The sequence below is a fragment of the Nesoenas mayeri genome (genome assembly GCF_963082525.1).
Source record: "Nesoenas mayeri genome assembly, chromosome: 15".
NCBI lineage: Eukaryota > Metazoa > Chordata > Aves > Columbiformes > Columbidae > Nesoenas > Nesoenas mayeri.
Window position 1 is genome coordinate 7644965 of NC_137559.1, and position 272268 is coordinate 7917232.

The 272268-nt window shown below is 41.0% G+C and overlaps 15 protein-coding genes across 26 annotated transcripts; 7 read left to right on the top strand and 8 right to left on the bottom strand.

Moving 5' to 3' along the window:
* Nucleotides 1–269: 269 nt before the first annotated feature.
* Nucleotides 270–28767, bottom strand: MOSMO (modulator of smoothened). 2 transcript variants are annotated; one of them, XM_080353836.1, is made up of 3 exons: nucleotides 28357–28767; nucleotides 7787–7999; nucleotides 270–931 (listed from the first exon to the last, which is right to left on the bottom strand). In XM_080353836.1, the coding sequence occupies exons 1-3, from the start codon at nucleotides 28460–28462 to the stop codon at nucleotides 747–749; spliced, it is 504 nt and encodes a 167-aa protein (XP_080209962.1). In that variant the 5' UTR covers nucleotides 28463–28767; the 3' UTR covers nucleotides 270–746. The 2 variants fall into 2 exon arrangements, 1 of the variants encoding a protein (XP_080209962.1); XR_013922865.1 differs by lacking the exons at nucleotides 270–931; nucleotides 7787–7999 and adding an exon at nucleotides 26900–27177.
* Nucleotides 28768–37701: 8934 nt separating this feature from the next.
* On the bottom strand, nucleotides 37702–49182 carry UQCRC2 (ubiquinol-cytochrome c reductase core protein 2). Its single transcript, XM_080353928.1, has 14 exons — nucleotides 49029–49182; nucleotides 47239–47331; nucleotides 46968–47117; nucleotides 45698–45762; nucleotides 44660–44716; nucleotides 44209–44333; nucleotides 43496–43593; nucleotides 43010–43067; nucleotides 42748–42843; nucleotides 41547–41746; nucleotides 41193–41273; nucleotides 40553–40629; nucleotides 38748–38901; nucleotides 37702–37897 (listed from the first exon to the last, which is right to left on the bottom strand). Exons 1-14 carry the CDS (start codon nucleotides 49062–49064, stop codon nucleotides 37814–37816), a joined length of 1374 nt encoding a protein of 457 aa, XP_080210054.1. The 5' UTR covers nucleotides 49065–49182; the 3' UTR covers nucleotides 37702–37813.
* A 522-nt stretch (nucleotides 49183–49704) lies between these two features.
* On the top strand, nucleotides 49705–58337 carry CRYM (crystallin mu; the record flags this gene model as incomplete). The annotated part of the gene is made up of 8 exons (XM_080354019.1): nucleotides 49705–49877; nucleotides 50164–50314; nucleotides 51274–51336; nucleotides 53447–53548; nucleotides 54100–54283; nucleotides 56596–56717; nucleotides 57549–57633; nucleotides 58273–58337. The coding sequence occupies 8 exons, from the start codon at nucleotides 49705–49707 to the stop codon at nucleotides 58335–58337; spliced, it is 945 nt and encodes a 314-aa protein (XP_080210145.1).
* A 5169-nt stretch (nucleotides 58338–63506) lies between these two features.
* On the bottom strand, nucleotides 63507–68518 carry ANKS4B (ankyrin repeat and sterile alpha motif domain containing 4B; the record flags this gene model as incomplete). Its single annotated transcript, XM_080354086.1, has 2 exons — nucleotides 68259–68518; nucleotides 63507–64581 (listed from the first exon to the last, which is right to left on the bottom strand). The coding sequence occupies exons 1-2, from the start codon at nucleotides 68420–68422 to the stop codon at nucleotides 63507–63509; spliced, it is 1239 nt and encodes a 412-aa protein (XP_080210212.1). The 5' UTR covers nucleotides 68423–68518.
* Nucleotides 68519–73382: 4864 nt separating this feature from the next.
* ZP2 (zona pellucida glycoprotein 2) lies at nucleotides 73383–80491 on the top strand (the record flags this gene model as incomplete). Its single annotated transcript, XM_080353964.1, has 18 exons — nucleotides 73383–73396; nucleotides 74659–74732; nucleotides 74891–74974; nucleotides 75068–75162; nucleotides 75988–76146; nucleotides 76497–76541; nucleotides 76809–76973; nucleotides 77429–77525; nucleotides 77605–77786; nucleotides 78200–78329; nucleotides 78510–78691; nucleotides 78770–78861; nucleotides 78949–79073; nucleotides 79334–79523; nucleotides 79768–79903; nucleotides 79990–80086; nucleotides 80173–80259; nucleotides 80346–80491. 18 exons carry the CDS (start codon nucleotides 73383–73385, stop codon nucleotides 80489–80491), a joined length of 2100 nt encoding a protein of 699 aa, XP_080210090.1.
* Nucleotides 80492–83644: 3153 nt separating this feature from the next.
* On the bottom strand, nucleotides 83645–87852 carry LDAF1 (lipid droplet assembly factor 1). Its single transcript, XM_080353810.1, has 5 exons — nucleotides 87739–87852; nucleotides 86417–86551; nucleotides 85348–85516; nucleotides 84822–84960; nucleotides 83645–83947 (listed from the first exon to the last, which is right to left on the bottom strand). The coding sequence occupies exons 2-5, from the start codon at nucleotides 86525–86527 to the stop codon at nucleotides 83854–83856; spliced, it is 513 nt and encodes a 170-aa protein (XP_080209936.1). The 5' UTR covers nucleotides 86528–86551; nucleotides 87739–87852; the 3' UTR covers nucleotides 83645–83853.
* Nucleotides 87853–91375: 3523 nt separating this feature from the next.
* Nucleotides 91376–147190, top strand: DNAH3 (dynein axonemal heavy chain 3; the record flags this gene model as incomplete). Its single annotated transcript, XM_080354245.1, has 61 exons — nucleotides 91376–91408; nucleotides 92891–92992; nucleotides 94643–94868; nucleotides 95407–95476; nucleotides 96124–96313; nucleotides 96856–97045; nucleotides 98681–98876; nucleotides 99838–99963; nucleotides 100664–100859; nucleotides 101354–101533; nucleotides 101929–102065; nucleotides 102220–102325; nucleotides 102908–103086; nucleotides 104485–104669; nucleotides 105977–106100; nucleotides 106655–106808; nucleotides 108431–108575; nucleotides 108855–109066; nucleotides 109378–109469; nucleotides 109896–110010; nucleotides 110554–110670; nucleotides 112028–112207; nucleotides 113370–113506; nucleotides 114207–114408; nucleotides 115302–115394; nucleotides 115703–115813; nucleotides 117671–117785; nucleotides 118154–118352; nucleotides 119663–119771; nucleotides 120050–120163; nucleotides 121275–121451; nucleotides 122168–122259; nucleotides 122674–122893; nucleotides 123728–123862; nucleotides 125070–125181; nucleotides 125733–125974; nucleotides 126552–126652; nucleotides 126731–126836; nucleotides 128056–128185; nucleotides 128667–128903; nucleotides 129285–129388; nucleotides 130431–130725; nucleotides 131135–131314; nucleotides 132158–132281; nucleotides 132376–132532; nucleotides 133439–133582; nucleotides 134220–134886; nucleotides 134992–135157; nucleotides 135496–135712; nucleotides 136633–136815; nucleotides 136980–137178; nucleotides 138099–140240; nucleotides 141181–141406; nucleotides 141718–141962; nucleotides 142155–142271; nucleotides 143177–143331; nucleotides 144107–144274; nucleotides 144448–144590; nucleotides 145170–145374; nucleotides 146521–146658; nucleotides 146837–147190. 61 exons carry the CDS (start codon nucleotides 91376–91378, stop codon nucleotides 147188–147190), a joined length of 12216 nt encoding a protein of 4071 aa, XP_080210371.1.
* Nucleotides 147191–152290: 5100 nt separating this feature from the next.
* On the bottom strand, nucleotides 152291–164564 carry LYRM1 (LYR motif containing 1). 5 transcript variants are annotated; one of them, XR_013922858.1, is made up of 6 exons: nucleotides 164436–164562; nucleotides 162375–162497; nucleotides 156880–157038; nucleotides 155801–155893; nucleotides 153929–154203; nucleotides 153027–153101 (listed from the first exon to the last, which is right to left on the bottom strand). XR_013922858.1 is itself a non-coding variant. In XM_080353676.1 (5 exons), exons 2-5 carry the CDS (start codon nucleotides 162381–162383, stop codon nucleotides 153033–153035), a joined length of 330 nt encoding a protein of 109 aa, XP_080209802.1. In that variant the 5' UTR covers nucleotides 162384–162497; nucleotides 164436–164557; the 3' UTR covers nucleotides 152291–153032. The 5 variants fall into 5 exon arrangements, 4 of the variants coding, with proteins under 4 accessions (XP_080209802.1, XP_080209803.1, XP_080209800.1 ...); XM_080353676.1 differs by lacking the exon at nucleotides 153929–154203 and having other exon boundaries at nucleotides 152291–153101; nucleotides 164436–164557; XM_080353677.1 differs by lacking the exon at nucleotides 153027–153101 and having other exon boundaries at nucleotides 153136–154222; nucleotides 164436–164557.
* On the top strand, nucleotides 164539–184681 carry DCUN1D3 (defective in cullin neddylation 1 domain containing 3). 5 transcript variants are annotated; one of them, XR_013922857.1, is made up of 6 exons: nucleotides 164539–164676; nucleotides 175029–175104; nucleotides 176940–177194; nucleotides 179853–180385; nucleotides 182190–182937; nucleotides 184569–184681. XR_013922857.1 is itself a non-coding variant. In XM_080353670.1 (6 exons), the coding sequence occupies exons 5-6, from the start codon at nucleotides 179955–179957 to the stop codon at nucleotides 182671–182673; spliced, it is 915 nt and encodes a 304-aa protein (XP_080209796.1). In that variant the 5' UTR covers nucleotides 167997–168057; nucleotides 172438–172627; nucleotides 175029–175104; nucleotides 176940–177194; nucleotides 179853–179954; the 3' UTR covers nucleotides 182674–184238. The 5 variants fall into 5 exon arrangements, 4 of the variants coding, with proteins under 4 accessions (XP_080209795.1, XP_080209798.1, XP_080209797.1 ...); XM_080353670.1 differs by lacking the exons at nucleotides 164539–164676; nucleotides 184569–184681 and adding exons at nucleotides 167997–168057; nucleotides 172438–172627 and having other exon boundaries at nucleotides 182190–184238; XM_080353669.1 differs by lacking the exon at nucleotides 184569–184681 and having other exon boundaries at nucleotides 182190–184238.
* A 6880-nt stretch (nucleotides 184682–191561) lies between these two features.
* On the bottom strand, nucleotides 191562–206980 carry REXO5 (RNA exonuclease 5). Of its 3 annotated transcripts, none has more exons than XM_080354248.1 (20): nucleotides 206959–206980; nucleotides 206657–206773; nucleotides 204883–205004; nucleotides 203861–203987; nucleotides 202905–202989; nucleotides 201420–201569; nucleotides 201179–201267; nucleotides 200273–200388; nucleotides 199326–199464; nucleotides 198713–198807; nucleotides 197765–197867; nucleotides 197030–197163; nucleotides 196600–196708; nucleotides 196154–196264; nucleotides 195892–196029; nucleotides 195274–195366; nucleotides 194562–194781; nucleotides 193863–194056; nucleotides 193122–193231; nucleotides 191562–191770 (listed from the first exon to the last, which is right to left on the bottom strand). In XM_080354248.1, exons 2-20 carry the CDS (start codon nucleotides 206768–206770, stop codon nucleotides 191701–191703), a joined length of 2319 nt encoding a protein of 772 aa, XP_080210374.1. In that variant the 5' UTR covers nucleotides 206771–206773; nucleotides 206959–206980; the 3' UTR covers nucleotides 191562–191700. The 3 variants fall into 3 exon arrangements, with proteins under 3 accessions (XP_080210374.1, XP_080210372.1, XP_080210373.1); XM_080354246.1 differs by having other exon boundaries at nucleotides 197027–197163; XM_080354247.1 differs by lacking the exon at nucleotides 206959–206980 and having other exon boundaries at nucleotides 197027–197163; nucleotides 206657–206926.
* Nucleotides 206981–207176: 196 nt separating this feature from the next.
* Nucleotides 207177–212089, top strand: ERI2 (ERI1 exoribonuclease family member 2; the record flags this gene model as incomplete). The annotated part of the gene is made up of 8 exons (XM_080353664.1): nucleotides 207177–207199; nucleotides 207348–207487; nucleotides 207661–207788; nucleotides 208272–208428; nucleotides 208990–209090; nucleotides 209723–209804; nucleotides 210447–210535; nucleotides 210746–212089. The coding sequence occupies 8 exons, from the start codon at nucleotides 207177–207179 to the stop codon at nucleotides 212087–212089; spliced, it is 2064 nt and encodes a 687-aa protein (XP_080209790.1).
* Nucleotides 212090–212875: 786 nt separating this feature from the next.
* On the bottom strand, nucleotides 212876–223741 carry LOC308046237 (acyl-coenzyme A synthetase ACSM3, mitochondrial-like; the record flags this gene model as incomplete). The annotated part of the gene is given in 15 exon segments (XM_080353965.1): nucleotides 212876–212962; nucleotides 213110–213229; nucleotides 213687–213786; nucleotides 213902–214029; nucleotides 215079–215180; nucleotides 215861–215941; nucleotides 216456–216579; nucleotides 216913–216992; nucleotides 217879–218035; nucleotides 218888–219031; nucleotides 219270–219477; nucleotides 220185–220395; nucleotides 220658–220849; nucleotides 220851–220879; nucleotides 223732–223741. Coding segments are annotated over 15 exon segments (1773 nt in total).
* Nucleotides 223742–224401: 660 nt separating this feature from the next.
* Nucleotides 224402–228037, top strand: THUMPD1 (THUMP domain 1 NAT10 acetyltransferase adaptor). The gene is made up of 4 exons (XM_080354041.1): nucleotides 224402–224626; nucleotides 224986–225166; nucleotides 225533–225781; nucleotides 226325–228037. Exons 1-4 carry the CDS (start codon nucleotides 224414–224416, stop codon nucleotides 226642–226644), a joined length of 963 nt encoding a protein of 320 aa, XP_080210167.1. The 5' UTR covers nucleotides 224402–224413; the 3' UTR covers nucleotides 226645–228037.
* A 6522-nt stretch (nucleotides 228038–234559) lies between these two features.
* Nucleotides 234560–255219, bottom strand: LOC308046238 (uncharacterized protein; the record flags this gene model as incomplete). The annotated part of the gene is made up of 26 exons (XM_080353966.1): nucleotides 234560–234646; nucleotides 235476–235595; nucleotides 236322–236421; nucleotides 237145–237272; nucleotides 237636–237737; nucleotides 237849–237929; nucleotides 238439–238562; nucleotides 239120–239199; nucleotides 239827–239983; nucleotides 240759–240902; nucleotides 241280–241487; nucleotides 241892–242102; nucleotides 242939–243191; nucleotides 246282–246361; nucleotides 246999–247118; nucleotides 247757–247856; nucleotides 247985–248112; nucleotides 249248–249349; nucleotides 249488–249568; nucleotides 249836–249959; nucleotides 250943–251022; nucleotides 251912–252068; nucleotides 252933–253076; nucleotides 253279–253486; nucleotides 254556–254766; nucleotides 255019–255219. 26 exons carry the CDS (start codon nucleotides 255217–255219, stop codon nucleotides 234560–234562), a joined length of 3531 nt encoding a protein of 1176 aa, XP_080210092.1.
* Nucleotides 255220–263920: 8701 nt separating this feature from the next.
* On the top strand, nucleotides 263921–268996 carry PDILT (protein disulfide isomerase like, testis expressed; the record flags this gene model as incomplete). The annotated part of the gene is made up of 4 exons (XM_080353967.1): nucleotides 263921–263933; nucleotides 264746–264876; nucleotides 267921–268031; nucleotides 268868–268996. 4 exons carry the CDS (start codon nucleotides 263921–263923, stop codon nucleotides 268994–268996), a joined length of 384 nt encoding a protein of 127 aa, XP_080210093.1.
* Nucleotides 268997–272268: the final 3272 nt, after the last annotated feature.

Here is a 272268-nt window from a genome sequence, read left to right on the forward strand (position 1 = left end):
GTTCTGACGTCTTTTCCAGGAACCATTTGTGTATATATACATATATATACATATGTGTATATACACACACGCACACATACACACACACTGTATACTGCATCAGCAAAATATATATATATATATTTATATATATATTTATATAAATATAAGGAAGAAATCCCCCTCTAAAATGTTCCTTAGTGTTTTTCTAGAGCTTATGGGGGAGGAGGGGATGTATGTCGTCTTGCTGTTACATACATTTAGAGAACATGTTTTGATCTATTGGCTTCTTGGTGCAGTAATGCAAGATTGATCCACATTGGTGCCAAAGGCTTTGCTCATCAGAAGGAAGATGTAAAATACTAATCTCCTAAACAGTGAGGCCAGCCTCACTTGAATTCCTCTGTAACCCTCTGGTCTACCACAAAGTTCATAAATACTTTGACTTCCAAATCATTAGACGTTAAAAACAGGAACAGTACAGTAACATGGGACATTATGCTTCTCAGTGTAAAGCATTCTTCATTAGTTCCTATCACAGTGCAGACCTGACTGCATGAAATATGCTCAGGAGATTAGTCAACGTTGTCTGTATTTGGTTATGGGAAAGGCTCTCCTTTTTTTTCATCCAAAGTGCATAGTGAGAACAAGTCAAAGCATTCTTCTTTTCAGTAAGTGTTCGATAGTCTGTTCTAGGCATCCTCCTGAGAATGCAATTCTGACGTCTTGTTCTTTTCCAAAATAAAGTCCCACAGTTCAGACATTCATCAGCCAGGCAAACAAACTTTGCCAGCAAATAGAAGTCCCACTATTGTAAAGAAAATGGATAAGACAAACAGTACATACGAAGACCCAACCACTGTGTTATTGGGTAATTTATATGGTTGACCTCCAACTTCATTGATGTAAAATCCTATTGGAAATATTAGGGCTGCCATGCAGAATAGAATCACTGCAAAGAAAAGAGAAAAGAGACAATGGTCACTGCTGTGCTGAAGTCAAAATATTTACCAGTTTACAGAGTAGTCCAGAAAAGCAAGTAAAGTATTCTGACCAAACTGAAGAGCTGAGATATTCCAGTACATAACTTGCTTCAAACAGCTGAGTAGGCTTTATCTGGCTTTTAAAACATCCCTCATCTACTCCCAAGAAAGCCTAAAAGACCCCCAACTGGATGGTAATTTCGGTCCTATTCAATACATCATGAAATGTCTTTACAGAATAAAAATGTGGTGGAGGTACTTCTACCACCATCCACAAGATTAGTCACAGACTTCATCACTTTTCCAGTTAGAGTTATTTTCCCCCAAAGTCAAGATAAACTAGCATGCAACACTGAACAATCTCCTTTCTATTATCAGAGTTGGCTTTTTCCAACCATAGTCACCTTCTCCCATTCTTCCACACAAATTCATTTTCTGTGTAAGTTTTGCTAAAAATAGAAAACACACAGATTGTCACTGCAGCTTCATTTAGATTAAAAGATACCGGTTTCCTAAAGTTATATGAATGTTTCCTTACATAATGAAATATCCTCAAGACTTTCCATTAGAATACAAAGAAAGTTTTCCGATTCAGTTTAATCTACGCTTCTTGGTGAAAAACTTCCAAGTTCAGACTCCATGAACAAAGAGAACCAAGCAATGAGGTTTTTTATTTCACCTGAACAGACTCAGGTACACAGTTCGTGCTTACAACTGACTCTGTGTGGATGTACAAAAAAGAAACCACAATTCCCACTAAAGCCATTTATTAGAACTACAGTATGGATTTCACAGGCCTTCAGGTATCGATAGCGGCCAACATTCCTCGTGATGCATTTCAGTACTTGGACCCAATCCAGGAAAGAACATCCCATGTTATAATCTTTCCCAGATGACAACTTCAGTGTGCCTGTAACATACCTTTGGATGAGTAACCCTGGTCAGTTTGAACATAGCAGTGTGCAGGGCTCTGCTCTCTCGACCAAGGGAATGACTTCCAGATATGGCTCCTCTAAGAGGCAAGACACTCTTCACAATAAAAAGCATTAGCTTTTGAATTTGTTGATTGCATATGCAAGAGTATATAATTAGGGGGTTTTTAAATCAATATTAGAATAATACAGAATTTTATCTGATTCTACCAGTTCAGTCATCTATTAGTGCTTTACTTTTATTTCAGCTTTGTTTCAAACACTATTTATTGTGAGTGGAACATGGCATCCCAATACCCATTCAAACAAATCTAAATTATAACTGAGGGGAGAGAGGGGCTGAGCTTACTCTGTTCTCCCACCAATCCTACAAATCCACGTATTAACACCAACATCTCCTAATGTGATGCACAGCTAACACTGAAGTCTCTCCTGGTCCTCAAAGTCTACTTGTAAACCTAGCCACAGGAAAAAGAAAATTCAAGCCAATTTACAATGCTCCTGCCTGAACAAAGTGCATTACATGCTGATTTTTTCAGTCTTCCCTCAGTGAACTCAGACTGCAGCTCTTTGTTAGTAAGGGACACAGGTGCTGTCCTCATCTCCCCTTTCTCCACTCCACCACTAAGGGACAGAACAAACTCTGTGGATCCTGTTCCCTGCTTGAGCTTCCCCACAAGCCAAACAAGCGACAATAAAAACCTCTGGGAACAGTGATAACCATCGCCTGACTCCTCGGTTCCTGTGCAAGCCAGCGGCGCTGCAGCTACTTTTGTTTCCAAAGGTACGTAAAACAAATTCAAGAACCTGCCTGTCCCCTTAGGCCTTACCAGGGCAAAGTTTCTAGTCTTTCCAAATGAGGAAATTATGGGCTGGAAGAGCCTCAACCATTTTTAATGTAACTTCACTACCCACTCTACCTTTTTTTTTGTGGAGTCCATGTTTACCCAAGACAAATAGTTTATCATGTATTTCATACCTTAATGCTCAAAGCTTGTGATTTGCGTAGTACAGGTCTCAGCTTCGAGGAAAAAACTACTGATGTTGTCTAGAACAGGCTAGTTATGGGTGTGATGAATTTGAATTCCAAAAGTGTCCAAGTATGACTTGGGCATAAACAAAAAAAGGACAGTTTCATAAACCGTGATCTGCATCACAACACCACCTTGCAAAAACACCTCGATTCAAAAGCAGCTGGCACCAGGATAAGACTTTCTTTCATTTGACAATACTGAGCAGGAAAAACGGAAATGTTCCACTAGAGTGAGCTCGTGTCTTGCTTTTAATGTAACGCTACTGGCAGATCATTTTTAAAGGGGAAGAAAAAATATATAAACAAAAAAAATCCAGCAACTGCATAGTTACTAGATTCTGCTCAGTGCTACCTCATGAGGCCGTTTATTAAAATAAAACCAAAGAATCAGCAACCAGATGTTAAACATTAAATAATCTAGAAGTTTTAATCTACCTGATTATTGGCCCACTACACAATTAAATCCTCAAAGACTGTTTCCCTTTTTTAAATTGTATCTTAACCAACAGCTGGTCCGTCTGAGGACAGAAAGCTTGGGTGTGTATTTCTTGTGCAGATCGGTGTAAGCACAGAAGAGCCCTACACCTGAGTGGTCCAGAAAACAGTGGTGGGTGTGTAATTAGTAACACAACATACTATTAATAACAGTTTGAATATTCTGGGTATGAGTCACATTATCATAACTCAGCATGCTTCCTTTTACATCCAGTTTGTCCCTGACGAGCATTCCAGTTTTGTAGAAAACTTGTTGTACTTTAACAATAACACGCTTCCAGGAAATAGCTTTAGGATTCTGAAAACAACCTGCGCTTTCGAGATTAAATCTCCTTTATTACATTCAAGAACTACGCATCTGGAAAAGTTCTGGTGGCCTTGTGGATATGGTTGAAGAACAGATCTTCATCCCTCTCTACTAAACTGCTGTTCTTTGGGGTGCCTGAGCCCCGCCAGCAGCACCGTGCCACCAGCTCAGCGCCTGCCCCGCGTCTCCTTGTGTTCCTGCCCAAGGACAGAAGGGTGCGGGCACCTCAACTCCCTCAGTTCACAGCAGGAGGAAAAGACAAATTCTGCACGTCCAGGCAGTATGCAGAATGCTGACATGCACACACATTTCAAACATTTATCACAGAAGTAACCATCCATCTTTTCTCTTCCAAATAACAGTGCACGTGTTCTGCTGCGAGTTTAATGAAATAGCAAATGAAAAAACGGATTGATCTAAGTGTCTGTCATGTTAGGAAGCCTGAATTATGGCAAAGTTTTGAGAAGTCATTAAGAAAAGACCACACGATAGATTTCTAAACAACAAACCAAATAACCAAAAACCAAACAATTAAGAGAGAAAATCCAGACATGAAGTTCTCAGGTAACTTAGTGTGAATTCTTTCAAAAGGAGGTTTGTAAGGTAGAGGATAGGAATTCCTCATACAAGCTATAGTCCAAATCTAACTCACCATATCTATTAGTATCAACTCAGTGAATTTCCAGCAACATCTTCAGCAACCCATAGAAAACTTCTCCCTCAAGAGCACTTATGATTACAAATTCTTCCTTAGGTAGAAAAATTTGCAGAAAAGACACTTACTGAATATAATTTCTATTACCGAAATATTTAGTTAACAAAAAGCAATCATTTCTAGTCTGCTTCTGAATGGTGTCTGTCAAAAAAGCAAGAGGTTTAGAGAAACTTGAAGTAGGAATAGTAAAAAAGGAGCCATTTTGGAGATAACATGGAACAATGCCAAAGGAAGGTTATTTGTCCTGCTCCCAACTAATGCCATTATGTCACAGAAACGCCAGGAGGAATCCACTCTCCATTACATTGTACAACTTTGGTACTGCAATTAACAGGACTCAAACAGCAATGACAGTTTTGATAGTATCTATGCCTAAAGTGACAATACCTATTGCATCGGTAGGAATGCTCTGATTCTTGAAAGACTCTTCAGTGCAGGATGTGAAGGAAAACTGTTGCACTTGCCTGTAGAAGACTTTTGTCACTCATGCAGTGTGAGCTGGAGGAGGGAAATCTCTCAACAGAACTGTTTTGCAGAGAAGCCAGAAATACAAGTTTCTGCGCAGTAACACCACCAATGGATGGGGAAGGATGCAAATACTGTGCTAGTAAATAATCCCTCAGGTATATCCTTTTAGCAGTATATACAGGAAAAAGAACTGACAGGTCAAACTTTTATCCTTCATGTGTCCCCTTAGCTAATCAAGACAGACAAGAGCAACTCTCAGCAATAACTCATAATTATAGATGCACAGCTGAAAAAAATCTGGAGTCATTCAACATGACTACAAGAAAAAACTTCACATAAAACACCAGCTATATATTTATACATAAATTCCAGCATAAACCAGGCAAGAGTGACCTCTTACTAGACTCTCCTTGCTGTTGTCAGAGGCAAGGGCTGAGCAGGGGGATTCCTTTGTGCTTGGGTCATTTACTCTAGACCCCTGAAGAGATGGGAGCTGCCTGTCCCACAGCTGCCCCTGCAGTCCCCGCAGACTTCTCTGCCTGCCTGGGACAGCGTGTCCTATGTTGTATTCAGAAAGTTCTGCAAGAAGAATATCTGCTAGCAGCCTACACGAGGCTGTTGAGTCTTGAAATTGCCTGCAGAAGAAATGTAATACAAGCATGAAGTTTTCCCTGCCCCCTTCTAATGAGTTACACACGTCCTCATCATCCAGCCCTGACACTTCCCAGGAAGGACCCGTTCATGGTACTTCAGGTTGATTCCACACAGCTACATTTCCTAATGCTATCTAAAATAGATTACTAATTGCCATCCAATGAACCACAGAAGTCACTCTCATCAACTTGCTGAAAAACAAAGAGCTCTTCCTCCCATTCACTTCTTTTCTAAAAGTGACTTTCCTTACAAGAGACTAAAGTAGTAAAATTTCCCATCATCATTGTTAACAGGAACGCAAAGGTCACCGAGTCATATGCATTGGAGATGAATAGTTAAGACGTTGAATTTTAGAACTGAGACAAAACAGCAATCGTATCTTAATAGATTTATGAATAATTCTAAGTTGAGAAAAAGTCCAAATTAATATGTTTCATTATTGAACATCTCATAACAAAAAGGCAAGTGCTGAAATAAAAAGAATATCTTTCTATATTTGGACTTCTAATATTGGACCTGTTGCAAGCCTAAAGAAATCTGCAGAAAAAAGAGCTTTAGGGTATCAGATTTTTTGACTGAATTAATCATCACAGTTGTAGAAAACTAAAGATGTAGGGATGTGTCAACTGGAGATATTAAAAAAAAAACCAAAAAACAGACAACAAACCCACATTAAAATACGCAAAGCCCAAAATACAAGCACTTAATTAAGAAAAAAACCTCAGTAAATAAATGATGACTTCAACTATTAACATATAGTACCCCAAAACTCCTCTTTACCTTAGAGCTTTCACTTCAGCCCACTGTAAGCATCTTAATTTTATACGGAATTTTGAGTTTAAGCCCTCCCTGCATACATCAGATATACATGAAATATGTATAAACAAACAAGGGCACTGGAAAAGTTGGGATGGAATATTCAGTAACACTCATGTCTGCTATTTTAATCATTCACCAGAAAAAGAAATAAAAGTCAATCATAACGGATACAGCATTTCAATAGCTCCATTGTCTGCAAGAGCTGCACTACTACTAATTTAATATGCCATGCAGCGAAGTTGTCAGAAGGATGGCTTTGATTGTACAAGTGCCTCAGCGAAGTACCTTTGCAGAAGCTCGGTACTTTTTAAATATTATTCCCTCCCCCAATACAAGGTTAAATCTCATTCATATTAGATATCATTAGCTGTCACAGAGTTCCATTAAACCTTATTTATGCCTGTGTAAACCACAAACTTGCATTTTCTAGTTAGTGTTCACACTACCTTTAGTGGTATGTCATAATTCAAGTCAATTTAAAAGCCCTCAGGTTTTGAGTTTTTTCATGCTGTCATCCCCACCATTAAGGCATCATTTCACAGTTGGGCTAAGCCTGTAACACACACCAAGAAAAGGAAATTTGAAAATTATTCCCCTTAATTGTTATAACTACTTTTCTTTTGCACTGAAGTAGCCATAGGATATGTTTACATGTGCGGGAACATGGGGCTGGCTAGAGGAGGCTCAGCCTTTGCTGTGAGCAATTATGCTGGTGCTCAGGGGGAGCAGAAGGACGCCGGTACCCTCCCTCCAGCCAAAGCGCTGCTGTGGGTCACTAATGGCAGTGAAAGTCTCGGTGCTGTGAAGCAGAGCAGATGCTCTGCAGTGGGCAATCCTCCTGCATAGCCAATTAGGATGCAGATATTCTGAATAAAACACCTGCTGTGAGCGTGAAGCAGGACCGAGCCAGCGTCAACCCTGGATGAGGTGTTCACCAGACACATGAAGCAGGGATGGATTTCAGACTGTACTAAGTCTCGGATGCCTCCTCTTCCTAGGAGAGGGAATTTCAGTCATTCCTTTCTGCTAGGAGTTAAGTACTGGATTTATGGGAGTGGGGAAGCATGAAAGAATATCAGACACATAATTCAGGACTGACCTCTTCTATCCCTGCCCATTTTCTTAGGCCAGCACCATCCAAGGAAGAGAAAGGGTTCAAGCCTTCCTTTCTCTCACCTTAGGCCCACAGACTACTAAACCCTCTCAATTATACTTACTTAAGATTCCAACCCATTGATTTTTGAATATTTTTATTTTTCCTTTCGATGTGGTATTTAAAGAGAAGGAATCGTTTGTATGGTAAGAGCCCTAAGCACTGCTCCTTGACAACACTGTAGTGTTATTTTAGACTCCACCAGTTTATCCTGCATACAGGTCAACTGTGTAGTTGAGGTCACTTACTTCCAGTGAAAGCTATCCAGCGGGCATATTTAGTAGCTTCTCTTCGCCAGTGGGAAGCCACCAGCAAACCACATGTGACAGTTAGTGAAATGATTCCCATAATGATGAAAAATAACGTAGTGACCCACTCAGGAGGCAGCCGTGGAGGAATACAGGTCCTGTCACGTCCATGGATGGTTTGACACTGTCGCACAAGGCCAACTGTGAAAGCACCTGAAAATACACAGCAGAGAGGCAAGTAAACTTTCAAAATCCTCTCTGAGGGGCGCTCAATTGAAAAGCAAAGCTCAGAATTGTCCAAAAATAAGGGATTCTTTCTTTGATGAACCTTAATAAGCCTTTGAAGCGCAGAGGACAGGGGAGGCATGCTTTAAACATCTATCTTCATGTTCTTTCGGCATACGCTTGCACAAGTTGAAGTGCAATGGCTGCAAGCTGTATCTGGCTCTTGAGTGGCAATCAAGGTCTAATCAAAGGGATAAAGCACCCCTATAAAGCCTGCCAATATCAGCTAAAGTGGTAGCTGAGTTGTATGGAGGATCACTCCCCCATCTGTGCAAGATGAAACACTTATAATTTAACAAAAATGAGCTCCAGCCCCCTAAAATGCCTTTAGTTGTCTAATGCCTTTTCCCCTCAACTGTAAATACAGCTTTAATCCTCAAAGTCTTGCAGCAGAAACTGCATTTAATTCATACCAATTTTTAAAGAACATTAAATAAACCACTTATTGACAGTAACTCTTTAAGAGTCCCTCTCTGCAAAACCACGGTCAATTCTTTTGGTAGCTTATGAGAGTTACTACACATGTGAACTGGGATATCTACACAAAAGGTCTATCAAAAATATCCTAGAAAAAGGACAAGACTGGTATGGGAACCATAAAGTTTTACACAAAATCAAGTATTTTCTGTTAAACAAACAAAAAATCTGATTTAAAATCAGTGTTTTTGAGACTCATAAAGAAGTTTTAGTAAGGTTTAATAGTGGAGTTCTCTTTATTTAGAGAATTTTAACCCAAAATTAACATGCAAGATTAAAATCCATTTCTCCCAGTGACTTCTAAACATCAAGTGCTATATTTCTGTGTGTTGCCGCTTCTTCTGAACTGTTTTCCTAAATAATCACAATTGTCCTGTATCTAAATTAGCAGTGAAAAACAACAGTGGATAATATGAGAGTCAACATCTTCCTGCACAAATTATTATAAGTAAATATTTTTATTTTAAACAGGTCAACTATAACAAGAGGGCAACTCAGAAACAATTACAATAAGATTTGGAAGCTTAGGTTTAGCATGTCTTTTGGAGGGAGAAAAGACTGTCATACTTTTAAGCTTATTTTTGGAAAAAAAACCTCACAAACCAACATGAAATAAAGAAATAATTCAATATCATCACCTCCTAGCACCCTGGAGCCAATTTTTATGAGTGTTCAGAACCTGTCTGCTTACACCTCAGCAATGAGTACCAGCAGAATCAGCTCTGAGCTTAGAATCACTGGGTTAGGAGGCAGAATATCACATTTGATTAGGTGGAGCACTTCTGATATACTCCTAGAGGGTGAGAAGCAACAAGAGCAAAATGTCACTGAATCAGTCCTGTTGAAGCATCCCTGTAACCTTTGTTTAGACTACAAATTTTTAGCCTTATTCAAATACATCCTTTTAATTACATATTCATCCACTGGAAGATTCAGAGATGAATTTTCAGCTGAAAGTCGAAGTAAAATCCTTTAAAAAAGTGTCAGTTACAGAACCAACAAAACTGGCATTTTCTACTCCAGATACAGAGCAGTCACACCATTGCTGTGCACCGGGATTACACAAACCTGAGCAATCTTGCACAGCTCCCACACCTCTACAGCAGAGTTTTCCATGAACTGCTTCTCAGTTGCTTTTCCATAGCCTGCAATGTTTTCATTTTCCATCAGCTACTGGGACAGAGGGAAGATGTGCACGTGTCCTGAAAAGTCAGGCTCCCTGAAACACACACACATTGCAGAACCTCCTACAACACAATAAGTAGTTTCCTGTAGTCTGGGGATGAAGAGGCCATTCACTGCAGGACTGTGGAACAGGAAATTAATCCAAATCACTCTGCAGGGCTAGGATTCAACAACAGCTTCACTATACTTACAGTAGAAGTCAGTTCTTTCTAAATTGCAGTTCTAAAGAATGACGTCATAAAATGACATCACACACTCAATAAATGTTTTCTGACTTCAGAGACCTTTCTTGAATTCAGTGGCAATAATTTAGTGCATTGTTAACCTTGGCAAAAGCGGCACTGGTAAGAACCACTGTGCTGGACTCCGTTCCATTTTGTGTGTTAACTGGAACTGAAGAACAGTTGCTATAGATGACCATGTATTAGAAAGAGACACTAACAACTTGCGACACAATTTGCAGTTTATATTGAGGATGTTTTCCAATTAACAAGAGCACATTTAACATGTCAGATTCAGGACCAAAGCTAAACCTGGAGGAAACAGAAAAGAACTCCACCTTGAACTACTATTTTTCAGCGCATTTTTTTTGCTGTCAACATCTACTTCTCCAAAGGCTGATTTTCTCAAAGAACCCCCCAACACACCCACAACTCAAAAAACATTTCATTTATTTTATTAAAAAATAGCAAAATTCTCCCAATTGCAAGTACCAAGGTAGTATCCCTTTTGAAGATACAAGATAGTTGCAAGAAACCACTCAGAGCAGGCTTTCCTGAACATCAGTTCTGGTGCCCAAATGTGCCGTTCTACTCTTTTCTTTTTTCTTTTTTTTCCCCCTTAAATCAGATTTTTAAATCATCAGCAATTAAATTTCAGGATCTGCCATTTGGAGGAAAAACACTGAACTGTATGGCTAAGCTTTTGCTAGCATATATTCAGTATTTTCTCTTAACTCTGCTTCATGGATTACAAACTTGAAGTAGGTATACTCCATATTCAAGGTTTTGCACCTTGAGCCTGCAAACTCTATGGAGGCAAATGGAGCACAAGAGGTTTGTGAACTATTTCTCAAGTTCCACAAAGACAGTTGGGAGAAACAACCTCATTATGTGCTCATACGTTTCGTTCAAGTCTAAGTTCACTATACAGCAATTCCTCACTTGTATACATAAACTGAGCAGAAGTAAATTAAACCTCATAGCTTGCTCCCATAGTGACAAATCTTCTGATGAACACAGACTTCAACAGAAGTCTCTAGTGTGGAAAAAGAGTATTTATTTGCCATGAAATTCAAAAGAAGAGTGGGTTTATGTGGTATTTTATTGCCTTGCTCCCAATCTAAAGCAATCAAGCAAACAGTTGCCAGGCAGCTGCCAACAAACTAAGGTGTTATAGAAAAATCTTGTTTAACCTTCCCTAGTCTGTAATTGAAATGATGGGCAGAGATACTGAATCAAACAGTCCTCCTGCCTGTAGTTAGAGAATAGTCCAACAGTCCATTTCAAGCCAGTCACCAAGTTCCACTCTAATCCCTAGGTAAAAGAGGTTTACTGTCATTCCTTCAGAGCAATTCCAGAATAATTGCTGAAAATCTAAGTACCTAACACAGGTGTAAAACAGCACAACTAATGCTAGTAGATTGGGCAGCTTAAACAGCCCTAAAACATGTGGAGTAACTACACCTGCCTGTCCTCCCCCTCCCAAAGCCTGCACTGCACAGCCAGCAGGAGCTCTAGTGACAACCTGGAGATGCAGGGGGCTGCTCCCCTTCCCTTGTGTGCCTCTCTTGGCTTTCAACACTGGCTTTATGCAGGTCAGGACAACTAGTGCGAGAGGTGATTAGGATATATATTTATTATATATTTTTATATATATATATATTTCTAATTGCTAAAAATGAGATTCAGCCTCGATCAAAACAGAGGATGCTGCACTGAGCAAATGTCAGTGAAGTGGTCCTTAGTCTACTCCAGTAAATCTATCCCCTAAAGTGCCACTGCATTTCAAACATATTTAAAAACCTTCCAGTAGTGACAGGCTGACTATAACCAGGACTCCAGTTTATACCAGTGAAAGGTTTCATGATCGTATTCCTACACTATCCCACCCAACTCCTCCAGACCACCAGAAATGCTCATTTTCTGACACTGCACATATTCACTAGAATCACTAATAAAAAGACCCTAAGGAGTCTTTTTACACCAACATCTGGGACCATCATGTGTGTAACAATTAAGTTCCACAAACGGCTGAGGGAAAGAGGGGCAAAGGCACCAAACCAGAGGAAAGCGAGCCCTCGCTTGTCCCCTTTGTGCAGGTGTGCAGTTGCAACAGAGCCGACCCACAAGTCCCACTCGGTCCCACCGGTGCAGTGCCATCCCTCTCCTGTTTCCATGGTAACCACAGAGCCACCAAGGAGGAGTCACACGCTACAGAGACAAACAAAGATTGCTGCAGCCCTTTCACTCCCCCACCTCTCTGTCACTTCTGAATTATTAAAAGTGGTACAGCAATACCATGGCTGGAAAGCAGTAGCATAATATAACAGCTATTCAGATGTTTGCTGTTCATCTATTATTTGATTGTCAGAACATGTGGGATCAAGCGTGCCAGACGGACACAGGAGAGGTGCCACTGCCGGGAAGAGCTCACCTTAGCATAAGCAGCAGCTAATATGGTAAAAGCACAATGCAGTGAACAAGGTGGAGCTCAAATGTTAGAAGGTCACATAGCTCAGCAGCTGTGCTGTCACAGGAACACACAAAGCACAAATCCTCAGAACTGCTCCTGCTCATATAGCTTGGGGTCCCTCCTCTTCCTCCTCTATCCTCCCCTCCCGTCCCACTTGAAAATGTCCTTACTCTTTCCCATCATTTTAGAGAAAATGCAATTCCTTGGGTTTAAATGCATCTGCAACCCTTCATATTCCTTGACAACAGCTCCTCACTTATACCTTCCATACATCAACCACATCTTTAGCAAAATGCTTATTACTAACATTAAATAAATATTATGTGCCAATATGCCTAGTGAGGAGGTTAAAACATCCAACCACTCCCAGCCAGCCCGCCCGCTCTCCCTCCTTGGCTGTCCTGATGGGATGGTATGGTTCTGCTAGAAACCCAAGTAGTGACTGCCACACAATTTCTGATCAAACAAGATACTTTTTTTTTAGTGTACTGTGGACTTGTTAAACCATCTTTGCTAAGCGAAGAACACAGTTTACAGGGCTCCTAATGAGGTGTTGGTGACGTAAATCTTAGAGCGCCGCCAATGTGGCAAGGACACTGATAAGTTTCATGTTTTAGTGATGAGCACAGTACATGAAGCTATGTTATTTGGGCACACTGAAACATTCATTGCTGCTGGTTAGGTAACAGTCACATGCCAGAGAACGGCATATGTAAAATAAGGGCAGCTCAGTTAAGCCATTCCCTGTAACTCTTATTGGGCCACAGACAAGGACAAGAGGAAATGAAGTTGTTCTTGCAACGTTTCTAAGTTCTATCCAATTAATAAACTTGGACAGATAAAGTTCTAGGTTCATCTATAAGGAGGAACAGGCCACAGCTGTAGCTTGCTACCCAATCCAAGTTGAAACTTTAAATGTCTAAAGAGAACGCAGTGATTTGGTCATGGCAGACTCATTCCCTGTACCAATGTTAAGGATAACCATCAAGTTGACTTTGGCCACCTTGCCTTTAACATGTCTGCTGCTCCTTGCCTGCAACCAAGCCTCTCTGACAGAAGACCTCTTTCAAAGTGAGCGAAGCATAGCCGAGGAACTCCTGAGAGGAACAAACAACAGAGCATGGTAAGAATAGCTCCAACGCAACTGTCCCTAACAGCAAACAAGGAGGAGGTATTTCCAAGAAGGAAATTTTTCAATTTTGGCAGTTTGAGTGGGATATTACCCAGTCTTACATATGGAATTTATTTTCCTGCAACGGGCACTTTAAGTGATGTTACCATACAAAAGGGAAAGAGAGAATTACTTATTTAGGTTTATTTATATGTATTTTGTTTTGAGGGAAAATTCCAGTAATTCTATATCCCAAATATTAGTTCCTTGGAAACTGAGTACTCTCCCTCCTGCCCTTCCCGAAATCCAGGGAACTGACGCTGCTGCCCCTTCCCTACCACAGCCTGGGAGGTACTCCAGGGTGAACATAGTTACTTCTACTTATTCCAGTGTAAAACTCCATCAAAATCAGGCCCTGTATCCTCTCTTACAAGATTAGTCACACTTGCAGTAACCAGTGCAGAGGTTAGGGAAAAAGCTGTGCTTTTGCAGGATATGCACCATTTCTGGTATGAAGATGATGATACAGAACCTGCTGGTTTGCAAAGCACTTCAAAACCGGGGAGGGCAAAAGGATTAGTAACACTGAGGAAGATCTCTTGATTCTAAAGGGCATGGTCCAGGTTGTAACAGTTAAACAGGATCGCACTGAATGACACCCACAGGCACAGCTCATAGGATTTTTTTTTTGTATCTACAACTGCTGAGACTTACAACTTTGTAAAAGGACATATAGTTAGTCCTCATCTAAATTTTCAGCTATTGACTCATTAAAGCCATTTTAAAATGCTTACGGCCTCAAATAATGTAATATCAGAGCATTTTGTAAAATAGCACATACACATAATTAACTGCAGTTAAGTAACTATAAGCAAGTCGAACACAATTTCCTCGACTTCTCTGGTTTAGGTCATCGTTACAGAACAACACAATAGCTGGATTATACTTAAATAACTACAAGACGGTATATTGAAGAATCAAAATATAAGACAGGATCAAGTGTCAGTTTCCAGTCAAGCATGAGAATACCATATCTGTTACTGTTACTTATTTTGTAAGGGATGGAGGTAGTTTGAATAGATGCTCTTCAGTATTTATGCTGCTGAAATAATTTCGAGGTTACCATGCGAGTACGGTGTTCAGGATGTGGCATGACAGATTGATTCTTTCGCTGCGGATGTTCCAGTATGTTGTTCAGTTAGTAGATTAAGAGGCAACCGAGTTTAGACTTTCTAAAGTAAGATTTATGAATGTTAAAGGATGATCGAGAGAAAAGCTTAAAAGAATAATGGAGCATTAACTGCAAAGGCACAGAACATCGAGGCATTCAAAACAAAGGGATTATGAATTATCTTTCCAGTCCTTTGTATGCCAAATCTTACGTTTTTGGCATTCACTCTGATTTGTCTCTCAAATATTCTACTAGGTATTGTAACCCCAGAAGAAAAGCTTTGGAGTTTCTCATTTTGAAGCAGATCAGATGCAAGATCAATTCATATGCCCACTGCATATTTATTGATAGGCAACAAACACCTAGAAAGTATTTATACAATGTCAAAAGATCAGTTTTAATAGAGTTAGATTTACTTGCAAAGTCCTTGCTATATCTAGAGTGCATCTTTTAAGAGCAATTCAAAGCCATATTGCAAGACAGAGCATGTTATTATATAAGCTACTATTTCTCTTCATTTATCCCCTTCTCTGAAATCAGAATGTTCTCCCCCTTTCAAACCAGCTGTGAAATCCATCCATCTTGCTCTAGAGATGCAAAGGGATTTCCTTGCTTCAGGAACTAAGCGACTTTCTTAAAAATACTCATATTGGCAACAATAGGTGAGGTAACATCCCCAACTTCAAACCCAGCTTATGCTAGCTATGAGGAACCTAACGACTGAATTCTATTTAACAAGCAAATGTCCAGAGAATTTAATTTATTAGGTACCATTTTTGGCACTCTCGAGAACTCCAAAGCTTACCGGCTTTTCAACAGAAGAATTATCATTTTTCTAAACTCCATGTTAACAGAGTTGCAGTATATTAGCAGAAAAGTCTGCCTTGCTGCTGAACACCATCTGGTGCCTGAGTTGTCTCAAAAGTTTTCAATTCAGTGTTTGTATCATGCCTAATTCAAACCAAATTCCCCTTTCCACAAAAACACACGGTCTTCCCCCTCCCCCCACCCCCAAAGAGGGAAGAAAAATAAAAATCAGGGGCCATCTATTGGGAAAGATCCTTATGACTTATACATATTAGAAAAGTTTATTACTACACATGACAATCATTATGATATATGAGTTGTAAGTGATATTTAAATCCTGACATTTGAACGAATTAAAAACAAGTTTATTTCTGAATTCTAACATACAAGTTTCAATGCTATGCTGCTGGTGTATTGGGGTGTGTTTGTTTTGGTGGTGGTTTTTTTGTTACTGTTGTGAGTGTTCGTTTGTTCTCAGAAGAGATGGACCACCACGCACTATCCTCAGGCAACAATGCAGGAACAACTCTCCTGAGGACATAACAAAGCTCTGTGTGTTCTCACATGCCAGAGCCAAGAAATCTGCCCACGCTGAAGGTATTTTTTTCCTGCTTCAGAAGACAACATTCAGTAAATGTTGGTAAACAGGATCTCTAATAAGTTGCATCCTTCTGGTTGTTTCTTTCCTAACACTATCAGCATTTTCACAATAGGACAGTGTTGTCAGTGACTAGAATCTCTAGAACCTTCACAGTTTCTGAAGTCACAAGGGCCTGGAAAAAGAGATAACTTTAAAAACAAAAGAAAGCAATCAATGTTTTATTTAGCTTAAAAAAAAAAAACACACACACACACAAAAAATCCATAGTTATTTTGATTTTCCCCCCAACCAAAATAGAGCTACTCAAATTTGACAGAATTCACTGCCTAAAACAAAGAAAGATCAAAGGCAGTGTCAATATTTAAAAGTGATTTTTCTAGTCAGCTACACCAGTTCTATGCCATATGTTCAGCTGAAAGCCAGAAGCTGTGACACCTACAGCTGTTCTGCCATTTCGCATCAGATGAGCCTGTGTTCTTTTTAAGAGTTATATTTGGCTTCAGCCAGAGCTGTGAAATGACACCTCTCCACCCAATAGGCCACACAACTCTACACCAACCTGTTCAGAAATGGTCTGCAACCACTTCCCAAGCGTGTGGTTGATGTGCAGCCTCGTGCGGGCCGGGCAGCACCTGCAGCAGCGGTGACAGGAGGTGGCCGGGCTGGGTTGGCCATGGTGGCACCAGCGTTTGCCACGTGTTACCAAGACAACCCAACCAGCAAGAACATAAGTTCTGCATCTTCGCAGTTTTGTGGATCACGTTCCTCATAGGTGTCTTAAAAGGCAACCTGTTCACGGGCTGGCAATAACTAACCCTCAGAGCTCTCCGCTCTTAACTCCTGCATGTCTAAAATCACCACTTCACCAAGTCAGCAGACTTCCAAATTTAATAGATGTTGAAGCAGAGCAGGACAGGTATACCGAAACCCCCAAATCACACCAAGTGAAGTACCCTATGGTTCTCCCTCTTCATTCATGAACGCGAAATATCTGTCAGCCTTCCTGGTTACTGTCTAAAGCAATTTCTCCAGCCTAGTGACAATGGCATTCAAGGGTAGGCAGGTTCTGGCCCTGCCCTCAATATTGCTTGTGCATTTTATCAAATGAAATTCAGGAGGAATAAGGATCCTACTGTTGTGCTGTGCGCTGATCTCAGCTTGCATCAGACATGCTCCAAGGACACCCACTGATCTGGCTCTTCCACAGCCTCATGAATCAACCACGGTGTAAGGTGAAAAGAGATGGGCTGAAACGCCTTTGGGCATTTATATGGTTAGAAACATATTTACAAATTTTAGGTGTCTGTTCTGCAAACACTCAGCCTAAATACACCTTATGTGCTCGAATGCTTTCTTACAGCTGAGCCTAACTTTCTCCTGATCCACTGCTGAGAGCACATTTTAGGCCCAGACTACCAGAAAGTACAACAGACCCAGCTAAACAAAGAACAATTTTTTCAAAGAGCAAATAAAATGTACCAGCGACTTAGTGGCAATTTCTTTAAATCATATAACTGATAGCAGGATTGTATTTACAGCAACGAGGACACGAGAAGGCAAGTTTGCAGGTAGTAGTACCTTGTATTAGAACAACTAGAATTATTGGAAAGATGAAGCACATTTCTGGTCTTGCAGTCCCTTCCTTGGACACACAAGTTTCCCCCACTCTACTGATTGGGGGTATAAAAGATTCTATCTCTGTCTACTAGACTTGCTTTATTCCATAAGGCACCTCTATCAATTGAAGAATGGCACCAAAATGTCCCAAGATGTGTTTCACTGCAACTGAAGTAACATTTAAAGTAAAATAAAACCTAACGTTAGTTTTTATTCCTAAAGGCGCTTTTTAAGTGTTGCCAAATCTGTGTACGACATGCTTGTAACCACTGGCAATACAGGTTAAACTGCACTTTAAATAGGGATTAGGTACAGGGCCAACAAAGAATTTATTATCTACAATTAACACTTGATGTGCTGAAAGACAGACTGAGGTATCGCTTAACTGCACACAATCTGTCCCCAAGACCAGCCAGCAAAGTTTCCTGGCTGATTAACGTTTTAAGCCCCTCCCAAGTTTAAAAGGTAGCTTTAACTTTCCAGGCAAACTGGAGGAGGAAAAAAACCCCATAAAAATCAACAAACAACACCACAAACTCCCCCAACAACACAAAAAAAAAACCCAAAGGAACCCCAAACCCACACAAACAAAAAACCAAAAGCAAAACCCCACAAACAAAACCAAAAACACAAAAAAAACCCACACCAACTCCTTCTGCAGTAATAATTCTCAAATTTAGGCATTTACTTGTTTTTCCCATCATAACAAAAACATTAAACCCAAAAAAGAATAGCAAGGTAGCGACCATATTCATGATTTATCCTGAAGTTATATTTTCTTATCCCTTTTGCTAGGGCAAGTTCTTGTTTCAGAAGCCTGCACAATTTAGGCCTGAATTATTTAGGCAATTAATAGGTGCTGTCTGTGTGGTGATAACACTTGCTCCCTTATCACAAATCTACATCTACAAAAATAGACTGTAAGAGTCTAGAGACTTTTTTATTTTTGCTGGAATAAGACAGACCACTCCTGAACAGTTAAATTTGCACTTTACTGAAATAAAATATGACTTTATTAACAGCAGAGCTGAACAAGCGGGACTATTCTTAAAAAGGAATCAGATGTTTTATAGTGCTCCAAAGAACATATCTTTTAATATATGTTTATACAGTTGTTATACTGACATTCTCAAACAGAATTCTCTCTAATTTTGGATTAAATATAAAAAGGCAAGAAATACTCTGTCTTTATCACCAACTTCATCTGACTGAACATGTACTTACAAAGACCATTTGCTTCAAATTACACTGGGCATAAGTCAACAAACTTCTGTTTGTAAAACAACAACTACTACTTTTAGCCTTTACTCTCTTTATTTCACCATTTTTATGTATTAAGCTTCGGAGTACTTCTTGTAATTGCCAAGTGACCCAATAATGTTCCACTGAAAGAATTTATGAGGCCACATTAGAAATTCTTGGCCATTCAATCTTTTCGGGTTTCCTGTACAATCTTGTTGTGTAGCTTTTAAATTGAATTAAGTCTGGGTTTAAAAAACAAAGTGAAACACGCTTCTTCCCACACGAGTTTCTACCATGGAGAACTACATAATTAACAAGTGCATTTAGGCGTATGATAAGTTTCAGAACAGAATTCAACCTAAGGAAAACAAAAAAAAAAAATCTTTCTTCACCTTTGTGACTTCTCTTCCCATCCAGCACACAACACCTACGGTGCTGCTCACAGCCGCAGGCACAGAAGGTGCAGAGCGTTTTCTCCTCTGCAAGAAAGGAGATCAACATCTTCCATTGTGGCAGTTCGGGAGCTGACGCTTCCACTGACTGTGGCAATATCATTGGTCACTGTCTGTGCTTAAGAAAATATTATCTCTTCATGCTGCAATTTACAATATCTCTATTTTGCACAGAGAAGAATGAACAGGAAAGCAAATTTTCAAGTCGATCAAGTCATCTTCTTTACAAAAGTCAACCTTCAGGAAACTTAAGGTCCACAACAACCTCTTACCAGTTTTCTTCACTTTGGTATAAAGACATTACAATTAGAGGTTGTGTAAGTTTGACATATTAAGCTCATACTGATGAAGTTCCAAATAAAACCATTCGTCTTTACTTGTATATTTGCCTTGCCTATCATGGAAGTCAGGATCCATCTCATTTCAGATGTATACAAAATTTGATTGCAGAAAGCAAGCAATTTCACTGAGACATGCTAATAACATTAGTATAAATGCCATTGATTTGAGAAGTGTAGAAAGAATCTAGAAGCAAGGCAAGAACAACATGGGCACAGAGCAAGAGAACAGGGAACCCAGGAGGAAGAACTGCAACACTATAAACTGGGAAGCTGGCTCAATGATGAGCACTACAGAAATAAACTACTTGACTTTACTGCCGAGAACATTGTCATTTGATTATTAAATTCTTGGGTGTACCAAGCTCAGAGACAGCTCAGCCCAACTAATGCAGTGTCCAAACAACTGCATGAAGAATTGCTCATGGTCACATTCAAGACCTAATGCGAACTGTCCTCAACTGGACAAATATTTAAATATCTATGTGGGTTATTGTCATTACACCTTGAGAGACTGTCATCCTTAATAATCCCAAAGTGCTTTGTAATTTATGGCACAGAACTGCAGCTACCATGAGGTGCTTGAGTGGCAGCCAACTGTTGCTTATTGCACTTGGTTGTGTGGATAGGAAATGCTGGCTCCTGATACTGCCGTAGATCCCTGGGAGGCTTTTGATGCCTTCACAAGGGAGCATTTTAGTTCATCCCAAGGATCCAGACATAATAGACTGAGTATATGTTTCACTCTAAGAGAAGGACAAGACTCTACATAGTCTGTGGAATTCTGAACCTCTAACTCTTAGCTGCTGGTGTTCCATACTTGATCAGCTCATCCCACAGACAAACCATCACTATCACAGGATGTTTCCTAAGGTACCCAAGACCAAACTCTTGTAATCAAATCTATTTACAAAATATAGAAATATATACAAGATAGTACATCAAGTAGGAAATCAAATCTAATAGGAAGAAACCAAGAGTTTCACCCTTAGAGAGGATATATGACTCTTAATTCCATATAGATTGCTATGGAATTAGGGCAATGTAAGTGCTTTGCCAGGCAAATGCCCTAGCTCATCTCCCCTCTCCTTAAAACAGACACGTACCCTGCACAGATCCTCTTCTTGGCCACATCTCCAGTTTTTCAGATGTGTGTATATCTCCATCAGTCAGAGGCTTGGGGAAGAAAAGTGAGATTGAGCAAAGCAGCTGCAGAACACATAAGGGGATTGCTGCGAAACTACCAGAGAACTTTTTTCCTGCATATAGCCCTCATTAAAAAAAAGACTCTGTCCATTAATAACTTTGTAGGCACTGTGAATGACAATAACAGCTTATAATTATAATAAATTGATTTTAAAATTTAAAATAGTATAAACTAAGAATTTATAATAATTTATCATTTTCCCAAATAACTTTGTACAAGAAGTTAAAACAGTCTCCCTATTGTACTTGTTCCACCATACTACAAACATCATTTTGCATTTGATTTTAAAATAGACTGCAGCATTTAACCTCTTCAAAGGTCAATATTCCATCACTCTAGTTATGTCCTTCTGAAATACACAGGTATCACCCATTGCTCAAAAAGGATTCAAGAACTAGGTAGAGAACTCCTGCCTAAGATGAAAATCCTACATACTGCAGCTGCCAATAAAAGTTAGTTCTCTCTACTTTGGCTCAAGACCAGCAAGAAAATTAGTGGGAAAAAGTTGAGCTGTTGTGACGTACCTATAAAAAAAGTAGGTCAGGCTTAAAAGTTCGACCTACTGATCTTCTTTGCTTTGGCAAAAGTACAAATGGAGTTTACATAATGCTGCTCACATGTAAGTGCTGGCTGGAAACTGAACGATACAAGTGTTTTTAATAACCTTCGGTCATTAACAGGATTCCTTTAAAAAAAAAAAATCAGACAGCTTTAAATCTTTGTTTTGTGGTACATACTATTGAATCCTTAAAGATTCATATATTTAAGTCACTCTTGTATTAATTTCAGTGTCATATTGTGGCAGCAAATGTAACACACAGACCTAAAATCAGCTCTAAGTTGACTCAAAAAAATCATCACGATTAGCGAAATGCAGATAGTTCTGAAGCCACAAAGCTGCAGTCTCAAGGAGGTATCTTTCCCACAGTTTGTACTATCTATAAAGCAGATTTACAGCTCCATACTTCTTGAGTAAAGCATAGGACAGACAGAAAACAAATCTCTATCTGCACATACTGAATAGGATTTAGTTCTATAGTAATTGTACATACTACTGTGAAGTAAATACTTTGAAGAAAAGAAGTTATTCCAAATACACGCAACTGAAGTATTTTAGTAAAAACATGCAGTATCAGAAAAGACAAATGAAATATCTGTTATTCTTAGATTTTTCTTCCTCTAAGAAAGCAAAACTGTGATAAGAAACAAGGTTTTTTAAGATCAAATTAAAGCTTTACTGCTAATGCTAACAGAAGTTTCTGTGATAAAGACACCACCTCTGTTTTACAGAGGAAAGAAACTGATGTAGCACCATTCTAACAATAACTTTCTGAGATCCAAGGTAAGTCATGCTAGATTTGAAAGGTAACAAGTTACTGTCTCGCAGATCTGTACTCTGTAATCAGGTATTTTTTACCACATTAATTAGAGAATGAGGAATTCAACGGGATGTGGTGGAAGGCAAACTAATAGTTTAGTACCTTCACACACTAAAAAGGAAACAAAACGTTCACCTAAAAGAAGCAGTATGAATTTGTATTTGTTAAAAAGCAGATGTAAAACATCAGTTCCTCTATGGACAAAAACAACCGGCTCTCTCATCTCTGCTCTGGCAGGCTCGAATAACCAGGCTGACACAGCTCTCTTTCATGAAATTCTTCCTACATATAAAATAGTTCCATATGTTTAAATGCGGAGCAGTTGAGCAAGCACAAAATTAACTCATTACAACAATGCCTTATTATTAATTTTTCTTGTCCCTTAAGGCCTGGACTGTTACAGAACCAGAGCACAAGTCCAACATTCTGCTTTGTAAGATTTTTACATCCACTTGGAAGACATCTCCAGTCACGAGGTGGAATGGAAGTGTTAATTTTAAAGATGGCACTGACGCTCCCAGTCCAGGCACACCTATTAACAGACTCTAATAATACTCTAATCCTTAGAGTATTCAGATTACATCGGTTTTAGATTCTTTACCACTCCTTACTAGTTCTTATTTGGATTTTGCATTGTTGTTTTTAAGGCACTGGCAACTCCTCTAAAATGCACGTACTGTTAGCACTGCCCGCCTCTTAGTGCAGGTCCTAATCCCCTCACTGTCCAGATCAGCAATGTACAGAGCACCACCTTTCCCTCCTTGCTCACATCTACCAAAAGGAAAGTGTTACCTAGAAATTATGTTCCAGGACCTGATTTTAACACTCTGATGTTCAGACAGCTTTGGAGATTGCTTTTCGGCAGTCGCTTCTTTCTAGGGCATGGTGGTACATAATTCTTCATTCTCTGTATCATCACCTCATAGTTATTTTTTTTTTATTCTCAGCAAGCAATCCAAATAGGTTCATAAAAGGGCAAATAACTTCTCCTGTCACTGTCACTACATAATACAGTACAAAAAACATTAGGAAAAAAGTAATTTTGTAGAACTGCTTTCTATCATGTCCCATCATTCTCTACTGAGAAGAACTGGGAGAAGCATGCTGTGTTTTGAGTATATTGCAAGGTCCTTACCACATAATCACCAGAACCCTTTTACAGACAGTTTTTGAAAAGCCAACTATCCACATATGAAAGAAACAAAACAAAATAGTATCTGCTTCAGTGGACAGCACAGTGATCGCTCTACACCATGATTTCTCCGCAGAGGAGCACTGTACATTAACAGTTTCTCAGCACAGGCCCTAAAGGGCAGAAGTAAGTGTTAATAAGCCATCATGATTTTAAAATATCACTACTTTTTGAATAGAAAACTGCATTTAGAACAACAGTGCTAGCTGGAACTCAAGTTTACACCCTCTTTTAAGTTGTTGGTGCTTTATTTATTCTGTTCTTTCCTACCCCATCTATTCTATTTAGAAATATGGGTTCATTTGAGTACCTTAATGTGGTCTTGGGTTTATTAAATGTACAGTCAGTGCTCCAAGTAGAGAAAAATACCTTGGTGGCAATATGGTCTCAAGCTCAGCAGGAGCTGGGAATCACTGCTTGGTTCCATCACCTAGGATAGTTCATTAGGTTGACTACAGCAAAGCTACAGCTCCTGTTGGAATTGCGGAAGAAAATTCCTCAGGAGGAGCTATCACATGCAGAGGAATAACACTGAACACCAGCAATTCGCCACTTAGTACCAGACAACTTATTTCACAGGAGCAGGGAGATAACTGCCTCAGGAGGAATGGCCTGCTGGCTATAGCTTACCACACATACCACTCACTCTAGCATAATACTTCACAAGCAAAAAAGCAGCTGTGTACACAAACCCAAGAACTACACAGAATACTTTGGAAGGTACATGGAAAGGCATCATTTGTAAACAAAACAGACAATTTAAAATAAGTGGCCTGTTGTAGATACATTATCTACTGTGTTACTGCACAGCATGGTACAGAAGGCAGTTTAAATGAAAAGTGTAATTCCTAACATAAGTGACCTTGATGCTTACGTCACAGATGCAAGATGAAATTGGAAGCTCTGCTGAACACCGGTATCACCCAAGCCAGCGCTATTACGCATACACTCAATGGCCCGGCCATAACATGATGCTGTGTGCCTTGCTGTGACATATGCATCCGCATGAGAGGATGTGATAAATCCTTGCTTTAGAGACTACCCATCAGAGTTCAGCAGCCTTAAATTCTGACATCCATATTAACTTAGTGACTGCTATAAAAAAGGTACATGTTGTTCTGTAAATTGGAATCAAATGAACAATCATGCTACATAGGAAGGGATGACTAAGTCACATAAACAAACTGATAGCTTAGCTTACTGAAGGGGGATTTTATCCGATTAAATTCTCCTCTTGAATTATTTGACCTATCCTAAAAGCATTTTAAATTGTCAACCCCTCCACATGTACAGCTTTTAACGTGTCTAATTTCAACTGTACATACTATTCATACCCTTTTCCCTTAAAAAGGGTTGAGAGCTGAAGACAGAGCAACTTATAGCCCCCTCCTCCCCTTCTGAAGACAAAATATCAAAATCATTAAAGACCCTCCCACAAAACAGAAGGAACATATGGAGACAAAACTATCAGCTTTTAAGCTTTATCACAAAAGCAGCGTAGAGATACAGGAGCAAAGTTCATTACTACTGAAATCAGTGGGAGCTTAGGCACTGGCTTAAATTAAAGCCAACTCTGTCCTTATTTCTCACATAAAATATTGGTTTGATAAGAAAAGGATGTCAGTGCAAGAATACTGAGAAGCCACTGGTTTCCAGGTTGGAGTTATCAGTGCTATGTACTTGCACACCACAAATAACTAAACCTCAGTGAGAACTCTCTGAAAAAGCCCATTTAAGTTTCATCTTTCCTTGATTATCTTCAAGATTTATGAAACACCTGAAACCAAGTTAATAGTTCTTACAAAACTGTGCAAAGAAAAAGCGCCCCATAGAGACTTGGACCCACATCCACAAAGGTGTAGTTCCTCTGGCCTGAAGGCAGATAAGCATCTGAAACCTCCAATGACCTCATAATTGCAATGCTGAAGAGGAATTTTTATAGCCAGCATTTTTCAAATGACTGTAAAACTTATCTTTAAGAGCAAGATTTAGAAGACTAATCAGCCCTTCCTCTAAATCGATTTCCTCAGAATATAAGCTCCTTCAAAAAAATTTTAAAAACAATCTATATTTTTCAGAAAAGCATTAAAGCGAGTGATTTATTTTGCTATCCAATTGAGCAGAAAATCATCATTATCTCTAGAGTAAGATGTACGCATTGTGTAGCATTCAAATCAGAACAGATTTTTTCTTCCTGAAACATAAACCCAGGTTCCCAACCTTGATGGCTGCAAACAGCTCTGAATGAGCCAATGCAGTTCTCCCTTCCCAGGTTTGCCAAGACCTCTGCTCTCTGCAATTCTTAAACAGCTGCAGTATTGAGAAGACCAGGCCATTCCCCACTGCTTTTCGGAACACCGAGGACCTCAGCCAAGCAGAGAAACAGCATTACTCCCCTTTCTTCTTGGTGCTTGTGGCTTGGAGAAGCAGAACGTAGAATAACCCCACAGGAGATGAATCTAAGAGCACAGAGGTAAAGTAAAGAAATACTTTCTGCTGAGAGTAGGATGCTTCTCAAAACCTGCTTCTTAGTGGCACATATGGAAACTCAACGGCTTGATTGTGGTCCAAGTACGGTAGTCTGCTGAGGTGCTGGAGTGTCGCTGGCAGCTGGGACAGGCTTTGCCACCAGGGCTGTGTCCTCCTGTACCAAACTTCTCCACAGCAGCCTTGGGGTAACAAACAGCCCTCGTAAAAGCATTTATCTCATAATTCAGTGCTACAGTGTTTGCTACAGGAAGTCCTTGATTCAATGGGCATGCTTGGGCAAAAGGCTCATTTTAGAATATCTAACTACTAGAAATATACATTTAGATTGTTTTTAACCAGAAGTCTTATAATAGAGAACCTTGAATCCCATATCAATAAAAATCTACAAAAGAGTCATTAAGAAAGGATGACAGCTAGCTCTCCTCTATGATTTGATCAAGTCAACAACTGGTTTGGCTTCAAGATATAGCAAAAAAAGGCTTAGGTCTGTCAAAACATTATTTGACTAGTGAAGTCCTTCAGAAAAAAATCAATACAGATTTCACGTTTGCCAGCCTAATTAAAACTGTTATCTGCACCTCTAAAAAGAAGTACAGTAGAGAAGAGGCAGATGACTCTTAAGTAACCATCAAGTAACTAAGAATTAATGATTTCTAGGTATAGTATTTCAGGAAACAATTTGTATTATAATGAGATAGTAAACATTTTTCTTTACCAAAGAACATAATGAACTGTGCTTAGTTCCTAAAAGACCTTTCTTTCCATCTGCAATTTATTCAGAATAGTTTTTTTCTTTAAATCTCATTTCTGTATAGGCAGACAGAATCTCACACATTGCATAGGATCTATTAACAAGAAGCAGGACTCAGGAAATACATACTTAAATATTTAAAATGGAGATATTTTATTTGACTGTAAGTCCCTGAAGAAGAGTTCATTACTGTAGCACTGCTGCTAGGTAGAACTGTAAGAGGAAAGAACCAACTATTTTCTGTAGCCATAGGCAGGAAGATCATCACAATTAGCTACAGGAGGAACGATGAAGTCATCTAGGGAGTTCCTGAATGCTGCACATTGGGAAGAAAAGTGACTCATTCCTCTCCTCTGGACCACGTAGGAAAGGCCAGGTTCTAGACTAGGTACCTGGAAGCAATTCAAACAAATCATAAAGATAGTTTGGTCAGATGGAATGCCCACTCCTCAGTTCCTAATAGCCAACATTTTTAATACTCTGCTTCATCAAATAATGGAAACATGACTGCATTTGAACCAGTTCAGTCCTCTTACTTGCACTGAATATTAGGTATAGAAGATGCAAGAGAGATGAAGAAGATTTTTTAAACCCTCTGCAGGAATGTATGACAGAAGTCTTTATTCCAACACCCCTTCTCTCTACTCTATACCTGTAGTTTGCTTGGAAATAGGTTTAGGAAAAGGTGGTTAGGTTAGTTTCATCTGTTTGCAGTGAGGATGGCTTCTTTTCCTGACACAGAGATTTGCGTTTCTCTGGGACATGAGATCAAAGAGCAGCCCTCCTCCTGTTATTTCTCCCTGCTCCACTCATCAAAACCTGTGAGTCCTTATCAACAGGCTGAAATAAATCTTTCATACAAACAACCACATCATTACTAAAAAGACAGATGCACCAATTATTGTTTTTTTAAAGAAGCCAATGTCACATTCTAAAACAAAACCCACATGGGGTCTAGGCCCAAAACTGCTAAAATTCATTGTGCAGGAAATAGTCAGGGAAAAAAAAAAGAGCAAGATATTCCCTGCAACAAAGGAAATATCAGTGTAGTGGGACGAAACCCTTCCAACTCAGACACCCTATGATTCTATGAGAGATTCAAGACCTGCACGAACCAGGCGGGGAAGCTGATCTGAATTCCCTGTCCAAGGTGACGAACCGCGCAGACACAGCGGGGATGCCGCCCTGGTCTGCGGCCGCAGGGAGCGGGTCAGGGGCTCCCGGGGCTCCGCACGGCGCGTCCCGCCCGCGCCCGGGGCAGCAGCGGGGACGCACCGCGGGGCACCTGCGGCTCTGCCGGGGAGGTCCCCCGCGCTCCGCACCGGAGGGCCGGTCCCAGCGCTCCCTGCAGCCCCCGGCTCAGCCGCCTCGCCCGGCCGGCAGCCCCCAGACGTTCATCCCCTCACCGGTCCCAGCGCGACAGCCCCGGGCCCCGCGGGTGCTTGAGCAGCGGCCCCTCAGGAGGAGCCTCCCCGGCCCCACCGCCGCCTCGGGCCGCGCACCCCGGCCGGCCCCGGCCCCACCTGCCCGCCCGCCCTCCCCGGAGGGTCCTCGCCCTCGGCCCCGCTCACCCGCGGACTCGCCGGTGTTGATCCAGTCCGGGTTCGCCAGGCTGGCGATGGCGAAGATGTCGGCGGCCAGGAAGAGGCATCCTGAGATGATGGTCAGTTTGTCCATCTCCTTCGGCTCCGGCGGCTCCCGGGTCCGGCTTCGGCCCGGCTCCCACAGCGGGCCCGGGCCGGGGGCGCCTCACAGCCGCGGCTCCATGGACCCCGCGCTCCCCTCGGCAGCGGCGCCAGGAACGGGCCCCCCCGGGACGGAGCCGGAAGCGAACCCGGCGGGCGGGGGGGCGCTGGTGACTCCGGAAGAGAAACCCACTATCCCCGGCGTTCTCCCCCGGGAGGGGCGGGGCTTCCAGTGTGGGGCGGGGACACCGCTGCAGTGGGGCGGGGAAGCCCCTGAGGCCGCGGCGCCTTTCTCCGGGGAGCTTGCCCGTGGTGGGCGGGGCGTAAGGCGGGGCTGGCCCTAAAGGGGCGGGCAGGGGCTGGGCGCGGGTTGTGCAGAGGGGCGGGGCGCTGCCGGTGGGCGGGGCCTGGGGAGGAGGCGTGGCGTGTCTCCACGGCGCCTGCAGGGGGCGCTGTGGCGGCTGGTGTCGCCTCAGAGCGGGCTCCCCGTAGGGAGCAGCCGGTCCCCGGGGCTTCGGCTGCTCCTCGTCCCCTCTCCGGTTCGCCATGGGGGGCCCCCGGGGTCTGCACCTTCCCTGCCCTCAGGCATCAGCGAGGGGGCTGATTCATGGAGGTTATGCACTACAGGGCGCTGTAGAAGCACTGCATTGTGTTGCTGTCTGTGCTGTGTGTTTGGGAGAAAACCTAATTAATACTGACTAGAAAACTCACCCAAACACAATGATTTTTGATGACATGCTCCTCCATGGATTCAGCTACACTGGAGTGCAGGAGAATCTTTGTAGCCAATGAGTGAACAATGCACCAATTGTGGGAAATCAGCCCAGTTTTGGCCACAATAACTCTGTGCCTTCAATATTGCCACTCCACCATGGGAATGCTGAAGGAAATTAGTCTAGCAGCCCCCACGGCTATAGGTACTTGGGAAATATCAAAGTGCTCCTGTAGTTTTTCCTTCTAACAGCAAACACCCACCTGTTTTTTCCAGAGCTGATCTGTACAGAACACCTTGGAAAGCCAAGCAGGCGACTATGCTGTTTATGTAAGTCTTTTATGTAGATGGGTGACTATATAAACACAGTGGATATATAAGTAAAATAATCTTAAAGTGTTCAGCAACAATCAGCAAGGTTATTATTTGGAGGACGAGAGCTGTACTTCAGTTCTATTGAAATCGCCTGTTCTTGACAGATTTTCTAAAGGGTGGAGAAAAGAGTAAGACTTCGGACGAAATGCAGCTGAAATCATTCCCTTTAAACAGGGAACAACTGGTGTGTGGAAGAAATGGGACAATTGATTTTTTATTTAAAAGATTTAAAAAATTATATTGCACTAACAATGGGAATTGGCAGCCTTGAAAAGAAGATATTTCCAAGAATCATCTGCAACTATCCTATAAACTGACTTTAAGTGGTATTTAAGTGGCTTTTAACACAAGCATGATGTAAAAGTCTGCCTCAAAATGAGTTTGTCTCCAAATAATTCAGCTTCATGGCAAAAAGAAAGAAGGAGGGGCAGAGAGGGTACCCAAAGGGAAGATCTGGTTTTCATTGGCTTTTGGTAGGAAGGCAAATACAAAGTCAGAAATAGTGACAGAATCCAGTCTTCATACCCGGCAGGCTGCATGGTCAGTTATTTAATCTTTCTGGGGTTTATTACGAGATGAGTACATGGCTCAGGATGCGGAGGGGTGGACACCGCTGGCTGTAGTTCCCTGGAAGGCTTTGGCGCCTCATACAGAGCTGCAGCACTGATGGATGGGCAGCTGAAACTGAATTACTCCTTTGGGTTGAAACTGCACTGGGCACAGGCACAGCCCCTGCCCACCGCCACATTGCCCTGTGCTGGTGTTACTAGTGCAGCACCCTGGCCAGACAGCAGGTCTGTGGTCTCCAGGCCAGGAGGGGACAGGCTGGTCCCTTGGCTGGAGACTCGGAACCTGCCTCAGTGTTCTGAGCAGTTGCTGGGGGCCGAGGTCACCTCCTCACCTGCTGGTGGACTCTTCCTCCACAGGTCGTCATGGAGCAGTAGCACATTTCCAAGAGGCTCACCCAGGACATGCCTGCCCAGGGGTTTTTGCTCCAGAGAAGAAGCTCTTCCTCTGGACTCAATGGAACGTGCAAAGTCTTCACCAGTGGCTGGGCAGGAAACTAAGAGTGAGTTTCCGTCTCTCTCGGTTATTTCTTCCTCTGTTCATTTCCATCTCCTCAGTGCTGCCCCAGCAGTACTCTTCCAGTCTTGTATTTCAGTATCTCAAATTTTTCAAGTACTCATTCTGAAGTAGGAAACTAGGATTCAGTTCTCCCCTCTGGCTGAAGAAGACTGAAACTTGAAAAGTGACCAAGAACACCATAGGAAATGTTTGAATTCCTTCTACTGTTGCTGTTCTACTTTGCATAAATTCCTGAGACATCTGACCTCTAAGAATTATCAACACAGGAAAGTGTGTTCCAGAGTGTGTCTTCGTTTGCTTTTCTTCCATGACCATGAAATTTCAGTATTTCATCCAAATGAAATGTAGTATTCTACTCAACAATAACAAAAAAAAATCTGCATTTTTCATTGGGAAGGAAAAAAAATTCTCCGGTTTTCAGTTCAGCAGCCAAACTGACAAATTAGATGTTCGCATTGCTACATTTTTAATCCTAATTCTTTTATATTCTGTGCTGTCATTTAGAGCCTGATCCAAAGCTTTACTGAAGCCATTTGAAAGATGAACAAATTTCCATATTTTACAGAAGAAGGGTAAAGTGGTGGAAATTTTCATTAAGTGATTTCAGACGATTGGAGATGGACTTCTCAAGCAGTTAAAGTTATTGCTACCCTACTGTCAGAAGTTGCATTTAGAGATTACATCTTAAAACAGAGCATTTAAAAAGTAATTTTTAACAGAATACAGTTTGGTTTAGGAGTCTCAAGCAGTCATGTGACGGTCTTAACTTTTCCTGGCTCTTGATGAAGAGAGCAGGCTTGAGAGATGGAGGATTTGGTTTATTACCCTAATATATTTCTTGGTGGAGACCCTAGGATAATGTCATTTATATTGTATTATTTGTATTGTGCATTTTCATGGATAATGGATGCTCAAGAGTATTTTATGTCTGTAGGTGCTAAATATGGCAAGTGCAGTCCCTTCATCTCAGCAGTAGGGTGTGGAACCCGTCTACTGGAAATTTAGAAATTAATCTCCTTTGTAACTATTGATTTTTAATAGGCATGTAATTTTTTCTCAAATCCTTAACAGCTGACAAGTCCTCTGTTCTGTTATTTTGTACTCTGTTCTCTACCTTCCCTGAATATATTGCCATTTGTAGTAAATACTCAAGCAACAGCAATATTGCTTTTTCTCTTCGTAAAATATGTGACTTCTTAAGAAATAAGTTTCTAAGTAAAAACTACTTTCAGTAGATTTATTTGCAGAAAGCTAATTTATGGAGTACACTAACTTTTTGTAAGTATTGCTATTATGGCATCTTGGCAGTAACTCAGCAGGCAGTGCCTACCTAGAGAAGCAATTAGGGACAAGGGACTTAACTGCTTGGACAATTAAGAATGGGTACAACACCTGCTCAAATGTCTCCTTAAACGTTTTCTTGAAGAATGATATCACACTTTCAACTAGTAAAATTTTCCTCTCACTTTTCAAAGGGCAGTTGCCAGAATTGGGAAACATCTCTCAGCAGACATTGATTACAGCAGTGAAGGCAAATATTAGGATGGGCGAACGAGGATTAGGACTCATAGTCATACAGAATGGGTCATATCTCCAGATAACAAGCCTTGTTGAGAAAAGCTCTGCAGCTAATGACGGAAAGCTAAAACCAGGTAAAAAGTACCAACAGTGATATTCAGATTCATAGCATTGAACATATTCTTGTTCTGCATTTATGCTTTGAGCCTGTCTCTGATTTATTTACACTTATGCAGATCAAAAGAAACTCGATTTAAAATTACAGAGAAAAGAAACTAGCACAAACTGCATAAAGCTCAGTGCCAGCATTCCACTGTGATGAAATACCTGTGATCTTAAAATAACTGATATGGGTGACTGTTTCATAATCAGATCAAGATTTAAGTCTATATATTGTCCTCCAGCAAAAACAGATTTCCTATTCATCAGCAAGTTTGTCCAAAAATAGTTTGATTATTACCTTTATATAGCAACTAAACTTGGCTAATACCATTCTTTGCTTGCTGCATTATTGTTCAAGTAGTTTCACTCTACATGTAACAGAAAACTTCCCAAAGCTTGAAATTAGTTTGCCTTATTATTTGCTCTTTATTTCCCTTTATTATACAGAATAGCTACAAAGTGGCAATGGACTAATCTCTGTGCTATAGTAATCCATTCAGGTGTTCATTTGCCAAATGCTTTAAACCTGAAATGTTGCATATCAGTACAAACAGACTATTACTAGTTATTAAGCTTTCTTGTGGAACATCACATACCGATATTAAGCTTGTAATTGAAAGCTCTGTAAATTTGACTGTTTCATATGGGTCTCTAGACCAATTGCATTAGGCTCAGGAACTACAGCTTGGGGACGACAACGTGCTATGTTATTACCAAGTATTAAATTGTCTCTAACATAGAAATCTATGAAGCTAAGATTTGAGCATAATGAAGTCATTTAGAAATTTACTGGCTGTACAGTGAAAATGCATATCTTTAAGTAGAACAATTTTCCCCACATTGACTTTATAGTTTGGGCAGTCCTCACTCTTTTCAGAGAAAATTAGAATTCCAAGCACTAGGAAAAAATATCTACTTGTTTGATGAAGTAAAAAGCACTGAATAGAGTTCTTAACCTCTTATTAGAAAAGGCTTTGCACTTTTGATCCAAGTATAAAATTCAGTGAAAAAAACCTGGGCATAATATAGAAATAGATTTGGATTTGAACTGAGGGCTTTTTTTGCCTCTTTTTTTTGGTATTATCATCTTAGAGCTGATAGCTTTTATCTGTTCCCTAAAAAAAACCCCTATGGTATACAAATACATATATATGATACTGATTTGGTTGTTGGGGTGTTGGTTTTTGTTGTTGTTGTTGTTGTTTTCACATCCATAAGGTAAAAAATAAGTAGTTTTGTTTGCAAAAACCTAAAAAAGGCACACTCCAAAAGCCTTTTCAACAAAGGCTACAGGAACAAGGAGTCAAATTACTTCTGACATGTGGTGTGTATGATGACTGCAGCAAGTATTGAACAGTTTAAAGGTTATTGAGGACTGGTAACAAACATTGTCCCTTTGTAGCTGATCTTAGCTTTTGGAGTCCAAAGAAACAATTAGAGCTTGCTTCATGGAGCACCTGGATCTAACTCAGCACATCTCACACACACAAAAAAGCAAACACCTGAATTTGTTCATTTCATGTTTAGAGTGAACTTACAAAACTTTGCATTTAAGATGAAAGCCATACAATTTTGCATAAAATATAGTATTTTGTAGAAGCTGCATCTCTTAATGATACCATAGGCAGCACACTTATATTGGTGCTAATACCGATGTACAGAGCATGGGCCTGGAGTAAAATATGATGCACAAATGCACGGCTTAGGAGTTTTTCTTGCAATGAATTAGGTTTTATCTTTATGGACTTATTTTTCAGTTAAATAAGCTGAGTATTATCTGTACGATTTCAAACTGGCATCTAAAAGAACAATTTCATTATTGCTTGTAGCTTTAAGGGGCTGGTACCGTTCTGCTGACATTACTGATGAGAAGGAAGAAATTAACAGAGGTAGTGGGAGGCACTAATGCCTTAAAATCCTACAGTCGGGCTCACCAAACTGATAGGTACATATACATGCCCTGTTCCCCATGCCGGCAAGGAGAAACAGGACTGCTTAGCATGTGAATTTCCTTAAAATACCTTCGTAGTGCAGGACTGGCCACTGAATGATACCAATCACCAAGCTGATGGGTGGACTGAAAAGCTGTGTGTTTCAGGCTGTAGGTGCTGGAGCCTAGGAGCAAAATTCTTTACATCTGCAGTTCAAAGACAGTGTTGACTCACCATAACAGTGTTATCAGCAGAAAAAAACCCAACAGAATTCTGAAAGAATGTATTAAAAGCCAAGAGTGTCTTGCAGATATTTTAAAGCATAAGTACATTTATGTCTATGAATTTTGAAATGTAATCTGAGAGACTTACCTTTCTGTTTGAGGCTGAGAACATACATCAAACTGTTGGTAAAATGTTTCCTGTTGCTTTTTTGTTATCTGCTATCCTGGTACTTGTTCCGAACTTCTTGTTGGCACCTCAGTAGAACTAATATCTTCTGATAAGCTAGAGTGGAGAGAGGGTCTGATGATGATAGAGTAGAAGTAGTGGAAAAAGTGAATGGGAAAATGGTAGTCAATAGTTATGATAAACAGTTTTAAAGCCTATTGAGTTTTGCTACAGGCATTGTTAACCCAAAAGGGTTAAGAAGAAAACAGAGCAGATGGAGAGAGGCTCCTTGCTCTGCCTAATATGGCAGCAGGCAGCTGTACCGCCTGTTTAAATCTTCTGTGCTGTTCTGTTGTGGTTTACTACATAATGTTTACTGGTACTGCTCCTCTGTGCAACTGTCTCTGCCAGGCTGCTGATAGAGCTGTGGTCTGCTGCCAATTGACCTGCTTGCCTTTTGCAGTCTCCAAAATCAGAGGTTTACTCAGTCATTCTAACAATCCTCAGCCCCTTGAAGCCCATCCTGTTATACTCCATCATATATATATATATATATATAGGTGCTTAGGCTCTTTTGTTACTCTGTTTACTTGTGTTTACTCTCTTGTTCTTGGATTCAGTACTGCTTTTTGCAAAACTGCAGCTCGGTGCCTTCCACTGGCAGCAGGTGTGTCCCTTAAAACAAGCAAACAAACAAATCATCATCCCCACTTTCTGCTGCAACTCTTTAGTTAGATCCTGCACCAGCTCAGAAGTGTCCCCTGCTTCTCCCCCGGCCTTGCTCGATGTTTTCTTGCAACGTGCCCATGCATTGGTTGTTCTCACAGCAGAGGGACAGGCACCAGCCACCGAGGAGACTCAAACCCTCAAATCTTTCAGGGGCCCAGACAAACACAGGGTGATGTGGCTGTTACACAGATTCTCCAGCATCCACCCAGATGAACAGCACCTGGGGTCAGCAGCAAGGGACACACAAGGGCAGGCAGCAGAGATGTACAGACCGGGTATTCCAGCTGTGAGAAGGTACAGGGGAGTCGTGGGAAGATGCCAGTAGCGCTGTTCAGAGTGCAGCTATGGAACCTCAACTCAGCCTTGCTGGAGTCTATCTGGTTCCAAATAGTGGTCCTAGATCAGATTATTCACCATTGTACCTTTATCTTGCCTAAAAAAACCCACTCATTCAAAAAAATCCCAAAGTATATAAGCAAACTGCAGCTTTCCTTAGTGTTGTGAAAAGGCGAGTTCTTAACAGAGCTAAAAAAACTTTGATTAAACAAGAAAGCAAAACCAAACTTGCATCCAGTTGAAGAGCTGCTAAACACATGCTTTCACACGCTTTTAAATGTCAAGTATAGTGGCCAAGACTACTTATTTTATCATACAGACATAAAAAAAATTGAAGAAGTCTCTTAAACTGATTGCTGTCAATTTTCTCCCTTGGCAGGTGATGTTCTAGTAAAAATTGGACACGCTAACGTTATAGGATGGACTCTGCGAGAGCTCAGGCAACTCCTGCACAATATTCCTATAGGAACTACTCTGCAAATCAAAGTTTACAGAGATTTAGTTGAAGTACCTCAACACTGGCAAAGTGCAGCAGAATTAATTCCTGAAGTAAAGCTTCCTGTGATGACAGCAGAGTAAGAAGTATTGTACATAACTAGAATTTCACACCTTGTTTATTATTCATTATAGCATAATAGCTTTTTCATTTTAGAATAAAATGTTAGCATAAGGTTTAATTTTCTTTTTCTGGAATAGAAAACTGATTTGAAATAGGCAAATACCAAAAGAAATGTTTACTTTTCCAGTTACAGTGAAGACAGGATCAGGGGCTTTCCAAGAAATCAGACCTGTAAGTTTATGTTTAAATAAATCAAATTATTTGCTACTCTGAAGGAGAAGAAAAAGGATAGCTAAGTTGTAATTCGGCCAAGAGAAAAGCAAGCTATCAGAGTCTAAAGGAAACAGTGTGCAAAGGACTATGGACAATAGTATCAGTTTGATATCAGAGGAGCTTCAGAACTAATGAACTTGTCTTTAGAACAAGTAGTTGCAAAAAAACTTAAGACTCCAAGATTAGTTAAATAAATGCCTATGGGAATTATTGCTTGTGAAACTGATACCACTCTGTGTATTTTCAGCACAAGTGACGATGCTGAGGATGAAGATGATACCAAGTCAAGTAGCGATGATGATGTAAACTTGGAAACTTTTCAGCATAAACCTTTCCAGCCATAGCATTGAATTCACTTATAAGCTATCGTCAATATCCCGAATTTGGCAGATATCTGATACGTGTCAGACACTTAAGAGTAGACACAGACACTGATATGATGCTGTACTTTACAATGATGTTGATGCATTGTGCAACCCTAAGTTTGATGCTGGTGGAGTTAGACCTTCATATGGGGCTACAGAAAACGATGAGACCAGTTCCTCTTCTTCCTGCTTTTCTGCATCAGATACATCCTATCTGGAAGAATCTGCCTTTGTTTCAAAATAGCTCAAAATTCAACTTTTTCAAAACCCACTTTCTGGAGTTGTATCTGTTTTAATACATGTCTAGAACTTAAAAAAAATATCTAAATATCCTAAGATATTTGAAATCATATATTAGCTGTATAAAGCTGCTTTAGCAATGCCCTCCCTCCCCTCAAAAATGTCTCTCAATGCTGCTTGTGGAGAAGACATTCAGAAACACTACCTGTGCTAGTCCCAGAGAGGCAGCAGCTGCAAGCTCTGAAGTCTAATATATTAATCTCTGTTTGAAGGTAAATTTCTTTGTTTGCTTGATATAAGGATGGTGCAGACAGTTTATCAAGAATTTTCCCTGAATGCATGGACAACTGGTGTCAATTACAGTATTTGTCTGCATCACAATTTCTGATATATCCTTTTTTTACATCAACTAAAATTCACCTTATTTTTCCACTGTAGTTTTACATTCACTGTACAGAGCCAGACTTATCAGCATTTTCAATGGGAAAAAACTTAGCACAAAATGTATGAACCCAGCACTTTATTTGATAAGTGCAAGCCCACAATTACTCCAGATTAATTTTCTGGAAGAACTGAATTCATAAATAACACATTAGTAGTAATTTATTTAGAATATAGGTGACTTAGAGCTCAGGTCCATCTTGAATCCACATCCTGGTTTATGTTTTTACAACTCATCAAGGAAAGGAGTATTTCCCAAATCCCCACTAGCTGCCATGGATTTCTTCCCATTGACAAACTTCTTTGCAGCCTGAAAATAAATCAGAAAGATGAATATAAGGAATTATTCACTACAAAAGAATTTATCTTGCTGCTTATAGCCTCAGCTTCAAGTTATTAAAATAAATGACAAATCCCAACACTACTATAGTACATCATCAAGTAAACACTTTTCCTTTTGCTGTTTACATTTACTGGCTTTTAATCCAGCTCCTTGTTCCTTTATAACCTAAACAGGAATGGCAGAATGACAGTGGAATAGAAAAGGCTTGAACTCTTTGAGAATGGTTACTCCTAGAATAATTATTACAGTGCAAGATACAGTGGAACTCTCCTTATTACTAGAGCTATTGCTAGTTGCTACTGCAACAGAAATCAATAGCGGCTGTGAAAAAACAGTTCCATCTTAGAATTTCTCTGATGAATTTCTGTTTGAAGTTTGCTTCAAGTATAAGCAACAACATAATTTGCAATAGTGATGCAGTTATGTAAATTTATCATTGAAAGCCTACTTGTTTTATTAAGTCCACTGAATGTTCTAGACTTGGGAAACCCAAAAGCTTTGACACAGGAGTGTCTGCGCTGGAACTAACATCAGGTTTTCCATGAATACTAGTTGGCAGTTTTGGTAAATTTAAGTGAGGTAGATGAGAATTTGACATACTCCCAGCTACACTAGTTTTACAGTGTATTGGATTAAAGAGTTTTCTGTTAAAAGTAAAGGCATCAAGAGATAGCCAGCTGGGATTTGTAAATGAGTTGCTTTTTTTAAAGACAGTAGATATATGTGTTTACAAACACATATAAATAAGCACAAGTTTTGTATAAAACAACCTTACACAGTGATTAAGGAACACCTGTAGACGCTGACACATACTTACATTCACAACATCAGCACTGGTTACGGAGTCGATTTTTTGAGCCACAACAGATGGTGATGTGTGTGTGCCAGAAACCAAGGACTCTGAGCCAATTTCATTCAGTAACCCTTCTGCACTCTCCACTGACATCAAATACGTAGCTTTTAGCTGATTTCTGCCATCAAACAAAGCATTAAGGATGAGTGAGCATGAAGTCCTGCTATTACCTTCCCCACTATCCCCATGAGTACAATGAGTTTTTTGTGCTTTTCAAATTTTGAAGATTCCTCTCCATTTTGAAATGTTTTCCTTTTCAAATATGGAAGGGTTCTGTAGTTAGGAAAGAGGCACCACAAATTGTCCAAGCATGAAAACAACAGGGTACTTGAACGCTCACTGCCCTGGAATGATCCACCACCCCCCACAGTCAGATCTCTAGCTCAGGAATTAGACAAACTAATATCCAAGTTTAAAAATTAGGTTTAAAATTAATTCCTGTTTCTCATCAAGGGCAGATGTATGCAGAACAATTTTGCTGTAAGTGACAAAGAAGCAGTTAATGTAAATGGTTAGGTTCCTTGTGCAATTGTTCCATGTTCTGTGAAAATGGACGAAAATGGTTTATTACAATAGAATATGATTAACTAGTTTAGTATTTTTGACTGAACTGCAAGGCTCTGCAAATATCACTGACCCTGAATTAGGAGTTTTGGGGGGGGTTTTTTGGTCACTAAAGGAAAAAGAGCAATACAGAAAATATGGGAAGGCATTTCAGAAACGAAACTAAAAAAACCCCAACCAAACCAACCAACCAACCAACCAAAACCTCAAGCAAACCCAAAGAACCTGAAATAAAAACCCGAACAAACAAAACCAGAAAGACCAACCAAAACCAAGAAGGCACCAAGTTAGCACTCTGTGTAACTCCCTCATACTAGGCAGCTTCTTTAAAGAAAAAAAGAAAGAAAACCACAACCCCCCGCCAACTAATAATGCCAAATACAAAGATCCAGAATAGGCCATTTAGCTACTAGTGACTAAAGCACAACCAATCACGTCTAGATTAACATGTTTTGTATAATCAAGCTTTATGTGGAGTCTTGTACGTATTTTATATACACAACAGACAATATTTTCATTTTTCTACTTGAGTGAATCTCTACTATATTGTTATATTGCACAACTACAGTTTTAAAAGCTCAATGCAGTTTAACAATACTTGGAGATCAAGCACCAACTAATGTGCAAAACCCTCTACAAATTAGAAACTCTAAAACTTTGTTGGTATTACTGCATCTCTAAGAGTAATTTTCCCCCATCTCAGGTACTCCAGGGGACATGTATTTTGAGCACTTGGAAGTAACATCACTAATTCAGTGCTTTACACTTGCAGACCCTCATTACTTTGACCATGCAGAAGATTGCTTAATATAATTGTTTCAGGAATTGCTGCAGTGCAACCAAAAGGGAATTATCTAAATAATGCAATTTAGGATTCTAATTTAAATACATCTTAGTACTACAGAGTATGATTAAAATGACAGCATCTGCTGATACTTGCTAATTTCTTACATTGGAACAGTTTTCAGAAAACCTTAATGCTTCTAACAAGTTTTTATTAGGAAATACCTTTAGCAGCGAATCAGTAGAGCTTTGAAAAAAAGATTATTGACAATGTGTCAATTTTAATGCAGGAAAGTGAGCAATTCCCCACAGAAATAATTAGAGGACAATGATACGCTCTGCTGTAAAGAATAGCCTGTTTGACAAGTAGCTACATGTTAAGAAACTTCACTTTACAAGACAGAAGACAGTTCTTTACTCACTTTGCCGTTGTGATATCGTCATTGGTGACACCACCCTGAGCAACTGCCTTTATCTGGTTCATAGCAGCTTTAAGGACCTGAGGAAAATTAAAATAATTTAAGGCTTTTTCCAGCATTAAATTTCAACATGTTTTTTTTCTTATATGACACCTCAAAAACTTCAGGGAAGAGCAGCTGACAGTGTTCGGATTGTTAGCCTGAACTCAATGCTGAACAGCTTTAGAACAAAACTAAACCCACTGTAACAAATGCCAAAGCGAGATACATAAAACAGCATGGACTTAAATTGCAAGACAACATTAATTTGCAGGGTCTCACCATTTATCATGAGAGGATTCAGTTCTGCCAGCTTCAAGAGCCAGCATGTTCCTCATTATATACTTTGGCTTACATACGTAAATCAGCAATTACAGCAGCAAGTCAAGGTATTTTACTAGCTCTAGTTCATATTAGGCATTGGTACTTCCCACAAAGAGTCTCATTCCCAGGTTGCAGAGTTAAATCACAACAGAATGTGCAGCATTCTTATACAAGAAACCAGATTAATTGACTTTTTTCAGATGAATCAGTCATTATCTCAAACCAAAATACTAGTTGGAGGGTTAAGGTGTTAATACTTAAATTCTAATCAGCAACTCACCTCCCCAGCATTTGCAGCCTGGGATATGGTATAAAACCCAAAGAGCCCAGAATCAGAGTAATTAACATTAAATGCAGAAGCCTGCAAAACAAAAATTATTATTAACTGTTTCAAGTATCAGAACAACTCAGTATAAAGCACAGGAAAATAATTACTATATGGATGTAAAATAGTGGAATTCGGGAAGCTAAATTCCACCTGTGCAGAGGAATCTCAGCCTGGAAGGCCTTCTCTGAAATATTGTAACTTGTGCAAGAATGAACTAATTATGATTCTCACTGGAGGTGGTAACTTCTCGAAGGATGGCATACATTTTATTTAGAATATTAGAGTGCAGTAACCCTTTGAACTTACATCAAATGGCTGGGTAGTTGCTTTAGAAATACCCTGCGACAGTTTGTTGGTAACGTTGCTTCCCCTCTTGATAAGGGGTCCAGCCCCTAAAACATGCTGAAGAACACTGAACGCATTCGCTTCTGCACTTCCAACAGCAGCTCCTTCAGTCACAACAGCAGCGTGGACAAGGCTATCACCATTCTGTTCCCTGATTTCACCTAAAAATGCAACGGAATAAAAGGTAATGCAGCATTCAGTTAGAAACTACTGTACATTCAGAGGTATGGAAGGGCAAGATTTCAAGCCAGGAGTTGGTTCCATGAGAGAGAAAGCCAGGGTGTGAAGTTATTGCATGTTCACTCAGGAAAACAGCAAGAAGCTGTTTGTAGGCTGTAGGTCACACTGTAGCTTCCAATCACTGGCCCCCTTTATACTGATAATCCTTACAGGTTATTCCTAACTCTTTTTAAAATTACATACGTATACTAGACACCTAGTACACTATATAGATAGCCTTTTGAAGAAAACATTCAAAAAAGTCCTTTACATTCAAAAATTTTCCTGCAAGCACAAGCCCAAGTACTTTACTGTGCTTTATTTGAACCTGATCCTAAACCACAAATAGTATGAGACAATAAAACTCAGTGAGTCTTCAGATAATAAACATCCAGAAAAGTTGTGTACCTTCTGTTCATAAGAATATTTATCTTGTTTCATAGAAACTGAAGTTATTCCAGTCAAATATGAAATGTTGGAAACTTCTTTCCCCTTTATTTACAGAGCTATCTGATACCTTCACTAAAGAATAGCTATTGGTATTAGTACAAGATGCTGCTCTAAAAAAGCTAAGCATTGCTTTGTCTTTTATGAAAGATGACATTTGAACGGATCATCGTTAAAAAGAAAGCCCACCACCACTTCTAGACAGTTTAGAATGGATTCTTAAGGGAATCTCCCAAAAAAAGCCAAGACAAACCAGATGTTAGCTTGTTTTTCACTTTTAAGACTAAATGATCTTTCCAGTAAAGCTTTGTTGGAGATATGGGTTAAATTTTACTCCAGAACTTTTCATGGAGGGAATAATACTCTACTTAGACTGGAAATGCCTCTGAACTAACACTTCATGCAACTGTAGTTTTCAGCTGCAACTTTGAATAATGCTGTATTTATAATAATCACAAAAGCAGTCATTCAGAACACATACAAGATACATACTTACCCCCTCGATAGACAGCCTTTGCACTAGAAATACCAGCTCCACTCCGGATATTTAGAAAGTGTTCTGCAATTTGCTTTAAGTCAGAGTGCTTTACACCTGCAATACAACAGTTTATTCCAACTGATGTAATGTCATTGAAAAGCTACAGCTGCTACGTAAAAGTGTTGTAAGTATACTGTAACATTTTATTTCTACAGAGCACTCAAAATTCTACAGTAGTTTTCCTTTATAAATTGCAGTGTCCATTAACGAACATACATACCTATTCCTACAAGAGCCATTCTTGCACTTGTGAAATTGTTCTGTACAAAATGGTGAAGCTGCAACAGTAAATTCACATTTTAGGGTGTTTGTATAAAGTACAAAAATGGGAAGTGTGTTTCTGACATCCATTGTTCAGCCTTATACCTCTTAATGCAGCAAACTCCAATGCTCCCAAAAGGAACTGTCCATAGAACAGCATTTTGCACATTCTTCAGTGACAACTACAAAACCCTTTTATACAAGAACACTTGTGTCTTATTAACGGCCGTCCTATCAACACGAAGCCACTGACATTAACCACCTTTCTAACTGTGAACATGAATTCTGTACCCAATATTAAAAGCTACACAGAAATAAAATATTTAAACACCAGACTAACATGATAGCAAATACTGACTGTATATTTGCCAAATTAAATTTCTCTCTCATCTACCTTTGATGAAGAAATTGAAACAGATTTATAATACAACATAAATATTCCTACCTGCTCAGAAGTAATTTTTCCAATTGCATAATCTGGACAATATAGAGGGTTTGCCAGAGCATTCTTATAAGCTGCAGCATGCAAGTTTTCAAGCACTCCTAAGAGAAACAAAGTTTCAGTGGTGATGATTAACATAAAAGACACTTTTAATGAAGATCGTAAATGAAACTAATGTTACCCCGGTGCAACAGAGCTGTGGTCCACTTTAAGGAGCACAAGCAGGTTAAAATAATCCAATACATGTGCAATTTTCATCCAAATCCTCAGGCAACAGCATCTGGTCTGAGGCATTCTATTTTTTTGTAACTTAATAAAACCAACACTTGCATATGCTCAACCCTTTCTGGCCTCAACAGCAAGCTATAAATGTAATCAGTGTTCGGGGGAGGTGGAGCAGTAGAAAACAACAACAAACCCAAACATCTTTTTAGTTAGTTTTAGAATTATCATCATCTCCACTGCACGCATCCTTTGTTCTTGAGCTTGAGAAAGAACTGGCTGTTTAAAATACTATTTGTAGTTTTGTGTGATGTCTCATCCATCTCCCTATTCAGATGAAGGATGCTCATGTCTTTAATTCCCTTCTCATTATTTTTTTCTTGCATCCAGTAGTACTCATTTCCAGGCAAAAGGGAAACCCTATTATTTCCAAAGTTTTTCATCTTGAAGAAACTCCCATGAAGCCAATGAAGTGGATCAGAAAATACCCTTACCAACTTGAGGATTCTGAAATGCAATTGCTTTGTCAACTTTTAGTTGTGGCTGAAGTTCAGTCACTTCCCACGGTCTGAACTCTGGTGCTGTGGTGACGTTCAGAAGGTACTCCATTACTGTATCACTAGATTTAAAAAGTTACAAAGGCATTAAACGCAATAGGCAATTCAGAATAATCCATAAGCAACACATTAACAAAATATTATACCACTCAAGCCAGAGTTGTTATTAGCAATGCTGTACAAAGTATGAGAACTCAACTTCGGTTCTGCAGCATTTGTATGCTTAGTAACATGATACAGAAGCCAAATATTAATACAGTAATTTACTGATTTATTATAAAGACATGAAAATAAGTGTTACTCCTACCCTCTAAAATGATAAGTCTCTGCTACACAGCAGTTTGTAAAGAATGCAGTAATTCAGTTTACAGCATATGTAGATACCTACACATAGTCACGCAGGCATTCAATAGAGTAAGTCATTTTCTCTCTTGTTGAGTATACACTAAATAAGAAAAAAATACAAAATCCATTTTAGAAGAGAACACAGAACCGGATTTTCACACATATTCCCCATTGATTGAATTAATCAGCAAGATACTGACTAGAACGTCTAGTTAACCTTAAATCTGCTTGAGATGACTGTTTAAAGGAGTGATCATATACACACACAGCAGGAAGAGACATAACTAAAACTCATCTCTTAAGTATTCAAGTAATAACAAGCATCTTGTGACCATCAGAATCTAAGATAACACAATAATTCAAGGTGAAACAACAAATAAAGCTGAATAACAAAACTTGATGAAAAACGTGTGTATGTATTAAACAAGGCAATTTAGAAATTATTCTTTTGAGGCAGAAAACATAGTTGGTCTTTTCCAGTTGCTTCAACACATTTGTGATTAATGGGAACAAAAAGGGGTAGAATCTCAAGTTATTTATTTTAACCAAATTCTGTATAAATCAATCTTACTGGATGATTTCAAGATACATCGCAAGAAAGCAGGCACAGCAAGATCTCTCTTTTATTTCTCTTAGGCTTGTTTTCTAGGGTTTAAACTCTGACATCACAAAAGCCAACTCCTGTCTGAATTATTCCCAAAGCTGCAGTATAATGAGTGGTCTCTATTCATGAAAGATGGAGGAAAAAATAAATCTATTGACTTTGGGAAGTTTAATCTTGAAGCCTGAAAAGGCAGCAAGAACATTAAGCTTTCGGGACAAAATATCTCTTCCAGGTACACAACATTTAGATTTTGTTAACTGAATGATATTTCTAAAATACAAATCACGGGTGCACTCTTGAACCTTAATAGAACAAGAAGTACAAAAGACATTCCCTGTCAACATTCACCATTCAAGTACCATTTCCACACTTAGCTTATCCACCTACAGACCCTTATGGTTATTGTTTTGTTTCCTTTAGTCATTCATCTTGTTTGCATTTTACCAAGACAGATTATCTTTGTATGTGGTTACAAACCTTAGGCTACCCCCAACAGCTTCAATGCCACGAGTAATCCGGAAAGAAGATGCTCCTTTAGTAGTCTATTAAAAAAAAAAAATAAAGGCAACTTAAAATTCTGGCTATTTTAAGGACATATTTGCCTGAGGTTGTTCAGTGCTCAGGCAAATTTGAAACAGTATCTGTTTATTTATACAGAGGCTATTTTGAAAAGTTGAGCCAGCTTACTGCATCCCTACTCCTGATCACTTCTTCATCCTTTCTGATTTTCCACCATAATTGCTCAGATATTTGCTCCCCAGCCTCATTCTAGAATGACCCAGGTCTGCCTGGACATTTAATAGGATTGTCTGAATTAGATAAGCTTGACAAAACCAGGGTAAAGAATGCCCACACATACTGTTATGCTCACAGCTGTCGAGGGAAATAATTTTGGCCAGCAGTTGGGAAGGAAGTAATAAGCCACTGGGATGTTATTTTTTCCTTTTTCTGCCTGAAACTGATGTGGATTGAGCCCATGCAACAGCAAAGGCACGTCAGTGGCACTGGGAAGCTCTAACGATCACAGCCTGGCTGGTGTGGAAGAGGCTGCGTTTACATCTGCAGCCAGAGCCAGACAGCAACCAAGAGCAACAGGAACATGGGGAACAGGCACAGCGGGTCACACCCACACGACATCCAGCCCAACGTTCTGTACCTGACAGCGGCAACAGAAGAGGCTGTTTAAATATAACATTCCACAACCCATTCAATGGTATTCCTGCAGTACCTACAGCAGTTATTCCCTTTAGCAACTGTTTAAGCACCTGCTGTCAATGAATTTGATTCTTTCTTAAACCTGATGATATGTATCTGCCCCCACAGCATCTTGTATAACTGAACATAGACATCAGAAAGAAAAACAAGTTTAAAATATCTTGATGGCAGTAGTAAGAGAAACTACTCAGAAATATTCAAAACACACATAAAATTTAGCTTGTATCTGCCACCCAAATTAGTTTTTACTGTGGCTAAAATAAAATCAGTTACATGCATAGTTTTACATATATATGTGTGTGTGTGTGTAGCTTAAGACACCACTGGAGAGCATAATTCTAAATAAACATCACTTCCTGTCTTCCAGGAAATAATGACATTTCTCCTACACTAACCAAGAATCAATGTACATTGTTTTCCAACTTATAACATCTCTTACATTAAATTTTACCATATCATTTCTTTCTGCAATCATAAACCTGCCATCATTTCATCTACTGTGAACATCGTAACAAAGAGAATAAACACGTACCAAATTAGATGCAAGACGAAGCAAGTGAGCAGTTCCCAAGTTACCAGTGGTTTCATATCGGCTGCCTGCTTTAATAAACACACCAATTCTTGAAGCTGGAGAAAAGTTTTCCAGAGATGCAATAATTAAGCCATTTGGTAATTTTGTGATCTGTATTAAAGAAAAAAAAAAGGTTTAGTCACCCACTGGAAGTACTGTCACAGTTCTGCTTTGGCTGAGTTTCAAAAATAAAATAAAAGGAAAGGGAAAAAATCCCAGTATTGATACTGACCTCAAGATCCTCAGATGCTGGAGATAATTTCACTCGTTCTGCAGTTTTTGAGGTTGCAACTTTAGGAGCTACTTTAAGTGAGTAAAGTCTCTTCTGGAAGAGAATGGATTTCCTGAATTAGTTCATGACAGATCCCATTACATACTGAAAAAATAACTAATTTTAAAGTACAAATACAATTAACAACTTCAAGCCTCAGAGTAATAACAGTGATTCCCTTGCAATTCCTTTTTACGCCACTGTTTGAACCTGTGCAACAACTTATAAGAGGTCTCTGGGATGTTCAAGCACAGTAAGAAAATAATCTCTACCTGATACTATAGTTTGTTAGACCACTGTACAGCAATTAACTGAACAAACTGCTACAGCAATCCACATATGCAGAACACAACTTTGGAGATAACCTTCTAATTTATTAGGTGTAGGCAGTTCAACTCCTACAGTCACCCCTCAGAACCCCAAACTACCCACACTGTCTGCTGTGCACAAAGAGGACACGGATGTAAATCCTCAGGCTGCAAAGTAATAACCAGAAGCTGGCCTTCAAATGGAAGAGGTGAACGTCACAAGAGCCCTCCCTCCAGCAGCTGGCGACAGAACTGACAAGACTATTGATTTTAAACACCTCCCACCTTTTTTTGAAGTTTCTTATTCTTGTCAAGTATATTTATTTATTATTATTCTTTTCACATTAAAAAAACCCCAATAACTTCATCCCCTTACATCTCAAACTAAAAACTGAGCAACAGAAACACTGCTGCACTCAGCTGTAGGGATACCAATGCCATAATTCCGCTTGCTTTGCCACAGACTCTGTTTGATGTATGAGTCAAGGAAAGACTCCTTTCTTCTGCCACCACATCCTGGTTTGTATTCTCCCAAGTAGCAAGTGATACGACAAGAGTAAATGGCCTCAAGTTGCACAAAGGGAGGTTTAGATTGGATATTAGGAAAAAATTCTTCATGGAAAGAGTTGTCAGGCACTGGAACAGGCTGCCCAGGGCAGTGGAGTCACTATCCCTGAAGGGGTTTAAAAGGCCTTTAGACGAGGTTCTTAGGGACATAGTTTAGTGCTAGAGTTATGTCATGGTTGGACTTGATGATCCTGAGGGTCTCTTCCAACTGAAATGATTCTGTGATTTGAATTTTAACTTCCAAGCCTACTTATTTACGAATGGCTAGTGCACATCTAAAATTGATTCACAAACATACTGTGCTTCAAAAGTAATTTGCCACCCTACTCCAGAGCATATTTCCAGCAGAGCATCACAGACAGTGTGCAGCAGCCCCAGAACTCTGCCTGCTCCGGGCCCCGCCGCCAAGGGCACCACCTTCCCACAAACAGCTGAAGCCTCCCCAGCCAGCAAGGATCCCCTTGGAGCCCGCTCCCGCGCTCTCTTCGGCCGAACGGGCGGCCCTGCCTCCCCGGTCGCTGCCGGGAGAGGCCGCGGTTGATGCCCCCGGGACCCCTCGCCCCGCCGGAGCTCGCAGCCAGGCAGCTGCGCACAGCTCGGCCCGGGCCGGGCCCGCGGCCTGTCTGACCTTCAGCCCCTCCGCCCCGCTCCGCCACCCGCCTAGCCCGATCGACCCCGGCCTTGACCCGTACCAAGGCCCTCACTGACAGCCCCACAGGCACGAACGCAGCCACTGGACCACCCGCCCGCCGGCGGCTCACCGCCCGGGGCTGGCTGAGGTCAGGCCCGCCCACAGCCCCCAGGGCCCGGACAGCCGCTGTCACCGCCGCCTATGCCTCTCCCCCACCGCGCACAACGCCTCCAGGTCACCCTCACCGAGAGGGAACGCGCGACCATCGGGAAGCCCTTCATCCTCCCGCACCCCTCGGCTCGGCCCTGGCGAGGAGAACAAGATGGCTGTCCGGAGGAAGACTCTGCCTTCCCGGCGCGCTCTGCGCCGCTTTGACTTTCTAGCGAGCGAATGCCGAACTCTACTGCTCCTGCTTGGAATCACGCCTTGAAGGTAGAGCGACACCTGGCGGCTGTGCGCATGCGCAGAGCGCCCCCGCCGGCCGGTCACCGGGGCTCTGCTGCTCGCCCGGGGTGCGGGGTCCGGGTGGTGCCTCCGGGCTGTGCTGAACCGCAAATGTGTCCCGGCAGACCCACTTCGTGGCGTTCGCAGCCGCCTTCCCGTCCCGCGGTGCCTGAGGAAGGGCGGCTGCGGTGACCGGCGGGGCCTGAGGGGTCGCGGCTGGTCCCGGGGGGCGAGAGCTCATCTGAAGCCGCCACACGGCGCTCAGCGGTCGGGGGGTGGCGTCCGCCATGCCCATGAGGGGAGCTGGGACCCCGGCGGCTCGCAGCGCGGGTGCGGGGTGGTCCGCGGGGCGGTGCCGCCGCGGGGCGGGCGGCAGCGGGGCCGGGCCGGGGGGCGGGGGCGCCCCGCCGGGTACTTAGCGGCGGCGCTGGCCGGTACGCGGTGCCGCTGCTCCGTCTCGTCCGGCCGGTGCTCGCCATGGGCTCGGCTGCCCCCGTCTTCATCGGCGCCGAGGAGGTGGAGAAGCACCTGCACCGGGCCAGCCTGCTGCTCCCGGCGCTGGAGGCCGCCCTGGCCAACTTCTCGGCCGGCGCGGCGGGAGGCGTCGTGCAGCCCGTGCGCGCCGTGGTGCCGGTGCAGCCGCACGGCGGGTGAGGCGGGAGCGCGGCTGCGGGGGCGGCCTGGCGGAGCCCCGCGGGGGCGGATGGTCCCGGCGGGAGGAGGCGCGGCCCCTGGGGGGCGAGGAACGGGGGGAGCGGCAACGGGGAGCGGACCTGCGGTGGGGAAAGGAAGGGATGGGAGGAATTACAGCGTCAGGAAAGGTCATTGGCACTGAGGTACTGATTATGTGGTCAGTAGCCGTTGGACGGGGACTGCTCCGGTGGCTGTGAGCTCCCATGGGGGGTGCATTAGTAACACAAGTCATTCTCTGCCAAGGTACCTGGGCGTCATGCCCGCCTACAGTGCCGTGGATGATGCGCTGACAACCAAGCTGGTGACTTTTTACGAGCACATGAAGGATTCCTCAGTCCCTTCCCACCAAGCGACTATCCTCTTATTTGACCCCAGAAATGGTTCCTTAAAAGCTGTGAGTTTCTCGCCCGGCTCTGCGTTCTCCTCTGTTCGCATTCTGTCAGGTCTCTGTTCTGATCCTTACAAGCTGGAGCTGGTGTAAATTGGTGTGAATTTACCTACATCATCAATGAAAGTGTGTTTGTGCCAAATGAGGATTTGGCCTAAAGCAATATATCTTTCATATGTGTTAAACCGTGCTCTGTCTGCTCTTTACTGCTACTTGTGAAGGGGATCTGTTGGCTTCTAGGGTGACTGGAAGAGAGAATTAATCAGGAAAAGTTTATCTTGCATTTGAAAGGAAAAAAATCCTACTTCCCTGAATAAATACTTGATCTTGAATAATCTTAAATTTAGAAATTTGCAATTGGTGTAACAGGGAGTGGTATTCAGAGTCTGATTTGTTTGTTTATTGAAAAAATTTGAGAGTTTTTTTAAGAATATTGACCATTTTCATTACACTATAATAATAACTATTATTAAAGGGCCAAAACTGGTCAAGAAAACTATATTGGGCTTTTGTTCCTAAACTGTATCAGAAAACATATCAGCTTTTTAAGCCCCTTAATTCATTTGTACACAATAGCTAGTACACACTGAGGGTGGAGTGTCCCGCTGTGTGTGATGCACGTTGAAGGCATTCCATGTGTCCCTGTCATCCCGTTCTACAGACCGAGACTGTGCGGGGCTGCCAGGTGCTGGAGCACAGTGTCACAGTTAGCGGTGGCTCAGCTCTAACTGGTTTTCACTCCATTTCTGCTGGTGGAATGACATGGAAGAACCGTGATAGAGAACCTGCCCAATTTAAACGTGATTTTATACATTTTGTGGTTGCTCTAACAGTAATTGCCAATTTTTAGATTATTATCTGTGACTTGTAATAGCACATAATTCATATATTGGGTGAAATGTTTGGTATTTACTCACATTTTCGGTGTTAATTTCAGTCTGTTTGAACTTTTTTTATTCTTTAAGGTCCTAGATGGCAGTGTCATTACAGCAAAACGAACTGCTGCAGTTTCTGCAATCGCTACCAAGGTATCCAAACAGAGTCAGTTTGTGGTGTTATGTATAAAATAGCTAGCGGGAATGATGTAAACTGCTTTCAGTGCATGTACGTTTTCATCAAATAGAATTTTAAGTTGGATTTATGATAACATATGTATCTTCAGGCAAAATTTAAAAATGCAATTTTCTGTTTTGATTGAGTGAGTCATGTCTAACTTTAACACTTTGCATGTGATTGGGAAGGCATCTGAGCTAGATTTTTGTGGCTTCTTCTGCACGCCTTTCTCGGAATTTACTGAGGTGTCTTCCTCTGTAATTTTCTTTATTTTGTGATTATCTCAATGTGTTCCTTTGTGGCTTTAGGTGGTGCAGCTGTGGTCATAAATTCAGTTTTGTTTAGATGTAAGTTTTCTACTCTTGGACCAGGACAGATGGGTTGTACTGGGCCTGGAGAAAGAGGAAAAAGGCCCATTTCTGGGGGCAGTGTGGGTCCTCTTAAGGTAGATGGTGCCCAGGACAGACGGATGGCTTGTCCAGAAGTGTCTGTTTGTCAGTTTCTCTGTTGTCATTGGACAATGTCCAGGTGACTGTCCCCAAGTACAGCCATAATCTTCAGTGTCTGAAGACAGGTGAGGTGTTTGTTGCTATATGTTGCATTACATCATTTCAATTTCAGTTGGAAATTGTTGGTTTTGAATTACGTTTTTTAAACTATATTAGGCTGGGTTGCTAATAGTGGGAAGAGAGCAAGTCACTGTCCACTGCACAGCAGAGTTACAGTCTTCACCTCAGAGAACAAAGCCATACGAAGAGGCCCAGAGCTGAATAATACTTCTGTTTTTCACCCATTGGCTTTGCAGCAAATTGAAGGCTGATCTCACTGCTTCATTAGTGGCAGTCTTCATGCCAGTGTGACTCTCTACATTGCAACAGAGCTAAACTGACATCAAATTGGAGTGAAGAAACTGTCCCCAGAGCTTTCCCTGGTCCAAGGGACAGACCACTTTACAATAGATTCCTCAGACATGAGGTTATAGGACCTCATTCATCTCAGTCACTTTGTACTTGGGCAATTCTGACAGTTTTTGCACAGTCAGGGCTCTGCTGGCCTCACAGGAGTTTGGCTGCTGAAGGGACTTCAAGATCAGATCTTTCATTGTCGTCTGCAGTTTTGGGAAACTTTCAGGAGTGTTTGAGTTTAGGTCATAGTTGTCATCTTGTCCTCCTTGTGGCATTTGTTTTTCAAAGACTCACGCTTTTATATAAGGGACTTTTGAAATCGGTGCTTCAGAGTCTTTGAAAGGAGCATGAAAAAGAGTTCCTGTTACTGAAAAATGGAATCAATGAGATTTTTTTCAATTTATTTGCAGCAGAATAAGTGTTGAGAGGCTAGACAACTCTAAAGCTTTTTATACAGAAGCAAGTGGCCACAGCAAATGTGTAAACAAGACACAGGGCAGCTTAGGGCTGGACTCCAGCAGCCCTCTCTTCCCCTTTGCCAAGTACTGGTGAATCACAGGCAAGAACTAAACCAAAAGCAACCATAGAACTGAATTTTAATATTGGTTCTTCAGAACCAACCCTATTTTTACAATGTCTGATGCATATACCTCATGGCTCTTACAATGACAGGATATGCTTGTGGTATGATTTATGGCTGAATTGAAAAAGTTTAGTATGGGTCTACCAGGACCAGTTTACCCTCACAGCTACTGCATTCAGAACTGATAGCTTTCGGGATTATGAGCCTTGTTTTCAGACAGTGCAGAACATCAACACTATGGTTTTACACTTAATTAGTCACTGAGGTGTAATACATGATGCTAATATTAGAGTGTGCTGAGGTCCCAGGATTGACTCATGCTCTTGCATATTAAGTCTGACTATCAAGGGTCAGATGATTCAAAACAGGATTCAAGCCAAGATGTGTTTTGGTGTTATTGACACTAGCTTTTGTGTTTTTAAAAAAATATATATATAGTGGTAATTCGATATTGTTTTATATTAATATAGCTTTTGCATTTAAAACATTATGATTTTGTTTGAAAGTATCCTTAGTCTGGCTTTATTTTATATTATTTTGATATGTATTTGTCAGATCTGTTAATATATTGGTCCTTTTTCTTTTGATACTATTCAGTTATTAATGCCAGCTTTTGCAGAAGTGCTGTGCATTTTGGGAGCTGGTGTTCAAGCATATAGCCATTATGATATCTTCACGGAGCTGTTCTCTTTTAAAGAGGTAATGGACCCATCTTAACAGGATACATCTATTTTTCTATATTATGTTTCAGGATAACTTAATCCAAATAAACCATACTACAGCAAATGAAGGTAAGGGATTACTCATATTTTGATTCTGTTTTTACAGAATCCAAGAATACTTTGAACAGCTGTAGAATTTTTTGCTCAAATGTTGGTCTTTAAACAAAAAAGGTTGGAAACAAAGTCAGGTGTCAGATAGCTTTTTCTCTCAGTGTGAGAAAATCCTGTGTGTGCCATACTTGGATGAGCTTTCTCTGACTTTCCCTTAAACATATTTATTGGAAATATCTGTATTTTATAAATATACCTCACAAGGAGATTTTATTCTGGCATCACAAAACAGTCGTTCAAGTGTAGCTGTACACACATGAAATGTAGTCACTTGTATAACAAGAACATAAAGGGGAAAAACTCCCATGTGTAAGATATGTGTAATTATCTACTGAAAACTTATCTATTGAAAACTGTTCTGTTTCAGCAAGGAGGAAATTCTCCAAGCTAATCAGTTTGTCTTTTCTTTCCTGGAAGGTCAGGATATGGAATCGCACCAAAGAGAAAGCGGTGAAATTTGCCAGTTCAGTCAATGGTCCGGTGCGGGTCTGCTCTTCTGTGCAGGAGGCAGTTAGTGGGGCTGATGTCATTATAACAGTCACTATGGCAACAACACCAATTTTATTGGGAGACTGGGTAAAACCAGGTGCCCACATTAATGGTATGCTATGTTCTCATTGTTTAAATAATCTATTGTTGTATTGTTTAGCATCAACAACTGTTGAAAAGCAATCTTCTGTGCTTCTCAGAATGAATGTTCTTTCCATTTTTGACTTCTCCCCTTTAGTGAGGACCACTTTTCACAGCCCTGTTTTCCTGCTTGTCTAGAGCCAGAACTCCTGCACATTCCAGCACTGGGTGCTTGCTCGGGCCTGGGATGCACTTTTTCCCTAGTGGTCCATCATTTTTGCTACCATGTTGTCACTTGATGCTCACCTTCCTCTGTTTAAATAACCCATAAAAAAAATACAAACAAGTGGTTACTGCTCATCCTGCTGTTTCTCTGGTAGTTGTCATGTTTGTGGTTTTTTTTCCCTATTTTGTAAGCTCCTCTGTTTGGTCCTTTTTGAGCTGATCTATTTTGAATTAAAAAGATGCAATAACTGAGTTAAGAACTTCACAAGTTGACCTCTAATTATGGTGAGATTTGGGGCACACTTTTTTTTGCCTGCCTTGTAATAATGTTGCCACACTATTGTTTAGAGTCTCTGGACATGCCCACATTTGTTTATTTTATTAATTGTGGGTCTGATTCAGATGACCTAGTGCACTTTCCCAATGGCATGGTAACAAGACAAAAGCGTCTTGTCAAAGGGAACAATTTAAAGAAAGGTCCCACATTCCAGCAGCATCCTACCAATTTTTCAAACTCAGTTTAGTCCTTTGTCATTGAATGTTGTTGTCCGTGTTATGGCACGGAAGCCAGAAGTACAACAAAATCAATTAAGGTCTACAGTTGCTGAGGCGACACATACACAAAAACCCCTCTCCTTCCTTTGCCTCTTTTTTTCTCTCCATTGAGGCATTCATGCTGTTTGAAGAGGCATTCAAGCAACATGGAATTTGTTATTCCATATATAGTTGGACACTTTTAAAAAACATTTGACTACAGCATAACAGCTTTAGCCCATTGCAAGTTGATAATGGTCTTGTTATATTTTAAAATTTAAGCTCCTTGATTTGTTTTCATTTTCTCCTGATAAGTGAAAATCCAAAACCTGCTCAATTTGTACTGCTTTTAAAGTTGCAAGGAAATAATAGAAGGCTATAGGTTTAAAAATCCCAATTAGTAACATGGAGCTCTCTGTGCGTGCAAGTTTTTGCTGCACAATACTTTGGTTCTTAGTTGTTCAGGATAATTGAAGTAGTCTTGCAATCTTTTCTCTATAGACACATAACAAACACAGTCTGGATCAAATGAAAGGACTACAAAATTCAGGGCATTTGGTAATGATCTGATGAGAGACAAGGGTACAAAAGGTAACGGACAAAAGGAGATTATTTTCTTATGCCTCAGCTACCCAGAGTCTGCTGACAAGGGTATTCTTCTGACAAATCAAATATTGAATGTTTTAGAGGAGCTGTATGAGGTGTTAGTAAACTCTGTTTAAAAAATTAAAAGCAAAAAAACCCTGTTAATTTGGCAGTTGCAGAAAGAGGTTAATGTTTGTCTGCAGAAGGTTTGTAGTCTGATCTTCCCTGAGTTGCATCACCAAATGATCAAAGTTTATTCTAATATTGTCTTCTATAAGCAGAACAGAGTAATTAGGTCACTTGCTTATTGATGTCATTTTCAAGGCTCCTAGTGAAGGTTTGTTTGTTTTGTATCTAGATATAGTTACACAAATCTTTACAGTTCTTGTATTGATATGAGATGATGAAGGGCTAAGCAGAGCTACCTCCTCTTCTCTGTCAGTGTTATTTGGAAGGAGCAGTTTGACCGGTGGACCAAAGAGGTGGAAATGGTGCCAGCAAAGACTCACTTCTGCTTCATGAAGAGCTGCAGTTTAATGCTTCAGCAGGTTGAAATGCAAAGGCCAATCATTGCCAGTTCTGACTGTGCTTACGGGGAACACAAGACTCATCGGCAGCAGTGTCTGCCTGGCTAGAGGTCAAGGATGCTGTAATGGGGAGGGTTGGACCTAATATCATCCTTGAAGGACTTCAGTGGAAGTTCAGGGGGTTAGTGCCTTATAGAAGCAGGTCATATATATGTCAGCGTTACAGCTGAGGCCAGATTGAGGTTTGTTCCCAGTTGCTTAGACACATCCTGGTTTTGGGTTGGGCTTTTTTTTGTGTTCTATTGATCAACATGTCTCCAATGCTAACATCATATGGTTTGTATTTCAGATTGTTGATATCTTACATTTCCACAATAATGTTCATTATCACGTCACACATGTCTTTTGGACAGAATGTGGTTTGAATTTGTTTTAATTATTCCTCCCAAGTTGATCAGTTTTGTTGTCTTAGCTGTTGGAGCAAGCAGACCAGACTGGAGAGAACTGGACGATGAACTGATGAAGAATTCCGTTCTGTTTGTGGATTCCAGAGAGGCTGCTCTTACAGAATCGGGAGATGTTATATTATCAGGAGTAAGACTTTCTTAAATTATGGACTTCGTTTTTATGGCATTTGGCTTGTGTTTGAAATGAGTTGGTACTGATGATGTGCTGCCCTGAAACTTTTTAGAGCATCAGATGTAGTTTTAATGCTGTCTGCAAATTAGCAGGCTGAAAGACAAACTGGTTTCACATTGAGGCTTCTATATATTTATGCCAAAACTATGTAATGTCTGTATCAATGAGTAGCATGTTTTCAGCACTGGCCTTTGTGTACAATAGCCAAGTATTGGTTTTGAAGGACCTACATTTGCTGCACTGTTTATTACTTATGTTAAATATTTTTCAAATCTATTTTTTAAAACCTGCAACTTTATTCCCATAACATTTCAGTGCGATTGACACATGTCAGACGTCTAGAGAATGAGTGACAGAAGCTAAGCCGTCAGTCATCTACAGAGATCTGATGGCAAGGACTCTTTTAGGTTTAATGGATTCTGCTTTGGTTTGGGTGGTTTTTTTTCTCTTAATGTTTGTGTAGAACAAATACGGTCTCCCTTATTGAGGTTTAACATAAGAGGTCCAAATACAGTCAGGTGTGTGGAACCCGCTGTTTTGTTGGATAAGTAACAAGTTGTCCACTGTTACTGATTGAGGAAAGTCTGAAAACCATTCCTCTGTGATTTCTGTCCATTTTCTGTATTGTTTCTCTGAATACTGATCTGCTTCAACATGGAAAGGAATCAATTCTGGGACAGCAGAACTGGAGCAGTTCTTTCTTTTGAAGTCACTCAGGAAAAGTTTTTCTCTTAACTCATGTATGGATATTATGGGTTTTTGTATAAATATGTGTTTGTTTTACAGGCAGAGATTTTTGCTGAGCTGGGAGAGGTAGTGAAGGGTACAAAACCAGCCCTGCCTGAGAAAACAACAGTGTTTAAATCACTGGGTAAGAACAACCCCTCCTGTGTACAAGTCTCGCAGAAAACAATGCCTTGTTATTTATGATGTCCCCCATGCGTGGGAAAGCTGCTGATCATCTTCAAAGCTGATGTGGCAATGCACTGTCTAGAAGAAACTAGACTGTGATTTGCATTTTCCTTTATTTCCCTTTTTATTTATGTAGCAGGACTGATGTAATGAGAAGTGATAGTAAAGCAAACAAATAATAGGAAGAATTACATTTTCCATTTCACAATCGTTCAACACATGACTGCAGTGTTTATTAATACTGCTCTAACCCAAATGTCCTGCTGTCCTGCCCCTGGAGCCTGTCTGACCTACAGACAGTGGGGCAGTGTACTGCAGGACTGGAGTTGATATCTGGGGGAAAGAGGTCTGAAAGGGCCACGTTGTGATGTGAACACTGAAAATTAGATTCACACTATTGCATTAACTTCATATAGCACAGCTAACAATTACATGATGGCTATAAACTTTGAATGTAACACTGTAGGTGTTTGGGATGGGGACTGATTCCTGTTCCTATCTAGTTAAATAATTTCCTGAGTCCTTCTGTTCCCTTCTGAAGCTAAATGATTTTGTACAGATGATGAACTCTTTGAAGGTGACTTCAATTCTTTTTCAGGGATGGCGGTTGAAGATACAGTAGCAGCAAAATTTGTTTATGACTCGTGGTCAGCTGGTAACTAAAGAGAGAAGTCTACAGTGCCACCAAGGCCAAGAAAATTGTTTGCACTTAGTTTCTTTGGATCTTTTGTTAACAAGGCACCAATTCCATCTGGATGTGGCCCTTCTAGAGCATTCAAGAATGAAAAGTAAAATTTCAGCAATAGATTAATTTTTACTGTTTTCTAATGGCAAGCATTAGGTACATTTATTAGTAATATTGCAGGTATCTCATGTAACAGCAAGTATTAGATGTTTGAAGTGATAGTAGCAAGGGTATTTTAACCTTTTTTATATATATAATTCTTGAATCAATGTCTTCTTTATCTATGTAGCAGAAGTCTGTAGGTAGATTTTGTGTTCTTTAGAGAGGCAATTCATACTGATGTAAAATACATCAGTTTGGAGAATGGACTCTGGCATCATATTTACCTGTGATGATACTTCAAACGTGACTGTGGGTTTCAGTGCTGCTCTGACAGGAGCGGAGTCTTCAGTCTGCTGGGAACACAGCCCACCCCTGACTCCTGGACACCTATTACCTTCCAAATCAGACCAGGATCTGGAGGTCACCATCTGCACTTTCACCCCCCACAATCCCCCTTCCCTGCCCCCTTCCTTTAAGAGCACACTCCTGGGTGGGAATTTGTATAGATAATGATGTCTCCATACAGTTAGATTTTTGTCTCTTTTTGTAGAAGACCTGGCTCAGGAAGACTTAGAGTGCAAAAAAATCAGAGCTAATATTATATACATCTTAACTGGGAGGAAACTATACTCAGTACCTCCCTTAGTACATTCCTGGTTGGGATATTGCCATTTTTGTATTGCAAAGAGTCCCCCCAAATGTGAGCACTAAAACTTGTTCTGATTTGTCTATATTCTATGGGGAGATTTTGTTATTAATCTGTGGTGTTTGTAAGTTCTTTTTCTAAGCTTCTTGAAGGCTGGAACCATGCAAACTGATTTCAGTAGGATAAACCTCAAGTGTACAGGCAAATGTTTTCAGCTTGGCTGTGCATGCATCAGTTGGGTATTGTTCTTTTATCCCAGTGAGTATTTGCGGGGGCAGGAATTTCCATGATGCTTGCTTGGCGGAAGAACCCTGTGATGTTCTACATAAGGAAAAGTTCTAGTTTTGTGCTGTTATGCAACTGCCTTATGAAAGATTGAGCATCTAATGAAAACCAGCCATGGTTGCCCTGGAAACAAATTCCTGTTCAGGCTCAACTTGTGCCTTGTGAAATTTTATTTCCACTTACATATTATTTCATGCAAGCTATTAGTTGTTTCTTCATACTGTGGAAGGATTAGATGGCATGGTCATTTTGTGATGATGCCAATAGAATACAGTGGAGCAGCAGGAAGGAGCTTCAGAAGCAGATGGCGTGAAAGCCCTTGATGGTGCGTAAGTATAGAAGAAGTGAATGAGTACAGTGCAGATGTGATGTAAGGAATCCTCTGAATTAGAAGCTTGGTGTGAACTAGTTGGGAAAAAGTAGTAAGTGGCAGAGTTTGTAATCTGCAGAGTTTTAGCATGGAGGGGTATGAGACCAGTAAGTGAATAGGGGCAAAGGATGTGTTTGTGTGGGTAGAAATCTGACTCCATTGAGTTTGTTTATATGGGCAGAAACAACAGATATTCATCTATTAGCCTTTGCATTTTTTAATTCTAGGAAAATTACCCTTCCACTTTTACACTTATTTTCTTCTATGTAATTTCTGAAGTATTTGGAAATAATATGTTGACTTGGCCTGTTACTTTGGCAATAGAGAACACCACTAGCCTGTGACAAACAGGACAGCCATTGATGTTCTGGAATTCAAGAACTGTGTGGAAACTTGAACTTACTGTAATATTTATGACAATATTATTTTAATTCTGTGCCTGTGTAAAACAAGGTTTCTGACTTGGAGTGATACATAGTGTTTCAGAAGAAGACAAATACAGGGTTTTTTTCCACGTGTATTCTTCTACAAACCATGCACTTTAAAAGTAGAGGGAACCAGTCCAAAAACCCGGTTCTGAAAACCCACAGTGTTCTTTGCTTTCATTGGCAATAGGAGGTTCTGGGAGTCTGGCTTCAGCCTTGTACCTCTGAATACATGAAGAGAATTGGATTCAATTACAATGGGAGTTGCTTGGATGCTGTCTTTAGAGGTTTTTTTTTTTTAGGGGAAATAATAGCCCTAATTTTCATGTTTCCTTCTCTTGCAAATCAGAGCCACAAGAAATTATGTAACTTGTGTTATGTTGAAAATAAATAGATATTGCTTGTTTTCTTTGACGGTCATTTTGTTGTCTGTTACTTTTGTTTTGGTGTGTGTTTGGTTTTTGAAGATGAGGAAGAAAGTATTCAAACTGTTGCAGTGACTACATTCTCAGTAAATGTGATCACTGAAGGCAAAGGGGAAAACAAATGAGACTGCTCTGCTCCACTGTGATTCTCAGTTTTGCAGTCACTGTCTGGTGCTCCGCATCCCCTCCTCTGTCTGTCCCATGCAGAGTATTAATCCTTAAGGAAGGAGAATCTTGTACTTGGCAGGGCTGTACAAGATCTGGGTTTGGACTGGGCTGGAAGATTGCACATGTGAAACGTGAAGTCTCTTCAACTGAACTGCGCTGTACAAATGTTACTGGGGAGTCAGATCTAGGATTCACTAATTTAAATATTACAGATAATAAAAAAAGCAGGAGTTAGTGGAAAAAAAAAATTGGAAAGCAGCAAAGTGTGTGAGTGGGGAAAAAAAACCTGAAATGTGAGCATTCCTTTTTATTTTTTTTCCCTGGTTGTTCCACTTGGCCACTTTGTACCAGAGACCAATTTCCAGGATGACTCTGCAAGAAAAAGACTGGCAGTATTGCACCTTTTAAAATCTTCTTTTGAAAGGGTATGTATACTGGGTTCATTCAGTTGCCTAAAAATGTGTTGTGTGGGGTGCTCTGGGGCTGCTTATTCTGTCTCTGGATGCAGCTCCAGAAGAACAAGGGACTCTATCTTGTGCTCTATCTGCTGGTTCCATAGAGTTACTGTGAGTACCTGGGGACAAACTTAAACACCCTGGATGCTTGTGACAATGGAGTCAATCAATTTATGTGCAGATTGTCTCTGCGGTTATCTCTGGCTGTCAGAGGCTGCAGCAGCTGGGCAAATTTACAGATGAGTGTGCAAAGAGGCAGATTTTTTCCATGCAATTTGGAGATAGTTGGAGCCTGATTCCCCCTAAGATGTAACTTCTCCAGCTGCCTTCTCTCCTACCTGGCTCCCAGCAGTGAAATTCTTAGCAGAATTTTTGAAAGCATTTCCTTGGATACGTGGATCTAGCCCAATTATTTGAAATCTGGCCGGAAAAGGTGCATCATGCTCACCACTTTGCTCCAGAGAGAAGTCATCAGGGCAGCACAGACCTTGTCTCACCCCTTTATGCTGGGGATGGTGGAGTTGAGCGCTGCAGGGAGGTGAGGATGTGGAGCGCGATGTGGCTCAGCCTGCTGCTGCTGCTGCTGGGGGAGTGAGAAGTGTCTACATCTCCAGGATGGGGAGTGCCCTGCATTTTTACATCAGTTATGTGACTGAGAAGGCTAGGATGTGACCTTTCAAAACCCATTCATCATATGCCCTCAAATATGCAAGATTCATCACGTCCTTCTTGCTTTGTTAAATATTTGGGAGTTTCTTAGCTGAAATGAAAACAACCCAGCAAGGTTAACAGCACAGAATCTGGGGGGATGCTGTATGGTTTAATTATTGTGCTGAGCACAGCAATCGGTTAAAGTTGCACAGAACAAGACTTTGATGCAACTGCTTAATAGAAGAAAATGTCAACTGATTGAATCCAAGGAGGAAAGAATGCAATATAAAGTCCAGCTAGGGAAAGGAGTTATAATATACATATCAAAGTAACTAGAAGAAAGAAGAATGAAAAAAGTAGATTATTAACCAGAGCTTGTGTCCACAAATGCAGCATACCCCTAAGGAAAAAAAAAACATAGGTGACAAATGGAAAGCTATAAAAAGATATCTAAATATAAAAGTTCTGCTAATAATTACGCCTATAATATCCGAGATCTTAGCTAGAGCGTGGCTGTTATAAAACCCTAGTAGATTCACAAAGCTCAACGGGAGTGACTAATTCACATCAGATAGTTCTGGTTTCCTAAGGGAACTGGCCCGAGGGAGATGAGGGGAACCCAGCTGTGGATGCCTCTGGACTGTAAAGAAAGGGATCCTCCACAGCAGCACAGCTTCATTTTCTTTTCACTAGCTGGGTGTGTGTGTGCCCACTCACATGCAGTTTTTAGACTAAGGCTGATGACAACCAACAGAAAATGTGGTGTGGTAAGAGTTCTGTTTTCTGGGGCTTTGCATGGAAAATGCATCGTAGAGGAACCAAGTTGAGGATATACCAAAACAGATCACAAAGGTTGAAAACAGAGCCTCAGCTTCTTGTAGTTAAAAGTATTGCAGTCTTGATGCCATTTAGGACATGATGGGTGCTGGCAACTGTGTCCAGCCTGATGAGACAAGAGAAAAGAATATACAGCTCACAATGGACATCTCTTGGTGAGGTACTTTATGTGTTTTAAATTAGTATCAATACAGTAGCAAAACACATTACTGACAAGAACATGAAACTCGCTGTAAATTAGTGTGATTTACATTCATTCAGAGGCTATTGAAGTCAATAAACCTCAGCTGAAATCAAGATTCAGGTGTTATTTCTAACATATCATCAGTAGCAGGAAGGGTAGTTTGTAGCAATCTGAGAGAAGCAAACAGAGAAAACTTGAAGCTCTCAAACTTTGGAAATGCTCTTTGCATTGTGGTTTTGGAGAAGGAAAGGGCTTTATTAAGGAGTGTGGCTGGCCTTCACTAATATTTTAAGTTGTTCTGATGAGAAGGAATCCAATCCCCATAAACAATTCAGAGAGAAAAACCTTTAAATCTAGAGCTTTGGGGGTTTTGCCTTCACATTCAATCTTTTTGACAGAATATGCTTGAATTCATAATATCCTGCGCACCACAGCCATTCATACAGAGGGAAAAATCTTTATCCTTTCTCTACTTTCTACAGCAATCGGTAACCTCTCCACCTTTTGCTTTGGCAGATGTCTGAAAAGAATTGCATGCTCTTCAGAAAGAGGAAAAGATAATGAATCAGCGTGCAGTTTACAGCAACAGGTCTGTTAGTTTATAAGCAAGTATCTACAGTCTTTCCAGGGTTCTTGAGTGCTTCTTTTCTTTTACTCACGGCATTCAGGACTTTCTTTCTTGGCCCAAGCTCCATCTGAATGCTCTGTAGATCTTCATCAGAACATAGCATCAGGGCATCTAAATCAATTTTTTCCCTCATGAAGACTGGAAGAAACTCATCCAGCATCTGTGATGCCAGAAATACCTCAAGGGGTGTGTTCTCTGCTTCCTCATCATCCCAAACAACAACTTCTTCGTGCCAGGGGATATCAGCACCATTTTCAGCATCATCTTTGTTGCCATTCTCAGCATGCTCATACTGAAAGAGCTCGCTGGACATTTTAAAGCTTATATCTTCTTTCTCAGAGGACACTGTTTCAGGATTTACGTCTGCAGCCAAATTCCTTCCAAATACAATATTGCCGAGACCTGGCCGCTTAAAGATGGAGAGCTGGCTGTCATTATCAGAAAAGTTTCTCTCTCCGAGGTCATTCAGTAATTCATCCTCCTCTTTCTCATCAAACAAATGCATCACAGTTCTCTTACCTGTACCTTCCTCTTGGCCATTGCTTTGTGTTTCCTGGCTTCTTGTGCTGTCAGTTGTCTTTTTTGCCCTAAGTTTGAAAGTATCTTTCAGATTTTTGGAGAAAGGACTTGTTGTATTTGAAGTAAATAGACTAGGCAACTTTACTCTGGAGTGTGTCCCCTTGGAAGAATTTACTGTGCCAACATTTTCTTTCATATAGGTCCTATTCATTTCATGCTGATGTTTCTCTTGGCGCTTCTCGCATTCCTTGATTTGTTTCTCCACATTCCTCTGGGCCTGTGCTTTGAGTTTGGAGACCCGCTTTGGGTTCAGCATGTTCTGCTCAGTGGCAGCTTTGTCCAGGATTCGGACACATTCGTTGCGATCTCTGCTGGCTGCCACCTCCAGGGGAGTGCGGAGATCATTGTCCAGAGCAAAGATATTGGCTCCAAAGTTGATCAAAAAAGAAACACAGTGGATGTGACCATTGCAAGCAGCATGGTGGAGAGGAGTGTTCCCCCAGATGTCACATTTGTCCGGATCACCTCTGGAAAGGAAAATAGCATATGGTGAGTTGGACGTACCCAAGCGTAACACTGCAGTGGGATTGAACAGATATTAAACATTCAGTTCTGCTTTGCTATGAGGAGTACAGCCCAATGAAAATGAGCCAGCTTAGCTCCATCCCTTAGACCAGCAGTGCACCTGCTTACACGAGCACTGAGCTCGGCTGCATGTGCAGCATAAGCTCCAATTCCTGCCTGTCTGAATTAAGCAAACGTGTTGGGCCTGAGTGCGACTATGGAACAGATATCCAAGTCATTGAAATGCTCAAATCGCCAAGAGTAGAAATTTTCCTTGTCAATTTGGCCCCTGGCTCTGAAGCTGTTAAAGATTTTGGGTCCCTTGAGACGTTTGAAAGGCGTTTAGATGAGGTTCTTAGCGACATGGTTTAGTGCTAGAGTTAGGTTAGGTTAGGTTATGGTTGGACTCAATGATCCTGAGGGTCTCTTCCAACCAAGATGGTTCTATGATTCTATATGCATGACAGAGCTGGGGTGTTTGTGTTGTGCCACCCAGGGCCACAGGGCTGCCGGCAGCGCTGGCTTTGCCACGGTTGGGCCCACCTGCCCCTGCCCCAGAGGAGGAACCAGCGGCCCCGGGGGCAGGCAAGGGCTGCAGCTCCGGCTGCGCGGCTGCTGGCAGCTCCAAGTGGGCTCAGGCTTCGACTTACACTTATTGGAATTCACGGCAAAATGGATTCAATAGCCTTTGTGTGGCATATTTTACAGTCTTTTTTTGGTGACTCTTCCATTTTGCATGTCAAGTGTAGGGGCAGTGTTAGGAGGATTCTCCACTAGCCACAGTGATGCATATTTAATGAACGCATGAAGTAACCTTTTTGGTAGTTAATGGGTAAATGATTAAGAGTAAAGCCCTGATTACACATTCATCTTCACTGCTATTAGAGTAAGCTCAGATAGATGCTGTTATTTTTCTTGACTCCTTTGTTCTCCTTAAGCTGCTTTTGCTCATGGGGTTTGAAAAGCAGAAGCTGATTTGAAAATAAAATACCACATCTTTTCAATTGAATTTAAAGCCAGTGAAAAGTACTGCTTTCTTCTTAACTCTTGCACTGACTTCACACTGAACTGCCTGCAGACAAGAAGCAGCTTGGATCTTTTATTCCATATTTGGCAGGATCAACATTAGCAATGGTTCAGAACAGAGCTCGAGTTGTCTGCAACCAATAACCAAGGCGGCCACAGTAGCCCAATTAATAACTTCAGAGCCAGGGGCCAAGTTTACAAGGAGAATTTCTACTCTTGGGGGTTTGAACATTTCAATGACTTGGAGATCTGTTCCACGGCAGCTGTGCTATGAATGAAATAGTATGTCCTATCACAAAATCTCCTTCAGGCTTTGATCTCTGGCTGCGAGTATCTCTGAAACAATGCACTAACATATTTGTTGAGGGCCAAATCTGAAAAAAATCCTTCAGCCTGAAATTCCGCAGGCTAAAGAGAGGTTGGGGATGCCAGGCTGCAAGAGCACAGGCATTTCTACAAGGAGGCGGCAGCTGAGGATCAAAGTTTCTCCTCTTAGGCATATGGAAACCATGTGTACATATTTCTGCTTTCGTGGCTCTGCCCGGGGGAGCTGCCTGACTGTGGCTGAACACGCCAGACTATAATTCCCATACTAGTGGAGGGGCTGCATTATCCTGAGCCCTGGGAGGGCTGGGTCACCCATCCTCCCCGGGTCCCTTCGCCGCTGTTTGTGGTCCCTTCTCTCTCCAGAGCCTGCCAGCCTTTGAGCCTCAAACGATTCACAAACTTGAGTGTCTTTTCCCAGCTCATTGGGACTTTTGGATAGGGTTTGACATCTAATTTGGGTTCTAATACTCCTCTTTTCACTGCTTTCCCAAGAAAGAGGCTCGGACAAAAGAGAGCAGATCTCCTACTTAGTCTTGCCTTTATTCATGTACCTGCAAAGCAAGCAGAGAGAACATCTCTTGATGCCTGGGATGATAAACTATTTCAAGATGAAAGGGATTTATTGTTAGTATTGCTACGTTTTCCAAGGGCTGAATGGGTTGCAAGATTCAGAGTCCTAAAGTTTGCAACCACTCTGAAGAAAACTGTCCTGTATATCAGTGCTTTTGTCAGGAAATCTCTTCAAGGACAGGATTAATTTGTTAAAAATAATTGTAATACTTTCTTGCAAGAAAACATTAACTGACTGCAGAACAGACTGAATGTTGTCCAAAATGCAGCTTCTCCCAAGAAAACCAGTGAGATTACAGCCCTATCTCTGACAGCCTCAGCCTACTGATTGTGTCAAGAAATCCTGGATTAAAATGGGTGTGAATGCATGTTTGAAGATTTTGAGGGCAGTACTGTCCCAAAGCTGTCCTTTACCAAGAAGAAGAGTTTGAAACACATTAAACAACAAATACATAGAATTTCTGATCTTTGTGTCATCCGCTGTGACTTCTATCAGCTTTTTCACTCAAATGTTGAGAAAAATTATGTTGTTATTTGTTCCTTAGCTAGTCGTTCTGTCTCTTAGGTGTTCAGACACAAGTGTTTATTGACTCCAGATATTTCCTTAGAGCTGCCTTATTTATAGGAGTTGAAAAACCGTCAATCTATTTTTGCTGCTCCCGAGGACACAGCAATAACCATGCAGTCCAAAGGTCGTTTTTATTGTGTTATTACAGCCACACCTGAACTCAATGAGCAGTAAAGTGAATCTATGAAAAACCTATTTTCATTCCATATTTCAATTCTATTTTTAATAAAAGAAAACTCAGATACATTATAATAGTTACTCAACTTTCCCTTCCAAGCTTCTTTAATCTATTATGATTGAAAATACAGGTCAAGCTAATCTTCATCTCATCCCAGAAAGAACATTTTATTAAATATATCTCTACACAAGAGCAGATTTTCTTTGGTTAGATCTTATTACAGAATCACAGCTTAAAAGTTAGGCTCAAAGCAAGAGAGTACAGAAGGTGGGGAGGTACTTACCATTTCAGTAATACATTTCAGGCATGTAGTACATTTCCATGACACCAAACAGAAATATTACTATTAGAAAATACACCTGTAGAAAACTTTACTTCTGTTTTTTTTCCAGTTTGCAAGTCTCATACCCCAGCTTCTGAAACAGTATTCTCATTTTTAGCATGATGGTAGTTGCTAATACTATAAAAAGCAGAGAAATATCAGTTTTAGATGTTACTGTCTCAAAGCTAGTGGTTGTGACTTGCCTCTGGAAAGCATTAAACCTTCACAAGGGTCTACTAACTGCATTTTGGAAGCACATGTGAGACGTTTTTTGCTCAAAATGTTAAAGACAGTGCACTTCTCTAGAGCCACTTTCAAAGAGATGTTCTCATCAAAGGCTGCTGGCCAACTTCTCCACTACAGCCAGGGGAGGCCCCAGGGCCCTGCTCTCTCTGCTCCCTGCAGGCTCCGGGTACGAGCAGGTCCCGCTCATGTCGATGCAGCGTCACTGACCGCACATACAGACCTGCTCGCAGTTTCTGGGTCTACACTATTGCGAACAAAGAGAAACAATTCTTGACAATGCACTGAAAGAAATGACCATGATTTTCAACCTTCTGGGTCTGAGGTCATTGAGGCATTAGAAAAATGACACACTAATTATAGCTTTAAGGCACAAGCTTTAAGCAATGGAGGCTGATTCACTCACCCCCTCCGGCATATGACTTCCAGAGCTTCTAGATACCCATGGTATGCTGCCAGAAGGGTGGGCGTCATCCCATCTTCATCTGAAGTATTGAGGTCTTTCCTAGTGGCTTCTTTCAAGAGATCCAGATTGCCATCGGCTGCTGCTTTGTGATACCTGCTCGACATTTTCTGTAACTTCTGTTTTCCCAAAGCAGTTCTGGGCGATATCCAGGCTGCAGAGTCACCCTTCCATTACAGGGATCGTTCATTAATGATTACAAGTTGAGACGTCCCTGTGAGGATGGAAATGAGGAGGCAAAGTTCATCCCAGCAGGCAGCTCATCTGCAGCTCTGCATAGGTAAAAGGGCGATGTCGTGAATGCTTTCCTTTTCTGGAAGGTGACTCTGACGTTTACCATTTGTTGCATATTTGACTAGTTAGTCATAGAGTCATAGTCATTCATCTTCTCTGTGTCTTTGCTTAACTGTTCTGAGAAAACTTCAAAAAGATCTTGAACTTCAAAAAAAACTTAAATAAACCTTCATAAGGCCACGAATGAGATTGATGAGATTCCACCCTAAGTCACAAGGTATCTCTGAGTTTTGATAGGGTGAAATGCATAAGCAGTTGCCTTTACTGGTGAAGTCCTTCGCAACCTATAATTTACTGGGTTGCTGCATTGAAAAATGAACCTCTCCCCCAGCAAACCAGGCACATCCATGAAGCCGTTTCATCTGCACAGATGGATGTGCAGATGGAAACAAGCCTGTCAGGACCAGGGAGGTGTTTGGATAAAACCACCAGCAGGTCTGCAAGTCGCAGCAGGCAAAACCACAGCCTGGTATGGGATCCTTTAAACTGCAAATTGCATTTCATTTGAGGATCTTAATGTGCTTGGCAAATTTACATTAATCTAACAGGTATTGCAATCTTTGTTTTAGATGCAAAAAAAATGTGCAGGGTTTCCTCAGGATAGCATGGGGAATTCCAGAAATGGGAACGTGGTGGGTCTGCACCCAGTCCCCCAGCCTGGTCGCAGAATCACAGAGTCCCTCGGGAACAGATGGGTCCAGTTCCCACCTCACATAACCACTTCTTGCCTCAGAAATTATTTCCCCTGATTTCAGTGGTGTTAAGTGTAGAGCGAGATAAGGACCAAGCAAAACAAGTCGATTCAATGTGAATCACGCTAAGCCATTTATTACAGAAACAAGTCTCCTTATATACGTAACTATATTCTAATCACGTATCCACGCTCCAAGCATGGATTCGTTAAATGAGTATCGTGGGCTGTCCGTGCGCTGGAGTCTCACTGATGATACGTCCGATGATTCATGCCACGCCAGGACCCTGGTGATTGAGGAACGCCCCTCTTTCTCACAGCAGACTCTGTTCTCGAAGTGGCCTTGAGATACCTTTGAGCCTGACTAATTCAGTAACAGGTCTTAATCTATCAAAACCCATCCACAGTTAAGGGCTACGTCTACAAGTAGAACCTTATAGAGTTAGACTGTAATTCTAATTTTTAGGTTCAAAAGAATAATTACTAAGAGAAAACCCCGTAAAAGGTCAGTTTGAAAACTGTAGCTGAGAAGAAATCAGCAAGAGACTACCTGCTGCTTAATAAAATGCTGCAGTCTATCTGTTATTCTGGTCAGCTTCACAACAGCTGCCAGATGTTCATTTTTGTTCAGCTCTTTTCTATGACTAACTGAATTAACCTGTATCTTAGAGAATTTACCCTCAGCAATTAGCAGTGAGGTTTTGTCGTTTATTATGCCCGTTACTGAAGCAGTTGCAATTGCAAACCAACTCATTGTCCAGAGCTGGTGCAATTACTGAATGGAGTGCCACCTCATTTACTTCCCACAATGCCACCCATGTAACAGACCGGAGACCTCTCCAAATGGGCTTTCTCTCTTAATTATTTTCTCAGACAGGGTTTGAAGGGTTCTTCAAGAACAAACTTGTACCAGCATTTTTCGTCCATGAGGACAAGGAGAGTCAGTCAGATCCCGTGACAGGTTTGAAACTGAATTACCAAGCCTAGGTAGGAGCAAATAAAGCCCTAGTTTTCCTCCATGTCTCCCACAGACACAGCCTGTCCTGCCATCTCAGGCTTCACCAGGCCACCTCCGTCCCTGCAGTAGAAGACAGTCTTACCCTCAGCTCTTTTTCAAGTTCCCTGCGCTGCCGTTAATACTTTTTCGATAAAAAAATGCAGTAATTTGTTCCACTTTCTATTTAATCGGGCTCAGCACTGAGTTAAGTTCACAGCTACTAGAAAAGACTAGCTGCTGCAGAGCAAAGACAGGTAATACATATATATGTATGTATATGTAAGATTAGCTGTTTCTTGATGCCACTGAAGTTTGTTTCCTTTACTGGGTATTGTAAGCTTTTTTACTCTCAAGAATGTAAAGTAATCACCAAGGCACATACTGCATATGCCACCAGTGCCTGGTAGAAGAGAGGAGACAACGTTTTTCTTGTACGTTGATGTTTCGCCTTGTCAGCTACACCCATGAAAGTGAGTTGGTGGCGAAAGAGACCTTTTCATTTTTCAAGATTATTGATGTCTGCTACAGAAGTCCATTAATTTTCTGTTAATTAATTCAGCACACAAAAGGTCGATCTCAGAGTGATTTTTATAATCTAACTTCTGAAAATATGGATTTTAAAAGAGTGTTACTCTGTATGATGCTAAGTGGGAAACTATTGTTACAAGTTTTAATTAGAGGTAAAGCAAAACTCACGTCAGTTGAAGAGAAGCTCCGGGACTTTGCAAGCTTTATTGTTATTTATGTCACAAAAGTGGGCATCACAAAAAAAGAAAGAAAAAAGACCAAACAAAATCTCCATCTGTTTCTAAACTCTTGCTATTTGTTCATCTTTGTCCCATCCAAAACCCTCAACTTAAAATGCAATAAATGATTCAACATCAAATGAGCTAAATTTCTCAGCCTGAATGGAGATTATTCTTTTGAGACTAAAGCTCGAAATTGTGAACTTTTTAAAGTCCCTGAGTGTCAGAATGAAGCTTTTCTTTTGGGGTTTGAAAAGAACTTCAAAACCATTCCACTCCCAATTGAAATGTCTTACCAAGCTCAGCAAAAACTCTGTTGTGATGGTATGTGGTGTTGTAAGCTAATGAATTATTTAACTAGTGGTTTTGATTTATTACTGGAATTTGCTATGTCTCTGATTATATATCTATGTTTTTGAGAACTATCTTAAATAAAATATTACCAGTTTAAACAAACTGTTTAGGCTGAAACACTACAGCATCATTACTTACATTATTCTAGGTAACTCAGTGCCCTCTCTGAACAGTGATGTTGTTGTGCCAGCTGTTTTGCATGAGGTATTATCCAGCACAACATTTCCTCATCGCAGCTTTTATAAGCACCAGCCATACTTGGTCAAGGCCATACTGGGAGAGGTAAGTAAGTCTCTGCTTGTCTAATGAGATCCTTGGAACTAATGGGCTTAAAGAAGAACGAAATTAGTCACACGGGGTTATTGTGGCTACACAATTCAGAGATGACGACAACATTTAAACAACAATAAAAGCTTATTTCTTCACTCCTTACAGTGGCAAAACTGCTGTGCCCAAGGACACTGGTGCTGGATGTCTTGAGCAGCAGGTTCCCACGGGGAGGTTGAGAGTGACCCACATCAGTACTGCCCAAGACCCATCCTGATGTTATCTGTGTTCAGGTGTAACCGTGCTCGAGTCGGGGGTCCAAGGGCAGCCCTTGCAGTCTGCCTGCACCCAGCATTTCAGGAGCCAGGCCCTAATCCATAGGGAGAGAGACATAAAATTGAAAGGCAATGAAGCCAACTCTGCCAAAGCTCTGTCTCTCCTCACCTGCACACCTTAACACCTGCCCACACTGGGCATATAAAGCAGACTGGGGGACTTATGTAGGGATAGAAGCAGTGATGCTATTTGTTGTACCATAGCAACATTTGCAAATAAGAGTTTTTGCTGGGAATGCTCAAAACAGGAGTCCTGACCTGACATTTGGGCTCTTTGCATTGCTAAAGCCTTTGTCTTGGCTCTATGTTGGTTTGGTTTTTTGTTTTTTTTCCCATAGTGCCATCAGCAGTGCTACAAACAGTCCCAAGGAAAGTCACTGGTGTCCCAAGCTGAGCTCACTGGTGTCTCAAATGTTGTCCTGTTGCCCATGTGTGAGTGACAGGGACAGCCAAAGCCCACAGAAAAGTGCATTGATGTTGAGGTGGTCTGTGCTCTCCATATGCAACGCCCCAGTGCTCAGGGGTGTTCGGCATTGCTCTTGGGCAATGCCTTTTTTCCTAACAATTAGGAAACCAAACAAGCAAAAGAGAAAAGCAGAGGATTGGAAGAGGAGACCTTGCAGGGTTTTGAAGCAGAAAAATAAATGAAAGCCATGGAGATAGTTTTGTGTTTCAGGCATTAATCTGGTGTCCCTCTGCAAAGGGATCGTGCATCATCGGTGCCCAGGGCTCTGCAGGTCCCCTGCACAAGCTGTATCCCTCCAGTGTGTGTGTGAGTTTTTACCAGCCTGGGGGCAGCCAAACTCTGGGAACATGATCCAACGCTCCCTGGGACTTACAGCTTTTCCACCAACATAATGAAGCTGGGAATCAGGGGTGGGGAAATTATGAGTAAGCTTGACTTTACATTGGATTTGACTGCCTGAAAGTACCTCATTTCTGTAATTCTTTAAAGGACATATACCTGAAACACTTGTTTCCCTCTACTGTGTTAGCTAAACCCAAGCTAAATAAAAAAATATATATTATACAATAAAGCTGTGCCTGGCTTTAGAGTTTGTTTCATTAATTTTCTGTATAATCTTTGTGTTTGAAAACAATTAATCTGATCGTATAAATAGAGAGAAAGGAAAAAAAGGTAGATGACGTGTGTTTGTGAAGTCTGGAGTCTCTGGGAAGTTAATTTCTTGCCAAAGGTTAGCTACATGCTAATCCTATTGATGGCAAAAGCAGAAGTGTAATATCCTTTTTTTGCTACTAACATCAGGTGCTATTTACTCTGCTGTAATTACGTATCTGAGCTAGGTCCTGCTTATTGCTATGAGTAGCATCATACACACTTAGCATCCCCACTTGCATAACAGCTTTAACTCTGCATTTGCCATGTCCTCACAAGGGTATGAGTTAAAGAGAGTCTTCTAAATAATGTAGTTTTTAAAATTACTTGCACTAGTCATCTGCTCTGCCTGTATGGATCGTATTGCTTTGCTATGCAGCGCACTGACAGCACCACACGCTCTGCCAGCCACCTGCCTCCACTCGTGCTGTTGTCCCGTCCAAGTTCCTGGCACTTTGGTACCTACCAGCAGTTGACAGACAAGCTCTTCTCACAACTTTAATCTGTAAGAGAAATGAGGCTACTGTCACTTGGCTGGGAAAAATTAAATCTACTCTAGGTATAGGTCTATAACTATAAAAAATATAAATTAATATATTTTACATGAACATATGATATATTAACACAAAATTTATTATTCCCTGAAGCCAAATTTAGCTTCCCATTCCTAACTTATCATCCATAATATTAATTTTCTCCTGTTCCTATAATCTATCTTTTTGCTTTCTCACATCTCAAGAGTTCAATTACTTTTAAATACATGAGTCACTGGGTTTTTTACAAGCCTGTCTGAGATCAAAAGCATTGGGAAAGCTGAAAGACAACATAAATCTGAGATTTTTCTTTCCAGGCCTCTTCCCCACAGCTTTGAACAATGACAGCCCAACCAAAGCCTCTGGCTATCTTCCAATTTAAAGATCTGATTTAGGACTTCTCTTCTTCCTTAACCTGCTGCTCATGTTTTTATCCTAAAAAGATCTATATCAGCATTGCAGATATGCCCATACAGGGGAACAAAATATTCTCAGTCACACACTGGTCTACCAGTGGAATTGCTTAAAATCATAAGAAAATCAAAGCTGCACAGAAATATCCTTTTTAAAAAATAACTGCCAAAATATGTGCATTTTTTTTCTATGCAACATCTGGCAAGGGAATAAAGAGAGTGAACTATGAGAGCAAGAAAAAGGATGCCTTAAAAATAGAAGGAAAGAACAACCCATGCTAAAGATTTAATATCACCTTAAGATTTCCTGTAAGCTCCGCTCTCTGCAGCAAGGAGACTGCACCCCAACGAGAGGCAGCTGCAAGCTCCCTGCTCCACGGGCAGCAGAAAGGCTGCACCTGTGTGGAGTTGCCCCATGTCCTATATAGTCCCCCCTGGGCAGCCTGGGAGTGAGCTTGTGGTTGCAGAGAGAGGATGGGGCTGGTTGAGTGCCAGTGGTGGCTGTGCTCCTCAAGGATGTGGTGTGTTTTGGGATGAGATGGGGAGCTGGTTACTTTCCTCATGGCTTTCTCATTTGGTTCTGGTTTTGCTTGCAGGTTGCTGCTCCTCTTTGGATTTTTGCTGCCTTTAACCCCTTGTGCTGATGGCTGGGAGGATCAGTATCTCTTGGGTAATGAAGCCTCTCTGAGCTGTAGCGGTGTAGATGGGGGCTTAAGGTTTGCTTGGAGCTGCCTTGGTGTGGAAGGGGTCTCTGAAGTGGGGCTGGCTCACAGGGTATGTGCTTCCAGGTGAGCGAGGGGGGAACTGACTGTGGTCTTCCCTCTGCAGAGAGTGTGACCTGTCACAGGGATAGGATGGAAGTTGAGTTTTCCAGAGAGCTTGGCAACTACTCCTGGCTTGTGTATGTTGTGGGTAGGTATTGGATGTGGACATGTGCTTTCTGGCCCTTTCTGCTGTGGCCTGAAAGTAGGTGCCTGCAGGGCTAATCTTTTATCTTCTCCACAGATGTGAGAGGTGAGGAGGTGGTGTCCTGTGACCACACTGTGGATTATGAGAGGCTGTTGCTAAGTGTCTTGTTTGTCAACTGCACTAGCCTGGAGGTAAAGGGGTCTCCATTCTGGAGAGGTGCTGTGCTGGAGTGGGTTTTTCCTGGTCAGGACTGGGTTTAGTAGGGTTTCTAGCTTTAGCTTTCTTCAAGAGTGAAAAAATGCTTAAACTATTCCATAACTTAAACTAAATGCTTAAATTAATTCCATAAGAGCAGGTCATGACTGAAGTAGTTCAAAACAAACTCACTAAATGGCTACCTAATACTTATTCTTGAAACTGGGTATTAAACCCTCTAAGACATTGTCATAAATGTTGTGTTTTCCTGTAGCGGAATTGAGAGCTACTTCAACATACTGTAGGGAAGTGGATAAGGTCCAAGAGTTTCATAGCACAACTCTATTTACACATGTATATTGAGAGAGCAATTAACAATGCATGCTATTTGTAGCTATTGAGGTAGGATAGTAAGTGGAACACTAACCCAAATTAGCCTTGAAGAGAGAGCATTTGCTGATATCAGTTGCTTATAGGTATGTGAAATACCAGGAAACTCTTGTTTTTGGTGTTTATTAACTTGTTTCTTGAACGGCTCACTCTCTGGTGCTACAGCCTGCCAGTCCTTGAAGGTTTTCTTCTTGGCTCCTGCACTTGTCTTGGTACCTTCTGCTCTTCAACCTAGCCTTGTGACCCCATGCTTTCCTAGAGAACTCATTCTTTTTGAGAGGGCTTTTAGAATTTCAATTCATATTGCCCTCACACTGATACAAATGCTTAAAACAACTCTGAAGTTTGAGCTTAGTCTTAATGGCTTTTATTTGTCCTCATGCTGCATTGAGTACTGTGACTTCTTTCCAATTAAGGTCTCTTTTCTATAGCATGATCAGCACTGGCTAAGATTGAGGCTGATGGTGAATGACACAATGGGAGAGGAGAAGAATGTAACCTACAGTGCCCACTGCAACACTGTTCATGCAGATGAAATCATTACTCCTTTCTTTGCTGGTGTAACAAACTGTACAAAAGACTTCATGGCAGTAAGTAGAGGGATGAGAGTGATATAGACTTCAATTAGGGGCTTGCAAGTCAGGATAGCTGTCTCCTGGCACTGCATGGCTGGGATCTGCAGAAAGCTGGGAAAGCTCCAGTCAGCTTCAGGGAGGTCTGTTGGCTGTATGTCCATCCTGGCATGGCCACTAGCTCTTTGAAGAGCTGGTTTGCAAATGGTCATTAATGATGCACATGGTCTCACTCCATCCCTATTGCAGGGGAAACTGCAATGCTGGTGCCAACTGTCCACTTTAGAAAATCATAGCAGAGATTTTTCTTAGAAAGCTGTGGGCTTGTGATCACTGTTCCTGTGGTCTAACCCTGTGCTGTGTTCCAGGTTACTTTCCCAAGACTCATTCCAGACTCTGGTGACGAACATATGGTATGTGCCTTCTTTCTTGCAAAGGGAGGGTGTGGGAGTACTTGGGTTTCATATTTAAACAGAGCATGATATCTCTAAGCCAGAACAGTTCACTCTTCTGAGGCACTTGAATCTTGCTGGGAAGCCCAAATCTATACTATCAATATAGGGAGTTTGAATGTAAAACCTGCAAGATAGCAGCCCTGCAGGGTGAAGAGTTGTGTAATGCCTTGCTGCTTCTGCTTTGTTGTGCTTTCCCTTCCTAAAAGAGGATCTCCTGCTTTGCAGGTTCCAGCAACTCCATTGGCCTGGACTCTATTAATTGATGATGGGACTAGAATACAACAGCTGAGCCTTGGACAAGCCATGCAGCAAGGCTACAACTTTCTAGCTGATGGCCACAACCTGATCTTTCAGGTGTCCTTTACTGCCACTGGAGTTGTCTCCTACAAGGTAAGTGAAGAGATGTAGCACTGAGGAGACAGTGTTGTTTTAGCAGAGGTTAGGTATCTCCCTCCTGTAGACCTGTGCATAACACTTATAGGTCATGGCCGGAGCTGGTGTGCAGCTGATGCAGTGCTGTGCTTAGCAGGTGTGGGCAAAGCTATTTGACTCTGCAGAGCTGCAACTGAACTGCTCAGCCCCTTAGAATGGGGAAGCAGAGTGTGTGCTTCTGTATAAATGGGATTCTAACTATAAACATAACTAACTATAACTGTGATCATCTGACTGGTGGCCTCATGAGCAGATACCTTTTTGAAAGGGTGTTGAGATGGGGAGAAACTGCTGTTGCAGACATGAATAGCAGCAGTCCTGAACTGGACAGAGTATGTGGCTCTGCAGGGTTTGGCTTATGATGGATCATGAGCGGAGTACTCTCTAATAGAACTCTGTACCTTCTTTGTTAGCACAACGATAAGGTGCTCTACACTGTGGCATTCAAGCTCATGTATGGCCCTCCTGAATACAGACTGACTGTGGAGTCAAGAATGCTTTGTGCACCAGGTAACACATGGATAAAGTCAGAAACTGGCTGACTTCTGCTCTGAGGAAACTGGTGTTATATTTAATGATGTTGTTGCAGGTCCAGCAATCTGTAATGCAACACACATGACTGTTGCCATCCCAGCCTTCCCAGGTACCCTTATGGCTGTGGGTGTAGAGAATAAGACCATTCCTGTGGACCAGCTCCAGGAAAATGGGATTGCTCTGGACACAAAGAGAGGGGTCAAGCTGCATATTAGCAGGAGAAGTCTGAAGTCCAGGGTGAGTTCTAATCCTCAAATCACAGGAATTGGTGTGATGACAACTCCCTGGTGTTTACTGAGGACCAGAGCACAGTGGCTGTGACCTTGACTAACCCCCTGTCAAGTCAACCATGTGCCCTGTGTCTGGCTGAGGGTGGTTCTGATTAAGATGAATATAAACTGATTTTATTATGGATGGGCATTACCCGAAGGTAACTTGTTTCATGAAGTCTCTTGGCAAAAACAGCTGGAGTTGAAAATACTCCTCTTGGAGTGGGTTGGTATTTCACCTACCTGGAGCGATGCGAATTGACTTATTGCTGAGTGTGAAGAGCACCAGGGCCCCAGGGCAAGTGAAACAGCTCTAACACATGCATGTGTTAAAATAAGCTCTTGTATCTACACTCCAGGCAAGTAACTCTTGTCTTTCAGCTACATGGGGAGAGCTGCTCAGGACTTCAGTCTTACATGCCCTCTTTAAAACTGGATTTTCACTTCAATGGGAAGACCACGGCAATGGTGATGCATCCAGAGTGCCCCTGTGACAAGCATGCACCAATAGGTAAGTGACTGACTTTTACAATGGATTCAGTCCAGTGTGCTGCTCAGTAATCTTTTAGCATGGCTTGTTCTTGAACTAGTCCTTCACAGGGAAGTGTATCTGCAGCCAGAACACAACAGCTCTTGGCAGATTGAGCTCTCACTGACTGGTGAGACAACTTAATGTGAACCTTTGTTACAGCTGCTGTATGTACTCAGGATGGGTACATGGATTTTGAAGTCCTTGCTGACAGTACTACACCACCATTAGATCTGGATACGCTAAGGCTCAGAGACTCTGCATGCCGACCAGCCTTTAAGTCTCCTTTGAATGACAGAGTTTGGTTTCATGTCCCACTGAAAGGGTGTGGGACCAGGTATTGGGTAAGTGTGTAGCCAGGACTGGTGGGCAGGGCTTTGTGCATTGATTATGCCCTCACTAATGCTATTATTTCTTCTCAGTTTGATGGAGAGAGGGTAGTTTACGAGAATGAGGTGAGAGCATTATGGGCAGACCTTCCACTGCGCGTGATCTCCAGGGACAGTGAATTCAGGTGCGTCTGGAAACCTCTTTGGATAATACTTAGTTCTGGGTATCCTACATATGAATGTAAGATTTACCCATTCCTTCTCTTTTACAGGCTAACAGTCCTGTGTTCCTTCAGTAATGGTGATGCCTCCCTCACTATAAAGGTAGACAACCTTCCTGCTCTGGCTTCTTCAGTGAACCAAGGTCCACTCTCCTTAGTTCTTCTAAGCTACCCAGGTAAAGCTGACTCTGGGCTCAGGTGCTGGGGAAGCAACTGGAGCTTGTAGAGGGAGGGTCTACAGGTGAACTGTTCTGGTGCATGAGCTTTTAATGACCTGATGTGCTTCCTTCTCTCCCACCCATGCTACTTGGGGCAGATACCTTAAATCTGTGGCTCCAGGACAAACTGCATCTGGTAGAATTGCTGTTGCTGAAGAGCATCAGTTTCTTAGTCTTTTTGCAGACTCACTTATCTAATAAGGCTTTGGTTCTTGCAGAGGTCTCATACAGGCAGCCATACCGTGATGATCAGTATCCAATAGTAAGGTACCTGCGCCAGCCCATCTTCCTGGAAGTTCAGGTCCTGAACCGCAATGATCCCAACCTCCATCTAGTATTGGATGACTGTTGGGCAACAGCTTCACAAGATCCAAGCTCAATTCCCCAGTGGAATATTGTTGTTGATGGGTGAGTGCCCTACCAGAGAAATGGAAGCACTTCCAGCAGTGGGTGGATTCCCTAATTCTCATCTGTCCCATCTTTAGGAATATAGCCCCCGGTACAAGGGCTTGTATGTCCTTGGTATGCTGGAACTTGTAGGAAGATGGTAGCACTTCAACCTTGAACTCTAGCCTGCTGTTTTAAATGAAAAGCAAACCCACAACCAACATCTCTGCTCTGCTGTTCTGACTTATTTCTTACTCACTGGCAGGTGCGAGTATGACCTGGACAGCTACATGACTGTGTTTCACCCTGTGGGACATGGTGTCAGCTATGCTAACTATCGCCAAAGGCTGGAAGTGAAGACTTTTGCCTTTGTCTCTGGTGACAAAGCCCTCCCTGGCCTAGTAGGTGACATTCTCCTTCTATTTAGAGTGGTAAGTAGGGGCAGCTACATTATCAAAATGAATGGCCCTCTCATTCTCTGTCCTAGGTGTACTTCCACTGCAGCGTTCTGATCTGTGACCGCTTTCAACCAGACTCTCCTCTGTGTATGGCAAGATGCCCTAGGCCATCTAGGAGCAAGCGAGGTAATGTCTAGGCAGATGTTTGGTTATACTGATCCAACATAAGCCACTGTACTATGGGGTTCACCTCTACTACATTTCTCTTTTAGAGAGCGGGATGCCAGGTGCCAATTCTGCGGTGGTGAGCTTGCAGGGTCCTGTTCTCTTTGTGCCAGAAGGATGGTCTGCATCCCAAGGTACTAAGCCAATGTGGTGCTAATGAATACTGCTGAGGTTTAGTGAAAAGCTGTCTCCACAAACTATCTTTCTGCTTGCTTTATAGGGAGCAATCTATTGAGCAAGGAGGTGTGGGCTGGTGTTACAATGACTGCTGTTGGAATTCTCTCTCTGGTGGCCACAATGCTACTACTTTTGGCTCTACTTAAATGGCTAAAGAGAAGAGCATCCATGGTAAATGTGATATGTTAGTGTATTTTTTCAAATAAACTTGGAGTGGAAATGTGACTGTGGATGTCTCTATTTCTGGAGGTGTTGCTGTATCTAGCACTCAGAGCTAGACTGGACAGAGATTGCAGATGTGTCTTGCTGAGTAGTGGCACTGCTGAGTGCCATCTCTACCTTTGTAGGTCTGGTCCTTGTTTTCAGATATATTGCTGTTAGCAGTGTAACAGAGGTTTTTCTTATGTACTGTCTGCTTTTTCTATTCCCTGTAGATCAATTAATGGTTTATTTGGGGATTCCAGCATATATATATTTTCACTTACCTGTTTATTGCACTTATCAGGCAGAGAAAAGTTTTGAACAGCCTTTGAGCTGTTTGAGATGCAGCTGTTCAGGCTCCTGGTGTGATCTGCTTTAAAATCCATCCTTCAGTAAAAATTGGTCCCCATCAGCAGCTTGAAGATGTTAGTGTTTCATGTTGAAAGAAGAAAGGTTGCTGATTCCTTGGAGGTCTGTGTGTTTGCTCAGAAAGCCACTGCTCTGAGCATCAGCAGAGGCTATTAGTGTGGGTTAAAAAGCAGCTTCTCTGCTCCCTGCACCCCCACCAGGCAAAAGTGACACCAGGAGGTGATGAGGCAGCAGGACCTGTCACTGAGCTGGCAGCAGAGAGCTGGAAATACACTGTCAGGGAGAACAGACTTTCTTGTTTTAGTGCTGAAGGTGGTGATTGGGTCCACTGACAGACTGAGCAATGGACTTGTGCTCTGGAGAGGTAAATGAGGCCTGGAAGTAAATAAAATCCTCTAAATAAAATGTTAGGTAGCCAGCACTGGGAGCACACTTTGTTTTTAGAGTCTGAGTACAAATACCTCAATATAATATTGAACCATGTTAACCTAAAGTCAAGTTTGCAGCAAGATTTGCAAGTGAGGATTTGGATTAATCTCTTTAGATCCTAGAGCAAGATCATTCTAGAAGTGAAAAGGTACAAGTTGTGTAAATATGTAGAAAGCTAGTGTTTTCTGGCTGTGTCTGAGTTGTAGCACAGATGATACACAGCATCATTATTTCCCTCCTGTGAAGCATTTTCTCCACCTTAATTCACTTTAAGGTCTCAAGCACAGTAATAAAGACTTACATGTTTCATTTTAGGCAGACTGATAGGAGGTAAACAAGGGATTTCTTTTCAAGGTGTATTTGAAATTACAGCTGTTTGGCATGTAAAGAAGGCAAAACACTGGAAATGTTAAATAAATGAGGTGGTAAGTGTGTTATAATCAAGTCTAATCTGCCTTACTTCCCTCACAAGCATTAGTCAGCTCTTAGCAGCCAGTAAATTCCCAAATTGAAGGCATCAGTGCCCAGAAAAGGTAAGATTTGGAAAGCAGGATTAGGCTCAAACTGAATCCTGATGGGGGCTGGCAGTCTGGTGAAAGGCAGGAAGGTTTCTGTAATGACTAGAATGCTCTTTCAAGGCTCGCTTTTTGCTAGTTGTTAAGGATTTCTAGCACTTAGAAATATTTCTTATTTCAGTTCTTCACATGTACCAGTTCATTTGCACAGGGGATAATGTGTTCTATTTGCTGGGCAGTGCAAAACTCCTCCTTCACCCGGTGCCCCCGACACACTGCCTGGTTGGAGTCTCTTCCTTGTCCGACACCAGGATCTTCCAGTGTTCTGCTGCCCAGTGTGTGCTCTGGGGAACTTGCTTTCAGGTTGTATTACCTACAGGTGTGAGGTGCATCACTAGGCAGCACCACACAATGGTTAAGAAGTGTTCTGTTCCCCCTGCACCTGTAAGTAAAGTGGCAGAGCTCTGCTCTGATTAACAGCAGCTGCAGATTTGATCCTGAAGTGCGATAACATGAATATATGTACTTTTTTTTTACATTGCTGTTAAGTCTTTGTTCCACCTGTTTTAGATGGATTTCTTCAGACTATGTCATGTGAACAGTGTCACAACACTAATTTTTCTTACAAGGCAAGTAGGGGAAGTACTTTTCCTATTTAATTTTCTTTTTCCTGCTACCACTTTTATACTACTATCACCTGGAAGTTTTGAAAATTAAAGAGGGGAAAAAATTCTGGTTGAGAAAGTTTTGAAGCACCTGAAAAAACAATGTTTATCTATATTGTAAATGATAGAAAACTCCTGTTATGGTCTTCATTCTGTAAGTCCTTCACATTTAAGTGAATTTAATAAGTACTAAAGCACTTTATGAATCAACACCATGTCAGCCTCCTGCAGACAGTAACACAGCAGAGAGTTAAGGATTGGTTTCACTCTGCTGCTGAACTGTGGGGCCACCAATATGGTGTAGAACACATTATGGCTCAGATAAACTTCAGCTTCATCTTGGGAGTCAAACAGCATCTCGGTTCATACAAAACTGGAGTACTACACTAATTTAGTCCTTAGGATTCTGCATTCCCTCCACAGGCATGAGAAAGGGGCTAATCCCATGTAATACAAGTTGTCTGCAGTTCGTGGCTCAGCAACACTGGCCAGCCAAAACACTTAGAGTGAGGGCAAAAGTTCTCCAAATGTAGCCTTCCTAGATCTGGAAAAGTTGTTTTTTTGCTATAAAATAAACAGGAATAACAAGACAACCTGGTTAAACAAACAGCACTTTATTCAACTAATATAGTTAGATACTTCCTTAATGCTTAATAATATAGCATTTGCAAAAATGAAAAGAAGCTTAAATAACATACAAGTTACAACTGAGAAGCAAAACAGGCTATTTAAATACCTAAACAAATGTGACAAAATAAAAGATGTAACTGCATACCACTGATGTAATGAGGCAATAAGGAAAAATCCCTTCAGAATAATACTACCACTTAAAGGTATGTAAAAGCTTATACCATGACCTAACATAGGACAAACCCCAATCTTCCTCGTATAATAAATAGAAAGCATTAGCATGGTGCACTCATACTATTTTCACAAAGGCTGTTAAGGCTTAAAAATATTTTTTAACATTCAAAACACATTTCTGGTGTTCTGAGCTTTGACACTTACATATCAAAATGACCAACTGCTGCACACAAATTTCAAAAGACATCCAGAACTTCCAAATAGGAAGTCAAATACCCACCTACTCTTTCTTTTGCCTAATTATCACTGACTTAACAGTAGCTGTTATTATTACATCTCTTTATCAAATTCTGTGGAACGTTCCATCATGCACATAGACTTAATATTGCATCGCACTGCTGCTTAATGGTTATTCTTAATACTACAGTGGCAATGCAAGATGCATATTAATTTTTTTCAGTTCCCATAAGGAGTGCACAAGGTTGAATGCTCAACGAGTAAACTATTACATTGCAAAGGTCAGAATAGTACAGTTAAGTGCCTATGAAGGAAGTGGGGAGAAACCCACTTATTCGGTCTTTTCATTATTGGCAGTAAGATCCAAAACAGGAGGACTCTTCTGTGGCAAATTTCCATTGCTTTCTTGCTTCCTTATCTGACTCCTGTATATAGGAGAAAAAAAATGGGTTTACAGTCTTTTCTTCTACTAGGTTATTGCTTACTTTTTCTGAGAAAAAAAGTTAAAAGACAATGTGAGATGTAAACCTGAGACTCCCAGAACATTCACTGCTAGGCTACCAGAGGTTCTCTCAGAAGACACAGAAACATAAGAAGAATGTTTTAACATCAAAGCTGTAAGTCACTACGACTGGTCTGTAGGTTGGATTGTGTATTTGGATATGCTATAGAAAAAAAGAAACCTGGAACTGGCAGGCAACGTTAGGGCAGAACAAACGCATGGGCCCTGCACCATGATCTTGTCATCCTGACAGTATCATGGGCTCCACAGGCAGTTTTGTGTGCCCTTAAGAGCAGCTGGGATGAAGAAACAAACTGAGAAAGTCTAGGAGGGAGCGGCTCTAATTTTCCTTCTTGCTCTTCCGTGTGTTTAAGCAGCGATAATTTTTCATCTCTGTTAGGTATCTAAGCGGGCAATAGGTGGCACTCCAGCACAACCTGCTCCTGCCTCTTACACCAATGATATTTACAGCAACAAATATTCTGAGTGAGGCAAAGTTATGTTTTATTGCTTGATGTCACGTTGTGTTAGCATATGCACATTTAAAGACTATTTACATTTCTTCTTTCCTAGGTGGGAAATAAGGCATATATTAACTCCTATTAAAATATATATTGATGACTAGACATTTATATGCTGCACATTAAGCCACCAGGGTAGCCAAAGATGCTGTAGCATTCAAGAAGCATGTGTTAAACTAAGCAACAGTGCCTCACTGAGAATAAACGAAGTAGTCAGTGCAGTAGTACAGTTGCAGAGTTTGAAATCCAAGCATGGACCAAGACTTTAATACTCACCTTGAGGCGTGCCAGTAGTTGACCAGAGCTGAAAGAACGACGTAACTAATACTCAGTACTCCAGAAACTCCCAGTGAAAGTGCACCCAGGCCACACAGCACACAAATGAGCGCTATGCCACCTATGATTATTACAACACCTAACAAAAGAAAATCAGTTTGTTATTTAAGCAAGTTTTTTGGCAAGTAAATTAGAAGAGCTGACATTCTACAACAACCCCAAATTCAAACCACTGGGAAAATAGTCTTCTGCAACCAACTAGCTAGCCACTGTAAAAGCTATGCCTGGTTAAGATAACTGGCTTAGCCATATCCTGGTGGCTGGGATTAGAAAGGGAAAAAGGATTTCCCCTGTATAGATTACAGTTAATCACATTATGGTTCTTGTATTAAGATTTCACTACCTCTGAGAGCTGAGGACTACATACAGAAGTCCTCAATTGCTTGAACTGGAAACTCCAGCAGGATGAATTAAAAAAGGAAAAGACATCATGCCTTAAAAAGGAATAAGTACATGCATACAATACCTTCCATAACTATCACACCGATGCAGGCCATTATGGCTGTTGCAACAACAAAAAACACGAAAAATGCAACAGGAATAGCAGACACTGCAATAAACATCAGGAGTGATAAGGCAACAAAAGGATGGTCATCTAAATACTGGCCAACACGAGAATTCATAAATGCAACAACCTGTGGATGAAAGAAAAATATTTCAGATTCTGTTTTTCTAGCTTGTCATAGATAACTTTCAAAGGTCAAGTCTGTGGCTCGAACAGAGGGCAGCTGTTGCCTCTGTATTTCAGAAGCATAAGGATTTATTGCAAATTTAGGTAACTGCATAGCAAATATGATTCTATTAACAGCAGACATGTTTCTCTTGGACTTCCCAGTTACATTCTTGCACAAATAAAAAACAAACAAAAAACCCAACTTGAAAGCAAGTAAAAAAAAAAAAAAAAAAAAAAAAGAAAGAAATCCCAGTTTAGCTGCACAGATCTCAGTAGAGTATCGAGAACTGTGATTTTGATCTAGAGAACTGTATTTGTTAAGAAAAAATTATTATGATTTTTCTTTTTTCCATGCCTTGGTACTATCTGCAACCTCTTCATTTATTGAGCTTAAGTACAGTGCAGGCACACCTGTATCACAGAGTTGTTAGGAATTTAATTATAATGGTAGTGATAGAAAAGAAAAATCCTTTCTACAGAGGCAGTCATACCTATACACTGGAATTTTACTGTAGTAGAGACATTTTCCTTTCCTTAAGGAGATATGTATTGTAGTTTTAGCTCTTTTTATAGCAGCACAACCATTTCACTAAAATGCCACTCTACTATCTCAAATGGTTATGCCAGTAAAACACAAAAATGCAGAACAGGTTTCCCTTTTTCTTGATTGCTGAAGGTGTGGGAGGACAGCCCTTCCTAGAGCCTCCTCCTCAGTGTTCACTTGAAAAGGGAGCGTCAATTTTCTCAAAGAAGAAAAAAAAGTTTTAAAAGTGCATTTAAATAAATCAGGGTGTGATATTCCAAGAGTAATGAAAGGAGCATCTTTATAAATATGGTCTATAAAATTATAATCCAGACCCACATTTGAGTTGCTGTGGATGGACTGCACCATGGAGTGCCATTGCTTCTGCAGTTCTTGCATGTCTTTAGACATGTTGTTATCCTCAGCCACGACCGTGAATCCTCCAAACATCCAGTTCTCACTCAGCCATCCAGTCTTCCTTAAAATTAAGATAATTAATCACAGGTTCATGCAGATGTTTTGTGAAAATGAAATACTTCGCAAAACCAGCAAACGTAGATTTCAGATGTTAATGTGAGCGACAGTCTAAAGCATTACATTTTCAAAAGTACATCTTAAGGCTCATCCCTGAAAGCTCTTCTGAAACTCTTAAATCCAAGTATCAAGATACAAGGTGACTCTCACCTTCCTTCTTTATAACATTAAACCCATATTTGACTCTGAGGGTGTTGAATTACCAGTAAAAAGGTCAATTCCAACTATCGCACGGAGAACTTATTGCTACTAACGCTGAACTTGGTTTTATGAGTAGGCTCATGTTCAGAATTGAAACAATACCCTGTACAGCTTAAAAACTCTGCATAGAAAGGCAAAATGCCTTCAAACGCTCCGAACACATTTGTGACAGTTTAAAGGCAATAACAACTCAAAAATCTCCCCCCACGAAAACTGACTCTGTTGTCGCTAGGGAGATTCTTACCAAGGGAGGATTAAGAGATGCAGTTTCCTGCTTGTACGTCTAGACAGTTACTGTGTCAGTGTTACTGTTCCATTCTCTGCCTGCACACACGGTCTCTGCCCCTGTTCACACAGTATCTTCCTGCAGCAGCGTTCGAGTCCCGGCAGCACGGGCAGGGACACCGGCCATGCCACCCCGGCAGCGCCCGAGCCCCGGGCGTTACCCCATCGGACGCTCACACCCCAGGTTAGGAGCCGATGACTCTCACCCGGCCGTGCCGCTGCTGCCGAGCCGCCGTTACCCTGGAAGCGGGTCCCCGGGAGGCAGCAGCTCAAAGGCAGCGGCCGGTCCAGGGACCGCCGTCTCGGCCTCCCCCGACCTGCAGCGCCGGGGCGCAGCGCGGGTCTCCCCGCCAGGCTCCGCAGCACGCCGCGCTGCAGACAACGCGGGGCGGGCGGAGGCCGCGCAGGGCTGAGGGGGCAGTGGGGAGGCCCCGGTGGCGGCAGGCTGCGGGGCGCTGCCCGCCCGAGCCGAGGGAGGTAAGGGGGACACGGCTCCCGCAGGGCCACAACGTGCTGCCGGCCTTCCCGCTGCGACCGAGCGGCGGCCGGGGCTGACAGGCCGCCCCGCGCTCCCCGGCCGGGCTGAGGGGGCAGCACCGCTCCTCGCCCGCCCCGCTCCGAGCCGGGGCCGTCGCTCTCACCTGCCGCTCCTGCCCGCCGGGCCGCAGCCCTTCTGGGCGGTTTGTCCTCCCGCCCTCTGGATGGAACGGCCGGCGCGGCCGGGGCTGGGCCTGGCGGGGCTGAGGGAAGCGCCGCCGCCCTCCCGCCGCTGTCTCCTCCCCGCGGTGCGGCGGGCAGGGCCGGGCGCCTGCGGAGGCTGAAGAGAAGAGAGGGCAGGGCAGGGCCACACCGCAGAGGGGTGTTTAGCAGGAAAGAGGCTGAAAATGCTTCCACAGACCGCCCGAGGTTTTTGAGGCTTTTATTTATTTCCCTTTTACGTCCTGTCATGTCCCTCTTTCTGTCTTTCCTCGCACCTCCTGGGCCCTGCCTCAGCTGCTCAGCTCCGGGCACCCTCAGGGAGCAACCCAGGGGTTTGTGTGGCTTTGGGACACACAGTCTTGAGCTTCTTTGAATTAAGGATAGAAAATGAGGATATGTGTGTGCAGAAGCACCCTGAGCCCTGTGAGGCTGGGGTGTGCAGGCCAGGCTGTGAGAGACGGCCGGGGGGAATTTGGTATCACAGCACTGTGGTTGTGCCGACCTCCCTTCTGAGCTGTGCCTCATGACCCTGTGTGCCAGGAATTGCTCACATACGTGTCTGTGATCCCACCAGCCTCAGTGAGAAGGGTTGCTGCTGGAGTGAGAGGCTCTGGAGGCAGCTTGCAGTCAATTGTGAGTGTTCAGGCAGTCACACCACATGATGTAGTGGATGGGCAGTTGTGAAACACTTCAGCTGGTATAACCACCTTCCCATGTCTCTGGTTACTTGATCCCACACCTTTTCACCCCATCCTGCTGCCTCCAAGGGTGTTTGGGTGGCCACATGGCAAACCTGTTTGGGGAGGTGCTCCATGTGAGGAATAATTGCTTTAAAATTCGGCTGGGTTTTTCAGCCAGACCAGTGTATGCTATGGTGTCCCAGCACTTGAAGGGCTGTGCTGAGCAAGAGCAGGCAGCAGGGGGCTGGCAGGCAGATGGGACTGTGTGTCTCAGAAATGATGCTGGTTGAGGTGTGTTCCATGACGGTTTGGCCTGGCTGCTTTCCATTGTCTTCATGATGGTGTTACATGCCAGCATGAAGCTTCAGTGAATTCCCAGCTTTTGCTGTGTATGATTTTTCATTCTGTAAATTACATTCAGAAATTAGTAGACTCTTAATGTTTGTCGTGACTGCTTTGATCAAGATTTTGATTTGTGCCACCCGTGAGAGTTCAGTGCAAAACTGAATATTAATCATTATAATTTTTTAAAGGCAACAAAATAAATAGCATGTTTAATTTGGAGCATTCTGGTCTTATAAAGCAAATAGTCGTTATAAAGTATGGGGGTTTTAACTTATCAGGCTGTCAGAGCTCTGTGTCTTTGAGGTGCTGATTTCAGTGAGCTCTGCAGATACAAGGATCTGTGTAGAGAGGGAAAGTAACACATAACTTTGCATTTTAATACAAATTTGGACTGTGGACTCTTAAAAGCCCAACACAAGATACCTGCAAAAAGAGGATGATGGGGGCAAGTTTATTTTGCTTTAGCTGTTGAAGTGTTCATATTTCGTATTATCAAAGTGCATAGTGTAATTGAAGTTTCTAGAAGACTAGTGTATATAAAGTTAAATTTCAATTAGTTGGGTTTTGTGTATATTTTTTTAAGTGAGCATAGGGAAAAACTAACTGGTAGAATTATAGTGTGACATGATCCAGTGATAATGGTACTATAAAATTTAATAGCTCCACCAAGTTTAGAAGTATATTGGAGATTTTGAATTTCTGCCTGTTTTCAAAACATGTTGTAGCTGCTGTTTTAGAGATAGTCTTTTACATCTTAGTAAATTATTTTCCTGCTATGCATAATTGTTTATCCTGCTAAATATTCTCTTTCTACATAAAATAACTGGTTTTAATGTTTCCCAAGCAGCACAATTTATTTAACTTCAAAGAGCATGCATATATAAGCATCCGAGTTGTTTTGCACAGAACAACAGTAGTTACTATTAACTGTTGCTTAATTGAGCTTGTCTTCATGCCAGCGTCAGCTCCAATTATCAGGAAAATACTTATGTTGCAAACCAGCACAGAAATATTTGGAGAATTACCACACATACTAGCCTAGCAATTGGCAGCTCCAGCGTTAGCAGCGCTGGTCTGTACCCCACACTGCTGGTCTGTGTTTAACAAGCAGCTCGGTTTATGGTAGGAACCTTCACGTGTGGCCAGGCAGGAACAATGTGTGCCACTTGTAGTTGGTGTTGGGTCAAGATAGAAGGAAAACAGTGCTATTAACTCAGGGGTATCAGCCATTCTCATAGTTTACAGAAATCAGGGTTAGAAATAGCCTCCAAAGATGTTGGGAAGGAGTTTAAGTTAAATTGGAAGTCTCGCTGTGTTGGCAGAATATGTGCGAGGCCTCTCTTGAGGGTCAGGATAAGGAGAGTACGCTAGATTTCTTGTCAGATAGTGGTAATTCCCGTTTGTGAAGAAATTTGATGGAGGGCTCTTTCAGGACATAGTGATGACTGTGAGTGGGAGGCAAATGCACACAAGCAGGCAGAGGAATTGGGAGTACGAGTATCCCACCTGCTGTCTTCAGATGTTAAGGAAGTTTGATTCTGAATGGTGGAAAAGTGGTGAAGATGTTTGGGTTCAAAATTTTGAATCTTTAATACTATTATTTTTCCTAGTTCTTCCTAAGAAAATTTGGGTTTGTATAGCCATTATTACTCCGGGAACTCCCTTGCAGTGTGCAGTGTTCTCATAGAAGTGTCAGAATATCTCAGGTGTCTTGGGACTACATTTTTAGTAGCTCTCAGAGGTAAAAAGAACCTGTGCAGTTGCTCATTGGTTGCACAACTGAATCTCCCTGACCACAGCTTGGTGCAACACTGCTTTGAAAGGGACTGTTTGCTCTGCTGGGGAAGAGAGGGAGGAGGGAATTGCTGTCTCCAAGCACCAGCTGTACTGTAACTGGAGGGAATTCCTGTCTCTAAGCACCAGCTAAGCTGTAACTGGGGCAACGAAGCTGAGGCCTGAAGGGCAGAGTGTCAGAGAAGCTCACCAAGCTGGGACCAGCAGAGGGACTGGTAACAAGGGCGTCTGCAGGTAGTACCTGCTCTTACCTGGCTTGCTTGTGCACTCTGAGGATGTGTAAGGCATGCTGGGCATCTCTCTCTTTCTCTTTTCTCATTCTGTTTGGCATGTACTAATTTCTCATGGCCATTACAGCTCTGTTTCTGCAAACCACAATTAGGGGCCCAAAATCTCTGGGACATTAGAACAGGCACTGGGGAGGAAACTGGGTTTTGAGGAAAGTGGAAGGAGCAGGGTGGAAAAAATGTTGCTTGAAAGACATCTGGAGAGAGTTAGAAAAATTCAGGTGAAAAGTGAGCTTGAAGAGGAATGGAGGAAAGTGTGTGGTTTGGAGGGCAGGAAAGGATAGTGTTGTAAACAAGCAGGGGGAGAGCTGGGATTTTTTTTTGTCCTGGCAGCTGGGATAGAAAGCTGATTGCTTTGACACCTTGTGTAGTACCTGAAACGAGTCATTCTTTTCCAGTGCATTTAATGACAAGGATGCTTATATTGAGGGGGAGGACCAAAAACTTCTAGGCAAACAACAAAACAAGGAAAAATGAAGCCAACAGAGAGCCGGGGGCTCCTGAGGGTAAGTTCTTTCTGAAGTGAGTGTGAAATATTGATACCTTTTTCAAAACTTCGAATGAAATTGGCCATTACTGGTGCCTAGTGATTTGACATTGCAAGAACTCTTATTTGAAGACACTTGTTCTTGTTGAATGTGCTTTGGACCTGAATCTTTATAATATACTTCTTAATAAGAATTCCTTTGCTCATGCATTTAACTTTCTGAAAGCTTAGGTTGCATATAAATCAAGACTTGCTTTAGAATGAACAATGGCTTTCATAATAACTCTTGTACCTTTAAGAATGAACAAATCTCCTAAGAAACCGCATGGTTTATTCATTTTTAAAGTACCCCAAGGCCAAATCGTTTACTCATTAATCAAGATAATTTCATTCTGCTTTTAGTGGAATATACCTGGCAGTGATAATGTCTTGATTTCTGTGTGTCTGTGTGCAGGCACGCTGTGTGATACCAAGGAGCTAAATCAGATCAGTCCTTTCTCAAATTTTATTTCTAAATGGGCTTTACTGTGATACAGAGTAGAGCACAATTGTGTCTGCTGGAAAATTAGGTTTGAGCAGCCTAGTTTTCCAGTCATATATCAGAAAGCAATAACCACGTGATAAGTGTACTTACAATAATGTAAAAATGATTATATGTTATTCAAACATAATTGTAGTGAGTAAAAACTTCCCCTTTCATGGTGATTTGATTCACTGGTGTTCAGATACCAGATACTTCACCTCCTTTTTTAATAGTGTCACTATATATTTGGGAGTTTGTTCGTCATTAGTCTCCTAAATAAATTTGATTTAGGAAGTCTGGAGCAGATTAGGGGTGAGGTTTCGGCCTATACTAGGGAAAGTTGCAATTCAAAAACATCTTAAAGCACTGCAAGGCTAAATAATTTTGAGAAAATATCCCTAGAGAACTTTGTATGGAGTCCTGGAAGGCCACCTCAAAGTATTGTCACGTTGAGGAGGTGGAACATGGTCCTAAGACATATTAGGTATTCTGGCATTTGTATTAAAACTCTTTGCAGAGTCCTTGTGAGCTAGCTGTTGTTCCAGTAGCATCCTGGCAGTGTAGATTCTCCTGGAACTGGGTCATTATAGACATGAAAAGCTCTAGTGTTTGTTTTCTCCCCAGTAGTGCAGTTCACACAACTTGGACTGTTTCACTGTCAATTTGGCAGTCTGGTCGGTTTAATATTTTAACATCCAGTGTTTTTACCGTTACAAACTCCACACAACATGGAGTTTTTAGTATAACTAAAAATATTTAAAACCATTTTAATTGTTTTCAGTGATATAATTTTTTTTTTTTTAATCTGATATTTGTTGTTCATTAGAAGCTTTATCAAATGACTACAAAGAACAGGGCAATCTGAAAGCCTCTTTTGCTGAGGAACCCACTCCACAGAATGTCGATTTCCTGAAGGAATCTTTTTCAAACCAGTGTATTTTGTAAATGTCTTTGAAGCTGTTTTTAATTTCTCTCTAGTCACAAAATGATTCTGTGTATAACATGAGTCATGCAAAACGGTTACCAGAGTTACCACCCCTACCTGCTTCTGCTTCAGCTGCACCTTCAGAATTGTACCAGGTATGTGCTCTCTCCCCTTGTGTCTGAGTATGCAGTAAATTACATGTGCAAGCATGATTTTAGATATCATCTACTATCAGGCCCTGGGCAGATGAAGTAAAGGTAGGGAAAACTATTTAAATAGCTAAGTAAAAGTACTAAGCAGATTGTTAGGTACTTCATTAGAGCTACTCTTATTTAGAAATTTGTTGTTAAAATATCTATTATTATATGGGTATTAAGCCTTGGCAGTTTAAATCTGTACTTTAAATTTCTAGTTAATTTGCTGTTAAATTTTGGATTAAATATTTTGAGTTTAAGTTTCTGGGGAAGGAAACAAACTGTAAAAATATTTTTCTTCCAAACAAATAGTGATTTCCCCCTCCCGCCCCGATTCTTATATCAGTTTGTCCTCCAAAACTGTAATTCAGGGACCTACCCATCTGTCTAGTGTGTGCAGTGGAAGAAGTTGAACTGAAATGATTCTATGAACTTTCAGAAGCTAATTTAAGGAGTATGATTGCAGCAGTATTGTGAATGCCTTTTTCTTTGCTGGTAAGATTATCCCAGTCAGTCAGTAGAAAAATGCAAGGCAGATATAATAATCTTGCCTTATCCTGTATTTCAAACTGTATTATTGTTCTCACTGAAGCTCATGATAGATTGGAAAAAAAAAAAAAGCATAGATGCATCTATAGTATAAGTGAGAAGAAGCTGGTTTACACTTTAATGTGCTGTCCTCTCAGAGGTCAGAAAAAGCTGAGAAGATGGGCTTAACTGCAGCTCCTGAGGGAATGACAAGTGAGATGAGGGAACCAAAGCTGGAATGTCATAAATATGTTTAGAAACTTTTTTTAAAGAATGATAGTGATGCTACATTGTAAAGAGGAAGAAGCGGGCAATAGGGATGTGGTTGTGTTACTCCAATGAAGTAAAAAATCATTAAACAAGATGTAAAAAAGCTGAATATGAATTTGGACTAAGAGCTTTAGGAATCATGGTATGAAGTACATTAATAATTCGCTCTTATGTACTTTTCCTCTCTGAGGGTATCTTGATAAGAAACGTACTTCCCGATCCCACATCCCTTATGCCTGTGAGCTGTCACATTAAATGTAGACATCAGCACTGATGACACACCAATCAATAGATATCAATTCACCTGAGAAAACATGTAATGAACAAAGATATCTATTGCAAATCCTGTATTGATGTAGGAGGGAGAGAAAGATGAGAGCTGAATTTGTTAACTTGTATTATTGTTCAACTATTACAAAGATTGAGTGCGAAAAGTAGACAGTTCATTACCAAAGGTTTGGGGAATAAGAATTTTCTAAATTTAAGCAAATGTAAGGAGAAGAAGAAAAAAAGCAAATGGAGATTTTGGGGAGCAGAGGGTACTAGATAATGTACTAATGCCTCCTCTTGTAAAAAAGACCTTGATTATGCAAAAATGGCACAAGTACTCCTATTGAAGCATTGCATAGAATTATACATGTGTGAAACATCAGGATCTAAAATAGCTTGGTGATCAAATGACTCTAAGTCAAACTTATGTATTTGCTTTTTATACTAATTGATATTTAACCCTGTTCTAGCTCTAGGAAGACTCTTTGAATTACTGTGCTGTGTAAAACTACTGCCTTTATTTTTTTTTTTCCCCAATTTCAGCTTGTCCTTGAGAGTGGCTGTTATCCTCCTTTGATGCAAGAAGCATCATGGACTTTGGCAGCTCCGTTCAAAGAGCAGAGTCACTACCGAAGCCCAAGTGATTCCATAGCTAATAACTATACTCTTACTGCACAGGATTTAAAATTGAAAAATGTGCACAAATTAAAGTCCTCTTCAATGACAGGAACATCACTGGGTTCAGCAGAGCGGAGAAAAGCATCAGCACGTATCCATATTTGAATGTGTTCATAAATTTAGCCTTGCTTATTCTATATATTTTGATCTCCAGTTGCTTACTTGATAAAGCAATACCTCTGGAAAAATCACTTGTCTCTAATAAATGCTTACGAGCTTATCACCTCATGGTTAGTATAGGCAGTTTCCAAAAGCATGCATAACTTTAATGAAGGTAAGGCCAGTTTCCAAGTAATTAGTTAGGTTCATCCCTATACGTCCTATATAAGTGCTTTTATATTTGAAATAGAAGGTCCCAGTGGAGAACATACGTTTGTGCAGGGAGTAAGCATTAAAGTCTTAAGCATGAGCTGAATGCTTTCCTGAAGATAGTTTATAGTCCCAGAATCAGCAAGCTTATTTAACATGATTTAAATGTCTTGCTAAGTCAAAACTAAAGGCTTCTTTGTGACATTGTATTTTTCTGTGTTTCATTATCTGGTTAGATAGGCTCTATTTTTTATGAGTCTGAAATAATATCTTATTTCAAAAGCATTCCTGTATGTGGTTTTCTTAACTGGTGTTTAAAGCTTTGAAAGAATTTGATCCTTCGAGGAAAAAGCTCAAACTTTCTCAAAGAAGTCAATGGAATTCTGATAGGTAATGCATTATAATGTTATATAGGTACAGATTATTACAATCAGTCTAAATATCTGTTTTGTGCTTTAATGTTAAGCATCCAAGCATGAAATGGTGAGTCTCTACAAAGAAAATATTTGTGCGTCAAGACTGAAATTCCATGGTGTGCTAAGTGAGCACCTTTAACTACTTCTTGATGGCAGGACAAATTTCAGTCTTAGGCATGCTAAACAAAAGGTCTTCCTGTCATGATTATTGACTTGAGAACCCGGAGTTTAGTTACTAGAGATGCACATTGTAGCAATGGAGTGTGTCTGTTTTGCTAGGATTTTAGTAAGACAATCACCTGAAAATAGGTGGAGATCTTGGGCAATGTAAATAATAGTGCTGTTAGGTAAGTCTGATGGAGTTGCTTATAAGATGCTGCCTGTCTGAGTGATCTGGTGCGGTTGTAAAGTTTACATTATTGTATTATTTCTGTCAAAGTAGTATGCAATGTTATGCAATTTTACTGAGTTTTTTTAAATGAGTAAATGAAATACTTCATAGGTCATACTTTTCCTCAGTGCAGTGTCAGTGGTTTATATAAGTGCTTGTCATTTGTCCATATTGATTTAAGAACCCATTGCTGCTTCTTTATTCACTGAACTTGTATTTTTTTTTTTCAGTACTACACCAACTTTGTTAAACAGTTTGGGTCCCATTTCGCTGGGTGGACTTGCTCATATGCCAGAATTACGTGGCAGACATTACACAGACAACCACCCATTGACCCCAGAAGAACAATTTGTTGTCATGCACTTACGTGAGAAGGAGATTAGTAAGCGAGAAAAGTCACCTTCAAGAAATGATATAGAGGTATTTATATAATTTCTGTTTAAGATAAAAGTAGCAGCATTAATAATCTGCAATATTTCTGTAAACTGTTTACTTACAAGTAGTTGAGAAAAGAAGGCAGTGCATGAGGTTTAGAAGATGTAAACATTAAATATAGCAAACTGCTGTTAAATAGTGTCAACTCATTTCCTATTTGTTTCTTTTTCTAACTACTCAGTCTGATATATGTTCTAATGGTTTTGCAAGTAGAAGTATCTTCCCAGATTCTTAACCTCTCCCATTGTTAGCTAGCAGTTCAGTTATCAGCAATTTGTTATGTTGCACTCAGTTCTATTTGGTCATATACTTACATCAAAACAGATGAAAGTATCGTAAAAAATGTCAGGCATTGACAGTGCTTTAAAAAGAACCCAGAGATACATAGCGAAAATCCTTTATATTCAAACACCTTTTAGTTGTGGAAACGCTTCAAGTGATAGAAAAGCTAAAAATATTTTGTAGTAATTCATTATCTGTCAGAAAATTCATACAACAAGCGTAATATTTTTAACATTATTTTCTAGCGGTACTGTTACTACATACATAATGGAGTGCGGGAAGACATGCTGGCCCCTCAGGATAAGGAAGTGATGAATGTAATTTTAAGTCATATTCCAGCTCACCTTCTTGCTAACCCAGACCTGCAGAACTTACTTGCAAGTTTAAAAGAAGAGATTAAGGCAGACTATTCTGTCAACCTCATGAAAGCCATTGGTAAGCCTCAAAATCTCTTAGCAGTTATGGGTATGTAGACATTGATTGCACTTTGAAAGAAAGTCTGCGTTCTATTCTTAGCATGCATGGAGAATTCCTTTGGTGTCAGTAGAACTGCGATAGATATCTGAGAGAGTATAATTCATGATCATGCTACGTAACTTTGCAGTTTCAACAAACATCTATGTACTAAACCCTACATCCCATCACTCAAAGATAGTCATTTCCAAGTTCAGTAGCTTTGGGTGCGTAGAATTGTTTTGTCTATACTTCTACAACATCTCATTCCTAATTCAAATCTAAATTGCATTCAAAGTGCATAATTCTGCAGCTTCTCATCAGATTTATAAAGATCAAATGGTGGCAGCAAAAGAAATAAGAAATTAGAACGATATTGTGACTACAAAGATCGTGAGCACTGCAGCAAATTATTCATTGATGAATGTGCTTTGATTCATTGATGCATGTGCTTTGAAGTGCATGATAGACAAGGATGTGTCAACAGCAGTTGAAATATATTTGATCCTGTTGTGGGGAGAGGGTAAACTAGGCTGTTTTAACAGATGCTGCCCAGATTAGCTTCTTGTTATTCTGCAGAAAGTCAGTGATACCCATTAACAGCCACAGTCATCCGTCTCATAACTCCAGCGAAGTTGAATGTTACACTGGGATCATGTCACAAGTTCAGAGAATTTCATTTAAGACATTACAGGATTAAGGAAAATTAGATGACACATTGATGTGCATGATTACACTGCTCATGTTCAACAAATAGAAGGTCATCGTATATAGATAAATACAAAAAAGTCATAATCCTTGAAATTCAGTACTGGCCATCCAAAAGTGAATGTGAAAGAGACAGTTCTGTAGAACGTAAGATTTTTTTTAAATCGCTTTCCAGTAGTCTTACAGATTTTTTGGGTTTCCCACGTGTAAAATAATAATTTTCAGTTTTCTTAAATATGTTGACCAGTAAGTAGCTGTGGCCTCATTTATGCCAGCATAAAAAGGAGAGATTGAACAGTTTTTGCTCTGCCTTCTATAGTCTGAGATCTTTCTAAGTACCCTTTAATCTGCTTTGTATCAATATCACGATTTTAGTGTTTGCAATCCCTTTTTGTGGAAATGCCAATGCCAATAAGGGGTAGTGAGTCTGCTTCCCAGTTTTTGTTCATGTCGTATGTAATGGGCCATTGGTCAGACCTGGTAGCACATGAGTTTTGGCATTTAGCAGATCATAGATTAGCCCTTTGAATGCCATATCCTTCCTGGATGCAACGGATGATTGATAAGATTTCATAAATGTTTAAGAAGCCTGGTTTATGGATGTGGAATTAAAGCACAATAATAAGTTTCAACTGGGAAGACAGAATGAAAAGCCATTTCTCCTGCCTCTCATTTGTAGAACCAGGACCAATTCTTGTTGTCTTTTTCTGAAATACTTTTATGGCCAAATTGGTAATTTGATTTTTGTGCTGTATTTCATCCTAAAAGCATGTGAGTAACTATATGACATTGTGTAAGTTTTAGATGTACAAGATTCGATGACTTCCTGAGCTATGGAGTTAGTGTGGTTTTATATGTGGGTTTTGACGATACATGCAGTCTCATCATGATATACATGATTTGTTCTAGTTGATTACATCTTGATGGATCCAACTGAGAGAGAGAGGCTGTTTATTGGAAGTACCCCACGCCCTTTTCCCCAGAGGGTTGTCCGTGCACCAGTGCCATGGCACAACTCTTACAAAGAAGTGAAAAGCTGGATTGAAAGCAATCTATTCGTAGTGAATCCGTTGATGCTCACTTTGCAACAGCTCTGGCATTCTGAGTAAGATGTCATATTCATAGGATCTTAATTAAATTGAGGATGTTTTTAGTTTGTAGCTTGGTTAGAGAGTGCATCTGCTGACTTCTCTAAATATGCTGCAGAGATTCTGGGGGAGCCAGTAGAGAGAAAGTGGCAAAATCTGTTCTGTTGTCTAACAGAGAGCCTTTAAGAATTTCAATATAAAATGCTTGTTTCCTGCAGACTCTGAATGAAAGTATGGATGTGTTTTACATGTCCACAGTGAAGAATGGTTAATTTCAGGACATGAAAAGATCGTCCCCTTTGTTAAAAGATATTATCACTAAGTTAAGATTCAATGCTCAAATAAATAGTGATTTCAAATTGTTATCGTGATTCCTGTGCTTAACAAAATTAACTCTTAAAATCGACTATCTTTCAAGTGTCTGTAGTTGGAAGTTGTTCTGGGGACGTTTGAAAACTGAGATATGTTTTCTTATGAAGTTAAATATGGTAGGTAGTCATCCTGAGAACTGTTTTTGCATTTGTAGGAACTTGAGCTCTTGTGTGTTCCAGACTGTGATATATGCCATGCTGATGATTTTTTTTTTCCTCACAGGGTAGCCAGGATAGGTACCTATTACAATTAATATGGAATAGAAGCAGTAGGTGTCATTCTGTGTGTTCTTTAACACCTGGATACACTACTGAATCTAGGAAAGGAACAAGAAATTATTCTGTCCATTTTAGCAGAAAATTAACACAATTTTAAATATAATAAGTACAAAGTGGAATTCGTCAAGCCTTTTATGTCTGCCATTAGCAAAAAAAACCCCACATTAGAAGTGCACTTGTTGGACAGCTTGGCAATGAAGCTGTATGCATCAATGAAATGATAGTGTTAGTGTTTATAAATACACGAGACCTTCCTGACTGTATTTATTTATTTATTATTTTTAAACCAAATTCCATAAAATATCTACTATTTGTTTTACTTCCATAGGTATGGTCATCTAAGGTTTGTTCGCACTGAAGAAATACTTTGTGGGAACCTGCCACTATTGCCTGCTGAATTTGAGGAGCTCATTCGAACACACTGTGTGGAAGCTCACGCTATTCTTCAGAACGAGTCAGTGCCAGCTGTAGTAACAGCAGATAAATTGAGCACCTGAGGGTCTGAGTTCCATGAAGCTTCTTTTTTAAAACATATCTCAGACTGAGATGACACTAGTCCTGAGCACAAGGCTGCCAAACCAAAGGGGAAAATAGCAGAGAGGGATAAACATCTAGGTGCTGAAAGAACTGTTGAAACTGCAGGAACATTTGCACAAGAGCAATGGGAATAAACTGACTGTGAATAAGTGTAGACTGGAAATTAGAAGGTTTCTAACCATGAGAGGATTGGAGTCTAAATCTATAAAAATGGTGACAGAAAATCAAACTTTTTCAATTGTGGAAACTGATTTATTTAAGAAAGAGACTATATGACGCAATAGCCTGCATTCTGCCACCTGAGATCTCTTCCAGACTCAAGCTTCCCATTTAATGCTAATAATTAAATATTTGCACTAGTATTTTGTATATTCATTTAAACTAATAGTAGGGACCCATTATAGAAAGAGTCATTAGCTTAAAAAATCTGATTTCCTCTAAGTCCTGGTAGGTACAGTTTTGTTTGACACCTAGTTAACAATTCTCTGCTGGCCCTTTGAATTTTGCTCGTTCTTTGGGTAACTTCTGAGCTTAGATTTCATTGCAAGGAGCAAAGTAAGACTAATAAGCTTTTAAAAAAGCTTTTAAGCTTTTGTCTCCATATTATTTCATTGTAGGTGGGTCCCAGCTTGTGCATCCATTTTCCTTCATGAAAAAGGGAAGTGGATTCAATATGCTCCTGAAACTGACCGTGATTCCTCTCAGCAAGTTGAAAGCTATTTTCATTCTGTGGCAGCTCTAATGTCCTTACAGTTGCGTGAGATGGTTGTTAATTCCTTAGAAGATCTTCTTGCATTTTTTATGTTCCACAAGGTATAGTGTGGGGTGTGGGGTTTGTTTGTTTGGTTTTTTAAAGCATCATAGCATCTACATTATGGATGTTGTAATGGATTAGGACTCCATTACTATAAAGGCAATTTGGGGGTAGGGCACTTCTTACTAACCATATAAGGCAATTTAAAAAAGGGATCTTGTATTTGGTCCTAGATTTTATTTCTGATAGGCATTATGGATATTTTTTTTTAGAGCTTTTGTTCTGTACAATAATCATTGCTTTACTTCTGTTACTTCAGGGAGAATCACGCAGTTGCTCTTAAATCCAGTTTCATAATTCCAACTTCTATAGATTGATTTATGAGTCGGCACCTTAAAATCTTGTGTATTGGAGCATCAGTGCTTTCACTAAAGATCAGTGACAAAGGTCCCATTGGTGCTGTGTATTTAAGAGGTCTGGGGGAGTTTGTGTCTTCTAAAAATCATTATAGCTGACTTCTTTGGTGTGTACAATCTTCATTCTTTTCCCTAAGGATGGAAATGATTTTACAGAACCATATCAAGAAATGAAGTTCTTTGTGTCTCAGATACTAACAGTCAAACTCAACGTGGAAGAGCCCAAGATTGTCTTTGAGCCATCTTTGAAAGAATGTTGGGATTTAATCAGTCGTTGCTTCAGGGAGATCCTACACAGTGCTGAGGAACTTCCAAAGGTACGGAATAAATTATAGCTGCATTCAAAGTTCAATCTGAATAAAAACTGTCTATGATATAAAAAACTACGAATAGGGCAGAAAACTTGACAAATATATGATAAAGATGAGGTTTGTTTATCACGGACTGTGTGACCTTTTGTGATTATAAAAGATAGCATAGGAATAATTATTTTTCAGTTTCAAGTTATGTTAAAGCCCTGGTTTGATTTTCAAATAGTTTTCACAAGCAAACTATGTGTGTAACCAAGCGTTAATTATGAATCAGAGCCTTTTCACATTGCAGGTTTTTTACCAAATAATACATTTTTTGAAGTGGTGTGTGAATGGGTAATAGAATACCTTATTTTCTCTGTTGTGTGTATTATTGCAGTATTTGTAATGGTTCCCTTTAGGTAGAAAGACTTCTATTTCCAGAATTAAAAAGAGATGATCTCACGCTCCGTACAGTCAAACTACGTGAATCATTGTTTTCAGAGTATGTGAATAAACTTGAAAAGGTCTTTGAGAGCAACATAGTTGGTCCACAGAAGTAAGTTTTGGCTACTAACTTTATTACCTGTCCAAACCCTCAGATTCATAACACTGTCCTTTTGATGCAAACAGTTTGAGTTGATTTGTTTCTTATTATAGAGAATCTTCACATTGAAATCTTATGTTTGTTTTTGTGATCTTCTGTGTTTAAGGTATTTAAATGTGTACAGGAAATACAGCAATCTTTTGAACAACGACGTTGAGCAAGATGTCACAGATTTCTTGAAAGAAGGTCCTTCTTTAGAAGCTTTAGCAGAGGTAACATGTGACTGACAGCTGCTACATGTTCATACAGCAGCTAACACATCACACTTGACTTCCTTACATACTGCCTAAAGAACTCCCATTCAAATAACTTGTTTTACCATTGGGGATACTAGGGGACCCATCTCAGTTTACACAGCCCCTCACTGTAGGGCTGCTGGGCAAATGGAGAAGGAGATTTTGTTACAGCCCTCTCCTATGAGTTTTGTTGGGTCCTACTAGAAGTCCAGTGGAAGGCTGCCCAGAATATGTGGTGAATCTGCATCTTGCTGGTCCTTCGACTCTCTTGTCCTTAGCCAGCTTTCTCTACTTTTCTCTCTGCATTCCCAAGTTAGCCTCTGGCTGAATATTTTTTTAGGCAACTTGTAGTGTTCCTTAGTATAGTGTTACTGTACAAAGCTTCCAGCCCTAGAATCTGTGGATAGGAGCTGAGCTCTGCCAATACGAAAAATAGTCATTCATTCTCTTTGGAATATATTATCCATTTGCTGGATGGGGACTAATTAGTTGTTGTTCAGCGTTTTTCACCCATGGACTTTAAGGAAAAATAACAGATTTATTATTTTCCATTTGTAGAAGATTGACAGCTTGACAAAACTGAAAAGAGAGATTGCTTCCATGCATATCACTGTCCCTCTGGCCATGTTCTGTCTGGATGCTTTACAGCTGAATGAGGAACTCTGCAATCGGACCCAAAATCTTAAAGACAGATTGACTGAATTTGCAGTAATGGAAAACAGAGCATTAAATACAAGGTACATGTTGTTAACACGCATGGGTCTGGTTGTCTGTATAGAATGATGCTGCATATCTGTTGGTGAGATAACTTTATTAATTACTGGGTTTTCTAGTGCTGACCAGACATGTACAAGGACACCAAAGTGGGTATTTAAAATTAACAGGAACGGAAATACTTGTAAGAAACATCTAACTTATTCTGTATAGGGTGTACATAGAGATTAGACTGGAAATACACCATTTTTCTTTCCTCCTTTGCTGACCTACTAGGATTTGGGTTGAGATCCTTGCTTCCCCTGCTGGTGTCCAGCTAAAGCAGCATGAAGACTGTACTGTGCAGCTCTGCATTTCTCTTGTTCTTGTTTGTTGTTGTTGTTGGTTTTGGGTTTGTTTTTGGTTTGTTTGTTTGTTTTACTTTTCCCCTTTGCCACCTCTCCCCCCTGCCCAGGGAAATAATGTTCCTGTTTTCATTTAAGAAGGAAGAAAAAAGAAACAAGACCTTGAAAATACAATTTGGCTCCAATGTAGTGGGATAATCCAGGTTATGTGAATAAAAAAAAAACCTGCCCCCTACAAACACCAAAAATCCCCAAGCAAAAAAGCCCCAAATAAAGAATACTTCCACAGTGACCTGAGAGACAGTCATCGTAAAGAAGTGATTCAACCTGCCTATCTAAAAAGCATCTCCAGGTGGAGATGACCCACAGTCTAGAGGGGCCTCTCTGCCTCCACTTACTGTGGAGGGGATCTGGACAATCAGTGAGCTGTGACAAGAGCTCATGCTGAACACCTCGCATTTGGAAGGCTTGAGTTGGTCTCAATGAACCTGTCCTTTGGATATGGTTGCTCTGTGCATGCCTGCTGTCTGTAGAGACACTTGTAGTATCGAACTAGAATCTGGAACAAGAAAATGTATCACTGGGAAGAGGGAAAATAGCAGGATTTTTTTCCTTTCTGCATTTTCTGTTCCCACGTGCAATGTAAAATAAACTTGGTTGTTTAATATTTTTTCTCTTTATAACTTTGTTTCATACTACACACTTGATTTTATTGTTGTGGGGGGATCAAGTGAGCTCTTGCTTGATGCATTCAAACAGTTTTTCTGCAGCAGATTGGGACTTGAAAAGGAAATTGTATACCTACTGCAAGGAAATTATTAATATGCTGTTAATTGTAGTTTGGAACCAATTTAGCAATCATTCTATTATATATCAATTCTTGTAAACAGAGTAGGACAGCATAACTGATTGTACAGAGTAAAATGACATCCTTTATAAATGCCTGTCTGTGTGTATTCAATCGGAATAATTAATTTATGAATTTATTCTTGTTTAAAAGACAAACTTCATTGACAAGATCTTGCATCTCTCTTCACTTATGATCCCAGTGATGTGTCTGTTTTCTTTTTGTTGTAGAATTTGCAATGACTATAATTCAATTGCATGTAGAATGAGAGAGGTGCCTCAGAACACTGAAGAACTAGTGGAACTTGATGCATACTTAAAGAAATCCAGTGAAGTTACTGTTCTTCAACTGAGAAAGGAGGTTGTGGGAGCAGCACGCAGACTGGAATTCCTCATGAACTATGCTGATCTTTCTTGTATGTCTCAACTGCAGAATATAAAAGTATTCACATGAAATATTTTTATATAGATATTGGGGTCTGCATGCATAGATGTTGCCTCTTCTAGAATGCTAATGGAAAGCTCCAAAAGAGACAGAAAGCAAATAAAAGTAATTTAGTAGAGGCCAAAATGTACCAATGAAGGAAGGAATGGTTAGGGAAATGGCATACAGCACAGACAGCGTTTTTTTTCTGTGTTTCAGATAATGTCTTGGACATTATCAGATTAATGTCGTATAATCTGGCCAAATGGTGTTATACTTCTATGTTATTCAATACAAAATCTTCAGTGAAAAACCATCTAAAAAGCCACGTCTCGAAGGCTCTATGACAGCTTTTAGAAAGTGTGAGAACTTGCATCTGTGCAGTTGAGTATTAGATCAGTGGAGGCCACTTGCTGTTTTGCTGTGATGGTTTGCTGTTCCTGGCTAATACAAAGGCTGTTCTCCAAGAGAAACATCTATAGAAGTTACCTTTAGTTTGCATTTCTATTCAAAGCATAAACATGCTGAATGTTATTTGCCGTACATAAAACCAAAGAGCAGTTATATGACTGCATACCCATTTTAGTGGCAGGATGTCCCTTTTCCCTTCAGCAGAATACACTCTCAGATAGACAGTGATAGAAATAACTAGGATATGCTATGTTTATTAGAATTTCTTTCTGGTAAAAATTTAGGATGCCTATGGAAGCCAGGACATTTTTCTGCTACATTTTGGACTGGAGTGTTTGCATGAGTAGTATTTCATAATTACGTCTTCTTTGGGTTTATAAGCACATGTCCTGCAGTCAGCTGTAATGAGCTATGTGCACTGACCAAATAGACAGATATGAAGATGGAGTTGTCTGCTCATTGTAGTTATTATGTTCTAGCTTTTGTGAATAATTCAGCATTTACACATTATGGACTAAAAATGGTTTAAACCTTACTATTATCCACCTTAGGTGCATGTAGTTGAATGGCATTGATATTCTGTAATAGCTGTTCTGACTGATTTTCTCTGCCTAGCTAAGATCTAATTCAGACAATTTCACATTCTTAACTTGATTTTGGAGTTTTACTGTCAGTCTAACTTGTTTTAGGGAACAGTTCTCTTTGCAGTGAAGATAATTCAGCCAGCAGCTTGAAATATGTAGCTTCTTAGACAACCTGTTCCTAAATGTAGTTTTAGCTATTTAGCTTACTCTTCACAACAGCCATTCTATTAAATCACTGGTTAAAAGATATTTTCTTAAAGGTGTCTATATATATATGTGTGTATGTGTATATATTTTTTTTTAGATGATGACATAAACCTGAATAGCACCGTTCTCCATTGGCTTGATCAGATTGAGATAGTATTTGATAACTGTAGAGATCTGTTGTCTGACAGGAGGAGTCATTTAGAGGCAATTTTGCTTGAAAGGTATGGTGTTAAGACGTTTTCTTTCACAGGATATTATAAATTATAAATCTCATTGTCAGTAAAAGGGAGATAATGTCAAAGAAGGAAAACTTGGAAAGAGGCTGAGAAAGTAATGAAGAAACCTGGTTTACAGTGTTATGGAGAGTTCAGAAAAATACCATTGATGAGGGCAGATTAGAATGTTCCTATGTTTAAATAGGTCTGAAAGGAGGAATGAAGGATGTTGCTGTGATATTCATAATTTTATCTTGCATTACACATAATTTTGTTATACTGTTTTTACTCTTCCTTTATTTCCTCCAAGTATTGAAGGTAGCAAATGTAAGTGAACTAAATCAATTGGGACGTTTGAAAAGGAATATTGAATTCTAATCCTGTAAACGGCGTAGTATTGATATAACGGATTAATTGGTTTTCACCTGCATCTGTATTTACTTTACACTAGTACTGAGACCAGATTTCATTTAACAGTGCTTGTTATAATTAACAAAATAATAGAGACCTGGTAAGGAATGACACAGAGCATGGCATTACCTTGGCTATCTTCACCTCAGGTGTTCTCAGTTGGAGGAAACTCTTGAAGGTTACAACAGAGAAGTAGAAAGCTACAGAAAGCGGGATGTCATTAGCACAGAAGAAATGAAGAACAATGCTGAGAAATTTAAAGAGTTGAATAAGAATCTAGAGAATGCACTAACAGAATATGAGGTTAGTATTTATTAGTGAAGTATGGAGTGTGTTGCAACGTGCTGGATGAGCAAAAGTTCGGTTCCTGTCCTGTTTTTTTCAGGGTTCTGGCCATATATTGTCACGATGGCTTTTGAAGTTTCCGAATTCACAAACATGTGGCAAATATCTTGTTGCACCAGCAAGCGTTACTACTGCTGAGTTGAAGAGCATGCTTTTCGTGGAAAAAAGTTGAGGGAGTTTTTAAAATTGAAATACTGAATTTCGGTGTTTCCGAGCAGTCAGTAGTAGCAGGATGTTATCCACAAACCCCAGAATTCTCGTGGCGGAGTTGGCAGGAGCAGAATGTTAGGGAGGTGGCATTTTCTCTGCAACATGGTTTGTGCTACTGGAGCTGTGTTTTCAGTCCCCTTGCTTGTCCTCTGAATAAAACCAAATGTTTTTTCCACTGTTTGTATCATTTCCAGAAGTTGTCTATAGGCCTTGTGCATGTGTTTAAAACAGAAAGGGATGTTTCAGATGCTAGAGGGAAGCTGACAACCAGGATTCCTAGATTCTATTCTGGGCTCTCCATCCAGGGTACTGTGTGGTTCTAGGCTGAATAGTTTGTCTTCGCTGTGCCTCTGCTGGGAAATGAGAATGGTTACATTTGAGTGATCTCACAGGCATTATGAGGCTTAATTAATCTTCTAAATCACAGTGAGACAATGAGATATCTCCATATATGGAGCCTCAAGGATCAAGATTTTAATTAAGTCTCACTCAAAAGAGAAAATTGAACCAATTAAGTTAGTCTAGGATTTAGATAAATTGCTGTTCCTACATATCAACATCTTAATCTGATTTAAAGGCATCTAGTATGTTTAATTAGTGTGAGTTAACTACACTGATATGATGTTATAGGCACATCAGAATAAGTAATTAAGTTTCTTAAGAGATATTCCCAATGAGGGGTGTATCCACAGAATTTAAATGACATGACAGTGAGGTTAGTGAATACGTGAATTTAAAAATTATCTTGGAATGTGGATAATTTAAGTTTCTCTCCCTGCATTTCACATCGAATGATTAAAGTTTTGTAAAGGTCTGTTAGCATTGTAAAAGCACAGACTTGGGACTCAAGTTGAATTCAGCGTCTGCATTTCAGACAGCGTTTCTCTTTGCATGTTGATTTATACTGTAAGGTCTTTTGGACAAAGACGATATTTTGCTGTGAATAAGCACAGCAATTAATATCTATTTTGGTTGGAGCTTCCAGATAATTCTGTAATAAAAAAAAATAATGAGTATAAAAAATTCCCCTGAGTCTGTGTGACTGAGGAGCTTGCAGGCAGGTTTCAAAGTGGGTTGGTAACTTGTGAGCCTTGGTTTCACTGAATGCCATGGTGCGTTAGCTGATTCTGAAGTAAATACAATTTTTTTAAATCATTTGAGTAGTAAAAGATGCCAACAAATAACTAGGGGAATTTTTAAGAACATAGTTACCTTATTTACCTAAAATCCACAGGCATAAATCTACAAACCTGGCTGGCTTTATGACATGTAAAAAAGTTGTATTAAATATTACCTATTTAAAAGTTTAAACAGCAGTAGGAATATTTGATGGAAGTAAGATTATTTTTTCTCTCTTCCTCTCTTTAAAGGCTATTAATAAAGAAGAGGACTTACTCCAGCGGCAGAAGACTCAGTTTCCTCTACTGCAACTTATAATGGCAAACAAACAACCCTTTGAGCAACTTTGGGTAACAGCATATGAATTCCATACCAAATCTGAGGAATGGATGAATGGTGAGACTTCATTTAATGAAATGTCTCATTTTCAGTTAGTTAAGTAGAAACTGAAAGGATTGATTAGTTGTGAGAAAATAATTTTGAAGGAATAAATGCTGTAGAGCAGTGTGAAATACAGTTGTTGACTTGGATTTTGCATTAAGATATTTTTATTTTTTGTAACACAACAGATTTCCATTTAAAGGAGAATTACTATAACTACCTGTAAATAAACCACCCTGGCAGTCTCCTTGTGCTGATTTGCCTGCTGTGCTTTATTCATATTATTGTGTTCAGGATCTATCCAGAAGTTGAAAGCTGATGAAATTACTGAAGAAGTTGGAAATATGTGGAGGATTATGTACAAGCTCAGTAAGAGTTTTCCAGATTTGCCTGGGCCTAGATGTGTAGCAGAAACTATGAAATTTAGGATTGATAAATTTAAACAGCACCTTCCTGTCATGTCAATTGCCTGCAATCGTGGGATGAAGGAGAGACATTGGGAGCAGGTACTTTCAGCTCTGCTTTCTATCACAGAATCTGTGACAGTTCAATGTACTACTCCATCGATTCCATACTGTGAAATACAGCAGTAGCTCTGTATGTCACAATAAAAAGATCTTTTATCCTGTTACATGACAGATCCATTTTTGAAATTTTTAAGGTATAGGTAGGAGCCTGTTTGAATTAATGATTTATGGCTGAAAAGCAAATTGGGAGGTTGCATTCATACTACTTTAGCAGTTTTTTCTTGCTGTTTGAGAAGTCTGTTACAAACATGCATCTTGATAATAGATATTATTTTTTACTTTGCTTTCAGATTAGTAAAATTGTAGGATGTGAGATCAGACCTGATGAAACTACTGCTCTTAAAACCATATTGGAATTTGGACTCTCAAAATATATTGATCAGTAAGTTTACTCTGTTATCTTTTTTCTTCTTTTTGACAATCACTGTATTTCATCTGTCAGATACCAAATATTAGTTTGTTGGGTTTTTTTGTGCTGTCAGACCTTGCTGTAAAATCAGCTGTATTTTGTCAAACTGTGGGTGGAACTGTTGGTTGTTCTTGTAGCACAAAGGCGCCAAAAAGCAGTCATATTTGTAAACCACTTAATTTGCACATTCAGATTTTTCTACCTGTATTTATCTTCAAATTAATACCTCTAACTTGGCAAGCCTGAAATAGCAAAAATATGCCCTGACAGAAAAGTCTATGACAATATTAACAAATCCATATGAAAGGTAGTCTGATATGCAACTCTACCTACAACTGCTTTTTTACTCTTCAGTTATGTTGCAAAGAGTTTTCAAAGATACGTTTTATTTCAATTTAGGCTGGAACCTATTGGAGCAGCTGCAAGTAAGGAGTATTCCTTGGAGAAATCAATAGAGAAAATGAAATCAGAGTGGGTCAACGTGCAGTTAGGTCTGGTGAAATACAGGGATACTGTGAGTAAACACCAAATCAGTATATATGTATGTATTGTTGAAAATAATTACTTTGATTCTGAATACCAGTTGAGAAATACTAGAGGGAGATTCCTGCTGATTTGTTGTGGCATAATGGAAAGTAGTATAGTAGTCCGGAGCCTGGCAAAGTGTCTCCATTACTACATATCCTTACAGTTCAACCTTATTATCTGGATAACTTGTGATCTCAACATGCTCATCCTAGCAAATCTGTAAGCCTGAGAACTTCTGCGGTGTCGCATGGAAAGCTGGTTAGTAGTGCAATTTTAACTTGTCCAGGAGAAATAAGAAATTGCTTGCAGTCCAAAAGATGGAGTCAGAAGTTGCCAGCATCCCTGGCTGGCTTCCAGAGATACTGTTTCATGACTTCAAGCACATTGCAGGCTTTCTCAGTGCCTTGCTACTTTCTTACCTTCAGCCAGGACAGAGAAGGGCAAACAGGAAGCTGAGTGAGGGTGAGGTTTATGAGCGGTGAAATAAAGCAACGGCTATTTGCCTTATCAAAATATGATGTGTTTACAGGGCACTAACATCCTGTCAGCGATTGATGACATCCAGCTTTTGCTGGATGATCACATCCTTAAGACTCAGACAATGTGTGGCTCTCCCTTCATCAAACCAATAGAAGCTGAATGCCGGGTAAGGAAAAGCTGGTTTGACTGAGCTTGTGTGTCTCATAATGTGCTTTCCCCAGATGCTTTAAGGTATTTAGGCCTTATGAAAAGTTCCATAGTTTTAACTGTTTCTGTGAACACACATTGGTATTCTTCTTCAAGTGCTTTGAACTAATGGTTTCCAGACAAACATATGCAAAGCTTGCTTTGCAGCTAAATAAATTGTAATTGCATTGCTAATCTAGTCATTATAAGCATGGGGTTTTAGTTGAATGTCTTATGAATGGGTCAGCTGATTTAAACAAATCCTCCTGCGTTGTGTGAAAAGACATAGGTCTGTCAGTTGTGAGGGATAATTTATTTGTAATCCTCTAGTATTGACACAACCCATAAGGGTTTTTAAGTCTTTTTTGTTAGCTGTCTTACCATTTTGTAAAGATGTGATCTTTGTTAAAGATGATGAATTTCTAACAGGAAGATTATGCAGAAAGCAGGGACTCCATTCCCATCAGTATTTAATATCACTGGCCTAATAGTGATGATTTGTAAGCAGTGCCAAGACCTAAATTCTGTCCTTTCCTGTGGACTTTAGCCAAGTCGTAGGTAAAGCTGAATTCTGCTTTCCAGTAGAGCTGGTGAAATGAAAGGGAACAATTAATACACAGCTGTCTTAACAATGTCCACGTACCTTCTGCAGAGTAATGAACAATTAAGGCTAGCAGTGTTCACTCCCTGCAGTCCGTTCTCTTGCATGTCCCTGATGCTGTAGACTGTTAAAGTCACAAAAGCAACACTATCTGAAATTCTTTATTCAAAAATAATCTCTCTCTAGTTGTAAAACCAATTTGTACTGCTGGAGTTGCATGAAGTAGCTTTTTTGGGGGGTCAGAGATTGAACCCACTTTATATAGGGTCTGTGCACTGACATTTACTTGGTCTGCTGAATAGCCGGTAAAGCCTTTATCTTTTAATTGATTATAAGATAGAAAGTACACACGTACAATTAAAAGAAGAGATTCTGGATTGTTATGCTAGTCATTTCTGCACTTCTTAGGCAATTCTGTCACAACTTGCTGTAGAAAGTGCTAGTGAATGAGTATGTGTATTGTTTATAAGAAATATTTATATGTTTATTAGTGTTTGTTTTTAAATAACAAAGTTTCTCCCTCTCTTAAAATCATTCAGTTGTTTGTGGCTTGTTTGGGGTTTGTTTTGTTGGTGTGTGGTGTTTTGTTGTTTGTTTATTTCTTTTGTGCTTTGAAGACAAGCAACTCATGCTCTTTGATTCCTCAGTGTAGTTAGTTATTTATATAATTTCTTAAATAGTATTATTAAATTATTAAAAATAAATTTCAATTAAATATTAAATGTTTTCATTACAGGCTTGGGAAGATAAGCTGCGTTTAATGCAAGCTATTCTAGATAGCTGTTTAAAATGTCAGGCAACGTGGTTGTATTTGGAACCAATTTTTAGTTCAGAAGACATTAGAGCTCAAATGCCTGAAGAGGGCAGAAAGTTTGGGGTTGTGGATGCATACTGGAAGGACATTATGGCACAAGTGGTAAGTGCTTGCATTTAATAAATTGTGTATTATTTTTACACAAATCTGTTAACATGAATATTACTATATTGAAGACATACTAGCTTTTCTGGAGCTAATATTTGTATTTAAGTTACAAGAAGGTATAACACAGAGTGGAAAACCCTTTCCTAAATGCCACCAAAATCTAGTCATGGAGTAAACGTGGTAGATGAAATTGTTACCGCCTTGAGACTACTATAAAGCTGGATATTGCGGGATGAATTAGAGCACAAGTAACATTCTAATTCTCAATTTTCTACCTGGTTAAATGATCAGAATTAGGTAGAAATATGAATGATTTGAACTTTCAGGATCTGCTTCAGAGTTCACTGACAATCTGTACAAAGTCTTTTCAGGATACAGTTAGATTTTGCGTTAGGTTTTTAAGGCATACACATTATTAGAGCAACTAAATGGATTTTTTTGGGTTTTTTTTGCATATGATTGTACTCTCAGATGTAGTGGAATGGTTAGTCAGAGCTTTGGTGAATACGTACTGAGATTATAGTGTATCAGGATAAGATAATGGGGATAGTAAGTGCAATTGAGTATCCTGTTGAGTTTCCTGTAACTAAGGAGGTGGGTAAGAGGCCAGATACTTAGTGGTAGTGTGAGCTGAGATGGTTGTCAAAAACAACAGGAGTGTGATAAAGCTGTTGAAATAATCAGCGTAACTAAACAGAAGTTGAGACCTGTCTAACAGCTCAGACTCTGAATGATGAAGCCTGTTCTGAAACAGGTGTATCCTTTCAAATTAAGAGAGGCATTATCAGAAAGAAAAAATGCAACCTAGATGGCAGGAATTGTCATATACTGTGGCTCTGTTTTACAGAACTTATTTGTGGATGGAAAAAAATGTAGTAAGCCCAATCACAGAAGCTAGCACCAAAGATTTTAATTCCTGTAGACATTTCCTTGCTGCGTTATTGTCTGTAAAGTTCAAATTGGTAAAACTGACAGTCTGAAAGGAAAAAACATCAAATAATGCATATATATTGAGTAACGTGAGGGCACACTACAGAGAAGAATTAATATATAGCCTTTTAGCCTCCTGCAATGTGTGTGATTGATTATGACAATTTTAATGTAGAAACCTATTGCAACTTCTAGCACTTTCTGCTGTGTATTTGTTTTTATAAAGGAGAAAGACACAAAGATACTTGTAGCAACTGAACAACCCGGGATGTTAGACAGACTTCAAGAAGCAAATGCTCTCTTAGAAGACGTTCAAAAGGGGTTGAATACTTACTTGGAGAAGAAAAGATTATTTTTCCCAAGGTAAATTAATTAAACAGGCCAAAGTTAGTGACAAGAATCTATAAGCTCTTTCAAACCATTTGTACTGAACCAAAAAGTCTCATTTTATAAACACATGTGGGACACAGTCCCATGCAAGAAAAATGAAAACCTGTTAATTTCTTTAGACATTAATTTTCCTCTGCTCCAGTTAAATTTGCAGTGCCAGGGACAGGCAGAGGCAGGGAGGCAAAATCTGTCTAGCACAGTGTAAACTTATGATTAGAAAGACATTATTACATACAGGGCATTTTTGAAGGAACTTGCTACCTCCCGTGGCTGATTTGCAATTACGTCTCTGCCCTGTCCACTTTAGTTGTGCAGAGGTGTGTGATATATAGGAGTTACATAAGATTATGAGGAACAAGATTCTGTGTTTTCATAAGGTACCTATTAGCTGCATAGATACATCTTGTCTTTCCTGTGTGAGACAGAGAGCTCTTCTTTCTTCCTCTGCATAAAATGATGGTCATATTGAAATTCTGAAAAAACAGGTGTGATGAGTCTTATAATGTTAAAAATTGCTTAAGAAACAAAATTTGAGGTAATAATTTCCCCTCTGTTATACTTGACTCCTAAGCAACCATAAAACCAATTCCATTTATCTTGCATTAATGGATTATTAATGATTATTTTCCTAATTGGAAAGTGCATATTCATTAATTGTATTTTTTTCTGACAGATTCTTTTTCCTGTCTAATGACGAGCTGCTTGAAATACTTTCTGAAACAAAGGATCCCCTTCGAGTACAACCGCATTTAAAGAAGTGTTTTGAAGGAATTGCTAAACTGGAGTTCACAGAAAATCTGGAGATCGTAGGCATGATCAGTTCAGAGAAAGAAATTGTTCCTTTCACAGATAAAATCTATCCAGCAAATGCAAAAGTAATTTTTTAAGCTATATGATATTACATTAATACTTTGCCTAAAGTGTATTTTTTGGAGGAATGAGGATCAGATCATGACAGGTGTTTAGGAAGTGAGAGTGCAGACTAGTATTCTAGAACAGAAAGGATTTCCTACAAAAAGGAATAAGACATACCAATTTTAGGGTTAATTCCCTTAGGCACTTTTCTGCAGCTTTACATACCTGCTATTTTTAAGATCAGATAGATACATGGATGAGAGAGATAGAAAGATAGATAGCTATAGCTAGCTAGCTAGATTGATAGATATAAACCTAGCTTTCTGTATACCTATATATATAATATTGCACAGCATGGCTGAGACAGAGAGGAATGAGGGAAATGGTGACAGTGAAGAATCAGAGCATTAGTTCAAAAGGGGTCTGAGCAGAAATAGCATTATAAGTTTTGAAAAGTATCTCAGTTCCAGCTTATTCTGTTGTTCTCAACGTGAAGGTATGGAGCTAAATTGCTGTGTGGTAACCAAAAAGAGATGAAAGGTGGGGCATGTTATGAGTTACAGTGTTTTCCCTAACGCCTCCAGAACAAAACACACCCTGGATTAAAATGACCAAGTTTAACTGACCATGCAAGCTGTGATCTGCTTTTTTTGTTTATGCTTATATGAAACATATCCAGCTGTTTCTTCAGCTGGATTGTCTTTAGAGCTAGCTTATCTGCCTTCAGACAGTGTTATACTGCAGTATTGCCTGTCGGAATCTGGGAAATTTCAACCTTTCTTCCTCCCTATATGCTATACCCGGATCCGAAGAAAGTGTATTTAAGCCTAACACATTTCAAATAATTTGCCCTTTAAGAGGAATATAATCAGGAAATGTGTATTGACTAGTAACTGTTTTTCTTTTTTTGAAGGGTATGGTAGAAAAATGGCTTTCACAAGTAGAGGCAATGATGCTGGCCAGTGTAAGACAAGTTATTAAAGATGGCATAAAAGGATATATCGAGGTAATTATTCGTGAATTATAGTATAACATAGATTTCACAAGCAACTGTATGTGAACAGGTTGCTCAAATTCTTAACCAGGGAAACATTTTTAAAGCTGAGTGGAATCCGTCTCTCTTTGTTCAGTGGTACCAGTCTGGAGTTTTAACTCTGAATTTCTTGAAGAAGACAGTATCAAAGCTTTCCATCTCGATTCTCATTTATTTACAGCACAAGACAAAATACATTTGGGGAAAGTAATTGTTTTCAGTGCCATAATCTAATCTGGTTTTATGACTTTCTGTGTCTGGAATGAATCTTTTTGTTTAAGGTTCCTCGAAAAATGTGGGTACTTCAGTGGCCTGGACAAGTGGTTATTTGCGTTTCATCCATTTACTGGACAGAAGAAGTGTCTGAAGCTATAAGGCAAGGCACTTTACAAGTAAGATTTTCTTCTACCTTTCTATTTCTCAACACTAAACTCTGATTAATTAATAAAAAGCTCCTTCTAGCAAAGAAGATCCTTGGTTAACAACATATTACAAATTCCTCATGCAGTATGCTGTATTTTCTGTTTCCTTTTTTCTCGCCCCTTAGCAGGGGCCTGTTCTCATTTATTTGATGTGTAATACAAGAAGTCCCACTGAAGGAAATGGTATTTCTTTTTGGGGTTTTTTTTTAACAAGAGATACTGGTGCAAATAAAAGTACCAAAAAAAAAAAAGTGATAGACTGTTGTTAAACACTATGTATTTTTATTTCTAAGTCCTGTCTTTACATGTGAAGCCCTGGGGAAACATGCAGACAGAAATATCTCCTTCTAGAATGGCACAGTTATTTGTCTGCTTATTTCTTGGTTCTTCTGGTGATAAAGGTGTGGCAGCCAAGTTTGTTATTTCATACAAGAGACTTTTCTTATGTGTTTGTAGTGCCTCTGTCATCATCACAACGGTTTTAAGTATCACTTCATTGAGGCTGATCAAGTGCATGCTCAAGTAATGGAAATAATTTCTGATTAATTCAGTAGGCTTTTATCTGATCCTAATTGAGCTAGGTGGATGAGGATTTATTTGGGGATTAATTCAGTCAACAGTGTTTGGACTGCTTTTTAAATGTGGAAACTGAAGTTTTAATAAAAGTTGCACCAAATAGTACATTTTAGTATTAGCTTTTTGTTTCTGTATTCTTACTGAATATCTTAGGTTTAACTTGCCTGTGTTGTTGATGATCTTATCCCACATATGCAGAACTGAAAATATTTATTGCTTTCAAATAAAATATCCTGAACAATCCATACATTAAGAAAAATGAGAAGAAATCACAGAGCAGTGAATCACTGAATATAAGGGACCATTGACATCATGTAGTCCAACTCCTGTTTAAAATAGGGCCAACTAGACCAGGTTGCTAATGGATTTACTTCAGTACATCTGTGCCTGTCTTCTGTGGGGAGCTGACAGCTGACACAGCATTCTTGATGTGGTGTCAGCAGTGCTGACCAGAGGGACAGATTGACTGGCTGGTAACGTGCCTTCTCATGCAGCCAAGGCTGCTGTTGCTCTTCTTTGCCTCAAAGGCACATTGATGGCTTCTGTTCCACCTGGTGTCCATCAGCATCCAGGTCCCGTTCTGCAGAGCTGCTTTCCAGCAGGTTGGCTACCTGCATGTACTGGCACATGAGGTTATTCCTTCCCAGATACAGCACTTTCCCCTTTGTTGAACTTCCCCAGGTCCCTGTCTGCCCGTTTGTCCAGTCTATTGATGTTCCTCTGAAGGGCGGTGCTTCAGAGTGGTCTGTCAACCACTCCTCCCAGTTTTCCATCATCTGCAGACCTGCTGAGAGCACACTCTGTCCTGTTGTCTAGGTCATTACTAAAAACATAATCTTTCATTTCATTCAACTTTCTCATTTAATAATGAGAAAATAATTTGAAGTGTTTGTAGTAAAGTTAGTAGAATCCTAGATTTCTATTAATGTTATTAATTTACAATTTACTACTAATTTACAGAATCAAAAATCTACCCAACAGAGAGAATCTGCTCATCTCCTATTGTAGAATTTTGTCATTTCTGTTAGGAGGAAAGACAAGACTTCTGCTTACACTATTTTGAGGCCATAAAGCTTTTTGAAGTGTTCATAGTATAATAAAATGAAAGAGAATTTAAAATGACTGTGTAATGCCAAGACTTCCATTATTATATTTTGTTGGCAGGGCTGTCTTCAGTGACTGCACTCATGGCAGCTCAGCAACTGCTAACTACAGCATTACGGTAATGCCTATGTTCTGTTTCCATGACAGGATTTCTTGGAGAAGAGTAACCTACAAATTGGGGAGATTGTTGAGTTGGTGAGAGGAAAGCTGTCCAGTGGCGCCCGGCTGACACTTGGAGCTCTAACTGTCATCGATGTACATGGTAAATGTGCAGTTGCTGGTGCTCTTGTTACATCTGGGGCACCACTGCTGTCATTAGTGGGGTGAACTATTTGAAAGAGGCAGCTAAAATGCTTTCTCTAACTTTAAATAACCTTTACAGAGTTACTGCACAGTGTCTTTGGGTAAATGGAGATTGCTCAGTCCTGCACAACTATCTTCCATCTACTTAGAACAGGCACTGGAATCTAGATCAAATTAAGCTTGGTTCCCAATGCAAAACAGATGCAGATTCCTTTCTAACATGAGAGCCAGATGACTACTCTAAATGCTAACTTATATATTATTTTAAGTAAGCTAACACAGTACAAGTGTTTAGATTTTTCAAATGGTCTGTCTCTCACTCTGCAGCTCGTGATGTGGTTGCAAAATTGGTTGAAGACAAAATCACAGATCTGAATGACTTCCAGTGGATTTCTCAGCTGAGATACTACTGGGAAGAGAACGATGTAATAGTACGAATGATTACAACAGAAGCCAAATATGGTTATGAGTATCTGGGCAATTCTCTACGTCTGGTTATAACCCCACTAACAGATCGATGTTATAGGTAAAGCCATGTTGTCTATGAATAACGGTTTCATTTTTTAGTTTGATCTATATTTATTTTCATTTGGTATAGTTAATAATAGCGGGAAGCTCAGCAGCTAAGATTTTCCTGTAGGTTTTGGAGGCAAATTTTATATATCTCCCCAAAATTTGGTAAAATATTTACTATGTATAGGTTTCTACACCAGTAGAGTAACATTCTCTGTAGTATTCAAGAATGTGCTTCTGAAAAAAGTTGGTAGCTCGTGGAACTGTAAAGAACTCTACAGTAGCACTGCTCAATTCATTTCTTTGAAATAAGATGTACAGGTAGGGTATGCCTGCCTGTGAAATAAATGAGGTAATTATGGAGCCCTTCACAGATGTTTGACTGCAGTTAGCTTCTTGTTCCACTGCTTGCTTGCAAGAGGTTGAAATGGAAATACTTCAGTCCCCAAGGGTGAGACATTCAAGGTCATTTGGTATTTCACTTCTTGTGAGCCCTGGAGACACGAGTCATCTCAGCGGGTAATTTTAGGTCTAGGGTTTTAAGTGTTTTGTGTTTTCTTTATAGTATCTCCAGGCAAATACATGGTGAGAATGTAAAGGTTTTACTTCAACACTGAGCTGTGAACTCACCATTGTGTAGGAGACACTTGTAGTAAGTGCTTATGTTAATACCTATGCTGACAAATGCTTCATCCTCTGACATTCACAGGAGCATTGAAAGTGGCTGGTGCATCACCTATAAACTGGGGTTAACATTAGCTTAATCTAAACTAACACTATGCAATCAGCTGTACCAGATACAATTTGACTGCAAGCAAAGATCAAGCAGACTGTTCAGCAGGATTTAACAACTGCTTTTGGTTGCAAAGCCTTTAAATGAGGCTTTTGTAAAATAATCAGATCACTCTGGTATTAGCAGGGATCTTATTTTTTGTATGAAAATCACCTGGAGAGCAATGTGAGTCCCAGGTTTATTAAACAACCTTTATGCTTTCTCAGCTGTTCCTAAAGATCGACTTCATTTAGAAATCCAGCTTGAAGTTCTTGTCATGAGGAGTGCCACTTGGCACTGTGAATTTGCTTGTGTAATTGAGAATATACAGGGTGGATGCATGTAATGAAAAACCTTGACGTTCCTTGCCAACCAAGTGGGTGAGTTACGAGACAATGCTGGTTTTTTTTTTAGGGCAGGCTGCAAAGTCACTAGGGAACAAGTAAATAGTTTCCAGGAGAACCTGTATAGGAAAATACTTATCCATCCCTTTAGAAACAGTGTTCTATTAAAGATTACTATTTCAAATGCCGGTGTTCTTTTTTATGTAGGACATTAATGGGTGCCTTGAAATTAAATCTTGGTGGTGCTCCAGAAGGACCTGCTGGGACTGGCAAAACAGAAACAACAAAAGATCTAGCAAAAGCACTAGCCAAACAGGTACCAAAATACAAACTCTTTTTCTTTGCATTGTTTATGTTTGCATATGTAGATATTTCTTGAAATGCCATTTTTAAGCGAGTACTGCTTGTTCTGTACCTATTCTTTATTCACAGAAACAGCTGCTACGAAGCACACATTTATGACTGTGTCTATATGGCATCCTAGTGTTGTAATCCGAAATTAGCAATAATAATCACTTCCTATTTTAGATGCTAAGAATTTTATAGTGGACTTTGTGTTAATCCTGAGAGATGTTCTCTGTGTTTCTGTTGTAGTGTGTGGTCTTTAATTGCTCCGATGGTCTCAATTACAAGGCAATGGGCAAGTTCTTCAAGGGACTGGCACAATCTGGTGCATGGGCCTGCTTTGACGAGTTCAATAGAATTGAGGTAACATTTTAACTCCGACAAATAAAAGGATAACGCTTTAATTTAAGACACAAGATCTTTTAGACTTAGACATGACAGCCTTATTGCCAATTTTCTACTCGTATTGGTGGAATAGCCTCTTTGTTTTGATAATCACTGACACAGAAATAGGCACTCAGCTGCCTGCTGTAGGAGCATGTGCTCACCTGGGCTGTGTTGCCCAAGTCTTGTGTTCTGGCTTATTTTAGCTGAAAAAATTGTTCCTGTGCAATTTCCTCTTTTGTATGTGACACTCATTTGTTGGGAAAGAACTGTCCTTCTCTTGTCCTTGAGAAATCAAGCTGCAGCTGTGGGACTGCATTTCTCTCTGTTCAGCACAAGGCAGACAAATCCCAGTGGAGGGGTACCTGTGATGGCTACCTGAGTGTCACTAACTTAGCGACTAGTTAACTAGCTGTGTAACCAGACACATCTAATCTCATCCTTGGTCTTACTCTGATTTTTTTTTTTTAATTTGGTCACTGACTTTGGGTAAGTTTTATTACTATTTCGATGGAGTTACATTTAAGTAAATGTGGAAATTCCATTAAGATCTATTTTGTATGTTTTAATATCGCTAACACCTTAATTTCTTCATTTGTCTGCTGTAACTTCTTTTATAATGAATTCAAGTGTTAGCATTCTCATTTTCCAGTATTCCATTAGGGTGATACTTCAAAGCACCAAGGCTGACTTACGCATTCTTTACATTTACCCTTAATTTGAGGCATTGAGTGAACCAGTCTTTCTGAAGAGTGTAAATCCTTTATCTGAGGTGAAAGGAAAGTGCTTCTGGAGGCCTCCAGAGGGAGTTCCTGTCCACCTAATTTAGCTGACTACATTCAGGCAGCGATTTCCCTTTGGAGGCTTTTAGAAGCCTCCATTGATTTGTCTACGTGGTTTAAGTAGGGAACGGTAGCACTGGCTTTCAGAGGATCTCTTCAACAGACAGCTAATATTTAGCCTCAGTTGTCAGATATAGGGTAATTTTCACCTGGAAGAATGCAAATATAGCCATCAAAATATATAAACAAGAACATTGTATATTATTTCCAAGTGTTTTATGTTTTCCGATCTGTTCTGTCTCTATTAGGTTGAAGTATTATCTGTAGTTGCCCAGCAAATACTTAGCATCCAGCAAGCTATTATTCGCAAACTCAAAACATTCATCTTTGAAGGGACAGAGATCTCTCTTAATCCTACATGTGCTGTGTTTATCACCATGAATCCTGGCTATGCTGGACGGGCAGAACTGCCCGATAATCTGAAGGTAAATCTGGAACTCTGATTTCTTGTAGAAATTCAGAATCTGCAACTTCTGTTCTATTGCAGTAAGGAGAGGAAGGCAGCAATCAAATAATACATCGTAACCCATTCAAGTGTATTCTGCTGTGCTTTTTGCTAAGCCTTAATAAGTGTTTAGGATTGTACAAAATGCACAGATGAAAGATCTCAGTCTAATCATACCAATACCGGTTCACAGCTTTGACAGTGCTCTCTCTAAGTGGAAATTCTCCAAGTTTACAATGGCTTGCTGATCCAAATACCAATTTAAATTTATTATAACTCTGCAAGTTGCTGAGACACTGCAGAGAAAGACTTATACGCTCCTAGTTCTTTCCTAGCTTTGCCACAATTTTTTGCATGACCTTCTACAACACATTAACCATACCATGTGCTAGTTTGTCTTTTATGAAAATGAGATGAATTACACCTCCCTTTTCCTCTTTCAATAGTTCTTTAGGAGTGTGACTCTTTCTAAATATTTGTTCTTAAAGTGCTTAACACAGACCTCTTGAACTTCTTGGTAAGACTGGGATAGAATAGAATTCTAACGCAGATTTCAGGTGATTCCTAAAGTCAGGTAAATGGAATAGAGAGTATAGAAGTTCATGAATTTATGGAGAGATACTATTCTTACAAAACAGGTACAAGTTATTACCATGGTCCATAGTCTAAGATTAGATCTTACTTTTTTTCTTACAGGCACTGTTCCGAACGGTTGCCATGATGGTTCCGGATTATGCCTTGATTGGAGAAATTTCTCTTTATTCAATGGGATTTTTGGACTCTCGGAGGTAAGACATGTTGAATTTTCCACCTCAGTTGAGTCTGATATACCTCATTTCTCATATATGTGCTTGAGGCATGTAATTCTGGAAGGTTGTCCATGTTCTGTTTCTCCAGAAAGTACTTTTTAATCTCCTGCTTTATCATCAGTTCTCATTTACCACCTCATGTGGATGGATATGTACCTCTATACAGGATCATTTGGAAAATGTATCATAATATCAAACAGAATTCCTAAATGGCACACACATTCTCTGGCATGCCATCCATAATCTACAGCTTTACTTCCTAGGTGTTCTGAGCGATCTTGTCAGCTGATGTCTGATAATCACTGCAGTTACTTTGTGTAAATAGATACTTAGATTATTTTCCTTGCATAGTAAGAGATTTTCTTTCTACATGTGATATTTTCATATCCACAGTCTTGCCCAGAAAATTGTTGCCACTTACCGTTTGTGCTCTGAGCAGCTGTCATCTCAGCATCACTATGATTATGGAATGCGTGCTGTTAAATCTGTCCTGACAGCAGCAGGAAACTTAAAACTGAAGTACCCAACTGAAAATGAAAGCGTATTGTTACTTCGGGCTTTGCTGGATATTAACTTGGCCAAATTCTTGGCACAGGATGTGCCATTGTTTCAGGTAAGCTATCAGGTTAGTGTGTTTAAGTTTTGTGATGATGAAGTCTGTTATAAGAACCTACAGAAACAGATCATTATCTTAGTTTAGAACAGTTTGATCTCGATGCTGCCATATTAGTGTAGAATTATTTCAGTCCACTGTATCCGGATGCACTTTTTGGTTCTATTAGTATTATTTTGAAAAACAAACTTTCAGTGATGCCTTTTAAGTTCTATAAAATGCTTTATATTGTATCTTGCTAGAAGTCACTTTGTGCAGCTTCATTTGTGGAAACCATTCTTTGAAGTTTGCATTCTGGCTTTGGGCTGCAAAAGAAATGTGGACAACTAAATGACAGTCAATTAGAAGTTCGAATTCAGAGTGAGAACGATGAAGTTTCTGTTTGTATGCCACTTTAACAGAAAATAAAGACTACATTAAGCTACAAAGCAATCAATATTAATGACATAAAACCTAGAGTATAAGCACACACAGAATCATTGTTCTGAAATTTCAGAACACGTACCCTTCTATTTAATCACTGAAATTCTTTCAACCACTTTCACATCTGTTCCTGTAATACTTTTAGGGGAAAATTTGCAGAAGGTTAAGCTTCCTTTTACAATATCGGTGTGTGTACGAAAAGTGCAGGTACTCGTTTCTGTCTCATGCATACAGAATACTTTCATGGCTACAGTTTTCCTGGAAGTTAGTTTTGTCCAGCTGAAGACATTTCCTCTTAAGCTCCTGTTACCTGTATGAATATTTTTTTACTTGTAGATTTTTATGCTTTGGGAATTTTCTGCTTTTGTAACATGTGTTTACTTAGTGTCCTATTCTGTCTTTCCTTAACAGGGCATCATATCTGACCTGTTTCCTGGAGTGGTTCTTCCTACACCAGATTATGACCTGCTTATTAAGGCACTAACTGAAAATATTAAAAAAATGGATCTTCAACCAGTTCCGTGGTTCCTTGGAAAAATTATTCAGGTTTATTTTCACGTCCTTACTTCTGGGGAAGAAAAGTGTGAGAGCAGAAACACTCTTCATTCACTGTCTGTGTCATGGATGAATAGCTAATAGTTCCTATGATAAGTTAATAGAATATTACAAAGAGCATAATTTTACTGAGTAAAGGTCGTGGAGTAAAAGCCTGCTTTGCTCATAGTGATTTTTTTTCTTTTTGATTCAGCCAGTCTGTGAAGGTGCTGACGTGTGCAGCCACAGCATAGGTCTTATGGTTCAGGATAGAAAATTAAAGTGAACCTGTTACTAGCTAAGGTGGTGTAGCCCAGTGAACAGACCTCTGGACTGGGAGTCAGGCCCTGCTCCCAGTTCTGCTCACACTCTCCTTGAGAGGTCTTGGAAGAGGTGACATTTCTCACACTTGCTTGTGCTTCACCTCCAGCTATGTGTTCCCATTGTTCTCCATTTACTAGTATTATTGACCTTTTAAAGAATGCTTATCTCTTCTTTCTTAGTGATAGTGTAATGGCAAGGGTAAAAATATGTGGCCTGGGGCAGAATCATGAGGGGCCTCCAACAGCAGTTCAGACTTCATGGCTTATGTTCACACTTGGCTTATGCTGTTTTGCAAACCATACTTTGTTTTTCATTTAATAGGGGTAATATTAACTGGTTAGGAATTTAAGCTAAACCAGAAAATACCAGCCTTAACCTGAGCTTAAAAAAAAATAATCTTCTTAGGGGTTCTTCTTACAGGTCTGTTTGAAGGTGTTCTGTTTAAAGGCTGTGACTTGAGTTCTGGCAAGATCTTGTGAGTTGACTGAAGAAGTTACCACTCTTGCAGTGCAAAGTCAGCCTCTGTGGGACCAGTCATACGACATACCCTCAGAACTGTAGTTTCAGTGCTTTTGTGTTAGCTTCATTGGTAACCAGTGATTTCAGTTTAGGCTTCTGTGCTGGGCTGTTGTCTGCAGTGTCTGCTTAGTGTACTCACACACTGTACAATAATGCTGTTACAACTGAGGGATGACATTTAGCTGGGGACAATGACTTCAGTGAGAATTGCCATGATAATCTGACCACCTTCTGATTCGAGTTAATGGAGTGCAGATATTTAGCTGATATTTTGTCCTGTCGTGTCTGAGTGCAAAAGAGAGAGACCCCTAGTTTCATACAGATAACGCTCACTTTTGTGCTATGGTAAAGAGTCAACCTCTTGTCACTAATCCAGGTATATGAAATGATGCTGGTGCGCCATGGTTTCATGATCGTTGGAGATCCTTTAGGTGGGAAGACCTGTGCTTACAAAGTGCTCGCTGGAGCCCTTGGTGATTTGTACACAGGTAACATCGTTCAGCCACAAACTTCTCATTAAATGAAGTTAATTCTATTACTAATGTTTCTTCTTTGCAGAGATATGCCCAGGTTGTTAATTATCCTATATTCTGCTTTCTTGACTGGAACGTTTCCATTCATTGAACTGTTTTTGTCTGGTATATTTGCCTGGAATTATTTTTGTCTGCATTTACTGGAATAATAAAACATACTGATGTCATTATGCTTTTATGAATTTTTTTAAGCATTGTATTTGTGCATAATACTCTCAAAAAAACTAGCTCTGATAAGGAGATCGTAAGTAGTTCACATCCACATATAATATCTATTCTGCTATTCTTTCTCTTTTTTCATGTGCTTTTGCATGTAAGACTTTGTTCTTCCCTTGTACAAGTAACAGAATTTCTTATTTACTGTTATCTAGCTGCCCGATGTCTGGGTTTTCTTGCCTTGGGCAGCTAAAGGAAGATCCTCAGGAATATTCTTATTCTATACTTGAGTTGTTGAATGAAATTAACCTATCAAATTCTTGAGCTCATCTGTTTGTCTTTTTACACAGAAAAAGCCATGGATGAATTTGCTGTTGAATACAAAATTATTAATCCCAAAGCAATTACTATGGGACAGTTGTATGGCAGTTTTGATCCTGTAAGCCATGAATGGTCGGATGGAGTTCTTGCAAATGCCTTCAGGGAGCAAGCAGCTTCTACCACAGATCATCGGAAGTGGATTATTTTTGATGGCCCAGTGGATGCAGTTTGGATAGAGAACATGAACACTGTGCTCGATGATAATAAAAAGGTAGCTTAATTTTTGCCAGTAACCTCATCCTTGATTATACATACTTTATTTTAGTTAAAGGAGGTGTGAGACTCAGGAAAGGCTGATGTGCTTAAAAGCATTGGCTTTTTCCCCCATTATATGAGTGGGTTTAGTAGACGATTCTAAGCTGTTACTTCTCCCTAGAAGCCTTGTCTTGCTCCTGCTTTGCTGAAACGAGGTTGCTCACTGAGGCTTTTTTATTAACTCTTTTAGGAGACTGAAATACATGAATTCAGCTCTGTAATGGAAAACTGAACTTGCTTAAATTACTTAGTGAATAAATCAACTAAAAAAAAAAAAGCTGCAGGCCACAACTGCTTTTCCTTGCAGAGTTGTTTAAAGATAGAGCATTGTTCTCTGTGTCTCTGCAAGCCATTACAGTAACACATGGAATAGTTGAGACAAGGTCAGAAAATATCGTGTTGTGAGAATATGAATGAGTGAATGAGGAGTGACACTAAGTAGAATGTTCAGTGATTTTATGACAGGCATTGCTTTGACTAGGTGATCAGGACTGACATGACTAGATCATGTTTATGTGATGCTCTTCTTCTAGCTGTGCTTAATGAGTGGTGAAATAATTCAGATGAATTCAAAAATGAGTTTAATCTTTGAGCCAGCAGACTTAGAGGAGGCATCTCCAGCAACTGTCAGCAGGTAATGTAAAAGCATTCAGACTGGAACTGTCCCACTTGGCACATCTGTTCCTGTACCATCGTTGTTTGTTCTTCCCAGGTGTGGTATGATCTATATGGACCCGCAACAGTTAGGTTGGACACCACTGAAGGATTCCTACATGCAAACGCTGCCTCCAAACCTGCAGGATGAACACCGAGAACTGGTGCGAGACTTAATTTTTTATATAGATCTAACTTAGAAGATTAAGATGATGTTCACAGTTTGCCCGCTTGAAGGTAGTTATGCAGAATCAAAACTCTTGAAGTACTTCATGATTTAGAGGGTCCCAGATCTCCTAGAGGCTGTAGTAAATAATTTTGTAGTGATGCATGTCAAATATCATTGCAAGGAATGTTCCTGAGAGATGGAGATGCCATGAGTATTAGAAATGCAGTGTGGGAAAAGTTGGAAGACTCAAAATGTTTTGAACTCATCCTTCTTCTAAGATATCTAGAGTTCAGCTTGAGAAATGCTTATAATAATATTATTAACAGCTTGATCTTCAAAGCCTTATAGCCTTAGTCACCTCATGAATCCTTGCCATATAGTCTTTTGTGTATTGGATTGCTCTCATTAATGAGATCTCTTTTTATCATGTATTGAGTACGTCCTCACTGTTGATGCTGATAAAAGTAGATCTTGGTGGGAATCAGCTTTTAATCCTATAAAAATTAAAAATCCCTTTCAGTGTGCATTAAAATCTAGTGAAAGTGTCAGAATAAGATCTGTCCACAATAGGATTGGAGCTGGAGAAAACTTTGATTTCTGTGATTTGACAAGACCCCCTTTGAGTTTTTACAGAAAATTGGGACCAAATTCAAAAGAAGTACCAAGGCTAGAGGAGCTCTTAATTGACCATTTTCTTAATTCATCAAAGCAAAATGTTCATTCTTAACCAGCAGAGCACTTGACCCTTTAGTGCATCTCCTTGGGTACTGGTGCCTGGGAAGAGGTTAGGTCATGGTTTCTCTCTTGTTTTCCTGCTTGAGTTGATGGGGCAGATACCACCAGCCGTGGTTGTTATTTCCCTGCATGCTGTGGCACTCTTGCAGGTACCAGTCAGCACAGTTTTGGTGTTGCCCAAGCAAGCAGCCATCTCCCTAGGCTGGGCTCCTGCTCTGCTGGCGGGGTTAGTAACTGCGTAACAAAACACCTGCTGAAAACTTCTCTATAGTAGAAGCAACTTGTCTTGACCATCAGATAATGGCAGTATGACTTTGTGATCACTGAAATACTGCCTCACACAGGTCCTTACCTGATATTCCCTCTGCTGACGTGGAGAATTTCTGATGCCTTATGTTTTATTGAGAGAGAACTGAGGGGCAGTGTGAAATATGGCCACTCTTGCATTGTTGTAAAGCCATTTTCTTTTCTCCTCGTAGGTCAATGACCTGTTTATGTGGCTAGTCCAGCCCTGTTTAGATTTCGTTCACCTTCATTGCAAATCTTTTGTACAAACGTCCCCTATTCATCTGAGTTATAGCTTGATGAAACTCTATTCTTGTCTGCTTGGTAAGTACCCTCAGCCTTATTCTTTTTTTTTTCAGTTGTTCTTTTTTCCTATTTTGTTTCATGACGCAATGCAGGTAATTAGATGCAGTGAAATACCAAAAGAATTTGTTACTGTTGAGACCAGACAAGTCCTTTCTCACTGGTCAGTATTAATAATAGTTCTTTAGTGAGCATTCAGAGATCTCACATTTGAACACTGGTGTCATTACAAAGCTGAACATGAGCTTGTGAGTGTATTCCATGTTTTGCTTGCTGTTTGCTAGCATCTGAAGAGAATTAGGACTCTTTGTAAATATTTTTTCTTCCCAGTTATTTTTATCTGTAAACAGTATTTTACACAGACAAGATCCTCACTCTGTAGTTTGGCTTTATTCCACTGAATACAAAAGTTTGTCTCAGAATACTTATGCAAAAATGTACTATGAATTGGGATTTATGGTTATTACTGGCATTTAACTAAAATTCCAAATATATGTTTTAGATGAAATAAAGCAATCCAAGGAAGAGGAGAAGGAAAGCATGTCTAGTCAGCAGATCTTCTTGTGGCTGCAGGGGCTTTTCCTTTTTGCTTTGGTTTGGACAATTGGTGGGATCATCGATGCAGACAGCAGAAAGAAATTTGATTTGTTTTACCGTGACTTGCTAGCAGGAACAATAAGTGAAAACCCACGCCCTAAAAGTGTGAAGCTTACCAGAAACAATATCTTCCCAGAAAAAGGTGCTTCTTCATAACTATTTGCTTGGCTTTTATAAAGCAATAAGAAAACTCGGCACTTTAGGGGAGAATAGAGTGCCTGGCAGATGTTAAGTCTGCAGCATAGCCACCATCTGCCAGGCCTTGGGCAGCCCAGCTGGGTGCTTTTTCCTGGCTCTTGTAACCAGGAGTTGTATATGCCTCATGTTGCACTCAAACCATGTAGCTGAATCTGACCTAAAATAATTTGGTGATGATAATGGCGGGGGAGGGGGGTAGAGGTATCTCATGTACTAGAAAGCCACCATTATCTCACAGTGTTGAACATCTCACACTAAAATGATTGAAGTTTATTTTTATTCTTTAATCAGTGGGTTTTCCTATGTCATGTTCTTCAATTAACAGGGAGTGTTTATGACTTCTATTTTCACAAGCATGGCAGTGGGCACTGGAACATGTGGATGGAGTTCATCACAAAAGAAGAGCAAGTTATCTCCCCAGACGCTAAGGTTTACATTGATATCTTTCATTATAGAAAATAATTATTTGACTAAACTGTTTAGAGCTATCAATCAACTACCTTAGCTAGCCCTGATTCTACTATATTAAGCTGTTTAATGCTTGATCTACAAAATTTCATTAATCTCTGTAGGCTGCTTTTCATGCTTAAGTCTTAGTTCTGGTATCATCAATATTGAAGGTTCAGCACTGTGGGTGAACATGGAGCCCTGAGGTTGGCTGGTGGTTAAAATTTTAGGTTCTGCTTTTGTCTCTGTAATAGCATCTAATGGTCGGGAAATCATGGTAGGAAAAAGCCGAAGCCTGAATTTCCATTCTGTCATTTCTGGTTTTTGTGGTTGATATCATGATATTATAGTGTGAGTTAATCAGAGAAAGCAAGCCAAGAGACTTATTACTTCCTTGGGACATGGAGAGCGGTACAGAGTCCTGGATCCCCTCTATTTCCAAATAGGGGCCCTCACATTTCCAGTGGCAGCTGTGAACTAAAAGGAAGTGTAGCACAGCAGAGATCTGTAAAAAGTACCTATTCTGTATTCTGTATGTGAAATTGCAAGATAAGCTGTTTGTTCAGCTTTTCATTCCATTGTAGTTGCAACTGTCTTGTCTATTAAGTACACGAGACGTAAGATTACATTTCATTTATTGATATCTATTGCACAGCTGCTAATGGTAACTGGAAGATGAGGAAGACAAAAAAAAAAATCTATAGCACTATTCCTTTTCCTTTGCACAGCAGTGCAACAGAATTAACCCATCCTTAACTCTGCAGTTCTCCTTCCGGGCTTTATATAGTGTCTATGAACCATAATATATGTAATACTAGTTGTGCTATTTGCTGTATAAACATTGAACAAGAAGTGGGTCCATACTATCTACCAGAACCTTGTTACAGCCTAGGCTTTCAGAGAAAATTATTTTTAAAAATGCATTTGTGCTATATACTTCCTGTAGTTGCTTGCAAATATTAATGTTGATTAAGCTATAAGATGTTTGATTTTTCGTGTGTTATTTTACTTTCTTGTGTAACAGGTATCTGAGCTGATCATTCCAACAATGGAAACTGCCAGACAGATGTTTTTTCTTAAAACATATGTGGAGCATAATGTCCCTTTGCTTTTTGTGGGTCCCACTGGCACTGGAAAATCAGCTATAACAAACAATTTTCTACTACGACTTCCAAAGGAAAAATACATCCCAAGCTTCATCAACTTCTCTGCAAGAACGTCTGCTAACCAAACCCAGGATATTATTATGTCCAAGCTGGACAGACGAAGAAAAGGATTATTTGGACCTCCTTTGGGGAAAAAAGCTGTAATATTTGTGGGTAAGACAGTTTTTTCAGGGTTTTTTATCATTTTAATTCTGGCTTTAGACAAAGGAAGTGATTCATTGAGAAGAGTAATTTTGCATTTTCTCAGTGCTCTTCGGCTTTCGTCAGACACCTGAAGAAGGATTAGCTCTGCCCCCTGCTGAAAGTCTCTAGCTGTTTAAGTGGTGATAGCCTTCAGGATAGTTAATAGTGTTGCAGTGTACATGAAATAAAAGCCGTCACCTCTAAGTATGCTTGGGAAGTGTAATGTTATTTGATTCTGGTTAGTTTAATGGGAAGCAAGAATAAGAAGACACAGCCTTTTTCTACTGCTGGTTCAGTTATTCTTTCTGCTTACCTTTGAAAGAAAACTGTAATTCCTAAACACTGAGGGGTTTTTATTCGATGTCTGTGTTCTCCGTAGATGACATAAACATGCCTGCAAAGGAAGTGTATGGGGCCCAGCCACCTATTGAGCTTCTCAGACAATGGATTGATCATGGTCACTGGTATGACAAGAAAGATACATCCAAGATGGAAATCATAGATATGCTGCTTGTTTCAGCTATGGGTCCACCTGGGGGAGGCAGGAATGATATTACAGGTAGGAAATATATTGCTGTGGCAGGTCGTTATCTGATTGACTGAAGTTATGAGGCAGGTTCAGTTTTGCTGATGACATTCTACATTAACCTATTACATGTGAACCTACAGACACATTCACTGGCAGGGTCATTCCAAACAGAAGTTTGTATGCTCAAGTTCAAATTTGTACCTTTTCTAGGAGGAGTTTAATCAACATTAGATACAATTTTTTTAATGTTGATTAAACTATGAATGATAAAAATAATTAGAGGATTGGACACTTTCTGTTTTCTATTCTTTGGAAAAGGGAGGGAATACATCTTGCCAAATCTTTCTGGTAGTCTTCTGAAATTGTATCTCCTGCTGCTAAGATAGGCTGCCTGCATTTACTTACAAGCATATTGCCTGCAAGTCCATGATTCCTGTCACATCACCATATGGGAGGTTACATTTTCTAATGAAAAAGTTATGTCAGTAAAAGCCCTAATGTAGCTACAGCTACACTGTTATAAGGCACCTTATGCTACTCTAATACAGGTATAACTGTACATGATCTGAGGACACTTTATTAAAATAACTATTTTGATACAGCCAAATTTGTAAAATTTAGTAGTGTATACACTGAATTTTGGTTTTATAAAGTTTGCTTATTCTAAGTGAAATACTGATACAAAATATAAACCAGTTTATATTTAATTTGCATCACTGCTGGGGAAGAAATTTGACAGAAACAAAGTCATGAGCTGCAGCCATATTCAAATGTTGTTTGAGTGACAGCCAGTCCTAGAATGTGGTACCTTCAAAGGTGGAAGAATGTTTGGACATTCCTAAATCTTCCTGCATCTTTTTGTGTGTATTACAGGACGCTTCACACGGCATTTGAATATTATATCTATCTGTTCTTTCAGTGATGACATATTAACGAAGATTTTTACTACAGTTGCTGATTGGCACTTCAGCAAAGGCTTTGAGGCTGTTTTTTTCAGGTAATGTGATATATATTTTCTGTAAACTCTTTGTCATCTCTTCTCCTGCTATTCATCTGCAGAAGTTAAAACTGTATTTATTCTCCTTCATAAGGCTGGGTAAGATGCTGGTCCAAGCAACAATGGTGATTTATAAAATGGCGGTTGATAATTTTCTTCCAACTCCTTCAAAATCCCACTATGTGTTTAATCTACGAGATTTTGCCAGGGTCATTAAAGGAGTGCTGCTCTGTCCACACACTCGTTTGCAAGTAAGTTGTAGTTTAATCATGTTGCTGTAAGAAAGACCAATGGGAAAAGTATATTATTTTAATAATATCAATAAGTAAACATCTCAAAATACATGAACTCTGATTTCAATAGATTTATGAGGTTTAAAATCAGGATAGTCCCTGAATACCTTGCTATATGTGTTCTGTCTGTCTCTGAAGGAGACAGCTGTCATTTTTGTTAATGTTCTTTACATGTATTACAGCTGGGCCCAGAGGCCCAAGGTCCATCTGTTAAGGCCTGCACATCAAGTCAGACAGTCCCTTCTCTTGAACTTGCAGACTACATATACAAAAGAAACAAAAGTGGGAAATAGCTTTACAAATGGCAAGCTCATCAGTGAATGAGGCTGAATAATTTAGCCCTGAGTTTGCCAATGGTCACAAACTACAAATCAGTACTGATAGATGCATATGATTTTCATCCTGCTTTTTTCATCCATTTTCAGTAAAATGTCAGGTTAAAGGAGTATTAGAAGTTTTATTTCTGTTGGGGGTTTGTTTTTGTTGCAGAAACAGAACAAAATGGCTACAAGCTATTCAGGGGAAATCTTAGCCAGCACCAGTTTTGGGCAGGTCTTGGGTTAGAGCCCATGAGCCGCATTTTTGAAAGATTTATGATTTATGTTGGAAGGATGAGGAGATTTGATACAATAGAGACAAATACTTTGACATAAGAGTCCCAGCTTGTCTTGGCAGGAAAGACAAGATGGTAACTAGGTGAGGAAGCCAGTTAAATTAGCAGATGCTGAGCCATGTGCTGAATGGCTTGGAATTGAAAGATTCCCACTGAGATTAGTACAAGATATAGCAGGGTCCAGATGGACATTTCTAGCCTTTTGTTTTTAAACAATATGTTTACCTGTTTTCTTGTATTTACATTTTCAGGATGGAGATAAACTGATCAGACTCTGGATTCATGAGGTTTACCGAGTTTTCTATGATCGCTTAGTTGATGCGGAGGATAGGCAGGTATTCTTCCAGATGGTACAAGAGACAACATCAAACAGCTTCAAGCAGAGCTTTGATAAGGTATTTTGGGGTAATGCACTGGGACCAAGAATGAGAATTATGCATTTTCAGAAATACTTAGACATTGGGATTTTATTAGTTTTGGGCACATTCTGAATTATTTTGATCAGTGCATTTAAAAAGTATGGATGGTCTTCTATTCAGTATTGAGTATTATACGTGTTCTTAGTCAAGTTAATACAAATTACTTCATATCAGAATGATTCATAATTTGTGTTGGCACAGATGACTATCTGGAATAAATGTCTTACACGATATTCATCTGTGCTTTTTTAAAGTTAATATTTGGATGAACCAGTGGGAGTAGTGGGTACTTTTCTGAGAAGACTTTTGGGAACTTATCCTGTATTTGACAGCAAAGTCTCTTTGTGAAGTATGTCTGTGTGGAAACTTGCATGTCAGCCTACAGCATATTCCCCATTTAGCTGTTGTGGTGTGTGGGGTTTGTTTGTTTGTTTTCTGGGGTGTATGTGTGGTGGTTTGGTTTTGTTTGTTTTTTCCAGGCTAAGGTAATAACTAGAACAGCTGGAACAGCTTCCTGCAGTATTGTTACCATGTAGATAAAAATGATTATGACTTTAAGGAAAATAATTCTCTAATAGTTTGAATTATGTGTTGATTCTTGTCTTATCTCTAGGTACTGAGTCATCTCTCACCTACTGGAGAAATCTCTGATGATAATATCCGCAGCCTGTTCTTTGGAGACTATTTGGATCCGGACAGTAATGAAAAAGTGTATGATGAAATCACAGACTTACAGCAACTGACAGCCGTGATGGAATACTACCTTGAGGAATACAACAATATCAGCAAAGCGCCAATGTCCTTAGTAATGTTCAGATTTGCTATTGAGCATATCTCAAGGATATGCAGGGTATTGAAGCAGGATAATGGACATCTATTGTTGGTAGGGGTTGGCGGGAGTGGTCGACAAAGTGCTACCAAGCTGGCCACCTACATGAATACCTTTGAACTCTTTCAAATTGAAATCACAAAGTCCTATGGAATCAGTGAATGGAAAGATGATGTTAAACGAGTCATGATGAGAGCAGGTGTTGCTAACAAGAATGTGACCTTTTTGTTCAGTGACAGTCAAATAAAGGATGAAGCATTTGTAGAAGATATCAACATGCTTTTAAATACTGGTGATGTGCCTAATATCTTTGCAGCAGATGAGAAAGGTGAAATTGTTGAGAAAATACAAGGTGCAGCAAGGATGGAGAACAGGAAAATTGAAGCCACTCCCCTTGCTATGTACAATTTCTTTATTGAAAGGGTGAAGAAAAATTTGCATATTGTCTTAGGTCTGTATACAATGTGTTATTTCTCAGAATGTTTTCTCTTAGGCTTAGGTTTTCCTGCTTTCTAACTGCAAACAAACTTAAGTAATGATATTGGTTTTTTTCTAGCCATGAGTCCTATTGGAGATGCATTTCGGAATCGACTACGGATGTTCCCTTCTCTGATAAACTGCTGCACCATTGATTGGTTCCAAACCTGGCCTACAGATGCTTTGGAAATGGTTGCTAACAAGTTTTTAGAGGATGTTGAACTTGAAGATGACATTAGAAAAGAGTATGAGTTTATCTGTCAAGAAACATATGAAGCAAATGTTTGTCCCCCCCTACCCTTGCAGCCCCAACATACTTGATCAGGAAACCATTCTTATAAACAGGCAAAGCTAAGTCAACTCTGGGATTTCAGTGCATGTCAAAGATACATAGATATATGTATCTGATATTTCTGAGAATCAGGCCATTCTTCAAAAGCAGTCTAAAATATTTCTTATAATGGGAAAAAACAATTCTACCTTCACTAACACTAATATAATTTCATGTGCTTAGAGTAATTTCCTGATAATTAACATAAAGACAGATTGTATTTTCATAGTAATGTGGAAAAATTTTCTCTAGGGTTGTGTCAATGTGCAAATATTTCCAAGAAAGTGTAAGAGAACTCTCCATCAGCTATTACACTACACTGCGAAGACACAACTATGTGACACCAACTTCATACCTAGAACTGATTCTTACCTTTAAAACTCTGCTGAACAGCAAAAGGCAAGAAGTTGACACGATGAAAACTCGTTATCTTACAGGACTTCAAAAACTTGACTTTGCAGCTTTACAAGTAAGTTTCGGATTAAAACACTGAATATGTGCCATATGCATACTGCAGTATGGGGTCTGTATAAGCTGATTAAAACTTCTAAAAATAAAACTTATTAAATTCCTTCTTCACTATATTGATGATGCTATTGATAATTTCATATAGAAAGCCAGCAGGAAAGGTTAGATTACTGCTTAATAATTTTAAGAAATTGTGGTAAGTTTGCATCATAGCACTTAATAGAAAGCTAAATGAAACTGATGGTACTCATTAAATGTTGGAGGAATAAACCTTACAGATTTATGTATTTTCTCAAAACCTTATATGGAGAATTGATGCCTTAGCATCCTAGTACCTATTGCCTGTTTCAAAATAGGGGAAAAGTTTACAAATATTGTAAGACAATAATAAACTGTAATTCCTGAGTAGATTCCCAGTAGGAAATTGATGAGATTCCAGGTAAATAACCTCCTTTTTCAACCCATGTGATCCAGGGGTTGATCTTTCCAAGATGCAAAGTAAAGGAGGTTCCAAATACTTGTTGGTTGAAGAAGATCCAGTTTGCAGCTGTTGCTGTCACTAATTCTGTGTTTCCTTTCAGGATTCTTTTGGATTTTGTTTTCCACCTGTACCATAAAGGATTATTTAACATTCCATAAACTGAAACTGTGAGAAGAAAAAAATGCAATTAATCAATTTATTTCTCATTATTGAGATTAAGTGGATCATAAAAAGCAACGTATTGTATGGATGATTAAAAAAAAATCTGTTCAGTTAAATAAAATAGCTCTTAGTAAAAATAGGCTTATTTAGATCAAATGTTCCTGTTTAGATTGTGTTAATATAGTGTCTTCTGATCTTCATAAGACATCAAGATGTGAAATACTAATACATGAAATATTTACACAAATTCCTTCTTGATTTCCTGTTATGTTAATCAGGTTACAGAGATGCAGAAAGAACTGACTGCCCTTCAGCCTGAACTGATTAAAACTTCTGCAGAAACAGACAAAATGATGACCCGGATTGAAAAGGAAACAATTGAAGTAGATGCAAAGAAGGAACTAGTGTCAGCAGATGAAAAAGAGGCCAATGATGCAGCAGCTGTTGCTAAAGCTATTAAGGTAGTGTCCAAGGGTTGAGCCTGCAGCACAATGTTGTGAAGAGTCTTTTTATGAGGTACTTATGAGCACAGAAGGTTCTCCAAGTCTGTGCTGGCGTGGGGTAATCAGGTTCCAGAGCTGGTATTGTATGAAGGTTTACAAGCTTCTGCCCAATGTCTTAACAGGATGAATGTGAAGGAGACCTTGCTGAGGCCATGCCAGCTTTGGAGGCAGCACTTGCAGCTCTTGATACCCTGAATCCTTCAGACATCACTCTTGTGAAATCCATGCAGAATCCACCTGGTCCTGTTAAGCTTGTCATGGAGAGTATCTGTGTCATGAAGGGAGTTAAATCCGAGAGAAAGCCTGATCCAAGTGGCAGTGGTAATGATGTGGTATTTGTTATCCCTGCACTAGGAACCTTGGGGTACTGCTGCGCTTGTGCTAGTGAAGTACTTCTAGCATGAATGCAGCCCTGTGCACTCAAAGTGCATTTCGCTAGCAATGGCTTGTAACTACACTGAATAACTAATAGCTGCTTTTGTCTTTGTAAAATATTGCACTTGCTTGACACTGTTGTACAAACTTTGTAAGTATGATCCCAGTCACCAGCACAAAGTCATCTCTTCAACTTGCTTTGACCCAGCCTTGAGATTTGCATTGCCTTGAGGAGCTCTGGGACCTGTAGAATTGTTGTGCACCATTCACCTCTATTTTCCCTTCTAATCCCTGCTACCAAACTCTATCAATTATACAGACAGAGAATTCTAGCTATATCCCTGGCATAGGTGATTACTCTAATGAGCTCTTTTTGTGTGGGTTATGTTGTTATTGTGGGATTGCACAGGATTTGCAAGGTAGGAAAGGAAGGAGACCTTTTTTCTTTCACTTTTCTTCTACCTTATGCCCCCACAGTTCAACCCTTCATAACTGAAAATAAGAATTCTATAAATGTCTTTAATCCAAAACTATCTTACCTAGATTAGGAAGGAATGCTTTCGCAAAGTTACCAATTTATCTAACAAACTATGCTAAGAAAGACTGCATAGTAATTTGTTTCCCTTATTTTGCTTGATTGATTTAGAATTAATAGGTAATTAATAAATATGACATAGGTTAGTGATGCCGAATTTCCTGTCTGAATTTATTTAAATAATGACTTTCCCAAACTAGTTAACAGTGGTTGCACAGTAAAATTCTGTTGCAAAATCATTGATGTTAATTCTTCATATTATGTTTCAAGTATTTTTTTCAGTTCGAACATGCATGTTTTAAGCCTGATTTCAGTATTATCTGCAATATAGGTAAAATGATAGAAGACTACTGGGGGCCATCGAGAAAACTTCTTGGAGATATGAAATTCCTTGAGAGCTTGAAAATGTATGACAAGGATAATATTCCTCCCTCTGTAATGAAGAGAATTAGAGAGAGATTTATTGATCATCCAGATTTTCAACCAGCTGTCATAAAAAATGTCTCATCTGCCTGTGAAGGACTATGCAAGTGGGTGCGGGCCATGGAGGTGTACGACCGTGTTGCAAAAGTGGTTGCCCCAAAGCGCGAACGTTTGAGAGCCGCAGAAGAAGTACTGGATGTTCAAATGCAGAAGCTAAAAATAAAACAAGCAGAACTTAAGGAGGTAGTTGATCGCCTTCAAGCTTTGAATGATGATTTGGACAACATGATTGACCGGAAGAGAGAATTAGAAAATAATATTGAACTCTGTTCACAAAAAATTGTGAGAGCTGAACAGCTAATTAGTGGTCTTGGTGGAGAGAAAGATAGGTGGACAGAAGCTGCACGATTATTAGGAATCCGGTACATAGACCTTGTAGGAGATGTGTTGTTATCATCAGGAACTGTGGCTTATTTGGGAGCCTTTACTGTAGATTACCGCCTAAAATGTCAAAATCAGTGGCAGGTCCTGTGCAAAGAAAAGAACATACCATGCTCCAGTGATTTTAGCTTGAGCAATACATTGGGGGATCCAGTCAAAATCCGTGCATGGCAGATTGCTGGATTGCCAATTGATTCTTTTTCCATTGACAATGGCATCATTGTTTCTAACTCAAGAAGATGGGCTTTAATGATAGATCCTCAAAGGCAAGCTAACAAGTGGGTAAAAAATATGGAAAAAGCTAATAGACTGTCAGTTATCAAATTATCTGACACAAATTATGTGAGGACATTAGAAAATGCTATTCAGCTTGGAACACCAGTCTTGCTAGAAAATATTGGTGAAGAACTAGATGCTTTCATAGAACCCATTTTATTAAAGCTAACATTCAAACAACAAGGAGTAGAATACATTAAATTAGGAGAAAATATAATTGAATATTCAAGAGATTTCAGGTTTTATATGACAACCCGCTTAAGAAATCCTCATTATCTTCCTGAGGTGGCTGTGAAAGTTTGTCTACTCAACTTCATGATCACACCTTTGGGTCTTCAGGACCAACTTCTTGGAATTGTAGCTGCAGAGGAAAAGCCTGAACTAGAAGAAAAGAAAAATAAACTGATTATAGAAAGTGCAGCCAACAAGAAACAATTAAAGGAAATAGAAGATAAAATCCTGGAGATTCTTTCCCACTCAGAAGGAAACATCTTAGAAGATGAAACAGCAGTTAATATTTTGTCTTCATCCAAAAAATTATCTGAAGAAATCTCTGAAAAGCAGAAAATTGCCTCTGTAACTGAGATGCATATAGACTCTACGCGCATGGGGTACAAGCCAGTTGCTGTTCATTCAGCTGTCGTCTTCTTCTGCATCTCAGATCTGGCAAACATTGAACCTATGTACCAGTATTCATTGGTTTGGTTCATTAACTTGTATGTTCAATCTATTGCTAAAAGTGAAAAGAGTGAAGATCTAGGAGAGAGAATCAAAAACATAACCAAGCATTTCACAATAAGCATCTACAATAATGTCTGTCGTTCACTGTTTGAAAAGGATAAGCTATTATTCTCCTTCCTTCTGACAATAGGCATTATGAAGGGAAAAGACCAAATAGATGATGAGGTTTGGCGTTTCCTCCTAACAGGAGGTGTTGCTCTTGATAATCCTCATCCCAATCCAGCTCCAGGCTGGCTATCTGACAAATCATGGGCTGAGCTCGTACGTGCATCTAGTCTGACACACCTCCATGGACTAATGGAACATGTAAGAGAGAATTTTTCAAAGTGGAAACTAATATATGACTCTGTAAGACCCCATAAAGAAGCCTTCCCAGATACGTGGAGCACACTGATGGGGTTAGATCGCATGGTTATTCTCAGATGTTTGAGGCCCGACAAAATTATTCCAGCAGTGCAGGAGTTCATTGTGGAAAATATGGGAAGAACATTTATTGAACCACCTACTTTTGATCTTGGAAGAAGTTACAGTGATTCAAATTGTTGTGCCCCTTTGATTTTTGTGTTGTCACCAGGTGCTGATCCTATGGCAGGTGAGATTGGTATTAAAATGTCTTTTTTTCTCTGGTTAAATGTCACTGAATGTGACTAACTGGCAATAGTGTAGACCCCTTGATCTTTAATATGTCTTTAAAATACACTACAGCAGTGATAGAATATAAAACATTTGTATCTGCCCTTATTATACAATGATAGTAAAATTGCTGGAGGGTGGAATGAATGTAGTGGTGATGAAATGTTTAGGTCTCTGAGCAGCTATTTATGGATCTAATAGCTTATAACATCCAAACCAGTTTATAATATATAATATGCTTGTGTTACAATTATTTCAAAGGGTGTTTGGGATTTGCCCCAGTCTTTGTTACAAACCCTCCTTTGGAAAATGTCTACCCTCTCAGATACTAATTAAATGGCATATATGACCACAGTTAAAACCACATCTGTTAAATGTCCTTTAAAAAATAACCACCCAGATTATTTTTAAACCTGGTTTTCTGCCAAAAGAATTGTAATATGGAACCATGCCTTGAGGGTGTATTTCGAGTAGGTACTGGTTTTGATGGCAGATCTGGAGGGTTATTTTTAACCAGATCTGAAGATCCAAAGTACAGCTCAGCCCCCATAAACAGCTGTACCCATGCAACAGAGAGAGTAGAAAGCTGTAGTGCAGGCTGGAACTGAGCCCTCAGGGCTAAAGGAGAGGCCAGACATTTAACTTGGCTAGTGGGTTTTGGTAGTTTATTTTAGTATTACTTTATACACCTAAAGTTTAATATATATATGCCTCAGGAACACAGTGACTGATACAGCATTTGGTGCTACTTCTGGGTTGTTGAGGTGTGGGGTTTTTTTTCAATTGAGAAAAATATTTGTTGACTTTTGCCCCCTTAATTACATTATAAAAATGATGAATGTAACATAGATCTACTTTCTAATAGACTTTGTTTGTGTGTGTGAAACTTGCCATCATAGGTTTGCTGAAATTTGCTGATGACGTTGGCATGGGAGGCACAAGCATCCAAACTATTTCGCTTGGACAGGGACAGGGCCCAATAGCAGCAAAAATGATTCATCAGGCTGTTACTGATGGAACCTGGGTAGTGTTACAAAACTGCCATCTTGCAACTAGCTGGATGCCTGCTTTGGAAAAAATCTGTGAGGAAGTTATAGTGCCTGAGAACACCAATGATAAGTTCAGGTAGGAGTCTTAATATTTTTCTCTTATTTGCTGAAGACACTGGTAAAAAGAAATGAAACTTCTTTTGTGTGAGCAACCAAGCATAACATTCATATCGTTTACGTGTAGCAATAAAATAAAGACACATAATTAGGACATAATATTTTCTACCTGTCCGGTATAATCTACTTTATGCCTGCATTTTAGAACAAATTTAGATGTTACCATTATAGTTAAGCAAGCAATAAAACTTAGTCTTCTGCAGATCAATTTTGAGGATTTGTCAATAGTTATGATTTTTTTTATAATGTGCTTTTAAAAATTCTTTTCAGGTTGTGGTTAACTAGTTATCCATCAGAAATGTTTCCTGTTAGTATCCTCCAGAATGGCATCAAAATGACGAATGAGCCTCCAAAAGGAGTTAGAGCGAACCTTCTTCGATCATATCTTAATGACCCCATCTCCAACCCGGTGTTCTTTAACAGCTGTGAAAAGCCAGAAATGTGGCAAAAACTGCTGTTCGGCCTTTGCTTTTTTCATGCTATTGTGCAGGAAAGGAGAAACTTTGGCCCCCTGGGTAAGATTTAGATTATTTTGCATGTTGTTTCAAAAAGATTAGTAGTTTTGAAATACAGGGCTTCTTCTCGGCACTATGTGCAGCTGTTATCTTCAGCTCTTTGGTAGCAGTATAGTATAGTACCATCATTTCCTGAGCGTGGTCATCAGTACAGTGCACCATTGCCCTGCATATCTTTTCTGAATCAAACAGGCTGGAATATTCCATATGAGTTCAACGAATCTGACCTCAGAATCAGTATGCGACAGATCCAGATGTTTCTGAATGAATATGAAGAAGTCCCGTTTGAAGCTCTGACATATCTAACAGGTACAGGCATTGCACCCTCTAACACATTGATTTGCTGGGCACTTACAGCAGGTGCAGCGACAAACTGATGAACGTTTGACAAACAGAGTGGATTCCAGCCAGGTTTACTTTCTTGGCCTTCCAAACCCACAAGTTGAATCCCAGGCCCTTGGGTGACATTGCTGTCTAGGCTCATAGATAGCTAGAAGAACTACTAACAGTCCAGCAAACCTCCTGGTGTTTTTTACATATGTGTCAAATAAAAACATCACTGGCCTCTGTTTCACCTTAGCTGATCAACATGGTCCTGACCCAGTAAGCATTGTCAGTTTACCAGAGGATGTGATAACACTCATCAGTTTAAAGCAGGAGGTGTTGACCTGTGTAAATAACTTGGTTGCTGTGGCTATTCAGTTCTCTTTCTCCAGAAAGAGCTGCTTCTTGGCACCTCCTTTATCAACCTTATGAAGATCATTCCTGATTTTTGCTGATATTATAATTAGCTTTATGAAAAAGAATTGAGGGAGTCAGGTTTAAAGTAATAACTATGAGCTTTTAGCTGTTTTCTGTACTTTATATCAGTGCAAACCTCCCTTCATTGCTTGCCCATTACTTCAGTCTCTCCAGTTTCATCTCACAGGGATATTGTGTATTTGTGATCCCTTGTTTTCCACTGTATGCATACATAATCAGGTTAAATCTGCATGAAAGGAAAAAGAAAAGGATGAGCTATATAGCACTCTTCAAATTTTGAAAGTCCTAAAAATTCTTACTAACAAGAATTTCAAGGAAAGAGCTGTCATTTAAAACATAAGATTACTCTGGGATGAGTAGCACTTTCTCAGACTTAACTCATAGCGTTCCTTAAACATGATTTGTTCATTAACTTTCAATTTTTCATCCTGGCTTTCTCTGTCCTTTCCCAGGGGAATGTAACTACGGAGGCAGAGTAACAGATGATAAAGACAGGCGTCTCCTTCTGTCCCTTCTTTCCATAGTCTACAGCAAGGATATAGAACAGGAGAGGTATATGCTTGCACCTGGAGATGACTACTACATACCACCACATGGTCCATATGAGGTAAGAAGATAACAGAGGTAAATTCTCTCAGAGTTATTGGGAAAAAACTTATCTATACTGTTCTTTGATATGCTGAATGCAATAAGTAGAAAATAAAAAACCTTAATATCACAAAACCATGCCAGAATACATCTCATATATGAAATATGAATTGATAATTGCTATCTAACACACCCCAATGGAAATGTAGTGTCATCCAGTATTCTGAGGTTTGCTGATGAAAAAGCCACCCTGTGCAGGTTTCCAGTACAGTTCTGGAAAGGCAATAGGAGTCAGGCTCCAGGAATTTACAGCGTACTTCTGTACCTTCTTGCAACCACTTTTGCCTTGAAAGCAGTGATCAGGATGAGGAGGGGGAATGACAAGTATGTACTAACTTTTCATCCCCTTTTTACCTTCTACCAGCTGCAGATGTAACGAATGTGCCCAAATCCCACCTGTTGGTGTAGCCTGCAGTTACAGGGGTGATACATTTGGCATCCTACCCGCTTCTGTGACTTTGACCAGCACTCCTTGTATATTTCTTATGTCCAGTCATTGCTCTTGCTTTCTCTGCCTACTTACATGAGGGTGGTAAGAACAACTCTTCAGTTAGTCTTTGAACCATTCAAAACTTTTATATTTATCTCTGTGGACTAAGTCGATTCCTGGATGCATTTAACTGAGAACTTATGTGTTTGATTGTAAATGGGAAGTTTCTGTCCAAGTTGGGTTTACTGATCATTTGTTAATATATCATTGCATGATTTCTGGTATCTAAATGTTTCTTTTACAGTCTTACATTGAATACCTACGAAGTTTACCAATTACAACGCACCCTGAAGTGTTTGGACTTCATGAAAATGCAGACATTACCAAGGATAACCACGAGACTAACCAGCTTTTCAATGGAGTGCTCTTGACTTTGCCTAGAGAAGCAGGGGGAGGTGGCAAGTCCCCTCAGGTAACTGGGGAAGAAAGATCAACTTAAACTCTGGAAAGGTGCCCTCTCCTGTCATGCCCTAGGTGTCAGAGTAATCCAACTCTTCTCTTTGCATGACTGTGGCACTGGGAGTGAATAAAAACAGGTGAAAAAAAGAGGAAAATTCCTAATTCCCTGCAAACTTGTGATTTCAGGAAACTGTTCAAGATTTGGCGCAGGACATCCTGTACAAATTACCAAGCGGCTTCGATATGAACCACATTATGAAGATATACCCAGTACTTTATGAAGAGTCCATGAATACAGTTCTTAGGCAAGAATTAATTAGATTTAACAGGTATGGTTCAGTGTTTTGTGTAGTACCACTAATAGCAAAACCTGCTGATGTTCATCAGCACTAGCCACTCAGAAGCTTTAAACACAAGCCTTCTACAATACATCATTATCAACATGAAAGATTCTGCTTTGGATGAACCTTTTAGAAAGACTTGAAAGCTGCAGCTCACTGCCTGAGTATAGAAATAGTAGCAACATTCTTGGACTATGAACTTAAATCAGATTTGAGTTTATTGTGTTGTGGGAGGGCAGCCTACTTCATTCTTCTTAAGTCATACCCAGACCCCAATAATCACAGCACACGATGTTAATTAGTGTTACAATCTTTAAAACTCTTGTCACTTGATTTCCCTTGTCTAGAATGGGAATTTTTCACTTTCTTTCATTTCTCTGTGTGTGTTTGTTCTTCGTTTGCTTTTACAAAGTTAATTAAGGGTTTTGATAACTACAGGTGAGAAGGAATTTCTCACAGGACATTTACCAGCTTTGACTGGCACTTCATTCAAGTTGGACTCAGGGGTCTTTAGCCAGATAGTAAGGAGTAAATAATGAGATGACTATTTCTTTTTTTTATCTTAAGGCTTACTGAAGTTGTTCGGAGTAGCCTCATTAATTTGGGCAAAGCTATTAAAGGCCAAGTGTTGATGTCATCTGAACTTGAAGATGTTTTCAACAGCATGCTAATGGGAAAAGTACCATCAATGTGGGCTGCCAAATCCTATCCATCACTGAAGCCACTGGGAAGTTACGTGTCTGATCTCCTCTGTCGTTTGGTCTTCTTCCAGGTATGCTACACTGAGACTGACAGGTCTAATGGCGCAGTGGTTGAAAGCTGAATGAGTAAAATATGTATCGGTACTGTCCTCAGTCAGCAAAACCCTTATAGCACCAGATGGTGAACTACTTGCACATACTTAAGACCAAATATATACTGCATTGACAGCACTGGAATTAGCTGGGCAATTGCTCAGCAGCGTGAGTTGAGAGTATAATCTTTTGGTGCTAATTCAATGCTGCATTTGGTAGTTTCCATTTTTTCTGTTTCTAGAAGGTTAATTTTACTTCACAATGATGCCTTAATGACTTTCCTGCTCAAAGGACACTGAACCAGGGGTGAGAATGCTTTAGAAACAGTGCATAACAGGCACTATTAATTTTTATATATGTGACGGTAATTCTCATTCAAGTTTATAAAAAGTGACACCACTTCCACACACTTTTTGAACAAGCTATTTTATTCTTTATTCACCCTTCCACTATTTCCCTCGCACTCTTATCACTCTCTTTAAAGTTTCAGATATACCTTAAATAGCTGAGGTACTGATGTGTAGTGGAATCCCATACAAATTGGAGGAGGAGAAACCTAGAAAGAAGTATCTGAATGTTTTGGATAAGCTGCAGAGTTTCCTGTTTGCAGGATCAGAGTATCATATGGGCTTCTTTTGACTCCACATGGCTTAGTGAAGTGTGGGGACATTCTGCCCTTGCCTTGTTTTTCCTACTGCCTTTGTGATATCCAACAAAGATGCTGGTCCAAGATCTCTTTGTCTGGCATCTTTGTACTGGAATGATTTCCTCTACTGGGATCTGATTTATTTGCTATAGTGAGTGCCTTTTTTTTTTTTCTGACTGGTATCTAGACTTACCAAAATATGCTTATGCTATTTTCTGAAATTTCTTTCTCAGTAGCATTGAGTTCTGGTTGTTTCAGAATGAGTGATTATTTTTGTTGTCATCATACATAACTGATTTCTGTGATTTGTTGTCTCTGAAAAATATAGAACTAATGGTAGTATCCAGAGGGTCCCATCAAGGTTTAGATCTCATGCTGTTTGAGTGTATTTGAAAAGACGTCCCTTCTCTAGTGAATTGGCACAGTGAAGCCACAGAATGTATTTTTTCTTCAATTTGTTTTTTCTCTCCATATTCAGGATTGGGTCAACAATGGGCCGCCCACAGTCTTTTGGCTCTCAGGATTCTTCTTCACTCAGTCTTTTTTGACGGGTGTTTTACAAAACTATGCCAGAAAATACACCATCCCAATTGACCATATTGGATTTGAATTTGAGGTAAGAAAATGCAGAGGAATTTCGTTTTTCTTGAACAGCTTGAAACATGCTGCAGCAGCAAGGAACAGTTTTCAAATGGAAAGGCATTTTATTTAAAGGAGTAATTTCAGACTATCACTTATAAGTTTTACTATAATCCAGATAAAAATAAAGTGAAGCAATGGTTTAATCATTCTAGGTGATGAAACAGGAACACACCATGGAGAAAATTCCAGAAGATGGGGCTTATGTAAGAGGCCTATTTTTGGAAGGTGCACGATGGGATAGAGAAGCCTTGGTAATTGGAGAATCACTTCCAAAAATCCTTTATGATCCTTTGCCCATAATTTGGCTGAAACCTGGAGAAAGTTCCAAATTTTCTCATACAAATATCTATTCATGCCCTGTGTACAAGACAAGTGAAAGAAGAGGTGTCTTATCCACTACTGGCCACTCAACCAACTATGTTCTCTCAATTGAACTCCCTTCAGACAAGCCCCAGAAACACTGGATCAATCGAGGTGTGGCAGCACTATGCCAGTTAGACGACTGAGAGCATGGAAGTCAAAACAGTCGCATTTTGTTATTAAAATATATACTTTACTCCCCAATGGCTGCAATTTTTTTTTATATTGGGATTTCCTGCTGAATTCAAAGCAGTTCCCAGTTTCCTTTTGTTTTTAGACATTATCAGCCACTGAGCAAGAGTGAGTGAAAATAGAATATTACAAAGAGAAGCTTATTTCAAAGGCCTGGCCTTGATCTTGCAATGCATCAGAATGAACAGAACTCCCATCAAACTCTGTGCCATCCACATCACTACAAATCTTGTGAAATCCTAATAATACCACCTAGCTCCTATCATAGGGTTGGTTTTTTTTAAATGAAATTAGGCCCAAAGAGTTTTACTGCTGATTTTAATGGGAATCTAATCCACAACTCTTCCAAATAGGACTCTGTGGATTTGCCTACTGCTTCCTGTCCCAGGAGCATGGAGGGCAAGGAGGGAGGAGATGAGAACAGTCTGTTGTCAACATGTAAACCCAATCCTTGGCTAGAATGAGTTGCTAGAGCTGTGTTATAAAACTATAAGAACTGATACTCCTTGAAAGATGTGCCTCAGAATTTCCATGAAAAACTTCTAGACAGCATATGCACTGGGAGTTTGCCATTTCTGAGAGCAGTTACGCTTGTCTCATGATTTTAAAATGTTTTTTACTTCAGTATTTACCTACATATCCCAGATGCCTGATAAATTGAGCTATTCCCTTTCTCCCATAGTGTCATTTTACTTGTCGTCTTGCCCTATTGCATGTTGCACTAATAACCACCTGAAATTTTGTACTTGTTTAAGCCCTTTCATCAGAGAAGCTCAAAGTAGCTTGCAAACATTAATTAAAAATAAAATAGCCTGAACATCTTCAAAGAGCTCTGCAGTCATTAACTAAATCCCCACAGCATGCCAAGAAGGTACTAAGGATGGATCATTAGACTTGTTGTGTACACAGTACAAGAGAAGCAGAAAGATCAAGGCAAACGTTTAAAGAAACCCCGCTGCATAAGCATTGGCTAATTTGGGGTCTTCTAGTTTTTTTCATTGCCTAAATTGCAGCATGTTAATGACTTGCTTGAGGCCTCACAGAGGTGCAGCTCTAATACAGCAATTCCCAGTATCCTGCTACAATCATTAAGTGATGCTGCTACAACTCATTAAAACATATGGTTCTTTTCATAGGAATCTATCTGTTGTGTTGTGCTTAGCTGTTATAGGTGAAAACAGTGTTCATTATTGTTTAATTAACCACTGTTTTGTTTCATGTAGATATTAATAAAATAGTAACTTTTAAGAGTGGCAAGGTACAAATAAGCAGGAAGTGTTGCAGGTATGTTGTACAGCGCTGCTCCACACAAAGATATACCTAGATAATAAGTACAGTATCTTCATGTACCATATGTACCACATTTGATGCCTCATTAACAGTAGGTGTGCAGACGTTTGGTGCATCATTATTGTTACATGCTGACTAGGGCAAAGTTGTCAGGCCAGGACACTTAATGGATATTTGTTTTAATAAAGGGGACTGAGAAGTGCAGGTGTTTTGACTTACTGCTAGGAAGAAACTATTTTTAATTTAGACTAAATGATATTTGGCACCTAAACCAAAAATAAAACTTGGTTATGAATGTTACAGCACAGTCCTGCAAATTGACAACTATTTTTGAGATGAGAATCATGATACAGAAGATCTCTAAAGATTAATTACAATTGGTCTTTCAAAAAAATGCCTTAGGCTTTATAAGAATAACACAGATACTTTTTGTAGAATTATAATTAACTGATATTTACTACATATTTTTAAAAAACATTGTGGTAATTACCATACTTTTGGATGGCTGCATGTAATTGTTGTTGTTACCACCTCAACAATTCAGATCACTAATTAGGTCACTGAGGCATCAGAGATAACAACCCAGTTACCAGCCGCCACTTAGAGGTGCCAGAGAGGCTGGAGCTGCCTGTTGGATCCTTCCCTATGGGCTGATCTGCTCAGTCGCTGCTCTCAAAATGATTTGTCTTTAGATTTGAGCTTGTGCAAGTGACTGGTGACAGCTTACCTGGCGCTGCTGAGGCACTGCTGAAAGGGAGGCTGGGCCAACAGCAGTCTCATCATTCTTAAAACAATAAAATGAAGTTGAAATTTTAGGATTGAGTTTCTTCATCCTTCAGATAATGCTAGTCTTGCAAACACAGTACTCTAAATTAATCCATTTTAAATTAAAAGCCAGATTCACTAGCTAAAGTACATTTTATGGAGAGAAATTACTTTTAAACTGTTGGAAAATACTGTGGGATAGTGATAGCTTGCCATGTTGGTTTCTTGTTAATGCCTTTTGTGAACAAACATTAATGGATAGTTTATTAAATGACACAGTTGTGGTTCTTGTGAATATATGGTGGCTTTGCTACTACATTGTGTGCAACGTCCATGTTAGTGTTGATTTTTCCTAAGTGCTTCTTCTGTGTTAATGTCTAATTTGAGGTGAAGGCCTCTCTTAGGATGTAATTAAAGGTGTATTTCAGGCTTTTCCAGATGTGACCAAAATATATAGATAAATCTATAAAAGTGTTCATCCATCTGCCAGTGGCTGTGCCCCCTTCACCAGGGATCAGGCACGGCTGAGTTGCGTTAGTTGATTGTTACTGAAGTACATGATCTCCTGAGCTGCCCTTACTATTAGAGAAAAAAATAATGGAATTTACTGTTCAGGGATATCTGTCTTAGAGATGTTTTTTCTGTGGTTCTTTGAAATGAGCTTTCCAACCTTATTTCCTGAGCATTGTCTAGACCTTCCTGAATATAAGCTAGCTAAACATTAGAATTCACAACCTTTCTTGGCTGAGATGCATTAGAAAAAGAAAAGGGCACCTCAGCTGTTAGTTGGACATGATAAAAATGTGAAAAAATTTTGGACAAATTAAGTACTTTCTAATAGTAGTATTAGAATTATTTGCTTTACAGGTTTAACATTTCCATTTCTAATTAGAAACTCTCATTAAACAAACCACAGAAAACACCTGTGCAAATCACAGATTCATAGCCTTGCTAGTAACTTGAAGCAGACAGAAAAAAAATACAGCATAGAAACAGTATGGAGCAAAAGATATTTTTCTCCTTAGAAAGAGCAGAGACAGATTTTCAGCTAGGGAAGCTGTAAGACAGATAGGGTTAGTACATTTTCTTAGGAGATGGAAATGTTTCTCTTATCTGTACAAAAATCTACTTCAGAAACAGAAAGGTCTATCTCTGATTTTAACATTATTGGGCTCTTGAAGGGAAAATTATACCATAAAAAAGACAATACAAAGGCCCCAAGTTCTTCTGTTTAGGAATTCCTATAAGCTAGAATGTTTTGCCTAATTAGATTAGAAAAATTAGTGACAGGTGCAGGTCTCTCCTTTAGTTAGCATTCTTGAAAATGAATTTATAGGTATGATCAAATAAGTGACCTTGCTGTGGATAAAAGATGGATGTTACTGATGTCATTTCTGATGGATACATAGTGGGTCCCCAGGATAGTGAGGCCCAGTTTTTCTTATTTTCTACAGATCTAAAAGGTATTACAAGAACAAACTTTTATTAGTAGGAGGATAGATTGGATAACATAAACTGTTTTAACCCATCTCAGTTCTGTGACACTTCCCATGGAACAGATTCGGTTGCTCCTGCAGCTTAACGAGCATTTCCTCACACCCAGACAGCGCTGAGGAGGTACATGCAGTAAGCAGGTGCCAAGTCCATCATCCTAAATGATGGTGTGTTTGCTAATGTTAGTGTGAAATTCGGCTTCATAAGCGCATGGCTTCATAAATTACAACCTTACTCATGATGGGGTTAGGGACAGAATTTCCAGAGGGCAAGTGTTATGTAGATATTAAAGGCCAGATACCATGTCAGCAAATTACTACAGCGTTGCCTACCAGTTCGCTTGCAAGAGAGTTCATGCAGCTGACTCAGGATTTTTATTTCTAAAGAATATTAAATTAATGTCATCTTTTTCTCTAAATTATTCGAAAGCATCTCCTGACTAGTGTGATAAATAGGAATGAGACAGTATTTACTGAAAGGGGAGCAAGAGAAAGTTAAGGAAGGACAGGACGGAGTGTACACTGACTGACTGAATCCCGTGCATTACAAACTTGAGAACGCAGAGGCATTTTAGGACATCCTTTTGCAAGTAAAATTAATGTGTAGGAATGGCACATTGCACCATCATTGGGATACTTCTTGACAGAGGTTATACACTCCTTGGAATTGAACACGAGTACCAGTTGAGCCATCTGCCTACCCACTGGACTGAGTGGCAGATGAAATTTTTTCATGAAACTCCCTCAAAGTGGTAATTTGCCAGCCTGACCTCCAAAACAAAGGACTATTTAAGGCAGATTCTCTTTTCCATAGAGACTTTAACTTAAGCTGCGACAGAAGGTTTTTGCTCTCCAGACTTGACAAAAGAGCAGATCTCATCCTTCCTTTAGCTGAACAGCCTGAGGTTCTAACAGATTTCAGTCTTTGCCTTCTGGTGCTGGAAAGTAATGAGGATCAGGCACTGGTTAATAATTTCTCACACACTTATTTTGAAAAATAAATGGGCATTTAAATAATCTCAAATAATGTGATGCTGTTCCCACAGTTCAGCTTACTGGCTTTTCAGTTAAGCAAGTGGATACTCATTTGAGTTACTTAAGGCTACTTGTGCCTTTTTAAAATTGCATATTTCCCTTCAGAAATAAACTCATACTGCTATTGCAATTTGGTGTAAATCTTCTGTAATATTAGGGATGTTATTTTGAAATAATCCACATCTTACAGTATGTGCTCAGGAAAAAGATGTGACTATAATATAGACAGTAAATTTAAACTGCTCATTTACATCGCTGTTTATTCACCTGATGAGCCACAGCATCAGTACCTTCATTAGCCACATGAATTTTAACAATTAAAAAGATTCAATGATAGTTTAATGACAAAGAATGAGCCGAAGCCTCCATTCAAAACGCCTGTCTACACATTTTGGTTTGGCTCAGTTGACACATCTCTACACTGGTGCATCAGAATGAGGATAAGAACAGACTGTATTTGGACTTCTTTCAATGAGGAATTAAGCAGTGTGTATAATCACGTTATTTCTTACTGTCTTTGTTCCGTCCCCCTTTTCCTAGTCTAAAGGAGGTTTTTGTTGGTTTGGGCTTTTTTTTTTGTCTTCCTGGCAGCAGTAAATTTGTAAAGTTCCCACTGACAGGGAGAACAATGGCATTTTACATGTTCCTTCCCACGTGAGGCATTCCCAGGAAATCATTATATGGAAATAGATACCTTTGTGGACTGGAGCATAAAGGGTAGTGAGAAATTGGGCTAGCTAGTACCTGTCATGCTGACTCGCTCTTCTCATTGTTTCCTTGTACCTTCTCATCCGCTTGTATTTTTTTCACTCTCACAAGTACATTCCTGGGGGAGGAACTGCCATTCTGTTCTTCACAAGACCAGTTTTAACTTATTTTTAAGGTAGAGAAGAATATTTCTTTACCATTGTCTATTAGGGCTTGGAGAGTTTAGGATGAGTTGGAGGGGTGTTTTTCCCACTTCAATAGGAAACAAGATACACTACATTTGTCAAATTTGCCCTTTTTTTGCCACCACTAACTTCTGGCTGGAATAGGTCGCTGCTTCGAGCCTCTATCCTCAAAGCAGCTGTGGGCTGTGCTTGTGTAGTCTCCCAGTACAGCGTGGCTCTTGTCCACAGCTTGCTCCCATGGCACTCCTAGCCTGAAGGACACAAGGCTCCACCAGCTTTAGTGAAGAGAACTTGTAAAAAGCTTGGTAAACCCAGAGGACTCAAAAGACGCCAAACTGGTGGCCAGTGAGGGAGAAATTAATTTCATTTTGGTTCCATTCATGAGGCACCTGCAAAACAGAAATACCACTCAAACATAAGAGACTGCAGAGATAGTTGTAGATCCTTTCTTTTAGTAAAACTGGGGTTCTGTCCATGATGTAAGAATTAAAACCTGACGCTAAAATAGTTGAGACAGTGTGTTGATTCTGTTGAAGAGCTAACCATGTAAAAATGCACAGTGAAGACGCCAAAGCATCTTAAGCTTGCTCCCACAGTGATACCCTGCAGGCAGAGTTTTCAGTCAGTCCATGCATGGGAACCTGAGGAACCCAACACTGGAATGTTTTATTCTGAGTTGTGTAATGGCATTCCAAACTTTGCGTTTCACATCCACACCCTCTCCAAAGGAAGCGGGAAAAAAGCTGACATAGAGGCTCTAGGCCACTCCTCTGTAGTTTGCAAAAAGGAAAAAGGAGGAGTGGTGGGATTTCTGCTGTATTGTTGCTACTGTCCTTTTAGAAACAATACTTCACCATAAGGACACTGTGAAAATGGAACGTTTCTCCAGGGACAACAGGCGAGGAAGGAGTGCAGCTGCATGAGGCAGTCGCTGTATTCCCACTTGCATTCAAAGCTCTGGAGGCACTGTGGCTGTGTGGTTCTCCTGGGCTTTCTTGGTTGTTGCTGGCCCTTACACAAGGCACTGACTTAAATCGCAATTGAGCATGTATAATCCTCAAACCACCATAGAACCCTGCTATAGATTATCAGAGTTTGAAAACCTGCTGCAATTTGTCTTGATGTCAAAGTAATCTTCATATCACACCTCACTCCTTGAAAAGTGTTACTTTTATTGATGAGCCAGTGGTTGAAATGTAATAAATACGCGACCAACCTTATCCGTCGTAAGCTATGTATCAATTAGCTTTGTGGCCTCAGGAAATGTGTGAAAAGTGACCAAAATGGCTTCATTCACAGCTGTGCACACAAATCACCTGGTTTACAGTCCACATTTTAAATGATGTGATTACACATCACAGCTTAAATGGTGAGTTATGAAACTTCATCATGGGATTTCAGGTATATTGGCTTAGAAATCTTCCTTAACTTTTCCTGGTGTCGCAACGTACGGCCTTGCTTATGGGCAAGACCCATAGGAGGCAGATGGATCTGGAAAAGAAAATCCCACCTGTTAGGTGCCAATTGAGAAGCTACAAGAAGACATATAGACAGACTAGGTTTCACTGACTTTAAATAATTTCTGCACACTTTGGATGGAGCAACTGTAGTGTCTCAAACCATGTTATTAGATTTCTAGGAGGAGCACTTTCTGAGAAGTGATTAGTGGTGTAACTTTCATGCCCTAAATGTTGTCTTTATTAAAATCCTGTATATTTTAGGCTTTAGCAACCTTGTTTTGTAGCTTGATGTCAGACTGTAATAATAAAATACTTGTTGAAATAGGACTGCTGAAACTGTTCCAGAACAGTAAGACATAGAAAACCCTAAAAATTCCTGAGGACATGTCTGAAAGCAACATGTACTTTACTCATACCTAGCTAACGAGTCACAAAATAACCCCAAACTGTATGCATTGAAAGACTGCCGCCTTATTGTCATGATCATATGTGCCATATTAAAATGCACAATCGATGTCACTGACTCCACAAGCAGAAGGAGCAATAGGTGACAGGCTCTTCCTTTGATTGACAAAGTCTTTATATTTCATAAAACCATTAGTGGGAGTCATGCAGCTGTATCACCCCCTAAGTGACTGAAAAATGTAGGTGTTAGCAGTCAGATGTTATTGTTGCTGAGGCTGTCATTCTCTAAGATAACTGTTTAAGTGCAAATAGTAGTAAAAACACTGGCTAAAGTAACGATAGAGTTTTCTGGAATCTGAAAAATAATGATCATCCAGTTTGTGTGACAGAGCTGATCTAGGACTGATCCCCTGGAATTTTGAGGCCACTGCAGAGCACACATTTGAAGCCCATTTCTAGGAGCACTGCTATATGTGAAACAGATGCTAACAGTGACTATGGTTCCTGTATCAAGGCATCTTCTACTGCCTTGATACAGGAACCATAGATGTGAAAATGTAAACTAGTCAACAGGAGCAGAGAGGAAGTCTTCATGGGAGGCAGTGTAAAGTATAATATTACTGACAGAAGTGACTGGACAGTGAGGAAACTGTATTGACTGGTGCAATAGAAGACATTGCTGCAACTTTCAGCATTTTGGTAATCTTTGGCATGTTTTTCTCTAGGAACAGGGGAAAAGAAGCAGCAGCTTGGGCAGGTGTTTTTTAAGACCTGATTTATGAGCAGGAGAACAGTTACCAGTAGTGTAGGCTATGAAAATTATTGTATTTATGGCAGATGTACTTAAATATTTTTGTTCTCTCATTCTCTTTTATTATCCGGAATGATTTACAGAGCTGATTCCATTCCTCTCCTTTACGTAGTATGATTCATTGGTGGGTCAAGACAGCCGAAGTATTCACAGGCCTTGGGAGTTTAGCTCATGAAACTCCATTTAGGCCTTGGCTCCTCATTTTGAGAAGAAATTAGCCAATTTACAGTGAAATGAGATGGGGAACACTTCAGTATATATTTGGCTTACTTGGCTCTGTTTTAACATAGCATTTAAATACCGGCTTATCAAAAAATGCAGTGTGGTGACAGTGATCTGAACTTATGGTTTTGTTGCCCAGTGAGAGCTAAGTGGGTACAGCTGAAGAATTTGTGACTAGATTTATACTCACAGGTCTTGGGTAGGGAATGTTATAGTGAAGTCCAATTTCTATTCTTGCCTCACATTCTTCTATACACTGCTTAATCAACTTTGGATCCGTTACCTAAGATCATACAAACATTTTGTGCAAGTACAGCAATTAGCAATTGGAAGCTCAAGCGTAAATGATGCCCAGCCACATGACTTTCTTTAGCTTTTTTTGGCAATCCCAAGGATACAAGTATTGTATTTTTCATATCCATAAAAGGTAACATTAGTGTTTGCCTTGATTCAACAGTTCTGGGCTTGACGGCACTGGATATTAAGGCCCAGAAGCTGTCACGACTGAGGCTACAGAAGGAGGTTTTTACCCAAACATGGCATTTTCTTTGTATAAAGACAATACACATGTAAACTACTAATACATCCATGCAAAAGAAAACCACACTTGCCCATTCATCACTCCGCAAGGTAGCTAGAGGAGAAAGGGAAGAGACTTCTTGATCTACATTCTGTTATCACCCTATCCAGAAACTCCCTTTGAAGTCAGAAATGTGGTGTAAATTGTGACTTAAATTCATTTTTTGATTTTGCATTACCTCAGTTTAGTTCCAGACCAAAATGGGATATAAATAAGTATCTTGAATTACAATAAGGCCCTTTGATGTCCATGGAGTATGTATCACCTCTTTCAAAATGGGTGTGAAATGTCTTCCTTAAGAAAAAAATTAAAGTCCTTCTTTTCAAAAGAAGTGCCAATAATTGTTGCTTTGAAAAGAAAATAAAAAAGAAGTACAAGAAGCTACTGAGTTCTTTGCCATTGCATGTGTAATGATACGCTTAGCTAGCTTTCTAAAAGATAAAAACCTGCTTCAATTACATAGACAGTATCTTTAGAATTTAATTTTTGTCTTGGCATTTTTTTAGTTTTCTTATTCGTATTTCAGCAGTGAAATTTAAACTATAACCTAAATGCACCAGCATTTAAGGCGCATGAAATTTTGGGAACTCGACTTTTATATTAATATCTTAGCATCCGACCACTGAGGCACTGCAAAGAGTGAGAAGAGAATCATTCAGAAATTTGAAACTGTAAGGACACCCACTTACATTTTTGTTCTTTCGGAATAACATTTTGGCTTCATTTTTAATGTATTCTTTCTCTTTAATAGTTTCTTCTATCTGTCCTGATGCCGATTGCCATTTTTTGGCTATTCGGAATATCTTGCGGTAAAGACCAAGAACTTCTTGTCGAGTAACTGGTGTCATCTAAAAAAATAACATAAAACACGAACATTTGAGTTGCTAAAAGGCCAGCAAGCAGTAAAGCTTTTCAGACAATTGAATGAGTTTAAAAATCTTTCCACCATCTAAAGATATGCTGAGCTATATGAAAAGAACTAAAATAGCTGTAACCAGTAATTAGCTGTTGAAAGCTGAAGACCCAGTCCAGCAAAATATTTAAACCGACACCTAAGTCTGTCTCCATTCAAACTTGCTCCAAGTTAAGCCCTTGCTTTAGTGCTTTGCTGGATCACAAGCCTGGCAGAAGAATGCCCAGGTTGCGTTTCACTGCGGTTTTGCAACAGACATTGGGCAAGTCACCGAAACTCCAAGCATCCCCCTTCCTGTGAGATTCTCATACCAGTACTGACCCTATCTCTGCAAAGCATCTTGAAATCTGTGAACAAAATATGTGATAAAACCACCACTATACTGCTGAAAACCAGTATAGGTTTCAGAAGCCAAACAGCTTATTTGTGGTAGCACGACAGTAGGTAGTCATGATTCAGCTGGAGTTTGATGTGATGGAAAGGTGATGAAAGCTATTTTACCTGAGCACTTCAGGAGACGCGGAGTAACTTTAGGATTAGGAAAGTCTTGATTTTAAGAGGGCCGTGTGCCTGCTGAGCCCACTGAATCCACCCCCAAGGTGTGACAAGAATCTTTGTCAGAAATCAAGAATGAATTCCTATTCTTACTGTATGTAAATAAGTATTTTATCATGTAAGTGGTGCCATTATTTCATCCCAGACCACAGCTGTCCCTGAGACAAATCCACTGCTGGAATAACAGCACTTCTGACATGGATTAGGTGACTTTAGGGACACCGCAAGTGTCAAAGGTACCTTATTGTCCAAAAGGAAGATGCAGCAGCACTGCACAGTTAAACATATGGATGGAATGAGGAACAAGTGTCAGGGACAGCACATTATCTGACTGAGGATCCATTTGCCAACCTGGAGCTCTGGTTACTGTGGCTGAACATACCCTGAAATCAGAGCCATGCGCTGGGAATAGCTCCTCTGAGGATGGTTTGGAGCAGGGGAATTCGGACAGCTGGAAATGCCCTTTGAGGGGAGCACCCTCTGCCCCGGCGATAGAGGAAAAGCTGCTTCCTCTAATTCAGGCACCCAAACTCGTGTGGAAAGTTTGGCGACGTGGCTGTCACTCAGCTCCTTGCAGTCTGTGGCAATTCCTCTTATTGTTGGTAGTAGATGACGGTTTTGAACCAAAGTTTTCTCAAGCCATACACTTCTCCAGTGGCTGCCTCTGCCACAGCAGCTGAACCCGCACTGACAGTTCAGTACGGTCCTCTGTGGCCTCAGACACTCACACCATGTTCTCCTCACCAAAGCCGAATTACAGATGCTAACCTGAAGCCAGGATTTGGCCCGTTTTCCTCAAAAAATCCCAAACTATTAAGTCCTGGCCTTTTTTGTCTTAACTACTGCTATGATCTAAAGGCTTTTTGTTGTTTAATGTACTCTGTTAGGGACTTGAAGTACAGACATAATACTGGTTTTCTCTGATTCTTAAGAGAGAACATTTTAATTTTGCTATTTGTATTTTAAAATGTTTAACCGATAATATGTTTTTCCCCCAGATATAAGAATTATTCTTCCTACCCAGAAAACAAGTATTCCTAGTAAATGTTTATGGTATTTCTAGGAAACAAATAGCCACAATAAAATAGCTAGGCAGTCCCAGCTCCTCAAACACTTTGGAATAAATGCTTCATTTTATCCACTCTACAGCTCCATTTCAGGCAATAAAATTAGTCATACACAAAGCTACGTATGTACGTGTATCTGAAAAATCACTGCTTCCTGCTTTCAAGTGCATATTTTGTACAGAAAATAAACAGTTCAATTTCAAGGGCTGACCCAGCATAAGCTGAGTCCCAAATCACATCCTCCTGGCCTCACCCCTCTGCTTCTATTTGAAGGTGTCACCTCTGGGGTAGCTGGTAAAACTCTTTGTTCCCTGCTGACAGCTAACAGAAGGTAGTACTGCACTAGAAACTTTCAGCTTAGGTTTCAATGGAATCCATTTAAAAAAAAAAAGGAGGAATAAGGGGAAAAATGTTTAAAATACAGGTTTAAATTTTGGTCTACGCATCAGACAATTTCCAAGGCCACAACTTGGGACAGTGTGTGCCCTTTGCTCAGAGCTGTAATCACACCTTTTGCTTTTGGATTTTAAACATATCAAGAATGTGTTTATGAAGATTTTGCTTAAAAGTTTAAAACCAACAATTTTTTCCCCCGCTGGTTGTTTCCACTCCCCCACCTGGAGCTTATTTTTTCTTTTTTTAATAAGTGTTGGAATTGATAGAAAACCGTGTAGCACCTCATCTAGGCATGGGCTGCATTGAATTATTGCTCTCCTTCCCACATATGCTAGATGATGTAAAGGGCATTAAGCAGCTTTTCATATATACTCAGCAACCAGCGGCTCACTTAGTCAACAATTTCTAACATTACAGACCTGCTCATAAACCATTTCTGCAAAGACACATAATGAAAGTGTGAGGAGCCCTTCACAGACAGAGGACCCCCCTCTATCATGGGAAAGGATGACACAAATTGGCCAAACCTCAAAGCCTGGGTCAGACTCTGGTCTGAGTGGGAGTGTAAACCAGAGCAAAATTACTTCCAACTTAAAATGTAAATGAGATTGGATTTTTTTTTTCCTTTGGTATAAACAGAGCCCACACTGACAGAAATGTAAGTGACTGTACAAGTCATGTATCAGGAGTAATTTTGTCAAGTGACACTGCTTGTATTAGTTTTGTGGGTGTGCAAAATGATTCTGAGTGGGACAGAAAGGAAGATAAGGGAGGCTTTCATGTCCTTGTGGTTACTCATCTTGCAACTTACATCTCTGGCATTTAAATCATAATTATATTTCACATCTCTGGAATGCTAAGTGGATGTTACACCACTTTCCCACTAACACTCATCTTGTGGTAGTCACACCCATTTAACTTCTACCACCCTTCATTTCCTTGCAGAATGCAGCCCACAGAGGTTAACCACAGGCGTTTTTGTCAGAAAGTACAGGGCTGTTGTATTAGCTGAGCAAATTTCAGGTGTTTACGGCAACAAACCAAACCAGGAGAGGTCAAAGGTAGGTCTGTTCGCACAAAGGTATGGATGGGACAAGCGGCAGGCTGCAGGCTGGTTTCGAGCTGATTGTTAGAATTGAGCCTTTGGAGGGAAGCCAAGCGTTGCTTTCCAAATCCGCATTTGCTGGATGCGGCGGCAGAGTCCTGACAATGCAGGGTTGTATCGGTCTTTTGATCTACATGCAAACCCCTGTTATCAACATGCAGATCAAGCTCACAAAATATCCCATTGTATCCAAACTTGCAAAGGAGGCTTGAGCAGTTAATGAGTGACTGCATGATGAAGACTCAAACTTTTTTCACTGTTAATTAAAATAATCATTTCGGCTATAAAAATGTAATGACAAGTTTTTCTTTCAGGAAACAAAAACGCATTCCTTTAGATTTTTAGGCGGTTGACACGGAAGTTCAATAATCTGAATAATCAGTGAAACACCAGTCTTCTTATGCTATTTGCAGATTTGTTTAGAATTTAAATTAGAAGTTTATATAAAAATAAGGAAAGGAATCTGTCATCTGCACTGTAAAATGACCCCAGTAGTGTACTGTCAAAGCAAAGCTAGGACAGAAGGCAAGCTGCACCGAGACTCACTACTTATATACAAGCAGCTAAATCACAGCTGCTTCCCAGCAAGGGATGCTTGGCTAACAAAGCGTGTCCAACACTCTCCTTCCATCTGCACGGCTCCTTTGCTGAAGTTGTAAGTCTATTTTATTTCATCCTTTCTTTTCAAGTCAAGCATTAGCTACTCACTTTAAACATAAAATCTGCCAGCAGCGAGTACATAGAGGATTTTAGGAAACAAAGGGTAAAAGTAAGAGCCCATGGGGGAACAAAACCAGGATATTTTAAAACAATAGATCTCTTCTTTTACATCCCAGCTAACTAGGGCACGCATTAGTAGCATACACTTAGTGCTGATGCTGAAACCGTATTTGCTCAAGGGAGGAGATGGCGGGGAACAGACTCTGCGTGAAATAATTTGAAAAAAGCGGCTTTGAACTTCTCAGATGTAAAATGTTTTATTTAGGAGCAGCACAACTTCTAGTTGACAGCTGACTTGCTACTGGCAAAGAGTCCTAAAGACACAGTGACAAACTGCTGGGCTGATTGCCTTCTGAATCAAGCTATGAGCACATTTCTGTTACGGAAATAAATGACATAATTCAAAAGCATAGTGCATCCATGTTACAGTATGGAACACCATCAGCTACAGCCTGTGTGACAAGCTTTATCTTATATTTTCAAATGCACTCTTTAGCTAACTTTTATTTAAAGAGATGCAAAAAACTGCGCATATCTGGCCACTAAATTACCACTCAGCAAAAGAGTGACCTGCAGTCTCTCTCCTGCTGCCAATGCAACAGATAATCAATCATTCCTTTCACAGCAATCCACAGCAAGTAGGGGTCAGTAATCCATATTCATCTTCTGTGCGAGTCTGCCAAAATGAGTCTGCGCTGCTTAAGGCAGCAGTGAATTTGGTCTATCGTTTCCTTGAGGGACAACAACTGAAACAATGAGTTCCTGTGGCACAGGGAGATGAGAAGGGGTCACAGATTCCTGTGACAGCCGAGCAGGTCACATGCCTTCCAGCGACACTACATTTCAAAATCCAGTTTCCACAAAAAGTCATTTTATCTTCTTTTACTCAAATAATGACTTAGTGGCCTGTGACAAGCAGTACCCTGCAAACGCCGACCACATGTGGCTGCAGTATGTACCTAGCAAAGTGAAAACTCCATTTGATTTTCATTCTTGATTGAACATTCGTAGCTTGCTTTTTTAAGACTTCAGCCAAAACCAATTCATAGCACAGCTTCAATCACAGCTAAAATATTCCATCTGCACGTGGTGAAAACAAACTAAAGTGAAGGATCATATTCTTCCATGATGGTGTTACATCCTCGTGTCTACCAGTGACACTAGCCTGGAAATTTCAAGACTTTTTCATCAAGGATTAATTTGACTCCAAGCATTTCTCTCTGTTTCCATCTACAAGCTGCAATCGTAAATCTCTTGCAAGAGAACCAAGTTACTGAACCAAGTTATTGAATAACGGTATCTGAAAACAAGCCGACTTTCACATGGTTTTAGATTTGGTCATGCCAGTGCCTTTCTGCTGGCAAATTGAAATGATCTGAAACACCGATCGACACCTCTGAAGCAGCCTCTCTGAGTCTTTGTACTTACGCTGTTCATCAGCTGGGATGAGCACTCTGCCACTCTATCCGTGCCTCGGATTTCTGACTGAACTTGGATCGCTTTTAAGATTTCTCTTACACATGGAGCGGTCTTTTGATCAGAAAAAGGAAACTGCATGCAAAGATAATATAAATAGTAAAAGCAAGGACTTAGATTTTATTACTGGTTTTCCTACGTAATTTCAAATAAGTGAAATTGCAGAGAATTAGTATTCGACATTTTCTTCAGTTGAATAGATGAAAATGGAAACCCTTAACTAGTGCCTTCTGATCACAGAGCTTTCATTTCCTTAGTCTGAGGTGGTCGAGGCATTATCTGGTTTTAGCAGGACATACAGACTCTTGCTCTGGGAGTGTCTCCTGTGCCACAGCAGCCTCAGGAAGCACAGAAATGCTGACTTAGGGAGGTGGAAAGGAAACAAAAAAATGGCTTTACGTATTTCTTAGCCTTCTCCTGAAGAGCACACAGTGTCCATGTAAACTCTAAAGCAACACGAACTTGTGTCTAGTCTTGCGCAACCCTGTTGCTCATGCTTTCATACATTTAGAACCATTTTCTCCTCCTATGTGTTTAGTTCTTTATTAGTCACAAGCAGAAAGAGAGGTTTTAATGCAGTGCAACAAATTTAGCAGGGAAAATGAAGTCTCAGCTATCCTTGGATGGCCTTACTTATATAATATAGGATACAGAAATACAACAACATGGACATAAACCCCAGTATGGATTTATGCACCTTACTCATACCTTGGCTTTGGACCAAATGCAACTGTATGCATGAATAGAACTATTTCCCAGCATTGAAACTGCTCCCAAAGTGGAGAACGGGTATAAATATTAATGCTAGCACAGAAACAATCCTCCCTGCCCCCTTTCTTACTGCATTCTGTGGGTCATTTAATAATCATGAACCCTCTGTTTCCGTTTTCAGTCCCAGGACATTGATAGATACGGTTTTTAGTCACTATTGCACAACTGTAGCAGGGCATATATTGAAAAAATATTTGGTTTTTGGAAAACAAGTGTGTGAATCCCATTTGAATTTGGGATTTTTGCCAACAAAGCCTTACACGATATTTGCACTGGACTCTCCTGAATGGCGACTGGATCGGCCCCTGGGGCTCCAGCCCCACAGACAGCGCTGGGCACAGGAACGTGGAGCCGAGGGAAGAGCCTGAGTGTGCCCCCGGTGTCTGTGGGGAGGGGACCCCAGGCCTGGCAGTGATGGATGGGACGGCAGCCCTGACAGGAGCCCCAGAGCAGCAGCAGCTGCAGGCCCAGGCGGGAGGTTCAGGACTCCCTGACCATCCGACGCCACCATTAATGCAGAATTTTTCAGACCTAATTCACTTAAGGAACCTTCTTCTAAATTAGGCATCCTGTTACTAAAAGGCAAATAATAGTTCTTCCTGTTTTACACCATTCTGTCAGTATTCTTATTCACCTTACACAAACACAACTAACAGCAGGACAAACAACTCTTTATATCTTTATACATCGGATCTTGGAACGAAGGGGAATTTCAGAAGCCTTTAATGCTGTTGGATATTTTAAAATCGATTTGGCTTTTATGAAATCGACCTGCTCCTGTGGTTTTGAGGAAGAAAACTCTTTTGATTGTACAGTGTGATTAGCACAGTTACACACAGGACCCTCACGCAGCACCAGGGAGCTGGGCCAGCTGCAGCCAGGGGCTGGCTGGGCAGCACAGCTGCTCCTCGCCCTGGGGGTCAGGGCTGCCCGGCAAAGGCCATGGCCACACGGCACATGGCGGGCAGTGGCACTGTGGCCGACAGCTGGTGGCTGCGGGGCTGGGCTGTCCCCAGCGTCCTGTGCCGCCCCGCCGCCATTGCCCGGAGCCGCCCGGCCGCTGGGGGGCGCTGCAAACGTGGGCGCCCTTCTGCCCCCTAGTGGCCGAGACGGTACTGCCCCCGCAGCCGGGCGGAACCAAGGCGTGAATCGGAGGGGGTTGGCCTAATGCGCAAACTTCCAGCCTCTCCCTTCTGTCTTCCCCGTGTGCCGGCTTGCCCGCCCTCCACCCCCCTCCTTTACCTTCGGGAAGAAACGCGCTGAAGAGCCACTCCCCGCCTTCGCGCGGCGGTTCCGCCCCGCTGCACCCCGTCCCCCCGCCTCAGTGGGCGCAGGAGGTGGCGGCCCGTTGCCCTCTCGCGCCCTCACCGTGCGTGCGGCGTCGCGCACGTCGGTGTACGTCAGGGCGCGGCGCCGCAGCCAGCTGACTGCTCACCCCCGGAAGTGATGCAGGAGGGGGAGCAGCCTCGCAGGAGCCGCGGAGGTGAGTGAATTGGACCGTGTCTCTTCCCGTCCGCGCCGGGCTGCGGGCGGGGGACGGCGGCGGGAGCGGCTCGGGGCTCGGCCGGGGCGGCGGCGCGGGCTGCGGGGCTCGGCCAGTGGGCTCGGCGGTGGCGGAGGCCGCCGCTCTGCCCCTCAGCCACGCCAGGGCCGGTTGGGCGCTGGGGGCCCCGCGCCGCCGCCGTTGCCCCCTCACGGTGTGGGCTCGAGGAGCCGTTTTCCGCGCGGCCCCTGGGGCTGGAACCGCCGGGACGGCCCGTCGGTCCCGACGTGCCCGGCTGGGAGCTGCAGCCTCCCCCTCTGCCGCGGGGCGGTCCCGGCCGGGGCTGCTCGGCCGGTGTGTGCCGGGTCTCGCCCCCCGCAGGCCGGTCCGGCCGCTCGGCCCCGCCCGCCCGGCGCCCCCCGGTGCCCCCGCAACGGCGCTGCCTCCTCTGGGGTGATTTTCCTTGTTTTTCCATCTTGGCGTGTGCCATCTGCAGGGTCCTAACACGTTCCTCGCCAAAGCAGCTCTGTGTGAGCAGCCCCGCATCCCCCGGGCCGGGAGAGCAGCCGCCTCCTGCCCGGCACGGACACGCGTGGCACCAGGAGTTCAGGGGAGAGACCGCGATAAAACGTAGAGCGACTTATTTCCAAAATAGTTATTGTAATCTGAACATGCCACCTTTGCACAGCCGCTTCTTTCTTTAGGCTGTGCTCCCCCTCCTGAGTGTATTTACCCTTCCTGGGAAGCTGCCGTCACTCTTGTACTAATAAGCCACTCATAACAACTTAAATTGTAAGTCGCGTTGTCGGTGTTTCACTCAGATAGGGGTTGAAAGAATATGCCTTTCCTGTTAGAGCTGTGATTGCTGGAAAGAATCATTGATTATCTTTTAAATAGTTAACACTGCTGATACGCTGTCCTTCAAAATGTTACATTGATAACAGTCTGATGCCAAGTATCGGAATACAGCATTGATCTGCAGCTGGTAACTTTTTAAAAAATGGTAATGTCTGTCGCATAATTTAAAGGGGTAATAGGTTAACTGCCCTGAAACAAGTGGTATAGCTGTACAATCAAAAAAACACAGAACTGCCTTACCTTGCTGAAAATTACAGACAGTCCGTGCTGGCAGTTGCAGTTGTGCTGCATGGTCTTTGGGAGAACAGCCGATCAAAAGACATCTTCTAAACACGTTATTATCTGTCAAAGAGCCTTTTTGTTAAACAGTTAATGTGTAACTACGGTATTAGTGTTTTATTTGGGCTAGTGATCAGAAAAGACAATGTCTGAGTACTGGTGTTTCTCAAGCACATCTGAAAGCTTATGATTGTTTCCCTGGTAAAAAATAATTCTCAGAAAAAGAAAGCTAGTCCTGTGTTTAAGATTGTGTGTGAAAGTAAAGAGATCTGACTTAATGTGCTTGTCAGTTCTGTAGTTTGTCTTTCAAATCTTCCCCACACAGGTGTGTGTTAGTAGTCTGTGGAAAACCTTCATGGCCCTTTACATGAAAGGCAGCACACAGTCTAACGCAAAGATTTTCTGCAAATCAGCAGAAACCAGAAGCTTGTGGTCTGTGTTGAGTTAGTTCAGATTTGCCAAGTACAACTGGCTTTACAAACTTACTGCAAATATTAGCTCTTGTAATGATTTCTAAAATGTTGATTATTTCCTAATAGCAAGTTATATGCATGCATTAATTACTCTAATCCTTTTTAAAAAAAATCACAAAACTATTAATGGGGGAACTTACAGCTTTGGTACTACTTGGTTGCTTGATGTGATGCTTTTGAAATTGCTTTAATCTTGAGACTGATAACCTGCAGTATGATCTGTAATCTGCTCCTGGATCTTTAAGGCTGAGTTAGGTGCCTTTTCTGCACAGTTTCTTGCTTTATTTTGGAGTTGAATGTTGTCAAGTTCACGGCAAATTCTGGCTGATTTGTGTCAGTAGTTCTTATAATTTGTTGATCTTGGAAATTCATTTATAATTACATCTTGCTTCCATTTAGCATGGATTGGATTAAGAAAAGGTGATCAGATGAACTGAAGGAGTGGCTTTGAGAGGATACTAAGACCAGCTCTTTTGGAAGCCCTTCACTGATGTTAATTACAGTAGTGTATATTGAGCAAGAGCAGCTGCCAGACAGTTTGACAGACTGGGACTTGTTCTGACCAGTTTGCGTGTGGATGAGGAAGAGGATTGCTTTGGTTCAGCTTAAGGAACAGGAAAAAAACCTCTGTGTTGTGTATATGTGTATTGGGGCAGGGGAATATAGAGCAGATGAAAAGGGAGTGGAAGAATGAGGGATAGACATGACTCTTGTAAACTTGTGTTTCATCATGACAGGCAGAAAACGATGTAAAGGTGGTTTGGATATAAAGAGATGCATGGTATGAGTACCCCAGTACTGTCAGAACTGTCCTGCACTACAGTACTCGGGTTTCTTTAATGGTGCTGGAGAAGTGTTGATAAATTTAATTAAGAGCCTTGCAGCACTATAAAATCCACCGTGGTGGGGTTTTGGCAGCTTGTAAGAACTCACAAAGTGCAGAAACAGTGTTATTATTCCATTAGGCACATGGGTCTGTAGTAGGGAATGTAACAGGAAAACGCTACTCTGACTAAGGAGACTGTAAAATAAAAGCATAGGGTGTTAGAAAAGCAGTCCTTTCTTTCATCCTCATTCTTAAAAATAAAGGAGGAGCTGAAGATCAGTAGACAGAATTCTTGGAGACTGAAAGAACAATCTGTAAACACTTGAGAGTCTTGGTAGTCACAAGAAGAGGGAACCCCCTTAACAGCCTTCATCAGAATTCCCTGACTGGGCTCCTTCTCTCCGCTGCTTCTCCCTAGGGGTCTGCATCTTATCTCCCTGGCTTCCTTTCCTTTATTTGCCTCTGACTAATGCGCTTTGTCTTCTGGTTACTGGAAATCTAATAATTTTTCTTGTCTCTTCCCCCTTCCTCCTTTTAAAAATACTAGATTAAATGGCTGTAGTGTTTTGCAGATTGTCTGCACTGGTGACATGGACTAATTGTATATTTTACTCCAAGTTATTCAGCAGTAATGACATAGTAACTTGACTCAAAACAATGGTAATTCTGTGGTAAATGTTCAGTGCAAATGTTGCCTTTTGGTAAAGAGCCACCTGCCATTTACCCCCTGTAAACATATGACACGAGTAAACTGACTGTGCTAGTTTTCTTGGTGTCTTCTACACAGTAAGTTGGCCGAAATGCGTCTTTTGAAATACTCAGCTGTCTCTCTCCCCTCTTTTGATTGACTCTGGTTTGAGTCAGGTAATTACAGATCTGAGTTGAAACCTTCCAGGGAGTGATCAGCAAAGCCAGGACTTGCAGACGTGCTCCCATCGTTCACTTGTACCTCGACTTCACCCTTTGCTGAGAAGGTTTGGTGGGGCTGTGGGTGAGCAAGTGTGAGAGCCCCAGGGGCGATGGGGTGGGCAAACCGAAGGGGAGCTCTGCTTTCCCTTGCAGGAATGCCAGGATTCTTTATGATGACATAAGGAAGTTCTTCCTGTCTTGTGTGGCTCTGGTGTGACAGTTTGGTGATCTGCTTCTGATCTTGGTGTGAACCAGAACAGAGCAAACAGGGGAAGAGAAAGTGAATCAAAGCTTCTTGCCTAGAAGATAATCTGAGGACTAACCCATTTAGACTTTTTATGTCTCCATTTATTCCGTGTCTCCTGAGAGGCAGATCTCCAGTCCAATGATCTGCATTTTGAAGGAGGCGGAAAATCTGGATTTTTGGTTATTTAATTGCAATGTTTTATTACTGGAAGAGTGATGGTTAGGTGACTACTTAGCTGTAAGTACTAAAGAACTCTTTCACAGAAATAGGGATACTGTAGAGAAATCAACAAAAGCATAGGTGGTGAGATAGGATTCCAGTGAAGAGAATGAGCTGGTATAATCTGTCTCAGAATAGTTATAAATGCTGTTCTGTCTGTGGCATCTGTTTTGTGAAAGACAAAACTTACTTAGCAAAATGTGAGAATGCTGTTACTGACCTCCTGTCACAGTTTGTTATTCCCAGAAAGTCAGACTGCCAAAGACAGTATGACAGTCACAGTTATTTGTTGTTTCACTTTTCCCATTCAGTGAACATGTTTTTTAAATCAAAAAGATTATGTGCTCCTGAAAAAAACAGCCTTATTTTTGCATCCACACAGCAGCAGAAAGTGACAGTTTTCAGTTTTTACTCTGAAATTTTGTAGTGTAACACAACTTTTCATTCTGCAGCTTTGAAGCATTTAATGCCATCAGTCTTATCTTTTTTCTTTTAAAATTAAAAGGGAAGGAGAAAAATCATCTTAATGCCTATGATTATGGGAGGTGTGTGTAGCTTAGTAAAAGACTCACAAACACAGATGTCCTAGAACTTGGCTTTGGTCGTATGCTGACTGTTCAATATTTTCATTACAAATGAGTCTGTACAGAAAGCCCCAGGTACTCTGGATCAGCACGTAAATGGGCAGTCTGGAAATGCCGAAGGTCTGACGTACACCAGCTTCAGACACGGTTACCTGTGCTTGGAGTTAGTGATTATGTCTCGTGAAGCACAGGATACCTATGCAGCTTCTGTCTCTTGTAAGACATGGGACGCCAAGTGAAATCAGGGATCTGTGAAGACTTATTAACAAAACGTGTGTGTTGGTTGAAGCTGCCACCAGATTTCTCAAGGAGAGCTGAGGGTCTTTGTTACAAGTGATGACCTAAGTTCAAGTACTCAAAGGAGCTGCTTTGAAGCCGTTGATATGGTTAACACGTAAATACTGCAGCATCCCTTGTACAGGGAGGAGTGTTGGTGTCATTCATTGTGACAGGCAAGTCAGGACTCAAATCAGGAGAGAGAAGTGAGTCTCTGCAGGTGGCTTTGTGTATTTGCTGTTTTAAAAGCTGCAGTCAGTTTAAAAATCCAAGCATATGTTCTTGAAGCACTTTCAGATGTCAGTCCCTTCACTTGGAACGATTCTTTGTGCATAACTTCAATATGATTCCAGTATTTACGTGGTCAGCTGGTAATGAAGTTCCTACACAACTACATGAAATGAGTGATTCTTTTGGCTGGCAGCCTGAAAACTCTGTTACACTTACCGAGATGGCTGGTGGGTCTTCTGTAAGTGCCTTGTGAGCGTTTGCTGCCAGGAGTGATCTTATGAGGTGGTCTGGCTCTTGTCTTGTCCCTTTGCTGCCCTGCCAGGCAGCTGTATGGTCACAGTTCTCACAGCTGCTTTGTGCTGGAGGTGGGACATCGGTAACAGAGCCGCTGGAAAGACTTCTTTTTGTGTAATTGATGTGTTTTCTTCGTTGTTGACAGCAGTAAGAAATATATTCACTTATTGCAATTAGTTTAAAGCGTACCTGGTTATTATTACAGGAATCACTTGAATTATATTCAGCTGAATGTGATGGATGAAGGTGGCTCAGTTGCCTCGAGGTGAAGTCTGCTAGCTGAACGCAGAGCAAAAGAAAATCTGTGCACATTTAGCTCACTTTAAAAGTAAATACTTTTTTCCATTGCAGAGTGGATTGTAGACTGAGGTGGTTTTTCAAAGTTATTTTGGTTTGGCTACAGGATAGTTGCAGTTTTCCGTAGATTAATTCAGGGAATGGGCTGGGGCACAGTAAGGTACATATTTGTCGCACAGCTACATTCAGATGAGTGGGATGTGTCTGTGTCAAGTATCTGAGGGTCGTGGTTTCTGTGGTCCCATAATTTGCATTTTGCTGTAGAGATGTGAACTGATTGTGTCTGAGCACAGAGTAGCTATTCCCCTGGCATGTGCTGCTTTAATTATTCATAATACATACCAAAGTGCTAAAGGTCTGTCGTGCTGGGCAGAAGTTACAGTGTACCCTGGAAAAATACTGGAGGATTATTCTTTTACAACCCTTTGCGTATGACAGGGCAAAAACCCACAAACCCTCATTAGATGATGGTTTGATTTGTTTCTAAGTAGTGGACCTTGAGAGTTGTATGGCCTTTGACAGGGAACTTGGGTTTTTGAAGGTGGTAGATTCAAACTCATCCAGGGTTTGAGTTATGTGTAGCAAAATAAACGAGTTTGTTCATGTCTAAGTATGTGTGAGATCAGGAATCGGATGGAATCTGGTTGCAGTTCTGGTTTTGGCTTTGCTGAAAACTGATGGCGTGATCTTGAACAGCCACATCATTTGGCTGTGCTGATTTTTCCCCTCTGCCTGGTGTCTTGCTCATGGCCTAAATAGGCTTCTCAAAACAAGTACTGCTGCCGAGTGAATTAGTTCATTAATTTATTTACATTACAGAAGCACCTGAAGGCACCCTGCTAAGATTATGTGCTATTTAGCTAACTGGACTTGGGTTTGCTCTGTGAAAATACGATAATCGTAACAAATCATTCCACCCACCTAATAACGTAGAATGAAACACATAATAGGAAAGGATTTAAAACCTTTTAATGGGGCCAAGTGGAAAAACATTGAGAAGTAATTGGTAAGAAAAGTATTGTGTGGTTAAAGTGTGAAAGAAAGGGTGGGATTCAAGGATGCATGTGTGTCTGCTGAAAAAGCTGCTTGAGGAGTGTGTCTTGCATGAGAAAAAGTAAGGTGCCCTTAGTCTCTTTTTCCCTATTTTTCGCATTATTATTCATTTTTTCTTAAGCTAACCTAGTATAGTTAGCAGCACACAGTGAAGTACAGCCGCAGTTGTTTGTTAAGGGATTTTTGCCTCCTTCCTGGCGACTGTGGTGCTTCTTTTAGGAAGAGGTTTAGTGATAGCTCTGGTTCTTGGCACTGAGAGCTGGCCCAGGATTATGGGCTGTAGATATGATGAAGCCATTTCTGATTGTATTGTTACTTGGATTTTTTTTTTAAGATATTTTTGTACCTGCCTCTCTCTTCCCTTCCAAACTAATTAAGCCTTTCCAGTATGGTGTTTCTCAGAGAAGTCCATATCTCATTTGAGAAAATATTCAGGCTTTCACCACATGCGTCGTCTGGCTTGGTTTTTCTATTGACTGCTGTTCAGCCTTCTGCCAAGGGGCAGCCGAAACTCTGCAGGGTCCCTTTTCATGCATCTATATAACTGGTTTCTACTCTGATACCAGTGTGTTCGGTAGAGACAAACTTTACCCAGTTTGATCAGATTTCTAAATCCCGTTTGTTTCCAAAGCTTAAAGCAAGGTTAATCAGAAATAGTTTATTATTATGATTTGGAACATATTCACGAAGTTCGCCTCTGCGTGCCCCTGAAATCAGGACCTGGCTGTAGCTCATTGAAAGGTGCTTGAACTGCAGGAAGCCTGACAAACTAATAATTCATTTTAACTAATTGCGGCAGCACTTTCCTGCTCTTAGACTTCCTCTTAAGTAAGTTTGCATAAAAGTGTTTGTGCAGCAGAGGTGTGGAGCAGATCTGTGTGGCCGACGGGTGCTGCCATGGCGCTTGGTTAAGGCCGTGGTGAGGTGTCTTTTGGGCTAATGAAAGCCCATAATGTGCGTGTTGTGCTGGGTCAGAGTGCTTTTGCTGAGAAAGTTTCGTTGCAAGCTATAACTTGAAATAAGGAGTTTCTGTAATGTGATGGCATTGCAGACCGACGCTTTGTTAATGCTTTAACACTTGGGCACCAAGTGCTTTGCTGCTGTAGTGTAAAACTCTTAACTGCACAGTAACGTCTTCCAGGCACAGAGTTGATCTTCTCAATTTCTGCCTGATGAAGAGGGAAATATCACTAATTCTTCACTGATTCCCTGCAGAAAAGCAAAGAAAGTTGCCTTTTTGTGAGAACGCTTTCAGCCTGTACCCCTGGAAAAGCTGCTGCTGAGGAGTGTTGAGGGCGAGAGCGGCTTTGGTGCTGCCGTGTTCTGCAGCGTGATCCTCCGTGCCCAGCACCCGGGAGAGCCAGAGTCACAGCGGGGAGTTGTACACAGGTGCAGAAAGAGGCAGGTGAGCAAAACAAAGGTCTCCATAACCCAGAGGGTTCATGCTGCTTGTTTATTTTCCCTGTGGACTGCTGAGGAGGATCGCTAATGAGGGATGCAGGCTGTTTTCTGAGTTACTGTAGTGTGATACTCCTCCCGCACCAGCCAGGGGGATGCTTGGTGATCACAGTACATGGCTGTACCTTGCAACCCTGACCCAAGGACTGAATTAAAACCTGTGCCACGGGAGTGTCGACGCTTCTTTCCGCCCCCGCCGCAGTCACCTTGCGTGATTTAGGATGAAGTCATTGACAACGCATTGCTGTGCTATGATACCCTTTAAACACAGACTTGAAGAGCTTGTTTTTTTTAAGTGCTAACTCATACTAACTTTTTATTCCACATCCCATAATTGTGTTCTTGCAGAAGTTTACACTTGCTACTTCATTAAAAATTAAATAAGGTGAAATGGGCAACTTGGTGGAATAAAAGTAGTAGGAATGAGGGAAGAATTGTAGCTGGTGGTTCTAATAGATGTTAACATTTCTGGCTTCTGACTCCAGACTCTGTGTGTGTACAGGTCAGCCAATGTGGAAACTACATCAAACAACCTGAAAAAGTTTGGCTTTTGCTGGGTAGGGCTGAACTCCATCTGATTCACCTTCTTTTGAACTTGAAATAAGTGTTTGCTTCCAGTAGGTGCTGTAGTCAACTGGAAATGTAGATTTGGTGGGCCATAGATTTCTTCCAAAGAAATACAAATTTGTTTGTAAAGTAGGTAGTTTGTTGCCTAAAGCTGCCATGACCGTGTTTTTTAAAATGTGAAATGTAAGATGTTGCCTCTTCTCTATTTAAGGAGGTTCCTGGGGGAACAAGGCTGCACAGCGCCCTGTATCTCCCCCATCTCTTCTTTCCTCACCCAATGATGTATAAAAGGAATTACTTAGTTGCAGGAGGCTGAAATAAATTAACATAGAAGTGCCAGATGTTACATTTTCTTAAATTCTTGGAATTCATGGGATGCTCTGGTCAAACAGAAAGAAATCCAAGCTAGTACTTGCACCACGAGAAAGGCAGGAGGTCCTCTCTTCCCAGACGCCTTTGAGCTGGTTGGTGGCTCCGCATTGGCACAGGGTGGCCCCTTCAGCACAAGTGTATGCTAAAAGAGCTACGAGGCTCCTGTGGAGGGCAAAAGAGTGGTTGTTTGTGTGGAGGCTGAGGTTTGGAAGTGGAGGATGTAAGTGCAGAGTGAAATAGGCTTTCCATCTCAAAAGTAAACACTTAAAAATGGTTCAGCAGAGATGTGTTTTTGCTCAGTCTGTGTGTATTACAGGTGAAAGTACCACTCCACAGTTTCAGGGGTTTTGAAGAACTTTGGATGCCGATTTCTCTGGGCTTTTAAAGGCTTTTTGAAAAAAAATTTGATCTGAACTGGGTTTTATTTGTTGGTCAAATTTGCCCTAATCCATGTGTAAGACTCAAGTCTGGGGAATAGTCAACTTACGTGGAGATTGGCATGTGCAATAAGAACTTGTTTCATGGTTGTCCTTCTACATCCATTCCCTGGTTTCTGCTGAAGAAAGCACTGAACGAGCTAATGTTCTTACTTGTTTCCTAAGAAGTAGGTCTTGTGTAAAAAGTACGTATGCAGAAAAGCAGCTTTTGATCACCTATCCGTTCCCTCGATGTAGTAAGAGATGTAAAACCAAGACATTTTCGTGTTTTTGTTAGTATGGTAGAGCAGAGCAGCTTTGCCAGAGCTGTTTTGTTTGGTTTATTTGATCAGGTACAAATGGAGGTGTTGACTACGTGCTGCAGTTGTAGCTCTTACTACACAAACCAGACATACCTTTGTCTGTCATTTTCTCTTCAGAGCTTCGTAGTTATATAGCAGAGCTGGGAATTTAAGAGAAGTGAAGTTGAGTCAGCTCAACTGAACATGGGAAAACAAACATGGAAAAGAATGTGCTAGAGAATGAAAAAAGAGAATTACTTTCTAGACCTAAATTATGCTTTGCTAGGTAGCAACTGTCTGGCATTCACAGATTAAACAGCCGCTCAGCTAACATGCATTGACAATGGTGGTATGTCCCCTCTTTTGCTTTGAGTGCATGAAATGAGGAATTAACTCTCCCATGCTGAAAGACATGAAAGTATATAGAAGTGTATGTTTACTCCTAACAAACGTTCGAACTTGTTTGTTGCATTCAGTACTTGATCTATGCTTTATATGGCAATGCAGAGTTAATGGTGTTAATGCTACTCTGTAAGTTAAAAAGTGAAGTGCTTTTATAAAATGTCTCAACAGATGGATTTTGACTATGTATTTTGTTAAATGTATAGTCGCTTCTGAGCAATTTGGTGCATTTTATGGTTTTCATAGCCTCTTCTAAATATAAAGATTTCTGTGGTGTTTTGTCTTACAGCATTCCATGTGGAACCCAGGGAGTCTGAAGGAGGCCGCGAAGCCAGTGGAATGATTCCCTGTGTAGCTGAAACTATGTAAGTGTCAGATGTTTGCTTGCAAGGTCACTTGCCCAGCATCAACTGTTAGAGCAGTGATTGCTTCTGGTTCAGCAGTTGCAGTGATGCTCTCGTGTCTCCCCAATGCAAAGCTGGCTGGATCTGTTCAGGGCTGGAAAAAGACGAGGCACCCATGGTACTGTTCCCTCCTCCTCTCAGCTATTTTTGAAGTCATGTATCCCTGTCTACTAAAAAGTAGATAACGCATAGTGAAATTCTAAAATTCTGACAAGCTATGCTCAAGTGTTTGCAAAAAGTTGAGGCTGGGTTGAGGCTTCATTAAGCTCTGGCAATGTTGTCTTTGCCTTGGCTAGTGAGCTGCTACTTGAGAAAGGATTTAATGGTTGGCTGAGCTGTATCCCCTTTTATTATCAGATTTCTTAAATTTGTCTTTGAGGTGTTCTTGAATGTATGGAGGGTTATTTTCCTCTTCTCTCTTGATACTTTCTGCATTTTGAAACTCATTGTAAATACATTCTGATGCAACACTTTATTAAACAGCATGATGCTTGGCTGTGTTTTGTTATTCTCTGGTCATATCCAATAATTTCTATTACTACAATAAAATCAGTCATTAAGGAAAAATACAGTGTTACTTAAGTATCTCCTTTGCATCTTTTCTCCTCCTGCCAGCTCTTCCCCACTGCAGAGTTTTCAGTTGTGCCATGGTGTGCCTGTATGACAGAAAATTATTACTGAGTCACTTTCTTGTTTGGTTCCCTTCAAATCTTGGGTTACATGTGATCTGCCACTTGAAAATGGAGAAAACATAATTTATTTACAGCACCTTAAAAAAAAAAGGCCTAAAACCTCCCCCACAACAAAACAGAAAGCCCCATCCAGCACTAGCAAGGTCTTTCCAATCTTCTCTAGGTTTTCCGTTCATTGCGTTGGGCAATATGGCTCTACACATCCTTTGTTCTTTGAGGGTGGCTTTCCTTTAACTGGCGTTATTCACCAGCACTAGTTGTCCTGTGTTTCCAGTTGCTTTCTCCCGTCTAGAAAGGAGCAGAGAACATCACCATCAGTCTCTGCTTTGCAATTCCTGTTGTGTGGAAGGTGGCCTCATGGGCATCTCGGTGATTCATATTTACTGTAGATTATTGCTCAATTCTTGTCTGAGTAATCAGACTTCTCTGGGAGTACAGCATCCTGTGGTGCTGAGAACGTTCCAACCTTAGCACTGAATTTTGATCTTTTGTAATAGAATGGCAAAACCAGTGGTCAGCGCGGCCTTTTGTGTCTCACTGTTACATATTGTGCTGTTACAATAATTGTGCTCTTGGGAGCTGATCCTTTTGGGAATTGGTGCTTCGCCACTGATTCAGTACAACCTTTGGGTGGGCAAGAACTTTATACTTGTAGTTCCCTATAAGCCGGGAGGAATCTTTCTGCGCATCCTTGTGCTCACCTGGCTGTAATCAGCGCAACGTGACACGTGCTTTGCCCCACAGTTCAATGAGTAGCTGTGCTCGCTTTCCTGAGCGTGCGTGTTCACACACCGCCAACACTGAGTTCAGTGCAGCTCCTGATGCTGCAATTGGATCCTCTTTCCAGCCTTCCCTAACAAAAGGGCTGAGTTCTCCCACTTGTTTCTATCTCCTTCCGAGGCTCTTGTTCCTCTCATGCCTTGAAACCTGAGTCATGTAGGAAGCGGAGGTGACTGGTAAGTGAAGTGGATCCAGCTCAGTGAAGGCGTTTTATAAAAGGGTAACTGATGGAGCGCCAAAAGGCTTGCCTTTTATAAAACCAGATACATCCCCAGCCTGCCAGCGGATGCAGTCTGACTTTTCTTTTTCTTTTTTTTTTTCCAGGCTGGTTTTGCTATTTTTGGGGTAGAATGCTTCAAAGTATCTGGCACGGGGCATCAAGTTTCACATACTAGAAAAGCAAGGAACTGCAGCAACTGTACTTCAGTGTCTTCTAGTGGTTGTTCCGAAGGAGTAGGATTGTGCTCTGCGAAGCCCCTCGGCAGGCAGAAGGAAGAACCCCGATGTGCAGGGAAGGGCCGCGCGGGCAGAGCCCAAGCAGCAGCTGTTGGGGAGCAGCCGTCAGCTCCGTGTAGGCAGGTGGGTCAGCGCACGGGAAGGTGTGTGTTGGAGGGGTGTGTGGTGGGGCCGGGGTCAACTTCTACTCTGGGTGAGTGTCACTGTGCTCTCCAGGGGACACCTCCTGACATACAGGTGTTTAATCGTGTTGGCGGACCTTCCCTCTCTGGTGTAATGCCGACTTTTCATAACAGCGAATGACAGCAGACCCCGTCTGTTTCATCATTCTGATGATGTCACTGGGAAGACTAGAATATTAGATTGTTATCATCACTAATACAAATGGTTGCTTAGGAAGCAAGGCAACATGAATCACTCCTGTTGGGAAAATGTATGGACAGAGTATATAAGTTAGTCTTGCAAACTGTCTTTTTTTTTTTCTTTTTTTTTAACTTAAAATTTGGATCCCTAAAGTGAATTGGACTCATCTCTGTCCATTGTGCTGTGTGTGATCTGAGTATTGCCAGCTACTTTAGAGGAAAGTACCGTTCACTAATAGGCAACTGTTCTTTAACCAGCTCACAGGGAAAAGCTGTTCTGAATCCCCAACAGCTAATAGTTGCTGTTATGTGTTTGGGCAGAAAGTTTTATAAACTAGCTAGACTCTACTTTAATACTAGTTTTTATGCAGGATTTTTTTTTCTGTTCCTTTACTTGCATGCTTCTAAAGCAAAACTTGGCCAAAGTAGCGCAAACTGCTTTTGAGAAACTGATGGAAGAACAAGAATTAGTGTAGACAGAGCTTTTTGAATGCTGATGAGTTTAAAGGTGGGGGGAAGGAGGAATAAGAGGGCTGGTATCTCGAAGTTAATCACTAAGCAGTAATTTACACTGCCTAATAGCATCCTGTTTGTTTTGGTGTAATGAAGAAATGACTGGTGTAGGCTAGAGAAGACGAGGTGGCTCAGACGCAGGGCAGCACAGGGACCAGTGCCAGGCTCTGCTCTGCAGTTCACGGAGAGCTCTGAAATACTAAGGAACAGAGAAATTGTTTTTTGGGATGTTTATGTGGAAATGCATATTTTAATGAATCCTTTAAAATACAAATGAATAAGGAATTATTCTTCAATGCATTAATTGAACTTTAGTTGCCTATAATAATGATGCTACAAAGTTCATCTTTAAAGCAGATGTTTGTTCCTTCTGCTGCTTAAAAATAGGGTTTTGTTAATTTTGTTTGTGGGTTATAGGCTTAAGAAAAAGGGCTGGGGAGGGGAAGGGATGTCCAGTAGTTGAAACCAGCATTTTTCCCCCCTCATGAAGGTGCACATGTGCTGTTTTGCCAAACCAGGTATAATGACCAAGAGAAGATTTGTGTTTGTAATGCTGACTTCTGTTGAATTCATCTGCACTCGGTGCTGCTGTTCCAAGTTGATTTACAGCTTAAAGCAGGGGTCTGGTCTCAGAAGAGCTTTACCCAAGGAAGCGGACAGAAAAGCTGCCGTGGCATCTATTTCACGTCTTCATTTTCAATTTTTATCTCTTTTCTTTCTTGTTCTAGTTCTGTAACCTGGAAACAGTAAACAAAGACAAGGCAAACATAATTTTTATGTTTGAGGCTTTTGCCTAACTGACAGCAGAGATGAAATGCAAATAAGTGGTAAAGGAGGAATATGATAAGCAATTGCTTTCTCGGAGCTGATGTTTCTGAGAAATGGCCTGTCCATGGTGCGGGTGCATGCTGATAGGATAGTGTCAGTGTTAGTTGGGTTTTCATAGGGAAAATTTAAGAACCTTTTCTGTGGGTAAAATATCTTTTCCAAATAGGCAAGGCTTTAACATTGTGATTTATAAAAACAGAGTATTATGGAATAATTTTGGCATTTTAATTTGGATTTTTAAAAAAAAAAACAGAACTGGAATGACTGCTTCTTATCTGCATGTGTGTCTGGCTGAAAACGTTCCATTAAAACAGCCCCTTCCTTCTGTCTGTCTGCTTACCTGGAGGGAGGAGCCCACTTGAAACAATGAATAACTCCTAAACTCCATCTCGCATGAAAAGTGCCCATTGCCTCCTTTCTGCAAATATGCTCGGTGTACGTTTTAAGAACGAAAATCTAGATTCCAAACTCTGTTTAAAAAAAACAAACCCACAACCACCTCCCCACCCCAAAAAAAAAAACAAGAACCAAAACCAACCAAACAAAACACACACACACACAAAATAACACACACAACACCTGAAATCCCTGTAGCTCGTTTGCTGAAGGTTCAGTCTAAATCTAATGTTCAAGTCTCTGCCAAGTTGTGCTGTCAGTGTCCGTGTCCCACCCCTGCTTTGTGTCAGTGTGTTATATTCTATATATAAAATGTGGGCATACTTTTAAAAACCATTTCCTTTAAAATATTTCTGGGTTAGACTAGTCTGTCTTCATGAAGCCTGTACATGAATCAACCTCTTTGTAACCTATGTTAGAGTAAGAATTTTAGGAATTTCCTTTATTAGGACCTGTTAGTATACTGCAGCCACTGAGTGAGCTGCATTGATTTCTAGGTAAAACAGCCTGAAATTGCCCGAAATTTATGGCATATGCCAACCTTCTGTACACTACTCCTTTTCACTATGCAAAACTTAAATATCCTGAAGTCGGTCTCTTACTGGCAAATGTTATCCCACGTTTAATACTAACAATATTCTTTGTGGAGAAACAGCAATTTGACTCTGAAACTGTTTTTCAGATTAGTGGACTGCTGCTAATGGCATGGTGAGATGTGTTGAAGAGCAGCTGCGAGGGTGTCGGACGGCGAGGGGGCTGCTCTAGAAACTGGGCTTGCAACATCATGGGCCAGTGTGTCACCAAGTGCAAGAATCCTTCTTCTACCCTCGGCAGCAAAAATGGGGAAAGGGAATCTGGCAGCAAGTCGCACAGCAAGAGAAGCGCAGTCCACAAAGACGACCATGGTTCAGCTTGCGGGAAGTCTTCAGGAGATATACTTGTGAATGGGACAAAGAAAACGGATGCTACTGTAGAGTCTAGTCAGCCTCCAACGTTTTCTGGAGATTCAAAGAAAGATTCTGTTTCCAGCGCGGAAGAATCTTCGCTCCAAAAGATTGGGGAGTTATTTAGGAGGTATAAGGATGAAAGGGAAGATGCCATACTGGAAGAAGGAATGGAACGATTTTGCAATGACCTCTGTGTTGATCCCACTGAATTTAAAGTGCTAGTTTTGGCTTGGAAATTCCAGGCTGCTACCATGTGCAAATTTACAAGGTTAGTTCTTGTCGAACTTGTAATTATTTTCATATGTTAAAGTATATCCTGTCATCTGTATGTTGGACAGACAACCTCATTAGCTTCACTTATTTCTTCTAACACTTGCTTGTGATCAGATTAATTCCAGCCCCTGCAGAAGATAAGCTTGGTATTGTCCTCTTACACCCCCTTACAGTGGGTTTCAGGAGCAAACATGGTTTTTTTGACATTATTCTGCTAATGATGAACAGTGTAGTGAGAATCTGTAGACATTCATTTATTATTGATTTACCAAAAGTAGTTTTACTGTGTCCAGCCTTGTCTTGGTGATGAGACTGGACACTGAAATTAATTTTCACTTTAAAGCAATAGGAGATTCCTTAGTAATTGCTTCCAACTCTGTTATCATTCTGTGAAAGAGTGGCAGACTGATTCCTAAGAATTGTTCCTGCCCAACCAGTGTTACATTTAATGTTGTTTTCCAAGAGTAATCCTGTTAAAGGATAGAGAGAAGGAAACACAAGGTTTTTGACACTGGTAGCTGTTCCATACTGGCTGGCAAGTGATTGGTATTTAAAGTCCAGGTAAGAGCAAGTAAAGACTTTCTACAGGGACTGGCTGAGAGAGAAGCATTTTTTAAAATCTTCCAGTCTATCTAGAATTGGTTTGAGCAATGCTGCCTGTTTTCATTCAGCTAAGAACTTTCAAAGTTACTTTGGTGTTCTGAGCCTTGAAGCAAGCCCCTGCTGTGCCCTCAGCACAGCTTTTCCAGCATCTTCAGAGGCTTTGTGGGTGTCTGTCAAATGGATGAGTTACTCTGGAATGTAAATGTGGATTTACTGGAGGCTGATGGTGCAGGTAAAGGAATTGCAAGTAGTGTCTGTGATTCCGCACAGCCACCACAAGTTTTATTAACATTGCTTTGATTTTCTTGGAAAGAGGGCAGATCTAGCGGTGAGAAATTACCATTGTTTAACAGCACGCTCCATGAAGCGGGTGCTGATCCACTTCTCCAGCAAGGAAAGCAACGTGGTTTTCCATTCTTCTGCGAGCTGCCCCATCTCCTGCCTTCCCTCCAGCCCATCCTGTGCCAGAATCTCCTGGCTTTGATTAATATTGGCTGGTTATAACGCTTGCTCATTAGCAATCAGAGCTAACCATCTACCCACTTGGCCAGATTATTAGTAGGCTAATTAGTACAGGACTGGTGCTTCGAGCAGTGTTATATGTTGCGTTGCAGCCTGTGCTGTGTGATGCCGTACTCTCTTCCACTCTCTCAGCAAGGGCCTTGCTGCCCTTTACTCTTGGCACCGTTTTTATTTTGCGGACTGGAAGAGAGACCAAAAACCACAGGCAAGGTCCCAGTGAAGTGCTGTGTCCTTGAGAACAGCTCGCCCAGAGCACGGCTGTTTAGGCACGGGCAATACTGAATCAAGCTGGTTTATATGTGGCGCTTCAGGGCATAAACATGGTGCTTTCAAATGTGTTTGGCATTTCTTCTGTGGTAAATGTTATGCATTTTTAATGTGGAAGGCAGTGGATATGGCAGTATGGAGCAGTCAGAAAGCTAGACAGCAAAACCTCTTTGTAATGCTAGCAGTGCTGGAGGAGATCTGAGTGGTGTCTGTGGTTCCACAAGCCATGAGCCATTTCTTTGGAACGTCTCCCCTTTGCTGGATCGCTGTGCCTCCTGCGCAGAGAACACACCTCGGCCTGTCCGGATAACTCCTTCCCATCGGCCTGGCTGAGCGGTGCTGGAATCGTTCCGCACGGGAGGTCGGTGGGAAGCGCTCGCACTAATTGCTTTTCTCTTACTTACTAGGAAGGAGTTTTTTGAAGGCTGCAAAGCAATAAATGCGGACAGCATTGACGGCATTTGTGCAAGGTTCCCCAGCCTCCTAAATGAAGCCAAGCAGGAAGATAAATTCAAGGATCTCTATCGTTTCACCTTCCAGTTCGGCCTGGACTCTGAAGAAGGACAGAGGTCGCTACATCGGGAAATAGCCATTGCCCTTTGGAAATTAGTCTTCACCCAAAACAAGCCTCCCATTTTGGACCAGTGGTTACACTTCCTAATTGAGAACCCCTCAGGAATCAAGGGAATCTCCCGGGACACGTGGAACATGTTTCTAAATTTTACTCAGGTGATTGGACCGGACCTTAGCAACTACAGCGAGGACGAGGCCTGGCCGAGTCTCTTTGATACCTTTGTGGAGTGGGAAATGGAGCGAAGGAAAAAGGAAGAGGAAACCAAATGTATTAAGTGTTCGGACACAGAGGGCCTGTGTGCGGAGGAACAGACTTAGCGGCCTGGAAGCAGCAGTGACAAAACCAACCTGTTGCCCTTCATGAAATGTAAACTCTGGATGTTTCTGGAAATTACTGAGGCTCCAGATTTTTCTACTTTACACCTTTTTCTGCCTTGTCTTTGAAAGGGCTCTAAAATGCTGTATCATGTTTTAGGCACTTTCTTAATTTTGGTTATTCCTTTTACTCTTGCCCTGAAATATTTGACCCTGGCTACACGTTAAGCGTTTTTGGGGTTTTTTTAAGACTTCAGATTAGTATAAGTAAGTCTGATATTTCTTGCACAATGTAGATCTTTTTAGTTAGGTTAAATTAACATTGCTAAATTATACAGTGCCAGATAAGTTTTTCATACTGCATCTGTCAGGGCAGGTCTGTACTGTGTGTAGTGCTGTTTACATTGTTGAAATTTTAGGCTGTAATAATTTTCAGGTTTTATACCGAGATGAACAGCAGTGTTAACTGTTAACTCTAAATGCATTAATTCCCCCGGTAATACGGCTCTAAAAGACAACGTAAGCAACAGCTTTTTGTAATATGCCTAATTCCCATTTTAAGCTAACTTAAGAGTTAGGTGACCGAGTCCAGATCATTCCTTTTTTCGGAGTTTCAAACTAAATGTTGGGATTGTTTTATAAAATTACTGTACCTGTCAGTCAACTGAGTAGTAGATGGCGATTTGTATCTCAATCTCTTAGACATCACATAATAAAAGAGCAGTACTACCTCAGTTTTATTGAAAGTAGACTTCTTGATGGACTTCCATTTTCTCTGGAAGTTGTATTTTTGTGGTTACATGAGAATATTTTTACTTGACTAAAAGAACCAAAGGTTCTGCTTCTTAAGTTTGCTAAACGTTGACAGAAGCAACACATACCCTAAGTCTTCAAGGAAAACTGTGGTATAATTCTGCTTTAATTTGTTTGATTTATACCTAAAGTATTATCTTACTTGTCTGGCAAGCACAGTACTTCTATGTAAGGAACTATCTTTTGCATTAATATTACAAACCAATTTTTTAAAACCTATGTTTAATTGCTAAATCGCAGTTAATACTCCACACTTTCTGGAGCAACAATATCGGCATCTGATGACAAAGTGAATTCTTAATGTGTTCTTAATGACAACAGCGTAGATGAGTCATTTTTAGACTGATTTGATAATATTTGGATAGGAGTCGATTTATTATTTTACAATGCCTGTATTGGGACTATTTGCCTGTTGAAACTGTTGTGACTTAAAGGGAGTTTTATTAACACTGGTTGAAACTTTTTTGGTTATTGATGCTACCTTTTTTAATTCTAGTATGTCAACTTTTTTATACCTTTTGGTAAAAGGGATGATTGCCAAGGCTTTCTACAGAGCTAAGTACTGGCTTAATGAATTCGATACACTTCCATGACACACCTTTTCTTTTCAGAGCTGCATTTCAGCATCATAAAACGGCTTCAATTAAAAAATCCAACCAACCAAACCAAAAGAAAACCCTGGACAGTCATCCGTGGCATCTGAAGGCTTTTATGATAGAAGGGTTTTAAAGCTAGAGGGAAAGAGAATTCAAGTGTTGAGCTTGTCAGTGGGTCCAGGACACTTTGCACATCTGCTGTGCCCAGAGGGGTCGGCAGAGAGGAGGCGGCTCTGCCCGAATCCTGTCGCTGGCTCTGCTGGTGTCCAGCCTATGCAATAGTTTGGGTCTGGGATCACCAGCCACTAACAAAATGTGGGTATTCAGAACTGTTTAAAAACAAACCCAGAAGCCACAGATAGCATCTCTTTCATCTAATAAAAGAAGAGTTTGTCCATGCTGCTTCTGCAAGCTCTTTCTGGGAGATGTGTTAAGCTGTGGAAAACAAATGTCATTGTTCCAGATGCAGCTGAGTCTGTCCTCTTGCAGGAGGGGAGCCCTGAACTTGCTGTTTTCTATGGAAAATACACCCAAAGCTTTGTCCTGGCTGCTATAACCTTCCAAGCTACCATGGCACAAGCACTGTTTGGCAGCAAAACCTTATTCTGCTTTGGTGAGCGCAGCAGGCCAGAGCATTTGTGCCGGTATCATTGAACTTGAGGTGAGACTTTGCTGGTGCTGTTATTTAAAAAAAATAAGACAAAGGAAAAATATTCCCCGACAGAGGCTGCTTTGTTAGCAAAAGTTCCAAATGTAACTGATTTGGTAGTAAATGAAGACTGTATTTAGAACTTTGGGACTACGCATTCGTTCAGCTATTAAATGCTTTATCACTTTTTTTTCCTAAAGGGAATTTTAAGTGTCCAGAGTGTGAGAACTAACTATTCCAATGGATAGCTGGTGCACATGCCTGCACACAGGGTTGTGTCAGTGGCTGCTGCTGATTTATACGCTGAACAGCAGCTTGGAAGGATGAGGATTGAGCTCTTCAAGGCAGGATGGACTGGGCTCTTCAAGGCAGGCGTTTATCTTGTGGTCTGAGTGTGGATTGCAGTAAGGAAATCAATTTGTAGCACATCAAGGCTTAGCCTGTTTTAGTGTATCAAACATAATACAGTTGCTTTTTAAAGACGGTGGTGGTGAATATGCAGGAAGGGAAAATCTGGTTTCCTGTAGGGAAAGGACACACAATTCTCGGTGGCCAAGGTCGAGAGGAAAAGCCTCGCGCTTGTTGTGCCGCGTTCAGCCTGACAGGAGCAGCTCACCCATGGGGTAGAATACTTGCAAAAATAGCCAGATGATCTATCTAGCAAAGTACCAGGTTTTTTAATTACTGTTTACAGAATGCAAACCAGACCTGTATCAGTTTTAAACTCCTGAAGCAGGAGCTGAAGGTGCAACTCTTTGGCAGTGCCGAAAGCGAGAGAGGGCGTCAGACCTTCCCTTGCATCGCCCCGCGATTTTTGTGATGCTAAACAAGGATAGACGGTACTCTGTAACACAGGGGTACCTGTGTGGGAGTGGGGTTTTGTACGTGTTTCTGAGAAGTCTTTAACAGTATTGGAGCCTCAAAATATGCTTGTTTAATAGTTAAACTGTGAATATTTGTGGAACAAGCCAAATACATTCTCTCTTCGTTTTTATATAATTTAAATCTTCATTGTGTAGGGCACAGGACTGTAGTGAGCAGTGATGCTGATGAAATCCTTGAAACCATTACAACTCTTTTTTATTAGAGTATGCATTAGAAAACTTGATGCATGTAGTGAACTTGCCGCGACTTGGGATAAATAACTATAGATAACTGTATAGGTAGTTTAAGTAATATCCTGGAAAACTGGTCCGATATCCACACTCTGTGGCATTTTACTGCCTTCCGTTATACACAAAGAAATACAACTCCTGTAAACTTTACTCCCTAGTAATAAAACACTGACCACCTGCACCATATTATAGTTTGCAACACCTTTAAAATTTAGCTCCCAGACCAACTGGAGGCTCAGTTGTGCTGCTTTTTACTTGTACTGGTGCATTTCTGAGGTCAAAGACTATTTATTGATTCAAATAAGGATTTGAATGATTCAACCCATAGGTGTCCATGAAACGTGACCAAGGAAATCCGTTGAAATTGGATGGTAAATTGTGAGTTTACTTGCTGCTGGTGCTATTCTATGCGGAGCATTATAGCTTTTTAATACCGTGCAATCGTAAGGAAAGAACCACAGGACAAATAGCTGAGTGTGTGGCAGGTGGCACGAAAGCAGAGCGCTGACGCTGCGGCCGCGGGGTGGCCGGGCTGGCTCCGTGGGCTGCCGCGGCGGGTCTGCCGCTGCCCCGGCCTCTGAGCCGCAGCGGCTTGTTGGCCAAGCACCTTTAGGAGCACAAAATGGGTTCACCCCGCTCTGCTGGGAGCGAGGGACTCGGGGCTGGTTGCAAGTGGCTGCAGCCCCAGGTCCCGAGGGGCTGCAGGGCAGGAGCCGTCGGGGGGTCAGAGCGCAGGGGCAGCAGCAGCTTTGCTCTTGTGACTTTTATTTCACTCCTTGTGTGTCTGTCAGAGCCTGAAGAGCCCGTGGATCCCAGGTTCTTGCCACCCGTGGTTCCCGGCCATGGCTCTGCGCTGACTGATGACCTTAATATTTTCATGACACTGTCAACATAAGTATCTTACTTACAGTTCTAGGCCTTGTTTCCCAAAAGAAGCCCAGCAGAGTTAAAAAAACACCGTGTAGTTAGTAGCCACTTCATTTGTGATCTGTTCTGTTGGCTGAGGTTGCATCATTCCCTCTCATCGGAAAATAATAGTCATTGTGAGTTTCTGGGTCTCACAGCCGCGTGTTCCGCAGTGTGATCCTTTTTTAGAAGATACTTGGTCAACTGGGCACTTTCCTTGAGCTCCCTCTGCTCAAAATGTGTGTATGTGAATTTAGCCTTTCAGATTAAGAAGGAAGATGATTAACCTGAAACTCGAAATTCTTCAGAGTAGTGTTTCAATATAAAGCATAACATAAATATTTTTTCAAAGAAGTACTGAAAGCCAAGTGTCTGCTTGAATTCTGTTGTGTGCAAACCAAACCACCAGTGTTAACACTTTCTCTCTGGACTATAGAAGGTTGAATCTTTTGTTTTATATTATCAGCTGAAGTGAAATACATGAGATTGTAAGACAGAAGACTGTAACTCCTTCACCATGAAGTACACAGGTGTCTCTACCTCTTGTTCTTAGACTTGAATAGTTTAAGGTTACCATCCTTTGCTCACAGGATTTTATGCCTGGATGAGTGATCTAATTTTTTTTAATTGACCCAATTTAAGTACTATCTATTTGCCATACTTTTTGCTATACTGCTTTTAATCTGCATGCGATTGAGCCTTTGAAAGGGAGCCAAGTCAAGGTGCAAACAAGTGCCGGTCCTCCCGGGTGCTGGTTTTGGAGTGCAATAGAGCGGCCGACTGGAGCCACATGGCGTGTGGCTCAGGGCCTTTGATCATCACGCATCCCCGTCCCTGCCCGGGCTGCCTGTCCTGACAGTAAATTGAAGGTGGCTCCCAAGAGGGACTCATCGGCCTTTTCATTTGCCCTTGAAAAACTTTCGGAACCCACCTGATGCAGCGCCATGAGTGTATTTTTCTTGTGATGAAAAACACCGTGTTTTGTTGTGTGTTGGGCCAGATCCGTACCAGCCAGCAAGGCTGGGAGCCGCAGCAGCACCAGGGCTGCGCACACCCTGTTCCTCCCCGAGCTCAGGATCTCGCTCAGGACCAAACCCTGATGCTTGAGCAGAGCCAGAGAGCTCTGGAGTGTGTTGGAGGTGCTGGTGTCCGTCCCCCGCTGTGTCCATTAACGCATTTACGTGGCGTCTCTTTTTCACGCAGCACATCCCCGTCCCTGGCTTTCCTCCTTTAAAGTCAACTGCAACGCAATTATTGTCACTGCAAATCCCGAGTGGTGTAGCAACCATTGCTACAAGATTCTTCTTCCAGTCCGAGGGCTCCTTTGGGGTGTGACCGCTTGCACTATCTGTACGGGCACATATTTTGCGAGAAGGGGGTGTGTGAGGCGATAGGGAAATGGGAGTGTGAACATACTAGTCCTGCTAACAGCTTGCCTTAAATCACTGAAACAACAGCAGTTCCTCGCTACTAATGCAATCCTCAGTCTTTCTGGAGTTAGCTTTTTAAATCCAACAGGTTCTGGAGGTTATACAGCTTTTCGTTTTCTTTTTTAAAAACCTCTATCTTTGCATAATTGCACTCTTCAGATAAGCCCTTTTTGGATAACGTGTCAATTCACACACAGACAGAAAAAAAATCCATCTCTGTTGTTCTTGCTGTGAAGGTTTTTGTTACTTCCCCCCCTGCCCCGTAAATTCTCTTTCCACTGAAGGTTGCCGACGGCTGCATGGGACTGTTTACTTGAATGTTGCTGTTTTATGCAGCTGCAGCTGCTGACTCTTGCTCTTCTCTGGGCCCGTGAGAGGGGAGATGGTGTGACCAGAGGTGGCGAATCTGTGCAGAGATCAGGGGAGCTGAAGGCTGGCTGCTGTTTTTATACTTGCAGATGTGTTACTTGTTAGAGGACTTCACAGAATACTGCTTAATATTTTGAAGCTGTGACTTTTTAAAGTCATGCTACACATAGTTATCTGAAAAAACATGCTTGCTTTCTTATCTGTAAGTTTAAATCAGTCTTTAAAAAAGGAGGTGGGCTGGCAGGAGTGGCTGGAGGGCCTCGTGCTGTCGGTTGTTGAGTAACTCAAGTTCCAGGAGCTGTGGATGCAATGGGGAGGACTCGGTTCTGACCCAGCGCTGCTGTGGGTGCCAAGCACCCGCAGTCCCAGGAGAAGGACCAGCCCGGGAGCCAGTTGGCGCAGCGGGAGCTCTGGCAGTACTTGCTTGTGGATCTTGGCCCCCAGTTGAGCCTCAAGCCCCTCTCCACGGAAGGAATGTGTTTTGGTGTGTGCTGGCTCCCAGGGAACTAATTCTAACTGAGGAAATAATGAGAGCTCAGCTTTGTGCGGTTCTCATTGAGTCGCATGCGAACGCAACTGCCTGATCAGTCTGTCAGCTCCTTGGTAACCCAGCAAGGGTAGCTGGGATTGAATCTGCCGCTCTTTGTGTCGGGAGTGGTTTTTGTCTTTTTGGGCTTACCCAAGAGATAACTGCGTATGATCCGGTGTTCTCGCTCCGGGAAGCAATGAATGTGTTGCGTGTGGTGCTGCAGACGCGTGCGGCCCCTTGCAGGCAGCAGAGTCCGAGCGCTGTGTAAATGTGATGCTTGAAAATGGCTGCAGTAAATTCTGGTTCATGTAGGATCTTTTTTTGAAGGGATGTGGCCAAAATTGAGGCAAATTATCTAGAGAAGTAGGAGAAGTTCAAGATGATGCATCTACTGAGTCCTATTTGGTTTGTAGTTTTACAGTTCTGTTCTTATATCAAATTTTGCTCACCATTATTGTCTGGAACAGAAAAGAAACAGCATCTTATAAAATGTGCAATCTAAGGCACAAGGTTGTAATAAGAAGGTTGTCTTTACTTGATAGCAATCCCGAGTGCAATGTTTTTGTCATGTCCCTTTTGGAAGAAGAGCATTAAGTGCAGTCTGAGATTTTTCTTTTCTTATAAGCAAAGCATTGGTTTGTCCATTACTGACTTCTTGTGGAATTTGTGCCAGATGTATATTAAATATTTTGGTGCTTTTTCTAATCCAAGCTGCCATTCATTTACTTGTGAGATTACTGTACTTCTGTATATTTAAATGACCAATCCCTTAAAGAAAAAAATTCCTTTAGTCACAATGTATCCCGACTACTGTAGCTTTCTACATCTTCCAAAGCCTCTGGGTTTCCTGTATTCCAGTAAGGGCTGAGTGGAGGGACGGGAACAGCTACAGAAATCAGATCCGCTGGAAAGGGAACGTTTACGCTGCTCTGCATTGCTGAACAAATGAGTAACATTTGTGGTGTTTACATAATGACACGTTGGTGTTCACTTTCTTGTGCTCAAGCTTTGTACAAAATGTCTTATTTAAAGCTGAAGTCCTTTTTTACATTTTCAATTAAAAGGGGACAAATTAATTATTTTTTCATGCCTACAAATAGGACTCTTGCTAATTTTGTCATCCCCAGAGTTTCTCAAGCGGGAATCCTGGCTGCTTACTAAATCCTGCCCAGTCCTTCCAGGGAGGTGACCGCATCATTTTTAAGTGCATGGAATGAAAACCAGCTGTTTCTCCTTTCAGATTTTCAGTGCGTTTACCGCAAGGAGATACCGGATGTGAGCAGCCTGACCAGGCGCGTGTCCACAGAGGTCAGTCCATCCTCACCCCCTCGCCGCACTGCCCGACCCCCGGGCTCAGCGCCGGGACTGGTGGCGCTGGGGACGGGCACCACGTCCTCTCAGGTTTTGCCGTAGCACTGATATTGATGCTCACCGCATTTGCAGTAGCTGCAGGCAAAGGTTCACTTGGAGTGGATAAACTACTTTTTTAAAAGGGAAAGAAAAAAAAAAGGCTCTTGCTTAAAATATTTCATTTCAGGAATTCTGGAGGCTGTAAATGTAGGTATGAGTGACACTGATGTGCCATCTGCTGCCTTCTAACCAGCGCTGCCCCTGGGCCGGTGCTGTTTGCCTGTCCCTCCCTGGTCTTTATTTTTGCCTGCTCCTCCATGCAGCAGCTCCCAGCTTCTGCTCACAGGCTGCTCTTGGCTCAAGAGCCCAGCACAGTGAACCTGGGGTTGGAAAGTAGGAGGGTGTAAATATTCTATCCGCTATATTCAGTAATTTCTGGAATAACTGTCAACTTTATCTCAGCATATTCTAATTCATATCAAGAAATCTGTCATGGTCAAACCTTGAAAAAAACATTTCCTTTTTTTTTTCTCTTCCAAGTGCCAAAATCTCTCCTAGGCATCCTTGCGCTTAGAAATTCCTGCTATTAACAAGAAATGCTCAAGCAAAGCACAGGAATGAAGCTGTGGGATTGCAGATCACCTCATCCTACTGCAACTCCGGGCTTCCAGCTCCTGCTGTAAGTGATGATGTGTGAAGTTCACACAAACGCATCGTTTCCTTAAAATGGCCCTTGTCCCTCCCACAGCTACACTGTAATGTCTCTTTTTTTGTGTGTGTGGGGTGGTCATGGAGGGAGGAGAAGGTGGAGATTGTCCAAGAAGGATGAATCACCAATTCCTCCGTTCCATGGACCAAGCACGCTGCTTTCCTGGAAAGGAGGCAGTGACTCCGCTTCAGGAGCTGGCACCGCACGTTTCCAGAAATCCACACAATTCCCAAGAACTGTTAACTGCTGAGCAGCTGCCGCAGGTCCTGCATTCAGCTGCTGGTCTGTGGTCTGCAGGGTTTCGGTGGGGCCAGCCTGCTGCGTGACACCTGCCAGGCCAACACGGGGCCTCCTCAGCCCCTGCCAGGGAAAATTGCACAGCACGAAGGGTTAATGGAAAAGGTTTTGTCCTTTAAGATGTTTTGAATAGCTTTTATTTTTAGGCTTTGTAAAACACACAGAGTGAAAGCCTATTGTTTTTATGGTAGGAGGTCTTTACAAAGACATCAATATTTAAAGTAATTAAAAATATCTTAACAAAACTTTGCTTAAAAACTTGGCAGTTTAACAAGCACGCCTCCCTCCATCTTCTTTTATTCCCATCAGCCCAAGGCCAGGTTCTGATCCATGCGTGCTGCAACGTAAACAAGAGGTGTGTTATTTCTGCTCCTGGTAGCCTCGATGCTTGTTGGGTTGTTGGTGAGAAGCCTGCAACCCTCAGGATTATAAGAACAAAAAACCAAAAACCCCTGTATTTTTTTTCCCACCCAACAATTATTTGGCATTCTCTGGAGTGCCAGTCCTCTGGGAAACGGTAACACAGGGACCCTGCTTGGCAAGAACCTCTTCCAAGGCTGGGATGGAGCTCCCAGGCCCCTCAGCAGCCTGCGGGACTCCAGCCCAGGCTCTGTGGGCTCCTTGAGGGTGCAAACTCCTGAATCTGCAAACGACACGTGGTATGGGCAGGAACTCCACAGCCATGCTCTCCCCAAACCTTTCCGGGGGGCTGACAGGTGAGTGTGCAAATAACTGAGGTGATACAGTGGTGCAGAGAAGAGGCAAAGGACTGCTCAGAAATACAAAAAAATGGACTCAGTTATAGCCCAGAAGAAAGCAGCCGATTATAAAAGGATGATACTTACTATGAACTGCCTGCAGAGGTCCAGGCTTCCCCCAGGGCTGACTTAAACAGGGGCAGAATTTGACACCAGGCTCGTGGAATAAACCATTTACACAGGGCTACGTGCAATCCATACTTCTAAAATAAGGTAGGAATTGCTGCCATCTCATTTTATTTGCTATTATTCTTTGGTGTGTCAGGGGAAACAGTTTAATGATCTTTATTTAAGAAGACAGATTATTTTAAAAACCCACAAACTAAAAAATTTCCTTTTCTTTTTAAGAGTTATTATAAACTGAACAATTAGAGCAAATGACTTTAAGTACAGCCCTTAGCATGCAACCTTGCTGAAACGGTTTGTCACTGTCACTTGGCTTAGGACACATCTCCCTTCTAGGCACACTGGTGCAGAAGATAATACATCATTGTGATTCTTCTCAGGAAGCTCTGGAAGTGAGAGGGGAACCTGGCCTGGCTGCCCAGCCAGGCGGAAGAGCTGCTGCTGAGCCCCCTGCTTCTATTTCAGGGCAGGACTCCTGTGAAGGAGGCCGAACAAAAACCAAGGGCAGCTCTGCCCTTTATCTGACTGTCTGAACAGCAACACCGGGAGAGAACAGAATACCTGTATAATTAATCAACATTGTACTTCAGCCTTGCTAATCTGGACCATCAGCTACAGCAATGGTTTCAGCACTTGTGCTGGTTCTGGATCAGGAATGGCTTATGAGCAGAACTTACTGTTCAGGTTTTATTGGCCTAACGTGAAAGCACTTCCTTGTGTAGAGTTTTAATTTTTAATAGTTTAAGAAAAAAATATTTGGCTACGTGTTTTACTTAGCTCTTTGCAAAATAGGTAGCAAGTTACCTGTTTACTCCAGGAAAGAGAACAATGCACAGGGTGTTATTCTGCAGCCTTCTATAAAGCTTTTTGATATGGTGGTCCAACTGCTTCACCTTTTTCCTTAGGTCCTCCTCCTGCATAACAGAATATAAGTATTAAAATCCCCACTTCACCAGCAGATCTGTAGCAATCACACTTAAAAGGGCGTGAAGTGAGATTGACCCTTGGGCAGCCTCAGGGACAGAATGGGTGAGGACAGCGGTGATTTTGTTCCAGAGGGCGGGCGCTGCGGTGGCTCAGCAGCAGGGAGAACGACAAGCTTATCTCACATGGCGCTGCAGCTTCCACCTGTGACAGTGAGAGCTGGAACTAGATCTGTTCTTTCCTGTAGGGCTCCACAACTATTCCCTTCTCCCTCTGACTCCTGTACCATTTGCTACACCTCTACCCTGCTCTGTCTGCTCCCATGCAGTGGGCTTCAGTTCCTGGCCAGCACCGCTCGCTGCCCCGAGCACCTATGCTGTGGGGGTTTTTTTTTTGAGGTTATACAGTATCTGCAAGCATTGTGTTATCTCATCTCACATGGTATTACCTCTCCAAACTGCCTTGTGGAACTGATCCTTGTCAGCCTCTCTGCTCCAGCACAAGGAGACCCTTCTGTTACACACAGCTCTGACCTAAGTCTGCTCATAGTTACCACTCCTGGTTTCCAGGGCAGAACCCCCTCACTAACTGCAACACCCATCAGCACAGCCTTAAACTCACACAGGCAGAGAGCTGCTGCATTTTCTCATATAAGATGTCTCCTCCTTCCTTCCTCTTGCTGTGATTCATTTGCCAAATCCATCTCCAGAGGTGACCTGAAGCAAGCGCGTTCCTACTTCTTAGTTTGCTGCCCTTCATGGTCCATCCATTTAAAACTTCAAGGGCATCTGCAGCACTTTGTGATTTCTGGAATTCTGAAACACAAAGAGAAGGGGAATGTGCTTTGGCAGTGATGTTGCTGCCTTGGTCCTTGTCACCTCTAGGGCAGGGCTGAAGATGAGATGAGAAACTGAAATCACTGGAGCAAGCAGATCATTTTGCTACAGGTAACCATCAGACTATAGAAATGCCAGTTAACTGCAAGAGCACCCATCCAGTTCTCACCTTTTCAGAGGCAATGACTTGTCTGTGTGAGGCTGCACAGTAGCCAACCCTACCACTGGGTTACTGGAGCCAATGAACTACCCCGGAACTTTTCAAAGTAAAGATTTTTTTTTTAAGCTGTCTTTCTTAAATTTTAAATATTTAGCTGTAAAATGCTCCTCCAAACAATACATGCCTCCACTGTAGTATTTTAAATACCACCACTTTGAGCATGCATGAGTTTCAGTAGCTCTTGGTGTGCCTGTGCAAAGTTCCAAGGGCTGCTGAATGAGCTTATTTGAAGGAAATAAGCAGGCTCTATGTGAAGCTACTTACTGAGGAAACAGCAGTTCCTGTGCTTTCCACTCTGGAGATCCTTTGGCAGGAACAGTGTTTCCAGGTCTTTCAACTGGCTGAATTCTTCTTGCAAGTCTGTCTCTGTGAATGACTTCTTTAGACCCGCCACATAAATCACACCTTCGTTTTCTACATCCAGTTCTAGTTCCTTTATCAACACATCACAGTCCAGCATGGCTGCAGTGACAGGTCTCTGGACCTGGGGTGGATTCAGCAGAGCAAACACAGCACATCAGTCCAAGCAGCTCTGTGTTCTGAGCTTCCAGTTTAAATTCTTTTCTCCCATTACCAAAAGTTGACAAGCTATTTTCCCTCACTTGAAAAAAATATGACTAATGAAGGCTAACTTAATTAGCCATGAAAAAGAAAGAGAGATTGTAATGCAGAAACACTATAAAATGAAGAATCCCGTATTTACGGCATTTTAGCACCCTGTTACTTGGCTCTTCCTTTTAAAGCTGAAGGTGGAGGTCAGAATGCTTTCTAACCCCCTTCTGCTGACAGGCAGAAAGGAAAAGAGGGGTCTGTTTCCTTTCTGCCAGTGCCCCTGAATTGTCCAGGGACAGGGAGAAGGCAACAGCACAACCAGCATTTGCCAGACACTGCGCTGTCAGCAGATGTTAAAAGAGACACATCGGATGCTGTTCCTGAGCTCAACATAACTTGCGCTTCTGCTATTTGCGTCGTTTACCTTAATGCAGGATCCTGCTACCTCAGTTCCATTTAGGCTTTCCACAGCAAGCTGGGCACCTTCCAGCACTTCATACCGGATACAGACATAGGGCTTGAAAGAGAATGATAAGATACTTCAGCCTTATCAGTAATACACATTAGCCATCCCTTTTTAAAAGTCAGGTCTCACTAAAGCTGCGTTTACTTTAAAAAATATAACATAAAAGCATTTGCGGGTAATATATGTAACACTGTATACCATAGCTGTTAAAAACAACCTTCAATTAGCTCATGAATTAATAAGAACTTTTTTTTTTGGCCATTAAAGGCCTCAGCATATCAGTTCTCTCAAGAGGAACAAAAAGCACCTCAGCTTCTCCAACACTTAATAGTCGTCTAGCTTGAATAGCAGAGTTAAGCCGCATGAGCCGGGTTTATCCTTGTAATTGTGTGGAGCAGCTCTTAGATACCTTGAATTGTTGTAGCTGACAACTAAACCATCAGAAAAAAACCAAAACAAACAACAGCCAAAAACCAGAATAACAAGTATTTCAGTGGTTCTATTTCACATCTTTCCAAGAGATTGCTCGAGCCTTCCACACCTGTCAGCAATCTTAATGCTTTGCGTGCTCCTCACCTGGAATGTTTCCGTCACCACTGTGAGAGATTGGATTGGTCCACACCTCCCGAATTCTTTTTTCACGGACTTCAGGCAGAAGCTTTCTTCAAAAGGACCTGCGTAAATTGTCAGCATGTCAGTGAGCTTGCTTCTCACCTGTAGGAACACAGATTAGAGAAGGAACTTCACAAAGCAAAAGAACTAAGCTACTTGTTGCCTCCAGATAAATAACATCTTTTTCCAAGCTTGGCAATGAAGATTATTCTCAAAAAGACAGTACCTTTTCACAAAGTCCAGCAAGAAAGTGAGATGCAATGTACTCTGGACCCAAACTAAACTGAATGATACTGAATGTGGACAGAGGAACATCTTCTAAGGCTCTCTGAAGAATCTGTAGGGAAAAGAGAGTACAAGGCTCAAAGAGGTACAAGACAATCGTACTGCAAAGGATCAGAAACAAAGCTATTGAACTCAATTCCCAACTTTAATTTTCATTGTTGTCCAAGGAAGCCCTCAGGCACAAATTCTTCTTTAGTGAGTCAGGAGAGGATATAGAGGATCAAAGCTTAATTCTGCAATGTTAAAATGGATTTAGCTAACCTGGTATTAATGCTAACAGTACTGTCAGTCAGCTTTTTAAAATAGGACTCATCTACCCACCCCCAGAACAAGAACTTTGAACTACTTTGATGCTTGCTTAAACCAACCCACTCTAAGTCCACTCACCTGTTTGTTTGAAGTGCTCAGGTTACTCTGACACAGGCCAGAAGAGTCTAGTTCCTGTCTGCCCAAAAGGAGGGGTTTTTGGCCAGTCACTTGCAAGCAGTCTAAAAAGCTACCAGAGAAGAAAGCTGTGAGTCACAGTACTTATCAATATGGTGAATTAAAAACCTTTCAAGAAATGCTTGTCAGAGAAAAATGACAAAGTTCGTTAAAGAAATTTGAAGGAATATTCTTGTCCTCAACATCAAAAGAAGCCTAGAAAATGCTTTGTGAAATCTAAGACACAACTTCTGCAAGTTTTTCAGTGCTATGCGGACATTTGTGTCTCTCTCTGAAGATCCTGATAGCGTCTAAAAAACACAACATACTTCTTCAATTTTACTGAGGATTCAACTGAAGAAAACACATGCATCTTTGAGAATCTTATTACCACGGTTTGGATAAATGTGGAGGCTCCTTCAGCTGTTTCTGGACCCCACATCCTTGTGGCTGTAATGCAGCTTTGTTCTGTGAGACCTCAGCCAGTTTTTCAGCTGTCAGAAGCATCTCCAAGTTTAGTTCTGCTACCTTGGGGAAGGAAGAAGATTAGTAGTTGGCTTTCATCTCAGCTAATTGTAGCTAACTGAAAAGCATGTGCTTTCTCTGAGTCACCCCGGCACACTCCACAGCAGTGAAGAAACACAGGCATTCATTTCTTGCCTTATTATTTTCTGTTGTCATTTTCAAGCATGCAGAACTCACAGCATCAACCAGCAATCATCTCCAAAAAAGTTCTCTCAGAAATCAATGGCAGAAGCAAGAGACTCATAAAAACAGCTGAATCACTACCCCAACATACAAGGTGTCTCACTTCTTTTGTCTGGAAAAATGACAGGCATTCCTGTAGGCTGAAGAGTCTCAATCCTTCTTTACCCAATGCCCCTCAAGATCATCAGCAATGCTGATTCATGTCAGTGTCTGAGTGCTCAAGCACTGGTAATGCTCAGGTTATTAAGATACCTGGTTATATGCTGAAAGTAACAAGCTGTCAAAATTGAGGCCTCTATCACAGCTCCATCTTCTCTTTTAAATCAACAAGAGGATGGGCAGGATTTTTTTTTTCCTTCATAAGCACAACAACTTGTACATTCTGCAATTAAGGACAGAAATCTTCATTAGATATAGCTACCTTTGCTGGTCCTTGCTCAATAAAGAACTGAGCCAATTCCAATGCAGCTCTAGCATCTTCTGCAGGATCATGCCCAAGCTTCTGTTCACACTGAATCTCCTTCCTAGGGCATCAAAATTAGGTGTACAGGCAGGTTATCTGTTTTTCCACACTGACCAACATCCTGTCTTTTCTAAACTGGATCTTTTTCGGGCAAAATATCTTTCCCCTTTCCAAAAGGGATTTCAGTTCTGTGCAGCAGCATTCTTGTGAAATATTCCCAAAAGTTACTGCAAGAAATGTTTTTGCAATGTTGAGCAAAACACAGTTCACTGGGTTTAACAGAAGCAGTGCTAACACTTGGTACTCTGATGCATGACTATTTTTAATTTTACTTCTTCCTTGACCAATGACCCAACTCACTGTTAGCACAGACAGGGAAGCAACCTCCAACTCAGTGAAGTTTGGCATTGCAGAGTATTAATATTCACGGTATGAATGGTGAGAACTGTATCACTAAGACATACTATGCAGTGGTAGTTAATGCACTGAGGAACGCAACTGACACTTTCATACCTTAGCCTTGCCTTCCCCTAAGTGCAACAGGGGAAACAGGGGAACAGGCCCCTAAGTGCAACAGATCTCAGTTGTGTGAGCCGGTGTCTTTGTTGCTCTACGACTGAATACACTGGTACTGGGGCGGCCCTGCAGAAAAGCTAGTCTTGCAAAGATGCAAATCTGGTTGGGTCACAGCGCCCCTTCTTGCTCAAAGACAAGCCAGGTTATTATGCTACCTGATGTTCCAAGAAGGCACTAAATTCTTCTTTACTATTTGCACAGCCTGCTCCTTTCCTTTGAATTTTGGTGAAAAAAAATAATAACTATAATGCTACTAGTGGAAGAGCAAGACCCTGTGACCCACCATGACAGTTTCTAATATTTCCAATGACAACACAGTAATAATCTTACCCTAAAACAGCTTTGGCTAGAAATTTTAACTTAAATCTTCGACCTTCATTTCTGGCAAAAAGCAATGAAGTATCAATAACACTGGGGTGGATCATCTGGAGGAGAGAAAACATTAGCAGTTTTATTTAAGAACAGTCATATAGAATTGGGCAGTAATCCACTGTTACCTGTGCCTCTGCCTTTTCATTTCAGTTGCCAGTTTCCTACTGGTAGGTAACTGGTCCTCGACAAGAAGAGCAAATAGAAATAATGAAACAAGCCCAACTCTCTAAAACTCTATTGGGAATATCTAGATTGGGTTAGAAAGATTAATTATTATTTGATCATTTTAGATTGGTTAATTTAAATAAAGGAAGGATTTCAGTTCTTCCCACAACAGAGCTATCTGGCTGAAGCAGAGAGGTACATCAATGTCTGGGCAGACTCCTCCCTTCCTTTGGGGCTCTGAAGAGCCCCTTGCAAGTTTTAGAGACATAAGGAAAGTCTCTTTTAAATTCTTACAGACATAAAGCTATTGACAATAAAAAGCAAAGTGTTCACTAATAAAAAAGAGGAAATGTTTAGATTTTTCAGGTCTGAAGTTAATATCAAATACTCTTAAAAGCATACTCACTTCCAAAGCCTGAAGATCAGAATTTAGAGAATGACCCACCAGTACCGCATCATGGGGAAGCATTTGTTTCAGTCTGGTTTGGATGTCTGACAGTTTTGTTTTCACTGGAAGAAGCATTTTCTTCGTGATTCCTGAGAATCTTCAAAAGTCGAATGAGGAAAAAACAACACATTAGCAACAGCGCCTACTGGAGAATATTACAAGCAGGGCATGTAATATATGAACTCAGTGTAACTAATGACAGAATGCCATTTACTGCTTTCTGTTCCAACATAAAGAGGATATACTGCAGATATATTAAACTGCTATGAGTGCTACCACATCTGTTTCAAAAGTCCATCTCTCTCGAGTATACCTTACGTGATCCAGTTCTTAGCATCAGATAGCACAGGTAAGGAAATACTGCAAGGCTGATGGTGGAAGCATCCAAGCAACCTAATGGGCCTGGAACCTCCTGGACAAAACCAGGCAAAGTTTTGGGAGAAGATAAGGCTTGAGTTTTGCCTGGTTTTGTCATAATACTGAGCCCAGCCCTGGAGGTGTGTACAAGCTGACAAGCTGCTTTATTCATTTTTTACGAAAAAACAAACTCAGCTATGGAGCAGCAACTGCAATCCTGTACTCTTATCCTCCATCTTATTTTGTAGCCAGCAGTGTAAAGAGTAACTTGCCCTGACTATCATCAATTTGTCACAGAACTTTTCCTAGAACGCTGCAGAACGGTAATGCTTCCACATCGTAGCCACACAGGCACTAGGTAGCAGAGAGTATATACATAATGTTGGGTATTCTAATCACACAGCAAGAACTGGATCCTTAACACTGAGTGAAATGCAGTAGGTATCTGTGCACACCAAAGCCTTATGAAAGATCCCGTGTCACAGGCTTAATTTGAAAGGGTTGCAGTTCTTAAAGATGAAGAGATAAGAAACTCATGTGCAAGTCACCTGGTGCGGTAGTTCACTACTGTGCTTTCAGGTTTGACTAGTTCATTCAAGAGGCATCGACCCTGTGCATCCACCAAAGAGACACGGGTGACTTCATTCCCTTTTGCAGTCAGGCACTGTCCGGAAGAAGCAGAGGCAGTTGCTGAATCAGCACGATGCTGCCACTCAAAAACCTGAGCTAACCTCTGATTTGGCTGAAGCCAGCATCACTACCAAGGAGCTACTCAACTTAGAGATCTACCAGTCATGGGTAGTTGTTTTATACTGCAGCATGCTTCATTTTAATTGTTAAATGGCCACCATAAGCACAGCAAACACACAGACAAGCATAATACAAAGAAAACCATTACAAAGTGCTGATTTCACAGAACTGGTCTGTGCTCCGCACTGCAGAGCTGTCACTGAGAGCGTCTTCACCGGAGACGACGTACAATTTAAAAGCAGAGCTCAGGCTGTATCGCTAGTTACTCAATGCTGATGCCAAATAGGGATCTCTGCAAAGTAACAAAACTGCACTAAAGGAGGAATTTTCACCACAGCACGCTGTCCAAAGATCTGCCATGGCTAAGGGTGTGTGACAGGGAAGTCCTGTTCCTCTCCCAGACCTTGGGGAGGGCTGTGAGGAGGAATTCCCCAGCATTGTCAGGGGTTACTGCAGCATTGCTGATGGGCCTGGCAGATCCAGCTGCTGCTCCAACAGCCAACGCAGAACTGGGCTCTCTGCTGCTCAAGAGAATATTTGTCACCAGAACCACTTCCTGAGTCCTTCCCGTGGCTGCATTTAGCCTTGGAACCATCAATGAAGGGACTGGCAGCAGATGTTAATATACCAGAAGTGGTTTAGCAAACAGGGTGCTTGGCTCGCTTGACTATATTTTGTAAGGCCACACACATTTATTTTTTTACCATTTCACAATCCAGACCAAAGAGGGGGCTGCTGTCCGTCCTCTGCTGATCACACTCTGTATGTACAAAGCCCTTACATCTAGGGGAGCCTGGAATGAAAAGATACCTGTAAATAAGGAACCGACCTCTCTCTTCTAAAACTCACCATCTATCTTATATGACCAAACTTATCACTAAGTGTCACAATTAATAAAAACACCCAACCAACACAACAAAGCAACCAGAGCCCTCAAAAACTGACCTTTTATGGGATAGTCATGTTTTTTCTGTTCTTCTAAAGTCAGAGTATAGCTAGTAAGGCCTTGTTTTTTTTCTCCGTACTTCCGAATGATGGGATCACACTGCAAATCTGAGCTTTTAGGAATACAGTCACTGCTAGGGGAAGTCAAACCTGTAAAACACAGAAGCACCTGTCAAGCTCAGATAGCGCTCCCTGCCTGCAGCCAGTTTTCTGCATTAGTACTCACACTAAGAGGCTACAGCATTTCAAAGGAAAACATTACCTGGAACAATAAACTGGACAGACAGAAGGATGGACCGACAGCTGTCTGTATATCTATCTGTCCATCTACCTCAAGTTTATTTTTATATATACATCTCTCTCTTCAGTTTATCTATCTCTCTGCAGTTCATAGCTCATTTACCATGTGTACATGTATCTATACTTCATATATATAATATATACAAAATTGTCTATACACTAATGTATATACTGTATATATTAAAAATATACTTGAAATTCAGGATACTTGAATCTTACTCCCAGTTCAACTACTGACACTTCTGCCTGATTCAGAGCAAGTCATATCACAAGCCTGTCTCACGTTCCTTTCAGAAAGAGAACAATCTCGCCTTGCAAGCATGACAGCATAATCACCTGTCACTTTGTGTAAGCTGTAAAATAAGTTATCTTTTCTATCTTCTCTGTGGAGTTCTTTCCTGTAAGCACTATAAGGAGAAAATATGTTTTAAGTGTGGCTCACAAAGAAGCAAGCACTGAACTGACACCAGAATCCACAGCTGTATAAAGTTAAATTATCCTGTACATGATTCTCTGCAGATTGCACTGAAAAGAAAAATACACCTGACATCTCAGACCTGTGACTGTGCAGCAGGTTCACAGTCAGGATGGCAGAGGACTTGTCAATACACTGAGAGTAACAGCTGCTCATTCTCCCATTTAGGACTTGAATTCAAGATCCTTTGTTACAGTTCTAACAATTTCAGTGAAGTTTGCATTGTAGTCTCTGGCAGGTTTTGTACAAGCCTGTTGGATTACAGTCACCTCTACGAAGAGTATAAAAATAGGAAATCCGTTGTCAACACACCTGTTCTTTACCTTGATTTGCTGCTCAGTATAACAAAGAAAACCAAGAAGAAATTAGTAACTACTTAGCTTGAATCTAATTTGTATGTCTGTATCTTTTCTTAGATACATCTTAGAATAAAATACCCACAAAACGTGTAACGAAGCATCAGAATTTTGGATTAAACATGTTAAAAACTTTCTCTCTGCTTTTTGCATTCACTTGTGACAATAAGCCCAAGAGAGGGTTACTGAACTACTCAGGGTAACTAGTCTTGTGGTTTAAACCATTGTATGTTTTCCTTTGTAAACATTTTACCACAGCAACACGCTGGGATTGCACAGGATGCAAAGTCATAAATCACTGTTGAAAGCAAATCACTGTGGTTGAAAGAGATTATGCAAAACCAAGCAAGATACCTTGTGCAGTGTTGTGAGGCTCCAGGTTTGCTCCTTCTCCATACAGGCTGGCTAGGAAGTTGGCAGAAGGTGTTAATGTGAATCTCTGAAAAAAGAGACGTGTTAGAGACTTTGAAACGGGAGCAGAAAAATCAAGCAAAAGAGATGATTCTTGATCCCCAATCCAGCCCAATTTAGAGAGGATGGATAAGGAAGCAGTGGAAACATGTCTGGTGTCTTCCCAAGGAAGAAAAAAACAAACCACAACACAAACCAAACCTGTTTTAACAACAGACGATATAGAATTCTTTGTACTACGGGAGAGATTTGCCTTCCCCAATCTGATCAAGAAGGGAAATCTCAAGACTTTCTCTGACATAAACTAAAGCAAGTTCCTGACTTGCCAGTTAAGTTGTGATTTGCATTTACTGCAGTTCAGGGAGAATTCTCTAGAAGTCTGAATTGAGGTGCTTCTTTCTTTCATCCTTCAAAAATGTTGCTTGTAACTCAGAAAATTAAAATAATTATTTTAATAATCTTTTGGGAATGGGAGAGATTTGACATAAGAGTGCAAATAGTAAAAGCAAGACTTTTCAATCAGTGGGAATAGTACATCTCTATTAAGAGTCTCCTCACTCAGAGTAAATTCCAAATTAACCGAGATATTTTTAATCTCATCGGCATCCCGATGATGCGGGAAGCGTAACAGTCAGAGGACTAGAACATCAATACAAGTTTCACCTGGTAAGGCTTCAAAGACACACATCTTGAAAACCTGTTTCTAATATCAAAGCCTTGGCATTTGTTCTGAGCTGACAAAGGCTACAAATAGATCCTCCCATCAGCTTGTGTTGAGAGTCAAAGATAGCCACTTCCTACTGGAACAGGCAATAATATCACTGCAGAGGTTAATCCCTGGGCCACGGTTTCAGGACTGGAAGGAGTTTAGAAGACAGCAACACAGTCTGGGGACTTACATGCTGGAACACTTTTCGGAGGTGTTTGAACTGCAAATAGAATTTGTAGAAATGGAGTTGGCTCATTTCATGCAGAACAATAACCACGACCCCAGCCAGGTGGCTTTGGTGATAAATGCGGCACCAGCTGCAGTTACAAAAAATATAAAATTAAAAAACAAAAAAATCAAAGCAAAACAATTATCAAGCACTCTTAGAAACAAACTTGGAACCAGCCCAGCTTTTAAGTCAGTGTATGGCAAAGTGCCAAATTACTTCAATGAGAAGAGGCTTTATAGCTTATCTCAAACTGCCACATATTCCTGGAAGCAACATCGTGTAGGAGACAGACAAAGAATGAGTTATAGCAGAATTCTGCTGTGGTGCCATTTCAAGACATTTATTCCTCATTTATATGCATCAGAATGTGAATACACACGAGTAACTTCAGCTGTAGTGATGCAGTGCAGTGAATTAATGCATCAAAAAAAACTTTCACAAAATTTTCTATTTGCTACTTAAAATCTGAAGTGGGATCATTCTTGCCTTGAGTTTCATTTCAAGTTTCATTACATTTCACCATATTTTTGCCATCTGAAGTTATACATCCTCCTCAACCTTCCCCTTCCATTGCTTAGAGTTGCTCTGAAAAAGGGCAAAGTGATTAAAACTTTTTTCCCAAAACACCCTAGAACACTGTTTCAATGATATCTGATATAAAACCTGTCTGTATTTTTGTGTTGTGTTAATATTTTTAACATGGCATTTCGTGTCTCAGTGCATGAAGCTTCTTCTGTTCCACAAACTTGCTTTGTTTTTGATAACCACATGAAACAAAACTACGAAACGGAAGAATCTTCGTCCAAAGAAGAATTCTGGTCTCTGGCCAAGTCTAACAAATGTATCTCCATAATACCATAATGTCATTATGGTGGCTGCATTGCAAGGATTCCAAAACCAGCACGGCCAATATGCCTTTAGGAACTTTTTCCCAGCACGTGAGGACACAGGCAGGGTTGACTGTGACCACGGGTGTGTTATACCTGGGCTGTGTTGCGTTGTGGCACTTCCCCAAGGCTGCGTACTTCAGCAGCTCATACAGCTGGTCATGGCTGATTTCGCAGTCCTCACCAAATAAAGCTGCTGACAAGCGAGATGACGTTTCCTGTGAAAAGGGGAATGGCTAGTCAAGGAAGGTTTTATGTAATCACATAAGCTCATGGAAAACGAAGTAAATTATATGCTACAATGAAACTCTTTACTATTATCTTTACTATTAGGGTACAATCAGCTACATTAAAATAACTCTTCTGCTCATTATGGGCAAAAGTTTCCTTTCAGATCATTCTTTAATATTAAATTTACTATCAATATTTCAGGTACTCGAACTTCAAAGATTTATTTAATAAAGATTAATGTAAGTAGCTGTATGTAGTAAGGAGACTTAAAGTTATTTAATTTGCAAACACAAGATTCTGATCTTTTTCAACCCTTGTTACTGTAGAGCCATGGGCATTTATACAAGTGTTACAATATGTATTCACTTTGTAGAATGTCTTATTGAAATCCATTTATTCATTTACTTTATGTGATCTGTTTTGGCAGACTGGTTTGCTGACCCCTACAGGAAAAAAAAATGCTTCAGTAAAATCCAAGGAAACTGCAGGAAGCATCGAGTAGATGAGACGGAGCAAAGACTGTACCATAGAGTTCAACATAACAGTTCTCTAAGCCTAAATGCACAAATTCTCCTAAAAGCTAATATGCAAGTAAATGCCTGATTTTGGAGACCTTCACTTACCATTATTGCCTCTTCCAACAGAGCTCCTTTGAGCTATAAACATTTTAAAGATACTCTTCTTCTATGTGATGAAAAGACATCACAGCATAGAGGTGGAAAGAAAAAAGACCATAGAATGCTACAGAATATCAAATCCCACAGGATAAACCACTACCAGAAGTTGTGTTTTCCTCACCACACCAACAAGCCTCACGCTCATTAGTTCTGACAGAGCCTGCACACGTGGGACTGAGCTGGTGCGCTTTTAAAGCCATTTGTCATTGGTAAGAAAGCTAAACAGAGGTGACAACCTTTGAGGTTCAAGTGGTTAAGAATCATCTGGTAGTAATAACACAGGGCAGCGTAATTGCTACTCCTTCATCTTCCATGCTAAGTTGGACAAATAAGTAACAACACTGTCATTTTCAATACAGCCTAATTCGAGCTCTGCAAAAAAGCCCAAACCAAACAGCAGGAGTTTTATGTCACCAAGCAAAGGTGACCTGGCAGCCACAGGAATGTCAGTGTCTGCTCAGGTACCAACAAGACCAACCTCACAGGTCAGACACGACTCCTGTCGGTGCTGGGTGCTAAACGGTAACCTGGGTGAGGGAGGTGTCACCGTGGGCTGAATCTGTGGGTGCATTGGATCCTTCAGCTGTGAATGTGCTGAGCAGACACAATGCTCCTTTCAAGATCTACTTGGTTTAGGAAAAAACTATATTGGAGACGGTATTTATCTTGTAACAAAATTCCTTCAAAGAAACGCCTAACACTCAAAATGGGTTCACTGCCGTGCTTCCTGCGGCAGAAACCAATCCACTATCTGTAGGTGTTACCTTTAGCCAGCCCTCGGGCTGCACTGCCAGTAAAACCCGGGTTTGCTGACCTTCCGGCATCCCAACGCGTGATGAAACAAACCCACCCACACCAAGTGGCTGTGAAACACCCACAGCCCCGGGCGAGCCCCCACAGCCCCGGGCGGGCCCCCACAGCCCCGGGCGGGCCCCCACAGCCCCGCCGGGCCCTCTGCTCACCTGGGGGCCGCCGCCGTCCGCCTTCCTTCTCTTCAGAGCCGCCCGTCGTGTCCCCGCGTCCTCCGCGTCCCCGGCCGGCCGCTTGTACCCGTTGAGGCGAACGGGCTCCGCCATGGCCTGGACGGAAGCACCGCGGGCGATGCCGCCAGTCAGCCCCTGTCCGCCGGGCCAGGCCCAGCGCCCGCCCAACGCCGGAGGTCCCCCGGGCAGTACCGGCAGGGGGGATCCCCCGCAGCCCTGACGCCGTGGGGCCGATCCCTGGCCGCCCCCTCCTCCCCAGTTCCCCCCGACGAGGATCCCACCTCAGTCCCACCGGGCTCTCCAGCCACCGACGAGCACGCCGCCTCGGCACGCGGCTACCTGCGCCTGCCTGCTGGCAAGGCCAGAGCAGTCGATCCGCCGAGCGCGCGGATGAGGGCGGCGCCGCTGCCGCCGGCGGGAGGTTTGAAATGGCCGCCGCGGAGCCCAGGCTGCTCTGGGGTGATGGTCGCTGCCCGCCCGCCCGGGGCTGAGGGCGGAAATGGCCACCAAGCGCCTGGCCAGGTGCGGGGGGATCCCTCCCACTGAGGGCGGTGGCGGTGCCCGGGAGGCCGAGGCCTTGGCGGGGCGGAAAGGGGGGGTGCGGAGGGGCAAGGGGAGGGCGGCCCCTCAGCGCGGGGGCCGGAGCTGAGGCGGCGCCGCTGTGCCGCAGGGCAATGGGGCTGGCGCGGAGCAGCTCGCGGGCGCGGAGCAGCGCGGGGGCGGCCCCGGGGCAGCGCTTCGGGTACCTCATCGTCCTGGACTTCGAGGCCACGTGCTGGCGGCGCGCGGAGCGGCGCGTGCCCGAGATCAGTGAGTGGGGGCGGGGAGGGCGGTCCGGGCTTGGGCCGCGGTGTCTCCGTTCCCCCGTGTTCCCCCTCGGGACATTCCAGCCCCGGTTTGAAGCAAATGGAATAATTTCCGTGGGGAGCTCTGGCCTCGCTGGCACTGCGGGTTTTGTTTTTCTCGTTCTGTTCTTGTCGCAGTTGAATTCCCGGCGGTTCTGTTAAACGCTGCGACAGGGGAGATCGAGGCTGAATTCCACACCTATGTCCAGCCCCAGGAGCATCCTGTTCTTTCTGATTTTTGTAAAGAATTAACCGGCATAACACAGGTATATTGTTATTCAGTATTATTTTCATAGAACCATTTCGGTTGGAAAAGACGCTTAAGATCGAGTCCAGCCATAACCAAGCTCTGGCACTAAACCACATCCCTAAGAGCCTCATCCACACGTCTGTTAAACCCCCCAGGTTTAAACTCCAGCACTGCCCTGGGCAGCCTGTTCCAATGCCTGACAGCCCCTTCTGTGAATACACATTTACTAACACCCAATCTGAACCTCCTCTGGTGCAACTTGAGGCTGTTTCCTCTTGTCCTATCACTTGTTACTTGTGAGAGGAAACCAAAATCCACCTCGCTACAACCACCTTTCAGATAGCTGTAGAGAGTGAGAATGCATACCAGTACAGGCGTACCAGTACACCAGTAGAATTGCTGTTTACTATCATTTTAAACATACTTTTAAAGGGCTGAAGAAAAACAAGTGTATTTCAGTGCCTACTAACACATACAAACTTCTTGTTCTTTCCTCAAGAACCAGGTTGATGAAGCTGTCCCTCTAAACATTTGTTTGTCACAGTTTTGGAAATGGATTCAAAAGATACAGAAGGAGAAGAAAATTATATTCAGTTCAGATATTCCAAGTCATTCTACTTCAGAAGCAAAACTATGTACCTTTGTTACTTGGACAGGTAAATAAAATTCTAATTTCCTTTTTCTGTGGAATAATACACACAAAAAATGAACACTTGGTGGTGCTAGTGAGATTGCACCGTTACTTCTAGGGAGTAAAAATCCTGTTAGTATGTATTGAGGATGTGCAATATTGCGATAAGACTGAAAATATTAAATCCATTGAATCCTGATGTGTTCACTACATCTTTGCCTCCAGGGACCAACATTCTATTTTTCTGCTTTACATGCAGTGAACAGTGTCACCATTCTTAGTGTGTCTAAAAGATTTAATGACGTCTTTGAGATCTTTACCCATCATGAAGTCATTCTTTACTAACAGGGGGCATTCACTTTTCCTGATGGCCCATTTCTGCAACCCTCATGTGCTCATGTGCTTCTACAACCCTCATGTGCTCATTTACAAAGACTTCATTAGCTGGTGCTAATGAAGCCTGTTAGCCTGTGCTTCCTGCCCAGCAGCACACAACTACTCCTATGTGGATACTATGTCCTTTTATGTAGATTTTAGGCCAGTTCTTTAGTGATGGATTATTTGTGTTGGTTGTTTTTCTGTGCAGACTGGGACTTGGGTGTGTGTTTGCAGTACGAGTGTAAAAGGAAGCAGCTGCGAAAACCTGACATTTTAAATTCCTGGATTGATCTTAAAGCAACATACAGGGTGAGAAGGTCGATAAACTGTGAAACAGTATCTGTAACTGTATCTGAGGTTACAAGCCAATATTGTATGTTCCAGTGACTAGAGAAACCCACTTGTTTTCTTTTCATGTTGTTATCACTGAACTGTGTGAATTTTATCAGAAATCTTAAGGCTAAGAAAACAACCTGGTGTAATTGTTCGATAAATTAATGATGAACTATGTATTTTATTAGATAGTCCACACTGCAAGGCAGTCCTAAGTTGGGGGCTAACAGCACCTCCGTGTGCCTTTCCCTGTGTAGTGAAGGGAACTTTGCAGGAGTCTGCCTGCCCTGACACGCTGAGCTGCCCTGTTAAGGCCTTAATCAATGTAAGCCATAAAGTGTAACTGAATGACTCCAGACCTAAGACAGAAAGGATTAGTTTAAGACTAAGAGAAGGGATTCATGGTTCTTGCCATTCTAATTTGTTACAGGCTAAGTCCCTTAAGGTCTTATGCTTATTTATCCCAACTGTAAACTGAAGATACTTGACTTGCACAATTGCCATGTGAGATGTATTATTCATAAGGTCATAGTTCTGAAATGGTTTTTACTTCACTATGAAAAAGTTTTGAAATGCTTTATGCTAAACAGCTGCATTCTATTCCTTAGACCTTCTATAACAGGAAGCCTAAAGGGCTAAGTGGCGCTTTGCAGGATTTAGGGATAGCTTTTGCAGGACGGGAACATTCTGGTAAGTATGATATAATGGTCCTCATTTTTATATATATATATATATATTTATAAAGCTAAATAGCTACTATTTACCTTTAGTTAGCTTAACCAAAGCAGCTAGAAATAGCTAGTGATCACTCTAAATAGTAACTGTTGTTTCCAGGTTATGCAATATTCTGTCCAACAAAAACATCTAAAGAAGAAAGGCTAGATGCTTTAAAGACCAGAGTCTGTCATTTCTAGCCTCATGCTTTATTTCTGAAATCTCTCCTAGTGCTATTGAGTGCGTGTTCAACAGGACCAATCTCTGAATTGCTAGGGCGCAAAAGCGGAGGAACAATAAGGAAAAGTGATTTATAGCTCTGGACAGCATATTAGCGTAAAAGAATATCAGCACAATATGATTTTTTTACATGATTAATAAAACAGACCAAGGGTTTTAAAAATTGTGGAAATATATTCAGCTCTATGGATTTGTCCTTCAGGTATTTCAGCACAGGGAATTTATGACTTCCCTTTTTTGAACTAGGTAACTATGTGTCAGAGTTCCATCAATCCCTGTCACTTACGTAAGGCTTGCTCAGATGACATTTTTCTTCTAGTAAGAACTATCTCCAGTAGTAGTTTAAAAAGAATGCATAATATAACCATACTTTTGAAGGGCTGGATGATTCTCGGAACACTGCCCGTCTTGCTTGGAGGCTGATTTGTGATGGATGTGTGCTGAAGGTTACTAAATCTTTGGATAAGGTTAGTAGCTATTTTGTATCTTCCTTTCTAGCTGCTTTGTAACCTGCAATACAGGTGAAAGGTGAGCTGTTCAAATAATAAAATGAGCATCTTGACTGTGAATTGAACAGAACAGTCCTAGGCTGATACACTTATTAATTTTGTGCACTGATTCCTAAAACTTCTGGGTATTCACTTTCTCAAATCTCCTTTTGTTTATTGGCTCCCTAGGCACATCCGAAAAATAATTTATTTTCCAGAACACTGGCTATAAACTTTGCTGACAAGACTCCACGGGGAAGTAACAGCAGACCGGAAACATCTAGAGATGGAGCTTGCGAAACGAACTCTCTGGCTGAGAAAAACAACAATGGTATTGCTGGAACTGAGGCAAATTCTGATATACAACCGGAAGAACCACAGAGCACTCACGCAGATTCCTCTGCCCACATCCACGCTGTGCCCAGCAGCAGCTCAAGGACCGAGTTACGCGCTCAAGCCCAAAGCTCTTCAAGAGCATCTCCCAGCAGATTTCATGCTCCCCTGTTGCAGGCAGGGCGGGGTGGCAGAGCTGTGCCAACAGGTGCTCAGCGAGGGCTGGGCAGTGGGCAGGCGCTGAGCACGACCAGACGCAGCCCCCCAGCACAGGGACCAGGCCTGGTGCTCGTCTCCACAACCATCTCCTCTGTTAACATCTCCCACGAGGACATCAGCACCAGTTCTGATTGCTTGGCTCTGCTGACTGACTGGGAAGATGTTGCTTTGATACCAGAATCTCAATACGAACAACATTCAGATTGTGTTCAATTCAACAATAACTCAAGTACGGATATTTTACCTATGCTTGAAGAGAAAATTATTTCAGAACAATCAGCTGTAATGAGTTCAGATCATCAAAGTTTGGAAAAAACTGTAGTACCTGTGGAACCTCCAAAAACTATCATTTACAAAAGTCCTGATACTACTATCTATAACGCAGGAACAGCACAAAGACAGACTTCAGATTTTTCCACTTTTAAGTTACCATCTGCAAAAGTAAATGCTATTTCAGCACAATCAGCACTAACTGGAGATTATTCTATGCATTCAGAGGGTCCTAAAAGAAAGCCAACTAGTCCAAAAATGTTCCCACCAGCAAAAAAACAGTCTTTTGCTATATACCAAGAGAAAACTGCATCTTTTGATCACTCCTTACCTTTAAGAAGTTCAAATTTGCCCAAAGTGTCTCCAGCCATTCTGAACTCCACAGTCAATTTGGATCAGTCTGTAAGAGCTGTGAAAAATGGAAAACCGACTCCCCCTCTGTGTGACTGCGGCCGAAGAGCTAAAAAACTGTATGTGTCAAACTATGGTCCAAACCATGGGAAAGGATTTTTTTGTTGTCCTGTTGGCAAGCATGAAGGTGGTAAGAAAGGTTGTGGATACTTCAAGTGGGAATATGCACTTCTAAAAGAGAAATCTAGTGGTCTCACCCTGAACGCAGACCCTTTGACCTCTCCTGGAACTTACACAAGCAATTCAGGGAATTCTTCCAACAAAACATATTTGTGTCTTAGACCCTCTATGAGAACTTGAAAATGGATATAGTTCTTTTTTTCTTTTGGTCCAAATCTTCAATTCAGTAGGTTGATCCCACTTAATATTATCAGGACAGTCAGATTATGTCAGAGGTATGTTTGAGAATGGGACAAACCCAACACTGGCTAACACAGATAGAAATGGGAATTGCTCAAGCATGGAAAAATATCGATATATCAGAAAGTATCTTGTTAATGAAATATGAGAGAACAGGTAAAACTATAAAGTGCCAGCATTAAAGTATGAGCAACTGTTGCTACAAATCTTAAATTTCTGCTTTATCATGTATTTAAAATTCTTTACTAGTCCAGTTCTTAAAGAACATTTTAATGATAGAGATTTTACTTATATTTTTTTTTTCCTAAATATACATGTAACGATTATAACTAGCTTTTAAAAATGTATTTAGAAGTTGTTACATTTCTCAGAAGTGATTCTTGAAGCAATAGTGTTCTCTTAAACTTACTGGGGTTTTTTTATCCTTTAAGTTAAATAACAATAAAGATAAAATGCTGGTGAGACTTCATCGAATACTTTATTTAACACATATCAGCTATTGTACTCTTGACTACATGAGTTTCCCATTTCATTTCTATCAGTCTGCCTGCACTACTATTAGCTATTAGTGTAGCACCTGGGACAGACGAATGCTGGGAATCAGGTAAGAATTTATGCAAACCTAAACTAAAAAGGACATAGTATGATGTCTTTTATTCTACATTACTGTGTAAATCTGCAATATCTTAATTTGTAAAAAATCCTATTAAAGAGCAACAAGTACTTCTAATCTTTTCTCCACTCCTTCTGGCGCAGTTCATTTCTTCTGATCTTCCCACTAACAGTTTTTGGCAGCTGTTGGACAAACTCAATCTATTGGAAAAGGGAGAAATTGTAGAACAAAATAAGATACAGTTTACCTGAATTTTTATTTAACTTCAGCGGCATAGGTTTATAAGCCACAGAACAGCACCTGCTGGTTTATAGTAGTGAAAATTATTTGAGTATTTGAGCACTCACCTTCCTAGGATACTTGTATGGAGCAGTAACTTTCTTAACATGGTCTTGTAGCTCTTTCATCATTTTTTCTGCATCATGTGAAGCATATTCAGATCTTAAAACAACAAAGGCTTTCACTACCTAAAGAAGTTATGGCAACAATGGTTTAAAAGCCAATGAAATAATATTACACAACAGCAAGATCTGAAACTTTAACCAAACATTTGCTGACAAACTGCGGAGTAATGTATAAGGGCAGGTACAGAAAGCTTTGCCAACGTCTGTGGGTGCTCACTGTTGGTCTGGACTGTGCAGGCAGTTAATATTCACTTAATAAAGACTAAAAACTGTAAGTATTTGAATGACAGGGAAAGCTTCAAATGGTTCTTTTGTTATATGTGATTTGGGGCAATTGCCTTGGTCAGTTTACTCCTGTGCAGATTCTCCAGTGTCTGACAGAGTAGAAATAATGACTTGAATTTATTTTGTTTTACATTGGAAAAAAAAATTCCCTGGATAGACCAATCCTTTGGAAGTTGGGCTTGATTAGCACTGGTATACACAAAGCTACTTAAATATATACTCTTAAGTTGTTTACTTCTCCTCTGATGGGGTCTGGACTGCTGACAACTGCGGATTCCACCACTGCAGGATGCTCCACCAGGGCGCTTTCTACTTCAAATGGTCCAATACGGTATCTATAAAATGGAAGAAAGGGCTTTTAGTTGTATTGGATAACACACAAACATAACTTCACACGTTAATCATCTGTGTTATTCAAGTTTAATGATTTATTAATCAGACTTAAGTTACCCAGCAGAATTAATGACATCATCAGCTCTTCCAACAAACCAGAAGTATCCATCCTCATCCATAATCCCCCTGTCCCCAGTGACATAAAAGTCTCCACGTATTGTTGCCTCTGTTTTCTCAGGATCATCCTAGGAAATATTAAATTACATTTTACATGGCAGCTACCTGAAAAATACAGTAAATTGCATTTTAAGTTGTTTGGTATACGAGTTATAAAAAATTTCAGGTTTTCAGATATGTCCATACTGTGGTCATGTGCATCAGATTCAAGTAGGACATGAATACTAGAGAATTACTAATTCACCATTACTAAGTGACAAAACTAGATATTAATAAATTCATAAAATGCAGTAAATGCGACTGACTTAAAATTTTAATCATATTCTATTATGCCCCACAGCTTTAGGAACCACTGAAGGTTACAAAAATACGTAGGCTTATGGAACTGAGAATTTGCTTTTAGGTCATCATCGCTTAATGATTTCTTTTTCTTTTCTATTTCTAGCATCTCCTGTCTTGAGATTTTTTGTTTTCCACACCCATAACAGTTTTAGCTCAGCATAGCACAATTAATACTTGTTTCTTCTACAGCAAAGGCAACTGATTTCTGAAAGAATTTTTCCAGGCAGTATGCACGGTGTTCCCTTCCCGCATGTTCTGTACTGCTCAGAAGACCTGAGTGTAGGCTGACACCATCCATAAAGTTTAATAAGGTTTCCTGGTGTCAGAACTGAAAACACTATGTGTTTGTTCGACTGGCTGTTGCACTGAAAGTTCCAGCCAACTCAGAAAAAAAAACCTGCAAAAATTTCCCCTGTGTGAAACACTCCACGAAGCTCAAATCCGGAGGGAAGCGATTTAACAGTGCCCTGCTTCTCAGATGGGGCTCTAGTCCTTAGGCCATGGAGTATTTTGGGACTGGGGGTCTGTCAAACATTTCCATCTCTGTTACAGAAATATCAAGCAAAAGAAAGTGGATTTTTAACTTGTTAGGCAGGACAATCTAATAGAACACATAACTTTGTATGAGTAAACCAAGCATCTGCAGGAAAAAAAAAAGGCAATCCCTCTTTCTTCCCCACAGGTTTTCAGAGCACATGTAAACAAAATGGGGCATCAGATTCCTTGTGAGAGAGATTGAACAGGATATCTACTTGAACTGTAGAAATATTCTTACAGCATAGCAAGTAAAAAGAAAAGGCGATCTCATAGGTTTAACTCTGATGGCAATATCTCCTTCTTTTCCAGGAGGCAGAATATTACTGTTTTCATCTATAATCTAAAAATAAACAAAACACAGTGTTATTGTCTTGAAGCCAAATTAAAAAGCATTACATTAAGACTATAGAATCTCGGTGCACATTTACAATACATAATCAAAGTAGGTTATTTAATAGGAAATTATTTGGAGCAGTAGGGGGTCTTACTCTGACAACTGAAGTGTAAGATTATTACTAATGCACTGTACTTTGTGCTATGTCTTTTACCTGAGGAATGCCAAGTACTATACAAACACGTAATGAGGTCACTAAGACTCAAGGGAGAATCCTAAGTAACAGGGTGGGAAAATTGCCGAACGGAAAGGAAGCCACTAAAAATCTTAACCCATATCGCAAACAAAGCTGGTGCTAGAATCTGCTTCAGCAGTTTTGTTATCACCAGAAACAACATCCACTCCCACTCTTCCTTAAATCAGCAACTTATTTTCTGTCAGTGCCTTGATGTTTGATATCTCACTGCCAGCAGCGGGGTGTTGCTGTGTTGGTGAGGATGGTGCAACAGGGAAGTCCAATTGCTTATTTTGCATGTGCAGTTTAGGGCAGTAACATGTATTTCTCCACTCTTCCATTCACTGCTGAATAATGATACACGGTACGACTCCATGTTAGAGCTTTCAGTTCTTCTTAACAGAATGTGATTATGCAAGGGAGAGAGACGGAGTCACCAGAGGTGTGATACCTTGACATCGTACCACGGAGACGGTCTTCCCATAGAGCCAGGTTTGATTTTCATTCCTTTAGAATTGCCACAGATCAGCACCTGTAACAAGTGTTGTTGGGTTTGGGTTTTTTTTTCAAATTAAACTGTGGCTTGTATATTCAATATTTAGCTTAGGTTTAAAATACTCAGCTAATATGGTGTATATCTATAAGAAATACTAATTGTCTTCATTATAATCATATATCTGATGCTTAAACTTCTAGAAATAAACTATGCCCTCAGAATCACGCCCACAGCTCCAAATAATGTGAGTGCTCTAAATGTTGGTTTTAAAGTAGAATTTGGAATGCAGTAATGAGGAAGTCAGTTGTGTTAGTTCCCAATCCAAAGCCCACAGGAATGAAAAACAGGCCTTGGATTTTGGGTGAAGCTGTTATGATTGTTCTATGACTTACAAAATCTACATTTTTCCAGTGTTGGTTATTGCAATTGACCTTTCCCCTAAAAGTCATAACTGCGTATAATCATTTTAATCCCTCGTTTGGCAACCTGAATAGAATTTATTGCTGCATCTGTAAAGCACACATTTTCACATCTGTAAAGCAGAACATACAGTTTCTGTCTGTCCATAGCCTTCATAAATATCCAGCCCAGTCTGCGCTTTCCATTTTTCCATCACCTCAGGGTTGATTGGCTCCCCAGCACTCACACAGTGCCGCAGGCTTTTGAATGTATAGCTTAGTGGGAAAGAGAAAACAAAGAACTGGCAGTCGGCTCTCTGCTGTTCCCCATTCACTACTGTATTCCTGCGTTGTGGGGTTCTTTCTACGTAAGAGCAAAACATTCATTCCATTTGAACTGTATAGTGTTAAATAAAAACAAATCTGAAAAAAAAAAAGGTTAAGTTACCCCATAATCTTTATTCTGACTTTGTTCCTAAGAACGAAGATTCAAAATATTGAGAAATACACGATCCGAGTTACTGTTATGCCATTGTAAATTTGGAATAAAAGCAAGGTGTGATGAGCATTTGATCAAAAGGCCAACAAGGATATTTTGTGTTTGCCTACCTGGACAGTTTATGTTGCACAAACATTCGATAGGCAGTTGGAGGAGAACAGAAGATGGTTATGGGAAATCTTGACAGACTCTAGAGAATTTAGAAAAAATAAAAGTAAATTTTGCCAATGCACCGAAACCTGTGAGGTCCCATCAGCACCATAAGAGATAATGTAACAATCTCTGCACCAACACACAGCAGTTGCATTTAATGAATTTCTTTGTCAGAATTGAATCTACATAATTTTACAATTAGTTCAACACACCAAAGTTTTTTGCTCTTGAAAGCTTTAGTTTGTCTTGCAGAATTTATTCATAATTGCAGTTTAAGTAGAAACAAGTGAATCCACAAGGCTACTTTTTTAGATTCTCTGTATGTGGAAAACTGATAGTGTTCTTTAACATATCCTAATATTACCTAGCAATTTCCAGCCATCTAATTAACGTGGATAATGAAGATAAAGTCATTCCATGTAAAATGAAACAGAGTAGCCTTTTTCAAATGACAAAGAGTTGTGTGCAGAGGGTATGAATGAATATAATGTTGGTGCCTTTTGTTAAAGAAATTCAACCTTGCTGACTCTTCACTCCTTAACTTTGAATTACATGGTGCAGGCAACTAAAATTCTCATTCATTTGTTACTGTCACTTATTTTAATAACACCACCAAGGTATTCCACAAATCCCAGAACAACTTCTTGTGTACTTCACTTTTAGGCCTAGTAATGGATGTTTGCAGGTTTGTGCAGTCAAATCCAGAGCAGAGTATACAATGAGACTCTCTGGATGTCAAATGTGCTCTTGTTTCGGGGTACATTTGTGGAGCACTCCCTACTTAACCCATGGGCTGGTTACCCCCTGGTGCAAGTTACACCTGTGCTGTGTGCTGCAGCCTGTGCAGTGCCAGGGGAATGAAAACTTGGGCGAGTTCAGCTGGAGAGAACAGCGCTATTGGTTGCTGTGCTCTCCTCGCTTACCTCCAAGACGATGGCTGGGTTGAAGTGTGGCATCTTATGTATAAACACACATGCCCCTTGAATCCAGGGGGAAAAGACGCTGCTCCAAGCTGACTTTGCCCAGCCTGTGTCTGATGTGTTCCAAAATACATCTGAGGAAGTCAAATCCAGCCAGTACCTGGTAACACAAGGAAATGGTCCACAGACACTGTTTGGCAGGAATGAGGCAAATATAAAAATATCAACAAGAGATGTCCCATTGAAGCAAATCCACCACTGGCTATCTTGCATAAACAACAATTAGGAATGCCAAAATTTCTGAGCAGGAGTTAAGTCACAGCACAGTGAGGATGTCATCGGGATACATTGATGTTGCATTTTTGTAAGGGAAAAATTATACTGATGGACAAGCTAACACCACCTCAGAACATGATGTTCTATGAATATGTATGAGATTGCTGGCATTTTGCTGAACCCATCTTTAGGGATGAGTTTTTTGTTTACTTACTTCTAGTTTTTCATTTTCTGATTTGTTATTCTTTGCCTATTAAGAGTGAAGTACACTGCCATAACAATTTTATAAACAACATTGCTTCCTAAATGTAAAGGTTCTGAACTATGAGCATTTTGTTCTTGCAGGAGCTATGTCTTATCCAGACGCACATCAATTCAGAAGCCTAACAGACCCACTTTTTTTCCTTTTTGTGGCACCGGCTTCGTAAACTTGTGCTGATGTTCAGTTCAAGAACAATCTATTAACTATACACAATGAAGAATTTACCAAAATGTGAAGAAAATGTTAAAAAGAAGTTAGTGACTATATGACTGCCACATTCTCTATATACTAAGGCAGCTGGACTCAAACTGCCTTGCTTTATGGAAAAAAAAATAACCCACTTTTTGGGATGTAAAACAACTGCTGTTTTTTAAACTATTGAAAGAAAAGCTTCTGGTGATAATCTTGTGTTTCTCTTCCTTCTGCTATGTAAATACCTACAGAAATATGTCTGATTCAAAGTGATATCTGTACCTTGCATTTACTGTCAAGCCAATACCATAGCTGCAGTGGGAATGTTCAGCCATTTTTGGAGATCCTGTAGTTCCACTGGTAAAATAGATGGCCATTGGATCTCGACACTTTGTGTTCACACAGTGGTGATCAGAAGGAGCATTTCTTAAACGAAACAAAATGATTAATAAAGTGATTTCACAGCGTGATGTTACACATTTTTGAAAATATTTAACCAAAATAACTGTAGCAATCAAAAGTGTCATAAACATTGATATTTTTCCACTGTGCAGTCCTAAAAGGGTGAAAATATATTGGAGTGTGCCAACATTTCCTATTCACAACAAACCACTGTGATTTTCTTTCATTATTGCTGTGGCATTTCAGAGCGGTGGTTACTCACTTCAGGAGATCTTTAAAGTTCAGCCATCCTTCTCTGTGGCCCTCTGACACAAGCAACTTGAATTTCAGAGACTGGCATTCAGCCCCAACTGAGTCTACAGCTGGTGCCACAACATCACCAGTGATGATACACTTTGCCTGGGATTTCTGCAGTCGATGAAGAATGTCCTTGGCTGTCAATTGCTGTGTGCCAGGAATCAGGACAGTTCCTAAAGGGAAGAAAAGGGAATGGATACAGAGTCTCAACATTTAAGAAAAACACCTGTACCTACAAGCAGACTTCATATTACTTTGTTCTTTTGAGTGGGACAGAGCTGTATTAAAAGTGTGACTTGGACTTATTTTTGTAAATATGCCAATCATTTGATGGATTAAATGCTATGGGAGGACTAGCACAAGTTAATAAATATTAGGTTGACCGTGGGACACTAAAATAAGAATAACTTTCCTTCTTCTGAAAACACTGCCCCTGGAACAAGTCTCTCTGGACTTGCCTTCTTTATTAGCAAACAGAGCTGCCGCTTCACGAGGTAGACTGCTTGTGTTTGTGAGGCACCAAGACATTTGGAGTTGTAAATACTGGGAAGCTGAGTATTTAACAGATCCCACAGGGGAACATGTGAAACACTTCGTTAAGTGTGGGCTAATTGCACTGCGAGTTAGCAAGAGAGTGCATTTGTGATGTGTCACAAGGAGAATGACAGAGGCACAAGGACTCACAGGGTTTCCTCAACAGCTAGAGCATGTGCCAAAGTCCTAAAAGCATCACCAAGTTAAAACTTGGCGTGAAGCGTGTTTTCGACCAGCCTGAGCTCATCCTCATTAGCATGCTGATAGTTCTGAGTGCACTAAATAGCAAGGACTGGTTTGACTCACAATTTCTGTACCTATGTACCATTTCTATGCTTCTACCAACCTGTTCTCATGCAGGCCACATTCACCAGCCACCACTCTGGGATCCGGGGCAGAATCACAATAACTCTGTCTCCCTGTTGCAGACCGCAGGCATCAGAGAGAACATTTGCTGCTTTCCTGGACAGCACACCCAGCTCCTCAAAGCTCCACCTCACCTCTTCTCCGGCACCATCTACCCACCATAATGCGGGGTTTTTAGACTTTTTTCCCTGCTATAGAACAACAAGGTACAGTACATATGAGGCACCTATTTGCCTACACTCTATCACTGGAGTTACCGATTAAAGAACTATCTGGACTCCTGGACAGGACAGGGTATGGCTTAAGGGATCTACATGCTCAACCTGCAAGAGATGATCACCAGATTATAATCAGAACATAACACCAGCATTTTGGTTATTGGATTTGTCAGATACTCAGCATTAATGATCAGCAATAAACACTTCAGCATCAGAGAAGCCAAGTAACTGTTACCTTTTCCACTTCAGTCCACCTGTCCAGCACATCTCTGGCAAAGTTGAAGTACTCTGGCACCTCTGGTCTGCACTGGTTTTTTATGGCTTCATAACTCAAAGAGACACAAACGGGGTAGTACCGGCTACAAAGCTGGAGTGATCTTCTCACAGGAGCCCACAGTGACATAGTGCTTGGGATCTGCAGTAAAAAAATGCACTGCAGCAAGAGCCACAGTAGTCTCTACAAGGTTATTCCTTACTGATTACCTTTCCAAGAAATGCTACAGCGATACAGATACAAACCTGGTATTAGCCATGCAGTTTCAGAACAGCTTTTACTAATACGTCGTGTGTTACACTGGAACAACAATCCCCACTGCCAACTGGAGTAAATGCTGAGGACAGCTGCAGTTCGGCCACGGCCAGGCCCCTGCTCTTCAGTGACCACCATGCAGCTGAGATGCTGACCCTGCATTCAACCAGCAGCACTCAGCCATGTCACTGTGGCAGTTGTCCTATAAGTCACGTTCCCATAAGTCCCGCTAATCTTGTAGATCACGTTTCAGTTGCCTTATACAGCAGAGAGGCACTGAATGTGACCCAAACACTTCAGCTCTAACTTCTGTAAATGAGATGTCTGCTACTGACTGACAATGCACAAGTAACAGCGTGGACCAAGATGTTGCACAGATAATCCAACAATCGTGCATTAATTACTGTCTGATCACAGTGTCATTTGGTTCAAAGACATTTACTGTTTTTATAGTTCATCATCACTGGGGATATCTTGGTTGACAGGCATAAAATAAATGTAGCAAAGCCCTGAAAAGATTCTATGTATTGATGTTTTAAGCATTATTTTGATGTGTGATCAGCAAAAAGTGTCACTTTATAAGACAGGGAAATTTTAAAAGACAGTCTGAAAAAGGATCCAAAATGAAAAGCCTTATTTCTCAAAAAGAGTCAACTTAGCAGGAGGCCTGAAAACTCTGAAGTAATTATTTTCATGCATTGTCTACTGTCTTTTATATACAAAATAATAGAAACACTGCCAGTTCCTTATGGAATTAATAGCTATCCAGCTCTATTATGAAATCGTGGGATTTTAGTCATTCAGTGAAGCAAAGAGACATTTTTTGGATCTGTAACAGTAAGTCTGCATATGACAAACACAGGAGAGAAACCCAGCCAAAGGAAAGACAGAGAAGGACAGGGAGAAGAGGGAATGTGAACAGATGAGGCAAATTAGTACTGCTCCAGTGCTAGAAAATGTCCTGCCCAGCAGCTTGCAGAGCCGGGTGCATGCTTACTGTGTCTGGTGACCAACTCCTGCGCTCCTCACGTGCACTTTGGACTCAGACAAGGGGAAACAAAGTTGGTCGCAGTGAGACAAGCTGATAGGTTTCTGCAGAGCTCAGAGAGGAAGCAGAAAGTCTGAGTCCCAAATCTCCCCTATTTCCCTTTCCTCCCCTATTCCCACCCACCAGCCTGTGGAGGAACACAGTCATAAGACATCGCTACAGCCAAATCACATCTGTTATGCTCTGGCTGGGGCAACAGCCTTACAATTGGTTTCATGACTACACTTCTCAGCAGGCAGGTAACCACAGGTAACCACAGCAGTTCAGCCCTGACAACAGTATCAATTCCTGAGACGCTGCAGCTGCTGCCTGGAGCAGCTTTGTTAATACCTGGTGACTTGTGAGGTGTTGCAGGGGCTCTGCCTCGTGCTGAAAGAGCACACAGTGATGTGGTGCTCCGGCATTGCTGCCTCCTCTGCTCCACTCCTACGGGAGACGCAGGACGGAACATGTGCCGTCTCTTCTGCCACCCCAGCCAAAGCCCAGCACTGCTGGTGTGTGCCTCTACCTTCAGTCTCTCCTGCAAGGATGTCACCCACTAGGGAGCTAGTGACAGCTGTAGCTTAAATCAAGGCATTTAGATTTGTAAGAATTTGGCTGCCAGAGCCCTAAATTTCTCCTGCTGTGTCTCCATGCTCGGTCTGTAGAGAGATTGCTAACACACATTTACGTCTTTGGAGCTGATCAGTGAGGGTGACACTGCAGTCTTTCCAGGCACTTAGGTTCTGTACTTTTGCCAGGACTCCCTCCTGGGATTCTGCCCATGTCTGTTTGTAAACAGCACACTCAGAGGAGATGTTAACCAGCTCCCTGAAATGTTCACTGCAGCAGAAACAAATTGGTTCAAAATAGATTTCCCCAAACAAAGCTGGTCTCTGCCTAGTAGTAAAGGGAGACCTACAGTCAGTCTGCAGCAGTGACATTTCAAACAGCTCTTTGAAAGTCATGTGACAAAATCTTCCCAGAGGAAAGGCAAAGGAACAGCCTTAAAGGGATTCCCTAACCAGAAAATCACATCACCCCAGAGGAGGCACGGATGTTGAGAGAAAATAACAGCAATGGCTTGTGATAAGAACCAGTGAAAGTGCCAGGAATACACTGGCAAGGTTTCCAGCTTAGAAAGAAAGCATAACTTTCACAGTGATCTAACCTGGAATCTGTTCTTTCAGTACAGCATAAAACTGCACCCATGGGTATTTCCTAGTGGCCCAGCACTTTTCACTACAAAAGTATCCGTTATGTTCTGAGTGGTTAATTGCATTTCCTCTGCATCACTCACAGCTGCCTGTAGAAATTCCTCCTCATATTTCAAACATGTCCTGACATGCCCAACTCCAGAGACTTAGCACTACAATTCACCAGAACTTTGAGCCCTTCACACAACCCCAGTGCTGCAAAGCGGTCAGTAATCCCAGAGCTGCTGTAGAATTCGAGGAGCCCCAAAGGCTTTGCAGGAACAAACTTTCAGATAAGATGTAACCACCACCTCCTGTTGCAGTTGTGACTGATAAATACTTCAACTAATGAAGTTTACTTTTTCTCTACTTTAGCCCAACTTGATTCTCTGAATGTAAATAATATGATAGTCCTGTCGCTAGTGAGACCCCCTCAGCTGTTTCCTCTACCTGTTTTCCCAAAATGTTGAGCTACTTATTTTTCCCCCCCTTAATTGTTCAAGAATTGCAAGGAGAAGAGACTCTTGTGCACAGCGATACCTTCCTTTAGAAACTACCATGGGCCATGTTTTCGCTGTCGACATGTTTTCTAGTACCTCAGGCCTGAAGTTACCTGTATAAAGTTTCAGCTTCAGCGTGTCCCTCACACGGCGATGCCCTGGGGAGCCAGGCGGGAGCCGGGGCACAGCACAGGCTGCGGAGCGGGACCCGCTGGCTCCCCGGCCTCAGACAGCAAACACCTTTTCCTCTTCCCTCTCCTCGCCGCTTTTCATTCAGGAATCATTAAACGCAAACGCAAACTTTAATCTCAAACCTGAAGTTCAGGAGCAGAAAAAACATCAAGGGCTACGAGTGACCGAGTTTGACCATTTCTGAGTCCGGAGCGCTGGCCCTGGGCCGGCCGCTCGCCCCGTCCCTGCCGTGTGCCAGGTCTGAGGCGAATTGTGATTTTGGGGGGGCGGTTGAGCCTCCAAGGCCCTGCCCTGCCCTGCCTTGCCCTGCCTGCAGCAGAGAGGGGCCTGGAAGCGGCTGAGGGCCTCCCTGGGGCCCGACTCCCCGGCGCAGCACGGCACCGCAGGGCCCTGAGCCGGTGCCGGGACCCGGTGCCCGCTCACTCGCTGCCCAGCCGCGGGGGAGGACTCGCGCACCGCCGGGCCGCAAGGCGGCGCTGTTCCGGGCGGGTGGCGCGGCGGTGACGCCATCGCGGCGCGCGGCGGAGGCGGGAGCGGGCGGCAGTCAATGGCCGCGGCGGAGCCGGCGGCGCGGAAGCGGCGGCCCAAGGGGCACTTCGCGGCGGCCGGACGGGCCAAGCGGCCCCGCGGCGGCGGGCGGCAGCTGGAGGCCGGCATGCGCGGCATCCTCATCACCTGCAACATGAACGAGCGCAAGTGCGTGGGGGAGGCCTACAGCCTGCTCGGCGAGTACGGGGACCTGCTCTACGGGCCCGAACAGGTGCGTACGGGCCGCCCGGCCGGTCGCTCTGTGCTGGGCGGGAGGCGGCCCTGAGGCCGGGGAGAGCGGCCCCTCAGCTCCGGCCTCCCGCAGCCTGGCAGCGCTAACGCCGGCGGGGCGGGGGGCACAGCTCCGTGCGGCCTCCTCTCCCCTTTGTATGTAAAAAACCATCGGCGGTCCCCGCACACGCGAAAATGCCGGTTTCTTTGAGCAAACCCCAGCGCAGCCCCGCGGGTTGGTTGAGAAAAGGCCCCTACCCGTCCCCTCCAGGGGCGTGTGGCGGGGCCTTGCTGGGGGGTTTTAAGTTGTGGGCGCTGTTGCTCGGTACTCACCCAACAAGAGCCGTTCCGTGTGTGAAGTTTTCAGATCACGAGGAGCGTCTGTCCGGAAGCGAGAGGGAGGAGGATGAGGATGATGTTGAAGCTGCCCTGAAGAAGGAGGTTGGCCAGATCCGCACCTCGACGGAGCAGAAGCTGCGGCGGTTCCAGTCAGTGGAGAGCGGCGCCAACAACGTGGTCTTCATCAGAACCCGGGGCATAGGTGGGACATCAGCCAGCTCTGCGTAATGCTGCGGGGATAGACTGCTCTGAACAGCGTTAGTAACAGGCCACAGAGCGGGACTTCCAAAAAGTCATGTATACCAAAAAAATACAAGGCTCTCCTTCCCTTTGGCATTGCCACTGAATTTTGTCATTAATGGAGTTGCTAAAGGTAGAGGAATCTCCTTTGACAAAATAATATTTGATTATCCAGTTTTGGTAAAGCGAAACGACTCTTTACAGAAAAGGATTTGAGGCTGACAGCAGTGCAGCCGAGCGTGTGTTTCCCCAGCTTATTATTTAGAGTGGGTAAGAAGGGAGAAAGTGCCTTCAATTTGTTTCTCATGCCTCGCTGTTTTTCTTGTAGAACCGGAGAACCTGGTGCACCATATACTAAAGGACATGCATGCCACTAAAAAGAAGAAGACAAGAGTCATTCTGCGCATGCTGCCCATTTCTGGAACTTGCAAGGCTTTTATGGAGGATATGAAAAAATACGCGGAGACATTTTTTGAGCCTTGGTTTAAAGCCCCTAATAAGGGTACTTTTCAGATTGTTTACAAAGCTCGTAATAACAGTCATATGAGTAGGGAAGAAGTAATTAAGGAATTGGCAGGTACGTATGGATCTCACACATAACTAAAACCAAGTATATAAGTAGCCCACGACTGCATGCATAACATAGGTCAGATCACTACAAATGGTCTTAATGGGCATATGTATTTGTTGCTTCTCTAAGACTTAAAAAAGCTTGACATCAATATTCCTTGTTGGTGTTGATGTCTTAAGAGGCAGCAAGCAGAAGAGAGTACAGTGTTGAATATAATTTGGAGTGTTTTAAAACGTGCTTTGAAATGACAGTTACCAGATTTTCTCTCTGGATGTTATATTGAAATAATGTGGTACTATTTCCATTGAATAGCTCCACCTTACTTGAGTATTTTGTTTCTTGGTGGGATAATTTTCAATTACTTTAGTACTACTGGTGGTATATGCCAAGAGTCCTGCTGTGTTCTGCTATTTTAAGCAATTAAAAAACAAGTAATTGGTTACAACTATAGGGGATGCTGCCTCCTCTCTCTTTTCTCCTTTCAGTAGGAGATGCTTCTGCTCTGAAGCAGCTTTTCCAGCATCTTTTAAACTACATTTTGTTTTACAGGAATTGTGGGCAGCCTCAATCCAGAAAACAAAGTCGATCTTAATAACCCACAATATACAATTGTGGTGGAAATAATAAAAAACGTCTGTTGCTTGAGTGTGGTGAGAGACTATATTCTGTTCAGAAAATACAATCTCCAGGAGGTGGTGAAGAGCAACAAAGACATACAACAAAACCCATCAACTCTGACAGAAGACCAGAGCTCGAAGGTAGTAAAACCAGAAACGGAGGAGAAAAGCTCAGAAGAAGTAAAACAAGAGAATGAGAATCACAGTGAAACAGAAGCTGAGTCCAAGGGGAATGATGTGCTGACAGTGTAGAAAATGTGGTAGAAGGAGAAGAAAACACAATTGAAACTCAATAAAATTGCCCTAGAGTTCTGAAAGGGAATTTTAAAGAGGAGAGTGGGTTTTGTTTTGAAATCTTGTTTTTAAAATCCACGTGTAAGAATTTTAATGCTTGTTGCAGGTGGAGCTGACATTACAGCAGATAAAAGAGTGCTCAAGAGTGCGTCACCTTTGTGCTGAAACTTGCTGCTATTCTTCTAGGGCTCTGTTCTGCATTGCCTTTACCCAGCACAGAAAGCAGTATGCATGCATGTGTAAATGTGGCCATCCCAAGGTATATGGACTCTCCTGTGTTATCTGGTGGCTACAGAAATCAAAAGGCAGTGCAGAATCAGCTCTGTCAGGAAGTATTGACAGAAGTGAGAGATCTGAAAAAGAGGGTGGCTTGCAGAGGGTTTTTAACAAGGCGATCTGACAACTGGTGTGACTGCAGAACTTGTACATTTTTTCTGTGTGAACAACAGAATGAGCTAAAACCAATCATTTCCTGTATGATGGAGGGTTACATATATACATATATATATATACATATATATACACATATGCATAGCTCTACAAGGATATGCCAAGTCTTGAAGGGGAAGAACTGCTATATCAAAATACTTGAATATTATGAAATGATTCAGAGTAATAGATTGATCATTGTAGAACCGTAGAAGTACAATGCAGGCATTGCAGGTGGTCTTAGCAAAAACTACATGTGTGTTTACATTAGCTGTGCATACAGCAGTTGTTGGTTTCTAGGAAATGCAGTAGTCACCGAACAGAATCCTTTTTAATAATTTCCTGCAAATCAATAGCCTTTTGCTGCTCTTTTCAAAGGCTTAATCCTGGGAGGAGGGGGTTATAAAGTCTTTTTTTTTTTAGATCTCAAAATTTGAATTTAAATACTGTTTGGAAACTTCTTATGAAAGAAGCTCTCCATTATATGATACTGGATATGGGGAATTAAGTTTAATATTTGGTACAACTTTAGCTTTACAGTAATAATTTTGTTTCAGATTGAAAGTAATGATACTGAGTCTTCCTGTTGTCTGTCTGTCTGTTACAGCAGCTTTTTGAATATCCCAGTGACTTTTAAAAAAACAACCAAAACCAGTGCAGCTATAACCTGCTTTCCAGTAGGGTTTTGAGTATGCTTCCTGTACAACTGATTAGCTTTAGTTACTTCACTTTTAGCATAAAAGCCTGTGGGTTGCTAAAGGGAAAAGACTCATCTTGAAGAACACTTGTTACTTGTCTTGGTTTAGTGAAAAGCATGTGTCCAAGTCTCTCAACAGTGTTTGATTTATACTTTCCTCTTCTCTCAAAATTGTTCTAGAATTTGGAAAATTAAGATGACTTTTCCCTCAGTCCTGTCTCCCTTACCACCCATTTATTAAAACTCTGCTTTCTTACCTCTGTCCGTGTTTTCTTTACATTTTAAAGCTTTTTGTGTGGATTAAAACCAGCAATATCTACATCACACAGGAAAAACCATTCGAGACCAGACACAAAGGCCAACAATGAATGTTTATTGGTGCCTGATGTTGGTGATGACAGGACAGCCCACAGACGTTACTGAGGACAAAGACAGACTCATGAGGGTTTTCTCATTTTTTTTTCTCTCTCACTCATCTGTGTGTCTGCAGGACCTACACGTCTTCAGAAGAAGCCTGAACAGCTACCATTTGTTTTTCAAGCCTATGTCTGGCATTCAGATGCTGCCTATGCTGCAGTCTTCAACATGTCCGCATTTTTCCTTCTGATTTTTAATAACTTGCACTTACTGAACATTTGTTGTTAACACATTAATTCCTAAACCTTGAGGCTTTCAAGGTTCATACAAAGCAGGGCTCAGCTGAACCTGTTTTCTAATACATCTTTATGTCTCACTCATTAACAGCAGCAGATGATTTACAGTCACTCAGAGCTGAGACTTACTGAAAATTTGCTCAGAAAAGGGGACATGTAGGGATAAAGAAAAGTGAGAAGACCTCACATTCATCAGCCTTCCCTCCAGCCCCATCATGCGTAAAGCAGCCTCTACTATCAAACCTTATTTTGTGCAGAGACGTGAAACCTCATGCACATTGCAAATGGGTATTTCCAAAGCCAAGATATTTACACACGATAGAAAAACAAACTAGCAACTACCATTTTAGAAAAGAAAGGAAATGAAATGGGGTTAAAATCCCCAAATAACTCCCATGTTAGGAATGTTCACTTTTCCACGTAGGTGCTTTGAGCCATTTGGCAACAGTACTCTTCGCTCTGTGTTAGACTAAAACTCAGAATGGCTTGAAAAGAATTTAAGAACAAGCCAATCTCACAGCTTTAGTGTTTTCCAGTGCAGACTTGCCTTTCTTAAGGGTCACAACAGTATAATTAAAATATTAATTTACATGTTATTTGGCTCATTTTTCATTTCAATAGTGAAACAAAGTAGGGGAGAGGTTTCAGTAATACCAGTAACTCCTACTGATTGTAAGGAGGTGGCAATATCCTGTGCCCAAGAGTCACACAAGAAAAATCCTTCCTGTATTATATTCCTATTCAAAGAACAATCACCTTGTGGTTATGGCACCTTAAACCAGCTAATCTCATAAACGTGAGAGGCTTAGTTTTGTGGCCTACCTGGAAAACAACATGAAATACGAGTAACTGGTCATCGTGAGTATGGTGTTCTTACATTTAAGATTTCTCTTGGCATGTACAAAAACACATGTGCCCCGGAACCATGGACCAAATAGCTGCCTTGACCCAAGCAGGGCCTGACATGTTCCATGTGATGCCTGAGGGAGTCAAATTCACCCAGAACAAAGGTGGCAGATACAATGGAGTCTACAAGCAGAGATTAAAAAAATATGTGGTGTTCTGTGTGTGTTTGTTTTCTTAGAAAGGCATGGTAAAGTTCATCCAAAACTCAAGAGTTCAACTAAATGCCTTTTGCCTAGCCTTTATACTGATGGCAAAGGTAAAGAAAATCAAATGGCATCCTAACTAATTTATTTAAATATGTTATTCAGCCTAGATTAACAGTTAAGTAGTTTCTAAAATGGAGCTGTATACCATATCAAACAAGATCCTTGATTCCTGGGTACAATTCACCAAAGGGCACCAAAAGAAATTACACATACAGTACTGGGGGACCTTCATCATCTATCATAATTTTATCACATAGAAAACCCTCTTCTGTTTGCTTCACATTTGAGAGCTGTAAAGGCATAACCATCTGAATACTTTACCTTCCAACCCCAACCAAAGCTTCCATAGGAACATTCAACCATTGCTGTCAGTTGTGTTGTCCCTGGGATGATGATAACACCACAAAGTACAATAAAATGTGGAATTTTTAAGGTATTTTTTCACTTTCAGTCCTGATCACTTCACAGCTTCTCCTGGTTTTTTGAATACCACTGTGGCTGCTAAGAGGCTTTTGAGCTGTGTAACACACACACACACACAGTGACACTGAACACAAGGTATTTCTAACACATGTACACGAGAGGGCATTGAGGGTGTCTTCAACCCAGTGTGGAGAGACTGAAATCAATGAGTGAGTTTGCTCACAAGTTTGCAAGGCAGCCCGATTTGGCCCTTTTCCCTGGGTAAAACAAGGTAAATTCCTCAGAGCACTCAGGTTTACAGCAGCAGCTCTAGTGACATCCCGCTGGCTGCCTGCGCCACCTAAATACATTTTGAGGCAGACAACACAGCTGCTACTGTTTGGAAATGTCATTAGCCATTATCCAGTGCAATAATGATGGACAATACACACACAGATGGGTGAGCCTAATTTGTCCTCTAAGTCCTAGAGCAAACAAATAAGAAGTATGAAAACCTTCAAAAAGTGAGCATGCTGTAGCAGCCTTCCACCAGCACACTTGGAGAAAAACAGCTGACCAGTGATTTTCATGGCAGTAGCAACGAAATCCAGAGAATTTTCCCATTTGTTCCCCAGATGTTACTACCTGGTCCCAGAAAGCAAAATTCAGAGTAGCTCTTGATGGCAGCGTAACAGAGAGCCACCCGGGGCAGGTGATGCACTTCCCCTCTGACAGGTGTGTTGCTCACTTCAAGCACACCACTTTGGACAGGAGGCAGCCTAAACACTCTGTGGAATTCATCTCCAAAGGACCGATTGATAAAAAAACCAAACCCACCTCCTTTCAGTTGCTTTTGTAATTTCTTTAAAAAAATGTAACACTCTCAGGATGCAAATACTCCAGAGAATGAGGTTTATTTTTCATTTGAGATCTAATTCTGCTCCTATCCCCTAATTTTCTAATTATTTTCACCTATCCCCTGGTTTCAGCAGTGCAAGCTCAGATTCATTTAAATTGATGTAATCTACAGGGACGCAGCATTTTGTGTATTCGTTTTCTCTTTGTTTTTGACCTCAGGCAATTACGTGCTTTGTAGCTGGAAAGCAAAGCAATATCCATTTCAGAGCTTAAGGGTATGAAAGAGGTGAGATCCACCTGCAGAGCCCTCCTGGCACAGCCTCTCCTGGGACTTGCGTTTGTGTGCCAGTTAATAACTCAATTAGTTGTCCTGAAAGGTCACCAACAGCTTTACTATGCAGCACGTTTGCCATTTTCCCAGGCTCTTAATAGAACAGCAGGTGTGCTCATGGGTACGGCATAGTGGGTTTATAGCAGAACCAGGAAATTTTGAGATAAGTAACCCTGGGGTTATTTTGGTTCACTGGTGGTTTTGTGCTCCCAGTAAATACAGCATCGGTCACAGAGTTCAACTACTACTTATACCTTCTGAAGCAAGAATAAAGAGCACATAGGCTGCGCTATAGCAACACTGTGCAAGGTGCAAGTGCTACAGACGGGTAACAAGAAATGTGAGATGTGACCTAGCAGGGATGATCTAAACCTCTGCTGCACCAGTACCCACGTAACTGTGCTTGACTGTTATGGAAATATCTCACAGTCTGAACTGACTACCCGGTCCAGGAAATACTTGATTGTATTTAATCCTGAAACTATATGTAACCCAGCACTGGCAAAAGCTGGAAGTCTGATCATCAACAATTATTAAAAACAACATTGTCACAAAAGAACATTTGACACATAGTTGCATACTTTGTGGCTTTCAGTGATAACAATGCACATATAAAAATAAAGGCAAAAGCTAAAGGCAAGTCTGATTTGCCTTCTTTTTTCATTATTTTCAAAATAGTTTCTCCCACCTACATTTAAAATTATAGGGAATGTATTGCTTTAGAAACACCCCCAAAGCACCACAACAATAATTGGTATCTTCTGCTCTTACTCAGAAGGTTGTCCAGCACCTCATAAGATTGATAAGGGAATAGGACGAGCATGTTCTGCTCAGGATCTCAGCAGCAAAGCTGAGCTCTTCCCTATCCTTTGTTCCTTAGTTTATTCCTTTGGATTTTCCCAGAGATCACCTTTGGTAGTTGTCGAACAAACTCCGATTCCTCTGTAAAGAGAAATAACAACAATCCATAGCACTGTGACACAGCTCGATTCCAAGCTCTGTTCAGCCTCTGCGGCAAACCTGTGATTTTAAAAGCTACGGGCTCTTTTGAGGATGCAGCAGGCAGGCAGCACCGCGGTCCCAGTGCCCATCAGCTGGGAGACTCAGTAATTCCTCAAATCAGTAGTGCAGGACAATCACACACCACTGAATCTGAGCACAGCTTGGACTTCAAACGGAGCAGCTAAAGGGCTTTACTTGGTTTCATCAAGCCCCGTCTGATGAGGCAGAGCTGGGACTCCTGCCCGCAGACAGAACAGAAATGTTTCAGATCACCTCTTCGTTTCTTCATTTGTTTTCTGCTCAAGTTCAGGTTTCGTATCATTACAAAACTGCACGAGCATGCTGGGGAGTCTGACTGACCCAATGTATAGATCGAGAAGTCTGTGACAGCAGCAGAGAGGAATCTTGAGCAAGACATTCCCTGCTGTAGCGAGCAATTCACACCACTAGTACTGGGCTTGGGGAAATCGAGCCAGGTCTGTTTATAGCCCAACATAGAGCAGTACCCACCACAATAATCTGTCCCAGGATTATATTTTTAAGAATGCTTAAAAAACAACTACTTCTCAAGGTCATAATTAGATGATGTTTAAAAATTTATTACTTACACATAATAAATGGATTACATGAGCAATCTGATCACTTCACTTCGGACAACGTTGATTGCTTTGCTAAAAAGTACTTACATGTGAAATTTGAATGTGCTTTAAAAGAAACAGATTCTGAAATTGTGGCTAGATTACATTTTTCAACATGCTTTTATGATTGCACTTAAAAATCTAATGCTATTTCTAGTTATTCTACTCCAAAAATGGGATTTCATTTCAAATGTCCAACATGTTTTCCCTCTGCTCTGAACTGAATCTAGGAGAGAAAAAATTCATCTCCCAGAACAAAGCTGTTGCCCTGGAAAAGGGAAGGGAAATTAAAGCCCTGCATCACTGTTGCTGGAACCCTGAGCAGGGACTGAGGGGAGCCAAAGACAGGAAAAAAAGCAAAATTCTATTATCCCAAAATATAATCCAATTGCATTTTTAATCTGGTTCTTAGGTTTGATTATAAGAGTTTTAATTCTAGGGTGCATCACAAGAAGCTATTTATATATTCAGAATGCAGTAATACTTGCCTTTCTGGGGTATTTGTAAGGTGTAGCAACTTTTTCTCACATGCTTATGCAGCTGAAGGACTAATTTTTCAGGATCATGAGATGTAAATTCAGGAAACAGAACAATAAAAGCTTTTACCGCCTAAAGGAGAAAGCTACAGTAAGGCAGCACTCGGCAATCACTAACTTGGTGAATAATGTTCAGTAGAAAAACTAAGATGAATAATGCAATTTTCTACAATCAAATTTCTTTCAAGCCAGTGGAAATACAAGTTCCTGAGCCAGATGCTGGACAATTTTTTTTGGTAATCGCTTATTGAGCTCCACAAATGTGCCTTTAAATTACTTATAGTGAGCACAGTGGAGTTCCCAGCAGACAGGAATTCTTCACTGGTGTCTGGACACCCACATCATGTCCTCACAGCAGTCAAGAAGAGAGGTGACTTAGGCCACATTTGTTTAACGGTTGTCTTAAGAAGAATAGTTAGGGGACATTGCTTCAAGGTATAAGATCTCATTGGGATTCCAGGAAGCCACTGCCAGAGCTTCAAATAGGCGTAGGCACCCCTAATTTTTCGGAAATCAAAAGGAAGTTAGATGCCTCTTTGTCTCCTCAGATGTATTTGAAAACGCTGATCTACATCTTTACAATGTTAACACAAGCCAAGATTCCCCTCACAGGTAAAGCTATTTCTCAATATACACATACATTAGGTGTTTTAGGCAGCTCCGCACACATACTTGGAGGGAGGCACTTCAAAAGTCACCAGTGAACTGAAAATATTCCCCAAAATGTGCTTGATGCCTTAGCACATATCTAGGAAAAAGACCAAAAGGCTTTGTTGGTTTGATCTGGATGGCAAGGTTGCCACCTTCTCCGGGAAGCAGAAGCATTTAAGGACAGAGCATATGAACCACTCAAATCTACACCCGATTCTTCTGCAGCTTGGAGCTAGACAATCGATATCAGCAATATCTCTTCACTGATTTTGGATGCTGTCCAAAAGACATGGGTCACCAGCCAAATCCTGGTGAACTTCTAGACATTCAGGACTAGAATGGAGTTGTACGGTTTGTTCCCCTTCCCAGTAGTGCTTCAGGAACTGAAACCATGGTACTGACATTAGAAGCTTTGCACGCAGGCACAAACATCACATCCTAGTGTTCTCTATAGTTTTTGATGCTCAGGCATTTAACAAAACTAGATCAGAAGGAGGGCAGATGTCAGAGAAATTTATATACTGTTAATGGAAAGAAAGAAGTTCTGTTAAATTCCAAACAATACTACATCCGTCCCCACTCTTTTTTTCTTAATTCATTCCTCTTAATCTTCCCAGTGACTGTCTTTGGCAGCTCTTGGACAAATTCCACCTAAATAAAAAAAGACAGAAAACAATGTAGCATGTTCTACAGAGTTGGTTTTCCAAGACTGGCTCTCAGCATATGTGAAAATCTGAGTGGACTCCCATCAGTAAAAGCTGCTTGCCTAAAGGATATATTAAGAGTCCAAGTCAAATGAAGGCAGCACTTCGTGCCACTAGTGAAAACAATTTCTTCAGCTGCCTAGATGGTCAAACATCTGTGTAGCTGCCTCCCAGCTAACCAAACTGAGTAATGTAAGTACTGTACCAGAAGGATTAATACCAAAATGCTACCAGATGTCAGAGATGAATGACAAAAAGAAAATAAAAAAGATGTTATTGGTACAGTATCTTTAATGGTCCTTAGTTCCTACAAGTTCTGCACAAGTGAACTAGAGCACTGCTAGTAGCTTTTTTCCTGTAGTGCTGCAACGACTGGGAAATACCAAAGGTATCCCCTGGGCTTTCATCCTATTTATTACCTGTGAGGACCAGTAGATAAAAGCTCACCCAGAGTCAGTCCTGTACTACCCTAAAGTCACTGAAGAGCACTTGGTTGAAGATTAAACACAAAATGGAGAACTATGATTGTGAGCCTGACTTAGAACATGCAGACTTAACTAGGATATCATACGAAGTCTCAAAAGATTTAAACAAGCACTTTACTCCAATACATGAAAAACAACGTAAACTAATGTTATTCAGGACAGATTTTCTGGAGCCAGCGCTCTAGCTGAAACTTTACCACTGTTGGGTGAATCACGAAAATCCAAATAGTAATTCTCCTGAGATTTATGGAAGGGTGCTCTGGTTTAACGTTTCTCCTCAGAAGCATTTACCTTTCTAGGGTATTTATATGGAGCAGTAGTTTTCTTGACATGCTCCTGCAAGTCACGGGTTAAGCTCTCCAGGTCACTGGATGAAAAGGTGGGGGACAGGACCACAAATGCTTTCACAACCTGCAAGATATGGTCCATAAAAGTGATCTGACACCATCCATTTGTAAGAGCTGATACACACGTTACCAGTGAGCAGCGCTGCTCAGAGTCATGACACACAAAAGGGAGGAACAGAGAAACCAGTGCAATATAGGAAATGGTTGTGCCCAGCTTCTGCACATGTATCTGCAAAAGGAAAGGTTGAAAGCACAGTTTTCCTGCCCTCATTACAAAGCAAGAGCATTTGCTCTGTCCTCTCAGCAGGGGTCAAGTAGGGGGTGTCTCCGCAGAGATCTCCCTGAAGCCAAGGGACATGTTGTTTCTCTCCAAAGTTCACACTGAGGACAGTAGGCTCATATCATCCCAGCACAGACTGTGCTTTCGCCATATGGGTAGCTCAAGACTAACGCTGGGGCAGTTCCAGTACTACTTTGGCTACACGAAGAAAGCCAGAAAAGACAATTTCAATGTATAGGCAAGTGTTTTAACAACAAAAAGGTCTGATCGGGGAAGGTAAACATCACTGTACTGTTCTCCACAGAGAAAGCCCCCTTGGGATGAAAAGAACTTAAGAAGAGCAAATGCATGTAAATGGGAAGGGATTTTGCCTGTCACCCCCAGTAGGATTATCTATGATGACACGACTACCTTAGAGCTGCAGGTTATTCAGTAAAGTAGGAACAGCTTTATAGAGTTATATATTTAGACAAACATATTGCTTCCCCAATCACTGCTCAGCATCATTACCTCTCCTCTGAGGGGATCTGGGCTGCTGACAACTGCTGTTTCTGCTACTGCTGGGTGTTCTATCAAGGCACTCTCTACTTCAAATGGCCCGATGCGGTATCTAGGTACAGAAAGAAAAATGTAGGATTTGGCTTTATGAGCTGGAAAACCAAAACAAACAAAATGGTTTTTAATTGTCATATTGAAGGAAAACAAACAAACAAACCAACAAAACCACACACAAACCAAACAAACGCAACACAAAACAAAAGCCAAAGAACACATCAAGAGCAAAAAACAACTATAGAAACTTTAGGCAGAGTGGGAACGTTGGTTGTGTTCGAAGGCAGGAGCATTTCACAGTGGCCCCGTGGCAGAGGGCTGCTGGACACCTCTCCATTTCTCTCCTTTCCTGCGGCTCCATCCACCCTGACAGCTGGGGTCTGCAGCACCAGCCGGTGCCACAGCATGGTATCATATCATACAATATCAAATTGTTTCATTTCAACATGTTAAAAATAAAACATTTCAATGCTTTTTTGACTCCAATAGAGATGTCCTTCAATTTTAGTCAAAAACCAAACTAGATCAAAATCCCTCCTCTGCCAATGGAAGTCCTCACTCTTTGTTGGGGCAGATGAGGTATTGCAGGGGAAAAGGATAGAGAGATGCCACTGACATCACCAAGGTGATAATGCAGGTCCATGAAAAGGTGATAACAGCTGCAAGTATTTCTAAGTCAAGATGTCAATACATTCATCACAGGAATATCATGTCAGAAGCTCCGAACACAACATGTGAGATTACACAATGGCAGATTTAGAGAGGAAGCATGCAAACTGACCCTGAGGAAATGATGATGTCATCATCTCTTCCAATAAACCAAAAATATCCATCTTCATCCATAATCCCTCTGTCTCCAGTGACATAAAAATCCCCACGTTCACTTTCTGCAGTTTTCTTTGGGTTATCCTTAAAGTGGTTTACAAACAGTAGGTTAGATTTTGAGCACGCATTAGCTGTACGTTGTGCTATAATGCACATAAAGTGAATGTACCAGAACTTTATTTTTCAGTCAGGAATGTTCAAGAATTGTACTGACATTGCTATAAAATAAAATAGGTTTAAAACCCCAAAATATTTTGATTCCTTAAAAATTTTAACTCTATAGCAAATTCTTCTCTTCCCTTTTCTAACATCCTCCAATCCAAACAAACAAATTACTCTGGCAATAAATAAAAAACTGGTGAAAAATATTCAGTCTTTTGAACCACTATGCAATTGGAGAGATTTTGAAGAGATTGGTGGTGATGAGGAACAAAATAAAGTCCTTACTACATATTTAGAGAATAAACCAAGTGGTCTTAAAGGTTTGCTTCTGATAGCAATTTCACCCTGTTGTCCTGGAGGCAGAATATTAGCATTTTTGTCTATGATCTAGAATGAAAAACAACACATATTTTAGTCCAACGGAGAAAAACAAAACCACTAAACCAACCAACCAACCAAAAGTGCCCTATGAAAGACCCTAAAAAGCAGCCAACAAACCTGAACATCATAAAGGGAAACTGCCTTCCCCATTGATCCAGGTTTAACCTTCATTCCTTTAAAAACACTGCAGACTACTCCCTGTAAAAATAAAAATCAAAACAAAGTTTTGCAATCGAATATTGCTACATTCACATTCAATTCATTAAATGTATTTCCTAGAGTAATTCCAAAGTAAGGAATTAAGATTCACAGGCTCTTATGTGTCAGTGCTGTATGGTACAGATAAGCAAAATCAAGAAACTGTCTGAAAGAATCCTGTTCCATTTTCTGCAAAGAATTCATGCTAACCAGTCTTCTTCCTTACATTCAAACACTGCCCTCTTGCCTGTCACTCTCACTTGGAATTTGCTTAGGGACACCTATAGATTAGAGCACATCTCCTCCCAGCAATCCGCGTTTCGAGCAGGTTCTGTGAGGAGAGCCTTGGAAGGGTGTTCCTTCAGAGGTTATTGGGGAGCAGATTACTGAAACACTCGCAGAAACATGAAGGAAGAAACTGGCTGTCTTCTTTGAAAACAAACATTTAAACATTGTAAAGCAAAAAGGAATTACAAAGTTTTAATGGATTATCGATCCTACAGATGTACCGTTTCAGTCTGCCCATACACTTCACAGATGTCCAGCCCAGTCTTGCTTTTCCACTGCTCCATGACTTCGGGGTTGAGTGGCTCCCCTCCACTCACGCAGTTCTTCAGCTTCATGAATTTGTACCTTCACAGGGAGTCAAAACACAAGAGAAGCAGCACTTAAATGCATGCAGCCATAAACAAACATTACTGGAGAGTTGTCTGCTGGGAGAGTTAGCCCCATGAAGTGGGGAAATCAGAGGATTCCTGATCGTTTGGCTCCTGATACAGCAAGGATATCAGTCTGTGCTCAACAATAGACAAATGAGCAGTAGCAGTCGAACACACATGAAAAAGAAAGTAAAAATTTTGCGGAAGTCAGCTGTGATTTAAGGACATGCCTGTAACTAATCACAGAGCGACGTGAAAATTATTATAAAGAAACTAACATAATTTCATACCCTCAGGGATTTGCTCACAAGTTCAGTAGTGAAGGTCTCATATTTCTGAGGGAAAACATCAAGCTTCTCTGTGTTTGATCATAAAACTCAGCAAAAGACACAAATTTTATAAGACAGTCTTTTTATGAAGGATACTTTAAACTAAATTACTACCTTATTTTGGGTCAAGCAGCTAGATCTGGGAGATCACTCGTTTAGTTAGGGTAAATTAAACAGTAGTAAAAGTAATTTCTTGACATACCTGGAGAGATCATTTTGCACCAGCATGCGGAACAATGTTGGAGCACCAATCAGCGTGTCAATGGGGAATTCACAGAGAGTCTAGTTAAACAAGATGGATATATGAAGCTCAGACAAAAAACTGCTTTGTGGATGTACAGTGAACAGGTGATACAGGGAGCAAATGTAAATCCTTCCTATGTAAAAGTACTACGTGTTCTCTATTGAGTAAGAAACCCTCCTACATTTGGTGTAATATACAGAGATTCACACTACATTTGATTGGACAAAATCCCACCCTAACATGTCTACATGACACGCAGACCACACAGCTTGGAGCACGGGCAAGATAAGCTCATCCCTGTCTGCATTATAGGGAGGTTTTCACTTTAATCTTGGCTGGTGTGGGCAGGGAAACACTTCAGTTTCAGTCTGCAGTAATACCAGCTGATATGACTTTCATAGTCACTAGAATAAAAGGCAAGCAGTTAGTGGTGCTTCTGGATTATTTTCATTCACATGCTTACCAGCCTCAAGCAAAATGTATGAAAGAACCACAGCCTTGGCCCCTTCTATGTACATTAAAAAAGCAAAAGGGGCTTTATGCAATGGTTACACCATCTTGAACATAACTATGGACACAACCCTCATGAAATCTATGGATTCTCTTAAGAATTATTTTTTGTGCTCTTTCTGCAGATTAATATATCTCCATGAGCTTTTCCTTACATTTAGGATGGCTGGTGATTCAATCTTTGGGAGCATATGTATAAAGATGCATGATCCAAAAACCCAGGGATCAACAAGAGATGCCACTGAAGCCAGTATCCATCCTGTGTCTGCTGTGCACCATACAACGTCTGAGGGAGTCGAATCCAACCAGTACCTGAAAGAGGAGGAAAATAATGAAAGAAAAGATAATGAATTTTTTTTGCTTAAAAACCCCATAACCCACACACAGAAAACCAACACTACACACAACCCAAACCAACCAACCAAACCGACCCCAAACCACAAAGAAAACAAAAAAACCCACAACTAGCCCAAGATTTCTAACAGGATACATGGGCACCAGGCACTCTGAATACATTTATTTTATGAACTAGCGCTAGGATTAAAGGGCACCTAACTATACATTTGTTTAAATATATATATACACACACATGTATATCGTACATGTATGACATCAGTCATAAGATAAAGTAAGGGAAAGAGAGGAGTCTGGATTTCATAAAGCGACTTTCCACTAGGTGGGAATATAGGGCGTTCTGTGTCGGACACCAGTTATTTGAGTTCTGAGGCTGCTAAGGAACCCGGGTGATCTGTGCAACCAACATAAACTTCTGCCTCTGCTCATCTACACACGCCACAAAGCTTTTTGCAGCCCAAACAGCACAGTATCTCTCAGTTCTTTGTGCTGAAGTATTCCCAGCTGATGGCTGTCCTTTGAACCACTCTAAAGACAGGGTAAGAGACATTCATTGGAAAATGGAAATACTGGGCATCATCCTATTCCTCTAGAAATTTGGTGGAGTTTCTAGTCTGATTTCAGAGGGAGAACTGGGGCCGTACATTGGTGTTTCTTATTCAGTAATTTTTTTATCAGTTCTGCTACAAAGCTTCAATTATCCCATGTTGACCCAGGCTCAAACGTTTCATACCTTTCACTTACAAGGGGTCTGAAACCAAGACTACCCTGGGAATGTTCAGTCATCTTTGGAGAACCTGTGGTTCCACTGGTAAAGAAGATATTTATTGGGTCTTGAATCCTTGTTTTGACACAGGAATGGTCAGCAGATTGGTTTCTTTAAAACAGAGAATGCAATCAAAACTTCAATGGTTACTTTACACAGACTTCAGAATGTAATGAAGTATTGTGTATTGCAGAACTCCTACTGCAAATAAGCTTCACAGAAGCTTTTCACCAAGTTAGACTATTATATGGAGTTACACCTTCCTCAAAGACAGACTTCCCCTAAAGAACAGGGTAGAAACTCCCCACAACAAGACCGCTGTTAGGTAAACAGCTCTGATGTGGATCAGTAATGAAACAGTCACGATTAACACCTTAATCTTGGCACTGGATGAGTATTTGTAGACAATGAATAGTTGTAAATGTGCACTTGTGAGCAACAGGTCTGCTTTCTGCATCATGACTGCAGTGTCCCTATCTCATACTCACTTGTACAGGTCAGTGAGGTTCAGCCATCCCTCCCTTCTGCCTTTGGACACAATTAACTTGGTTTTCAGAAACTGACACTCAGATGCCACTGAGTCCACGGCAGGAGCCAGCGTGTCACTGGTAACGATGCACGTGGCCTTTGACGCCTGGAGTCGATACAACACATCTTTGGCTGATAACTGGGATGTTCCCGGAATTATGACAATTCCTGGAAGAGCAATACAGTTAGTTTGGGATGGCATTTTTTACATCTAATTCTTTTCAACTATTAACTCTTCCCAAACTGACCTCTGAGATGAATTTGCCCTGGCACTCCCAAGCTGAACAATTATAATGGGGTATGGTGTCTCCTTGTGGTCTTCTGTAAGGAATGAAACGTGGACCTGCCTGGTGACTTCTATGGTTCTTGCCTATCTTCTGGCATCTCCATGCCTGCTGCACAGGCCACCTCTCACACCACACCCTGTGTAAATCCTTCAGGACTCCCTGCATAACTGATAGCTAGGCCACTTGCTAGATTACTACATTACTTTTCTGTCTTAAATAATATAAATTCCTGATCCTCCCTACCAGTTTGCAGCAATCGGCTTTACCAGTCTTAGACATACTGACCTGTGCGCATGCAAGCCACATACACCAGCCACCATTCGGGGATTCGTGGCAGGATCACAATAATTCTGTCTCCCTTTTGCAGTCCGCATACTTTAGTCAGCACATTGGCCACTTTCCGAGACAGGAACCCCAGCTCCTCAAAGCTCCACTTCACTTCATCGCCTTTTCCATTTACCCACCAAAAGGCAGGGTTTGGAGGTCTCTTTCCAACCTACAAAACATAGGGATTCAAACCCCAAATTTTTTCTTCTGAAGGACCATGAAATCACAGTGCAGAAGCATCTGCATATTACGGAAGATCCAAGTATTTCACAACAGACACATAAGCTACGCTACTATTTTTCCCTTGTCCTTAAGAGATCAAGATTTGTCATAGCTCAAGCTCAGATATTCCCCAATAAATTCTCCTTTTCTGAACCTGAAATCTTTACCAGCCCAACTGTATCCAGACTCAAGTCTTACTCTGGATCCTATTTCAGTTTAAGCCTTATGCTGAGCATTAATGCCTCTACAAAACATAATACTGATATCGAGTTGTGAAATACTGTTAAACAGAGGGAGCATAGGCAGAGGACAAAATAAAACAGCAGGACAACATGGTATCCCAGGACTCCTCCCAGTCGGATTGCTCAGGAAGAGGGGAGTTAAGTCGTCTCTAACTACAGGGCACCTGGGCAAATGCAGAATCCTCTTTGGAGCAAGGCAATTAAACATTTGTGGGAGAATTTTCCCTTGCATGCAATGCTATTTTTACCTGTATTTTCATGACGTGAATATCTAATATTATAGGACGCAGAAGGAATAAGCAGAGCCATTATGAGGTTAAATCAAAGTCAAAAGAGACTTACCATTGTTTTTTCTACCTACACAGAGAGCGATAAGAGTCAGAGACACTTTTGAGCTAAAGCAAGAAAGAATGAGATCTTGCTTAATTTCCTAATACAAGTTGGTTTTGGCAACTGATTATTTTGAGAATAGAGAAAAACCTAACTTCTTTCAAATGAAATTTCAAATTAAAGTATCTCATCTGCACAAAAGATCATCTACCTTTTCAATCTCAGACCATTTGTCCAGTACATCACTTGCAAAGTTAAAATACTTCGGTATCTCTTGTTTGCCCCGCCTGATGGACTCGTACTGTGAATGCACATCAGAGACAAGTAGCCTGGAGTGTCCACGGAAAGCCCTATCAGGAGGCTTCAGAGTCCACAAGGATTTTAGAGTCTGTAATTTAAACAACTTCATGGCAGAAGACGTACGTAGATGCTGTAGAAAATTAGCAGAATTGTTGCTATTAATCCTGCAACAAACAAATACAAATTAAAATAAACAAAATGATCTTGAGATTATCCGAAGAAAATTCAGTTATGAATTGATGAGCTATTACTTGAAGTCACTTAGGCTAGTCACAGCCAAATTGAATTTTTAACAGTTCAGTGTGAAGTTCCCCATCCTCCTTTCTTTCGTTTTTTATCACCAGCTTTTGGAGGATATCATATACTGTACTGATCTGGCATCTTGACCACAGCTCAGCTGATCCTTACAGATGCTTGATGTGCTCTTTGAGGCTGCTAACTGCCCACAAGTCTCTTCAGTCAAACAAAACATCAGATGGTATTGTTTGCATTAGAAGGAGGTTACTGGTTCTTGCACTAAAGCATTCAGTAGCTGATTCACGATTCCTTTTCCCTCACATGGTGCTGAAGGATGTTTCCAGACTGCTGCTGGATCCTAAAAGCTCTCAAGTCCAATTACTTTCTTCCTTTCCATCGCTACTCTTTTTTCTTCCTTTCTCTCTTTTTATATTACTATTATTATTATAAGCAGTCTAGAAGATTGCGGTAGAACTGTGCCCCACTCTAAACATTTTAATGCTATTTAGAGGTTTCTCACAAGTGCACAGGAAGATGATCAAACATGGAACAAAACCCGGCTCGTGTCTGGAAGAGCCCGCAGTCAGAGCAGGAGCCAACAATCCTGGAGGCCTATGGCGATTCTAAAACCTGGGTCCATCTACTGGTTTTCCTTTTTCGACCTCTAAACCCAAGTTACTAAACTCAATACAAGGTTAGATAAGTGACCGTTGAAATACAGCTTAATTTTCTTTTCTGTTCTTACAAAGGATGAAGCTATTCACAATCTAGTACAAAATTATATGTATACTCTTGATTAAATTATTTTCCATATGGAATTTCCATGGCCTGAGAAAAGCCGCAAAGTTTTGCCCTTTGTCCCAGGTTTTAAGGTTTGTTTTGTATTCATTTACCTGTTGTCCCAGGTCTTCAGCTGTAACTGTTTATCCTTACGTGTCTGATGCATGGATCTCAGTTTTGGTCAAATTTCATTCTCCAAGAAAAAGTAACTTGTTTAACAGTGGAATTACTTATTACTTAACAGGAGGTTTCACAGTAATATTTAAACTGCTTATCAGGCTAATTAACTCAACCTAGAACTTGTACAACTTAATCTTTTCAGAGACATCTGTCAGCACAAAAAATCTGGATGGAGATTTCCCCCCAGCACAGATACTTTGTCAAAACCAACAGTAATTCATGGTGTTCCCCATGCTACATGACATTGTGGTAGAGAAATACTGACCAGCTGTAAGTAATCCTGTAGGATATCATTTGCTCCTGAGAAAGACACATAGGACGTGGATATAAAATTGTTATTATGTCCCTAAGTGCCACCCACTTCAGGAATCAGGATTATAAAGCAGAAATTTATTTAGGTGGTACTTCCATTTTAAATGAAAACTCTATTAAAACGGACCTGGTGGAAAGAATTGATCTAAAAAGGTTTTACTGGTAAAAAAAGGTCTTTTAAATATTCACTGAAATGGATGTTAATAAAGGGGTTTTATGTGATATTCTGGGATATGAATTTATTTTTATTGGTTTTTTTCTCTTACTTAAGGAAACAACTGTCAGTAAAAATATCAAGTTTTTCATCAAATGTAACATTTGATTGTGACCTCTACTGTTAATGCTGAAAACCAACAGATCACCTTTCATTCCTTTAGCAGAAAAGTTTAATCTTTTTGAGTATTCTTTTTAATCATAAAGTAAGATATTTCTCCTATCTTAGTCTGCTCTAATGATTTAGCTGTAATCTACAGATTTCAGAGTATTGCAATGACAAAACCTGCACAATAGCCTGTAAAGAAGAAAAGAGAGAAAGAACATTCAGGAACAGTATTCCCAGACTGGAAATGGCCTTCGAGACTGGCAAGATGAAAAACATTTTAAATCCAGGATTCCCTTGTGGTTTACAAAAATATGTGCAAAGTTTTGCTGTGAGAGCTTTCAACAGTTTTTAGCACTTTTTCACTTGAAAACTTAGAGGTGAAAATGAAGTAAGAAACTGAGGAAAAGACATAGTAATGGCAAAGTCCTCTGAACTGCTATAGGAATCAGAAATGTTTCTTTTCCTGATTTAGTATCATCTGTTTCTTCTCAAGGACCAGCAAGACTAGGAATTCAGAAAATAATGTTTTCCTGACCTGTTTGCTGTGGATAGTACAGATTGAGGGCTGGCTGGGGTAGATCCTCTTCATTCGGCTTTCAGGACATGAGGTTCCCAAGCCAGGCTCTGTGAAGACTGAGCTTCATCTGGAGACATGAAATCCGGACGCTGTGCCAAAAAGGATTTGGAGCAAACCCCTTTCTACTTTATCATTTACTTCTTTTGAAGTAATGAGAACAGAACATAGCGCAAAACAGATCAGGCAGCACAATTCTTTCTGTGGAGTAACCTTTTTCCTATAATCATTTACACCATCGTTAACTGTGTGTAATTTGCACCTTAACCTAAAGCACTTTGTATCTTCTCTTTTCCTCCACTTTAACCATTTAAGCAGAACACAAGTTAATCGAGATGAAGAGAAGTAGTTAAAGAACACATCTTTCTCCTTCCAATCACAAAGAATTTGGGAACGTTACAGTGATAGTTTTTGAAGAGAGGATATTTCTTCACTGCTGATACCCACTACAGGACAAAGATTATTTTAATAAATTTCTTATTTATTTGTAATTATCAAAATGTTGTATTTACACTTTTTTTTTTTTTTAAGGAAGCTGTTTATATTAATTCCAGTTAAAAAAAATGAAACCTTTGTAAGCTCCCAGATCTGTCTCTTCTCTCTCCCATTCATCATTCTTAATTCTTACACCTTCCCCCTTCCAAAAATGTGTAGATAGATGGCAAAGGTGGTTTTAATACCACACATCCTCAAGCTATGTGAGCATTATCTCCTTCCCCCCACCAATATCTTGTTTTTCCATATGTTCTCCAAGTTCTCTGGGTCATGACCATATGCCAAGTGTGATGTGCTATGGCTGGTATGGATGATGGAAATTTTCTCTCCCCAGTTTCCAGGTCATGTTATCCTCTTCCCCACTCTTGGTTCCTTAGAACCTTTCTCTGGATTTTCCCAGTAGCCGTCTTCGGCAGATCCTGAACAAACTCCACCTGAAAGGCAAAAATGTTCACTTGTAGCCAAATATATTCTGATTAATCTCCAAGGTGCAAGGAAAGACACATCTGTGTTATGGCTGGGGTAGAAAGATGGGAAGCTGTACAGCCTGGAGCTGGGATGGTGAAATTGCTCACTACACGTCTGAGCTGACTGCACAGGCAATACCCGCAGGGATAAGTACCACAATCCTGACGAAGTGAGCGTTACAATGGTCAGGACAGGGAGTTACTGGCGTCTTTCCTGGCTGTAAGGGATGGATTCCAACCCCTCTACTGCCAGCAGGAATTTCGCCTTTGCTTTGGCTGAGAGTCTGAACAGACTTCACGGGAGGAACTGGTAAGAGCTGGATGCCTTGTCCCATTTGAGTCGCTGTGAAACCCTAGGATTTCATAAAAGGAAGACTGGACCTTGATAAAGATAAGTTATAGTATCACTTCTACTCTCTGTGTCCTTTCTAGTACACACAGTGAGGCCAAGGCTACAGCTGTAACAGAGCCTGTAATTTATTTTATTTTATTTAGCTATGGTTGGACTATTTGTCAGAATGCAGTTAAAGAGAAGCCAAGGCAGGACAAAAACTCTTCAGTTGCTGATCTAATTAGAAGACCTGTCTTTCTGTGCTGTACTCACCTTCCTTGGATACTTGTAAGGTGCAGTCAGCTTCTTGACATGTTGCTGAAGCTCATGAGTTAACTTTTCTGGATCATGTGATACAAAAGTAGGAGCCAAAACAACGAAGGCTTTGACTACCTGTGCCACAAAAGTCAAGGGACTCCATTAACTTCCAGACATGGGAATAACAGGATGCATTTGTTGCCAAAACTGAGTAGCAAAATTGAGAAACGCCAAAAATTGAAGTTTTTTTCCTTTAATTTCCCTTTTCATTGGCCCTTTTTACAGAGTGCCAAGTTATGAACAACATACTCTGCAGCATAAGACTTTTTGCTATTTTTCTGCGTTTTTTTCTTCTTAACTTGACACACTACCAAACTTTCAAAAAGTTCTAGAACAGAAAAAAAAAAAGAGCTGAAAATCTCAGCCCAGAGCTCAAAGAAACATTGCAAATACAACAAGAAAAATTAAACACTGGATATCATTGCCAGCATGTGCTTAGTGACAAAAAGGGAAATAAACCAAATTCTATTTCTTAGACAAAAGATGTCACAACAAATTTGAAGAGACAAACTTCTTCCCACATCAAACCCTGTAAACAGGGAAATAATTCTGAAATTCTAAGATCTGTCAAGGTATGGTTTTAAAATTTTTTTAACCCATTTTAATTTTGAAACTTGCAACATATTTAATTCCAGTGAAGCCTAGTACATACAGGGAACTTCATGCTTAGAATAAGGCGCATTGCTTTTTGTATCTCTTGGTTTTCTTTTTACCTCTCCTCGAACTGGATCAGGACTGCTGACCACAGCTGACTCTGACACTGCCGGGTGTTGTATTAATGCACTTTCGACTTCAAATGGGCCAATACGATACCTAGCAGAAAATGCAGATATGACAGATGTAGCAAGTTAGCCATTCACCTGATCTTTCCAGACTGAACTTTGAGATAAACAGAGCATCATTAACATGCAAATGAGCAAATCTAAAAGTAACTGACTTACCCAGAAGAATTAATTATATCGTCATCTCTTCCAACAAACCAGACATACCCGTCTTTATCCATAATCCCTCTGTCCCCAGTGACATAAAAATTCCCACACAGAGAGGCAGCAGTTTTCTCTGGATTATCCTGACAACAATCAAACATTTAAAAAAATGTAATGCCTTTACTTTGCAGTGGTGCTAAAATTAATCAAGATAGTTATTTTAAATTGTTGTCAAAACTAGTATGTTCAGTACTATTTTATGCCTTCAGTTAAAAAAAACCAGAGCTGCATGAATTAGCAGTTTTGTGGTAGAAATACATGAGAGGTGAAAAAGAGCATTTGTGTATATATGGATTAATATTCTAGAGAAAAAAGGGTGTGCTCTATCAAAATGCTCATCCATCACAGCAAATTACTGAAACGTATAACCCGTTCTCTTCAGAGAAACAATTTATCCTTGCAGGGGGTTGCCACAATAACCTCCTGTCAATGGAAACTTTTCACCCCTAACCTTCAAAACCAAAACACAAATGAGATGACCTACACGAAAACTTCATTATCTACATTGATTTATAAGGTCTACATTAGAGAGGAAAGAGACCTTGACAACAGAAGACATAATGAAAAACTGAAGTAATAGTAATGAACCAAAAGAAGATTTTTTTTATCACATTGCAAGCAATTACTTTGTGCAAATTGTTGTTTGAGGATGGTACAAATATCCAAATATCATGGGGATTCAGAAAAGAATTAAACACACAGATAGGTTCCCCAAAACTTTTTCAATATAATTGTTCAAATGCAGTGGAGAATATATTTGCCTGACTGTAGTGTTTTCTGAAGTATGCACCACCATAGCCTGACTACTAGCTTAGATGGACCCTTGACCTGAACCATGGCCATTCTTCTGACATGTTTTCAATGGTTTTCAAGCCTGGTCTGCTTTCAGTGGACAGAACCTTCCCATTTGAATACTGATGTCAGCTTACAGATGCCACTTCCACAAAGCCATGATTGTCTGCGCTTGAGGGTTTTGTGTTGTAGCTTGTTTTTTGTGTCGTTGATCTTGTGCACATCATCTACGTGACAGGCAGCTGTACACAGGGCTTCTCAGACACAGGTGATACACGCAGGCTGCAGATACATGCACGCTGCAGGGGATAACTAGAGACCTTGTGAAGATGCTGGATGAAATTATGCTCCTCAGTAAGTCAACAGTACCTCATCCTGGGTCCCTCGAGCTCCTCAGCATGCACAGACAGGCCAACTCCAACTTACCAAGTACTCAGAGAACATACAGAATGGTCGCCTAGGCTGAACTCGGATTGCGATGCAGCCTTCTTCTCCTGCAGGCAGGACAGCCCCACGGTCATCTATGATCTGCAGAATGGACATAGTGCCACTGCTTCGATTAGCTCAGTCGAATATCCGCATTATAGCCCAGTGAAGACAGAGAGGGACTGACTTACTCTTATACCCACAACTGCAGCTGAGCTCAGATGTAATATATCAACATACCTGCACGTCATAAGGCGGAACAGCTTTTCCCAAAGAGCCAGGTTTAATTTCCATTCCTTTCGTATTGGCACATATTGTTACCTGCATAATAGGGTTTTTTTTTTAAATTTGTGCAACATCTTCTAGACTTCATTATTGGCTAGCTTTTATTATTGTCATAGTATTTCCTATAAACATTAAAATGTGCAGCTAGTTGATTTTGGAATTATACAATCATAATTATATACAGCCTTTTTTAAAAAGTTCATTTATATGTTTCTCACCTTTTCCATTGATTTATCAAGCACATTGTGCCTCTGGTATTGTTACCTTTGGAAGGGTATACTGCAAGAATTAATGCAAGCGTACTGTTTCAGTCTGGCCATAACCTTCATAGATATCCAGCCCTGTCTGGATTTTCCACTTTGCCATCACTTCAGGATTGAGTGCTTCCCCTCCAGATAAACAGTGTCTCAGACTCGTGAACTTGTAGCTTGAGAGGAATAGCAAATCAAATAATATTGTTAACTTCTGAAAAGAGCAGTGAATGCTATGAACTGGGCAGCCTCCCTCATCTTTCAAAGTACGTACACATAAACTTCACAAGCTACTTTGGAAATGACAATAATCAGCCTGTTCCACAGTCCGGGACTGGACTCCTACACTGCTTGTGTTACCACCGAGGATAATGTGCTTTATTTCTGAGTCACTGGAAGTAGGGTTTTTTTTGCTAGAAAAAGGGTGAGCAAAGGTGTTTTCTTGGAAGAGCTGACAAGAAGGGAGACATCTGAACAAGCACATCAGCTGTTCATGGAAAGCTGAGTTATGTGCCAACATCCAAGATCAAATAAGCCACTGAGAATTTTCTAGAGCAAAAGGAAAGTTGAATAGGAACACAAAGTCTGAGCTCTCTGCTAAACCAGGTTTGGCTTTTGTCAGAATAAAAGACCTATGTGAGAAGAAGAAATACCTTATGGAAGGTGTGAAAACTCCTTACAAATCACCCTGACCACTTGTCATAAGCTGAGTATTTCACAGTGTAGCGAACTGGTGGGAACAGCTGCCAAATAGCTCTCAGCACGTAGAAGTCCTCTAATCACTCACTGCATTCTCAAATATGTGACAACAGTTCTACTGTACTCCAGTAGTTCCCTGATCCAGTGCTGCCTGAAACCCTGACTTCAGTTTCACTGTAAACCACATGTTCAAAGGAAGTGAGAACTTAAAAAAAATCTCACTTGTTCCCTCTGTGTTGTCTTTTCAAAGATCCACTCCTGAAGCCTGAATAGCCTAAAGTTTGACTAGTTATTCTCATATTTCAGAACTTAGCTTTCTTTTCTGAGAGCAAATTTCGCTAATTAGATTTCCTTTAGCTGAAACAAATCAAGCAACGTAAGGAACGAAACAGCCAGAGCTGTCACAGCATTATATCCCAACCTCTCCCTGCTACCCCTGCAACAGACATGAGCGCAGTACCTGCTCAAATCGTGTTGGACCAGCATTCGGTAGGCAGTGGGAGCCGTGCAAAAGACAGTGATGGGGTATCTTGAGAGAGTCTAGAAAAACAGAAAGTTTTGTTGAAAGGAAAATATAACAGCAGGTCTGACCTTGTAAATGTGCAGGTGGTTAACACAACCTACGTGCTCAAATGTCCACAAAATGAAAATCATAAAACGCAACCAACATACATTCAACACAGAGAATAACTACAGATTAGTAACTATGAATCCTGACTGCAGAGTGGCCGTACCAGTCCATCCCACTGCTGCAGAAAATACGGCACTTTCTGTCCAAAAAAAAAAAATCACTCACGTAACTGAATGACCACTGAGAGCAGCAGTTCCAATTAAGATTGTTTTCTCCTTCCCAAGGCAATTGCGTCCCAGGCTCAAGGCTAAGTGACAATAGTGATCTGGACCAAAGCTTTTCCAGTTCTATTCTTGGGGAAGTCTGGGTCTCCTCTCCACGAAAGGGGCTAACGTTGAGGAGAACAGGCCAGCTGACTGATTTTGTGAAATGGCAGAAAGGAAGAATAGGTTTTGTGGCAACTGTTAAGAATTCAGGATAACAGGGTCCTGATTCAGGTCTATGCCATATTCTGAATACTGGCCCATGCTCACCCTGAGCCCAAAGTAGCTGGAAGTCCACACCTGAAGTAGAGCTTTAGGCCAAGTGTGGGACAAAACAGCAGTGAGCTTGACTTCTTTTTATCCCGCATCTTTCACCACACCTCCCCCATACTGCAGCCATATCTCATGGTGTAACCAGGAGGGAATGGCTTGTTCCTCTAGCAAGGGGCACAAAGGGAGGGATAACTGCTTGGTATGTGGGAAGTACTGTCCCTGCTGCTACAGAGCAGTGGGAACCCATGCACTGGAGCCCAGCTGGTTTGTCTTATTTGTGCAAAATGGAAATAAAACTCCCAGTGTAAAATAATACACTTACCTCTGCAATAACTGCTGGCTTGAACTGCGGCATATTGTGTACAAAGACACATGATCCACAGATCCATGGTGCAAAAACACTGCCCCAAGCTGATTTTACCCAGCCCGTATCTGAGGTATTCCACATCGTATCTGAAGGAGTCAAGTTCATCCAGTACCTGGTGATAAAGCAGAAACCAAAAAAATGGTTCACAGAGTGTGAGAGATTCAGGCAGAGGTCATAGCATAATTAAAGGAACAGGTGAGAAGCTTCCATTACAAGATGCAGCATCAGCAAGTGGGGCTCTTTAGAAACTTAAGAGAATCTTAACCATTCTCTTATTTCCCTTTATTTGCTCCCATTTAACATTTCCAGTGTTTGTGTTTCTCTTCAACAGTGCAAAACATCCTTGGCTTAAGTTGCAGAATCTGGATCTAGATCAAAAACTGAACAGATTGTTTGGTGTTGGCTTTCCCCATCTCGTGGATTATAGACATCAGCTAAATCACATCTTATTTCTCTGGGAAACTAACCAAATTACTTCTATGGACTCTATACCACCAGCTTCCAACTCAGAATGCTTTGGGAAATGGATCCTTTGATTTTCATGAAATTTCTCACTCTTTGGGAAGCATAAATAAAAGATGTTCAATGAAAGCAAATAAGTAGCAAGCCACAGTTTCATACTGAACTGTAACTTTTAATGTGTAATGCTATGGTCCAAGGTTGCTCTGTCTCTCAAGGAAGTTTTACACAATACTAAAGCACTCAACTTTATCTGGTTTTGCTATAAGGAGACTATCCCTACAGCTACTCTGCAGTCAGCCCTCGAGTGACAGAACACTGTGTGTGATGATCTCAGCTGAGTCTTCAAGAAGCTTTTAATAATGAGGGTTTCACTATGAGAGGGGGAAGGAAAGGAAGAAGCAAGATCCTACACTCATTAAATGCCTACATTTACTGGAGGTTTTACGGTCACATTTTCAATGTAACCGTAATCATGTCACTTAATCAGGACACTGGGCGCAACTGCAAGGTATACCTGCCACTGGTTGCAAATCCGATGCCATAACTGCTGTGGGACTGCACCACCATTTTTGGAGAGCCTGTACTTCCACTAGTAAAATAGATCAGCATTGGGTCTTGACTCCTTGTCTTGACACATTTATGGTCAGCAGATGTCACCCTGCAGAAGAAATAGTATATGATGGTTACTCCATGTAGGAGATTTTTGTACTTAATGCAGTGATTACAGAGAGCTGGGAGAGGGATGTAAAAACCTAACTCATTAGTGTTTTGGAAATCAATCCCAAAACTCAGCAATGTCACCTGACTGATACAGGCTCCTTCACCTCACAGGGATGATGGTAAAACAGCTGGATACTCACGCAAAGAGTTCTTTGAGGTTCAGCCACCCATCTCTGCTCCCTTTGGCTACAATTAGTTTGCTTTTCAGAAACTGGCACTCAGGCATGACAGATTCCACTGCAGGTGCCAGTGTGTCATTGGTAATAATGCACTTGGCCTTTGAAGCCTGGAGTCGGTATAATATGTCTTTGGCTGTTAATTGGGATGTTCCTGGAATAAAGACAATTCCTGGAAAAAAGCAACAAGCAATTTAGAAAACTGACCATTTCTCTTTATTATGTTCACAGGACAAGACCCCAGCAACAAAAAGGCTGAGCTACTTGTCAAAAACTTATTATTCCAGAAACAGGAGTCAAACACAATTCGTACTTGAAAGCAGAGCTTGGGCAAAATTGTGGCCTAGAAATGACCTGGGATCATGTGGTGCTGAAAGGCCTCCAAATCCTGCAACACTGATGCTGAGTTTTGTGCCATCCATATTAAAGGTGTCTGGATCATCAGTAAGATCCAGATTCAAGCTTGGATTCATTTTGTAATGTGAACACACGTAAGTTTGGATACTGAGTGCAATGTGACTGAAATCACTGAAGTGGGTCAGGAATCAATTTAGTGCATTTCTATACCTCCTTTTCCCAAGGATTTCAATAGATTTGACCTACAGATTTATTTCAGTCTTCTTGCACCTTCAGAGGTGTCCACCAAATTTTACAATTGGGAAACTGAGGCACTGAGATACTGAATGATATTCCCATGTCATAGCTCAGAAAATCTTGGATGCAATAGAACTGGATTCCCTGGGTCTTGGCCCCATTTACAACCTGCAAGAATCACAGAGCTTATGTAGAAGAAAAATACTTGATCATGTCCCTGTTGATGCTGAGCTGTTTCATCATGGAACTTTAGCAGTCTAAAAATGCAATAGGTCAAATTCTTCCTAGGAATTTGTAAAACTGTAATGGCAGAGTAAGAAAAAAAATGTATTGAATTATTAACCAGTCTAGCCACATAACTTACATTATCAGTGTGGAGAGTTTTACTGCAGTATCTGGTCAAACCTGGCCTTAGATTGTAACCCTTCAAGCCTCTCTAGCCTCAGCTGAGTGTGCCATTTAACTGGACCATGTCTGCTCAGCACCTGCTACAATAGCGCTTTGGTTCCTGTGTGGGTGCTGCCAAAAGCATAGGCAGGGCACAGCAGCTTATTCCTGTTTACATTTTTTTCAAATGAATTTTGCATATTTTTCATATTTTCTATTTATTTTCTTTCTGCATCCAAGAGATGAGTGAGATCACTCACCTGTTCGCATACAGGCTACATTCAGTAGCCACCACTCAGGAACACGAGGCAGAACTGCTATAACTCTGTCTCCTCTCTGCAAACCACATGCCTCAGAAAGTATATTAGCTGCTTTCCTAGAGAGATATCCCAGCTCTTCAAAGCTCCACTTCACCTCCTCTCCCTCATCATTTACCCACCAAAAAGCTGGATTTGCTGGTCGCCTTCCATCCTAGAACACACAATAGGAGATTTAAAATACGAAGACAATCCTTCAAAGGACTAATTTCAATCCAAAATAACTTCAGACTAAGCAAATAATCTCTGGCAACTAGTCTCTTAAAGTGATACCTGTATTTCTGACAAAGAAAATAAAACTGTGTATTCTATTCTGCAGCTAATATGATCCAGAATCCACCAGGAAAATTGGTTTGTGTCATCTGAGATTTGTTCCAATGCCTATGAAGTAAAAGAAAAATACTACCTTTTCCAGCTGCGACCACTCATCTAAGACATCACTTGCAAAGTTGAAATATTCTGGCAGTTCCTTTTTACACTGGTTTACAGCGTCATAATATGAAACAATCTGCGATGTAAGAAGCCTGTTGCATCCATGGAATAATCTGCAAGGTGACTTGAGAATCCGCAGCCACTGAGGAATCCATGATTTAATAAATGTTCTCATGATAAATGATGTTTTATCAGACAGTGGGGAAAAAAATCAGATACACACCTACAGGAATCAGTCATCTGAAATGAAAGAAAATACATTTAAAACCAGCCACGTATCGGATGCTGTCTGGTTTGTGATGTTGGATAAACTAATACGAACCAGCCTGAATAACTAGGTTCTTGCTGGGCTTCCTTATTTTACTCCATTATTTTATGTGATTCTTAAAGTAAGCGTTCCTCTTTTTCTGGCAAAGAGATTGTACACTATTCTTTCATCATAACCGTTATCCTCTACTTTGTCAGCTGATGAATGAATCTCATTCCTCATTCACTCACACATCTCACTTCACAGTCCTTTTCTAAATATCCATATCTTGACTCCTGTACATTTTATATCTTATTTTGCCTGCTTTCAGAAATAAAATGCCACTAGTTAGAGAGTGTTTTGAGGACCCTTTGTTTATCCCCTTGATTTAAAAGTCTCTGTAATTATGCTATGTCTTAAACACACACCAGAGGGCGATTCACACTGAACTTACACACCAATAAAACGGATGAATCTCTGATTTATTTCTTTGTGAGTTCTGTTTTCATTGGAGCCATAGAAGAAACACAAAATAAACACTAGGCAAGGAAAGGTGAAATGCCAAAGACTTCCATTTGCTTTGCACTTCAGCTGAAGTGTACAACTTCGAAGATGATACAGGTTGTAAAACAAACTAGCAAAGAAAATTCCAGCACTTCCAGTTTCTTCTAGTCTTTCCTATACAACATAGAGGCACATATGGAAGAGACAGAATGGATGATACTGTATTTATTTAAAGCTCAGCCTTGCAAGTAAAGAAAACTGGATTTTTACTGATCGATGCAGAGTCTTCTGATAACCTTGTTTTGAGTGTAATCAAGTCCTTAAGAATCTACCCCCCCATTAAATCTAAGGGAAATATTCCCTCAATTCCAGGAGCCAGTTTTGCCTTTAAATCCTCCTGTGCCACAACCTTGTCCTTGTTTAACAGACAACAGTGCGTACCCATCTCACAGGGGTAACAAACAGTTACTTTCACCTTTCCATTACATATTGCAAGTGTAGCTGCAGTGACAGCTTCAAGCATTCGAATGGACATACATATACACCTCAACTGAGAAACCATAAAGCCTTAATATTTCATGCACTACTCCTTAAAACGGGCTCTCTAAATAAACAATCTATGTGAACATGCAACTATTCGGGGAACTTACATCATGAGAGACAAAGTAATATTCCCCAGATCACAAAGGAAATCTGTGCAGCTGCCAGAAACCAGCTTCAGAAATCCAGAACAAACGCAAGGATGGAAAAATTTCTCTTCTCAACCCATTTTCAATGACAGAGACACAGAGAATGGGAAGGAATCCCATGCTCCCCAGAAAGTGCGATTTGTTCTGGCCCTGTACCAACATGGGGTAAAGGCTGAGCTCCAGCCTTTGCTTCAACACTCTAGGATCTGCCTTAGGCCTATGTATTGTGAGAGAATCCCAACCCTTACCTTGTTGCACACCATGAACTACTTACCAGTCCCACAATATTTATCAGGAGAGGCCTGCTTTGATGTCTTCTCCCCAGCGGCCCTATAGTCCTCCTAACGCCCTTCAGTTCCACCCTCACAGTGGCTCAGGTCTTCCTTCTTTCAGGTCAGGTTTATTATAAAAGCATACGCTGACTTTCTGCCAAGCGCTGGCAGGCCACTGTCACGAGCTGGGCAAAGTACGCAGGGCAAGTAGCCAAAGAAAGTAATGACCCAGAAATGCGCCACTCTGCTGCCCTCATCCCAACTGCATTGTGCAACAAGAAAGTAGATGAAGGGGTGACATAAAAAGGGTGGGGAAGGACACAAGAACAGAGGTTCAAGATTCTCTTTGTTTTTTGGGAAGGCACAGAGAACAATGTCTGAAAACAACGCAAACAGCACACAAGCAACGTGCATACTACTCTGCTGTGGACACAAGCCCAGCTAAGAGCACCTGATCTCAACGCCCAATTGAAACTGCTTTTCTGCTCCAGACTGTGGCATCCCCCAAACAGTCCAGTGAAGAGCATTCATGTTCAAGGCTTTCCCAGGCCAGAGAGGCAGAAACAGCCCCCAATATGCTCCAGCCCAGGGGGAAAATTACAGTGCATTAGCCCATGTCAGCAACTGACCGTACTGCAACTCAGAGGAGACACGTTAAATGTACCTAAATATGCCGTTTTTGCAAAGAAGTGGGTATTAAGTTGTTCTTCATTTTCACTGCAGTATAACAGGTTGAAGCACAGCAGGCAGCATAGGAAGGAATAAAGATTACAATTTATCTGGAAGGTGAATGATGCACTGGAGGATCATGGGCTTTGTTATCTCCATTCATGGCAATATTTAAAACCATATTAGTCAAATAGCTATCAAGACTAGTTTAGATACGGTTTAACTTGCCTTAGGCCAGAGCAATGACCTCTCCAAGTCCCTTACAGCCCTCGTGCTGTGAGCCTTTAACTTGGCCAGTGGCATGTTTTGGGAAGCACAAAATGGACATAGAGCCCATGCTAACACCACTTTCTCCTGCCTATCAGAAGAATTCAGGAAAAGGCCCAGCCCCAGTGAATATTTGACTCCCCAGATCTCTGAGAATACCTGCTCCTGTCCTTCCAGCAAAATGCTTTCAGTTCCAAGATAAACATGGGGATAACCTGAGGATAAGCACACAAGCAGTGCAGACCTTGCACTGCTTCTTTGTGTGCCAAGTGCACTTTCCTTTATGAAAAAGTGATGTTTACCTTTTCTAGCAGAACATTTGTATATCCAGTGAGGCACCGAGTCAGCCATAGGATTCCTGCTGCCCGTGACTGACAATCTATGCCGAGATAATGACATTTAATAGGCAAGATGGGGGTTACTCTTAAAGACAAATGTCTCCTTTTCAAGGCACAAAAGCTGAAGGTGATATTGTTAGAAAAAACAAAACAAAACAAACAAACAACAAAAACAAACACAAGAAATAGCTGCCTATGTACATATACAGTTCGCAAAAAAGGCAATTTCTAGAAAGCAGGGAGGCATGACTTATCTTGAATCAATGATATAGATCAGGTGGTCGGCTCACTTATAAAGCCGACATCCAAAGCATACTCACTCCTGTGCTAATACTGATTTCAGCATACAGCAGTCTCCTCAGCACAGGAGGTAAAGGCAAACAGTTCAAAACCACCCAGAATAGGTATTTCTTACTGCTGAGCTTCCTATAGGAACCTAATGCAGTGTGAGAGATAGTGGAACGTGGGTGCCTTATTCCTGTAGGCTTCATCAGAAACATGTGTCAGTCAGTTTAGAAGGAAATAATCAGAAGAGAGCCACTTAAATTGTTTGTGAACTGTGCATATAAAAATGAGCAGGACAGTGGAAACGTGTCCCGCCAGGTACAAGAATCACTAAATGATGTTCTGCTGCACAGACTTACTGATGAGCATGTGTCCCTTACGTAGGTGTCTCTCACAAACATTTCTTTTATTGAATGCTTTAAATAAGGATCCAAACCGTAGAATAATCCTTGATGTTTGCATAGCAAAAGATCTCAAGTGAACTGCAAACATCAGTTTAAAAGTACCAAGGTCTGCACAGGAGATTATGGGCTGTGTCTCATTGCAGAAGAGAATGGGAAAATTCAAGGTCACACAAGAAAGTTCCCAACTGCAGCAAGATTAACATGCTTCTACTCTGATATGTTAAACATGAATCCATCCTTCATCTCAAGAGTCTTCTACAGACAAAATTGTATATCCCTAGCAAAACCATAAAAAGAGCCTATGCAAAAAATGAAAAGTGGAACTGCTAAAATGACTTTTACCATACTAGAAACTAATAGCTAGGAAATAAGTATTTAGCATGACAAAAGACATATTTACAATGTCTGCAGCAATCACTACACCATCAATAGAGATGTAGAATGAAACTGGAGGCCATCACCAATTAGCTAAAGAAGGAGGAACTCATAATGCTTTCATGTATACTCCAAGAATGCTATAGGGCCATAAAACACATTTATGTGTCAGCAAAAAATTTCTCTGACCACATTTCAATATATTTTAGTTCAGTAAGTTGCAGTATGAAAAAAAAAAGTAGCAGCTTACTCAGGTTACTGATGTGCTGAGTCTCTCAAAATACAAGATTTCTAGTTCTCTTCTCACTTTTGCCATATCCATTTGGTGTGGTTTCAGGCAAAATATACTCTTTCTCTAAGATAGAGATGACGACACATCACGATACCCACATTGTTCTTGATCCTTACGCCGTCACACTGTAAATTCCTCAGAGAGGTAAGACTGGTTTCTCATAAGTTATTTTAGATTGCCTAGAACAAGGCTGCTAGTGGCTTCAGCTGTAAAAAAATCAGCATTTTTGACAATCTGATTTAAAATCTGCATTTCCTTTCAGTTTTTCAGGCTTCACTTTCAAAGTACAGGTGATTTCACGTTAATCTTGTTCACTGGTTGTCCATGGAAAACAAACCCAACAACATTAGAGTTGCTGACATACGAGACAGATAAAATATAAAAATGTATTTAAATCCCCAAATATGTAGACTTTATTATAGCTCATGAAATGAAAAATGTGGCAATCCTCCCACATCCACCACCCTTCTTTTGGAGCACGAAGGAGTGTGTAAGATTTGCTCTATATGACCTTTAGAGGAAAGCATTCTTACAGCAGTTCCTAAAACAGGGGAAACTCCAGTTGTCAGAGAAGGTGCTGAAAAATGCAATGTTGTTCTCCATTGTGGGGCCGCCTTCTCCCAAAGGCAACACGCAAACACTGTCTGAGCAAAGTGGCTGCAGAAACGGTGCTACAGTCCCCTCTCTGCAAGTGATTTTAAAAAGTGACCGGCTGCACCTCAATTGCTATCAAAACCAAACGAGAATAGAAATTCAAGAGGACACCACAAGGGTGCTTTCAACTCTCCTAGTTCTGTGACCCTTTTTATTTCTTCCCATATCTGAGCCAAAGAGCTTGAGTTGTTCTCAGGTGCTGGATAATTTATTTTCAGGATTTTCTGTACCCATGATCAAGTGGTGGCAATCTGTTATCTGTTAAAATGTTCCTTTGGAGGTCCACATCTGTTTTGAAAAGGACACTTCACAAAACAGCAGTGATGGAGTGTGAGAGGGAATTCAATGATGCTTCCAAAAGACAGGTCAAAAACACCACCTAGGAAAATAATTTAAAAATCTCAAACACTTAAATTACCTTTCTTTTTACTTACGACACAAAAAATATTACTGATAATGATGACATTCTCCCATTTTTAATACAATGCTGTTTCCCAAGTTGACAACCCGTGAGGAGCCTCTTGCTTCTGGCAGCTGTGGCAACACATGCTGGTTTACACAGGTGTCCCACCACCCACCCATGTCCTCCCTGGCGACGGTGCCACCAACTCTGTTACCTTTCCCCTGTCCAACCTCATACTCCACTGGCACCAGCTCTCCTCCAGTCCGGAGCCTGGGGTGCTGTGTTAGCCTCAGCAGCTGCTTTCTCTCTCGAATACCCAAAGTGATTGATGTCAATAAAAATCTAAAACAAAACTCAAGAAAAGGCTCCAAATAAGAGGAGTGATGATTTCCTGCAATACTAAAGCAACTTGAAAAATAAAGCACCTGGGAGGCAAACAGAGAATGAGGGGAATGAAAAGGAATTGATGGAAAGCTGAAGAGCAGTCTAATCACTCAGTAAAGCAGGGGAAAGGTGCGTGATGGATGTTTCCACACTGTTTCTGGGTAGTCAAGGAAACAGTTTTTATCTGTCTGATGAAGAAGGCTGTTCACTCACTGAACTTCGGTCTCGCAGTTATCAGGTGAATGTTGTGTTGGATTTTCACTGGTCTGTGAGTGCAATGACTGCTTTTTATGGGATGAAGTCCCAAACTTCTGCCAGCTCCAGCCAGGAGCTACTAACTCCACCAACCTTCACTATCTAAGCATGCTACTTACATTACTAGTTCCACAGCTCGTTACCTGCAACTCTGTCTATTCAGGTCACTCAGTGGTAAGAGATTATTCATAAAATAACTGTTTGGAATAGAAATATTTCAGAGAAAAACAGATCCTAAAACCCCCAGACAATCTACATACATATCTAATGTCCATACACCACCTTAGTATTCCCTGTATAATTTGGGAAGCTTCTAAACGGCTTCAGCTTATGTGCCTGGACTTCACCAACAATTTCTTCTGCCCCTTCCCAAGAGAGTCCTGTTTCACTGTGCAACAAGCATTTCATCTTCCAAATTCCCAGTGGTGGTAAACCAGCTGTGCAGCCTGAAGTTATTAGGAAAAAATCACTATATTGACATTGCCTCTGGTGTAAAACATTGCCTTGGAATTAGCTAGAACGTGCTGGATCCTGCTCCTCATTCCACAGCACCCCCCGGAGCCACACAGCCTCCTCCTGGTGAGCCCAGAACTCGCTCTGGCTGCTCTAGGATAAGCTGCCACACGCAGCCAGTGGGTACGATTTGAGAAAATAATGTTTGAGAACTTCTTACAGTGACATTTCTTGTGGATGGCAGCAGGGAAGATCCCATAGACTGCAAAGGTAAACTGTCTTGTGCATTGGTAAGATTGATAAGATAGCGGTATGTAATGACAGGATGTACCGATCTATTATGCTGCTGAGAAGAAAAATACAGATGCTTAGATGGAGAATACATCAAGATAGCAAGCTGTTTTTACCCCTGGTTTTAAACATACAATCACCTCTGTACCCATGTAAGAACTTGGATTTTAATTCATCTTCCAAGTGTATAACTGAATATGCTTCTCTACATTTAGTTCACACAGCCAAAATCATTGCTGCCGTAATTCCACCAAGCACAGAGAAGAGAATCACCCCAGCAAGATGACTTACTCCCATTTACTACGTTAAACATACAAAAATGAGTTATGTCAAACAAGAGTTTGGTCCTGAACCCGCTCCATTTGCACTTCTAGTTCACTGCAATTCCCCCGGGTAGCACAGTGACGGAAACAGGCTGGAGCAAAACCCTGTGCATCTAAAAACACACTGTGAATTCACTAGGGTCTGTAATATGCAGGTATACTTCTTAAACCAAGGAAAATAATTTTGCCATTTAGCCATAAGAGGGAGCTCATATGTGGCTCAGAAAAAAACATGAAATAATTTGAAATCTTTATGAAAAGTTATTAAGCGAAGACAAGAATACTGGAATAGGACTGACTTGAGCAATCCTGGGAAATCCAGGCCTCAATAGAGGTTTTTCTTTCATGGAACATATATAAAAGTTTTTTTTTTTTTCTTAAAATGATGAAGTTGACAAAAATGACATGACTTCACCAAGCATCTCCTAGTGTACTCAGAGCAGATACAGTTGAGTCACAAGTTTAATACACTAACCAAACAAAAGACAGTGAAGTTTGCCTCCTGAGCCTGTACAAAACCAAGTGCTCTGATTTCTTTAACTGCTGAGCCCCCTGTGGCTGCTGCTGCTGAAAGCTGATCTTCAGTATTTTTAGTAACTTGCTCCTCCTTGCTATTGAATTTCTTCCCAAGTTCCCACCATCTAGAGTTGTGCAAACAGCAGCTTCTGCACAAATGCCACCGAAAGCGTGATTCGCCATACTGAACTTTCATTAGAGGTGCTGATATAGGAGAGTGAAATCACCTACCTTCAGCCTCTGATTAAATCTATAGCATCGACAAGAATACCTCCTTTAAACCGATAAACCTATTTGACAGGTATGCTTGTGGGAACTGGGAATACAGAGTATGGTAACCCAGCACACACAGCCTTCAGCAGAGAGCAGCTATTTCAGACACACACTAGCAAGACACACAACGTCAGGAAACTGGCTTCTGCTTTATGATTTGTACAAGGTAGTATGAAGTGTTCGGAGCACAGGCACCACCAATAGTGACTTCAATCACATTTTGACTGGTAAATGTTTATGTATGACAACAAGTAAAATCTCACCTATCACAAGTGACTTTCAAACTACTGAGAACTGGCAACTGAAAATGCCAGGTGGCCACCTAATGATTCCTCATACACAACCTGGTATATTCCACAGCACACAAGAAACTGAAGAACTTGCTTAAATCAAGAAATTCACTCAGATATTGTATGGAAGAGAGAATTTTTGAATGGCTGTCCTGGCAAGGGACATAGCATGAAAGCCAAATCCTATGCTTTGTAAAATCACAATTTACAACTCCAAGGCCAGAATTTGGCCAGCAAGAACAGGCTACACAGGCCTGTTTAAAGCAACCCATTAGAAAGATTAACCACATGAGAAATATGCTGAGGGGTTATATCACTGACATAAGCTGCAAGAGCTCCATTCTGCATTTAGACAGCAGAAGTCAAGCACTATGTGACCACTAGATACTGCTCTGCGCTTTGCTCTGTAGCCTGCACACTCCAGAGCAGACGCTTGCCTGCTTCACCTTAAAATAAATAGTATTTTAAACTAGTTGCAGTGTAGCCTGCTGCAAAATGACTTGATGGCAGTAAAACAGTCTGACTCAATTTTTGATCTTGTCGTATTGCTAAAATGCACAATACCAGGACTTGTATCTTTCGATAATCCACTGGTACTGTACGTCTTGACTCTAGCACTTACCACCATACGGACTTTTTCATATACAATTTTCATTAACCCTTTGCTGGACTCTTGCTCTGGTCCGACCAGGATGACGTACAGAGGTCAAAGGGTTACTTTATGGCTGAGATTTTAATGCCATGATCCTCAATTTGCGGCTCCAATTCTTCTGAAAATATGATAGTTAGAAAACATATTTTTTAAAGAGACTCAAGATTCCTAAAACTCTTGAAAGCTGGAAGAGAATTTACCAAATAAACAGACTGACTGTAATCTCAGTAGGGGTAATTCAGAACCAAAAAGATGGAACAATCCAGAATTAAAGGACAACTGTGACATTTCAGCTCTGTTTCTTATGTCTAAACTGAAAAGTGAAGCTGCAGCACCACAGAGGAATTTTATTACGTCTCTGTGACTATCAGATCCCTTCTGCAGCACTGAAGGAACAATTTTGACACCTAATTTAATTGAACAGACAATCCAATAAAATCTGCAATTGGTTTGAAGTCATTTTGGATTACACCTCAGGTCGATAGCTCTTCATAGCTTACTGTGATTTTGTGACACATGGAATCTTGCAGAACAGGTTTCCTACTTGTCTGAATTTCCTCATCTCCATTCTCCATCTGTGATTAAGCAGTTAATTGGACATACAGCCATTTGCAGAGGTCCCAGAAAACACTACCGATCCATCACTGATCCTCTACAGTCAGTGATAGTTTAAATGGTGACCAGAACCTCAGGTTGAATTTGGATGCCCCAAGCTCACTTTGAATCAGCTTCGAGCTCAGTCCTAAGAAGCCCAAGTCCATTTGTATTCAGCATCCTTCTGCACCTCCACTGCCTCTATATTGATTGCACAGAAATTTCTGTCATTCATTTTGATGGCCATTTCAACTCTTTTTTCCTTCCACAGGGGTCAGACAGGCCTCAGCGTTTATTACATGGGTGAAAAGAACAGGACCCAGTACTGTTTTAGTCAGCTCTACTGATCGGGCTGAAGCCATCATACATGCTGACGATTTGGCAGTGATTGGCTTTTTTAAAGTAATTCACTGTTAAACTCAAAAGGCTGTTTTCTCTTCCAACTTTGGGATATATTGCTTGCCATCACCACCAAAGCCCACACATTCAGAAGACCCAGAGCCCACCTGAAAAACTCAGGCACTCAGTTTTCTCTGCATTTTTTAAAAATGTGATTGTTTCTACTTACATTTCCACAGTTCTAGATGAGCAGTCCAGGTAGAGATAAGACCATTTCATATCCACAGCACTTTTCTGAACAGGTACTCGGGCACAGAGACCTTCCACTGTTACAGCAGTGTCTGCAGAGCCCTGGTCACAACAGACTTCCCTGTATCGTCAGAGGAAGAGCTTCTGCCAAACCGTCCCAGACTTGGTGGTTGCTGGGAAGTGGGTAGAACTGTTGACCTACCCATCCTTACTTAACTCCATCCTTTTCTTTGGCGAGACTTATCCCATTGCTGGCGTGGGTCACACTGCTACTGGAGCCTCCAAATGCAGAAAGTTGTAAACTCTGCCCAGAGTTGTAACTGATCTAAACATCCAGGCTTACCTGATGGCTGCCTTTCTATTCAAACATGGTGTAAAATCATAGACATGAATAGTTGCAGGCTGTTCTGGTGAAAGAATGGTCCTTTCCTGCTTAATTCCATCAAAAAAAGCAGTAAATATCGTCTAACATACCGAAGTGCCTTTTTTCATCTTTCCATCTGATGATTTAAACAACTTTAACAAAACGCGGTGTGGGGGGCAGAGCACAGCTCTAGGAATATCACACTAACTGTGGTTTTCTGATCCTGCCAGCTAAGAAATCTGCATGGGTAGGAAGTCATAAAATATTATGCTGTATATGATCCAACTCATGTTGTCCTTTCTCCAGCAAATTCCTACGAGTTTCCAGAGCTGAGAAAGGTTCTTCGGATTTGGGGCTGAATGATACAGAATAACAGTCAAATAGTGCAAAATTAATTTCAGCTGTCAAGTCATAGAGCCAGAAGTCTGTAAAATAGGAACACTTTTTCCTGCTTTTTCAACGTGTCCTTGAAATCTTTAATATCTGAAACACTCAATTAAGAGTTTTCTCCAACTGAAGAGACTTTTATTCTGGCACCTCTCTGCCCAGTTCAAAGCAGTGTCTGGACTCACACCTGAACTGATAAGATCCAAAATGTGCTGGCTACAGTGCATAGTCCAAGTTTTCTCGATGTGGAAAACAGGATTCATTGCCAGAATGCCTCACGGTAACAGAGCCAGTGAACACATACAGTGTAATAGGACAAACTGTGAAAATGCTCAGAGTGCCCAGAATTTTGCTTTGCAGCCGTTGATGAAGGAAGGCAGATTTCCAGTGCTGGGCCAGATTGAGAATCCATTGGTATTGCAGTGATGCCGGAGATCTCCTGACCCCGCTGACAGCGGGTATTGCCTGCACGTGTTTGACTGGACTCTGATTTCACTCAGGGGCTGAAATGACAATACATGAGCATGAGCTAGGGCATGTCAGAAATTTAATGGGTTGAAGCCAACAAAATAGCGTCCAAGCAAACAGGGAGCTGTATTTGGCCTTCCATTAGTCACAGATTGCTCAAAAATGTGAGTGCCAGGATGTGCTGGGACGTCTCAGCATATAAATTACTATTCATCTAGCATGAAATAATTGTCTGATTAAATCAAATCTGGAGGTGCTGTTGCCTTTCATCATGCTTATTCACTGTTGGTTTGAGGGTGGACAGCATGGTGACTATTTGACAGATGTAGGAGTCAAGGTCCCTGCCTTGAAGAGCACTCAAAACACCAAACACATCTGTCAGGTCCTCTTGCAAGCCGAGTGCCCTCCTCTCTAATCCATCTCATCCTGCCGGCTGCGCAGAGCTGCTGGCACCATCCTTCCCCATCTGCAGAGCATGGAAATGCCGGGGGGTGCAGGGCAGAAGAGAGGAGCACAGGAAGGACATTGGGGACCATACACCATCCATTCTGAACCAGGTCAGCCAACACCAGCTGGACAGGTGAATGCACCAGTGGTGTCACAGCGCTCCTAGGATCTCCCCATGGATGTAATCATGACAAGCTATACACAATTTACAATGACACTGTTCTTCAGTACCTCACAAGTTTTCAGCATCCTGCCTCACCTGTAGCTCTCACTCCAACACATCCTAGCAGGATGCAGGACACAGTGGTAATAAACACTCTTTTGGGGACTAGGAACATCACTGTAACAGCATGGAGGTTTTCTGTGAGATAGTAAGAGATGTGCCAGAGAGGCCTTTCAGGATAACAGCCAGCGAGGATGTCTATGCTAACTATGGCATCCAGAAGAACACCTGTGTTGTGTTTAGGAAGGCAGGAGCACGGAAGCCTGGCAGGCAAGGTGCAGTGAGCTGTCGTGGCAGCTTTGAGCTATGGAAAGGCTGTTTGGGAATTTTTCAGGTTAAATTATTTCCTACTTGAAACTCAAACAGCTTAACACAAAAAATATTGCATTTATAGACAGGAGAGGCAAGTAAGAGGCAAATAGCAACCTTTGGACAACTGACATTTTCAGTCTGGCTGCCTGCATTCAAGCTCCTAATTTATACTTAATGATCTGGGTAAAATAACTTTATTTTCCAACCCACATTCTAAATAACATGTACTGCCAGGTTCAGGGAGTTTTGCAGATGTTTACCTCTTTTCCTTTGCATTGCTTTTGGCCATCTTCAGCAACAGACATGGCCAACAACAAGAACAAAACCACACATAAGTAGCACCAACATTTAGGCTATGAAGCAGTCAGACCAAGGGCATCCTGAGTGTATGTCACAGATAGTGTGTACAGAAATAGAAAAGGTATATTGCAGTATATTAAGATTACTGAGCAAATTAAAACTGTCAGATGTACCTTGAATTTTATCTATAATCTTGTTCTGTGATCTAGCTGCGACATTTATTGTACAAGTTATGGAATTTCAGTTACTGAGGATCGTGAAACAGCAAAGCCGAGAACAACATTTCAGAGTAAAGACAGCCTTTGTTCCTATAGTTGGTACAGCAAACAAACCCACAAACTTCACTATTTGTCCCAGGGAAAAACTGTGCATAATGAAGTGCTTGAAGACGGGAGACAGAACAAACTGAAGCTAACGAGGCTATTAAAAAACTTTACCTTGGATTTGGTCACTGAAGATAAACCTGAGGTGTGCGTATTTCTCTGTATTAACAAAAGCCACAATAGAAAGACAGGAAACCAAGCAGAAAAGAGGCCCAGGGATGCTGTTTCTTAGAACAAATGAGGAATGGCTGGCCAGATAGTGAACTTGCCTGAACATGCAAACACCTCCCTCCTGGGGAGACAACACCATGGCCTGGGCTGCTTCTGCAGCAGCAAAGTGGGGTAGGAGGTGGGAACGTCAGTCCCTAATCCCAGCTCCAACCCTTCTACCACGCGGCAACCGGATCCTCTGGGCCAAGACAAGGAAGAAAGACACCAGCAATAACTGTTGCTAGTTCAGGTAGGAAGGGAAAGACATGGAAATACCTGCCTAGGGGGTAGCCCACTGCCTCTGATCATGGGGTGGCATGAGAACAAGGGCAGCTCTGGGCAGGGACGGAGAGGGGAGCTGCTGATGCCACCCAGGTGCGATGGCAGGACCCAGCCTGGTCCAGCTCCTCCGGCTGCTGCCGTTGGGCCTCCTTGCCTTCTGCTTTCAGCACATCTTTAGCACTAATTCTTCAGTGTGTGTTATACAGGTCAGACTAGAAGATCATAACAGTCCCTTTTGGCTGTAAAAATCTATGAATAACAATGAGGTTTTTCCTGGAACAGAGAAAACAGGCGGCAGCTGCTGATTCTTTTCACTATCTTCTTTAAAACAATGAAAAAAAAAATCCAATGGCTATGGAAATCATTGGGAACTGAGTCTTAAAAGTAAAATTTGCAGTAGCAGAACTGAATGGAACTGACACTGTGAGCTTCTGATTCACTGTTCTGCTTACAAAGAGTGGAACAGATGTTGAGTCTTTTGTTTCTTAGACATCTGTGAAGATTTTTGATGTCCCTGTTGAAAAACACATCCTGCTGTTCACCCCAATGAACTCGGAGACTTTCAATGGGCTTTATGAAAACTACAAGTCTGCTGCTGCAGAATTGAAAGGTTTGTAATACTGAATCCTGCTTTGCAAATACGAATGCTGAAAGATCGATGGAAAAACACTCACCAGTGTGAAAGTACACTGCTGTCAGTCCATCTTCTATTTCTACCAAACCTTTTAAAACCAGTTTCCCTAACTATTGTTTTAATTTGTGGTTCCACTGGTAAAGAAGATATTTATTGGGTCTTGAATCCTTGTTTTGACACAGGAATGGTCAGCAGATTGGTTTCTTTAAAACAGAGAATGCAATCAAAACTTCAATGGTTACTTTACACAGACTTCAGAATGTAATGAAGTATTGTGTATTGCAGAACTCCTACTGCAAATAAGCTTCACAGAAGCTTTTCACCAAGTTAGACTATTATATGGAGTTACACCTTCCTCAAAGACAGACTTCCCCTAAAGAACAGGGTAGAAACTCCCCACAACAAGACCGCTGTTAGGTAAACAGCTCTGATGTGGATCAGTAATGAAACAGTCACGATTAACACCTTAATCTTGGCACTGGATGAGTATTTGTAGACAATGAATAGTTGTAAATGTGCACTTGTGAGCAACAGGTCTGCTTTCTGCATCATGACTGCAGTGTCCCTATCTCATACTCACTTGTACAGGTCAGTGAGGTTCAGCCATCCCTCCCTTCTGCCTTTGGACACAATTAACTTGGTTTTCAGAAACTGACACTCAGATGCCACTGAGTCCACGGCAGGAGCCAGCGTGTCACTGGTAACGATGCACGTGGCCTTTGACGCCTGGAGTCGATACAACACATCTTTGGCTGATAACTGGGATGTTCCCGGAATTATGACAATTCCTGGAAGAGCAATACAGTTAGTTTGGGATGGCATTTTTTACATCTAATTCTTTTCAACTATTAACTCTTCCCAAACTGACCTCTGAGATGAATTTGCCCTGGCACTCCCAAGCTGAACAATTATAATGGGGTATGGTGTCTGCTTGTGGTCTTCTGTAAGGAATGAAACGTGGACCTGCCTGGTGACTTCTATGGTTCTTGCCTATCTTCTGGCATCTCCATGCCTGCTGCACAGGCCACCTCTCACACCACACCCTGTGTAAATCCTTCAGGACTCCCTGCATAACTGATAGCTAGGCCACTTGCTAGATTACTACATTACTTTTCTGTCTTAAATAATATAAATTCCTGATCCTCCCTACCAGTTTGCAGCAATCGGCTTTACCAGTCTTAGACATACTGACCTGTGCGCATGCAAGCCACATACACCAGCCACCATTCGGGGATTCGTGGCAGGATCACAATAATTCTGTCTCCCTTTTGCAGTCCGCATACTTTAGTCAGCACATTGGCCACTTTCCGAGACAGGAACCCCAGCTCCTCAAAGCTCCACTTCACTTCATCGCCTTTTCCATTTACCCACCAAAAGGCAGGGTTTGGAGGTCTCTTTCCAACCTACAAAACATAGGGATTCAAACCCCAAATTTTTTCTTCTGAAGGACCATGAAATCACAGTGCAGAAGCATCTGCATATTACGGAAGATCCAAGTATTTCACAACAGACACATAAGCTACGCTACTATTTTTCCCTTGTCCTTAAGAGATCAAGATTTGTCATAGCTCAAGCTCAGATATTCCCCAATAAATTCTCCTTTTCTGAACCTGAAATCTTTACCAGCCCAACTGTATCCAGACTCAAGTCTTACTCTGGATCCTATTTCAGTTTAAGCCTTATGCTGAGCATTAATGCCTCTACAAAACATAATACTGATATCGAGTTGTGAAATACTGTTAAACAGAGGGAGCATAGGCAGAGGACAAAATAAAACAGCAGGACAACATGGTATCCCAGGACTCCTCCCAGTCGGATTGCTCAGGAAGAGGGGAGTTAAGTCGTCTCTAACTACAGGGCACCTGGGCAAATGCAGAATCCTCTTTGGAGCAAGGCAATTAAACATTTGTGGGAGAATTTTCCCTTGCATGCAATGCTATTTTTACCTGTATTTTCATGACGTGAATATCTAATATTATAGGACGCAGAAGGAATAAGCAGAGCCATTATGAGGTTAAATCAAAGTCAAAAGAGACTTACCATTGTTTTTTCTACCTACACAGAGAGCGATAAGAGTCAGAGACACTTTTGAGCTAAAGCAAGAAAGAATGAGATCTTGCTTAATTTCCTAATACAAGTTGGTTTTGGCAACTGATTATTTTGAGAATAGAGAAAAACCTAACTTCTTTCAAATGAAATTTCAAATTAAAGTATCTCATCTGCACAAAAGATCATCTACCTTTTCAATCTCAGACCATTTGTCCAGTACATCACTTGCAAAGTTAAAATACTTCGGTATCTCTTGTTTGCCCCGCCTGATGGACTCGTACTGTGAACGCACATCAGAGACAAGTAGCCTGGAGTGTCCACGGAAAGCCCTATCAGGAGGCTTCAGAGTCCACAAGGATTTTAGAGTCTGTAATTTAAACAACTTCATGGCAGAAGACGTACGTAGATGCTGTAGAAAATTAGCAGAATTGTTGCTATTAATCCTGCAACAAACAAATACAAATTAAAATAAACAAAATGATCTTGAGATTATCCGAAGAAAATTCAGTTATGAATTGATGAGCTATTACTTGAAGTCACTTAGGCTAGTCACAGCCAAATTGAATTTTTAACAGTTCAGTGTGAAGTTCCCCGTCCTCCTTTCTTTCGTTTTTTATCACCAGCTTTTGGAGGATATCATATACTGTACTGATCTGGCATCTTGACCACAGCTCAGCTGATCCTTACAGATGCTTGATGTGCTCTTTGAGGCTGCTAACTGCCCACAAGTCTCTTCAGTCAAACAAAACATCAGACGGTATTGTTTGCATTAGAAGGAGGTTACTGGTTCTTGCACTAAAGCATTCAGTAGCTGATTCACGATTCCTTTTCCCTCACATGGTGCTGAAGGATGTTTCCAGACTGCTGCTGGATCCTAAAAGCTCTCAAGTCCAATTACTTTCTTCCTTTCCATCGCTACTCTTTTTTCTTCCTTTCTCTCTTTTTATATTACTATTATTATTATAAGCAGTCTAGAAGATTGCGGTAGAACTGTGCCCCACTCTAAACATTTTAATGCTATTTAGAGGTTTCTCACAAGTGCACAGGAAGATGATCAAACATGGAACAAAACCCGGCTCGTGTCTGGAAGAGCCCGCAGTCAGAGCAGGAGCCAACAATCCTGGAGGCCTATGGCGATTCTAAAACCTGGGTCCATCTACTGGTTTTCCTTTTTCGACCTCTAAACCCAAGTTACTAAACTCAATAC

What these genes read in the sequence shown, in the direction of transcription:
- THUMPD1 (XM_080354041.1), top strand. Translation starts at nt 224,414, where the DNA reads ATGGCCGCGGCGGAGCCGGCGGCGCGGAAGCGGCGGCCCAAGGGGCAC. An exon ending in TGCTCTACGGGCCCGAACAG is followed by an intron (nt 224,627 to 224,985) that starts GTGCGTACGGGC and finishes CCGTGTGTGAAG; the next exon opens with TTTTCAGATCACGAGGAGCG. An exon ending in AGTAATTAAGGAATTGGCAG is followed by an intron (nt 225,782 to 226,324) that starts GTACGTATGGAT and finishes TTTGTTTTACAG; the next exon opens with GAATTGTGGGCAGCCTCAAT.
- LDAF1 (XM_080353810.1), bottom strand. Translation starts at nt 86,527, where the DNA reads ATGTTTGGAGGATTCACGGTCGTGGCTGAGGATAACAACATGTCTAAA. An exon ending in CCATCCACAGCAACTCAAAT is followed by an intron (nt 85,517 to 86,416) that starts GTGGGTCTGGAT and finishes TTTCATCCACAG; the next exon opens with GTTGTTGCATTTATGAATTC. An exon ending in CGGTGTGATAGTTATGGAAG is followed by an intron (nt 84,961 to 85,347) that starts GTATTGTATGCA and finishes TTCTTTTGTTAG; the next exon opens with GTGTTGTAATAATCATAGGT.
- UQCRC2 (XM_080353928.1), bottom strand. Translation starts at nt 49,064, where the DNA reads ATGAAGGGCTTCCCGATGGTCGCGCGTTCCCTCTCG. An exon ending in GCTGTTGGGGGTAGCCTAAG is followed by an intron (nt 44,717 to 45,697) that starts GTTTGTAACCAC and finishes TTTCTTATTTAG; the next exon opens with TGTATACTCAACAAGAGAGA. An exon ending in AAAGGCTGTCTATCGAGGGG is followed by an intron (nt 41,747 to 42,747) that starts GTAAGTATGTAT and finishes TTGCATTTTTAG; the next exon opens with GTGAAATCAGGGAACAGAAT.
- MOSMO (XM_080353836.1), bottom strand. Translation starts at nt 28,462, where the DNA reads ATGGACAAACTGACCATCATCTCAGGATGCCTCTTCCTGGCCGCCGAC. An exon ending in CAACACCGGCGAGTCCGCGG is followed by an intron (nt 8,000 to 28,356) that starts GTGAGCGGGGCC and finishes GTGTATTTTCAG; the next exon opens with GTGCTTTCACAGTTGGCCTT. An exon ending in CTGGATAGCTTTCACTGGAA is followed by an intron (nt 932 to 7,786) that starts GTAAGTGACCTC and finishes TTTTCTTTGCAG; the next exon opens with TGATTCTATTCTGCATGGCA.
- LYRM1 (XM_080353674.1), bottom strand. An exon ending in TATTCCGAAAGAACAAAAAT is followed by an intron (nt 155,894 to 156,879) that starts GTAAGTGGGTGT and finishes GTATGATCTTAG; the next exon opens with GTAACGGATCCAAAGTTGAT. An exon ending in ACATTCCCTACCCAAGACCT is followed by an intron (nt 154,204 to 155,800) that starts GTGAGTATAAAT and finishes TTTCTTTTCCAG; the next exon opens with ATCCATCTGCCTCCTATGGG.
- DCUN1D3 (XM_080353669.1), top strand. Translation starts at nt 179,955, where the DNA reads ATGGGCCAGTGTGTCACCAAGTGCAAGAATCCTTCTTCTACCCTCGGC. An exon ending in ACCATGTGCAAATTTACAAG is followed by an intron (nt 180,386 to 182,189) that starts GTTAGTTCTTGT and finishes CTTACTTACTAG; the next exon opens with GAAGGAGTTTTTTGAAGGCT.
- REXO5 (XM_080354246.1), bottom strand. Translation starts at nt 206,770, where the DNA reads ATGGCGGAGCCCGTTCGCCTCAACGGGTACAAGCGGCCGGCCGGGGAC. An exon ending in CGGACGGCGGCGGCCCCCAG is followed by an intron (nt 205,005 to 206,656) that starts GTGAGCAGAGGG and finishes CCCTTTTCACAG; the next exon opens with GAAACGTCATCTCGCTTGTC. An exon ending in TTGAGCAAGGACCAGCAAAG is followed by an intron (nt 197,164 to 197,764) that starts GTAGCTATATCT and finishes TCCTTCCCCAAG; the next exon opens with GTAGCAGAACTAAACTTGGA.